The sequence below is a fragment of the Microcaecilia unicolor genome, chromosome 13 (assembly GCF_901765095.1).
Source record: "Microcaecilia unicolor chromosome 13, aMicUni1.1, whole genome shotgun sequence".
NCBI classification, from domain to species: domain Eukaryota; kingdom Metazoa; phylum Chordata; class Amphibia; order Gymnophiona; family Siphonopidae; genus Microcaecilia; species Microcaecilia unicolor.
The window spans coordinates 38,342,571-38,585,915 of NC_044043.1; the positions used below are offsets into that span (position 1 = coordinate 38,342,571).

The following is a 243,345-nucleotide window of genomic DNA, read 5'->3' on the forward strand; positions in this document are numbered from 1 at the left end:
CCGGTACCAAAGTGTCTCAGTGCCAAAATGTGACAGTGCTAAAGTGTCCCAGTCATGATGTGTCCCCAGAGCCAAAACGTACCAATGCTTAAGTTCCCTGGTGCTGAAGTTTAGATGTGCCAAGATGTCCTGGTGCAAAAGAGTAGTGGTGCCAAACTATGTCAGTGCTGAACTGTCCCAATGCCAAAGTGTCAAAGTGCCAAAATATGCCAGCACCAATATGTCCTGTGTGAAAGTGTCAGTGCCAAAATGTTCTGGTGTTGAAATCTCCCAGTGCTAAAATCTCCCACTGCTAAAATGTGCCTATGCCTGAATATCCCACACCAAAGTGTCACAGTGCCAAAATGTGCTGGTTGTGCCAAAATGTGCAGGTGGCAAACTGTCCAAGTGCAAAATTGCAACAGTTTCCAAAATGTCTCAGAGACAAAGTTTACCAGTGCTGAAGTGTCATGGTGCCAAAGTGTCCCGGTACCAAATTGTCCAGGTGCCAAAATGTGGCAGTGCCAGAAAATCTCTGTACCTAACTGTCCCAGTGCCAAAGTATCCTGTGCCAAAATCTCCTATATCAATTTTTCCAGTGTCAAAGTATCTCATGACGAAATATGCTGATACCAAAATATCCCAGTGCCAAAGTGTACCAGTCCCAATGTGTCCCATGCCAAAATATGCCAGTGCTGAAATTTCCTGATGCTGAGGTTTCAAGGTGCCAAAATGTCCCAGTTTCATGTGTTCAGATGTCAAAATGTGACAGTGCTGAACTTTCCAGTGTAAAACTGTCCCAGTTCCAAGTATCAAAATATCCTGTGCCAAAGTGTCCCATGGCAAAATATCCTGATGCTGAAATGCCTCAGTGCTAACCTGTCCCGCTGCTTAAATGTGCCTGTGCCAAAATATCCCCACACCAAAGTTGTCCATTGCCAAAATGTCTCGATTCCAAAGTGTACTGGTACCAAAATGTGTCAGTGCTGTACTGACCTGATGCCAAAATATGCCCGTGCCAAAATATCCTGTGCCAAGGTGTCCCAGTGCCAAAATATCCTGGTGCTGAAATATCACCGTGCCAAAGTGTCCTGCTGCTAAAATGTGCAGGTGCCAAATTATCCCACATCAAAGTGTCCAGTGCCAAAATATGCAGGTGCCAAACTGTCTCAGTGCTGAATTCTCCCAGTTTCCAAAATGTCCCAGTGGTACATTATCCCAGTGCCAAAATGTTCCAGTGCTGTTGTCCCAGTTCCAAAATTAGCTGGTGCCTATATGTCCCGTGGCTGAAGTGTGCTGTTGCCAAACTGTACTGGAGTTGAAGTGTTCAAGTGCCATAATGTCCCAGAGCCAAAGTGTTCTGAAGCTTAACTGTTCAGTGCTGAAATGTGCCAGTGGTGAATTGTCTTGGTGCAAAAATTTTGGCAGTACCAAAATGTACCAGTGTCAAAATGTTTTGGTGCCAATGTGTCCCAATACCACAGTGTCCAGGTGCCAAAATGTGCCAATGCAAGTATGTCTCCATACCAAAGTGTCCCAGTGCCAAAATCTCCAATGCCAAATTTTCCCAGTGCAAAAGTGTCCAATGCCAAAATGTGCTTGTGGTAAAGTGTCCCAGTCCTGATGTGTTCTGTCCCAAAATGGTATCTATTACAGACAAATGATGTTTTTAAAAGTAAAGATATTTTAATTGTCTATAAGAGGGGTAAAAATTTGATGGACCTTTTAGTGTCATCTAATTTTAGTAGGCAGGAGATACAAGAAAGTGTGGCTCCCCTTGGCCACTACCCATGTGGGAAGTGCTCAATTTTTAGTGTGGCAAATTTCAATATAAAGTCAATTTTTTAAAGCAATTTTAACCCCCTTTTTAGTGCCATGCTGTAAGTTGTCCAAAAACCGGAATAATACAAAAAAAACCCCACTATCCTTGGTAAAAATTATATACTGGATACAAAAAACCAAAGATCAACGCTATGTTAAACAAGCTAACAGCACAATAAGATCAAGCACTTTAAAAAAATACTTGTACTCCAATACTCATGATATAAATTAATAAGTCTCTTAATATTTTTGTTAAAAGAGTACCCTCAGAAAAGTCCACCAATTTTAAGGCAATATGATGGATTATGTCGAGTGTGGTGTAGTCCATAGCATCTGGCCTGAATCGAGGCATCAGACGGCTTTAACCCAAGTCCCTGAGGAAATCGTTGAAACCCGCGGAGTCGGGCGTTATCAGGGGAAGCCGATGGGGCAGTCACATATTGTGACTGGGAAGCAAGTTGGACAAGCAAATCGAGCAGTTTTCATCAAATGAGCAAGTGCAGCATTTTTACACAAAATTCTTTGGGAAAAAAACGTCTGAAAGATAAGTTCACGTTTTTCAACATTGAGCACTATATTATTCGTTAGCACTTTTTGATTTAGGCAATAGCACTCACACTTGTGATTAAGAGTTAGCCCTATGAAAGATGTGCTATGCCACCGGGCAAAATCCATCATATTGCCTTAAAATTGGTGGACTTTTCTGAGGGTACTCTTTTAACAAAAATATTAAGAGACTTATTAATTTACTAGTAAAGAAGGCCCGTTTCTGAGACTAATGAAACGGGCGCTAGCAAGGTTTTCTTCGTAGTGTGTGTGTGTGTGTGTGTGTGAAAGTGTGATTGTGCGGCAGGGGACCCCCCATCCGTCCCCCTCCCCCCTGTCTTCCCTTCCCATTTTTCTTTCCCGCCCCCCTTGCAGCTTCAACCATTGAAGAAAAGCTTAATCTCCTAATGCGTTTTGAAATAGTAAGGTATTTAGCTCCCACTTATAATGATATGCTGTCGCTATTTTTTATATTCACTGGCAAAGTATTCCATAGTTTCGTTCCCAAAACCTTGAAAGTTCACTTTCGTTTTTCTTCTAATTATTAACTTTTTACGAAGGCACATTTCTTGATTCTCGTTCCGCCTCCTTCGTTCCTTCCCTGAGGTAGGCGGTAGGGGAATTCCTCCTTCCCTCCGCCTGCGCTAGCGGCAGCAACCACCGCCAACTCTCGTGAAGCGCTCGAGGGAGGGTACGTAAGGTTCGTCTCCAAAATTGGAGGCGCTGCTTCCGAGTGGATGGAAGGTTGTTTTGCGACGTCACCCTTGAGTGGTGAAGGCGTGTATCTGTTCTGAGAGCTGAGGGGGAGGAGCGTGTGCGTGCGCCGCAGTAGCAGTCGTTCTGTTGCTCCCATGGGTGAAAGGGTAGCGGGGAACTTTTCTTGCTTCGTTTGGGGGGGGGGGGTTGAGCGGCGGCGACCTGTTTGGGGGATGGTGGAGCAGTGGGTGTTGCGACTCTGGTGGGGGTGGCTCTGCCTGGTCCGCTTCATGATTGGTTCTTTTTACTTTGTTTTGACGTTGCGCAGCAACTGTGTGGTGCTGGTTTTCATTGGTTGAGTGTTATTTGTCAGCCCTCTACGTCATGACGTTTGACGCTGGGGGCGTGGCAAACACTCATGGGCGAATTTTGGGTTTCACCACCATGCAGTTCGAATGTTGGGAGTTGTGGAGGCTTCAGAACGTTGGAGGTGCATTTTATATAGAGAGATATCATGAGTATTGAAGTACAAGTATTTTTTTTAAGTGCTTGATCTTATTGTGCTGTTAGCCTGTTTAACATAGCGTTGATCTTTGGTTTTTTGTATGCTGTAAGTTGTGCCAGTGCCAAAATGTCCTGGTGACAAAGAGGGGCATAATCGAACGCGAACGCCTATCTCCATGGGCGTCTATGTCTGAAAACGGGTACGTGAAGAGGCGGGACACACCGTATTTTCGAAAAAATGGACATTTTTCAGCTAGGCGTTTGTTTTGGGTTTTTTTTAGCGATAATGGAAACTAAAAACGCCCAGCTCAAAAACGTCCTAATCCGAGCCATTTGGTCGTGGGAGGGGCCACGATTCGTAGTACACTCGCCTCCCTGACATGCCAGGACACCAACTGGGCACCCTAGAGGTCAATGCGATGGACTTCAGACAACGCTCCCACATGCATAGCTCCCTTACCACGGGTGCTGAGCACCCAACCCCCTCCCCCAAAACCCACTACCCACAAATGTACAACACTACCATAGCTCTTAGGGGTGAAGGGGGCACCTACATGTGGGTACAGTGGGTTTTGGAGGCCTCCCATTTACCAGCACAAGTGTTACAGGTAGTGGGGATGGGCCTGGGTCCACCTGGCTGAAGTGCACTGTGGTACCCACTAAAAGTGCTCCAGGGACCTGCATACACGCAGGCCTCTAGGACTTGTTGCTGATATATAACATTGGCACACCAGTTGACACCTGAAGACTAATCTCTCCGAAAACGACCTTTATTGGAATAAGCACACTTACTCACAGTTAACTGCAGATCAGAGGTTGTGCCCCACTGGCAACGAGTCTCCCTGGTACTGAGATGAGCAGTAGGTCAGAGCTGGCAGAATGGTGTACAATGCCCTCTTTCAGCCACATTCAAGGTAAGAACTAAGTTCTGTAACGTGGGTAACACGTGAAAGGGATCTAAAACTGGCTTACAAAAATGGCCACTACCTCATGGACTACCAGAAACAAAACAGGGCACACTCTGACCCAGTAAGCAGGGGGGAAAGCACCATGGGAGTACAGTCTACCAACTACCAACATCATTAGCATTTGCCACAAGCTAGTGGAATCACGGAGCCCAATACCCTACACCCACCACAATGCATTGCTGATGTGACTCTGCAGTGCGCATAACAGAAAAGGTGTCACACTCACCCGAGAGCCACATCAGAACCAGGGAAAGGCTGTCACAGGATAGAACACATTCTGCTGTCATGGAGGTGGGTACGGCATTTGAGGCTGGCATAGAGGCTGGAAAAAAAGTTTTTAAAGTGGGGTTTTTTTGGTGGGAGGGGGGTTAGTGACCACTGGGGGAGTCCTGGGAGGTCATCCCCAATTCCCTCCAGTGGTCATCTGGTCAGTTGGGGCACTTTTTGGGACTTGTTCATGCAAAAAAAGGGTCCACAAAAAGTGACCCAAAATCCGCCTTTTTTTATTATCAGCTAAAGACACCCATCTCTCCTCGGCCGATAACCACGCCCCAGTTCCGCCTTCACCACGCCTCCGACACGCCCTGTCAACTTTACCCGTTTCCGCGATGGATTGCAGTTGGAAACGCCCAAAATCAGCTTTCGATTATATCGATTTGGGCGCCCACGGGAGAAAGGCGCCCATCTCCAGATTTGGGTCGCAATATAGGCATTTTTCTCTTTCGATTATAAGCAGGAAAGTGTCCTGGTGCCAAAGTGAAACAGAGTCAAAGTGTTCTGGTAACAAAATGTACCCGTACTAAAGTGTTGTAATGTCAAAATTTCCCAGTGCCAAAGTGTTCCAGAGCTAAAGTGTTCTGGTACTTAAATATACTGGTGCTGAAATATCCTGGTGCCTTGGAGGGGCATAATCAAAAGGGACACCCAAGTTTTCCTGAGGACATCCTCGCAGGACGTCCCAGCAAAGGGATGGGGAAACCCGTATTATCGAAACAAGATGGGCGTCCATCTTTCGTTTCGATAATACAGTCGGGGACACCCAAATATTGAAATTTAGGCCGACGTTAGAGATGGTCATCCTTAGAGATGGTCATCCCTGATTTTCGGCGATAATGGAAACCGAGGACGCCCATCTCAGAAACGACCAAATGCAAGCCATTTGGTCATGGGAGGAGCCAGCATTCGTAGTGTACTGGTCCACCTGACATGCCAAGACACCAACCGGGCACCCTAGGGGGCACTGCAGTGGACTTCAGAAATTGCTTCCAGGTACATAGCTCCCTTACCTTGTGTGCTGAGCCCCCCAAAAAAAACCCACTACCCACAACTATACACCACTACCACAGCCCTAAGGGGTGAAGGGGGGCACCTACATGTGGGTACAGTGGGTTTCTGGTGGGTTTTGAAGGGCTCACATTTACCACCACAAGTGTAACAGGTGGGGGGGGGGGGGCCTGGGTCCGCCTGCCAGAAGTGCACTGCACTCACTAAAACTGCTCCAGGGACCTGCATACTGCTGTCATGGAGCTGTGTAAGATATTTGAGGCTGGAAAAATATTTTTTAAAAACATTTTTGAGGGTGGGAGGGGTTAGTGACAACTGGGGCAGTAAGGGGAGGTCATCCCTGATTTCCTCCGGTGGTCATCTGGTCATTTAGGGCACATTTTTGTGACTTGGTCATAAGAAAAAAAGGAATAGGTAAAGTCGTCCAAGTGTTCGTCAGGGACGCCCTTCTTTTTGCCATTATCGGTCGAGGACACCCATGTGTTAGGTACGCCCGAGTCCCGCCTTCACTACGCCTCCGACATGCCCCAGTGAACTTTGGTCATCCCCGCGACAGAAAGCAGTTGGGGATGGCCAAAATCGGCTTTCGATTATGCCAATTTGGGCGACCCTGGGAGAAGGATGCCCATCTTTCGATTTGTATCAAAAGATGAGAGTCCTTGTCTTTCGAAAATAAGCCTGATAGTGTCCTGGTGCTATACTCACTTTATTTCCAACTTTTTCTTCAACCTTCATTTGCTGTATACATTTATTGCCAGCCTTCTTTCACTGATCATTTTGTTAATGCTGTAGTTAAAAACATTCTGTTAAACTTTCCAAGTTGCTGTCATGACTTCTTTCTCCAACCTTCTTTCTCCAACCTTCTTTACAAAGACATACTAGCACCTGCCGGTGTGGCAATACCATTGCCACACAGCTTTGTAAAAGTGGTGCAGAGGGTTAGATTGTGAGCCCTTCAGGGACAGCAAAATACCAGAATGTCCACCATTTCAAAGACTTGCAGGTGGTACACACAAAAAAAAAAATCTTTAGGGAGTTTCCTTTTGGAAAAAAGCTTATAAATTATCTATTGACCTGCAGGCTTCTGGGCCCAAATGCTCAAATACTAAGCCGGTACTAGGAGTGATTAATGCTGGAACTGTGAGCATGGTAATGTGCACAGCAAGCACAAAACCCTCCAGGTTAAAATCAGGTGCTTCTGCATTTACTCCAATGCTCGGAACACAGCGCAGACATTAACACTGGCCTTAACGCTGAAAACATACCGCCAGGTCAGGGATGGCATTCAGGTTTTGAGGAGAGTTTTGGCTTCTTTTGAAAGGAAAATTGAAGCCTGTAGTGATTTAAATTGCAAAACTTTGGGGAGGGGGGGGGCTTATATTTCATGGCACTTGGGAAGGGTGCCAATGTCCTCTTACACTGTGGTAAGCTCTTTTGCTTTACTAGTGTACATAAAGTTTGCATCCCATTTATTTTGGCATTGTGGGGCTAGTTTTCTGCACTGCTCTTGCGCTATGGGATGTGAACTCTTGCCTCTAGCACCAGAGTTTTGAGCATTGGGTTGCTTGGTTCCATTGTTAGCTCAATGCCAGTTATTCATATTCTGTTAGGTATTTCCCTGCACCTAGAGGGTTTATAATGGTTGCATTAAATCCAGATATTGAGTGCCATTATCTAGATTCAGATAATGGCAATATTGACACCATTATCCAGACACTAAAGTTAAGACAGCCTTTTTGCTTTCCTAACCCAGCCTGGATAGTTATCTGGTTAAAAGACTGAATATCATTGCTACCTGTGAATCCCACCCCAGCTTTTCCCATGGACCACCCAACACTATCTGGATAGTGCCAAGGTTGTCTGCATGATTATTCAGTGGTACTATATGGATAGTGACATTTAATACCCTTGGATAGCCATGGCCAATAGAAATATCCAGATAACTGCAGCAGTTATCTAGATATATCCTTTGAATATCGACTCATAAGTCTATACCTAGGGTGAAATGACTTGACCAAGGTTACAAGGAGTATCAGTGGAATGAAAACTCTGGCTTTCCTGATTCTCAGCCTACTTTTCTAATCACGAGGCTGTCCTCCCAAGGTGTGTAAATCTCATGAGTATTCATTGGGCCTATCCTGAAAGGCAGACTAGTAAGGAAAGCATTAGTACTCAACCCCATTCCATCAGGCTTACGTGCTTGTTCCCTTCCTGGGTCTTCAGTTACTGGCATCTGGGCATTTTAAAACCCAGTTACAGCTCAGGATCCATGTTTCTTCCTCACTGTCCTCAGTGTCAATTTGTTGACTATAAGTGACAAGGAGCAGAGACTCTCTTCTGTCTACAGAGCAGTGTGTACACCTTGTAGTCCTATATAAATGTTTAATAGTTGTAGTACTAACTAAAAGTAATCTCCAGTCTTCTGTTTAGTTACCAGTTTCTGTCCATAATGAAAACAGTTTTCTGGTCAATTACTCTAAAAGCAAACAACAGAGTAGAGGATGACACACTGACTTCCACATGGGAGGTATCATGTAAATAGTTCGTTATTGAGACACCAACAGAGGACCCGACAGGGGCCCATGTTTCGGAGGGTGTATCCACCTGCTTCAGGGGTTGTATACAATACTCTTAGAGAATGCTGGGATATGTCTAGTGCCTCTGGTTTTAAAAAAAAGCCTATATATGAGCCAAATAAAACACCATCTGCTGTAGTGAACCTCCAAAGATGCTTTGGCGCCAAGAATGCGATCCCTGAATCAGGCAGGTGCACCCACTGAAACACAGCCCAATGTCAGGTCCTCTGTTGGAGCCTCAATAAAGAACTGTTTGCACGATACCTCCCAAGTGGAAGTCGGTGCATTATCCTCTACTCTCTCTTGTTTGTTCTTGGATCTGCGTAGAGGATGTTCCCTGTCTTGTCTATTATTCTATAGCCTCTCTCAATATAAAAGGAGAGAGAGTTCTCCATCTTGTGGCTCTTTGAATATTGACTTGAGTCCTAAATGAAATATCTATGCTGTAAAATATTGTATTAGCGAGTTCAGTTCTTAAAGTAGAGGTCCAAAACCAATATTATTGCACATCTTTAATTTATCAGCTCTTTGCTTCTGTGTTTTTTATTACATTTGTACCCCGTGCTTTCCCACTCAGTCATGGCAGGCTCAATGCGGCTTACATGGGGCAATGGAGGATTAAGTGACTTGCCCAGAGTCACAAGGAGCTGCCTGTGCCTGAAGTGGGAATTAAACTCAGTTCCTCAAGACCAAAGTCCACCACCCTAACCACTAGGCCACTCCTCTTCACCTTTGTCTTAAGAAATCTTTAAGGCAGTGGTTCCCAAAACTAATCCCGGAGGCACCCCAGCCAGTCAGGTTTTTAGGATATCCACAATGAATATTCATGAGAGATATTTGCATGCAGTGGAGGCAGTGCATGCAAATCTCTCTCGTGATTATTCATTGTGGATATCCTAAAATACTGATTGGCTGGGGTGCCTCCGGGGCCAGGTTTGGGATCTACTGTCTTAAGGTCTTCCACGGGCAGCATTTGTGATGTACAATAAAATGGACAACAATTAAAATCTTGATACTGAGCTTCAAACATAATGGTCAGGGATGTCACCCTGCATTCAGTGCATCTCTAAGCCGTGACAGCTGGAAATTGAAAAGGGATACACCACTCTGTTTTTAATATGCTTCTTCTAAGCACCTGCTGCTTGCAACTGCCAGTGACAGGAAGCTGAGCCAAATGGACCCTTGACCTGACCCAGTTTGGCAGTTACTATGTCATGTCTAGAATGACTCCTATATATGAAAAACTGGGGTCCAAGTTGATTCTAATTTCTACAGTATAACAATAAAAACAGCATGCCAGGAAGAACGGGTGTCTTACCTGCTATGATAAACCATTCCATGAAATTTATTAACTTAAAAATGACCTACGAATTAATTTCCGCAAACTTCTGAAGACCCATCTCTTTAACAAGACATACCACAAAAAACTTTTACTTTAGGAAGCCGTCCAAACCTTTTTTAAACTCCACTAAGCTAACTGCCTTTACCACATTCTCTGGCAACGAATTCCAGAGTTTAATTACACGTTCAGTGAAGAAAAAGTTTCTCATTCGTTTTAAATTTACTACATTGTAGCTTCATCACATGCCCCTTAGTCCTAGTATTTTTGGATAGTGTAAACAAACACTTCACATCTACCCGTTCAACTCCACTCATTATTTTATAGACCTCTATCATATCTCCCCTCAGCCGCCTTTTCTCCAAGCTGAAGAACCCTAGCTGCTTTACTCTTTCCACATACGGAAGTCATCCCATCCCCTTTATCATTTTTGTCGCCCTTCTCTGTACCTTTTCTAATTCCACTATATCCTTTTTGAGATGCGGCGACCAGAATTGAACACAATATTTGAGGTGCGGTCGCACCATGGAGCGATACAAAGGCATTATAACATTCTCATTTTTGTTTTCCATTCCTTTCCTAATAATACCTAACATTCTATTTGCTTTCTTAGCCGCAGCAGCACACTGAGCAGAAGCTTCACCATCTTATCATTTCCTTGCTCACAGGGTGGTGGACGCCTGCAAAACCTGCCCAGTGGAGGTTGTGGAGACAAAAACAGTGACTGAATTAAAAAATGCACTGGATAAGCCAAAGAAGATCCCTATAAAGAAAGAGGATGCTATCAAATCAAAATAAAACTCAAATGATCTCATGGCTGGAGTAGGCTTTTGATGGCAACTCCAGTAGTTGGGAAGTAAGGCAAGTGCCAGGCAGACTTATGGTCTGTGTCCCCCTAAATGGGTGATCTAATGACTTACAATGTCAAAAGAATGGAGACTCTTGTCTGTCTTGATTGAAATTATTATAATGTTCTGCCATTCTTTGTCAAAAAGCAGACTGGTCTTGCCAATACATTTGTCATATGGACACCTAATTATGTAACAACCAAAAAAAAGAACTATGACACCAATCAAAAATTAGAATAATCTATAATCCACACTGGTGTACAAAAGGAAAATTATGGGAACAGTAATGTACTCACTGTCTTTATGCTTATATATCTGCCCCAAAAAGAGGAGGAAAAGACCTCATAATTGACCATTATCAATAATGCTCAGGCTCAAATACAATTGTAGCCATATGTATTGTATACGGTCTAACTATAATCATAGGTCAAAAACCTCCAAAAAATGTTCAGTAGTTGCAAAATTATTAAACTTTAATACTCCTCAAATAAACTATCGAACATACAATTACATTCAAACTAAAAATAAAAATGAAAGCACTTAGCTTTGCTGTACTCTTTAGACGCTGATATCTTAGAGATGGTCGTCCCTAGACTTGGTCGTTTCTGATTTCCAGCGATAATGGAAACTAAGGACGCCCATTTCAGAAACGACCAAATGCAAGCCATTTGGTCGTGGGAGGAGCCAGCATTCATAGTGCACTGTTCTCCCTGACATGCCGGGAACCCTAGGGGGCACTGCACTGGACTTCAGAAATTGCTCCCAGGTGCATAGCTCCCTTACCTTGTGTGCTTAGCCCCCCAAACCCACTCCCCACAACTGTACACCACTACCATAGCCCTTATGAGTGAAGGGGGGCACCTAGATGTGGGTACAGTGGGTTTCTGGTGGGTTTTGAAGGGCCCACATTTACCACCACAAGTGTATTTGAGGCTGGCATAGAGACTGGCAAAAAATATTTTTAAAAGTTTTTTTTAGGGTGGGAGGGGGTTAGTGACCACTGGGGGAGTAAGGTGAGGTCATCTGGTCAGTTCGGGCACCTTTACACGGCTTGGTCATAACAAAAAAAGGATCAAGTAAAGTCGCCCAAGTGCTCATCAGGGATGCCCTGTTTTTTCCATTATGGGTCGAGGACGCCCAAGTGTTAAGCACACCCAAGCCCCGCCTTTGCTACGCCTCCGACACTCCCCTGGGAACTTTGGTCGTCCCCGCGACGGAAAGCAGTTGGGGACACCCAAAATCGGCTTTCGATTATGCCGATTTGGGCGGCCCTGGGAGAAGGACACCGATCTCCCGGTTTGTGTCGAAAGATGGGCATCCTTCTCTTTCGAAAATAAGCCTGAAAGGCTCCTGTTTTAATGCAGTAGACTGTAGCGTGGGCTTGCGCTTCTGTCTACCGTGCTGAAAACCCAGCATTCGCTGCTTTATGCAGCTTAGTAGAAGATTCCCTTAATGTTTTATGGAGAGTGTTTTTAATGAATCGTATAACTGAGATCCAGCAGGACAAGATGATCAGATGACTCCGTGTTCAATTAGTTATTTCTAACATTTGGTACCCTGACCTACAACAGTCCTTGAAAGAAATCAGTATAAAATAGTGCAATGCTGTAAAAGCATGTTACCATCTCTGCTCCACTCAGTTCAACACTTGTTATAAAATAATTTCCATGATGCTTCTTCAGAGGGAACCTCAGGAGACCTATTTAGTACATCACTGGTACCTTCTGTGACCTGTATAATATCTTGAAGGTTAATTGGTTTTGTATGTGTTTCCATTTTTAAGATTCTCTTTTGCTATCTAAATTTTTCAGATTTCCTCCTGCTTGTCATATAGCTTTCTACAATGTATGCTTCACTTTTTTAGATTGCTCTGATCTTTTTATATTGCTGTCTTTCTGTGCTAACATAATAGCAGTAGGTTAATGTATGATGATCGATCCAGATGTTAGTCTTCTCTATCTTTTTTACCATTTGGTCAGAGAAGAATATATTGGGGAGGTTTTTCATTCACCAGAGTTTCATACGTTAAGTGTTTATCTGATTGCAGATTGACAGATACAGTTTTCTTCCATGGATTCCCCTGAAGGTACAAACATTTTTTTTGGTTCTATGAGAAGATTTAGGATTGACAGTGCTCTCTATTCTAGATGGGCTAGGATTTATTGAGATACTGTATATCAATGATAATTTAAGACAGTTATTGTTTTAATATTTATACATAATGTCACTGCCCTTGGGGGGAGACAACACACATCCTTTATTACAGCAAGATGAGACTTAATATATTTGATTTACCAATATTTATATTTGGGAGACAGAGAGGGGCATAATCGAATGGGGGCGCCCATCTCCGGGGATGGCCCCGGGAAAGGGCGGAGCCAACCGTATTATCAAACAAAATGGGCGGCCATCTTTTGTTTCGATAATACGGTCGGGGCCGGCCAAATCTCAACATTTAGGTCAACCTTAGAGATGGTCGACCTAAATGTTGAGATCGCTGGACTTAGAGATGGCCGGCCTCGGTTTTTGCAGATAAGGGAAACCGAGGCCAGCCATCTCAAAACCGGCCAAACCCAAGCCATTTGGTCATGGGACGAGCCACCATTTGTAGTACACTGGTCCCCCTCAAATGCCAGGACACTAACCGGGCACCCTAGGGGGCACTGCAGTGGACTTCATTAATTGCTCCCAGGTACATAGCTCCCTTACCTTGGGTGCTGAGCCCCCCCAAAACCCACTCCATACAACTGCACACCACTACCATAGCCCTTATGGGTGAAGGGGGGCACCTACATGTGGGTACAGTGGGTTTTGGAGGGCTCACATTTACCACCACAAGTGTAACAGGTAGTGGGGGATGGGCCTGGGTCCGCCTACCTGAAGTGCACTGCACCCACTAAAACTGCTCCAGGGACATGCATACTGCTGTCGTGGAACTGGGTATGACATTTCAGGCTGGCATTGAGGCTGGAAAAACATTTTTTTAATTTTTTTTTTTTTAGGGTGGTAGGGGGTTGGTGACCACTAGGGGAGTACGGGTAGGTCATCCCCGATTCCCTCCGGTGGTCATCTGGTCAGTTCGGACACCTTTTTGAGGCTTGGTCCTGAAAATAAATGGACCAAGTAAAGTCGGTCAAGTGCTCATCAGGGCTGGCCTTCTTTTTTCCATTATCGGCCGAGGGCACCCATGAGTTAACCATGCCCCAGTCCCGCCTTCGCTATGCCTCCAACACGCCCCCTTAAATTTTGGCCGCTCCTGCGACGGACTGCAGTTGAGGGCGGCCAAAATCGGCTTTTCGATTATGCCGATTTGGCTGCACCAGATAGGGCGCCCATCTCCCGATTTGTGTCGGAAGATGGGTGCCCTTCTTTCGAAAATAAGCAGGATAGTTCCCAGAGATTTTGTAGATCTATATTTTTGTGACAATTCAAAATACTAGATCTTGAGAATGAACGATGTTCATTGGTGATAATATTGCCTCTGTCATGATATATTCGCTTGGTAACATGCGCTTACCTATTTATCATAATTGTACAACATTATTATAAAGGTGGTTTCATCAAGGTATGTGATAACTATAGTTTATCAGAGCTAGCATTGCTCTTATTATGATAGTTGTTTTATATATATGTTTCTTAGTATGTGTCTACCCTTATATTGTAATGGTACACTTTATTTGTAGAAGTAATCCCATCATTGTTTGTGATGTTTGTTTTTTTTATATAGATAATTGGTTTTATGCTTCTTAATATATTCAAGATAACACAAAGAGACAGGAGAGTGTCTTGCTTCTTTAAGCTAGATACCTTTTCAAATAGTTGCTGTTAAAATTTGGCGAGAATAAGGCAAGTGAATTTAACCAGGAGGTTTTTTTGCCCGTGATGAAGTTCTAAGCCCTCTTATTGCTATCGTAAGAGGAAGAGGAGCTTCTTGAGGCTTTTTCCTCCTGCGTATTTTTATGCTTACACTATTAAGAGTTTCCAGAGTTTGTATTAAGTGGAGCTGCTTCCCTGATGTACATGGGCACCTGGAAATCATGGCTTTGCCTACACGAGGCATTACTGTAAGTTACACATATGCTTCAGTGTTGACCGTATTATTATTTGTGTCTTAAATGGCTATTTTAAATTTGTTTCAATTGTGTTTTCCCCTCATTTTAAAAAGGCTTTAAAATGAGGGGAAAACATTTGGGGGAAACAATGGGGAGTACTGTATCCTTACAAAGGTCATGGTCTTTGCACCACCTCGTTAAAGTCGCTGGCGTTGTTCTTGCCCTTGGGGACCACCACTACCCACCCTGGCCATTGTCCTTATCCCTCTCAATTTTATTTTATTACAGCAGAATGATTCCACCCTAGCAGGTGATCACCCTAACTAATCCTGTAACAGATGGATATATAAATATATAGACATATCCGAAATATACATAGGACCATTCATGAGATGTGTGGGCCTACTAAACTTAGAAATAGGTGTATTATCTGCATTTTTTATTCATACATGGAAAGCAGAATGGGTCCTTGCTGCAATTCTCTCCCTCCCCCCACCCCTTAGCCTCTCACTTCCATCATGGCCAGATGTGGGATAGTAGAACAATATGTAGTAGCCTAATGAACCTTCAGCCTTGCAAACTCCCCCCCCCCCCCCCCCCACATATCACTAGTCAGATCCCTAAGCCCCCTTGCCCATGGGATTAAAGAAATTAAACTCCAACTATAATCACCCCAACACCACCTATTCCATAACAATCCTATAAAAACATACTTGAAAAGCATATTTTTAAATATTAAACTGTTTCATATCTATGTGTTTGTATATATATATAAAATCATACTCGTCCATAAATGAAAATAGTTTTTCCAACAACTCTGAAAATTATTACTCCCCTTGGGTAAAACCTACATGCCGGTGGTTCTTTGAATTTGTGTGGCTGTCAGTCTTATTACTTTGCTTTGTGTACAGCTGATGTTTGCCGCTTCCCAGGCGTTACAGCACTAGGTGGCTCTGTACACCTCTAATTTTGACAGTGGGTGACTTATTAAAAAAATATAGTTTTAAACACATTCACATTGCTGAGAAAACAGTACAGATAGAACATAATTTATTTTTCAGGGAGAAAGAAGAGCTTAATGTTTGTCAAACTGAATTCGGCTTCTTATCTTCCACACTCAACACAAATTCATATTCCTCTGTTTAAAGAGAAAAAAAGAAAGTATGTTTTAATCATTTTGTCTTTTTAAAGCAAGACTTACTGGTGTTGTTTTCACCGAGTAAGCAGGGGTTGTCAGGCAACAAAGAGTGGCACCAGTGCAAGGAAAACTTTTGTGCCCCATTGTGTACTCTAGCCAAAATCAATCAATATGAAAAACAACAAATCCCAAATGGGAGAGACAAAAAAACTAAGTTAAACAAAGAGTCAGTCCCTAATATAATAAAGTAACAGACATCTAAAAGATACACTTAAAGGTTCCAGAGGAGATCCGGGAAATTATAGACCGGTGAGTCTGACGTCAGTGCCGGGCAAAATGGTAGAGACTATTATTAAGAACAAAATTACAGAGCATATTCAAAAGCATGGATTAATGAGACAAAGTCAACATGGATTTAGTGAAGGGAAATCTTGCCTCACCAATCTACTACATTTCTTTGAAGGGGTGAACAAACATGTGGATAAAGAGGAGCCGGTTGATATTGTGTATCTGGATTTTCAGAAGGCATTTGACAAAGTACCTCATGAAAGACTCCAGAGGAAATTGGAGAGTCATGGGATAGGAGGTAGTGTTCTATTGTGGATTAAAAACTGGTTAAAAGATAGAAAACAGAGAGCAGGGTTAACTGGTCAGTAATCTCAATGGAGAAGGGTAGTTAGTGGGGTTCCCCAGGGCTCTGTGCTGGGACCGCTGCTTTTTAACAAATTTTATAAATGACCTAGGGATAGGAGTAACTAGTGAGGTAATTAAATTTGCTGATGACACAAAGTTATTCAAAGTCGTTAAATCGCTGGAGGATTGTGAAAAATTACAAGAGGACCTTAAGAGACTGGGAGACTGGGCGTCTAAATGGCAGATGACATTTAATGTGAGCAAGTGCAAAGTGATACATGTGGGAAAGAGGAACCCAAATTATAGCTACGTTATGCAAGGTTCCAGTGTGCTGCTGTGGCTAAGAAAGCAAATAGAATGTTAGGTATTATTAGTAAAGGAATGGAAAACAAAAATGAGGATGTTATAATGCCTTTGTATCGCTCCATGGTGCGACCGCACCTCGAATACTGTGTTCAATTCTGGTCGCCGTATCTCAAAAAAGATATAGTGAAATTAGAAAAGGTACAGAGAAGGGCAATGAAAATGATAAAGGGGATGGGACAACTTCCCTATGAGGAAAGGCTAAAGCGGCTAGGGCTGTTCAAATTGGAGAAAAGGCGGCTGAGGGGAGATATGATAGAGGTCTATAAAATAATGAGTGGAGTTGAACGGGTAGATGCGAAGCGTCTGTTCACACTTTCCAAAAATACTAGGACTAGGGGGCATGCGATGAAGCTACAGTGTAGTAAATTTAAAACGAATCTGAGAAACTTCTTCACTCAACGTGTAATTAAACTCTGGAATTCGTTGCCAGAGAATGTGGTAAAGGCAGTTAGCTTAGCGGAGTTTAAAAAAAGGTTTGGACGGCTTCCTAAAGAAAAAGTCCATAGACCATTATTAAATGGACTTGGGGAAAATCCACTATTTCTGGGATAAGCAGTATAAAATGTTTTGTACTTTTTTGGGATCTTGCCAGGTGTTTGTGACCTGGATTGGCCACTGTTAGAAACAGGATGCTGGGCTTAATGGACCTTTGTTCTTTCCCAGTATGGCAATACTTATGAACTTATGTAAAATTATACCACAAAAAGGTTTATAATTTGAGGGGGCAAAGAGAGTTCCCTATAGGCTGACCTTTCAGCCAAGATCAATTTAAGTGAGACTAGCCGCAGAAGCTATATACATCATCAATGCTCTTTATCACAGCCCTCCTTTTTTCATATATCTAAATAAAATATGTTAAATTGCTTTATTTGAAACTTCTTTTATGGTATAATTTTGCAGAGTATAAGTGTATCCTTTAGGCATCTGTTACTTTATTATATTAGGAATTGACTCTTTATTTGACCCATTTTGTACTCTGCCACCCCTGAAATTTGAGATCTGTCAACCTTATGCTTAGTTTTAGGTGCTTGGATTAGACATTCAGCCCTCGCAGACACTAGACCCCAAATTTGTCTCCTGCCCAACTTTAGGCATTCATTCTTTCATTGACTCAAAGCAGTAGCTAGGCCACGTTCTCCCTCAATGCATGCAAACGGCCAACCTTTGGTCAATGGCTGCACCGAGAGCCTCTGTCGTGTGAACAACGTCATGTTCTTCAGAGCTCCTTCTGCAGCCTGGTGCTCCCAGAAATACACCTTCAGCTCTGCCAATGGGATGAAACGCCTCAGCTGACGCACAAACTGGACATCCACCTGTCAGAGCAAGATGAAAGCTTCAGGAAAGCAGACAAAATAGACACACCCTCATTAGAGAGAAGCTAGTTTAACATGCTAAAAAAAAAAAAATTCCTTTTCCTGCTTACCTTCAATTCATAAATGACCCTACAGTGAAGCTTTTTTTTTTTACCATGCCTGAAATCACTATAGGCTTCTTTTATGAATGTGCGCCTAACAGATTCAATGCATGCTAAATACTAAGAAGCCCATAGGAATAATCTGTTAACACACCTTAGTAAAAGGAGCCCTATGGCTTTTGGCTACTCTGTAGGAGTGGAATACACAAGGAATGTAGTTTTTTTTAAACACTAACATTAAGAGGGGGACCTCGGCTAAGTATCGCCAACTATTTTTGTGTGGGGTCCGGTATGACAAAATCCAAGGCCTCCAACTTCAGTATTATGTATTTTAGTTTCGGGGACCCCCCTCCCCCCCACACACACAATGGCTTTTTATCTTAAACATCATACATGTACAACAGATTTATTTTTTTTTTATTTTTGTTACATTTGTACCCTGTGCTTTCCCACTCATGGCAGGCTCAATGCAGCAGGCAATGGAGGGTTAAGTGACTTGCCCAGAGTCACAAGGAGCTGCCTGTGCTGGGAATCGAACTCAGTTCCTCAGGACCAAAGTCCACCACCCTAACCACTAGGCCACTACTCCAGATGATGATTTTCTTTTAAGTTTGCATTCAAATCAGCACACTGTCTACTGTCAGCTTTAGGGATTCATCTTGGCCTCGGGCTAAAAAAGTCACTGCGGGAAAACGGGTCATCCTCCTCCAGTGGAGAGAACACAGAGGACCATCCATTGGAGCATGGAGGTCACAAATGATAGAACTGCTGAGGCTGGAGAGACGCGGAGTGCAGGATCTGGACTCCAAAGAGGGTCAGGCGCTCCAAAAAACATGGGCGAACTTTTGGGACACACTGCAACCACTAGCACGCAGTAGACTCTTGAATTGACAGTGTCACAGGAACGGAGGATAGGCTGTTGAGTGTTATCTTGTGTTGCGGGAGGGAAAGGGGGGGGTAAAGTGGGGGGGGGGCTGCTTTCTGGGGGGGGAGGGGGGGGGAAAAGGGAGGGGGAAGAAAGGGGGGAGGGGGGTTGGGAGAAAATTGTACATGGTTCCTAGTCAGACTTAAATGGACCAGTGGAGATGTGTGTATGTGGATCATGTCTGGCAAAGTTTTGTTATGGCTTAATAATAAAAAAGATTTAAACAAAAAGTCACTGCTTTGGAGCAGGTTTAGGGGCAGAAGGATCCTGGTGTCTAGTGATCCTCTATTTAGAATGTGGTCCACACCAGCTCACGCCTCACCATAGACCATTTTGGTTTTTCCTGAGAGCTTGAAGCATCGTAGTGCGGATTACTCTTCTCAAACTGAGTGTGGTCGACGTATGCTTCTTTAACAATCTGAAACAAAGAAAAGTGCTGTACGGGTACTGTGACCAAAATGAATCTTGATCCCCAACCCCCGCCACTCCCCACCCCCACCCCCCAAACAAGGTCAAATGGAAGGGTAAGAATACCAGTGTGCTGCAGCTGTACCTTGTTTGTCCAAGTAAAAGGCTGGAGATCAAACTCAGCATGAGGATGCTTTACAGTGCTGCCACACTGGAAATCTCACACCAATCATGACATTGCATGGGAGATGGGGGTGGGGGTGGTCATTTACAGTCTCAAACTATACACTACCTTGAAGAAATAAGGTATATGATTTGTAAATATATGGTTCAAGTCTGAACAAACGCATTTAGATGCTGTTAGAAGCGTTCAGTCGTTTGGCAGCAGTCACTAAGGATTTATGTACCTCACTTGAGAATCACTATTGCAGTTTTGGGGAATTGGATTTAGCAAATTACGTTCAGGTACTGTAGATATTTTCCTGTCCCCAGAGGGCTTACAATCTAAGGGCCTCTTATCAAGCAGCGCTATTTCCACCAGGGGCGTAGCCAGACTTCGGCGGGAGGAGGGTCCAGAGCCCGAGCTGAGGGGGCACATTTTAGCTCCCCCCCCTGGCGCCGCCGACCCCACCGCCACTTTTGACCCCCCCCCCCCCCGGCGCTGCCGGCCGTCCCTGCCGGCCGTCCCTTTCGATCCCCCCTCCCGCCGCCACCAAGTTCCAATCCTCCGCCACCGCCAGGTACGTTTGCTGGCGGGGGCCCCCAACCCCTGCCAGCCAAAGTCCCCTTCAGTGCCGGTCTCCGAGTCCGGCACAATCGCTGATCTGGATTCTGTTTCTGTGAGTCATGACGTCCTGCACGTTCCTACATGCTCACCTGGCTTACTTTCTGCATTGTTGAAATCTCTTTACTGGGCTTCCCTAAATGTCCTGTTTCAATAGTATCCTTCAAGATTACTTCACACAGAACCATGTGATCCTGGGAAGACTGTTGGCTTGCACCCCCATTCTAGTTTAAAAGCTGCTCTATCTCCTCCATCTCGGTTTTGGGTCCTGTGTGTAGAACGGGGGAGCATTTCTGAAAATGCCACCCTGGAGGATTTGGACTTCAGCTTTCTACCTAAGAGCCTATATTTGGCTTCCATAACCTCCCTCTCACATTTTCCTATGCCATTGGTATCCACATGTACAAAGACAGCTGGCTCCTCCCACCTTCGCACCAGGCAATCCTCACGTCCACCAGCCACCCAGCTATCTACATGCGTAATGATCGAATCACCAACTACAACAGCTGTCTTAACCCTTCCCGCCTGGGCAGAAATTCTTGGAGACGAATCCTCAGTGTGAGAGGATAGTGCAGAGGTGGTGGGCAGGTCCTGGCTACGAGCATACTTCCTACTTCACCAGCATGTTGCTCTTCTTCTAGGAGACCTCCATCCTCCAAGGCAGCACAGGGGCTGCCAGACTGCAGGTGGAACTTCTCTACAATGTACCTCTCTGTCTCCCTCAGCTCCTCCAAGTCTGCTACTCTAGCCTCAAGAGAACAGACCCATTCTCTGAGAGCTAGGAGCTCTCTGCATTGGGCACACACATATAACCTCTCACTACCTGGGAGATAATCATACATGTGACACTCAATGCAAAAAACTGGATAGCATCCCTCTCGCTGCTGGACTGCTGTCTCCATCTTAGTAATCCTCTGATCTACTCTGTTTTCCCTCTTTCTTTCAAGCAACAGGAGGGGGTCTCTTATTTGACATTCTCACAGGTAAAAGGATGATCATGGGGTTATTTTTCTGGTTAGGTGAGAGGGAATGGATTGCCATGGTCCATTGGGCAGAGATACAATTTACATATCTGGGCACGGCCACTTTGGAGCCTGTCCCTCCCCCCCCAATTTGTGTTCAGGACCTAGGGTCCCCATGCCTTGCCAGTGGAAGTGCTCCTCCATTTGTGACCACCCCACCACACATGCTCAGTTTTTGATAAAACTTAGCATGCACGGGGGCGGAGCTCTCCTGCACATGCTCGAAACCGAGCATGTTCTGTATGGGAAGTCCCAGCAAGAAGGTGGTAGCAGTTGGGAGGAGCACTTCTGCTGGTGGGGTTGGGGACACTCACCAGCTCAAGTATGGGGGGGGTGGGGGTAAAGCAGTGGCAGGGTGAGGCAAACTTTTGTGCCTCACCTTGTATTCAGGGTCTGGCTATGTGCCTGCTACATACAGACCTTGCAAACACTGGACCCCTAAATTATTTCTCCTGCCCAACTCTTTCTACAAGTCTGCCTAATTTTAGGCACCTTAATTAGATATTAAGATAGAGGACACTTTCATTCACTGGAAGCAGACCACCTAACTCTATTCTTAAGGGGCTGATTTTCAGTGGAACGTGGGCTCTCAACTCATAGTATTGGAAGAAAAACTAGGCTCAAGTTTACATAAATCTGTGAGTGCCATTTGCACATTACATTTGTATTGTTTGCTATTACAACATGTAAAGGCTTTCTTCATAGGAATGCAGATCTGTGTTTCATCCTTCCTTTTATTTATGCCAACTAAAAAAAATATAATGGCTTTTTAAGTAGCTACACGGCTGCGCAGCTCTCACTGAGATACTGAACCAGGTCATTTTCTCCAGCTCAGTTCAGGACAGCATTTTATAGTTCTATGCACCCTCCATGTGTTAAACTACTTTAATGTGAAAGCACAAAGTTAAAGTGCTCACCTTAACGATCCCAGCAATTCCAGGCTCTTTGCAGTTACTGTGATAAAAGAAAGCCTTCTGTCCAATCCTCATGGCTCTCAAGAAGTTCCGAGCCTGTGACACAAGAAGCACGAGATGACCTGCTGCATCACTGGTGATGGCATGCACTTAAGGTCAGTGAAAGGGTATTAAGCACCTATTTGAACCTTCATCCCTAAGTAACCTATGTGATTCTCATCATTAAGCTCAATCACAAGTTCCCAGGAAAAGGGAGGGGAAAGAGGGGCTTGACATGAAAGCCAGTTTCATTGCTGCAGTTTCAATACGTTTTTAAAGTTGTATTCTTATATTGGTATATCTGATTCAGCATAATCAATAATTATGCTACATATATTTCAATAATCCTGGCAAACTGATACCATAACATGGAGACTACAGTACATGTGCCCACCCAGTTCGCCCAATGGCCCATCCAAAATTTAAGGTCTGGCTATACCTCTGATACGGAGAGCTACTGCCTCCCTTGCTCCCCCCTCCCCCCATACTCTGTCAATGCTTAATCGGTTTATTTCTACTGACAGATGAGACAGAGCCTCTTCCAAAAGAGGCAAAATGTGAAAAGCTGGAGGAGAAAGAAACTCCAGCAAGGATGGAAGGAAGCTCAGGACGAGGTCAAACGTCCAAGAAGCCAAGTAGCACAAAGAAGCGCTCTGGTACACAGGTGAACTCGGAACCACCCCTCCCAGAATAATCCTGCAAAAATACATAACTGGATATCACACTTTCAAATACGAAATTTTATCTTGTGTATATATATGCACACAGAGGGAATTGTATCAAATACAATTAAAATAGGGGTAAATTTGTTGGACTCCTAGTTGTCTGTGTTCAAATTGAAACTTAATAGGGAAAAATCTAAATTCCTAGTCTTAACAATTCTTTTTCATCCTGTCCCCTATAAGAGTTTCAAGATTGACCAAGTCACATACCCACTTAAGTCAAATCTAAAGATTTTGGGAGTGATTATTGATCAGCATCTGATTCCCAAACCACAAGTATCCACAATTGTAGCAAAACTTTTCAAGGCTCTATGGAAGATAAAGTGAATAAGATCTTTAACAAAATTTTCTGAATCGTAACTCAATCTTAGTATTAATACAGTTTGATTACTGTAATTCTGTTTATGCGGGATGTAAGGAACTAGTACTAAAAAAAATTACAAACAAGAGTAGTGGGAAATGGACCACAGACTCCAGAAATGAGGGAAACAAACTTGGTGCTTCAAGAAGATTTATTAATCATAGACTCGACACAGAACTGTGTTTCGGGCTATGGCCTGCTTCATGAGTCTTTTGATAATGGATAACAAAATCTTCAATGTCATGTCTTTTCAATCTTGTGACACAAAAGATGGGTCTTTAAAAAGACCTTTATAGTGGTACTGCAAAGGGTAGACAAAGTCTGCGTCTTCTAAACATAAAGCTTAAAAAGCGAATGAAAACAAGTGAAAACTCGCTTCTTTTTTTATTTCAACGGTTTTTATTGATGACAAAATTCAAAAATACAACTTCACAAAGGCACATACAAAACAGCTGTATCAAAAACATCACCGGTATACATCCACAGTAATGGTCATCAAATTTATATATTAAAATCCCTCCCCCTTCCAACTATTTATTACAACCTTTCTCCTCCCCCCTTATCCCCCTTTGATTGATGACCTAACCAAAGAGATCACATATTGCAAGTTTCGAATATACATTACTTTAGGCTTGAATTCGTATCCAAATAAACATCTTATTACTTATATTCATCAAACTTTTCCTCCCCGTCTCCTCCCCCCCCACCCTCCCCCTTTCCCCATTGAAACAATGTGTTTTGAACGATTCAATCAATCAAACCATATCAACAATCATAACTATACAAGAACACGTGCACTCAACTCAGTCCTATCTTCAATCTCCCAGCTCCCATCCCACCTTATCAGTCGTCCAAAAGCTGAACAATTAGTGAGCATAGTGTGGGCTCCAAGGAACCATTAGTCCATATAGAGATGTACCTACAGCTCCCAGCAATACATCTCTACTTTGTGGTATATCCGATGAAGTTTTCACTTGACCTCCTTTGCATTCTCAATTATTCCCTTTCCCTCCCTCCCACTCCCACCCAGTCGCCATCTTTCAACAACAATCTTCACCCGACACCAGACACAAACCACAGACAGATACAAGTCCAAGACACACAGACGAGAAAGAGAAGAAAAAAAAAAAAAAAATTATTATTAATGGGGGTATTTATATACACAGATATCCATCATGGTGGGGGGGGGAGAAGAGGAAGACAGCGATCCTAAAACAAAAGGGGGCCCCATCCCCCCAACCTATATAAATCACTGATCTCCCTGGAGTGTCCTCTCTTTAAATCCTACAGTCCTTAACCCGCATTTAGCAGCAGACTTCTCGCTCTGTGTGGTAGGGAGTCCACATATACTCCCCATACTTCATGGAATTGCTTCAGCCTCTTGGGCGTGCGTTTAGCATATCTATGTTCAAAAGCCATTAGGGCATGAAATTTATTTCTCCACACCCAAAAAGACGGTGGTTCATCTCCCACCCACACTCCTAAAATCACTTTCTTCCCCAGAACCCCTGCCTTCCGCAGCAGTAGCGTGTATGTTCTGTTCTCGAGATGATAATCTTCATAGCAATCTAACAATATTGCCCTTGGGGAAAGCACAGCCACACACCCAGTTAACTTTGCTAAGTATCCAAATATCTCCTTCCAAAAGATCTTAGTTTGAGAGCATTCCCAGAAAGAGTGAAAAAAAGAATTAGTCCCGTTTACATTTTTGGCATATGGGTGAATCTACTGCCCCTATTTTGAATAATCTCTCCTGTGTGAAATATGCCCTATGAATAATACGAAATTGACATTCCCTCAAGGTTGTATTAATCGAAATCTCTGGAATTCTCTTTATTAGCTTCAAAGGGCTCAGTCTCCCTGCTATTTCTGGAGTCCATCTGACGACAAGGTCCCCAAATGCCCTCTCCTTAGACTCCCTCTGTATTGCCTTATGTAACCCTGATATCGAAAGTTCCCCTTCTTGGAATTTGTCAAAGAACCCCCGTATTTTGGTTCCCAAGGACGGGACCAGGGCCCCTCTCTCCAAAGTCCTGATATAATGTCTTAATTGCAGATATGCCATCAAATCTTTATGCTCTACTTTTCCAGCCTCCAGCATAGCACCCCATGTATATAATTTACCTTCCTCATCTATCACATGTTGTACTAGGGTAAGTCCTTTGCCTGCCCATCGAGCAAAGCTGACATTATCATTTCCCGGTATGAAATTCACATTTCCCCTTATCGGGAGTTGGTCTGATATGTCTCCTCGTCCCCCCAGCAACTTTGTCAGAAATTTCCACATCTCTCTCATTGCTCTGAGTAGTCTACTCTGTCTTAGCCTATTCGGCAAGGATGCTTGCGGGCAGTGTAATAATGAGTTGAAGTGCCATGGGGAATAGTATGCCGCCTCAAATTCCCTAGGCGTGTATTTTTCCTCTCCCAAGATCCAATCCCCTAGATGTCGGAATAAGCATGCATAGTTATATAAGGATAGATCTGGAATACCTGCTCCACCATACTTCCACGCTCCTATCAAATATTTAAACTGCATGCGTGGTTTTTTCCCCGCCCAACAGAACTGCGAGATCAGCCTCTGGAATTTTTTCAGATCCTTCTTCAGTATTTTAAAAGGAAGCAATTGTATAATGTATAGCCATTTCGGAAACAGCACCATATTGAACAACTGAACTCTGCCATATAATGAAATAGGTAGCTGCTGCCAAGATGCTAAAGTCCGTCTGCAGTGTTCCAATAGGGTATCTATATTTATTCTATATAAATTCCAAGTGCACCTCGATAGTTGAATTCCCAGATATCTAAACGAGTTATATTCCCACTTTACTGGAAAAGATCCTAGCCAACCCGCTCTCATGGCGTGTTCCGTAGGCATGGCAATAGATTTATCTAAATTCAATTTAAATCCAGAGTATTCACCATATTCCTCGAAACACTCCATCAACGCCGGAAAGGACACCCGGGGGTCCACCACATGCACTAATAAGTCATCAGCAAATGCAGAGATTTTGAACACCTGCTTCCCTATCTCCACTCCTTTAATTTCTGCATTGCTCATAATTTCTCTAAGCAGAGGGTCCATTGTTAGTATAAAAAGCATAGGTGACAAGGGACACCCCTGTCTAGTCCCACGGTATATATTAAATTCGGGCGACACTATTCCATTCACCTGGATCCTAGCTTTGGGAGATCTATATAGCACTTTCAGGGCGTCCAAAAAGTATCCCGAAAAGCCATATCTCGTAAGAACCGTGAACATAAATCCCCAATGTACACGGTCAAACGCTTTCTCAGCGTCAAAGCTGACCAATAAAGATGGCGTTTTCGCTGTTTCCACATATTCCATGGACAGCATTATTTGTCTCATATTATGTGCTACAGTGCGGCCTGCCACAAAACCCACTTGCTGCTCCAAGATCAGCTGAGGCAGCACCTTAGCCAGTCTGTTGGCCAAAATCTTCGCATACAATTTCATTTCAACGTTTAACAACGAAATTGGCCTGTATGATGATGGCCTTTTGGGGTCTCTCCCTGATTTTAATAGCAACACTATCTGGGCCAACTGAAGTGATTGCGGTATATTGCCGTCTATCACAAATTGCTTGAAATATGCCTGTAGTGTCTGCAAAATCAAGGGAGATAGCAATTTATAAAATTCTGCTCTAAAACCGTCTGGCCCTGGCGCCTTGTAGAGCGCACTTTGCTTAACGGCTAATTCTACCTCTTCTATTGTGATCTCTCCATTCAGTTTGCTAGCCTCCCTCTCTCCTAACTCTGGCAGAGTTAAATTGTCCAAATACATGTTTCCATCCATGGGTTCCTCAAGGGTCCTGCCATACAATTGTTGGTAATATCTACTGAACACTTCAGCTATTTCCTTGTCAGTTCTCACCAGTTCCCCTTTTGCTTTCTCTATGTAAGTAATAATCCTGGAGCCTCCTGCCTGCCTTATCAACCTCGACATAAGTTTACCCGCCTTATTACTATGCAAAAAGAGCTGATATTGATAATATTTGATGGATTTCATTGTCCTTTCATGAAGAAGCTCATTTAAGCTAGTCTGGAGCGTCAATAGTAGAGCACGATTCCCGGAGGTAGGATATCTCCCATATTGAATTCTAGTGGCCCTCACCTGTTTTTCTAGACGTATGATTTCCCTATCTCGCAGTTTCTTTTGGAAAGAGCAGTACGCTATTGTCTCCCCTCTTAATACCGCTTTTGCTGCTTCCCAATATAGTATCGGTTGTTGTTTATGTTCTTCGTTGTGGTATTGATATTCTTCCCATTTTTTTTAAATATGCTCTCTAAAATGGGGGTCTCGATATAATTTCAGCGGAAAGCGCCATACATATTGCTGATCTTTGCTCTCTCCAAATTCTAATGTATACCATACAAATGCATGGTCCGATATGCTATAGGGCCCAATCCCCGCCTCCCCTACCCGTGAAAACATCTCTCTAGATATCAACCAATAGTCTATTCTAGACTGTGTACCATGTGCTCTAGATAAATGTGTGTAATCCCGTTCAGTTGGATGTAAAATCCTCCATACATCTATCAGTTCTAGTCTAGTGCAGAACAGTGCAATACCTTTGTCTGGATTATTACTGACCTTTAGGGGTTCCTTGGATTTATCCTGAGTGGGATCGTGCACCATGTTGAAATCTCCTCCCATTATCAATGGCATTTCCCCTAAACTTGTAATCTTACCAATTAATCCTCTCACCCATTTTTGGCTGTATGTATTGGGTCCATATATATTGCAGAGCAATACAGGCAATTTATTGAGTAATAATTGCAGTATCAAATATCTGCCTTGTGGATCTTTCCACGTCTGTTGTATAACTACATCTACACCCCTCCGAATTAGTATCAGTAATCCCGCCTTCTTTCCTATTGCTGGCACCTCTGCTACCTGACCCACCCACCAACAGCCAAATTTGAGATGTTCCACCGTCGATAGGTGGGTCTCTTGCAAAAATGCAATATCTGCCCCATGTCTATTCAAATCCCGCATTATTTTTTTCCTTTTAATTGGTGAGGACACTCCACTAATATTCCAGGAAACAAACTTTAACAGCTTCATGTTATCTCATCCATTGTGAGCTTGTCTCCATCCCATATTATTAGGGTTGGTCTAGGGCTGTCCCAGCCATCAGCCCCCGACCCCTTCCTCCTCCGCAAGTTCTCCCCCCCCATCCCCCCACAGCAGCAAGAGATACAAAACATTACAACATACAACACATCATTACAAAAAAACGGACGACTTATTTCTCCCCCCTCCTTCCCTCCCCTCCTCCCCCTCCCAGCCCTTCCACTATCAGGCGAGGCATGTTCAATTTTTACCCTCCCTCTCATTCCCCTTCCCTGGATCCCCCCTATATCCTTCCCCTCCCTCCCATATCTATCCATTGTATATAATGGACAAGGCCCGTGTGAATGATCTCCCAGCCCCATCTCCCCCCCCCCCCCACCCTGCCTATCTAGTCCCGGTCCGCCCACCAAGGGCAAGCAGGATTCATCTGTGAGTGCCCTCTATACAGATTTCTATACAAATATCAGTGCTTCCCACCATAAACCATGTCAGCTGAATTATGCATGTCTGTCATGTAGAACCTCCCACCCCTGTTTCTTATCCTTTTCAGGTATCACAAGTATATTACATTTCTTTCTTTAACACAAGGGCATATCTCCAAAGCACCCAGCCCCCCAAAGCTCCACAGATTCCCATGGAGCCCCGGAGGCCCAGCGCCCCGAAAACACGCCTAATAGCTCTTTTTTCCTTCTCTCTCCAATTAAGTCCTCCTACCACTGTTTTCATAATGCTCTGTGTAAATTTGTATTTCCACAATCTGCATCTCCCTGCATGCTTGTGTGAGTATCCAAGGATTATATATAGAGTCTGTTTTGCAGCTTTTTGTAACCCTTTATACTCCACCCGAAAAAGGCATCTGTTCTTCCATGTTCTATATTCCTAGTCCAAAATCCACGCACATTAGTATAGTTTCCCAAAACTAGTACACCATCACTGTCTTGTTTCTACTTCCTTGTCAGCTTCCTCAGTTCTCAAGTTAAAGTTCCATCTATTATCTTTCAGTTTTAATTAGGTGTATTATGGCAAGCGGCTTGTACTGGCAGCATTCTCCGGCAGCCCCTGAAGGAACAGCCTGGCGGATTCTGGGGTGTCGTGGAACTGCGCTTTACCCTCCTGGAACACCTTTAATCGGGCAGGGTACATTAACGCAAATTGAATATGGCGCTTATGCAGCTCTGTGCATATAGGCGCATATGCTTTCCGCATACCTGACACTCGCGTTGAAAAGTCCTGAAAGCATAGTATAGTTTTGTTTTCATATTTTAGAGGCCCCTTCGTTCTGATAGCCCGCAAGATATCCACTTTGTGAGCATAGTTTAAGATTTTACAAATGACCACCCTGGGTCTGTCTTCTGGTGCCCTACGAGGCCCCAGCCTGTGTGCTCGTTCAATTCGAAGAGGCCCCACATTCTGAGATAGCCTTAAAGTATTCGTCAGCCATTCTTCCAAAAACTTACCCAGATCCGCTTCTGGGAGAGATTCGGGCAAACCTACAAGTCTCAGATTTCCCCTTCGGGATCGATTTTCCATATCATCCGCTTTGTCTTCTAAGTCTCGCATTTTACTTTGCAGTTTCTCCGTCAGCGTCTCCAGCTGTTTCATTTTGTCTTCTAAGTCTGAAACCCGCTGCGTGCACGCCGTAAATTCTCCTTTGAGCGCCTCTACGTTGCCGTCTACATTATCAAGCTTGGCGGACAAGGTTTGCAGTTTCTTATCCAGCGTAGCATCTATGGCATGGGTGACCTCCGCAACAATCTCCGCCACCCACGCGGAGCTAACCGAAGTCGGGCCTTCGCCATTGCCCGCCGCCATCTTGGGTCTGCTCTTAGATAGCTTGTCTTTATCTCTACGAGTCGCACGTGCGGTCATCAGCGCTGATCCGATCTCCCTCCGGCGCACTGGGTGTTCCTCTATAGTTCCCTTCGCTTTTTATGCGTGGGGCACTTGTTTTCGATCGTTATACAAGGCGGGGTTGGCAGCTGGGACCGGGAGCCTCACTCACCGACGTCTGCTTCTCTAGCACGACATCACGTGACCCTCTGAAAACTCGCTTCTTAAGCTTTATGTTTAGAAGACGCAGACTTTGTCTACCCTTTGCAGTACCACTATAAAAGTCTTTTTAAAGACCCATCTTTTGTGTCACAAGATTGAAAAGACACGACATTGAAGATTTTGAAAAGACACGACACTGACTAGTTGAAGAAAGACCTAATCCTTCTTAATTTCCACAAAGAGTTGAAAACTTTCATTATCAACGAATTGATTCAAGTGTTAAATTCTCATCAAGAATGAATTCCAGTATCTTTAGCTGTTTTTCTATTTGGTACTAGACACCAAGTATTGTGACAGAAGTGTCTAAAAACTGTTTGTAAGGATTTCCTAGTACCAAAAGTTTAGCTTTATCACTATTAAGCTGCAGTTTAAAAGCTGTTGCCCAGCTTGAAAGAATGTTAAAACCCTCCTCTATTAACTGAGAAATGGAGAATAGTGATGAATTGAAGGGTATAGTAATAGTGACATCATCTGCATATATAAATATATATATAGTACCCTGCAGATGTCAATCAAATAGCCAGTTGGGCCATCAGCAAATTAAACAATATGGGTGAGAGGGATGAACCCATTCAAAGGAACGGTGCAGGTTTCCTTTCTTCATAGCATCTACTCTTTAAATAATCTGTTAGCCATCTTCATACTGAGCCTCCAATACCATAATGTGTTAGCAAATTCAGTGAGATTTCATGATCGACAAGATCAAATGCAGCAGGACATGTCAAACTGCATTATAAGCACCCTGAATCCAATACTAGTATCTCTTCTAGCTTCTGACTATAGAGGTTACTAGGGTCTCAGTGCTAAAAGAGTTTCTAAACCCTGCTAGTGATGTGAATGGAGAATGTTATGAAATGCTATATAGTCCCCCAACTGGCTTGCCAAAATTCTCTCCATAAACTTAGTAAGAAATGGAATGGATGCAATTGAGTCTGTAATTTGAGACCTCAGCAAGACTGGGTTTTATGTTGTTTGGGATCGGAGTAAGGAGAATTTTGCCTGCCTCAATAGAGAAGTGTCCTGAGTGAAAACTACCTGTAATGCAAACAAATATGTAATTTTAAACTGAATAGAATTATGATTCAATAAAAAAATTGGGACAGTGGTCCCAGGCACACTAGAAGGAGTGGGTTTTCATAAATGATTCACATGTAGACAATTCGAGGATATTAAAAGAATTCCAGAATGGACAGAGCACAGTATATGAGGGATCCCATACTGTAACCCTTGAATAACCACCATTTACAAATCTTCTTACCTGGTAATTTCTGACTCCATCCCAGCAGGCTGTCTGGTTCGGTTGTGCCTTTAAATCTTCTATACTAAACTGTTAAAACCCAAAGAAAAGTGTTCAGTCAACAAACTGCATAGCTTCCGAGTTTAGTCACTGTGTGAAATACAGGCAACAAAACTATTATAGAAGTGACAATTTTTCTATTCTGTCCAAATGACATGGAACCATTAGATCAACAGTTCTCAACTAAGGTGTCAAGATACACGAAACATTTGACAGACAGTAAGCCTGCACTCTTTATTACAGCCACATGTGCCTGCTGGCTGAGGACAGCAAAGAGCCAGGTACTTCAAATCCCTGTCATCTGTTCCTGTCATCATACTCTCCCAGCCCTGGCTGGAAACATGAGGTTCTGTTCACTCGCCTCCCCCATCCTGCTAGGCTTACGTGCTTCTACACTTATAAACTGACTCGAAAGGGCAGCTTGGAACCTAGGGTGGTCAAAGGGCTTATCCATCCCTTGAGATCTTCTGCAAAGACCAGAAGGGAGATCATGGATTGTACAGTTAAAGTCATTATCCCAGTAGCTATTAGTAGAGCTTGCTAATGGAGTGTTAAGGCAGAGGTTTAAAAGTCTAATTTGTCCTGGGGCAAAAACTGAGTGGACAGAGTGAGTTTTAAGACAGGTACTGCACAGGATGGAGAGATTTGAGAAGGAAAAAGAGAATGAGCCTGAGTTTTAAGAACTGAGAGTGTACAAAAAGATTGACCAGCTCCCTCATCAGAGGGGCATCCCCTTCCTGCCCCATTATGGTTCCCTGTGCTGTGTATCATGCATATGATCTTAATCTGCCAGATTTAGCACAACAGAAAAAAAGGCCGAGTAACTGCATTAGGAGAAAAGTGTCAACACACGTCATATCTAGCATAAACCCACTGAAGAGTATCGATCAGGGAGCAGCAAGCTGCATATTCACACAGCGCATGCGTGACACCTTTAAGAAACAGCGCCAACAGAATGTTGCTTCACTAGTCCACAGTATTTCCACTGAAAGAAAACAACTAAGTTTCCTCAAAATATGTACAAATTTCTAATTTCATGAATGAGCTTCAATTACAGGCCTATTTTATAGAAATGGATGTGCCCAGGTCACCCTTTCACAAAGGAGACAGTTTGTAATTGGGCTGTGTTATCCCAGAAATACAAATATAAAATCCCCCTTTTTTAAATAATGTTTTATCTCTGAGGTGTGCATGCCAAAGGCACTTTTGACACACTCAGCTTTTAAAATGCCCCCTTAAGGACTTTAAAAAGAACAATTCTGGAAAATATTATCCACTTTGGTTTTTTGTAAAGTACAAGCTGTCCTCTTACCTTCATGTCCACCCCATTCTCCAGCCTACTCTCTGGCTCAGACTTCAGCAACCAGTGGCTGTAGCTCTCCGGGTTCACCTGTGTACCAGAGCGCTTCTTTGTGCTACTTGGCTTCTTGGACGTTTGACCTCGTCCTGAGCTTCCTTCCATCCCTGCTGGAGTTTCTTTCTCCTCCAGCTTTTCACATTTTGCCTCTTTTGGAAGAGGCTCTGTCTCATCTGTCAGTAGAAACAAACCGATTAAGCATTGACAGAGTATGGGGGGAGGGGGGAGCAAGGGAGGCAGTACCTCTACGTATCAGAGGTATAGCCAGACCTTACATTTTGGATGGGCCATTGGGCGAACTGGGTGGGCACATGTTATGGTATCAGTTTGTCAGGATTATTGAAATATATGTAGCATAATTATTGATTATGCTGAATCAGATATACCAATATAAGAATACAACTTTAAAAACGTATTGAAACTGCAGCAATGAAACTGGCTTTCATGTCAAGCCCCTCTTTCCCCTCCCTTTTCCTGGGAACTTCTGACTAGTCAATTACAAACACTTAACAGAGACAAAAGGTACTGGGATATAGCTTCCTTCTCCTCCCACCTAACAAGGAACATGACTAGGTGGATACTTGAAGGCTCATCAAGGCTTCTGCAGAAATTAAACACAACTGCAGACAGAGGCCCAGATGCATCTAACAAACGTAAAAAAATCTAAAACGTTAAAGTCCTTAACGATTTTGAAAAACCGAAGCATGCACCAAAAAAAACGGTCAAACATGTTCGTTGCGGTATCGAGAAGTACAATGTATCAATGAATCATAATCCCCATCGGTAATCGGCCCCTAAATCATGCGCAGAGCAGCCAAGCGTTATGCTGGCTGCTCTGCGCATGCCATAAACGTAAAAAAAAAAACCACAACACAAACATGTGGCTCCCCACTTCCCCCTGCACTAACCAAAACAAAAAAAAAATTCAAATAGATCGGGAGGGGGCGATGGCGCTCATCAGGAGCGTCCTGTATGGGCGCCCTTGCCCCCCCCCCGAGATCGCCGCTGTTCCCCGCTTCAGACGGTTTTAATAAAAACAAATCTCCAAATTTTCTCATCCCCGCTCTCCCTCCCTTCCTGTATCTCCTGTCCTTTGCTCCATGGCTCCACCTCCTGCCATCCTCCGCCCCCGTGCCCCGCCCTCCTGGGGTCGTCGCCGCCGCTCCCACCCTCCACCGGACCCCCCTCCACATTACCGTCCCGTGCAGCGCCTCTCACCTGTATGCGAAGGCGCTGCACGGGATAATACAGCTGATCGCCATTTGCTTCTCCCTCCTCCGACGTCAGTCTGTTGTTCCTGGGCCCGCCCTCCATTGACGTAAGTTACTATGTTAGTTATCTTAACTTACGTCAATGGAGGGCCGGGCCAGGAACAACAGACTGACATCGGAGGAGGGAGAAGCAATTGGCGATCAGCTGTTTTATCCTGTGCAGCGCCTCCATATACAGGTGAGAGGCGCTGCGCGGGACGGTAACATGGAGGGGGGGGGGTCCGGTGGAGGGTGGGAGCAGCAGCGACAACCCCAGGGGGGCAGGGCACGGGAGCGGAGGATGGCAGGAGGGGAAGCCCTGGAGCAAAGGACAGGAGACACAGGAAGGGAGGGGGAGCGGGGATGAGAAAATTTGGAGATTTGTTTTTATTAAAACCGGCTGAAGCGGGAAACAGCGGTGATCTCGGGGGGGGGGGGGCAAGGGCGCCCATACAGGACGCTCCTAACGAGCGCCTTTGCCCCCTCCCGATCTATTTGAATTTTTTTTTTTGTTAGTTAGTGCAGGGGGAAGTGGGGAACTACCGGTTTGTGTTTTTATATAACTTTTTTTTTTTTTTTTTACTTGCCAGCTTGCATTTTTAAGGTGCAGGAGGGAGCGGGGAGATGACAGCTCAGGCCTGAGCGACAGGTCTGAGATCTCGCTAAATTTCTCACGTTAAATGATTTGTTAGAATCGTCGGTATGGTTAGTGCATTGCGAATTGTCCACATTTCAATGGTAGTTTCTGGTTTGCATTCCGTTTTCGTTATCTGCTAGCAGCTTCAGAAAAAGGCCTATAATGCATGCAATGGTGGCAAATTTTGTCGTTAAAGCGCCATTAAAGGGTCGTTAGAGTTTTGTGCATCTAGGCCTCAAAGTCTGGAGAAGCCATTGAAGACAAAGACTTCAGAGGAAAACCATAAACAAGGCATTTGCTTGTCAAACCATTTGCTAGTTACCTCAGATATGTATATCTGCCCCCTCCCATCAGCTATCAGACATGAAGACGCCAGGACACATGCAGAAAGGAAAGACTTATAATGTGATCATGTGAACAGACTACATTAACCATAATGCCTTGCAAATTATCCAGTGCAAACCAGGAAGCAAATGCACACAGGACATGCACTCATATTTCCCTGCAAATAGACTGTATAAAAAGCCTGGAAAAGCCCAGCTCACGCTCTTGGGACCTGCTTCTTCTTGGGATCTGCTGCGCTGGGGGCCTACAGCTCTACCCTTCTCTCCTGTAACCACGTGCCATGTGCTCATCACTCAGCTTTGTAACAAGGACTTGTAAGTAACTAATAATTCATATTTACCTTATTTAAGCACAGATTCTCTGTAATACTCTTATCTCTCGCTGCAACATTAATTGCTAAAATTGTAACTTAATAAACCCTTTTGAAGCTAAATATATGGTCTTTTGTGTCCTGAGTGGATGCTTTTAAATCTTGCAGTACAGAACACTGCATTTCAACAGATATATATATATATATAATTCATTGCAATTGTGAATCTTGTTGCTTTAATCGGCAACTGGTGGAGAATTATCATATATATATATATATATATATATTTTTTTTTTTTTTTTTTTAATTATAAACATTAGTGAGTGCTCTAGAGCTCTACCCCAAGTAAATTATTTCTTGTTAATATCCACACACCCGTCTCCCCCAGTGCCAAGTTGCAAATGTACAGTAAATAACAACTGGCTTCAACTGGCAACACTGCCGCTGCTCTGCCCCTTTGCGCATGCTTGGTTTTCACGCGTGCGTGAAAACTGAGTTTGTGCTGCAAGGGGGAGGCCAGCGTAATGGCAGCATATAGACAGTGCCATTGGCTGGAGCAAGTAGGAAAGGGTGCTGTTCTTGCCATCGAAGGACCCTTGCAGCTGGGATCCCCTCCAGCCAATAACAAGTGCACAAGAATTTTGGGTGGGCCTGGACCCAGCCTTGGCTATGCCACTGCTCCATATGCTCTAGTGCTGAACGGCACCAGCAGAGATACAGTTTCACTTCATACAGCAGGTTGCATGAAGAAAAGCAAAACAGCACAAAGGGCCCAAAGAATCTGTCACTTCCTAAGTGGCTAAAAGGAGGAATGGTGCTTTGTAAAACTACATCAGCTTCCTGAGCCACACAAGTTCCTGTAGATCTGGCAGCAATTACTGTGAGACTGAACCTTTGCAGCTCAGAAGACTGGAGCTGTGTGAAGCAACAGTCCTGACAATCCTGGGGAGAGCTAGACGGTCAGCCAGATCTGAGAGGAATGGGAGGCCAGACCAGTGGAATCAGGGAGGGGGGAAAAGGTGGAAAGAGAGCCTTCCGAGAGTGACGGAAAGGAGATGTGATCATGTGGAAACAGCTTTTTAAGAAATGAGGATAGGGCATGAGGGGAAGGGGGCCCAAGAGAAAGAAAGAAACATAGGAGATGGGGGGGGGGGGGGGGGGGGCAGAGACAGAAAGAGAGAAGAGGTACATGGACAAGGAGATAGGGAGCCAAGAATGAGTGTGCATGGTGTGAAGGGGAAGGAGGAGGACTTTCTGTATTTGAATGAGTACACCTTGAACTAAATACACATAAAAAAAGATGTGGGGTAGGAGGAGGAGGCATGGTGATGAGAAAAATAAGGAGAAGGAAGAGGTATGAGGAGGTATGGAGGACAGCATACGAGGAGGAAGAGAGGGATGGGGGAAGAGGAACAGAGAAAGTACCTGCATATAATTTGTACAGCGCTGCGTATGTCTAGTAGCGCTATAGAAATGATTAGTAGGATGGGGGCGTGTCAAGATGGCTGCCTAACCGGTTGAACGGCAGAGAGCTCTGAGCGTTTGGGGGGGGAAAAAATTTATTCCTATTCTCCAATAATGCCTCATTCTAAAAGAAAGGGGAAGCTAAAGTTAGATCCTCAGCCTACCTTGACGTCTTCTCCAGCCCAAGCGTCGCTTGAGCGCTACTTCACCGGTTTCTCCAGGTTCCATAGGGAGGAGGATCCCATAGCGGGAGCTCTCGGAGAAGCGCGATCCCCGCTGGGAGAGGAAACCTCTCTCTCACCACCATCAACATTTCGGACTCCTCCGTGTCCAGCGTCGACGGCGTCCCTGGAGGGAAACCCCGCCGATTCCGGAAGTGTATCGGCTGGGGTAACCAGCGAGGACCCAGGCATGGAAAAGTCGACTCTGAAGTCTGAGGGAGTTTATCTTTCCTCAGCAAAAAATCCGGAGGTGACATTGGAATCGATTGGGGTGATGTTGAACCTGATGAACTCTACACTACAAAAAACCTCTGGTGATGTGTTAAATTTAAATGCCAAGCTGGAAGAGCTAAAAGTAAATGTTGATTCTGTTAAAGATAATTTATCTCGGCAAAGAAGTTGAATCATTTAAGGAATTTAAGACTATGTTTATTAAAGACAATATGGACATAAGAAGAAAAATTGAACAATTAGAGAATTATAACAGACGGCTTAATCTCCGCCTGTTAAATTTTCCTAAGCTCTCGGGGGTAACTCCGATAGAAATATTCAGAAGATATTTAAATGAGATCCTCAAAATTCCCCTGGATGCTATTCCTCCGGTGAACAAAATTTACTTCATTCCTAAACCAAAAGGGGAACTGCGAGGAACAGAAAATATTATTCCGGATTTCCAAAATATTTCTGACATTTTGGAACAATCTTCTGAAACAATACTTGATAGAGCCACATTATTGATTTCTTTTGTCTTTGAACAAGACTATAATAATATATTAAGATTGTATTTTCGTAATGCTAAGGCTCAATTTTGTGGTTCTAAGGTCTGGATTTTTCCAGACGTAACTAAACAGACACAACAAAAAAGGAAAGCCTTTCTTATTTTGAAACAGAGAACAATTGATATTGGTGGTTCTTTTTTCTTGGCATATCCAGCAAAATGTGTGGTTAAGTTAGGTCAGACTAAATATACTTTCTTTTCACCGGAACAACTGAAATCATTCCTAGATGTGAAACAGTTGAAATGATTTATAACCTGGAGTAATAGCAGCTTTTACCTGGTAACAAATGTTGATTTTCATTTTCTGTAACTTCTCTGATTCTATCACTCCCTCCTCAAATTTTGAGGTCTAAGGAAGGTTAAACTATTTTTCTTTTAAATGTATAAGTTTCTTGTCCATTGTAAGATGTATTTTCTTTTGAAGTTTTTTCCTTTTATTATTTACTGGTAAAACACTGGATGAGAATGTTATGGTGTATATCATTTGCCTGTGTTTCTAGCAAGGATTACCTTGTTAAATGTATAATAAAACCATAAATAAATAAATAAAAAAAGAAATGATTAGTAGTAGTAAGAGGAAAAGGAGGTTGAAGGAAAGATAGACGATGAGAGGTGAGGGTTGGAAGGACAGAAGAGAGATAGAAGGGTGGGAAAAGGTAGCAGAGGAGAGAAAAGATAAGGGGGAAGAATAGTGGAGAGATGAGATGTGGAGAAGTAAGGACGTGAGCAGTAGGTGAACTGTGAAAAACATACAAACAGAGAAATATAAAGGCAGGGAAAGACCATCCAGTCTGCCTATCGACACCATCTACTATCCCCCCTTCTCTCTCTGCTTGGGACAAGTGCATAGCATCTCTTTTGAATTCAGATCAGTCTTTGCTCCACCACCTCCACCAGGAGGCCGTTCCACACATTTACCGCCCTTTTGGTGAAGACGTATAGCCCTAGGTTACTCCCAAATCTGTCTACTTTTACCTTCATTCTGTGCCCCCCCCCCCCCCCCCCCCCATTCCAGAGCTTCCTTTCAATTTAAAGAGACTCACCTCCTGTGCATTTATGCCACAGAGGTATTTAAACAACTTTATCATACCTCCCGTCTCCTGCCTTTCTTCCAAAGTATACATAATGAGATCTTTAAATCTGCCCCATATGCTTTATGATGAATACCACTGACCATTTTTAGTAGCTGCTCTCTGCCCTCCATTCTGTTTATATGTTTTTGAAGGTGCAATCTTTCAGAACTATACTGCCCTGACGCTAGAAGCAAATGCAGGCGCTAGAGGCCATTAGTGCCAGACTAGTGTCCGTGTTTGCTGGCGCACAATGCTCAGAGGTGCCTACCGCAGGAAATAATGAGCTCATCCCTGATCAATGCTAATTGCATGCAAATGTAGTCAACAGGAGGTTTATGTATTTGTATCCCACCTTATATCCAAGGCAGGTAATAACACTTAGATTGTGAGCCCTCCAGGGACAGGGAAGTACCCCAGTGTACCTGAATGTAACTCACCTTGAGCTACTAATAAAAAGGTGTGAGTAAAATCTAAATCTAAGAAAATAAATAAATAAAACACAACATACACAATTACAATAAAAACAACAATACAGACAATCAATCGATACAATACCAGCAACTCAGCATATATTCAGCAGCAGCAGAACACAAAGGCATCAATAATCAACAAGATGGTCTAGAAAATGACATTTCAACATTTGCTTACATGATGCAGTGTTCTGTTCAATTTTCAAAGAAAAAGGCAATTTATTCTATGCCCGAGGACCAGCCACAGAGAAAGTACCAATTCTTGTAAGTCGGTCATTTCCTATTCTTCCCGATGCTTAAAGAACAGTGCAGGCAAATCCTACCCCAGCCCAGAACTGGTGTTATGGTGTCAGCAGAGGAAGAAGCAATTTTGAACCTGATGAACCAAATATTTACACTAGTCTGTAAGCGTGTCAGTTTTATTTTTCCCCTTGTTTAGCAAAAAACCTAAGAATCTACCTTGGATGTCCCGAAGTGCACCATCAAGCATGATTTGTGCAAGAGGCTACCCATGCTCACCCTCAACTCAATATTTCTCATAACTCAAATCTTCTCCAGGCCAAAACTAGATAAACTAGTAAGTCCTTTTTTTTTTTCTATCCGCACAATTCTTAACACTGTCCTTAGATTAAAATGAAAGAACCAAACACACCACACAACCATACTTACGGATAGGGAACGTGCTTGGCACACAACTCTTGAGCACATGCGCCAGGCACAATCTTCCCCCCCCCCTGAACTCCCTAATGGTCAACGCTAACAGCATGCCTATATTTGCATATAATTAGCATTGAGCATTAGGAAGTGGTTTTGCCACGCTGTTCCGATGGTAATTTTCCAGCGCTGTTCTGTACAGTGCCAGAGGATCATCGGGGTCTCAGTACTCTAAGGGCCCTGTTTACCAAGCTGCGTTATAGGTGCGTTAATCGTGTACGCACCTACTATATCCCTATAGGCACCTACACAGCGCACGCGCTAATTGTAGGCACGTTAAAAACACTAACGTCCCTTAGTAAACAGGGCCCTAAATGAGATCTTACCAGAAACGTCTACAGAGGCATTATCACCTCCTTTTTCCTGCTGGCTATTCCTCTACAGAAAGGAGGAAGAGTGCTAAACGAGAAGGGATGTGTGTGATGAGTGAAGGAGTGTGAGAAAAGTGAAGATAATGGAAGAGATGGGACATTAGAATTAAAATAAACGAAAGATGGCAGCTGGATGAAAAAAAAAATCTAATGGAAAGGCAACAAGAACAGAACAGTTAACAGAAAGAGGAAACTTTAAAAATCAAAGTGGGAGAGGAAAAATTATTAAGGAAAGAAAAATTAAACCTAAATAAAATTGAAAAAATGAAAGAATTAAAAGAAAATCAAGAAATAAAAGTTTGTAAATATTTTATTGAACTGCTCTGCTACAGCTGAAATTGAACAAGTAAGAAGGCTGAGGTGAGGGAGGCGGGGGGGGAAAAGAGAGGGGAAGGGACAGAAAGTTTGCATCGCCAATCTGAGAGGGGTGGAGAGAGTTTCCTTTCTTGCAATTCTCATCTTTTTACTTATTGTCTCCCCAAACTAAGCTGGCAAACTACGCTTACATGCGCAAGATATTTTTATAAACATGGTTGGTGTAACCATCAGGCAGTCGCCTAGGGTGGTAGCTTCTTGAAAGGGGGGCATAAACAGTAGCTGTAGTCAAAGCAAAATGATAGTTCTTTGAGTTTCTGTGGCTGTCAGGACCTATTGGTGCATACTTTTAAAGGATTAATTTTTTTTTTAGGGAGGTGACGTGTTGAGGTGATCATAATTGTTCAGTTTAACTATAAACATCTTAGGGGTACCTTTCACAAAGGTGTTGGGGAAAAAGTAACCTTAGTATGCCCTTACACAAGTTTTTCGCAGTCAGAAAATGGCCGATTTGCAATTTCTGGCATTAATGGCCATGCGCTTGGGCCCTTATTGCCACCTATTGTGTAGGCCGTAAGGGCTCACGCGCTAATCAGTTAGTGTGTGGCAACATGGTTGTGCTGATTTCCGCTGTCACATTCACTCTCCGCACCCAAACATGCCTCCTCCCGAGAAATTCCCCAAAATTGTTTAGCATGTTTTATGCGTGCACAACAGCATTTTACTGTGGGGCACCTTAGCGCATGCTGCAGTAAGAATGCGCTAGTACTTCTCACAGCCTGGTAAAAGAACCCCTTAGGGGGAGGGAGCCTGCAATCCCAAAAATATAAATTGAAGGGGCTTAAGTCTGGAGGTTCGCTAGGGTGCTGAATAGGTTTGCAATGGTTCAGTTTACAAAGGCAGTAAAGTGAACAGCCTAGCGATGTAGTAGGCAATTTGGTGTTGGGGGGGGGTGAGTTGGGGAGTGTCACGAAATGCCTATCCACCCACCTGGGGTTGCCCTGCAGCCACTTAGAGGGTCTATCCCCAGCACAGCTCAGTTCCACCTGCCACTTGTGCTCTACACTAGCACCATCCTCCCACCGACTGGGTCACAACTGCCTCTGGGCTTGTCTCCTGCTCCCAAATTATCCCCCGTGATTTCTAGGTTACTGGAGGCCACACTCCAAGTGGCCCCTCAGTTCCCAGAAAGCACTCACAGACCCAACACACAAACCACCAACCACCACGATTCTTTATCAGTCCAGACAGGCAGAGGCAATGAACAATTATTTATTTTCTTAAAAATTGAACAATGAACAAAAAATGTGAAATCAGCAGACAATAATAGGTAACTGAAATATGGATCAATTATAACACTAACTAAACATTTGTATACTGTCTAAATAGTACCTGGGTAGATCAGGCTATATAACTGTTCAGAGCCTCAGCAAAGAGATCTGTCTCTCTTTTCTCCCTGGCTAAGACTGGAGGCAAAATCAGTACACTCTAAAGAAATGAGCTCCTGGGCCAATCAGAGCCCAGTCAACAATATTTAAAAGTATACTGCTGCTTGCTTCCTGCCTTGTTAAAGAAAAAGAACATTCAGTTCCCTGTAACAGCTTTACAACAGAGAAACACCACCTGCTGGCCAAACAGGAGAAATACACTTCAGGACATAATTAAGGCAGGAAAATATCCAATACATTTGTCAGGAATAAAATACACTGTTTCTTCACAGGGAATAACTAGACAGTAGTACTGTAATGAACATATTTTGGGATCCAGATCAAACACAACTGACAGAAATTAGGAGAGTTCTCTGGAAAGCGACTGTTCATATCACCAGATAGGACCCATTCTATTATGTGGATAAAATTATGTATGTTTTGTGGTGAGCCACTTAGAATCTTGAGATAATGCAGGATATACATATATATATATATATATATTTTTTTTTTTTTTAAATAGCCTCTATCTGGCAGATTATAGTGGGTAGAATAAAGCAGAAGAGACAGCCCATAGCTTAGGTAAAATAACAAATCTGGTTTCCAGTGTTGAAATAGACATGACTACAATAGGTTTGTTGTAAGGCAAGTCTGTTCAAGATTGGAGGCCATAATTTAAAATTTGTAGCATGTGTGGGGGCGTGTCAAGATGGCGGCCTGACGGTGTGGAGAGTTTGTTCAGAAACGCTGCTACTTAGATTCCTGAAATAATGCCTCACACTAAACGAAAAGGGGTGATAAGAAGCCAATTGCCACTGGCTAGAACATCTTCCCCCTCGCAGCAAACGCTGGATAACTTTCTACATCAAATACCGTTTGATACCGAATTGGTGAGTCCGTTGAAGAGCCTGGGAGAAGGAGCACCCGGGTCCTCTGGACTAGAGATATCGCTCACACCACCGGAGCTGAATCCTCCTCCTTGCCCGGCAGGCGCTGAAGCCGCGCTACCAGTCGGCGAATTGTCTGCTGGGGAGGCTGGGGAGGCTGGGAGGCCCGAGACAGCTCAGGAGGAGGCAACCCTAAAGGCTGTTTGGAGAGCAGTTCAAGATTTGACTGTGGCTGTAAAGAATTCTACAATTGAAATTCACCAAATAGTGAGTAAGATTGAGAAAGTAGATGCCTCATTGGAGCAGGTAAAAATGGATTGCGCAAGCCAAGTGAATCAGTTCAATACAGAAATAAAAGAAATTAAGGTTTCAGTAGGAGCCTTGATTGAAGAAAAAGTTAAGATACAACGAAAGATTGAGCAAATGGAAAATCATACTAGAAGACTGAATCTAAGACTATTGAATTTTCCACGTTCTTCATTATTGAATCCAATTGACCTATTTAAAAGTTACTTGCATGAAATATTACAGATTCCTGCTACTAGTATTCCTCCGTGCAATAAGGTTTTTTATATACCTGTTAAGAACCAAGACTTTAAAGGTCAAAAAGAAACAGAACAAAATATAACTGACTTTCTGGAAAATTCTACCTGTGAGATTAAAGATCGAGGAACTCTGATAGTTCAATTTATTTTTGAGCAAGACTTGAACCATGTACTGAACTTATACTTTAAAAATACTTCCAAATTATTTCATGGACAAAAAGTTTGGGTATACCTGGATGTTTCTAGGTCTACTCAAGATAGAAGAAAGATGTTTTTGAGCTTGCGCAATGAGTTAAAAAATTTGGGAGCTACATTTATGTTGGCATATCCCTGTAAATGTAAGATCACATATGGTAAAATTATGTATCATACCTGATAATTTTCTTTCCATTAATCATAGCTGATCAATCCATAGACTGGTGGGTTGTGTCCATCTACCAGCAGGTGGAGATAGAGAGCAAACTTTTGCCTCCCTATATGTGGTCATGTGCTGCCGGAAACTCCTCAGTATGTCGATATCAAAGCTCCATCCGCAGGACTCAGCACTTAGAGAATTACACCCACAAAGGGACACTCTGCCCAGTTCACCACCGCCGAAACGGGGGAGGGGAATTAACCCAGCTCATCCCCACACAAGTGGGTGAGGGGAATCCGTCCAGCTCATCCCCGCGGAGCGGGGGAGGGACACCACACCCGCCGATGCGGGGGGATCTGGCTTATCCTGCAACCGCAACCGCGGGAGGAGCTGACTGACCCTAACACCGCCGAAGCGGGAGGGGTACAAAGCTGCCCTACAGCCGCACGAAGCGGGAGGGAGTGCCGGCAGAATTTAAGTCTCAATCCAGCCCCGTAAAACGGAGGGGAGAGGAATGCAGCAGCTCACTGTAACACAAACTCGTCTCAACTCTTGAAGAATCCAAGTGAAAAAATAACTTGAACACGAAGTCTTCCTGAACAGGAACTGAAGACTAAACTTGAATCTGAAATGCAACCAGAATATAAACAGTACAGATATATGGGAGGGACTATGGATTGATCAGCTATGATTAATGGAAAGAAAATTATCAGGTATGATACATAATTTTACCTTCCATATCATCAAGCTGATCAATCCATAGACTGGTGGGATGTACCGAAGCAGTACTCACCCAGGGCGGGACATAGAAATCCCTGACCGCAACACTGAAGCTCCAAACCGGGCCTCCGCCCGAGCAGCCACAGTCAAGCGGTAATGCTTGGAGAATGTATGGGCCGAAGCCCAAGTTGCCGCCTTGCATATCTCTTCCAAGGAGACGGAACCGGCCTCTGCCATCGAGGCCGCCTGAGCTCTTGTGGAGTGAGCCTTCAGCTGGATAGGCGGCACCTTCCCCGCGGCCACATAAGCCGCTGCAATGGCTTCCTTGACCCATCTTGCCACTGTAGGCTTAGCAGCCTGCAGACCCCTACGATGACCTGCAAACAGGACAAACAGATGATCCGATTTCCGGAAATCATTGGTCACTTCCAAGTATCTGATGATGACTCGTCTCACATCCAGATATTTAAGAGCAGAGTATTCCTCTGGGTAGTCCTCCCTACGAAAGGAAGGGAGACAGAGCTGCTGATTCACATGGAAGCGAGAGACAATCTTGGGCAGGAAGGAAGGCACTGTGCGAATAGTCACTCCTGCCTCAGTGAACTGCAGAAAAGGCTCTCGACATGAGAGCGCCTGGAGCTCGGAAACTCTTCTGGCTGAAGTGATAGCCACCAAAAAGACTGCTTTCAACGTCAGGTCTTTCAGAGATGCCCTCGACAAGGGTTCAAAAGGCGGCTTCTGTAATGCTCTTAGCACCAGATTGAGATTCCACGCAGGCACCACCGAGTGCAGAGGAGGGCGCAGGTGATTAACTCCCTTGAGAAAACGCACCACATCTGGCTGCGAAGCCAGGGAAGCACCCTTCAGGCGGCCCCTGAAGCAAGCCAGGGCCGCTACCTGGACTTTAAGGGAACTGAGCGACAGGCCTTTCTCCAGACCTTCTTGCAGGAATGCCAACACTGAAGAAATTGGAGCAGTGAATGGAGAAAATGAGCCTGCTTCACACCACGCTGCAAAGGTTCGCCAAACCCTGGCGTAAGCAGTAGAAGTAGAGCGCTTCCTCGCTCTCAGCATAGTGGCGATGACCTTGTCTGAGAAGCCCTTCTTCCTCAGACGCTGCCGCTCAATAGCCAGGCCGTAAGACCAAAGGGGGAGGGATCCTCCATCACCACGGGACCCTGATGCAACAGGCCCTGCTCCACTGGCAGCCGCAGAGGATCGTCGACTGAGAGCCTGATCAAGTCCGCATACCAGGGACGTCTGGGCCAATCCGGACCCACCAGGATTATCCGGCCTGGATGCTTTGCCACCCGGTCTAGCACCCTGCCCAGCATGGGCCAGGGCGGGAACACATAGAGAAGCTCTTGTGTCGGCCACTGTTGGAGAAGAGCATCTACTCCCAGGGATCGAGGGTCCCGTCCTCTGCTGAAAAAGCGCGGCACTTGGCAATTGGCCGATGATGCCATCAGATCTAGGCTCGGCTGGCCCCAGCGCTTCGTGATGTCCAAGAACGCCTGAGCAGATAGCTGCCACTCTCCGGGCTCCAAGGTATGGCGACTGAGAAAGTCCGCCTTGACATTCATGACTCCTGCAATGTGGGCCGCTGACAGCTGCTCCAGGTTCGCTTCCGCCCACTGGCATAGACTCATAGCCTCCTTGGCTAGAGGGGCGCTCTTGGTACCTCCCTGGCGGTTGACATAAGCCACAGCCGTGGCATTGTCTGACAGGACCCGTACTGGCTTCAACGCCAGTACCGGGATGAACTCCAAAAGCGCCAACCGAATGGCTGTGAGTTCCAGGAGGTTGATAGACCACTTTGCCTCTGCAGGAGACCAGAGCCCCTGCGCTGTCCTTCCCAAGCAGTGGGCTCCCCAGCCCGACAAAGAGGCGTCCGTCGTGACAACAATCCACTCCGGGGTCACCAGAGGCATTCCTGCGGACAACTTGTCTGTCTGCATCCACCAGCTCAGCGCCTTGCGCACTGCTGGGTCCAAGGGAAGGCGCACAGCATAATCCTCCGACATCGGAGTCCAGCGCTGCAGCAGAGAGGGTTGTAGTGGTCTCATATGAGCCCTGGCCCAGGGCACTACTTCCATCGTGGCCGTCATAGAGCCCAACAGCTGCACATAGTCCCAAGCCCGAAGAGGAGAGGCTACTAGGAACTGGTCCACCTGAGCCTGAAGTTTGACAATCCGATTGTCTGGCAGGAACACTCTGCCCACTTGGGTGTCGAATCGAACTCCCAGATACTCCAGGGACTGAGTTGGGCGCAGCTGGCTTTTCTCCCAGTTGATGATCCACCCCAGGGAGCTCAAAAGAGCAACCACCCGGTTCACAGCTTTGCCGCACTCTGCATAAGAGGGGGCTCGGATCAACCAGTCGTCCAGATAAGGATGGACTTGTACTCCTTCCTTCCTCAGGAAGGCCGCGATGACCACCATGACTTTGGAGAAGGTCCGCGGAGCAGTAGCCAACCCGAACGGGAGGGCTCTGAACTGGAAGTGTCGGCCCAGGACTGCAAAACGCAGAAAGCGTTGATGGGGAGGCCAGATGGGAATATGCAAGTACGCTTCCTTGATGTCCAAGGATGCCAGGTACTCCCCTGCCTTCACTGCCGCTATAACAGAGCGGAGAGTCTCCATGCGAAAGTGCCGAACTTTCAAGGCCCGATTGACCCCTTTGAGGTCGAGGATAGGCCGTACAGAACCTCCTTTCTTTGGTACCACAAAGTAAATGGAGTAACGTCCCTTGCCAAGCTGATTTTCTGGCACCGGAACGACCGCACCCAGGCGGATTAGATTGTCCAAGGTCTGCTGCACTGCCACAGCTTTGACCGGAGACTTGCAGGGAGAGAGTACAAACCCGTCTCTTAAGGGTCGGCAGAACTCTAGCTTGTAGCCGTCTTTGATGACTTCCAGCACCCAAGCGTCTGAAGTTATTGTGGTCCACTCGCCCAGAAACGAGGACAGCCGTCCTCCAATCTGCACTGGGGTGTGGACCAAGGCCCCGTCATTGGGTACGAGACCCTGGGGGAGGACCGGAGGGAGCACCTCCGGGACGGCGGTTTCTGCGAAAGGAATGCTGCTTGGGGGAGAAGTTCCTCTTGAAGGAAGAGGAGGCAGAAGAGCCCGACCTGCCCGGGCAGTACCGACGGGCTTCCTGAAACCGTCCTCTGGAGGTACCGGGACGAGTACTAGCCCGAGCCATGACCTCTGGTAACTTCTTGCCCTTAGACGTGCCGAGATCGGTCACGATTTTGTCCAGCTCGACCCCAAAGAGCAGCTTGCCTTTAAAAGGCAATTTCGCTAGGCGGGATTTAGAGGCGTGGTCAGCAGACCAATGCTTCAGCCAAAGCCACCGCCGCGCAGAGATTGTCTGAGCCATGCCTTTAGCTGAGGCCCTCAAGACATCATACAGCAAGTCTGCCAAATAGGCCAAGCCCGATTCCAGGGCCGGCCAATCAGCCCTCAAGGAATGATCCGAGGGGGAAGACCGCTGCACCAAAGTCAGGCACGCCCTGGCCACATAGGAGCCGCAAACTGAGGCCTGCAAACTTAAAGCAGCCGCCTCAAAGGACGACCTTAAGGCTGCCTCCAATCTTCTGTCTTGGGCGTCCTTTAGGGCCGTGCCACCTTCCACCGGCAACGCCGTTTTCTTAGTCACTGCAGTGATTAAAGAATCCACGGTAGGCCACAGATAGGCCTCACGTTCACTTTCAGGCAAAGGATAGAGGCGGGACATAGCCCTAGCCACTTTAAGGCTCGCTTCCGGGACATCCCATTGAGCCGAAATTAAGGTGTGCATGGCATCATGCACGTGGAAGGTTCTAGGCGGGCGCTTCGTCCCCAGCATAATGGCAGAGCCAACAGGGGCTGAGGGAGAGACATCCTCCGGAGAGGAAATCTTCAAAATGCCCATGGCCTGCACTAACAGGTTGGGCAAATCCTCTGAGCTAAAGAGCCGCGCTGCAGAGGGGTCATCCGCTCCATCCGAGCGGGGATCCGTCTCCTCCAAGGAATCCGCAAAGGACCGTTGGGAGAACTCAGATACGCTGCCCTCATCTACATCGGAGGAGACAAAGTCCTCCAAGGCCTGGGAATCAACCCGAGGGCGTTTACCTCCGGGGGCCTCAACCTCTTTACCAGACGAGGGAGCAGGGGCAGCGTTTTGCATAAGGAAGGCCTGATGCAGCAGCAAAACAAACTCGGGGGAGAAACCCCCCAGACTGTGCACTTCCGCAGCCTGGGCTACAGCCCTAGACGCACCCTCAACCGGCGCTCGCAAGAGCGGGGGAGAGACATGCTGCGCATCCAAGATGGCGTCCGGCGCGACACTCCGCGAAGGAGCCGCGCGGGAAGAACGGCGCTTAACTTTAGCCGCTTCTGTGCCGTCGCCCAAATTAAGGGCGTTCATGGCATCAGTCTCCCACCTGAAGGGCGGCCCAAGAAGAAGCCGTCCGAGCCGCGTGGCCGACCAATATGGCGGAGGCGAGCCGCGGGGGATGGGCATTTATGGCGGGAAAAACCGCCACGCCGGAGGAAGGATCGGGACACTCATCGGTCACGAAACTGTCACCCAACAAGGGTGAATCAGACTTTAAGACCCCCGCATCCCCTCTGGAAGCGCACACGCGATCCGGGGAGCGACTCTTTGCGCCCTCGCCCTCCAACGTCATGGGCTACGTGGAGACCAATCGGGGAACCCCCTGCCCGCTATAAAAGGTAAAAATTACCTGCTGTCCGCTCCGAGCTGTAACGACCTGGTGTCCCAGTGAGTAGCTGCAATAAACGTTTAAATAAACGTCGAAATAAACGCCTTTAAGGACGTTCAAAATTTTTTTTTTTTTTTTTTTAAACGGAGCCAGCGGGAGGGGGGAGAAAAGGAGGGACCTGGCGCCACCAGGTTTGCACTTGCTCAAAAAGAGCCCTCAACCCCAGGCACTCAACAAAACCTAAAAATTAGGCTTGGAGGCCTAGCCAGAGCTGCTGCTGTGTGTGACCACCACCTGCTGAGATAGAGAACATACTGAGGAGTTTCCGGCAGCACATGACCACATATAGGGAGGCAAAAGTTTGCTCTCTATCTCCACCTGCTGGTAGATGGACACAACCCACCAGTCTATGGATTGATCAGCTTGATGATATGGAATTGGGGAATAAGTATATTTTCCTAGAACCATCGCAGCTACAGCTGTTCTTGGACCAGAAAAAACTAAGCAGTCCGTTAGAGAAATAATAACTTTCAGTTATAAATAATATATGGTTATCAGGTTAAGCCGAGTTTTGTTTTAATAGATGCTTATAAAATCTCCTTTGTTACCTATCGCCCCCCCAACCAACCAATATTGTGGTCTAAGGAAGAGAGAATATTTAATTGCTATATTAATTCTTGTAATAATGTGGCTCTGTGTTTCTGTACAAGAAAATTTTTTTTGTTTTTGCTTGTTATAAAAATTCAATAAATAATTTAAATATAATATTTGTAGCATGTGGAGGGCCAAAACATACACACACACACTCATACTCTCTCTCTGTAAATCATACACTTACACACTCTAAGAACTCCCAGTCTCTCTCTCATATATCCCTCCTCCCAAAGTTTTCACCCAGTCTTTATCGCGTCTACCTCCGCCAGCTTTCACCAAGTCTCTTTCTCTCTTATATATACCCCAGCCTTCACCGTCTCTCTCTCTCTCTTAAGTAGTCCCCCCTCCCAGCCTTCATCCCGTCTCTTTCTCTCACCAGCTTCAGCTGCAAAAGAATAAGCATGATTCTTGCTTCCCTACCGCAATCCAGCTATCTGCAAGCTTGAGCCGCACAGTGCTGGAAGTTCAGGTTGGTCTCGCAGTTTCAAGAATGTGCGGCTCAAGTTTGCAGATAGCTGAGTTGCGGCGGGGAAGCAAAAATCCCACTGTAAGCATCTGTGTTTCACCACAAGAATTGCCGAAGTTCTGTGGGCCAGGTAAAGGCACTTGAGGGGCCAGATTGTACAAGCCTGTTGTAAGGTTTAATGGTAGATTTAACAATTCCATAGAATGATCCAAGCCAGGCCTGAATATGCTAATGACATTTTATAGGGTCTCAAAACTAAAGCAGGAAAATACACCAAGACAGGATTAAACATGTATTGCGAGGACTGTGCATGGAGGTCTGAATACTCGCATGCAAAACTAGTTGCAGGGTAGAAGAGGTGTATGCACAATGGTAAACCCGGGGCTGGACAAGCCTGGCTTACAGGACACAGGTATATTTACAGCAGCACATTAAGACACCTAAAGGGTTACCAGCTAGATCCAGGTTATCACTGACAGTTACATCCTAGGAAATTATGCACAGAAAAAATAAATTATGCAAAATTAATTATGTCTTTTACACATTGTAAAAGTGTTTTTTTTAAATCTAACCTGTGTGAAAGAAGAAATTCCTGTTTCTCCCCACAGCTGCCTCTCTCACCCTTTATTCAACACATCTCTCACCTTTCTCACTCACCCCCATTCTCCATTGCCCCCCGCCAGTTTCTCCTCATTACTGTTACCCATTTCCCCTCAGTCCTAGACTCCCATCTCTTCGTGCAAATATTCACCTTTTTACACAAGACCTGCTTCAGGCTTTCACTCTACTCCATTTCAGTCCCTTCAGGTTTCTCTCTCATATGTCTTGGTTGCATGACCTCTGTCTCCAGCTGCAAAGCCACAGACTCTATACCAGAGGAGAAACATCTGTACTGTGAGGATCATGAAAGCCAACCACTGATTGAACCCCAGTACTGACCACCTTTTTTCTTTTGCTTGCCTTTCTAAATAATGATTAAGACAGCTTAGGGCATTTTTAGAGTTCAGTAGATTAAGTGCCTACCACAAAGAGTCTAAGCAAATAACTGAGGCAACGAGTGATACTCAAAGTCAGAAGGAATGCCAGGGAGAGAAGCAAGATTTTGAATGCTGGTTTCCTAGATTCTCAACCCATTGACCTAAATACAGAGGGGTCCTTTTACTAAGGTGTGCCAAAAATGGGATGTTAGTGTAGGTGCGTGTTTTGGGTGCGCGCAGATCCATTTTTCAGCGTGTCTGTAAAAAAGGCCCTTTTTTTATTTTTGCCAAAAATGGAAGTGCGGCAAAATGAAAATTAGTGCACGTTCATTTTGGGTCTGAGACCTTACCGCCAGCCATTGACTTAGCAGTAAGGTCTGTTTAGTATAGAGCTGTCTGGTTTTGCAGAGATCAGCCAGCTTGGTATAAATAACTTATTCCCTTATCTATGATCTACAGCTAGCCTGTGTCGTCTTGGCTTTTTCAGGGATAAGTTAACAGACAGGCTTGCTTGGCCTAAAATAATGGGCCATAAACTTTAACAAGCCTCTGTTTGTTTCAAACAGGCTCTAAACATAATGCAGAGACACTCTTTCAGTGAAGGACAAATACGAGTGATATTCAGGGAGATTTGAGGTTACAAAGGGCAAATGATGGATAATTGTGAAAAATACCAAAGAAGCAGAATTATGTGAAGGTGACCTCAGAGGTCAGAATTGAAGAAAACCAGATAGTAAAGAGAAAATATAAGGCATTAAGTGATTGGACAAAATTAAGCTTCAGTAATCTGACAAGCACATCTTGTGGCAGTCAGATTTGTTAAGATTCCAGGGAAACACACAGAAAGCCCAGACAGAGATTTTATTTTCCTTATACTGAAATTTAGACTGATATCAATAAGAATTCAATTTTCTGTAATACTGGGATAAAATAATTTTTATTGTAATCATTTATTTACTCTAATAAATTTAAGCATTATTATAAAAGAAAAAAACTAAACTCTGGAGTGTCTTCCCTTTGCCAAAAGGGCTTTTAGTCTCTTCTGAAGTGTTTAGCTCCCTTTTAGAGGCAAGAGCTGGGGGCTTTACAGGTCTCACACGGTAATCATGTGGTAATCATCTACGTGCGTAGAATAACAATTACCACCCGGATTCTGCCACTCGCAGGAAAATAAAAATTATTTTCTGGCGCACGTAAAAAAACAAAATACCTGCCCAGGCCTCGCAATAGCCGGGCGCTAAGTCCAAATTGATATGTGTTGGGTGCATGTAGGTGCCTACGCGACTTAGTAAAAGGGCCCCTAAGCTACTCCACCAGCCAGTTCAGCAGAAGAGTAGTTTCCCTTCTACTAGGCAACAGTATTAGAGACTTTCTTTGCTGTGAAGTGTAGCCTAGAATATGCAAAAATGAACTGGTAATGTTAATCCCACTCCAGGTAAATATGCAAATTACAAGGATTATACATGCTGTAAAAAAATAGTATGGTATATTACATGAGTCTTTAACAAGAATTCCACAAGTATGCAGTTCTGAAAAAGCAGGACGTGTTGCTGGATAGATTTGGGGTGCACTGCCTGAAATGTGTGAGTCTCATTGCTTTAAAACAAACATGGGGTGTTGCAGAACAGGGGGTTCTGATTAGTACTACAGAGTCTCAGCATGTCCAAACTTGAGAACTTGTACCCCTCGTGCAGCATTTTCTGCACTTACCTAAGTTTGCTGATCTTTCCCATTTCTTCTTTAGTTGGGGCATCTCTGGGTTGTTTACACTAACCTCTGTATAGTAGGCAAAAAAATAAAGGTCATCTTTAAAGCAGTACCTCAGTTCAATTTGGTTGTACCACAGAATGGTGGTATATCAAATCTATTAGGCAAAGAAAAAGAATGAAAGGGGCCGCCTACCAAACAACACAAGTTAGGATGTCACAAAGTGGCTCAATTTATTAACAAAGAATCTTCAATATCTAATTTTGCATATATAGTATTCCAAAAAAATGCACAAGTTGTATACATTAGATTCTTCTCAATATAGATAATCCAGTCTTCAATTTCCAATTTGCATAAACAGTATTTTAAAAATGCACAGGAAGTAGTGTATATTAGGTACTTCTCGATATAGATAACCCAACACTCCAGTATTTCGGCAAAGAAATTGCCTTCTTCGGGGGTCCTAATAAGAAGTACTCAAGACGTATGTACTGTACCAAAAATAACTCCGGATGTATCACTTTACACTGTAGAGGAACCGATGGTGCGAAAATTGAGAAACAGGAGGCTAACGTCAAAACGTCCACAGCAAAACAAAAGGCGAAACTGCCCTTCCCTCTAACGATTTTTTAGTGCATCTTCCTCTCAGGCCCTAGACTTTTTTTTTTTTTACTTATTATTATCTCGCTCCAGACTAGAGAACTCACCCACATTCCCAGCAGCAGCCAATGGACAAAGCAGCAGAGGCTGGCTATTCTTCCGATCCCTCTATATGGTAACCAATGACTAGACAAGGTTGAGGACTCGCCTCCCTTGTGGCGAATAACCGTGGAGTCCGCCTCCTCCACCTTCTAACCAATGACAAAGGAGCCCCGCCTTTCTTCCTTGACAGTCAATGATCGGAGGAGACATTGAAACCCCGCCTCTAACTTGTAGCCAATGGCTGTCGGCTCTCCTAGTCTCCTTCGTGGGAATTGTAGTCTACCTTTCCCTAGCATTTCGCTGGAATCTGAAAGCCGGACTCCTTTCCGAACTATAGCTCCCGACATAGCTTCTTCCTTGATCTCAGCTCCTCCTTAGTGCTCTCATTTACCTCTTTCTGTCGCTCATTGCCGACACGGCTAGGGCTCCAGCGGTGAAGTCTTGAGCTGCCATGGCATGGAGCGGCCGTTTTCCAGCGCTACTGGCCCCATGGTTTAGGTCTGCCTGGTGCCGACATCGAAGGGGTATCGCTTCCTGCATCGATCGTAAGAAGGGGATGGGATCGCTGCTAGCCGTCTTTTTAAACTAGTCGGATGCATCCAAGGAACTACATCTCCCAACATGCACATAGGTTAGTCTAGGTCTGGATTAGCCTGTCTGCGGGATACGGAGTCAATTCCTCATCCTCAATGCCTCGTCGTATTTCTTGTAGTAATCAGAGGCAGGCAGGCTAAACTGGACCTGACTTTTCCATAAGGCATGCTGGGACTCGAAGTTTTGATTATCTAAGAATAATCACTGTGAGCATATGGTACTTATGACCTTAAGTCAGGGCAATCATTGGACAAAACGGTGGCAGGGTAAGGGTCGCTGGTGGAGGAGTAGCCCAGTAATTAAAACTACAAGGTGAGAACTAGGGAAAGGAGAGTTTAAATCTTATCTAACACTCTTTATGACCTTGAACATATCACTTCACCTTTAATGGCTTCCTGCACAAAATTAGACTAGGAAGGCCTCTGGGAACAGGGAAATAGCTATTGTACCTGTAATTTAGCTGGTCTTCAGTTGTCAATGAAAAACAATTAGCTAAATATTTAAAAAAAATGCCCCTCCTTTTAGGCTTGGATATTTGCTCACTCACAGACTGAAGGAGTCCTTTTAAAAAGTTTAGCTTGAGTTATGTGCAGCAGAGCCCCTAGGAATAAAATGGTCCCTGTTGCTGTTAACTCGAGCTAAGCTTTAGTAAAAGACTCCCTAACTCTGCCTGAACACTTTTAAGCCTAGGATAAGTATCATGGACTGTAGAATTAAAGCAGCGATCAGTAACTATCAGTGGAGCAAGCTACACGACAAGGCCAGATTTGTGCATATTGTGGCCCTTAAATTGTAACATTTAAGAGGCCCCACCTACCCTTAAGTAACAAGTAAGTTTTTAGATTTAATAGACAATAAAGGGCTTTTTACTAAGCTGCAGTAAGCACTACCACAGTTAGGGAGTATTTTACTAAAGATTAGCTCGAGTTATCTGCAACAGGGCCCATTTTATTCCTATGGGCCCTGCTGCAGAAATCTCAAGCTAAGCTTTAGTAAAAGACCCCATAAGGCCACTTTTTACTTCATCAGCTTAATAAAGGGACCCCTAAATCTGATACTGCTACAAATAAATATTGCAGCAAGCAGAGGTTTAAAATCTAGATTTGTCCAGGAACTAAACTGTTACGTTCCTGGGTGGAGGTTTTAGGCCAGTCCTAGATTTCTGATGACTTCATTGGGGTGCATTTTGGTACTTGGAGCATTCATTTCAAATATTTTGCTTATCTCCCCACCCCATGTCAACCAAGCAGGCTCATCCAGACTTGAGTTCATTGCATGCATGAATTTGTAGTTCTGATTTTCCCATTACTTTCCCTAAGAAAATCAGAACTACAAATCCATATATTCAATGAGACAAAAACAGGACTAAATAAGTCATTTTGGTAAACTTGGAATGAGCTGACATGGTGGTGGCAGGGGGCTGTTAATACCATAATCCAGTGGTTCCTAAACCTGGTCCTGGAGACACCCCAGCCAGTCAGGTTTTCATATCCACAATGAATAGTCATGAAAGAGATTTGCATGCACTGCCTTCACTGCATGCAAATCTCTCTCATGAATATTCATTGTGGATATCCTGAAAACCTGAGCCTCCAGGACCAGGTTTGGGAACCACTACCATAATCCATGAGATGAAAGTTCCCATTACAGAAGTGTTTGACCTAAGTCACTTTGCAGCTGTGGTAGAAATAAATCTAAAATAACCCCCCCCCCCCCCCCCCCCCAAGTAGATACACTACCTCCTCATTTAGACTTCTCATCCTTTCAGCTTCTATGGGCCTGACTGAGGAACAGAAGGAGTTTCAGAAGGTAGCCTTTGACTTTGCTGCCCGGGAAATGGCACCTCACATGGCTGAATGGGATGAGAAGGTAAAGAGCACAATGTCTGAGTACATGAATGCGAATATGATAAGGTATGAATTTCTCCCCAAAAAAGCCTGTAAGGTGAAATGTTGCCAATGTTGGAGATCTTATATTTGTTCCCTGATATTTGGGACTGGTGTCCAGCAATGTATTCATTCATTAAAGCTAACTAGGAACACTTGAAAATGTTTTGTCATTGTAGGATTCTTAAACTCTTGTAAAAGAGTTTGAGGTTTTTCTTCATGTGTAAAGATTAGACTGTTTTTTTAAGCATTTTCAGAACTAAGCTCCTTTGTATGCTTAAAACTAACTTTATGAACTCGTTTTTATCCTCATAAGCATTGGAGCCGACTCTGTGGGTGCTTGAGCACCCCCAATATTGGAAAAATTCCTTGTATGTGTCCAGGGAGGGATTATTTCCATTGGGCTTAGCACCCCCAATAATTTCGAAAAGGTGACTCCCAGGATTTTTTTTTTTTTGCTTTGAATTAGTACCCATGTGTCGGATTTATGGAGCACCTGTTTTTTCATAGAGGTTTTCCTAGGGCTTAAGGAGCATAAATCCAGCCATGTTTAAGTTAGTGTTTGAGGAATCATCAAGTCTAGCGCAAGGCTTTCTCTTTGCAGTAATCAGCAGCAACTATAAGGATGGTGTTAAGTCAAGGAGCAGTTAGTGACAACACAGGTTTTAGGCCATGGCATGCAGAGGAGCTGTAGGAAAAGAAACTATGGGGTCGATAATTCAGCTTGATTTAATCAAGCAGGAAAGGCTCTTGTTTACTGAGGGGCCCTTTTACAAAGGTGCGCTGAAAAATGGCCTGCGGTAGTGTAGATGCATGTTTTGGGCGCTCAGAATAATTTTTCAGCGCACCTGTTAAAAAAAAAAAGCCTTTTTGTATTTTTGCCAAAAACGGACACGCGGCAAAATGAAATTGCCATGCTTCCATTTTAGGTCTGAGACCTTACCGCCAGCCATTGACCTAGCAGTAAAGTCTCACGCGGTAACCGGGCGGCAATGACCTACACACATCAAATGCCATGTGGCGCGCGTCCAATACGAGCGTCTGAAAATAAAAATTATTTTTTGGACGCGCACCAAAAATGAAATTACCACAAGAGCCAACGTGGTAGCCGGGCGGTAACTCCATTTTGGCACACTTTTGGGCGTGCGTAGACGCTTACACGGCTTAGTAAAAGAGCCTCTTAAACCATAGTAGACGGTGCCAAGAATATGGGCTCTAACAGCTGCAGCACTGTACAGGTGGTTCTTCTGTTCTTAAGCCACCTGGAGGCTCAGAGGTAGTGCTCCCCCTGCTTGTGCCAGCACTCAGGCCAGTCTTGAAAATAGAATTGGCACGTGTTATTTTTCGATAGTTTCCAAAGACCCCCCCCCCCCCCCCCTCCAATACACACACACACACTTTCTCTCTTTCTAAATGCAGCTAAAAGTAAGCACCTTATGAAACAGCCGTTTTACCCTTGTAAATGGTGCTGAAAATTGTCCTTTCAGTGCTTATCACTGTTTGGTTCTACAGTACCCTCACACCTGCTGTTGATTTAAAGTAGATCTAAAGCTTTGCAACTGGTAGCGTTTGCACTGTCTCCAGGTTTCCTGGCTCCAGGAGGGAGACTTCTTAGCCAGTCCTGCTTTTACACTGACACCTCAGTGCTCCGTGGTAAAAGTAGTAGGGATTAGCCTGAGATCTCTCTCCTCTTGTAGCTGTTCTGCTTTGTGAAGCTGTTGTTTTGGTTGTCACAGGAAGTGTTTCCAGTTGAGACCATGCGGCGAGCAGCACTACTTGGGTTTGGTGGGATCTATGTCCATCCTGATGTAGGTGGATCAGGACTGTCTCGCTTAGATACCTCCATCATCTTTGAGGCCTTGTCGACAGGATGTGCAAGCACTACAGCGTATATGAGCATTCACAAGTGAGTGTGTGTGCGAAGAGATCGCTGGGCCTCATTCTCAATGTGGTATTCATGGTTATGAAGGAGTCTGATGGGGTTGCCTCATTCTGTCATTGGTTGTGTCTTCCTGTCATCTGTGGTCTCTGCAGTCTGTGTTTGACTTTTGTTTTCTGATCTGCTACAGTTCATATATTGGGAAAGTGTTACATGCCACCTGGGTCTTACACCCTACCCCCTTCTCTCCACAGCATGTGTGCTTGGATGGTCGACACTTTTGGGAATGAGGAGCAGAGACATCAATTCTGCCCGTCACTCTGCAGTATGGAAAAATTTGCTTCCTACTGTCTTACTGAGCCTGGTGAGTTCTTAGGTTTTGTACTTCACTCAGGGAGATGAACCTTAATGCTTTCCCAGATCTCCCTAGGGCAGTGGTTCCCAAACCTGGTCCTGGATTTTCAGGATACCCACAATGATTTGAATGCACTACCTCCACTGCATTCAAATCTCTCTCATGAATATTCATTATGGGTATCCTGAAAACCTGACTGGCTGGGGTGCCTCCAGGACCAGGTTTAGGAACCACTGCTGTAGGGTAAAAGCAGAACTGGAGAATGGAGATGGAGAGAGTTGAATCAGCAGTGAGGTAGAGTAGATTCAGAGAGAGTCTTGAGTGCTAGGGATGGTGAAAGAAGTCATGACACAAGTGAGCCTGGGAATGTTTCTCCGGCCTTCCCCAAGCGAACCAGGCAGGAGCTGAGGAGAGGGAAGCCACACCTTGGACCTGCAGGACAGTTCTTGGTGCTAGTCATTCCTAGGTCCCGCTGTTCTTTGCAGTCACTTCATTGTTTGTCTTCCATACAGGCAGCGGGAGCGATGCCGCTTCACTCTTAACATCGGCAAAGAAAAGTGGTGATTGTTACATCCTCAATGGTTCCAAGGTAGTGGGAAATTTTATTTACTTAAAACACATAACAACCCCTCTACATGTCTTAATCAGCCCACACTCTGCCTGATTCATCCACAGCACTATGTCCCTCAGCCAAAATAGGCTTGATGAAAGAAATATGTCTAAAGCTGTTTGTTTGTTTGTTTGTTTCTTTATTTAAAAATATTTATATGCCGCCTTATCTACAATCCTAAGCTAATTACAACAGAAACATTCACAATTTCAATAAAACCACAGTTAACATTAATATCACATCACATCTTACAGAAGTACAATCAATCTAATAACTTGATACATTTTTTTTAATCGGAGAGCTCCGACAAATGACGCAGCCGTTCTGGCAACTGGTTCCACAAAAGGGTCCAATTGCAGAGAACACAGTCTCTCTGAGTAATCGCAAGAGCTTGAGAATGATGTACCACCGATAACAGACCACAGTGCTCAGATCATAATGCCCTAGTAGGGTAATACCATTCAATAGCCTGCTTCAAATAGACTGAAGTCGATCTAAAAACCATAACCAACAGTTTTGTTTTTATTTCTATACCTTATTAATCAAGAATATGCTTGCATAGAGCAGATCCTTTCTGAAGTTAATAAGTTATTTTCATATGTGGGGATTTAATTAGTAAGGGGTCCTTTTACTAAGGCGCGCTGAAAAATGGCTTGTGGTAGTGTAGGCGTGGGTTTTGGGTGTGTGCCGATCCATTTTTTAGAGTGCCTGTAAAAAAGGGGCCTTTTCTTTTTTCCCCCAAATTGGACATGTGGCAAAATGAAAATTGCCATGTGTCCATTTTAGGTCTGAGACCTTACTGCCAGCCATTGACCTAGCGGTAAAGACTCACGCGGTAACCGGGCAATAATGACCTACATGCGCCAAATGCCACTTGGCGCGCACCCGAAAATACATTTTTCAGACGCGCGTATCGGACGCATGCCAGAAATGAAATTACTGCAACAGCCACACGATAGTCGGGCGATAACTCCATTTTGGCGCGTGTTGGGCACACGTAGACGCTTACGCAGCTTAGTAAAAGGGCCCCAAGGTTCTTTAGATGATGTCAGGAATTTAAACAGGTCTGAGAGTTACATCTGAAAACATTCAGTAGCCTCAGAAAAAGGTTTGTTTCTACCTCAGTACTTTGCTGACTTTGGTATAGCTAAGTTGAATTTCTGGGGGATGAGCTTCTGGTGTGGGTCCCCTCAGGCTCCATTATGTGGTATGAGACTCCTCCTCCTATCATAAGTACATAAGTAATGCCATACTGGGAAAAGACCAAGGGTCCATCGAGCGCAGCATCCTGTCCACGACAGCGGCCAATCCAGGCCAAGGGCACCTGGCAAGCTTCCCAAACGTACAAACATTCTATACATGTTATTCCTGGAATTTTGGATTTTTCCAAGTCCATTTAGTAGCGGTTTATGGACTTGTCCTTTAGGAAACCGTCTAACCCCTTTTTAAACTCTGCTAAGCTAACCGCCTTCACCACATTTTCCGGCAATGAATTCCAGAGTTTAATTACACGTTGGGTGAAGAAAAATTTTCTCCGATTTGTTTTAAATTTACTACACTGTAGTTTAATCGCATGCCCCCTAGTCCTAGTATTTTTGGAAAGCGTGAACAGACGCTTCACATCCACCTGTTCCACTCCACTCATTATTTTATATACCTCTATCATGTCTCCCCTCAGCCGTCTCTTCTCCAAGCTGAATAGCCCTAGCCTCCTTAGTCTTTCTTCATAGGGAAGTCGTCCCATCCCCGCTATCATTTTAGTCGCCCTTCGCTGCACCTTTTCCAATTCTACTATATCAATCATTGGCCTTATCTCTGCCACCTCCTCTGGGGGGGGGGGGGGGGGGGGGGGGGGGGGCTGTTCCACACATCCAGTACACTTTATGTAAAGAAATACTGCTTTAGTTTACTCTGTCTGTTCCCTTTCACCTTCATCCTGTTCCCTCTCATTCCAGCTTTCTCTTTTTTAAAAAATATATTTATCATATCTCCCTCTCTCCTGCCCTTCTTCTGAAGCTTGTATATTGAGATCTTTAAGTATGTCCCCCTATGCTTTACGAAGAAGACCAATTACCATTTTAGTAGCCACCATCTGACCCAGTTCCATCCTATTTATATCTCTTTCTTTGAAAGTGTGGTCTCCAGCATTGTATAGAGTACTCCAAATGAGGTCTTGCTTATACAGGGGTATAGTCACTTCCTTTTTCCTGTTGGTCTTCTATCCTTTCTTTCCCTGTGTACCCAAGTATCCTTCTAGCTTTTGCCATTGCCTTTTCTACCACTTCTACAACTTAAGATCATTGTGTAAAATTATTCCCAAGTTCTGCTTTTCTTTTGTCAAAGAAGTACTTCACTCCTGAAAACGTACCGCTCCGTCAGATTTTTTTGCAGTCCAAATGCATGACCCTGCATTTTTTTTTAGCATTAAATCTTAGTAGCCAAACTGTAGACCATTCTTTAAGTTTTGCAAGATCATTCCTCATGTCTGCCCTGTTGTAGATTTTAATATATAATTTGCAAAGAGGCACACCTTTCCTGATAGCCTTTCAACAATATTGCTCACAAAAATGTTAGGGCCAAGGATCATTACCCATTGTCACCTCCCCTTTAATCAGTTTCTAATCCAATCGGTGACTTTAAGGCCCGTACCAAGGGCGCTCGGGCCCCAATGCACAAAAGTCACAGCTAAACACCATGCACGTTTATATCTGCGGTTGAACTTAGCAATTTTGAAACGGAGACCATTGCTCAAAGGAAACTGCGTGCAAAGGAGATGCATGAAAAATCTGTAAGTGGATCGGTAGGGAAAATGCCTAGCACATGCACAGAGCAGTCTCTCGGTAAGCGTTGATGTTCTGAACATGCACTTCCACCTTCAAAGCTCAGCTTTCCACTCCTATGTCGCACATGACCAGCTAAAACACAGAAAATGTGTATGTGTGTTTAAGCTATAAAATCTTGTTTGTTTTGCAATAGCCTTCTAAATAAAATAGTTGTGGTAATTTAAGAATTTGGAGTGGCGGGTAAGTTTACAAAGAAAATGCTTTGTCTGTGAATCGTCTGCTCAGTTGAAGTGAGTTTTTTGGGGAGGGAGAGGGGCGTTTTGTTTTTTGCTTTCTTTACAACTGCTAGCCTTTGTCTGCCGAGGGCTGGGCAATTTAACACAAGAACTCTACACAGTCCAGCAAACTGCAGTGCAAGCATGCGACAACCGCTCCAAATCTGCTGGAAACGTTTGCACGGTAAAGGTAGGCGCTCAGTGCACAGAAATGTCTGTGCATTCCCTGGAATGCTCATTTTAATACTAATGAGCTTGTTGTAATACATTTGCTTAGGGTGATTGGTAGCTGCTATGGTGAATGGTAAAAGGGATGCAGAACCCCTTTGTGCATTAAACGCTAAATAATGGCTGCAACCAGTCTTAACTTTGCAAGCCCGGTAAACTTTGTGCATTGGGCCCTTAGTTTATTTGTTAGTTGCCTGTGTGGTAACATGTCGCAGGATTTGCTGAAATCTAAGTACACTACATCTAATGCTCTCCCTCGATCCAACTCGTTGGTCACCCAGTCAAGCAAATTAATCAAATTTGTCTGATGAGACCCACTTCTGCTTGGGATCCAGAAATCCATTGGATTCCAGAAGCCGAACAATTCTGTTTCAGCAGTATTTCCATTAATTTTACTCACCACAGAGGTCAAATTTCCATTACTTCCACTTTTGTAGAGAGAGATCATATCTGCACTTCTCCTGTCCTCCGTGGCCACTCCCAACTCTTAAGTGTTAAAAAGGTTTATTCAGTACATTATATCCCATCTGCCCTCATTGCTTTCTCTACATTTAGGTTAGTTAGCTTCTCACAAACATAATTTTGTGAGGTATTCCTCGCTTCCATTCCTATATATGTTTTGTTTTCTGTGATCCTACTCCCAGCCCTGTGAACAAAGAACAGAAATATTTGTTAATCAGTTCCACTTATCCTCATCTTCTACATGTTCCTTCCCTTCATCCTTGAGTCTCACACTGTCACTTTTGCACTTCCTCCTATCACTAACCTGTTAAAGTCTTGTTTGTATCAAATCCAGTCCCCTTTCCCTTTGTTCCCCCACTTTACTGTATTAGTTATTTTTTCCTCCTTTTTAATCTTTACTTTCCTGACCGCTTTACCAGCTTCCATAGGCAGTGGAATGGGGTGAGCCACTAGGACCACGGCCTCATCAATATTTTGCCTTACACAGAATCAGAAAGTAGAGAGCTTGGAAATGTGGCTGTAGAATGGTTTCTTTGGCGCCTCTAACCGGAAAGATGTTCCTTTGCCCCTGGCAGCTTCTCTTAGCTTTTCCAGATATTGTTGCCTGTCTTCCTCTTTCTGGGGCCCTTTTACTAAGTCACGTTGGTGCCCACGCGCACCAATTCGGAACTACCGCGTGGCCCGGGTGGTTATTTCATTTTATTCACACACCAGAAAATATATTTTATTTTCTGGCACGCAGCACTAACCGGGCGGAAATCGGCATTGTACATGCGCTAACGATTACTGCCCGGTTAATGCGTGACACCTTACCACTACGTGAATGGGTGGTGGTGGTGCACTCCCTCAGCCCTGCTACTCCATTACACCCCCTACCCAGACACCAGTACTGTTTAGGACTTTTTAAAGTTTAAAACTATTTATTGAACTTGGAACATGGGACACAAAAAAACAGTAAATACAAAACCATCTCATCAATCAAAGTACAATTTTTCACAATTAAGCCCCATCTTTTAATAATACCTAAACAATACCCTCTGAAAGTACTGGAACTAAGCAGGTAGGACAAAAGAAAATTTTCAGCTGAGGGAGCTGTACTCTTATACTCCCCCTAACTGTTAGTCTATTAGTTCCAATACATCACAAAACAGTCTCTACCCTCACACAAAATAAATTGTGCAAAGATGGCATGGAAGTCCCTTCCCCACCCAAATCTGAAAAATTAAAATGAATTAAGAATAAGACTTTGAGCCCTAGGGGCTAGTGACTTTATATACACCTCCCAAATGGACATAAATAACCTTTTCCTCTTAATAGTGGTCTTGGCAGGTCTTTGCTCTAGCAATATCAACTCATGAAATTGATTTCACAAGGCCCAGAATTAAGGCACATCTGCATTTGTCCAAACATGTTTTGGACTATTTAAAACATTCTTCATCACAAGGCATGGTTCCTGGATGTTGGTCAGGTGGTCTGGTCCTGTTGCACATGAGTCCTATCTAGAGGGCGACCAAAACATTTTTTGTTTTGTTTCAGCTGAAACTGAATCTGTGGCCTCACAGTTTCAGCTGAAACCAAAATCAGTATTGCACAGCACTCCCTCCCAACCAAAAGCAAGCCACACGTCTCTCCCAACAGAAAGTGTCCTCCCTGGCCACCATAAATGCCGCCCTTCCACTGGGAGGAATCGGCAGCCATTTTGAATGTGAAGCCAACATGGGCAGGAGTGACTAGATATTGCTGCCCCAACTAGGCCACTGGACCACCAGGGCAAAGGTAGGCCCAGGTAAAGCCTGTGGGTGGTGAGAGGGCAGTGCTTTGGTCCGGGGGGGGGGAGGGGGGCAGAGAGTGGTTCCTGCTTTTGTCAGAGGGGGGGGAGTTTTGGTTTCAGCCAAAAATGCGTTGACATTTTTGGCCGCACACAGCCAAGATCAAATTTTGGCCCGGTGTCAGTGCCGAAACTGAAACCGAAATTCAGTTGGCCTCTAGACATGTCACCTGATGGCCTCTAGAGAAGAGCTTTGGTGAAAATCTGTTTGTATGTGCTCATACATTCTTTGTGTTAATGTCTTGCATTTTTTGCTCATCAGGCATTCATCAGTGGTGGTGGCGATACAGATATTTATGTAGTCATGTGCCGCACAGGAGGCAGTGGCCCAAAAGGCATCTCTTGTATCGTGGTGGAGAAAGGAACACCAGGACTCAGTTTTGGCAAGAAGGAAAGAAAGGTGCGGGGCTGATGGTTCTTGGGAAAAAACAGAATGGGAGGTGAGCAAGGATGAGAAAAATTAGATGGAGGGAGGGACAGAGAGTTGCAGGAGAAAGGAAGCTCTGGGAGAAGGCTGGACAAGGGTTGTTGGTATCTTTTTGACTTTTCTGTTGACTGCAGCTGTTTCTGCTCTGTGGGCTTGGCCCCTTTATTCACTGATGTTATGGCAATATATTGGACCAGAGTCACATTTTTGGGCTGAAAGTTAAATCCCTACAAATGCTGTGGAATACACTGAAACAAATTTCGGAGGCAGCTCTCATCCAGTCAGGCAGCCACAAGAAGTAACAAGGCCCATCCCTGAAGGGCAACAGGGAGCTTTTCCCTGGGTCAGTGGGCATATGCTCCTGTGTCCTCGGTATTAGTGTGAGTAAGGGACCCAAACTGGCAACCTTGAGACATGATTAACTAGTTCTCTTGAGAAAGTTTATGATGAAACATGATCTATGTCGGGACCCCAAATAACCAATATTGAAAGCTAAGTTTTGAATTGTTATAACTATTCTTTTTAAATTTATTTGCACTTAAGCACTGTTTGGAACGGCAAAATTGATAATCTTATGATGTGCGATGATTACATTATGTGAACTGAAAGTTTGATGTTAAACTGTACCTACTGTACACCGCTTTGGGTGAATCTCTTCATAAAGGCGGTTAATAAATCCCAATAAATAACAACATAGTAGCTTTGGGATTTTTAAATCAATTGGTGACCCTTTTCAGTTACTGCACCCTTGGGACAAGCCTTGTGAAAGGGGAGACTTCTAATCTAATCCAGTCATTTACATTCCACCAAATCCCCTCAATAGGTTCAAAGTGGTTTACAAAACTTGCAGTTCCAGTAGGAACAATAACAATTAAGTTGATATGTACATCAAGCTACAAATATAAAATAATGCATAAACAACTGCAAAATTAGGGGAAAGAAAATCAAGACAGAAACTTTTCGAACACAAATAAAGTTTCCTTTGAAAAGCTTGGTAAAGAACATTAAGGGGCCCTTTTACTAAGCTGCGTAGGCACCTAAGCGCGTCCTAAGCATGTCAATTTTGAACTACTGGCCGGCTACCGCATGGCCCGGGTGGTAATTTCATTTTTTACGCACGTCTGCTACACACACCGGAAAATATATATATATTTTTCCGGTACATGGCGCTAACCGGGTGGTAATCGGCATTGTAAGCACGCTGACAATTACCGCCCAGTTAACACCTTACCGTTAAGTCAGTGGGTGGTGGTAAGGTCTCAGGCCCAAAATGGACACGCACCAATTTTCAATTTGCCGCACATCCATTTTTGGCCAAAAATAAAGGCCTTTTTTCCAGGTGTGCTGAAAAATGGACCTGCGTGCGTCCAATAGGCGTGTCTACACCAGCACAGGCCATTTTTCGGCGCACCTTAGTAAAAGGACCCTTAAATCTGATATCAGTGGGAAGATTATTCCATAATAAGGCAGCCTGATGAGCAAAAGTAGTATTAAATATAGATTTAAAGCACAGAAGTTTTACAGAAAGGAAATGGAAGATTAAATTATTATTGACATAAAAGAGATCTTCTTGGGGCAGAACCTAAAAGCTGGTGCATAAGAGATTCTGAAGAAGCACCATCAAAATCCCTGTAAATCAAACAAACCAACTTATATTCTTCCAGCGCAATTTAATCAAAAGTGGTGTCACCCTATCATAGTTCCATAATCCCCAGATCATTCTAGCTGTGGTATTTTGCAGTAGTTGCATCCTAGTTGTAAGTATAGCAGAAATGCCAGACTCGGGGGGGGGAGGGGGCACACATTTCCTTTCTGCTCTTCACACCCCCCCCCCCCCCATCTGTTTTGAAAATCACCTTCCAAACCGTCCCCGTGCTCTGTCATCTCTCAACAGCAAGGAAGTTGGTAATGTACTTTCCAGCAGCCATCGCAGCACTCCCAGCACATGCTCAGTTCATGCGTGTTGCCTCCCCAGTCCACTCTTGGGGTCCCTCCAGAATTGGAGGTCTGGCTATGCCCCGCCCTTGCTCAATACAGCTCCTGATGAAGCTGGAGGGTGAAACTGTGGCCACCATTGAGTTTAAACTAAGTATTATTACAAGCTGTCTTAACAATTTTACAATACATGAGAAAAAAGAAGAAATGTATTTTTGCACTAGAATTATTAAAATAAGACATTAAATATGTTTGGGGTTTTTTTTAAGTGGTTTTTAACCCATGAAAGATACTTCAGCCTTAAGGTGGTCATTTATTTTGCCAACTGCAGACATCCGAGGTCTTTTCCTCCTGTTATATGATCTTATAATATTGGATCCGATGTAAGCACGTTGCATATTTTGTTATTGTTTTGGACACAGTTATTTTCTGCAAAGGATTCTCTCTTTCATTGTTGGGGGCCACACGGAGCTGACACTATGGAACAGCCAGGCCGCAGGTGTGTACTCATTTCCTGTGACCGCTACTGTTTTCCCGCAGGTGGGATGGAACTCCCAGCCCACACGAGCAGTAATATTTGAAGACTGCATGGTTCCTGTGACCAACAGGCTCGGGGCTGAGGGACAAGGCTTCAACATCGCCATGAGTGGTCTGAATGGGGGCAGGATAAACATTGGTGAGAGGCTTTAGAGTTTTTGGGGGGGAGGAAGAGGTACCAGCAGGGAGTCAGCACTTTGCCAAAACTGATGATTACATTCTTTTTGTCTTGTACCTGTCAGCCTCCTGCTCCTTAGGTGCTGCTCATGCCGCTGTCCTCCTGACCATGGATCATATCAGTGTTCGCAAGCAATTTGGAGAACCCTTAGCTAAAAATCAAGTGAGGTTTTAAAATGTATTATCATGTAATCTTGAGGACAGACTAGAAAAAATAATTAATCTAACCAGTACCGATGAAGGACCTCTTGCTGACAGGAAGAAGTGACCACACCAACAGCCAGAATTCCTAAACCATCTTCTCCAGTGCTGGTGTAGGAATTGGGTCCCTAGCCATGTGCTAAGTATTATATATCTGATATTTAAAAAGATGTTTCCATTACGTAGTGTCCCACTATTCCAGAACCTGTGGATAGTTTTGTCCATCAACCAGCAGGTGGAGATAGTGCTGTTTCCCTTTTTGTGCATTATTTTCATAGATGCACGGTTTTTTTTTAAGACCTCCTGTTATTTTACAGTCTTTTTGACACATTCACTGTAAGACTCCTGAAGCAGGCACGTTATATGCCGAAACACGGAACCATGTCGAGTCTTGAGCTTTGACACCATTGGACTTTCAGTAGATATATTTCAATGCACATTATTGGACTTTTAGTATATTTATTTTATGCTGCTTTTATATATATTTTAAGCAATAAATTTTAATTGTGTTGTGCCTGGGGTTTGTTTAGCCTTCCTCTGTTCCCACGTTTTTTGTGTATTGTTGTTTTGCCCCGTGGGACCTTTTCCGTTCAGTTACCCTTCTGGTTTCTGACTATTGCATCAGCACGTAGGGTTTCAGAGCTTTAGGCTCTCTCTTGTCGGGATCCTTTTCTTTGTTTTTCGGAGGCAGGGGTCTCCCAGCGCACGGTTCCAAAAGTAGTATCAGCATTTCATCTCAACCAACCAATCTGTGGAGCTTCAATCCTTTCAAAGAGAGGACAAAGAGGCTCAGTGTTCTTCCTTGCAGCTTCTCGATGTGCGTAGAGTCCTCATTAGATATCTGTAAATCACGAATGAGTTTTACAAATCGGACAGTTTGTGCTTTTTGGTAAACAGAGGCTTGGCCTCATGGCTTCCAAGCCCACAATTATGAGATGGCTGAAGTAGACTATCATGGCAGCTTATTTGCTTGTGGGGAAACAGGATCCTCAGGCCTTGCGGGCTCATTCTATAAGGTGTACAGCAACATCCTGGGCGGAGACTACCTTACTGTCTCCTGCAGATATTTGCAAGGCGGCAATGTGGTCGACGCTGCATACCTTTGCCAAGCACTACAGGGTGGACGTTGCAGTGCACTCGGAAGACAGTTTTGGGGCTCTGGTCCTCTGGGCGGCGGTGCCAGGATTCCACCCACGCTAGGGATTGCTTTTGAACATTCTACAAGTTCCGGACTAGTGGGAAGTGACGTAATGGAAGGAGAAATCAGGTTTTACGTGATAATTTTCATTCCATTAGTCCTTCCCTCTATTCCAGAGGCCTGCCCGAGGTTTCTGAGATGTTTAGTCTGTACAAAGTAATGGGCCAAATAATGACTCTGACCTCACATGGTGCTTCCTACATATCTGTTCTCTATAAGTTGTCCAGAGATGAGAGAGGTCCACACGTTTGCTCATCTAGTCAGTGTTAGGTTAGTGAGTTGTTTAAGGTTGTTGTGTTTATTCTGAGTTTCTCCTTGCTGCTTGCCTACGTAAATACTGAGGAGCTGGACTGGATGCCAAGAAAAGAATGTTTTAGCTCAGTTTTCAGTTCTCTGTCTCCATCTGCTGGTTGATGGACACAATTATCCCACAAGTTCTGGAATAGTGAGAAGGACTAATGGAAAGACTAATTTCTCCTTATGGTTGGCATCAGCACTAACCAGTTAAGTCTTTTAATGAATATGTGGCCCATTATAAACATGATTTTATGTATATACTCTGTAATTGTGGTTATACACATAAAGGTTGTGTGTACACTGGTTTGGGGACGGGCCAAGGTTAAGGATCAGGACATGGGCTGACAAGTTTTATGGAATGCAGCGAAATTCAGCTACACTCTGCATAACTTCAGTTGTAAAACAGAAGGCCTGACTTGTACATAGAAGTGGTGACATAGTTATCGCTAACGTGTGTTTAACAGTGCCATTTAAATAGAATCTACAAATAGCGTCACTGCAGGCACTTTACTTTTTTCAGCGGCTGTAGCTGTTGAAAAATATATCCCTTTGTGTTTAGGCCTAGTAGAATCATAGATAACTGTCAGTACTCTGCTTCCTGGCCAGCCTGAGGGGGCGGGTATTTGGCAGGCATGGATCTGCACATTGATGTTCATATGCCTGATGCATGTTTTTTTTTTTTTCACACAGTACCTACAGTTTAAGCTGGCAGAGATGGCGACCCGGTTGGTTGCTGCCCGGCTGATGGTACGAAAAGCGGCATGCTCACTGCAGGAGGGCCAAAGTGATGCTGTCGCACTGTGCTCTATGGCAAAACTCTTTGCTACAGACGAATGCTTTGCGGTAGGTCATCTGATCCTGAGATTGGTGGTGTAAAGCGGCAGCATCTTAGGATAATCCTTGGGTTATGCATTCCTTGCTATAAAACAGTTCCTGTTGATAGCATTGCTGTTCTAGTTATTGATTGATTGGGCTTTTATTAACCACCTTTATGAAGAGATTCACCCAAGGCAGTGTACAGCAGGTACGGTTTAGAATAAAAAAACGTATAATTTTGTTAACAGCGTAACAATAGTAAAATGACCAAATACAAACATGAAAACAATCAATGAGGTGAACTTGAAAATGGGAAATTGAAACCTAGTGGAATACAAACCAATACCATTAGCGACAACATGGAAGACATTCAAATAACATAGATAGATGCAATGTCAGCATAATACCAATGATACACATATTAGACATTCAAATAACTTAGATATGATACTAATGCTGGTCCTACAATACAATGAAATATCTATGTAACCAAGGGGGGGGGGACAAGTGTAGTTTATATACAGGACAGGCTGATAGGGGGCTAGAGGAAGACCAACTGCCAGAACATTTTATTTATTTATTTATTGCATTTGTATCCCACATTTTCCCACCTCTTTGCAGGCTCAATGTGGCTTACAATACATCATGAATAGTGGAAATAAGAAGAGAATAGACGTTTGGTATTACAGAAGGATTTTGGGTTACATGATAGTGAAAAACATGATAGTAATATAACAAGAGAACAATTTTAAAATAGTTTTGGATACATGTGGGGGAATTCACGTGTGTTAATCTTTGTGGTATGTCCTGTAAAAGAGATGGGTCTTCAGTAGTTTGTGAAAGTTGGTTAGATCATAGATCGTTTTTAGGTTGCACGGCAGCACATTCCAGATTTGTGTGCTCATATATGAAAAGATTGATGCGTGCATTAGTTTTTTGTTTGCTTGTTTTTTTTGTTACATTTGTACCCCGCGCTTTCCCACTCATGGCAGGCTCAATGCGGCTTACATGGGGCAATGGAGGGTTAAGTTGTATTTTAGACCTTTACAGTTGGGGAAATGAAGATTAAGGAATGTGCGAGATGATTTTTTTTAGCATTCCTGGGTGGGAAGTCTATCAAGTCTGACATGTAGGCTGGGGCTTCGCCGTGAATGATTTTGTGAACTAGGGTACATATTTTGAACGTGATGCGTTCTTTGAGTGGGAGCCAGTGTAACTTTTCTCGTAGGGGTTTAGCACTTTCATATTTTGATTTTACTATATATATATATTTTACATCTATATAGACTCCTGAGGAAGGCACTTGCAGTGCCGAAACAGGGTACCCTGCAGAGTCCTCATATAACAAATTGCATTTCGAATCTCGAACGTCTCTGGTCTGTTCATTGAAGAAACTGGTTCCATTCCCACTCCTCTTTAGCCCCATAAACGTTACCACTTGCAGTGCATCACTTCTAATCCAAGTCCTCTGTAGGTAAAACTACTAAGTCCCAAACTTAAACTCCGTCTTCTTCACATGATGTGGGTTTTGTTGTTTTGGTTTGGTTTAGTTTTTTTTACTGCGAACAGAGCCTAGTATATTTACTGGGACAATTCTTCTGCAGTCACTATAACTATTGTAACATGGTGCAATTTTTTAAATGTGTGCAGTGCCTGCAAGCGAATTTTCAAAGGGAAAGTCCCTGCAGATTCTCCTTTTGAAAATTCGTGGTCAGCCAGCACCTTGAAGACTAATGGACTTTGTACCTACTTTCTGGCATATGTAGTCTGCAATATGAAAGTTTCAAAACAAGAACCTAGGACATTGGATGATCAGTTAGCAGCCACACTGGTGTTGCTAGCTATTAGAACGTTGTAGGGTTTTGGGCGTGGATATGGGCAAGTTGGGTGGTGGAGGGAACTTCTCCTAAGAAAGGAGTTCAAAGAGAGGAGATGAAAAAGACTGCCCTGGATGGGGTGAAATATTGCAACTGGGTTACACTCTGGCAGCTGTGAAAGTGTCAGGATTAATCAGACTAATTTTTCCCCTTGTATAAAAGTGTTAGGTATTTTATTAGACTCAAAGGGGTCCGTTTACTAAGGCGCGTACGCGCATCAATTTGCAGTTACCGTGTGGCCCGGGCGATTTTTGTTTTTTACACGCGTTGGAAAATAATTTTGATTTTCCTAAGCGTGGCAGAAACCGGGCGGTAATCATTATTGTACGCTTATAGACTATTACCACCCAGTTATGCATGAGACCTTACCGCTGCGTCAGTGAGTGGCGGTAAGGTCTCAAACCCAAAATGGATGCACGCCAATCTTTAGTTTGCTGCATGTCCATTTTCAGCAAAAAATTTTTAAAAGGCCTTTTTTTTGTTGTTTTTTTTACAGGCGCGCTGAAAAATGGATCTGTCTGCGCCCAAAACATGCGCTTATACAAGCACAGCCCATATTTCAGTGCATCTTAGTAAAAGGACCCCTAAGTTATCCTTTCAATCTCATGTAGACACAAAGAGCCTTCTTTCTTATGCATAATCTTTGGCGGGTGCACAATCACTTTGCCCAAGATCACTTCTGTTTGATCCTGAGCATGTTAGACTATTGTAATATTATATACTTGGGATCCCCTAAACAATTACAAAAGCGGTTACAGTCTATTAAGAATACTGGACTCCTCCTAATTCACTATATTACTTTTTTCAAAGAGTATATCTCAGTATTTCATAAAGAGCCACTGGCTTTGCTAGAGCTTTGTTTACATTTTACTGCCATATTTATAGTTCAAGCAGTTTGTATTGAACAAATTGATAAAATACTATGGGTTAGCCCCACTGTATTGGTTAACTCGTTTCATTTTTATTTATTTGTTACTTTTGTACCCCACATTTTCCCACCTATTTGCAGGCTGAATGTGGCTTACATAGTACCGTAAAGGCATTTGCCAGTCGGTTGATAACAAATACAAGGTTATATTGTGGTCGAGTGAGGTAGGTTTGTGTCAGGCACCATGAGGGTCAAAGGGAATGAAGATTGTATATTGTCCGGTACGATCATTGGTTATGCTGTGTTGCTGGGTGTGGGGATTTACGTTGGATCGTTGGGGTAAGCCTTTTTGAAGAGGTTGTTTTTTAGTGATTTCCTGAAGTTTAGATGGTCCTGGATTATTTTCACAGCTTTTGGGAGTCCATTCCATAGTTGTGCGCTTATGTAGGAGAAGCTGGATGCGTAAGTTGTTTTGTATTTAAGTCCTTTGCAATTTGGATAATGTAGGTTTAGGTATGATCGTGATGATCCGATTCTGTTTCTGGTTGGTAGATCTATGAGGTCTGTCATGTATCCTGGGACTACGCCTTAGATAATTTTGTGGACCAAGGTGCAGATTTTGAAGATGATCTGTTCTTTGATTGGGAGCCAGTGCAGCTTTTCTCGGAGGGGTTTAGCACTTTCAAAGCGTGTTTTGCCAAATCTAGGGCTACTAGAACAACAACTCGATTTACTTTTCCTTCTTTAAAAATCATGAAAAGAACTAGGTTATTAGATAACCTTCTTTCATTCCAAGCAACTCATCTTAGTAAAGATATTCATAACCCTCTGCTCCCCACCTTAAGCTACTTTCAGTTTAAAAAAATATATTAAAATGTACCTATTTAGAACATTTGTTTTGCAATCTAATAACTAACTTGGATTAGGGTTTGTTTTTTTTCTCTGATTAAAATGTGTATGTAAATTTGCTGTTCACAGTCTGTAGTTCCTGGAAATGTCCAGCTTCTTTTACATTGAGATCTGTTTTGAACCAAGAGGTATTAGCGGAATACAAGCCATATTGTTAATGTTAACTTAGTAATATGAATAAGACTGAAGGTGCTGGATATTCTTTCTTTTTCTGTTATCTACTGTGTTATTGCCCCTTTCTCTTTCGGGTACATTTACCCACAGAAGGGAAGTATAATTTTCAGTGCCCTGCTTAATTACCCGTGGTAAAACCTTTTGAAAAATTCATTGCCATGCGACTTGAGTGTGAAGGTCTGGGAACTTTCGTGATCAGTGAGGGTTCTTTCTTGTATACTGAAATATCTGCAATTACATGGCCTGGCCAGCAGGTGACACTTCTGTTTTTGGCATTGCAGTAATAATATAGAAATATATATTCCTATATCAACATTTTGCATCACAATCAGTACGTATATGAATGTCAGGAGTTATTTTCCACCAACAGAAAGCGAATTCACAATATCAATGTCTCTGGTAACATTCAACAACTTGTGTACACAAACCAGGACTCTTAGCCACCAACTTCAAGAAAGTGCTAGCAAAACAGTTCACACCAGTATAATGTGGCAGATATATAATTTATGTGTATAGAGTACCCTCAGATATAAACCACTGTAACTGCAGTCAATAATGCTGCTAAAAAGTGGCATAGCACTTCTTTCATTAGGTAACTCTAACCATTTTTTTGGGAGAGCAACATATGCTCATTTTTTTATGCGTCCCAATCACCACAGTGCTATAAAATCACTTGTTACTTTTAAAATAGTATATACTAGGTGAAAACTGTGCACTTATCTTTTGAGTTCTTGCCTCCCAGGCAGAACTATCTTGCCTTGCTGAAACATTTATCAGTTGCCTTCCCCTGGAACTGCCCGACTCCGTGGGGTTTCAATCACTTTCCTCAGGGACAAGGGTTAAGGCTGCATAGATGTTATCTTCCTCCTTCTTTGTTGCTTCTTTTCTTTGTTCAAGCAATCCACAAAACAAGGCCAGTTTAGGCTAGTTTTCACCTAGTATATACTATTTTAAAAGTAACAAGTGATTTTATAGCACTGTGGTGATTGGGACGCATAAAAAAATGAGCATATGTTGCTCTCCCAAAATAATGGTTAGAGTTACCTAATGAAAGAAGTGCTATATGCCACTTTTTAGCAGCATTATTGACTGCAGTTACAGTGGTTTATATCTGAGGGTACTCTATACACATAAATTATATATCTGCCACATTATACTGGTGTGAACTGTTTTGCTAGCACTTTCTTGAAGTTGGTGGCTAAGAGTCCTGGTTTGTGTACACAAGGAGTTATTTTCCAGCATCTTCGTCCTCCTCCTCCATGAGGCTATTTTTTCCTAAAATTTGTTTGTTTTTTTAAATAATAATGGCATAATGTTGTGCTTTTATTTATTTAGATTTTGCTCACACCTTTTTCAGTAGTAGTTCAAGGTGAGTTACATTCAGGTACACTGGATAGTTCTCTGTCCCAGGAGGGCTCACAATCTAAGTTTGTACCTGAGGCAATGGAGGGTTAAGTGACTTGCCCAAGATCACAAGGAGCAGCAGCGGGATTTGAACTGGCCACCTCTGGATTACAAGACCGGTGCTCTAACCACTAGGCCACTCCTCATTAGACCACTCCTCCACTCCACTTTAAAATACCAGACCAGAAAAGCAGTGAATTGAAAACATCCATTGAAAGTTAAGCCCCTGGCATTGTGTCTGATCTCTCTGGCAGCATTTTGTCCTGACTCCATGATGATGACTTGCATCCCTCTCTGTCTCTCTCAGATCTGTAATCAGGCTATACAGATGCACGGTGGATATGGGTACCTGAAAGATTATGCTGTGCAACAGTTCATGAGGGATATCCGTGTTCACCAAATCCTGGAAGGTATACCCATGTTCCTTGGGTTCGGGCTCCACAGTGGTGAAATAAGGGTTACAGGATCAGATGAGTGGGCAGGGAACTGCTATTGGTTTCTGTATGGGCTGTTCTATGCTTATCTAACCACAGTGGAACTATCACAAGTGGGCAGACTGGATGGACCAATATGCTGCTTTCATTTACTATGCTGTTATGCTTGGTTTAGCACCTGTTAATGACTACTACTACTACTACTACTATTTAGCATTTCTATAGCGCTACAAGGCGTACGACCTTATATCAGCTTGGGTTTTTGCAGTTGGGCATGGGTGGGTGGGGGGAGGGAGCCAGGAGTTGTCTTGTTTTGAGTCTGGGAGATATTTTCACCATTTTTTTTTCTATTAAAGAATTGTCCGCATTGTTGCTGCTTTCTGATAATCACCACCCGGATCTTCTCTTGCTGTCACAGGTACCAATGAGGTGATGCGGATGATAGTAGCAAGAAGTTTGTTGCAGGACTGACTTATGCTGGTGGGATGTGAAGGATGGATAGAAGTTGAGTGCCCCAGCAGGCGTGTCTGTTGCTGAAGCTCAGGGTCTGCCCTGTGACATGACCTGGAACTACATCTTTCTACATTCAGTTTGTCTCAGCTACACTATCTCTGTATCTGGAGAGAGAGAGGATGGGACGAGCTGCTGCTTCCCTTCTGCTCTGTGGATTACACTGGAACTGAAATCCTTGAAAAGGCCTCACAGCCTGCAACAATACCAGCAAAACTGAATGTCAGAGTGCAACACAAGAATTTCAATCGAGATTAATGGTTCATGTATATGATTCATGTATGCATTCAAAGTTCCCTAACTAATTTCTCATGTTGTAATGTGCTGTCTCACATCATCTGGCAATGCAAGACTGGCTCTGGAGCCCTAAGGAGACAAATGGAAGTAACCGAAAAGTTTTCTGAGCATAGCAATGTTCTATGGAGCACTAGCTTCTCAAATGACTAAAACTAGTGTATTTTGTGGCCCTTTCAGCTATAGCATTGTCCAGATCTTAACTAGGGATACATGTTTTTGTAGTCTTTTCCTTTTTGTTTCTGTAGGAGACCTTGTGGGAGATGGCAGCATTTATGACTTTGGGGGACTTCAAGGTTTTCAGCTCTAGCCTTGTGAGAAGGAGAGCAGGCAGAACTTGGATTTATCATACAAATGAAATGATGTGCTTTAATCAGCAAAGTGCATTCCTCCCATCAGGTTGGGCTGTTGGGCCAGTACTTGCTCATTTGGAAGAAAGGAAAGAGATTTGAATTTAGCTCACACCATTCTCAGTAGTAGGTCAAGGGGAGTTAAATTCAGGTACAGTAGATATTCCTGTCATGGTTCTGAGACACTGAGAGAAGAGTTTCTCCTAATGCATTTTTGGACCATTGATTCAGGGCTAGAGAATGACACAGGGCTAAAATTTGTGTCTCTGTCCCCCCCCCCTGTCAGCTCTGTTCTCATCTGCAGAAGCCTTGAACACTTATAATTTTATATTTACATATTTTTATTAAAGTATAAAAAGGAACAATATGCTGTGCTACTGTTACATATAAATTACAAATAGAAAACAATAACAACGAGCAACTATAATAAACTTCCCACCACCCTCTATCCTTCCAACCTCAACAATAGCTGACTTCTACTACACCAAGGAATCCTAATTTACCCTGTTAAACTGGCCAGGGGTACAAAATACAACCTGTTCTGTATACTGTGGAGGGGAGAAATATGCCCTATGAAGCACTGTTATGATTTTTTAATCTGTGACTGAATAAGAAGTCATCAATAATCTCAGGATTCAATCTAGCTCTCCTGTCTTCCAGTCTCTCCTGCAATAGAAGATGTCTTCTTAGAAGATGTGCTGGTAGCAGGATGTACAGGATCCCCCGTGCAAATTTTGCTAGCTGTGGCCAGCATGTTTGCTTGTTTTTTTTCCCCCCCAAAATTAAAATATTGTTGCCTGTATCAATCAAACATAAATAACAGTTCAGTTCATTAACAGGCTTCAAAGACAGTGGCGCAAGGCCAAATTTGTCCCCGTCCCTGTGTCATTCTCTATTCAGGGCTAGCTCAGAGAGCAGTGTACTTCCTGAACACCACTGGGTCAGTGCTAACTTAAAAAGCAGAGAGTCCCTTGTTAAAACATTACCACTTCTTTCAACAGCAGCATCCAGTATTCTTTGGTGATCTCTCTTCTATGTACTAACCAGACTCAAACACGCTCAGTTTCTGCTGTCTCAGAAAGGATAGAATTAAAAGAAATTCAGCCAGTTACTGTGCAGTATTAAAAGGGCGATCAATGCTGTCTTAACATACATAAAATATCCTCCCTACGTTTATTGTTGTGGGCAGATCTAGTGTCCAGCATATATATTTATAGTTATCAGGAAACATACTTGTGGTGAGGGAAACTGGGACTAATAATACAAATGCCTCTCTCACAGATTTGGCTAATGAAAACAACTGGCTGGGCATCATACCGGGCTTGTGAAAGCATTTTGGAGCATATCATAGTGGCACTGCAGCTGCTCTGTAGCTAGAATGGATGGGTGCATTTCTTACAGTGAGAGGTGTTCTGCTGCGCTTACGAAATTAATTTGTATCGGAGGGTGAAGTAGAGATCTGATAACTTGGACAACCACATTGATTCAGCTGTACTGTACAGTGTAAATACATTGGAGTTCCACAAGTTAATGTCTTTGTTAGGTCATAATGTTTGAATTATGGCAGGGATGTCCTCCAAATCCATGGCCAACCAAGGAGCCATCTAAGTAGCCAGAACATAGTATTTCAGGAGTATAATCATCCTAGGCATCTTTTGATGCTAGATCTGTTTCCCCCCCCCCCTTCCAAAGGGCAGAAGTAGTAATTTGGATTTAGCTCAAACCTTTCTCAGTAGCTCAAGATGAGTTGCATCCAAGTACAGTAGGTATTTTCCTGTCCCCGGAGGGCTTACAATCTGTTTGTACCCAAGGCAATGAAGGGGTAATATTAATGTTCAATTACTGCTGAGTAAATTGATGCCAAGGAGAAGAGAGATGTATTCAGGGTCACCCCGAGTCAGGAGCAGAGCCATCACTAGAACTAAAGCATAGGAAGAGAAGTGACTTGCTAAAGGTCTATGGCAGAATGAGATTTCAGCTTGAGCATCACAGTAGTATTCCTGGCTCATTGATATGGGTATATTCATGCCTCCTTGGTTGCCGTAGTATTGGAGTATTAGTATTGATCCTCTGCATGTGACAGATTGGACTCTGATCCTTGAAAGCTCATGCCACAATAAATCTCATATTCTATACGGCGCCACTAGCCTTTGTGTCATTGCTGTATTTCTGTGTAGCTGTGGGACCAGGTCCTCACAATTCTAAATTTATAGTTCAACTTTTTTATTGATGACCAAATACACGAAATACATACAACAATCTCAGTATGCAAAATGTCAAACATCAGCGCATGTACAGCAAAGACACAAGAATATGGTCCGTCATCAAATTTCTTTTGGTTTTACAACCTGAAACCCTCCCCCCATGATTATCAAGCCTTGTAATGAGAATAAAAAAGCAATTTGAAAAAAAAAAAAACCTCTCCGATCCAGAATTCATTACTCCTCAGATATTATAAGGTATTTAAAATAAAACTATGTGCTCTCAGCGCAAGGGAGAAAATATATAGGTCCCAAACTTCCAAGAATGCTCTTTTACGTCTCACAGAAGCTCCCAACTCTCTACGCTGCAAGAGCATGAGCTGATGTAGCACGCTCCGCCCTCCCGAAAAGGAAGGTGTAGCAGGGTAGACCACACCCTGAGAATTGACTTCTTGCCCAATACCGCTGCTTTCCGAAGAAAAGCTTCAGCTTCCTCGCCTCTGAAGGGGGAGTGTTTCATTATCTATCATCAAGTAAAAAAACCCATTGCTGAGAGCGGACTAGCAGAATTCAACACCCTCTCCAAATACAGAACCAGTCTGGACCAAAATTTATGAATCACTGGACAGTCCCAAAATGCATGGAAATATGAATTGTACTGAGTGAGATGAGCACTTCAGACACATGGGAGCATCAATTCCACCCATAAACAATTGCGATTGAGAAATATAAGCGCGATATTGTATTTTAAACTGATGTTCTCGTAGATCTGCTGCCTTTGTTAAGTGGGAAATGCGAGCTACCAAAGTCACCAGATTAAAAGATTCCGGTGACCTGAGCAAATCAGCCGCCCATCTAGCCTGGACAAGATCTTTGACAGGAGAGATATTTATTAAAGCCTTGTGCAGCAAAGAAATTGAGAGGTGGTCTCGTTGATCTAGTGAGAATAATGTCTCTATGATCAGCTGCCAACACTGCTCTATCTAAAGTATGAACATAATGACATAATTGGTAATATGCAAAACTGTCTGTTAGATGAGTAGACAAGCCGTCCCCCAATTCCTCCAGTGGTATCAATGATCCATCTGGATGAAGGACGTGTACTAACTGAGAAAAACCCAAGGACTCCCATCGCAAAAATGTACGGTTGTCAGAGCCTGGTTGAAACTGAGCATTACCTTGTATAGGCAAGAATGTAGAGATGTGAGGGGAAACATCCCATAACTTTGACAGGGCCTTCCATAAATCTCATAATGGTTGTAACATATAATACTGCCTTTCAGTTCAGATGGACCTGAAACAAAGTTAAAATGCCAGGATTGAAAAAATTCTCTTTCTAGCCTAAGAGGGGTGTAGTCCTCCCAATTTAAAAGCCAGTCCCCTAAATGATGAGTCAGACAAGCTTGACTGTATTTATATAGATCTGGCAGACCCATACCCCATTTTTCCATGGTCTTATTAAATAAAACAAGGGTAGTCGAGGCTTCCGTCCACCCCAGCAAAAACGAGCTGAGCATCCATTGAGAATGGAAACATCTTGCCGGTGCATCTGAAGCATATATAACCATTTGGGAAATTCAATCATTTTAAATAATTTATTCTTCCTATAAAGGTAAAGCCTGCCAACCAGTCAATAACTGAGACATAGAGAGGCATATTTTCAAAGCACTTAGCCTTCCAAAGTTCCATAGGTTTCTATGGAACTTTGGAAGGCTAAGTGCTTTGAAAATATGCCTCAGAGTCTATTAAGCGAGACACATTAAGATTATATAGGTCAGATGTACGCATGGAAAGATGAATCCTAAGGTAACGGAATGAGTGAGTCGCTCACCGTAAGGGAACCCCCCCCCCCCCCCTCCATTCCTTCCTCACATTTTCTGAGGATGTCAAGGCATAGATTTTTGATAATTCCAATCTGACGAAGGGCAACCTTCGAAAGCTAATCAAGAAATGTACTAAGTTATGTCCAATAAAAAAGGTATTTTCTTTTTCATGTTTTATTTTGTTTTATTTCTACTGATTACTGATAATTAATAGAAACACCTGACAAATCACCATATTCTTGAACTGACTCAAGTAACGCTGCTAACGAATGCTGTGGACTCTTTAAGTGTCCCAAAATATCTGCGAAAGCCGATACCTTGAAAGTGAAGGTGTGAAAGCTTGAATCTCAGGATTAGCTAAAATATCGCAAATTAGAGGGTCTAACACTAAAACAAAGAGCAAAGGGGAGAGGGAACATCCCTGTCTGGTGCCCCTGTGAACCTGGAAGTGTTTGGAAAAATAAATCCCATTAACCCACATGACAGCAGATGGATTCAAGTATAATGCAAGCACGGCCTCTAAGAAAAATCCTGAAATGTTACTATTGTTGCAACACCTGAAGTAAGAAGGACCAAGAGGCCCAGTCAAATGCCTTCGCATCAAAACTAACCAGGACGGAATGAGTGATTCGGAGACGAGTAAATTCCAGAGAGGCCAGAATTTTAGGTATATTTTTAGCCGCTGATCGACCTCTGATAAAACCCACTTGACAATCTTCTACTAGATGTGGCAAGATGCATGCTAAATGATTCGCAAACAACTTGGCTTCAAAATTTATTAAAGAGATGTGTCTATACGATGTTGGGGAGCAGGGGTCTCTGCCTAGCTTCAGAAGAACAATTTGTGCCATGTTAAATGAATCTGGTAACACCTGGAAATGCGCAATATGGGTAAACGTGAAATAATGGTGGGCCAATATGATCTGCCAAAATCTTACAGCATTTGGCCCGAAAACTGTCCGGACCCAGGGCTTTATGAAAAGCGCAGTGCTAAGATCAATTCATCCTCTGTGAACGGAGCATTTAAAATCTCCCTCTGAGGGGGATGTTGTCGTAGGTAATTTGAAATTGTCCAAATAGAGAGAGCCATCCAGCGTATCCTCAGCTAAGGCAGCATCGACCTATTCATAAAAACATCTGAATACAGCGTTAATATCTGTCAGAAGAAGTTTTGTGCCCCATGGTATTAGTAAGCTGCAACACCCTAGTTATGTCGCTATGCGTGGTAACCAAATGAGATAGTATTTTCCTGCATTTATTCCCATGAAGCTACAACTGATATTTATAATAGACCACAGATTTGACCGCCCTCTGATGTAGCAACGTGTTTAAAGCAGCTTGCGTCGCTAGAAGTCTCTTCTGAGCTGCAGGTGTTTTCTGGGCTCCAAAAAATTCTCCTTTCTTTGACCACTTGTTTTTCCAAACGCAATATTTCTTTGTCTCCCATAGCCTTCTTAGGAGCTACAAAGGCAATAATTTCTCCCTTAAGCACCATCTTAGCAGTGTCCCAATAAAGCAAATATTGTGTTGCATGAGCTGCATTGTTCTGTGCACAGTCCTTCCACTTGTCTATCAAAAAAAAAAAAAGAGTGAAATATGGGATCTTAGTACAGTTCAATTGGAAAATGCCACCTCTATGGGGTGCCCCCTCCTGGTTGCAGACAAAATATTATCCAGATCATGGCATGATCTGAAACATCATAGGGGCCAAATTTTTGAAAAAAGAACGAGACATCAAAAGATAGTCAATTCTCGATTGCGTGGCATAAGCCCTTGAGAGGTACGTATAATCTCTCTCTCCTGCCTGAAAGAGGCACCAGGAATCCACCATATCCAAGGTGTCACACAACAAAGGTAACCCCCTGGAAGGGTGAATCCTCTGGTCTCCAAAGGATTAGGAGCGATCCACAGCAGGATCAAACACTAAATTAAAATTGCACCCCCCCCCCCCCCAGTATGATATCATGATTAGCATAAGGCAATTAAATTGTAGTTAAAGCAAAAAAAAAACAAAAAAAAATTTGTCATAGGAGTTGGAAGCATATACGATACACAAAATCATAGGGTGTTGTATGGTTACTCAAGCCAACACACACAGAAGGTGTTCTCTCCACGAAAGAGCAACGAAGCAAAGCAAACAGTGGATACAAAAAAGTCCTCTCTCAAGTGGTGTCTTCTGAAACAAGTTCTTTATTGCAAAACAATTAAAACAACGACCCGACACGAATCGTGTTTCGGCCGTATAGGCCTGCGTCAGGGGTCTATAAATAAATGAACATAAATACAAATCATTAAACAAACATTTAGATTTCATGTGTAACAAACTGAAATAAAAACATGTATATGTATAAACAGCCTTAAAAATGAGGTATAAAAATGCATGCATCAAGGAAAGTTGATCAGTTATTATTTTTATCTACATATTCTCTTTCTTGATTGGAAGCGAATAGGTATGTTCCTTGATGCATGCATTTTTATACCTCATTTTTAAGGTTGTTTATACATATACATGTTTTTATTTCAGTTTGTTACACATGAAATCTAAATGTTTGTTTAATGATTTGTATTTATGTTCATTTATTTATAGACCCCTGACGCAGGCCTATACGGCCGAAACACGATTCGTGTCGGGTCGTTGTTTTAATTGTTTTGCAATAAAGAACTTGTTTCAGAAGACACCACTTGAGAGAGGACTTTTTTGTATCCACTGTTTGCTTTGCTTCGTATGGTTACTCAAGCCACCACATAGCGTCAGATCCCCGAGTGACAGTGGATTTACAGGTCCAGAGACTTCCAAAACAGGATGAGAACTCCCGCCTTTCTCTGAACTGCAGGGGACTCGACCAGGTCACCCACCCACCCACTATTTCTTAAATTTGGAATGTTGTAAAGAGGACAGATGGAAGGAACAGCAAAATCTTCTGCCTCTTAATTGGAGAAGTCACCCTTCCTACATTCCAAGAAGAAAGCTTTAAAGAACTCAGCTATTCGTTAGTAATGGAAGTCTCATATGATATGAAAAGAAGCCCATCCAGGAGCGACACCCCACCCCGAGTTGCCCCATTTCTGCAATTGAAACCTATTATCCTGAGAGGTGCAAAAAATATATAAGCCACATTGAGCCTGCAAACTGGTGGGAAAATGTGGGGTACAAATGCTACAAATAAATTATATATATATATATATATATCTTCCATCATGAGCAACTAGAATCTTCCCCACCCCCTTACAAATTACAGACCATCCACAAGTGCCCTAAACCTGGGAGCTGCAACTTCCTCTGCAAAACAAGGAATCGGAAATCATAAATCTGATCTCTGCTTCATCTCAAGACTCTAATCCTAGACACAAATAAAATATTACCAACTTGTCGCTGTAACGTTCTATACAGTATAAACATATCAAAAGAGATATGTGTTCAATATCAAAAAGGTAGTTACGTGGAAATAGTCATTTTAATCCAATAGGCAGAGCCACGGGTGAAACACCAAAAAGCACAGGTAAATGGAGATGGCTTAATCCAGTAATCAATCTGCGTAGCAGTCCTGCATTGAAGAGCGTGAGTGATAGTACATTCCAAATTATTATATTCCTGCTGTTACAGAAATGCCTCTCCACCAAGAGACGTAGTATCAAATTGTGAACAGTACCTGTGATGTATTCATCATGGAGAAGAGGATGGAATGGTGTTCATAAAGGTGGGAGCCTCTGCCACTGAGGCGAACACTTCGGTTGTCCTATTGTGAAAGATCCGCAGACAGGCCAGAGTTTAAACAGACATGTCGTTTAACCAACCCATGTTTCATCTACACCATCCAAGTTTAAGTAAACCTTGTGGTTTAGAATGGCAATTCCTGGCCTGGACTGAACTATCATGAAAGTGGATTTATTGTGCCTTTTGGCCTCCCAGTTCCAGCTGGTCCTGACCTCATAAGAAATGGGCCTGATACAGATTATACATAACTAGAGCTGCTATCATAGGGTTCTAGGCCTACTTAACAGCTTCAACAGATCCAAATACACAAGAGCTGCTATCATAGGGTTCCAGGCCTACTTAACAGCTTCAACAGATCCAAATACACAAGAGCTGCTATCATAGGGTTCCAGGCCTACTTAACAGCTTCAACAGATCCAAATACACAAGAGCTGCTATCATAGGGTTCCAGGCCTACTTAACAGCTTCAACAGATCAAAATACACAAAAAGTACTTAAGTATTAAAGTAAATGTCCAGAATCTGTCTCCATCACTAAATTTGCACGAACATTCTGATAAATACTGTAGAAGGAATGTGAGTGAGAATTCAACAGTGCTTACAGGAAGGAAACAGCTGAATTTGCAATACTAGAGTAAAATCTCAGAGGCCCCCCTTTTATCACTGCCAGGAAAAGGCGTTTTTTTCTTTTAAATAAGGAAATGGTTGAGCAGTAAGCTAAATACTTGCTGTGCGGCCATTTCCTGGGGGAGGCAGTGGAGGCTCCAGAGGTAACCGGGCAGCACTGCAGGCTGGCACACCCCCAGCACTAGAAAATTAAAAAAAAATTTAAGCTCCTAAATTGGCATGTGGTGAAAGTGAGAACTACCGCCTAGCTCCCCTGGGAGCCTAAAGGTAGGGCTAAATTGCTGCATGCCAAGCCGGTGCTACACTTACACCCCTTTTGTAAAAGGGCCTCTAGATTAGCAAACAAGGAAAAACAAATGGCAACCGCACTAATACAGTGGTAATACAAAGTCTTACTGCAGGAACCATACATTGTCAAACCTGGACAGATGAATGCTCTATAAAGAGGTGAGAGATTGATAGTTGCAGCCCAGGACAGTGGATTATGAGCCAGATGGTCCACAGCAAGCATAGAAAAAGTGAGAAAACAGACATATGTAGATTTTGAAAAAAAAAAAACCTGAAAACAGTTACTCATCTCATAGTTGGCTGCGAAGTTCTGATGGCAGAAAATTTGTACACAGTAAGGCACAATAAGGTGTCATGTCTCATCCATTGGAAACTTTGTAAACATTACATCACTGTACCAGAAAAGCACTGGGCTCAGAACCCTAAAACAATTATAGAAAACAAAGACGTTATAATCACCAGGCTGGGACATTCCTAATCCAATCCATTAAAAGCTTCACAATTGATTACAGAAACGTCAGTTCCAAGCTATTCTGTGATTCCGAAGGATACGGAGATCCTTAAATACCAAGCTATGAAGTCAGAGACGAAAAACTCTTAGCAAAAAGATATAGAAATATTTTCCTTGTACTGGAAGTCACAGGTTTTTAGTAAAAATATTTTTTAATAATACTTTAAATTCCCAGAGGAAGCTGTTTTAGGCAGGATGCAAGCACTACGGCCAGCGTTAGCAGTAAAACGTGAGAGACTCACTGAGATCATACTCTACATACCCTGGCTAGGAGTGAGTTTCATTATGCTATGCACAAAACTAACCAATTTGAAGAGTCATTGTAATTTGTTCCCCGACAGTGAGTTTTTATTCTATCTGTAAACCGCTTTTGCCTGCAACCGCGAGAAAACGCGGTACATACAAAGTTAAAAAAAATACACGATAAAAGATCTTGTCACTTATGTTGCTCCAGTCTTTGTTTGAGTCTCCTCGCCTGCTGGCCACACAACAATTCCCAGGAATCTCCCGTCGGCGGGGGCGGGGGCGGGGGCGGGGGCGGCGGCGGCGCTTCCCATTCCCTCCCCAAGATGGCTCCTCGCCTGTACCGACCTCACCAAGATGGCCGCGACCGGTCGCACACGCCGTCACGCACAGTCTAGCTGTTTCTGAGGTTATAACTGCGCAGGCTCGAAGTGGCCTTAAGTGCAGTGAAATTCTTGAGAGAGGGGTAAAAAAGAAACAAACAAACCAAAAAAAGGTAGCGAGGTTGGGTGGCGCTGCCCGGTCCCAACCGTTATTTTTTTTTATTTTCAGGCGTTGTAACGGGTCGCTCCTCCTCAGCCGGGGCAGAGGAAACGGGTTTTTGTTTGTCGCGTCAACTCCCCCTTCCCCTCTCTCCGGAAAAGTCCGTCTGTTTCTCCTTAAAGAAGAGAATGACGGAGCTCCAGTCGGCGCTGTTACTGCGGAGACAATTAGCAGGTAAGGAGAAGAGCCTGGAACCAGAGGGTCGCTCAGAGGCGACCAGTTGCTTCAGCCTGGAGAACCTTTAACAAAAGGGAGACCCGGACTGAGGAGAGCTGCTGCGGAGCACCACACTGGAATGATTCCTGTCACCTCTCCCCCCCCCCCCCCCCCAACAACGTGGGTGCGCAACCCTCACTCCAACTCCTATTTTTTATTTAATTCGTTTTTATTGCTATTTATTTACAGCTTCACCCCCTCCCCCCTTTCAGGCCACTGCCTGCCTCTGTTGTGCCACTGGCCCCGACTGTTGCCCTGGTTGCCAGGGCTCGGCTCCGCTTTCTTTGTGTTTCTGAGCTCAGTTCCTGCGGCTTTCTAATGTCCTGGGGGAGGGGGAATATGACAAGATGAGTGGAGGGAGGAGAGGTGGGCTGAGGTATTTACCAGGGGGGCTGTGGAGCCTTGACACATACCGGGGGAGGGGGGTAGGAGTAAGGTGCTGAACTGTGTACAGCCCCCCCCCCCCCCTTTTTCGCTAAGTGACTTGGCAACCCCTGAGGCTTTCTTGTATGTGCTCTGTTGCCTGACAGGCACTCGGTGACCGGTACGGTTCAGTTTGGCCTGGCCCCGGTGGTGGTGGCTGGTAGTGAGCATGCGCGCTTGGTCTGCTCGCGCGCTGGCTTCACAATGCAGACCCATGTGCTGCCAGATTTAAAGAGAAACGAGGGCGTCAGTTCTGTCTCCCAAGCGCAACGTGTAACCGGGTGGAGCGTTGGGCTTGGGGACCCACCAGATCCACGCGGTAATTTCGGCTTGCGAGGCACCGTGCCTCCCTCTAGGGAAGCTTTACCCCTGCACTCGGTCACTTTTTTTGTCGCCCGTGTAATAAGGCTAGTGTTAAGATCGGAATTTCTGCTCATGTCAAAGTGGTGACGATAAAACAAAAATCTGTTCACTGTTTGCCTAAAGATGCATGTTATCGTGTCATAAGGATGTTGACGTTCTACAGACTTGTTTTTTCTGTCACTGTCTCTGAACATTTTGACCTTTTAAAATGTTTCCTGATCTTTGGGGTTCCTTAGCATTTTCGAACTGCTTGAAGCTGCTTTATTTTAATGTTACAATGGTCAGAGTATTACCATCCTGGGGAGCCTTCAACCTGCCCTGTGGTAGGTTCAACTCGGGGGTGGCTCTGGCATCACCCTCATTTTCTTTTTAATCCGATTCCCATAATATCCTCTTGTCACATCCGTCCACTCAGTGTACCAGAATATCCCAGTTGTTCACTCTCTGGAGTATTCGACCCTCTTATCCAGTCAATCCTCACCCACTCAGCATTGCCTCTCTAGTCCCACACCTACACCTCTCGTTATTGTTGCAGATCATATCTGTCTCCTGCAGTGATTGGATCCTGGAAAAATGGGGGCAAATCTGCATCCTGTAACTGCTGATGGGATGTGACCTGCAAGCTGGTTTCAGTTGGTGTAAGTCCTTGCACCCAAAGTGCTATTCTGTAAAGGTTCTACGTCCAGAGCACCCTTTATAACACTGAGCACAAATTTTTCCTGGTGCCTAAGCTAAGTAACGCTTTTCAGTTTAAGCAAGTGATAGACATCACGATCCAGTGGAGTTTTTTATGACCAATGAAAATAATGGAGTCAATGAATTGCTGGCATTAAATATATTTATTGTCATATTGCCATGCTTTGACTATTCAGGTCTTTTTCTCCACTATAAACAAACCAAAAAAAGTTTTCAAATTGACACCACTTCCATTTCAACATCAAGGTTGTTCTAATTATACAGTATTCAGCTCTATATTGGTGTATTTACTACAGCTTTTGCTGAAATTTTGTCTAGTATTATCTGTATTCACAGCCTAATTTTTGGCACCATTTACTGAATCCGGTCCATGCTGATCATTCTGCTTTTTTAATCATTCTATGAACTTATGCTTTAAGTAGCCTGTTATACTTTAGTGCACATATTTCTCCTTTCTCTTAACGTACATCAATTTTTAAAGTGAGCTAAAAAAAAAAGTTAAAAGTACCACATTGATTGCTGTACCAAACACCTAATGTGGAATTTTATATGAAGAGTTATTGTCAATACTTCCGTTCACAGCAAGGTGCACTCTTCTGCCAAATGTGTTGTCATAGTTAACTACATCTTTGGAGGTGTAGTTAACTATCTGACAACTGTTAACAGAGAATGCAGTTAGTGTAGTCGGTCATGCCCCACATTAATGGCATGACTGTCTTCTTTCAAGTGCTGGCAGTTCACTAGGGAGAGGGAGTTTTTGCAGATAATCTGTTTTTTTGTTTGGGTTTTTTTTTTTTTTGCAGTTAGTGTGAATTGCAGCAACTTAAGAGGGTTTAGGAAATAGGTACCTGAAATAGCTCAATTCCTTTAGCTTTAAGCACCTTGAGACCTGATTTGTCAAGTTTTATTTTTCTATTGTGTGTAGTAGGAATGTACTTTGTAGTTCCTTTCCGTAACTCTCCTGTTTCATCTTTTGTAAATTTGTAAACCGCATAGATGGTGGTCACCCTTTAGCAGTATATTAAGTAAACTTGAAACATGACAAATCAAGACGTCTTTCAATATTGAATATGAGCAGGTTATTTTGTTTTTGAATATAGCTTGGTTGCAGGTATATTTTTAGAAATTCTAATAATACAAATCAGAATAATTGTACTGCAGTTGATGTGCACCCATGAACTGTAGTTAGGAATTTTAAACTTTGAAAAGTTACAAGTGCAACAGAAATGCTGAACTGTGCTTTGAACATACCAAAGCAAACTGCTGCCACTAGAAAAATTGATCTAACTAAATGCACTGTGCTGTTAATTTATATCACTTTATATAGGGCCCTGTTTACAAAGGCACGCTAGTGTTTTTAACGTGCGCTAAAAATTAGCACTCGATAACCATGTAGACGCCCATGGGAATATTATAGGTATCTACACAGCGCACTAAAAACGCTAGCATGCCTTTATAAACAGGACTTTTAGGGGTCCTTTTACCAAGCTGCAGGAGAAAGGGCTCTGCATTGGTGGCGGGAGGCCGTTTTTTCTGCACGCCAGGACCCTTTTTACTGCAGCAAAGAACTCCAGGCACACATGGCCATGCGGTAAGGGAACTCTTACCGCATGGCTGTGTGATGGGGAGTCCTTACCGCCACCCATTGAGGGTGGTGATAAGGTCTTCCACACTAACCCGGCGGTAACCAGGCAGTGTGCGACAATGCCGATTACCACCAGGCTATCACCTTGCAAGCCATTTCCCGGGGGGGGGGGGGGGTCTTTTTCCCCCGGAAATGGTGCGTGCTTGGGGCGGGACTACCGCCGGCAGCTGCGTTGAGCCGGCTGTAGTCCCAAAAGACCAAACGATAAGCCCAAAGGGCCCCTTAGTGTTTTATTGCATATACATACACACAGACAGTGAGTGGATGTGATTAGTGGTTATCGTTGGTGGGTTTTCCCAGTTTCTCCCATTCATTTATTACATTTGTGTAGAATCTTATGTCTACCACATTGTGTTTACTTTCTTCTGTGGTGGGTGAAGTTCTCTTGTATGTTTCTTTTTTTTTGTTTATCTGGTGTTTTCAATTTTTCCAGTTTAGGTTGTACTTTGATGCAGTCATTGTGTATTAAAATACATGACTAGCTACAAAGTGACTTACATATTTTTGTATCTTAAAACAATTACAAAATAACACCAGAAAAGCGAATATAGTTAATGTTTACTTAACCAGTACATGTACTGCATGCATCACTTTGCACACCTTAAAGATTTGTTTACACTATCAAATAGGTCAGTGAAAATAGGAAGGCATCCTAGCTTTGTAGAATTCAAGAGAATGGCCCTTTAATTGTCAGAAGAATGAAAGTAATAGTACAGGTAAACAGCTCAGTATCTGGTGTTGGTCCAGCAAATATTAGACATGAGGATACAGAAAGCAAGGTGAAAATGGTAATGTGCATTGCCTTAATCAGTTCATAAGGGTCCAGTAGGCTTAATGATGCCTTTTTCTGTATTTTGAGGCATTTATTTCTGGTCTATTTATATCCTGTCTTTCTCCAGACTCAAGTAACGTGCAGTGTGAAGTTGACAAACAATAATGTAAGATAATTCAAATGCAATGTAGTAATATGCTATTTAATATGTTCTAAAACAGTTGATCACACTGTTCCTCAGTGACCTTATAGCCAGTTGGGTTTTCAGGCTATCCATAAAACATGCATGAGTTGTTTCCCTACTCTATTTCCAGTGTATACACAGCATATTTGTAAGCACTGAGTATATCTTTAAAAACTCAACAGGCTGAGAGGTCCCTGAGGACTAGTTTGACCACCACTTTTTAAAAAATGAAGTTGGTGTACATTAACAATTTAGAACATGGGGCCCAGCTTAACTTGGTGTCCACAGTTCATTTATGTTCTTCAGAAATAGAACAATTCTACAATTCTGACATTTGCTGATTTTAGACAAGCAAGTTGTAAGTTTGTAGAAAGTGGTGTGGTAGCTGTTAATCCACTTTTAAAGGTAATAAAAAGAAATCAAATTTTATTGGACTAAATACATCTTTATTCCAATAATAAAGATATATTTTCTATGTTTTGATGTATTTTTATTATGTTTGTAGAAGAAATTAGTGATGTGAACTTACGAACCTCATTTTATCAGATGTCAATTCACCAAATTACAGTGCTTCTCAAAGTACACTTTTCAATTTGTTTTCAGAATGGATTAACTAGGCCTGATCATACAATCTATGCTTGGCTCTATTTAGGGATAAGTATTCCACCTAATATGTTCTATAGAAAGCAGTACTTCTCAGCTCCTTCTTGGAGGCACACCTAGCCATTCAGGTTTTCAGGATTACCACAGTGAATATGCCTGAAATTTGCAGATACTGGAGACAACTCATGCTGTGCTGTGTGATTCTTATATTCCACTAAAATCCTAAGCGGATTACAAACCTGAGTTCCTTCATTCAGGAGATTTGCATACATTGGGCCTTCAGTGTATGCAAATTTATTTCGTGTATATGTGGTAATCCTGAAAATCTGAATGGCAATGTGTGCCTTTAGGAGAGGGCTGAGAACCACTGTTCTAAGGACTTTATCATATACTTAGTGAATTGCTGCTTTAGTATCCAATCCTTGTTCCTCTTGCAGCTCTGCATATTTTGTGCATTGGAAAGAAAATTAAAGTTGCTACTGGGTACTGATGTATAGCTTTGAAAAGTTGGGGGATGTTATTTTGTGGTAGTGAGGATTTGGTGATGGTGAGTCTGGATAATTTCTGTTACAGAACAGCTAGATATTGAACACTGTTCATGTGACAGGACCACATTTATCTTAAGACATATCTTCATGGGCTAAACTTGTATTATGTGCAACTCCCCTAAAACCAGAATATGTATGTTACTTCTCGTACCTTGTGAGACCACTCTTAGTACAGTGCTACTGTGATCTTCATTCTGATTTGACTCTAATTTTCTAGTGTTTTCTACCTTTTGTTTACCTTTCCCTTACAGGAATAGGACTTTCCAACAGATTTTAATTCTGGGTTCTAGCAAAATTAAGAACTAGGAGATGGATATATCTAGATTAGTGCTAGATTATTAGATATATTTATAATTTAAAAAACTATAGAGTTCAAAATATTTCAGTGTAACTGACTTTTTCTGCTGTTCAACTTGCCAATAGATGTGACACTTCATTATTTTTTCTATTCCTTATAGATTAAAATTGTATGGGTAAAAACTCTGGCTGCTTACCATTGCCAGGTTGTAACTCTTTGCTTACATGATTTTCTAACTCTCATTTCCTGGGGACTTGAGTGCCACTATAACACTTGAGCCTGACATTTAAGTGTTTGACTTTTCAAAGGAATGGTAATGCTCATGTAAAGATGACTAAAAGATAAAAAATTAAAAAGGACGACACTTCAAATAAAAATCCAGTTAAAAATACAATTTTAATAGTCAATGAACAAGATAAAAATTACTTGAATCTACAATTTTCAAGATAAAAAATACAATTTGGATGGTCGATCAGCAGGACTGAGTCTTGCTCATCGACCATCCATATTGTATTTTTTATCTTTAAAATTGTAGATTCAAGTAATTTTTATCTTGTTCATTAACTATTAAAATTGTATTTTTAACTGGATTTTTATTTGAAGCGTCCTTTTTTTATCTTTTAGTCATCGCTGTTTTTTGTTGTTTTTGCGAAGACTTTTCTTCTGTTTTTGTATTAATGCTCATGTAAATCCATTGCTTTCATTGTACTCTACAGTTTTGTTAATATAATTGTGTTGGGTTTTTTTTTTTGTGCTCATTGTATTCTACAATTTTCTTAATGGTTTTAATATAATTGTGGCTTTTTTTGTTTATTTTGTAATCTGCCTAGAATTTGTAGATGGTGCAGAATGTACATAAACTTAATCCACCACAGAGGAGGTGTTTGCTACTTGTACAGAGACTGTCTAGATGGCCCAATTAAGTACTATTATATGTAAAGGTGGGGGGGGGGGGGTTTAAGCCACAGAATAATGTAACATGAACATAAATCTCATAAGTTACATTAAACATGACAAGATGAAGATCAGTCCAGTGTACACATCCACACCAGTTGCTTATCTCTGCACATTCTCTCCCTCGGATCCCGTGCCTTGAATTCAGGTACTGTCATTCTCACCACATCTACTGGGTGAAGATTTTTGTGTTCCCACACTTTCTGCAAAGAGGTTACTTCAGCTTACTCTAAAGCAGGGATTCTCAACTCAGTCCTGGGACACAGCCAGTCAGGTTTTCAGGATAGCCACAATGAATATGCTTGAGAGATTCCCATTCTTTCCATAGAATGGAGGTAGTACTTACCTACAATGAATATGCTTGAGAACATTTATGGAAATCTGTCATGCATATTTATTGTAGGTATCCTGAAAAACCTGACTGACTGGGTATGTTTTGTGGATTGGGTTGAGAATCCCTGCTTTAGAGTAAGCCGAAGCAACTTTTTGCAGAACATATGGGTACACAAAATCTCCACCCAGTAGATGTGGAGGTGATTGGTTTGGCATATCTTCTGGTGGGTAGGTCTGTTCCAGAGGGTATAAAGGTTTATTCTACCAGGGGACAGACTGTGTCTTGGGCGGAGAGTTCTTTGGTGTCTCCGGTGGGAATTTGTAGGGTGGTCACTTGGTCCCTTGCATTTGATGGACATTACAAAGTGGATGTGCAGGCGCTTCGGGATGCAGTTTTTGGTCAGCGTGTTCATTTTGGGTCCCTCCTGTGATTTACTGCTCTGGTATCGGTCATTCTGGGCCGGTTAGGAGAAGATGCTAAGGAAGCAGAAATTAGGTCCTACCTGCTAATTTGCTTTCCTTTAGTCCCTATGGACCGGCTCAGATCCCACTCTGTGCATGGTTCAGTTCTTTCTCAAGTTTTTTTTTTTTTTTTTGTCTGCTTTTTGCTCTTGTGTTTGTGGGGAACTGTTTACATTGGGGGGGGGGGTGGAAATGTAAGTGCAAGTATAAGAGATTAGTGTGTGTTGTCATCATACACTGCTGTTCTTGGTCAGTCTTGTTGCTTCTATGTGCATAAGTACATAAGTACATAAGTAGTGCCATACTGGGAAAGACCAAAGGTCCATCTAGCCCAGCATCCTGTCACCGACAGTGGCCAATCCAGGTCAAGGGCACCTGGCACGCTCCCCAAACGTAAAAACATTCCAGACAAGTTATACCTAAAAATGAGGAATTTTTCCAGTCCATTTAATAGCGGTCTATGGACTTGTCCTTTAGGAATCTATCTAACCCCTTTTTAAACTCCGTCAAGCTAACCGCCCGTACCACGTTCTCCGGCAATGAATTCCAGAGTCTAATTACACGTTACAGTTTCATCTTGGTGCCAGCACTGTCTTGTTCAATGAAGGTGGCGGTGGCAGCTGAGCAATGCACATGTCAAGTGTCTCTCTTTTTCTTATTTCTTCTTGCTTTGTTACATAAATACTGAGGCTTTCAGGAGCTGAGCAGGGCTCTAAGTATCACATACCATGTAAAATGAGTTTATCTTGTTGGGCAGACTGGATGGACCGTACAGGTCTTTATCTACCTTCATTTACTATGTTATTGGCACTCTCAACAATCTGCATTCTCAGTCTCCACCTACTGGAAGGCGTGCACAACCCACCAGCCATTCTGGGCCGGTCCAGAGGGACTAAAGCAAATTAGCAGGTTTTAATGTTAAATCTTTTTATTAAATTCAAAGTAAATACATGAGCAATATTTTAGAATAAAGACCAAAGTTTATTACTTTAACTCTCCCCCTCTGCATCACATAAATAATTATAAAGCTTCTTGAGACATGGTCTTGTTTTCTTATAACTTCAACCCTCCCTATCTTTTAAACTAGCCAACTGTGAAACTTGAAGAAGCCCTATGTTTGAAAATCTCATGCTCATTTTTAATATATTTTTTAAATTTGGATTTTACTCACATCTTTTCAGTAGTAGCTCAAGGTGAGTTGCATTCAGGTACACTGTGTATTCCCCTGTCCCTTGAGGGCTCACAATCTAAGGGGCCCTTTTACTAAGCCACATAAGTGTCTACTCATGCCCAACACGCACCAAAATGGAGTTACTACCCGGCAACCACATGGCTCTTGTAGTAATTTAATTTTTGGTGTGCGTCCGATACACTTGTCTGAAAAATAATCTTTATTTTCAGACGTGTGCAGGTCGTTACTGCGTGAGACTTTACCGCTAGGTCAATGGCTGGCAGTAAAGTCTCAAACCCAAAATGAACGCGTGCCAATTTTGATTTTGCCGCACGTCCATTTTTGGCAAAAAGTTTAAAAAGACATCTGATTTATCAAGCAAAAGCTCTCCCTCAAGGGTAGTCTGAGGCCCCTTCTATTGTCCCCCCCCCCCCCCCCAGTGGATTCTGGCCTGGGACTGCCCTCTGAGGCTATTTTCCCTGATAATTGGCATAAAGAAAAGCGTAGAAGGGCTCTAGGTCTGGAGTTCAGGGGCGACCCTCTCAATGATGGTGCGCCGGCCCCCTCCTCGCTTCCTGTCATCAGAGGACGTCTTTCCCTCTTTGCCGAGGAGTGGGCCAATATTTCCTCAGATCAGTGGGTTCTGGACCTGATCAGAGATGGCTACAGAATAGAATTCAACGCCCCAGTAAGAGACGTGTTTGTGGAGTCCCGATGCGGTACTGCCGCCAAACGGGCAGCGGTAGAGGAGACTTTGCAAGGTCTGATTCATTTAGGGGCCATGTCTCCGGTACCTCCCGCCGAACACAGCTACGGCCGATACTCCATCTACTTTGTGGTGCCGCGAAAAGGTGGGTCTTTTCACCCTATTCTGGACTTAAAAGAATTAAACAAGTCCCTGAGAGTGCGGCATTTCCACATAGAAACCCTGCGCTCCGTCATTGCTGCGGTACAGCCACGAGAGTTTCTCACGTTTCTAGACCTGAAAGAAGCTTACTTGCACATACCAATTTGGCCCCTGCACCAGAAGTTTCTGAGGTTTGCGGTGTTGGGAAAACATTTCCAGTTCCGGCCTTGCCTTTTGGCCTCGCCACAACTCCCCGAACCTTTTCGAAGGTAATGGTGGTAGTAGCTGCTTTGCTCAGGCGAGAAGATATCAGGGTTCACCCGTACCTAGACGACTGGCTCATCAGAGCAGACTCTGTAACAGAGAGCTATCAAGCTACAGCCAGAGTGGTCTCAGTACTTCAATCTCTAGGCTGGGTCGTCAATATGGCCAAAAGTCACCTGACCCCCTCGCAATCTCTAGAATATTTGGGGGCCAGGTTCGACACAGACTCGGGCTATGTATACCTACCCGAGCTAAGGCGGTGCAAGCTTCAGAATCGGGTCCGTCTGCTCCTGAGGATGCCCTGCCCGTGAGCTTGGGACATTGTCCAGCTGCTGGGATTGATGACAGCCACATTGGAAGTGGTGCCCTGGGCGAGAGCGCACCTGAGACCTCTACAGTATTCCCTACTTCAAAGATGGTCTCCAGTTTCTCAGGATTATCAATGCAGACTTTCTTGGCTCCCTGCGGCCCGACTCAGCATGGAGTGGTGGCTCTCAGACAGCATGCTGCGGCGAGGAATGCCGTTGGCGCTCCCCGATTGGTGTCTAGTAGTGACAGATGCCAGCCTGAAGGGCTGGGGTGCACATTGCAAGGGGAAGCATGCCCAGGGTCTATGGACACCCGAGGAGTCGGAGTGGTCCATCAACTACCTGGAGTTGAAAGCGGTGTTTCATGCGCTTCTGGCCTTTCAAGTGACCCTGGAAAGATTGGCTGTCCGAGTGATGTCGGACAACACGACAGCAGTGGCCTACATAAATCGACAAGGCGGCACTCAGTGCAGAGCACTGGCCGCGCAGGCCGAACAGATTTGCCACTGGGCCGAGCTGCATCTTCAGTTTCTGTCGGCAGCTCACATTGCAGGTCAGAGCAATGTGCAAGCCGATTATCTAAGCAGGCATCAGATCGATCCAGCAGAATGGGAACTAGCAGACGAAGTATTCCTGCAGATATGTGCCAAATGGGGCAAGCCCGTGATGGATCTTATGGCGACAAGTTCAAATGTCAAAGTCCAGTGCTGCTTCAGCAGACAGAGAGAGCCTCGCTCGGCAGGGTTGGATGCCTTGACTCAGCCCTGGTCTCCGGGCCTACTATATGTGTTCCCTCCGTGGCCCTTGATAGGGCGCGTGCTCCTGCGGACTCGGCTGCACCCAGGAGAAGTGGTGCTCATCGCCCCGGATTGGCCCAGGAGGCCTTGGTATGCGGACCTCCAACAGATGTTAGTGGAGGCTCCCCTTCCTTTACCTCTGTTATCGAACCTGTTGTCACAGGGCCCGGTAGCCATGGAGGGCGCCTGCCACTTTGGTCTTGTGGCATGGCGATTGAGAGGGCGCAATTGAGGGACAAAGGCTATTCAAACAGTCATTTCCACTCTCCTGCAGGCCCGCAAGCATTCCACTTCCGTGGCTTATGCCAGGATTTGGCGCCAGTTTGAGTCTTGATGTGCTTCAAAAGCGATCACACCCATGCGGGCTCCTGTCTCACCGATTCTGGACTTTTTGCAGGATGGTGTACAAATAGGCTTGGCCTATAATTCCCTGCGGGTGCAAGTGGCAGCGTTGGCCTCCCTTCGTGGTAAGGTTGAAGGCGTGTCTTTAGCTGCTTATCCAGATGTGGCACGGTTTCTTAGTGGGGTGCTTCGACTCTGGCCTTCCGTGCGAGCACCCTGTCCAGCTTGGAACCTGAGGCTAGTTTTAAAGGCCCTGCAGGCTTCTCCTTTTGAACCGCTTCGGCGAGCATCGGAGAAAGATTTGACACTAAAAGCCGTTTTTCTTGTGGCCATTACTTCGGCGAGACGGGTGTCAGAGCTCCAGGCGCTGTCCTGTAGAGACCCATTTCTGCAATTCTCCGAGTCCGGGGTCACGGTTCGGACCGTGCCGTCCTTCATGCCTAAGGTAGTTTCAGCGTTTCACCTAAACCAGCCTATTTTCTTGCCCTCCTTTGATAAGGAGGAGTTTCCAGAATCTTTTGGGCAGTTGCACCTGTTGGATGTGCGCAGGACTCTGCTGCAGTATCTGCGAGTTACTATCTCTTTCAGGATCTATGATCATCTGTTGTTTTGCTATCAGGTCCTCGCAGAGGGTCTCCAGCGTCTAAAGCCACTATTGCCCGCTGGCTCAAAGAAACTATCTTTTCAGCTTATCTGCTTGCCGGCCGGTCTCCGCCTGTAGCCTTTAAGGCGCATTCTATCAGAGCGATTTCTTCCTCTTGGGCTGAAACTGGAGCACTCTCTCGTCAAGAGATATGCAGTGCAGCAACATGGGCTTCTAAGCTCTCCTTTGCCCAACATTACAGGCTGGATGTGGCTGCTAGGAGGGATGCGCGTTTTGGAGCACAAGTGCTAGCGCGTGGTGTGACCTGTTCCCACCCTATCTAGGGATTGCTTTGTTACATCCCATATGTAATGGCTTCATCTGCTTGATGACAAGGAAGGGAAAATTAGGTTCTTACCTTGGTAATTTTCTTTCCTTTAGTCATAGCAAATGAAGCCATGAGCCCTCCCTGTACGATTGTCTGTATGCTGTGAATCTGTTTCAGGTTCTGTTCTTGTTTCCTGAAGTTCCTTCCTTGGGAGAAAGTTGGAAACAGTCTTCAGGATTCATGTTCACTTATAGGAGGATGAGTCCATTCCCTCCAGTTTGTTTTGGAGGATGAGTTGATTCCCTCCAGGAGGATGTGTGTATCCCCTCCTTTTGAGTTCATGCCCTTGTTAAGGGGCCATTGTTCGCTGTGAGGAAAGTTATTCCCATTGCGTTTTGCCATACTGCTTTGGAAGCTTCAAATACTGAAGAGGCAGTGGAGCTGGCTGGCCATGAGGCACTGAAAAGTTGAGTGCTCTGTATCTCCCCCTGCTGGTTGATGGACACAACTCATACGTAATGGCTTCATCTGCTATGACTAAAGGAAAGAAAATTACCGAGGTAAGAACCTAATTTTCCCATTGCACCCACTCGGTGACAAGGGTAGCATCTTCCAACTAGCTAAATGCCTCCAACAACTTGTCTGTATTAAGAGAATATAAAACACTAGTATTAGCAGGAAGTTGCATTCCCAAATAGCGCAAAGCTCCAATCACCCATCACAACAGGAAATCAGCCCCTCCTCAAAGTGTCGTGTGTAGCTATGGCTTCTGATTTTGACCACTTGAGTTGTTGCTTTTTTTAAACCTGAAAAATCACTATAGCCCTTAACTTTCCGTGTCAAGGTGCACCAGAAAATCACCGGCAAAAGCTGTTGACTTCAATTCCAGTCTGTTCAGAGATGTTCCTTTAACATCCTGGATTTATCTGGATTTCTAATGAGGGGGGGTCCAGTATCAAAACAGAAGGGGGGACAGGGGGCATCTTTTTCTTGTTACCTTGAATGGAAACTGATCTGAGAACTTTCCATTGACCCCCCCCCCCTCCCACCCTTGAATCCTTGCCTTAGGATTGTGATAGTGATAATGCCAATCCTATCTTAAAATTGCCCTGTTCCACCATATTTCTCCAACACCCCAAATATAAAGTCCCACTTAACATGAACAGAGACCTTCTTTGCATCAAAACTAACAGAGAATGCTCACCTACATGTTGAGGTTTAGCAATAATGGTGGGGATTATACAAACTAATCAACCATAATTTTGGCCAGTAACTTAATTTCAAAATGAACAGAGATTAGATGATATAACTCTGGCTACAAAGAGGTGTTTTTTTTGTTTTTTGAAGCGCCACAATTTGTGCTAAGGACAAACCTTCAGGTATCTCTTCTATAAGACAAACATGGCAGCAAGACGCTTGGCTATTACTTGCAGAATTTTGTAAATCTGCACCCTAAATCCATCCGGCCCTGGGGCTTTATGTAATGGACTTTGTGTGATCACTCAGCCAATCCGTTCTACTGAGAAGGGTGCATTTAAAAATTCCCTACTCTCAGGATTTATCTGAGGCAAATCCAAGATAAATGTTCTCGTTAGTCTGCCTTCCAGAGGCTTGGCATAAAGCGATTCTGCAAACGAACCTTTTCCGGAGAGGGGAAGGCGGTAGAACGAGAGGACATGAAATGAGATTGAAGGGGGGGGCAGACTCAAGAAAAATGTCAGGAAGTATTTTTTCACGGAGAGAGTAGTGGATGCTAGGAATGCCCTCCCGCGGGAGGTGGTGGAGAGGAAAACGGTAACAGAATTCAAACATGCGTGGGATAAACATAAAGGAATCCTCCTCAGAAGGAAGGGAGCCCCAGAAGCTTAGCAGGTGGTGGGAGGCAGGGCTGGTGGTTGGGAGGTGGGGATAGTGCTGGGCAGACATATACGGTCTGTGCACAGAGCCGGTGGTGGGAGGCGGGGCGGTGGGTTGGAGGTGGGGATAGTGCTGGGCAGACTTATACCGGTCTGTGCGCTGAAAAAGAAAGGTACTAAATCAATGTGTAAGGTATACACAAAAAAATGGACACATGAGTTTATCTTGTTGGGCAGACTGGGTGGACCGTGCAGGTCTTTTTCTGCCGTCATCTACTATATATGTACTATGATTCATAGAACTCCTGACATAGACATGTCTTGGTTTTTTGCTTGTTCCTAACCAGCCTTTTCTATGTGAGTAACTTTCTCGGGACTCTTCCAGTTATTAACCAAGCTATCAGAATTCTGTTTTCTATACCGTATTTGTAATATAGCAGGGATGTTTTGGCCCTTTGCAATAATTCATTTAAAGCCAGTTGGTAATGGCCAGCAATTGATCTTGTTCTGTGCTTAGTATTTAGCACCGAATTTCTAATGGTCAACTTTCCTTCTCCAGCCTCAGAGTTTTTCAATCTCTGGCCATGTTCTTATGGCTTATGTAACTAATTATTTCACCCTAGAGGACTACCTTTGCTGCCTCCCAAAAAAGAACCTAGTCTTTCTTATGAGCCCGGTTATAGGTTCGTATTTCCACTTTTAAGTATCTCCTTAAATACCTCATCTGGGTACAGAGCCACTGGAAGTTTGCATTGAAAGTCCCTTGTAAGTACTAAGTTCTACCTCCACCCACATTGGTGCATGTTCTGGCCTTTTGAAATGTCTTAGCTGTGCATGTAATAATATGGGATTGAGTGGATTGAGCTCATGGCAGGTGAGTATAGTCTCCGTTTGGAAGGTGGAGAATCCTGCATATATCTAGAAAGTCCAAAACATTGTAAATCAGGGGTAAACCCTTTTCATTATTGATCTTCTCCTGGGGGGGGGGATTATGCAGTTTATCTAAATTGGGATACTATACCATGTTAGTCTCCACCCAGCACTACTGAGAGACCCTCAAATTTGTTAAAATATCCATAATTCTAGCTATTAAGTTCATACACATTAAAACAGCAACAGCTGTTGTCTGTCAACTGTGACATGCGCTATAATTAACCTTCGGTATCCTTAATCACTCTGATGTACATTCTCAGTGCCTTTTTGAATATGACTTGCCACCCCTGCCAATTTAGGCTACTTCACTCTCCTATCCACCATCTTTTTTAATGTGTCCTAATTATAAATGATAAAAAGGATGGGATGACTTCCCTATGAGGATAAGGCTAAAAAGAGGTCTATAAAATGAGTGAAATGGAACAGGTAGACATGAATCGCTTGTTTACTCTTTCCAAAAATACTAGGACTAGGGGTATGCAATGAAGCTGCAAAGTAGTAAAATTTAAAACAAATTGGAAAAAACATTTCTTCACTCAACGTGTAATTAAACTCTGGAATCGTTGCCAGAAATATAGTAAAAGTAGTTAGCTTAGCGGGGTTTTAAAAAAGGTTTGGATAGCTTACTAAAGAAAAGTCCACAAGCCATTCTTAAAATGACTTTGGGGAAAATCCACTGCTATTTATTTCTAGGATAAGCTGCATAAAATGTATTGGACTGTTCTTGCCAGTTACTTGTAACCTGGATTGGCACTGCTTGGAAAAAGGATGCTGGGCTTGATGGACCTCTGTCTGCTCCCAGTATGGCAATACTTACTTATGAGATGGAGTTTCTTGAAGAAACGTTTAGAGACCTTTTTGCCTTTGTAACACATCTTGGTGTATTATATACTCGTATCACCCCTCTCCTCAGGTCACTTCACTGGCTTCCAATCAGATACCGCATTCAGTTTCAAGCTTCTCCTTCTTACCTACAAATGCACAGTCTGCTGCCCCTCACTACCTCTCTACCCTCATCTCCCCTTACGTTCCCGTCCGAAACCTCCGTTCACAGGACAAATCCCTCCTCTCATTACCCTTCTCCACCACCGCCAACTCCAGGCTCCGCTCTTTCTGCCTCGCCTCACCCTATGCTTGGAACAACCTTCCCGAAGGCCCTTACGCCAAGCCCCCCATCCATGCCCATCTTCAAGTCTTTGCTTAAAGCCCCACCTCTTCAATGCTGCGTTCGGCACCTAACTCTTTCAGGAAATCCAGACTGCCTCAATTTGACTGCCCCTATCAGACTGACTGTTCACGTGTCCTTTAGATTGTAAGCTCTTTGAGCAGAGACTGTCCTTCTATGTTAAATTGTACAGTGCTGCGTAACCCTAGTAGCGCTTTAGAAATGTAAGTAGTAGTAATTGGGGATGAAATACCCACAAAAAATGGAGGCACAAGCGGTTACAAACAAAAACTCAGAAACATACTGCTTAATCCCCCCCCCACCCCCAAAAAAAAAAAAAATACCGTACAGTCCCCACAATTAATAATACATCCAGTTCGACTATTAAAAGCGCCATATGGTGGAGAAAAACCTCTGAATAAGAGCTTTAATTATGCCATCAACTGCATTAACTCTATGCTCATCTGATAATCATTGGTCAGAAGTATTCCACCCACCCCCCCCCCCCCCCAATTCCATAACACCAGTTTCACCTTATTAAATAATTGTAATGCACTAATCGACCATCGCAGTACTAATCTTGTAATGGTTAGGAAGGCTTTCCTGGCCACCAGCCTCCCCTAGTAATCCCAAAATTATAGGCTTAAATGAAATTGTACAAAAGCTAGTCCTACCCCTCCCAAAGTAGCCTCGCAGTCCTCTTGATCCCACGTCCCCCCACCCTCCTGTTTCCCCCCCCCCCAATACCATTCTAGTCTTGTTTTGCAAAACTAGATCCACTCCTGTTGGATATGGGAATAACGTTCAGAATAATGAGTAAAGTGGTGGTGTGTGATGCATAACACATCCACCCCTTCCCTCCTCCCCCTCATTAACGGTCTTTACCAGAGACAGGTCACTAATAAAGCTAGGATCCAATCCTTCCCCTCTATGCATGCTCTCCAAATTTACTTCAGCTAACTATGTAGTAGTTTATTTACCCTATTTCCCCACACCCCAAGATCACCATACCTGACCCGTTAAGTTAGCTTCCATTGCCCTCCCTCATCCAAGTACATATTCATTAAAACACACCCCAACTCCCTATGCAGACATGTCCAGGTTTTAACTTTTTAAATTCACATTCACATAGCGTCACCACAGATCAATCCAGAGACTTGTGGGTTATGTCCCCCTACCACCAGGTGGAGATAGAGAGAACGCCAGAGACTTGCTATATGTGGTCCTGTTCAGCCACTTACACCTCAGTATTCTCTATCTAGCAGGTTGGTGGTCATAACTGTGCAGCTCTGCTTGGATAGATCCGGCTCCTAGTGCTCTTTGGGGATCTAGTTGAGCCCTGGACTGGGGTTGAGGCCTATGTTAGGCAATTGGGGTGGCACACTGGTGGTGTCAGGTCCCTCCCTTCACTCCCCGTTTGCTGGTGAAAAATCTGGCTGGCTGTCTCTCCTGCCTCTTTTAAAAAAAAAAAAACAGAACTTGTGCAGCCTCAAGGTAAGCAGTATTTGGTGCTTTGGAAGGATTCATCATAGACCAGTGCTGCGGCGGGAGGCTGAGAGGGGAGCGAGCGATCCTCCATTGGGGAGCATTCTGGCAGCATGTCAGTGCCCTCGGTGGCGAAGTGCTGCTCCCTGTGTGGGAACCAGGCCAGTAGCGTCGGAGGAGTGCGAGGCGTGTGTACGTTTGGCAGCGCTGGAATGGAGCGGTTTTAGCCTCTCCCAGGAAATCCGACGGCAGGGCAGCGTCAGGTGGTGGCTCCGGGGCTGGTTTTTCTCGCATGCCGGCGGGGTGCCATTTTTTCGGAGTTCCGCACTCGGACAGCATGACGCTCGGAAATGCTGCAGTCACTTCAGACTGTGAACAGCTGTTAGGACTGTCAGAAATAGTCAGTGGCTCAGTTTTAGAGCCTTTTTCGCCAGAATTTGTGGTGCTTATGCACAGGGCATTTATGTTAAAGCGGGCTGGGGGGGGGCCTTAGGCTCAGCTTTGCCCTCTCAGTTTGAAACCCCTCCCTCCTTGCCTGCCTCTCAGTCTAAGGGCCGAGGATGGATTTGGGTCTGGTAGATGTGTCAGATGAGGAGGAATTGAGTTTCCCTAGGGGGTCTCCTTCAGGATCAGCAGATTATTTGGAGGACGTGGAGCAGCATGAGGACGGTGATGACCCTACTGCAGCGCGTTTGTTCCGCTGGGAGGAGTTGCCTAATTTGATCGGGCATTGGAGGTGGTGAATATCTCTGCTCCGGAGGCGTCGGCGGTGCCTCACCCCACCCCACCCCCGTTGTCCATAATGTCTGGTACCAAGTGTCCTGCCAGGTCTTTTCATATTCACGAGGCCATGAAGGTTCTTATTTCAGCTCAGTGGGATTCTCCTGACAGAGGGCTTAAGGTAGCGCGCGCCATGAGCTGACTTTATTCTCTATCTCTGGCGGATTTAGAGGCCCTTAGGCTCTCGGCCGTGGATTCTTTAATCATGGCGGTTACCAAGAAGACAACTCTACCGGTAGAAGGAGGCGCTGCTCTTAAAAAATCCTCACGATAAAAAATTAGAGGCTTCTTTAAAGTTGTCATTTGAGGTGTCGGTGTGTGGTTCTTATGCAGCGTGTGCCTGTCATGGGTTCAGAAGGCGTCCTCGACAGAGGAACATCTTAGTGTTTGCCAGCCATGGAGTCTGGCCTTGCTTATTTGGCGGATTTGCTTTATGACCTTCTCAAGGCTTTGGCTAAAGGAATTTCTCTTGCTGTCACAGATCGCCGGTGGATATGTTTGAGAATTGGGCGGTGGACATGGCGTCGAAGTCCTGCCTCGCGAAATTGCCCTTCCGGGGCAAGTTGCTGTTCGGGGAGGAGTTGGCAAGAATTGTGAAGAGCTAGGAGACTACAAGGGTCAGCGGCTTCTGGAGGACAGGCCTAGATCGAGGGCTACGGTTCTCAGGTCTCATTTTCGAGACACTAGGTGTTATCGGCCGGGCCGAGTGGGAACTTTTTACAAGCCGCGTTTTTCCCCGAAGCAGCAGCCCTTTTGGGGAGACCGACTTCTTCCTGCCTCAGGATCTCGGTCTCAGCCAGCGGCAAGGGCCTCCCAATGATGGGGCCCTGGTCCATCCCTTTCCGGTTATAGGGGGCCATTTGTCCCTTTTCCTGGGGGAGTGAGCCAGGGTAACTTCCAACGAGTGGGTCTTGGTCATCCGAGACGGTTACAAGCTGGAATTTGCTCATCCTCTGTCAGATTTTTTTCTCGAGTCCCCGTGCAAAATCGCCTGTCAAGATGCAAGCCATCCGGCAAACTTTGGAAAATTTGCTTCAGCTGGGGGCGGTCTGTTTGGTGCCGCCGGCAGAACTTGGACAGGTGCAGTATTCCATTTACTTCGTGGTTCTCAAAAAGGGAGGAGCTTTTTCGACCGGTGTTGGATCTCAAAAGGGTAAACAAGGCATTCAGGGTGCGTCATTTTCGCATGGAAACTCTACGGTCGGTCATAGCGGCGGTTCAGCCAGGAGAGTTTTTGACCGCGCTCAATCTCAAGGAGGCTTACCTTCATATTCCCATTTGGCCTCCTCATCGCCATTTTCTCCGCTTCACAGTGCTCGGGCAGCACTTTTAATTCAAGGCTATGCCCTTTGGGCTAGCGACCCGCTCCGCCAACTTTTTCCAAGGTGTTGGTGGTAGTGGCGGCATTCCTGCAGAAAGAAGGGGTCCAAGTTCATCCTTACCGAGACAATTGGCTTATTCGGGCTCCGTCGTTCCAGGAAAGCATTCGAGCAACGGACAGGATGATCAATTTGTTGCAGTCCTTGGGTTGGGTCATCAATTTTCCCAAGTGCCACCTTCAGCCTGTTCAGTCGCTGGAGTATCTGGGACTGTTGTTCAATAACCGAGTGGGGAGGTGTCCCTCCCCAGTGGCTTGGGGTCTGCAGATTCGGTCGCAGCTGCGAAATTTGTGGAGAAGCCCTGCTCCCCGGCCTGGGATTATGTTCAGGTACTGGGGTCTATGGCTGCCACCATGGATGTGGTTCTCTGGTCCAGGGCACACATGCGCCCTGTTCAGCAGTGGCATCTGCTCAGTCGGTGGGTCTCTCCCTTTCAAAGGACTATTTGGGCCGCGTTCCGTGGTCGTCACGAGGTTCAGTCTGAAGTGAGTTGGTGGATGAGTCTGGAAAAACTGCTAAGGGGCGCGCCGTTGGCGGCTCCAGAGTGGATGGTAATTACAACAGATGCATCCTTGACAGGATGGGGAGCGCTCTGTTTGGGACGCACGGCTCAGGGGACGTGGTCTCCGCAGAAGGCAGCATGGTCCATCAACAGGCTGGAACTCGGAGCTATTAGTCTGGCACTGAGAGAGTTTCTCTCCTTGATACGAGGTCGTTCGGTGCAGATTCTTTCCGACAATGCTTCTGCAGTAGCTTATGTGAACAGGCAAGGGGGCACCAGGAGCCTTCTATTGGCTCTGGAGGCTGCTCAGGTATGCTGGTGGGCAGAGGATCATGTGTACCGTCTCTCGGCAGCTCACATTGCGGGTTCGCAGAACATTCAAGCGGACTTCCTGAGCTGGCACAGCTTGGATCCGGGGGAGTGGGAACTGTCTCCCCTGGCCTTTCAACAGATTGTGTCCAGATGGGGGTATCCGGTGCTGGATTTGATGGCAACTCTGCACAATGCCAAGGTGCCTGGTTTCTTCAGCAGGGGCAGGAAGGAGGGCTCCAGTGGAATTGATGCGCTTCTGCAGCAGTGGCCGTTGGGCCTGCTGTATGTCTTTCCTCCCTGGCTCATGGTGAGGAGACTAGTAGCTCGGATAGCCAGACACCCCAGTCGAGTAATCTTGATCGTGCCGGATTGGCTGCAGCGGCCGTGGTATGCAGATCTGATCCAGTTGTTCGACAGTCCGTGAGCTTCAATGTTTCTGCGCTCTGAATTAGGTGCATTTGTCAATGTTGCCATTGATATGCTTCATTTTGTTTGAGGTTAGTGTTCCCCTGTATTACCAGTGCAGGAATAGCACTACAGAGTTCTGTACATAGCAATAAGCGTGTGCTTCTTATGAATGTTTCTACAAAAGCCTACCTCAGGTAGGGTTAGTGGACACTACAATATAGTGAGCACTGCACCAGAAAGTACCTTGTTCAGGCAGGATAGTTCTTGGTGGTCACAAAACAAAGGGGAGAAAAGTCTGTCTACAGGGTACTGTAGAGAATACAGTGCTAGCAGTAGGTTCGGGATTGTGAGCAGTATTTTTAAGGTCTCTTAAAACTCTCTCCTTAAACTTTTCTTCCCTCTGTAGTCCCAGACTGGCTCTGTTCACAAAGCACACCTCTATACACTTACAAATAATTGAGCAGTGAGGCCATTAGCACATGTACCTGGGACCCCATATCTGATGCCCACTCAAGGGATTGCATGTATTCCTTTGCTCACCGGCAGTTCACAAAGGTACATGCTTCTCCTTTATGAAATACTTGCAGTGTTGTGGTGTAGAGCAAAGAACTTTTTTTTTTTTTCTGTTCATACAGCTGTGAGCAAAGGAGCACAAACTCTGTCCTTTGTTTTGATATTCGTGCTGAGTAGTCCTGGAAACAATGCACCCTGCATCTTTCATATTCCAGCAGCTTCTCAGCTTGCAGTATTTCTACTTTTGTGTGCAAAGTTCCACAACTGGAGAATTACCCTCTCGGTTTGCCCTAATCCAGTTTCCTCAGGCAAGTGAGGTGAGCCCTCTTGATGCGGAGAATCCCCCTCTGTACTTTGCAGCTGTAAAGTCCTGCTTGAATTCAAGAACCCTCTTAGCCCATGTTCCAAAAGGGCTTCTGGAATGCCCACTAAATTGGAGCTTTTTTTATCTGGGACCTGTTTTTTAGGTAACCCAGTTTCTTCCCTCAGAGTCATTCTGTCTTCTAATTTAGCCTGCAATTCTCCCTGTCCTCCAGGTCACTCACTGTGTACACTCTCCCAGTTCGCAGTTAGTGGACTGTATTTACTGATCCATGGAATCTCTAAATTATCCAGCACTGCTGCAACCTACATTCTAGTGCTTTTCCCACTACAGCTGTTAACTCAGCGGTGATCTGTATCATCCACACGAAGCTCACTAGCAATGTACAGTGGTTTTCTAGCTCCGTCATCTTTGCATTTGGGGAGAGGAGGAGAATGGCCTTATCATTTATCTTTTGTGGTGAGACTACTCATTGTAACAGGTTGAGTAACAGCACACACATCAATCAGGATCTAGGGGCTGCTTCTAAGGATTCCAAACTGGTTAAATCACAAGTGGCAGGATCGCCAGTTGGGCCTGAGAGCTGAAACTAGCACCTGTTCCCTCTCATAGTGTCGCATGACCCTTTGGAAGATTTTAAATGTCTCTCATCATCTAGTCTGCCTTTCCACCAAGGCATGTGCGTTTAAATGTTTGTTATACTTTATAATGAGGACTGACCCATTTAAGAAGTTATCTTCTGGTTTGACTGTATTTTGAAGGTGTGGTCTCCAGAATTTCATGTAGAACCCCCCCACCCCACACACACACACACACACTCTGGAATGCACTGCCTGAAAGGCTGCGCTTAACACAAGACTATCTCTACTTCAGGAAGCAGGTGAAAGCTTGGCTCTTCAACCAGGCCTTTAATGGAAGAAGTAACTAACTTGTTAGTCTCACTCACACACACAAGGAGTGACTCAGGCTGCATATACTGTAGTAGGACATGTTTATCCACTCCTACCCTAGCTGAGATATTTAACCCTCTCTCTCATGTGCAACTTTCTTTAAATCAATCACCTTACTTTCTAATTCTTCCTACTTTCTTACCTGTCTACATGTTACATCTTTGCTTTACCTTTCACTATCAATTGTAATGTTCTATTACATATTGTGTTGACATTGTATATAGTATACCATGCCATACTTTTTATTTTTGAATATTTTCTTCTGTAATTGCCTATTGCTCATGTTTGATCTATTCTTACTGTACACTGCCTTGAGTGAATTCCTTCAAAAAGGTGGTAAGTAAATCCTAATAAATTTAAAAATGAACTTTTGCCACAGGTTTATACAGTAGCACTATTACTTCCTTTCTGCTGGTGATTTCCTTTTGTTATTAATTTATCCAAGTGGCTTGCATGAATTGCCTTGTACCTGTTTGGCAACCTTAAAATAACCAGATAGGGACATCCCCAGGTCTGCCCTTTTTTTTTTTTTTTCTTATGTACAGAATTCCTCCTTTCTGCTGCTTTCCCTCTCCCTACCCCCACTTTACTGGTTTCTTGGATTTTTTATATCCAAATAGATGAAACTGAAATCTTGACTTCAAAACTAGACCATTCCTCAGGCTTTGCTGAATCCCTCTTCATTTTCCACACAACTGGGTTTCTGTTCTGCTGTAAAAGGCAAGCCTTTCTCTATGGCCCACTTAGAGACAGACCAGGGACACGGATCTGTAATGGCCCTGTCCTCTGTGGGCTTTGTTTACTTGTACCCTTTAGCCATCTCTCCTTCCACCAGTTTTTGTAAGTCACTTGAGAGCCCATAACAAAGGCATTCTTAAGTAGCCTGTGTAGAACCATGTCAGAAGCCTTGCTGAAAATCAAGTATGCTAATCCGATTCTCCTGATCAGTTCGCTGGTCACTCAGCCGAAGGAATGGATTAAACTATGATAAGACCTACTTCTTGTAAAATCATGCTGCGTTACATAAGAGCATAAGAGTGGTCTATTGGGCCAGACCAAGGGTCCATCTAGCCCATTATCCTGTTGCTAGTAGTACTGGCAGAGTCCCCCAAAAAGGCAAGATTCCATGCTACATAATCCCAAGGATAAGCCGTGGCTTTTAATAGGCCTACCTTAATGGTTTATGGACTGTCTTCCTCCAGGAATTTGTGTAAATCCTTTTTTAAGGCAGCTATGTTTAACTGCTTTTACTACTTGCTTCAGCAAAGATTTCTAGTGCTTGATTATGAGGAGTGAAAAAATATTTTTTTCCCCAATTTGTGTTAATGTGCCACTATGTAACTTTGAGGAATGTTTCTCCTTCCCCTAGTGTTTGTACTTTATTTACTTCCTGTTCAACTCCATTCAAGATTCTATAGACCTCAATCATATTCTCCCCTCAGCCATCTCTTCTCTAAGCTGAAGAACCATGACCTCTTTAGCCTTTCCCTGTAATTGTCCTTCCATCCTCTTAATCGTTTTGGTCACCCTTCTCTGTACCTTTTCCAGTTCCATATCATCTTTTTTGAGATGCAGTGATTAGAATTGCACACACTACTGAAGGTGTGGCCTCACCATGGAGCCTAGTTAATAAATACTCAAGGCTGCACACTCGGACTCCTGACACAGGTGGGAATGCTGAAACAAAGCACCGTGTCGAGTCTTAGAGATGCATTTACTACAATAAAGTTTCTACTATATCGATCTTCATTGTTCCTTGTTTTGTGTTGGAAGCACCATCGGGTATCCTACTCCTTTGTTTTCTCCTGTATTAGAATCAACTAAATACAAATTACAATTCGAATGCAGACCAAGCAATCAACACTCCTGCGGAGGTTATCTTCATGTTAGCAGGAAAAAAGGCCTCAAAGAGCTTCCAGGTCATCCGCAGATCTATTGATGACCTGGAAGCTCTTTGAGGCCTTTTTTCCTGCTAACACGAAGATAACCTCCGCAGGAGGTAACTTTTGTCATTCTCCTGTATTAGTTCAATAGATCTAAATACACTTATATTCTGAAGTTTTCAGTGCCTTTCCCAATGTGGTGGTTATGGCGGTAGAGAATCTTTTATTATGTGTATCCATTTGTGATTGGAAAAGGAATGTACTACTCATGAATTTCAAAATATTGGCTTGGACTGGTTAGGGTAACTGACTAATATAAAGGCTGTAGGCCTGGACAGTTTCCTTATTTCAGTGCTGCACTTGACCCAGTTCTGTTAGTAGAATGTTTTGTTCTTAGTAGTTGTATAATAGTGTATTTTTTGTGCTGCTAAAGGTGAAGTGCCCTTCCTAGTAGGAAATACCATACAATTCAGGAAATGAAGTTGCAGTTGGCTCTTGAAAGTGAACAGCAGTGACTTAACTTGAAGCACTGCCTGTGAATCACAATGAAGGCATGGGACGCAGGCGGCTTACAAAGAAAATTTTCTCATGATAGTTGTGAGTAATAAGCAAACACCTCAGAAGCATGAATAACAGGTTCTAGAGTTCCCAGCCTTTGCCTAGGGAAACAGGGCGAAGTCTCTTGTTTCTTAACTTTAATCTAAATTAAGGGAAGTGCTTGATCCAGATGAATTTCTTTGAGCACTGGCCTATAATTCTTATGGTATAAAATTCAGTACATAGTGTTCAGCTGTTCCTTCTCAGAGGTGGATTCCCTGGCATCTGTGATATATATTTTTTTACATGTACAACCAGTCAGCCACACAGTTTAGTAGCAGTCTCTGGTTTCATAATGTAAAAATCAGCAAGACCTCAACCCCCTTCTGAAACATGAGAATTATATAGTGGGCAACCCATGAAAAGCAACCAGGTTTGGAAGGTTTATTGGGATAACAAGGATGGTCTCTGGAAGCTGCTGTCCTGTGCTTCGTATAAACCATGCCTACAGTAAGACATGGCTTATAGAATAGCGCATAGGCCAGAGGAACGCGTGTACACATTTAGGCATGGCCTCCACTGAAAACCTGATGTATGTGTACACGTATTCCTCTGAATTCTGAAACAATGTGCGTAAATGTGATTGACACTCCCATGGCTGCGCTCCTTTTTAGCTACATGCATTGGAATTTATACATGCCTCTTTTTAGAATACACCTAAAAAGTGTGCTTAGGATTCCAGTTATTGCCAATTAGTGATAATTGGTTACCAGGCAAGTAGTGCATATAAATTTGCTGCACACAACTTTAAAGTGCGCTACTCGCTGTGTCATATAGAATCTGGCCCTGCGTGCTGAAACTTAGCACATCGTTCTAATGCACTCTTACTGCATTGAAGCCTTTGTCTTTTAGGACAGATAGCTGTCCTGGACTTAGGAAAGAACTTTGGAGTGGTTCCTGGAGAGAGATGTGTTAACTCTTACAATTTTAAAGTTCTGGGGTGTTTGAAAGAATTCAGCTGGGTGGGATACACTTCTGTGTCTAATTCAGATGGTCACATTGGAAAAGCAGTTGGACTGTTCAGCTATAGACAGTAAGAGCCTTTCCCTTAAAGGGTTCCACAGTGATTTTATTTATTAACTGCCTTTATGAAAAGGTTCATTCAAGGTGGAGTACAGCAGGTACAGTTTAACATAAAACATACAATTCTGTTAACAGTATAACATAGTAAAACGACCAAATAAAGCATAAATACAATCAATGAGGTAAACTCAAAAATGGCAAATTGAAACCTAGTAATAGGAGTAATATGAAACAGGATCAGAAATATATTTAGGAAAATTTACAGACCAGTAACGCCTGACATTGATGGTGGGCAAAATGATGGAAACTATTATAAAGAATACAATTTGTAAACGCATAGAAACATGGATTCAACTAAGGGAAATCTCCTCTCGTCAGTTTACTGCAGCCTTTTGAAAACATGAATAAACATGTGAAAAAGGTGAGTCGATGTAGTATATCTAGAATTTTCAGAAAGCTTTTGTTAGTCTCATGAAACACTGCTGAGAAACAGAGCGGGTCAAAATACACAGCACCAGCAATCCAAAAAAGAAGCACAAAGAGCTCTCAAGAATGGTACAAGTGTGCTTTATTTACGACCCGACACAGGCTGTGTTTTGGCGTGAAACCACACCTGCCTCGGAGGTCAGTTCAACACATCAATGCTATAGCTGTGGTTTAAAATATAATGCTCAGCGTTTTCACAATCGAAAATGCACAATGATGCCAATTGCAGTCCCTAATGAGAAACTGTGTGCCTTGTGCTTGCCACCCTTAATCTCCAGCTGTAGTAGGTCAGGAAACCGTTCCTTCTGTAAACTTGGTCACGAGAACATAATAGCTATACTGGGTCAGACCAATGGTCCGTCTAACCAAGTATTCTGTTTCCAACAGTGGCCAAAGTTAGTAGCAAAGTTAGTAATATGAACTTTTCCTCCAGGAACTTATCCAAACCTTTTTAAAACTAGGATATGCTAATTGCTGTTACCACATCCTCCAGCAATGAATTCCAGAGCTTAATTATTCTTTGGGTGAAAAAATATTTCCTCCTATTTGTTTTAAAAGTATTCCCACATAATTTTATTGTGTCCCCTGGTCTCTGTACTTTTTGAAAGAGAGAAAAATCAATTCACTTTTACTCGTTATACATCGCTTGGAATTTTGTAGACAAAAAAGTTGTCTGTTAGAAAAGAGACCATACCATCAGCCTGGATACCATCCTCAAGCTTCATGCACAGGTCTTCAGGCAGTCAGTCAAGGAGCTTCTTATTCTGGACTTATGGGGCCCAAACACATGTATCCATGTCTGTGCATTCCTCCTGCTGTGCAATGTGATTCTGCTCTCTAAATGCGATTCATTTGCAATTCAAACCTTTCTTCAATATTTTCAGTTTCAGCTTGGAGACATGAAGGGGCATTTTTGATACGTCCAAATCTGATTTTGGACATCTTGCAAAAAATGTCCAAAAATCCAGTGCCAAACATGGTCATTTTCTAACCAGAAAAACATTTACCTTTTATATTTGAAAATCTCCCTATTTCAGACATTTTTGTGCTTAGTGCATCTAAGTCCAAAAGAAAAAGGCACAAAACAAGCCATTGGGATGCCTGGGGGGCCAGCAATCCTACCAGACTGGCCACAGACATCCCAGCAGAGCAGTGGGACAGCCTAAGGGCAGGGCCGGTCTTAGCAAGTGCAGGGCCCTATGCAGACCAATTTGGTGGGGCGCCACCCCATTGAAAAGATTATTCCATTTTTAGAAAATTTTTTATTTATGAAATTTCAAATAAAGACAAATGAAGCTAAACTTGTACAAAAAAACTGATTTGAAATAATAAGCACAATGCTATCATGAACCCCCCCCCCCCCCCCAAAAAAAAAAAAAAATTATTCAGTTCAAGTCCACTACAATTAGTAGTTCCAATTCTCATAACGAAAATAAAGGGCTGGGGGGTGGGGTGGGGGTTGGGAGATAGGTGGCATTCCTGTTGACACCACCACCACCATGAGAGCCTTAACAAAATTTTGTTTGTGGGGCCCCTCATTTGAACTTATGCCACAAGGGGGTCTCGTTATTAAAGAATTTGGAGCAATCATTTCAACGACCTCCCAAGGGGGGCGCTGTAGCACAAGGGTGCACCCTGATCTGCTTTGCTTAGCTTAACCTTTCTACAGGGACCCACTAATGTAGCTGAGTTCCCTGTGGGACCACATTGTTTAATGTTTAATTGGTACTTGATATACCAACTTGTCTATGAAGGTCAAAGCGGTTTACAATAAGAAGAATATAGCAAGGAAAAGAACTCCAATTTAGGATAGGAAAGACAAATTCAACAAGTGATTCAATCATACAATAAGTTAAAATCATAAGTAACAAAGCTTCAATTGCTATATTAGAGAGGGGACAACAAAATGCTCAATCTGGAGGCCAACTGAAAGTCAGTTGAAAGTAATAGGTCTTGTTCTTCAACAGGATTTTAAAACATGGAAGGAAGAGCTCAGATCTAAGTTCCGAGGGCAGGTTATTCAACAAAGAAGGTGCTAAAAAATAAAAGGCTGATTTCCTCCACTTCCTTTATTTTAAGTCGCACTCGCACCAGGGATGGCGATGGCTCACCTCCGACCAGGCTTTTCCCTTCCTGCTCAATGACACCCCCCCCCCTTCCCCCGCCCTCGCGGAAATCGGAAATACCTCATCATCAGAAGGCGGGACATTGAGCGGGAAGTGAAAAGCTGGGGTGAGCCGTCACTGCAACTGTCTGTCAGGGGCCGGGGCCATCGCTGCAACTGTCGGGGTCCGGGGAGGCGGGAACTGACGGGCTCAGCGGGGGGTGGGCTCCGGAGCGGCCGAGCGGGATCAAATCATAATGTGGTCCGAGCGGGGGGCTGGTCAGAGAGGCAGAGTTGAGGCGCGCTGCGCGGGGCCCTATGCGGTTGCCTCGGTTGCCTCTGCCTAAGACCAGCCCTGCCTAGGGGACACAGCAGTAGACTTTACATAAAAGGTTCCAGGTGCACATCACATCAAAGCCCCCTTATATTGTATGGTGAGCCTTCCAGGATTAGGAAAAAAAAATACTGTACCCAATTGTACATTACTACAACAGAGTGCTAGATACTCAGTTTGGTCAAAATAGCAGTTCTTATTCAACTTTTCTCAAATGAGTGCCCTTACAAGATCTTCTACAATGTTAATCTTTGGCTATAAGAGGGAAGGCGTAGAAGCCTTGCAATTTACAGGGCATAAACTGAGGTACAGCAAACCCCAGGCATTAAATATTATAAAAATGACAATCCTGAATTTTCTTATAAATGAGGGAATATTTTTTTAATGGGGGAGGGGAATATCTGCAGGAAGTGCTTCTGCTTTAAAAAGCTTCAGTGTGGGCCATTTAAATATTTTGTATGTGATTGATTGAATATTGGACTGACAGTCAACGTGTTGCCTGAACAGTAAGTATCTCAATCTTGTGACTTTTTTGAATAGTATTTTGTTATGCATAAAACTTCTGTAAGGAAACCAGAATACTGACTCATGGACAAAAGTAGCCAGGGTGCATGCTGACATTAGGTTTGATGCTCTGGGCTTGGCAGTTGATATTTGTAGTTGCAGCTTTATCCACCCACGTTCCTTCTGACATTGTTCTGTTCAGTTGTATTTAATATACTGCATTGCTCCTCTCCAACCCCTTCACTCTTTCCACACTCTGCAGTTACTATTGGTCATCTCTCCTGCTTTGCACCAATGTGCAAGCATACAGGTCAGTGCTGGTACTTTGGCCACTTCTCGACACTTGCAGCTGGCAGAGTGTTCGACCTTGGATCCCTCTTCAGCTAGCCTTTACCCTGTGCCTCCTTTGGTGAACTTAACTTTTTCTAGGTGTTCGGCCATAATTGTTGCCATTCCTTGTCATCAACAGCAGATGAATCGGATACAACCCATCAGTTAATGGATTCATCTGCTGTTGATGACAAGGAATGGCAACAATTATGGCCGAACAATTATGGCTAGCTGAAGAGGGACTCTGGACGGCCAGCCCCTTCCGCCTCAGTATATCTCTATCTCCCAGCAGGTGTGGACGTCGCTTTAGCAGCTCCTGGATTTCTGCCTGGGGAGGCTCCTGTGCTTTGCCAGTAGAGTGGGGGTGTTGTGGCTGGTGGTGCCCACTTTGAAGGCATACTTGGTTTTGTTCCCTGTCCCTGCCTTACCCCATATCCCCATCCTCCTGCAGTCCCTCATTTGGTGCCTGCCTCCAACTTTCCTCACAGTATAAAAAAAAAAAAAGTGTGCGCTTTATCAGCGTTGCTGTTCTGAGGCTTTCTCCAGAGATTCTGGTTCTGTGCAGCTTGACCGGAGCTCGTTGACTCGGTCTTCTGAGGTGAGAGTGGTGCGTACCTCCGGGGACGTTCCTGTGGACAGTGTTCTGTGCGGGGTAAGTTTTGGTGCGAAGCCGCCATTTTATTTCTATATTTCCGTCCAGTCGGGCGACAGCTACTGAAGGCATTAAGCGCTGCTCTCGCTGTGGTAAATGCAGGTCAGCAGAGGGGCTTTGCAGTACGTGCTCCTTAGACGCCCGTGCTAGTAGGGGCATGGCGAGCGGTGATTCTTCCCGCTCGATGGAGCTGACAGCGGGCGCCATTTTGACAGCACCGCATGACTCGACCCTCGCGGTTTCGGAGGAGTTGGATGCAGGGGGACGCCTCTTTCCGAGGCTGCTAGAGGAGCTCCTTCCTCCGCTTCTCTTAATTCGGGGGCGGAGGGCCAGGGTGAGTGTTTCGCCCCTGAATTTGGGCTGCTGATGCATAAAGCCTTTTATGTTAAAAAGGACTCTGCCGGAAGCGTCTGACACTGCATTGCAGACTGGATTCCCTCCAGGTTTTGATAGCCCCGTGTTGGCTGCGGAATTTCCTTCTTCCCCCGAGCGTTGGACTGACGCTAAACGTAGACGGGTAAATTCCCCGTCTGAGGGTGGCACATCTCCGTTTTTCCCCCTCTGGCAGGCTGTGGGGATTCTGAGGAGTCTGATAGGCCCTTATGGACGGATGATCCAGATGAGGGCTCTGGTTTGCCACAGGATTTGGATGATCCTAAAGCGGTACGGATTTTCCACCGCGACGAGCTGCCAGCTCTCATTTCTGACGCCTTACTGGCCCTATTGAAGGTCTGGCCGAGGGCGATGCCTCATCTGTTAATCTTAGGATGGCTAGTACTAAGAAGCCTTCTCGGTCTTTGCCAGTGCATGACTCCATCCAAGAGCGTATTTCTGCTCAATGGCTGACCCTGATGGGCCTTTTAAGGTTGCCAGGGCTATGGGTCAGCTTTACCCTCTGAGTGAGGATCACTTGGCTCCTTTTGGGATGCCTTAAGTGGATGCGTCGGTCACAGCTGTGACTTTAAAGACCACTCTCCCAGTGGAGAGAGGGGTCGCTTTGAAAGATATGCAGGATCGGCGGCTAGAATCTGCGCTGAGGCGGTCCTTTTACATCTTGTGTCTTTCCTTAAGGGTGGCGATTTGCAGTTCCTATGCAGCCCGTGCCTGTCTTCCTGGTTACAACAGGCGGGTGTTTTGCCCGAGGATGGTGCGGGTTCCCTTTTCTGAGGTTGTCCCGCGTATGGAGTCAGCCCTGTCTGTTGGGGCTGATGCCCTTTATGATCTGCTCAGAGCTGCAGCTAGGCAGATGTCTGTGGCGGTTGCTGCCCGCTGCCTTCTTTGGCTGCGGCATTGGGCGGCTGACATGGCCTCTAAGCAGAGGCTGGGGAGGTTACCCTTTGGGGCCTTCTGTTATTTGGTGAGGAATTGGAGAAGATTGTGGTAGACCTAGGGGAATCCAAGTCCCAGCGGTTACCTGAGGATAGGCCGTGGCCTTCTTCCAAAAGCTGTTTTTCCCTACTCTTCCAGGCCACGTTTCCGCGAAGCTCGCAGGTTTGCCCGGAGCGCTCTGCTGGGTTTTCTTTACATGCCCATTTTCAGCAGAGGAACTCCTTTCACTTGGACTCTCGTTCCGCAGTGGCCGGCCAACGGCCGGGAGTTCAGGGGCGTCCTCCACAATGATGGGACGCTGGTCCTCTCGTCGATTCCTGCAGTAGGGGGTCATCTTTCCCTCTTCATTGAGGAGTGGACCTCAATTTCTTCAGATCAGTGGGTCCTGGACCTGATCAGAGAGGGCTGCCAATTGGTATTCGGTGCCCCGGTGGGAGACGTTTTTATGGAGTCCCGATGCAGCGCTGCCGTCTACCGGGTGGTGGTAGAGGAGACCTTGCAAGTCTTGCTGCAGCTCGGAGCGGTTGTTCCGGTGCCTCCCGCCGAACACGGCTGCAGTCGCTACTCTATTTATTTTGTGGCCCCTCGAAAAGGCGGGCCTTTCAGACCGATCCTCAACTTATGAAGAGTCAATGAGGCCCTAAGAGTGCGACACGTTTGCATGAAGCCCTGCGCTCCGTCATTGCGGCGGTTCGGCCAGGAGAGTTTCTCACATCGCTGGACCACAAAGAAGCGTATTGCACATTCCTATTTGTCCTCCGCATCAGCGGTGTCTCCACTTGGCAGTTTTGAGCCAACTTTTCCAGTGTCGGGCCTTGTCTTTTGGCCTCACCTCAGCTCCCCGTGCCTTTTCCAAGGTGATGATGATGATAGCTGCCTTTCTCAGGCGAGAGGGTGTCAGAGTTCACCCGTATCTCGACAACTGGCTCATCAGGGCGGATTCGGCAGATGAAAGCCGTCTCGCCCCGACCAGAGGTATAGCGGTTCGTCAGACTCTGGGTGATCAATTTGCCCAAAAGTCACCTGCCCCCTCTCAGGCTTTCGAGTATTGGGGGTCCGGTTAGACACAGCCTCGGGGTTTGTATTTCTCCCCGACCTCAGGCGATGCAAGCTTCAGAATCAGGTCCGTCTGCTTCTGCGGATGCCTCACCCTCGAGCTTGGAACTTTGTTTAGCTCCTGGGGTCGATTACTGCCACCGTGGAGGTAGTTCCCTGGGCGAGAGCTCTCATGAGGCTGCTGCAGATTGTTCTGTTTCAGCAATGGTCTCCGATTTTCCAGGAATTCCAAGCACAGTACAGATTGGTGGATCTCTAGAGGCAGTGACTGGGAATGCCGCTTGCTCTTCCTTCTTGGTGCCTGGTGACAACGGATGCCAGCCTTTCGGGCTGAGGAGCTCATTGCCGGGGAAGCTATGCTCAGGGTCAGTGGACACACGTGGAAGCTGGAGGTCCATCAATCGCTTGGAACTGAGTGATATTTCAGGTTCTGCTGGCCTTCCACAAGACTCTGAAGAGGCTTCCTGTCCAGGTGCTGTCAGACTATACGACAGCAGTGGCCTACATCAGTCGTCAGGGCGGCACTCAGTGCAGGGCCATGGCCGCAGAGGCTGCTCAGATTTTCCTATGGGCCAAGCTCCACTGGCTTCTGCTGTCCTCTGCTCAAATAGCGGTTCAGAGCAATGTGCAAGCAGATTTTCTCTGCAGACATCAAATCGACCCGGCGGAATGGGAACTGGCAGAAGTTTTTCTTCAGATATGTGCCAAATGGGGGACTCCCGATTCTGGCCCTCGGGCCTTCTGTATGTGTTCCCGCCTTGGGCCTTGATAGGGCGAGTCCTTCTGCGGATTCGACTTCACTGAGGATTGGTGATTCTCATCACTCCGGATTGGCCAAGGCGTCCATGGTACGCGGATCTCCGTCGGATGCTGGTGGAGGCTCCACTTCCTTTGACTCTGGTGCCGAACCTGATGGTTCAGGGTCCAGTGAATATGGAGGATCCCTGCCAATTTGGCCTTACGGCCTGGCTCTTGAGGGCTCAATTGAGAGACAAGGGCTTCTCTAACAAGGTCATCTCCACTCTCTTGCAGGCCGCAAGCGGTCTTCCTCCGCAGCTTTTGCTCGGATCTAGCGCAAGTTTGAGGCGTGGTGTATTTCAAAAGCGATCATACCCACGCGGGCTACAGTCGTTATCGGTCCTGAAATTTTTGCAGGACAGCTTGCAAAAAGGCCTGGCTTACAATTCCTTTTGGGATCAAGTGACACCATTGGCATGCTCCGAGGGAAGGTCTCTGACTTGTCCCTTGCTGCTCTTCCGGACATTGTCCAATTTTTTTTTTCAGAGGGGCGCTTCGGCTTTGTCCTCCTGTGTGGTTGCCATGTCCGGCCTGGAACCTGGGGCTGGTATTTAAGGCTCTTCAGTGTTCGCCTTTCGAGCCACTTCAGTGAGCTTCTGGAAAGGATGTGACTCTCAAGATAGTCCTTTTGGTGGCCATGACGCGTATCTGAGTGTCAGGTGCTTTCCTGTCGGGATCCTTTTCTACAGTGCTCGGGGGTAACAGTACGTTTAGTGCCTTCCTTCCTGCCTAAGGTGGTTTCAGCATTTCACCTGAACCAACCCATTTTTCTACCTTCCTTTTCTAGGGAGGACTTTCCGGATTCCTTTGGGCAATTGCGTCCTTTGGATGTACGCAGGGCTCTGTTGCAGTATCTACAGATGTCAAATGACTTCAGGACTTCTGCTCACCTCTTTGTATTGTTGACAGGTCCTCGACGCGGGGGGGCCGGCATCTAAGGCCACTATAGCCCGTTGGTTCAGGGAAGTCATTTTTTCTGTGTATCTGCTTTCAGGACGGTCTCCTCCTGAAGCGTTTAAAGCACATTCCACTAGAGCAATTTCCTCCTCGTGGGCTGAGATGGGTGTTCTTTCTCTTCATGAGATCTGTCGTGCGGCTACTTGGACTTCTCAGCTCTCGTTTGTACGGCATTACAGGCTAGATGTTGCAGTGAAGCTGGATGCGCATTTTGGTGCGCAAGTACTTGCTCGCGGAGTTGCCTGTTCCCACCCTCTGTAGGGAGTGCTTTTGTACATCCCATCTGCTGTTGATGACAAGGAAGGGAAAATTAGGTTCTTACCTTGGTAATTTTCTATCCTTTAGTCATAGCAGATGAATCCATGATCCCTCCCTGTCTGACTTTTGTTTTTTTGTTCAGATCTTTCATGCAAATATTGTAGCTCCTCGGGAGGAATTGAAGGCAAGTTCTCAGAGTTTCTACATGCTGTTCTATTGCAGGAGGTTGATATCGTCCCTCCTTTGTTTGGTTATTGCTCCGGTTCTGGGGCGTTTGTTCACTGTGAGGAAAGTTTGTTATATTGCCTTTCTTATTCACTCTGCTTTGGACATTTCATATACTGAGGCGGAAGGGGCTAGCCGTCCAGAGTCACTGTGTCTTTCAGTGTTCTCTATCTCTACCTGCTGGTAGGCAGATACAACCCATCAGTCAATGGATTCATCTGCTGTGACTAAAGGAAAGAAAATTACCAAGGTAATTTTCCCTTCTTGAGTCTTCTTGCCTCTAGGTTGCGGGAGATCAAGATTTTGTGGCCCCCTCTTCCTTAGAGGCTTGGCTCTTGGGGATCCCCAGTGCGCCAAGCCACACAATTGTAGTTCACAGTTTCTGGTTCTCTGCAGCATGCCGCTGTTCTTGCTGACAGGATCAATTCAGCTTGCTTAGCATTGGCAGCACAAACAGTTCGATTCAGGCTCCAGGCCTAACTCAGTTACTGTTGTCCTATTCCTCTGTGGATATTCCCTTAGAATCTTCAGGCAAGCTCCAGCCAGATATCGGGCAATACTCACCGTCTGGCCTCTGCTGGTTCATCTTGGCACGGCTAAGGCTGTTACTAGTTGCCTTTATGGCACAGGCAGTGGGTTCTGTTTCCATAATCTTCCTCTAGATGTGGAGTTTCCTTTCTCTTACCCTGGACTTTCTGGAGTCGACTGTCCCTTTTAGGACCTTCATGGCATGTAATAGTTTTGCTTTCACAGGAGAGTTCTCATTTCCAGAGCTCCCAGGCACTCCTGTTGGCTGGTTCCCCTTTCACCTGCACACAGACTGTACCTGGGGTTACTTACCTTGGAAGCTATTATTAGCTGTGGGCGGCGGGCCCGCTTTCGCCGCCTCTTAATTTTTTTTTTTGTGCCACACCACTGGAAGTCCTTTTCTCCGAGGACAAGCAGGCTTCCATATTCTCACAAATGAGTAGATGCAGATCCGCATTGCCTGGTCTGGTATTTATGCCAAAGTTAAAAAAAAAAAAAAGTAGAGCTTTGTGAAACAAGAGCTGCACTCCACCACGCATGCATGAGTGCCTTCCCGCCCATTGCACAGACACGGTCTCGGTTCTTTTCTTTCCGCGTGAGGAGAAGGTGCATTTTTTCGGTCCTCTCCTCACTTGCCCAGCTCCAAAGAGCTTTGAGTGCCTTTCAGGTATTTTCTTTCCTATTTTTAAAATTTTCTCCATTTAAAACACGTCCTTTATTTTTTTTTCGTGACACTTGCTCGGGTTTGTTTTCTTTCTTATTTGATGTCACAGGCCGTTTGTAGGCCCTGACTCCGGTCAGGTTCCTCTTCTTTTTTTTTTTTTTTCGTGCTTTTGCCCTTTTTAGGCACCATTGAGTCATTTAATTTGACTGATGAGGTCTTCCTGTTCATGTCCACGAAGGCTCCAAGTGACTTCAAGCACTGTATCCGGTGCAGTCGGACAATCTTGGGAAAGAACACCCATTCTTGGTGTCTGCAGTGTCTTGGGCCTGACAATAGCCTTGTTAACTGTATTCTCTGTCTTCGCATGAAGAAGAGGACCCAGGTTTAGTGAGAGCTCAATGAGAGAAGATTTTTGGAGTCAAGTCCCCACATCGCACCAGCATCAGGAGTGTCAGTAAGCATTATTGTTTCGAGACTCTTAAACACTGGGAGCAGTGAGGTGTCGAGTGTGCCTCCACCTGTCTTGAGGCCTCCTGCTGTGCAGGCCCCCCAGGACTGTCCATCAGACCCGACCCTGAGGCGACGTAAGAATTTCACGTCATCCTCGGCACCAAGGAGTCTGGGTGACATGCTTTGTGCGAAAGCCAAGAAGCATAGTCATCTGTCACCCTTGACACATGGTGCTGGGAGCTCCGGGATATTGAAGGATTCAGCACGCGAGAAGCATCAGCACTGGGAGGACCGCTCTCCCTCCATACAGGAAGTGCCGATGCGACTGTCTCCAAGCAGCCGAGATCCTGCTCTCATATCGACCCCAGCGCTTCTGCAACCTGCGCCTCATCCAGCACTCTAGCTTTTCCCAGTGTTAGCCCTCAACGAGCGCATCCTGGCCTGGCCTTAGCCTGTGGTGCTTACGCCGGTGTCTCTTTTGGCCCCGGTGTCACTGCCACCCAAGTCGGCACCCCCTCGACATCAGTGGAGGAAGCTTCACTGGAGTCGAGACGGGAGCCAGCTTCTCAACATGGATACTCGGCATCAAGGCAGGTTCGGTCTCGGACATCCTACTGGGAGATACTGTCAGACACCGAGGAGGAGCGCTGCTGGGAGTCGGAGGAAGATCCCAGATACTTTTTCCTCAGATGAATCTTATGGGATCCCCTCTGAACCCTCCCCACCACCTGAAAGGAGATGGTCTCCGCCAGAGAGCCTTTCATTCCCATCTTTTGTCAAGGAAATGGCCAATGCCATTCCATTTTCTTTAGAGGTGGAGGATGAGCCCAGGGCTAAGATGGTTGAGGTCCTTTTATCCTCACCTCTTTATTCCCCTGCCCTTAATTGTTCTGTGTGTCTGTCTGCCTGTCTTATCTAGATTGTAAGTTCTTTGAGCAGGGACTGTCTTTTTGTGTATGGTGTGCAGCGCTGCGTATGCCTTGTAGCGCTATAGAAATAAGTTGTAGTAGTAGTAGTCCTGGACTACACATTTCCTCCTAAGGAAGCTGTGATTGCACCTCTCCACGAGGTACTCAAGGAAGTCCTCATCAGGAACTGGGCGTTCCTTCTGTCGGTCCCTGTCGTGCCCAAGAAGATTGACACCCAGTATCGGATCCACAGTGAACCTGGGTTTGTAAGGCCTCGGTTGCCTCGTGATTCTTTGGTGGTGGAATTCACTCTCAAAAGAGCCAGGAGTACTAGGGATTATGCCTCGGTGCCCCCCAGGCATAGAAGCTAGAACCCTGGATTCTTTGGGAGGAATATGTACCAGGCTTCAATGCTGATCTTCCGTATACAGTCTTACCAGCTCTTCAAGAGTGTTTACTTGTGGAATTCAGTGAGAGAACTGTCAGTCTTGGTTGATGCACTCCCTCTGGAGCAGGCTGAGCCTTTTTGCCAGTTGGTCAAGCAGCAGAAGGCATGTTGAAAATTCTTGGCCAGGGGCACTTACGACACTTTTGATGTCACATCCAGGATCTCTGCTCAAAGTATAGCAATGCACATAATCTCATGGCTGTGTGTTTCTGACTTGGAACATTATGTTCAGTATAGGTTAGCTGATGCCCCTTGCTGGGGGGATAACCTTTTTGGAGAGGAGGTCGCTGACCAAATCAAGATACACACTGATAACCTTCTGCATCCACCTACTCATCTAGGAGGTTTTTTGGCAAGCCAAGGAGTGGTCCCTACTACTGTTCTAGGCGTAGGTACACTCTGGTTTGTCAGCCCACTCAGGCTTAGCCCATCTCAGCGTAGGTATACTCCTTTGGCTTACCTGCCTACTCAAGCTCAGCCTCATCACACTCGTTCACATCAACAGCATACACTTAAAGCCCCTGCTGCTCCCCAGTCAAAGCAAGGGATGAGCTTTTGACTGGCTCCAACAGAGAATAGCCGCAGTAAAGTGTCCGTCCCGGACGACTTGCCAGTCGGGGGAGGATAAAATGTTTTCACCAGGTGGCATAACCTCCAACTGGTGGGTTCTTCAAATAGGCCCTCTCAGGTGCGCCCTCAATTGATTCTCCAAACCTCCAAATTGTCCACCGAGAGCTCATTCATTCATGTCTCAGCACAGGCAGGTACTCGCAGAGGAACTCTCAGCCCTTCTAAAGGCCTATGCGATTGAACCCGTTCCACGAAGGGGACAGGGATTCTATTCCAGGTACTTCCTTGTGCAGAATAGGACAGGGGGGACGTGTCCCATCCTAGAACTGAGGGCCCTGAACAAATTTCTAGTCTGAGAAAAGTTCAGAATGGTTTCCCTGGGCACCCTTCTTCCAGTGATTCAGAAAAATGATTGGTTATTCTCTCTGGACTTAAAGGATGCATATACTCACATCCCGATATTTCAGCCCACAGGAAGTATCTTTGATTTTGACTGGGAGCACATAACTTTCAGTATTGCTTGTTGCCTTTTGGCCTCGCGTTGGCTCCCAATGTTTTCGCCAAGTGTCTAGTGGTAGTTACAGCATCACTATGCAGACTGGGAGTTCATGTGTTCCCATATCTTGATTGGCTGGTAAAGAGCACCTTGGAGGACAGTGCTCGGGAGTCCATGCGGCTGACTATTCGGGTGCTCGAGATACTAGGTTTCATTTTAAACTACCCCAAGTTCCATCTGCACCCTGTTCTGCGATTGGAGTTTATAGGAGCCCTGCTTGACACGCAGAGGGTTTGAGCCTACCCCCTGGAGATGCAAGCAGACAATCTTGTCTCACTAGCGTCCAAGGTTCATGCCTCTCAGCAGGTCACAGCTCAGCAGATGTTGGGATTCCTGGGCCGCATGGCTTCCAGTGTACGTTACACCCATGACATGTCTTCACACGAGATCTGTTCAATGGATCCTGGCTTCTTAGTGGTGTCAAACCACGGGGAGTCTAGAAGATGTCGTCTGAGTGTCCCCAGAGCTTGTACGCTCTCTTCAGTGGTTGGCAATTCGATCCAACTTGACTCGGACTTCCATTCCAAATTCCTCAGCCTCAAAAAGTGTTGACGACGGATGCATCTCTCCTGGGTTGGGGAGCTCATGTAGATGGGCTTCACACTCAAGGTGCTTGGTCCTCCCAGGAAACAAATCTTCAGATCAACCTCCTGGCGCTTCGAGCGATCTGGAACGCTCTAAAGGCTTTAAGAGGTCAGCTGTCTTGTCAAATTATTCTAGTTCAAACAGTCAATCAGGTTTGAATGTATTACACCAACAAGCAGGGGAGCACCTGATCACGCCCTCTGTGTCAGGCTGTCCGGATGTGGCATTGGGCTTGCCAAAATGGCATGTTCCTTCATGGGGTACTTTGTCAAATGCCTTTTGAAAATCCAGATGCACAATATCAACTGGCTAACCTTTATCCACATGTTTTGTTCACACCTTCAAAGAAATATAGTAGATTGGTGAGGCAAGATTTCCCTTCACTAAATCCATGTTGGCTTTCTCATTAATCCATGCTTTTGAATAGGCTCTGTAATTTTGTTCTTTATAATAATCTCTACCATTGTAATCAACGTCGAGCTCACCGGTCTATAATTTCCTGGATCACCTCTGGAACCCTTTTTAAAAATCGGCGTTACATTGGCCACCCTCCAATCTGGTACCATGCTTGATTTAAAGATAAATTACATACTAACAATAGTTCTACAAGTAATCTGTCGGTACTCTGGGATGAATTCCATCTAGTTCAGGCGATTTGCTACTCTTCAGTTTGTCAAATTGCCCCATTACATCTTCCAGGTATACAGAGATTTGATTCAGTTTCTCTGACTCATCAGCTTTGAATACCATTTCTGGCACCGGTATCTCTCCCAAATCATCTTCGGTGAAGTCTGAAGTAAAGAATTCATTTAATCTCTCCACTATGGCTTTGTCTTCCCCGAGAGCATCTTTTACCCCTCGGTCATCTAGTGGTCCAACTGATTCTTTTGCTGACTTCTTGCTTCTAATATACCTAAAAAAGGTTTTTACTATGTGTTTTTTGCCCCAGCATAATCTTTTTTTCAAAGTCTCTCTTTGCCTTCCTTATCAGCACTTTGCATTTGACTTTCCATTCCTTATGCTGTTTCTTATTATTTTCAGTCGGATCCTTCTTCCATTTTCTGAAGGATTTTCTTTTAGCTCTAATAGCTTCCTTCACCTCAACCATGTCGGCTTTGGCCTTCTTTCATCCTTTTTTAATATATGGAAAACTGGCTTGGGTTCCAGGATGGTATTTTTTTAACAGCATCCATGCCCGATTTTAAATTTTTGACCTTTGCAACTGCTCCTCTAAGTTGCTTTTTTTTTCCCACTGTTCTTTTCATTTTATCATAGTGTCCTTTTTGAAAGTTAAATGCTAACGTATTGTTTTGAAAGTTAAATGGAAGCAGAGATGAGGTAGAGGATGTGTGGAAGGGGTAGATGGGGACAACAAAGGCTATTTCCCCAGCTAAGGGAACTTGTACAGGGTAGATAGTCAGGGGGTGTGGTGGGGTGAGAGAACCAAAGGGCTGATGTCAAAATCTTACCGCACCATTAACACAGGTTTAACTGGGGTTTACTTTGGGATACCAGTGCAGAAAGTTTCAACATGTGTTAACTTGAGCAGAAACCCTGACCACACAGCGCATGCACATGGGGTGAATTTGCTATCTTGTGGCATGCACAATTTTAAATACATATTTTTTTTTGCCATGTGGCTACCTCAAGAAAAATTAAACCAGGTCCAGGGCAGCATAGAATGTTGGTTGGTTAGTGAGTACAGACACCTCAACACGATTTGAAGAAAAAAAATTCCTTGGTGCTCGGTGGCACCCACCTGTATTAGTATATCAAGGGTGTAGATTTTTATTCTATTTTTATAGGATAGCTTTTATAAGTTTGTTTTAATGGATTTTCCTCTTAAGTCATGTTAGTTTTTAATAGGATGTTGTCTGACCCTTTTCATTAGGGTTCTATTCAAATTTGTGTTGGATTTATCCAAAATGCACATTCACCAACACCAGTGATTACCCGTTTCAGTACTTGCTATGAAGTGTGAAACATTTAGCATTGTGTTGTCAGATGTGAGTTTGCTGTATATTTGTATGAAAATTTCTAGCAGGTCTTTGCCCAATTTTGCTTCTATTTGGATTACTGCAGTACAAAAATAGGTAGCACTGGTCATTTTTGGTGTGTGCAGATTAAACTTTGTTTAATACATTGTTTTTCTTGACACAGAGCTCAACAAGAATCCAGTGGAAGGGTTTTCAGCAGGCTTAATAGATGACAATGATCTTTATCGATGGGAAGTTCTTATTATTGGTCCTCCAGATACGTTATAGTAAGTACAAGCATTGCTAAGTTGCTTCAGAAAGGACAAGTGTTCTTATAAAGGGTCAATACACAACTTAATTTTGGTAATTTTCTGAAATTTCATTCATAAATGGCTTCTAATAATTAATGTAAAGGATTTTTCTTTTACAAATTGTAACAATAGTGTTCATCAGTGTAACATAACAGCTATGTAGAAGTCATACTGTATATTTTTATGGAGATTACACTGAAGAACCTGAGTATATTGGACATAATACAACGAAGTTCAGATGCTGGGAATTTTTATTTATTTTTTTTATTCTCTTCTTTTGTATCTTTCCCTTCCCAAACTGATCCTCTGTTTAAGGATGTTAACTTCTACAGGTACATCTGTGTGATAAGAATACTCTTAAAATAAGCAACAAGGAAATGTCATTTGTACAGATTTTATTGTATCTAAACTAGGGCTGCACTTTACTTCCAGTGAACTCTGTGAGTAATGCATTAAATCATGAATCGCAATTTTAAAAAAACGAACTGTATTGCAGTGTCTCCTATCTCCTCCAAACATCTTTTGCTCTGTTCCATTCTCTATTCCCCCCCCCCCCCCCCCCCCCCCAGTCTACCTTTTAAAGGTGGTTTTCTGTTGATCCTTGCCAGCAGCAGTGTTGCACATATACTGCCTGGTCTAATGCTTTCCCTCTGACTTGTCCTTCCTAGGCAGAAACAGGAAGTGATGTCATAGGAGGCAGAATGGGCCAGAGGGAAAGCACTGGAAAGGTCACAGGCAATATATGTGCAATGCTGCTACTCCCGGGATCAGCAGAAGACTATCTTCAAGGTAGACCATCAGGGATATTGAGAGAGGGGGGAGGTGGAGTGTGAACTACAGAAGCACAAGCAGAACTGGACGGGTCACCAATGGAAGCCATGACCAAGGCAGTGAGCTCCAGAAGCCACAAGAAGAACTTGGTGCTGCTCATGGGTTTGGAGGAGAAGGAGGGAGAGGTGCTAGACAATGGGGGGAGGGGAAATATACTAGACCCCAGAAAAGAATGAGATAATGGACTTGGGGAAGAGATGTTGGATCTGGGGGTGGGAGATTCAGTCCTTTACAGAAGGGGGATGGGATTTGATATACTACCTTTCTGAGCTTACAATCAAAACTTTACATATTGTATACAGTGGTGGGTTCAGTGACTTGCCCAGAGTTACAAAGAGCTACAGTGGGAAATAAAATACCTTTAATTGTTTAATTAATCGTGATTGAAATGACAGCCCTAATCTAAAATCAGCATAGAGAAAAGCAGGACTGCTTCATTCTTCACATAAAACATACTGATGAAGACACCCAAGACAAATCAATGGCATATATGGCCACAACTATAAATTATAACAATAAACTGTATACTCAAGTCCCTTCTAATATGTGTTTAGGGGAAAGGAAAAGGAGGAGAAGAGCAGACATGCTAAGAAGCATCATTAGTAAGCAAGGCCATGACCCTTTTGGGAGGAAAGAATTGTCAACACTACCAGGCAGCCTGTGCTGTGCGAGACTGCCAGCCCTCAAATTCTATTGCTGGACTCCACAGAGATCACTAGTCTGCAAGCAAAATATGGTCAGGCCTGCCCAGGCAGCAGCCAAACCTCAGCCATGCCCATAAAGCTCTACATCAGATATGTTTATCTTTACTAACCTCCATCGCAGACTGGGTCAGAACATTGGTCTGATTCAGTATGGCTATTCCATCTAGCCCAGTATCCTGCTTCCAACAGTGGCCAATCCAGGTCACAAGTACTTGGCAGAAACCCAATTAGTAGCAACATTCCATGCTACCAAACCCAGGGCAATCAGTGGCTTCCCCATTTCCATCTCAATAACAGACCATGGACTTTTTCCTCCAGGAACTTGTCCAAATCTTTTTTTTTTTTTTTTTAAACCCAGATACACTAACCGCTGTTACCACATCCTCCAGCAGCGAGTTCCAGAACGTCTTTGAGTGAAAAAATATTTCCTCCTATTTGTGTTAAAAGTATTTCCATGTAATTTCATAGTGTCCCCTGGTTCAGGATGCCTTCATGACCTTTCCCTGCAGATCAGATCTAAAGAGCCGGGCTGTCATCATGAACAGTATCTCTGATGTGGAACTGTTGGAACCTGTTCTACGAGTGGATTACAGCCTGCACAGTTACTCCATATATTTCATGGTCTCGAAGAAGGGTGGCTTCTTTCAGCACATCTTGAACCTTGGAAGTCAACGCTTGCCTCAGAGTCCAGCACTTTGAGATGTGGACTTGGTGCTCGGTCATCACGTCTGACTTCCTTGAACCTCATGGAGGCTTATTTTCCCCATTCCCTTTGTGGTTCAACACAGGAGATATCTGCTCTTCTGTGTGCTGGGGCAGCATTTTCAATTTTAGGCCTTGCCATGTGGCCTGGTTATGGTATCACGCATATTCTCTAAACGTGTTGCTGCTTGCTCATCTTCAGCACCAGGGGTTTCGGGTTTACCCATACCTGGATGATAGTCTGATTCGTACGGATTCAGTGGCAGAGGCCAGTCAGGCCACCACTTAGGTCATCTCTTGGAGTCCTCTGGGCTGGGTTTTAAATCGATCCATCTGGTTTTGGAGTACCTGGGAGTCTCCTTCGAAACGAGCAGGGGAATGGTTTTCCTTTTGGAGGAACAGGCGGAGAAGCTGCAGGCTCAGAGGCAAGGTTCTGTAGCCCATGGTCTGGGACTGCAGCTCCTGGGGCTCCATAGTTGTGACTCTGGAGGTGGTGCTGTGGACAAGGACTCGCACACACCCTGTACAGCGGACCCTGTTGTTCTGGTGGGCTCTGGCCTCTCAGGAGTTTTATCATTCTCTCCTCATGCAGAGCAAAGATTAGTCTGGCCTCGGGGACATTCCAGTGAATTGTTTGAGAGGAGTCCCTGGGGTCACTACAGATGCGAGTCTTCTTGGTTGGGGAGCTCGCTTTCTTGGGTATGTGGCACAGAGCACCTGGTCAAGCCTGGAAGCATCCTGGTCCATCACCCTCCTAGAGACCCAGGTGGTATGTCTGGTTCTGCAAGTGTTTCGGTCATTCCTGGAAGGGAAAGTGGTCAGTGATGTCGGGCAGTGCCATGATGGTGGCATATATCAAGCAGGGTGGAACCAGGAGTTTGGTGGCCATGGAGGCAGAGAGTCTGTTGGTGAGGGAGACGCATCCGCAGGCTCTGTGGCCCACATTGTGGGCAGTGACAATATGCAGGCAGACGTTCTTGCACTTTCCTGCATTTGAGAGAATGGGGCATCTGAGAGAATGGGAGCTGGGGCTTTAGGCCTGCTAGCTCATTATGGACCGCTGGGGACCTCAGTTTGACTTGATGGCATCCAGAACCAATGCCTTTTCAGTCACTGGTGGGACCCAGCCTGTCAGGGGATAGATTCCCTGGTACAGCCTTGGCCAGTAGTGAAGCCTTTTTTTAATATCTTCCCTCCATAATCTCTCATTGGCTGCTTGTTTCTCAGGGTTGTGCGTCATCCTCATCTGGTCTTGCTGGTGGCGTCAGAGTGGCCTTGCATACCTTGGTATGTGGATCTCCGGCATCTGCTGGCGGAAGACCCCCTTCCACTGCCCAAGGGCCAGTAGAGATGGACAATCCTGGGTTTACTATCCTGGCACGGAGAGCAGTCTATCTCCCAGGAGGGCTCAGGTTCCTGATCTGGGTTTTCTGTAGCAGGGCCTGGAACTGGGGCTAGTCTTTTGTGCTCCCTGAGGGTCCAGGTGGCTGCATTCTCCAGATTTCGGAGGGGGGGAGAAGATGGAAGAACATCTCTCTGGCTTTGCATAAAGAGGTAGCTCAGTTTCTGAAGGGGATGGCACATCTGGCCCTCCGGGCACCGTTCCTGCCCATGTGAATCAGGAGGCTTGTTTGGCCTCTGTTGTGCATAGATCGCCACCAGAGGATCTGGAGGATGTTGCTCAGGTACCTCAAGGAAATGAATGATTTTAGTCTCTCGGATCACCTCTTTGTACCTTTCTGTGGCCCTCAGAAGGGCCGGATATCCTCAAAGGCCTCCATTGCAAAGTGGATTAAGGCAGTTATTGAGTCCATTTACATTGGCAAGAATTGTCCGGTGCCTCAGGGGCTCTAATCCCACTCTACTAGGGCTCAGGCTGCTTCCTGGGTGGAGGCCTGGGCAGTCTCCTTTGAGGAGATATGCAGGGCAGCGACTGTCATCACTTCATTCCTTTGCTAAGAACTACAGATTGGATGTGCTGGCTAGAGCCTGCTCAGACTTTGACATAGTTGTCATTCTGGTGGCGGGGGGTGGGGGGGGGGGGTCTTGTCTTCCTTCCCCCAATAGTTCTGCTTCAGTACATCCCATTTGTTCAGAACACTGGAGCTGACGCTAAAAGAGGAAAAATTCTTACCTGATACTTTTCTTTTCTTCAGTCAGCAACACTTCTGAAATCTTCCCTCAGCCCAGGGTTCTGGGTGTGCTTTCTGCTTCCTTTTCAGTGCTTTTTATGATTGGCAGCCATATGGGTTCCCGTGATATGGACATATTGGATAGCGAGTGCTTTGCCTGCTTGATTATCATTGCAGCTGCAGTGGTAGATGGAGCATGGGTGCATTACAGTGTTGTATAGTAACTAAGTAAATACAACTAGTTAATGTACTTAAGTAAAAGTTTTGTCACTTCTACTTGTAAATAAATGCAGGGTAAAACTTTACTGAAGTAATAATTTCACTTATTTTTACTACTTTTAATCAGCTGACGTCCAATGCTTGCAGTTTAAAAGCAGAAGCGAGATGTAAATGACGATTCCTCAGTAAACAAAAAAAAAAAAAACAGCAAAACCAGGAGCAGGATTTTGCTATTGCAATGCTCATCACACAAACAGTGGATCTCATCTTAAATTTGTTTGTTCAGTGAATATAGCCTGTGAGAACAATGGAATCACCTGTGTTGAACTGGTTACTGGTCTCCAACCAAACAGAACAGTGATGAGTTGGGTCACTTTAAAGCGGAGATGAAGCTGAAGCTGGTAGCAGTTCTTGGTGAACAGACTGGTCATCTCATGGAAAAGTTTACATTGGGGTGACTGTCCACTGAATGATAAGCCTTTAGAAAGGAAGTCTGCTTGTCTGGCTTTAGGACTGAAAGGATCCCACACATTTGGTGGTGTTACTTCAGTTCTTGAAGATATTCAAACAGGTTGACTTCAAACGAAAAACTGTTAGAATGACAACAGTGATTCCAACTTTGGGAAAGTTGTCTCTGTAATTGGACAGCTTGATGATGATAGCGAAGATAAAGATTCAAATAATGAATTAGTACTACTAATACAGATAATGACAAAAATGATTTGTATTCTTTGCTATATGATCAAAACCTGCAGATAGTCACACATCAGTAATATTGTAACCTGGCCTGATTTGAAGAAACTTATCAGACTGTGCAGTTATTGAAAGCCTTTTTAACAGTGCCAGATTTAATGGCTTTCAAACACACTTGCATGACTGAATAATTTTTCAAAAATGTTGTTTTACTAAAAGCAAAGTGAATTGAATTGTAGAGCAATAAAGGTGTTGGAATAAAGTTCCATTCATTGTAGCTATGGTGCTTTTTTTCACTCAAAGTATTAGGAAATAAGATTTTTACTTTCACTTAAGTAAATTTTTTAAATGTTTTTTGCTTTGCTTTTACTTAAGTACTTTGACCTAGTACTTTGAACAATATTGGTTACAAAGGGACCACCTACTGCTCAGACAAATTGTTTCAGGGAGAACCTTAGCTTATGCCGGAGGTGTCATTAGCAGAATTCAGTTTTCTCTACCTCCACCTGCTGGTAGGAAGGGGTAACACCCATTGGTTCAGAACAGTGTTACTAACTAAAAAAAAAAAGAACATTTATCAGGCTTAAGACACTTCTCCTTTTGATGGATGGCATGTGATGTTCTTACTGGTCTTAATTTAAACTGAGACCAGCACTGTTAACAGTAAAAACTTTTAACTGATCTTTCCAGACCTTCCCTTTATGAAGCAGTCTATTCTGGGGAATCTTAGTCTCTATTATGGTATGATTTGTCTCGTTGACTTTGTCACTATTGCAACAAACACATTTTAGAGCACATGCATACTTAACATGTATTGTCCTTTAATACAGTGTTATCTGGCCATGTGATTTTTGGGGTCCAGTAGTTTCCTTCTGTGTTTGGGCTTTCCATTCAGTAGGAACTGGGATTGAGGTCCAGCGCCATGAGCGTTCCTTCTTAGCTAACTGGGGATTTCTCTTCTATTTTAATATCTTGATTTGATTTGCATTGCTTTGCACGATAGGGCCCTGCTGGAGAACCATACATAAAAGCTTCTTTTGGAATCCTGCAACTATGGGCCTAGGTTCAACCACACTACATCTAGTAGTTGTCCTGATGACAATGGCTCTCTCATCCAACCCAGGGAGTGCAAGGCTTGACCAGAGAGTGAAATCTAGCTAAAGTTTATACAATGCAAGATGAGGGCAAAACTGAGTATGCTGAACCACTCTTGGCATTTTAAAGGATATGCATGCAGAAATTTTGCACCAAATGTGAATAACACAGCATCAGTGTTTTCTGTGGTTGAGGATTTCAGCATAGACATTTTGGTCTCTTAGGGTAGAACTTGATCTTTATAAGGAATCTAAGGTGTATAAGTGAACCTATGTCTGTTGCAATTTAAAAATGCTCTTACAGGTTCATTTGGTTTCGTTGGTAGTGGCTTTTGATTTGCATATACCAGCTTATGGTGTAACATACAAATGGTAACACTTGTTTTTTGCTCCCCAGCGAAGGTGGTGTATTTAAAGCACACCTCACTTTTCCAAAAGACTATCCCCTCAGGCCGCCCAAGATGAAATTCATCACAGAAATCTGGCATCCAAATGGTAAGAATAGTAGTTTGCAAGTGTGTGTGTGGGGTTAAATGTAGGTGTCACTAATAAATCTTTTTGAATAACTGATGGCTGCTGTGAGTTTTGACAATTCCCTCTGTTGTGACTTTCACGAGCACCATGCCAAGCAAATCTTCAGTATGTCGATTTACCTTAAAATGAACATGAGCTTCTACAAAAGGGTTTATTTATGGATGGTTTGCTCAGTCTGGTTTGTAGCAGCTGTTTTAGCAATGAGGCATCACAGGTTGTATATCATTTACAATCAAATACTTCAAGTGTTGTGTGGCAGGAGGCTAAAGAAAGCAACTACCTAAGAGCCCTAATTGTACATAAAAAGCACATTCCTCAAATCTCATTATTACTGAGATTTAGTATAACATTGATTTAAGATTCTCTTTTTCTTTTTCCGACATTTTAAGATCACTGTGTAAGTTCTGTGCTAATAGAATTGCTGTTGAATGGCTTGGTATAGCAGACTTTGCTTATGCATGTAGACTTGAAAAATGGAAATTTGGAAATTAAAAAAATATAAGCATTTCAGAGATGCATACAATTGTATCTAAAATAAATCACTGCAGCAAGTCTCAAGTGTGGGATTTTAATTTAATTAAAATGTCACCTTTACATTCCTTTGCAGAGAGCTATCCTGCAATCAATAGAAATAAAGGTCAACAGACAAGTTGTAGGTGATAGTTGTTGAAAGCTAGTCACAAATGTTACTTTGCCACAGGCCCCAGCTAATTTCTTTCCCTTTACTCCTTTGCAACTGGAATTGAATTGGGCAGGTAAGATTATTTGAAACCACTTATCTGGCAGTCCACTACAATCAGACCTCTGCATTGTATAACTACAACATATACATTATGTGGCTGTGTCTATATTCAATTTTAAATATATGTTGGATGTGGGTTCATTTTTGATGAATAACTAAGAAAATGGGTTTTAATATGTTTTAAGCTGTTTCCTAAATGGCATATAACTTCTTTTGAGCTGAATATCCCATAGCAAAGAATTCCATAATAGGTCCTGCTATATGATCTAACATGCGATTCTCATAAATGATCTTACAGACAAACAGTAATTCATCCTCTGCTGATCACACAAGCGGCAAAGGATATATACTTGCACTACATTGTCAGATGCACAGCAGTGCTTGCACTAGTTGCCTTAAAAACCAGGGATAGCATTTAAATTTTTTTTTTTTTTGTCTAGCATATTAGAAACCAATGTATCTCAAAACGGGCATAATATGGTTACTAGCCGTTGAGCCCGTGAAAACGGGCTACTTTTGGAATGGGGGGGTTTCCGAGCCCCCCCCCCCCCCCCCCCCCCCCCCCGAGGTCACCGCCACCGCCCCTCCACCCGGCCCGAGCAGCACTGTAAACTTACATCAGCACGCAGCAGCAGGCACATCAGCAAAGCTACCGTCAGGGCGGGCTTCCTTCTCTGCCTGTGTCCCGCCCTCGTGTGACGTAACGTCGGCGAGGGCGGGACAAAGGCAGAGAAGGAAGTCCGACGGCAGCTTTGCTGATGTGCTTGCTGCTGCGTGCTGATGTAAGTTCACAGTGCTCGGCCAGATGGAGGGGCGGTGGCGGCGACTCCGAGGGAGGGGTGGAGCGGTTCCGACATCTGCAGCATGCCAGTAGAGACTTCCCTCTCTGTCCCGCCCCCGTCTTCACGTATTGACGAGGGGGCGGGGCAGAGAGGGAAGTCTCTACTGCGCATTTGCAAGTAAGTACGGTCACTCGCCGTTTATATGTTTGATATTGGAAACGCCACACCTCAAAGCACAACAACAACAAAAAAAAAGTAGAAAAGACTACGAAGCAGAGTGCCGCCAAGGATGCCTTCAAAGAAAGGGTTCTTTATTGGCAACAGCTCTTATGAAATACAATCAAACGCATGTAACTGCTAGGGGGACTCGACACAGGCTGCTTCAGGAGTCTAAAAACAAATCTAAACAAATACAAATGAGTTTATCTTGGGCAGACTGGATGGACTGTTCAGGTCTTTATCTGCCATCATTTACTATGTTATGTAGATGAATAAACATAAATGTAAGACATATATTAACATAAAACATAAGAACATAAGCATTGGCATATGGGGACAGACTAAGTTCCATCAAGCCCAGTATCCTGTTTCCAACAGTGGCCAATCCAGGTCACAAGTACCTGGCATGATCCCAGAACAGTAAAACAGATTTTATGCTTCGTATCCTAGAAATAAGCAATGGATCTTAATAATTGCTTATGGCCTTTGTTTTAGGAAATTATCCAAACTCTGCTAAGCTAACTGCTTTTACCACATTCTCTGGCAAATGAATTCCAGAGTTTAAATATTTTCTCCAGTTTGTTTAAAATTTACTACTTAGTAGCTTCATTGCATGCTCCCTAGTCCTAGTATTTTTGGAAAGAGTAAACAAGCAATTCACGTCTTCTCATTCCACTCCACTCAGTATTTTCTAGACCTCTATCATATCTCCCGATTGCCATCTCTTCTCCAAGCTGAAGAACTCTAGCCCCTTTATCGTTTTCAGCGCCCTTCTCTATATTTTCTCTAATTCCACTATATCTTTGTTGAGATGTAATGACCAGAATTGCAGGCAGTATTCAAGGTGCAGTCGCACCATGGAACAATACAAAGGCTTTATAATATTCACATTTTTTGTTTTCCTTTCCTAATAATTCCTAGCATTTTATTTGCTTCCTCCGCCGCTACACACTTAGAGGGTTTCAACGTATCATCAATGACGCCTAAATCCTTTTCCTGGTTGGTGACTCCTAACGTGGAACCTTGCATCATATAGCTATAGTTCAGGTTCCTCCTCCCCACATGTATCACTTTGCACGTGCTCATATTAAACATCATCTGCCATTTGGATGACCAGACTCATAAGGTCCTCTTGCAGTTTTTCACAATCCTCTTGCAATTTAACAACTTTGAATACGTTAATTTCATCAACAAATTTAATTACCTCACTAGTTATTCCCATCTCATTCAAATTATGTAAATATATATAAATGGACTTAACCCATTTAAGTAAAGTTAAAAGGCGGACTACACTAAAGGTTATTTTTAGTTATTTAAAAGGAGCTAAAATGGATAAAATTAAAGTAACAAGTCTATCATAAGGGTCTCATGCTCTTAAAACTTGGAGCAAAAAAGAACATTCCCAAATGTGCATATATCAGGTGTGAAAAGCTATACACATGGCAAAATGCAGTATAAAACCTAATATATAAAGATGAAAAAAACAACCAAGCAAATCTAGGGAAAAAATGTTATGAATATGCAATACGTAGTGCAAAAAAAGGAAGAAATCTGCGTGTAGTCCCAATCAGTATCATCAGACGAAACAACAAGCGTGTAATATGTGAAAAATAAAATGTACTCCAAACAAATGTCATCTAGCAAACCAAAATATATAGTCTCATAGTGCCACAGAAAGATGTCAAACTTCAAACATGTGAAGTGATAATGTAAATTACACAGAGAGGTTTCCAAATATGAAAGTGACAAGCAGGGCTGGTGCTAGGGTTTCTGGCACCCCCTGCAGCCTATTACTTGGCACCCCGTACCAATCCAGCATCTCCTGTCTCCTCCCAACCCCTTCCCTTCCCCTGTTTAGTACCTTCTCTCTCCCCTCCCCTCAATGAGAACACACACTCCTTCACTACCGGACACCTGCCCCCAGTGCTTCTTTTTTTTTTTTTTGTAGGAAAAAAGGTACTGGTACTCATGGGTAACTTTAGGGGCAGGGTCACTATGATTCTGCCCCTTCAGTAACCACACCCCTTTTACCAGCCATGGTGCATATAAACGGACATCATTGAAAATATTACACCACTATAGGAGAAGAAAAATAACTTTTTTCCCATTATAAATCATTCCTTTAAGCTGATACAGCTCCAGTATACCCAAAATGACACAATCTCAGAACCTAACAAACGGATCGTTATTCAGACACTTGGCCTTGCAGTCACACATGCAGAACAGAGATAGCCCCCTCTTCAAAAATTAATCTGAAATCCTAAGAAGTTAGACTCTGCATGCAGCACAATACCAGAAAAACAGAAAGAAACACATTGCTATACATTGCAAAATAAGACAGCAGATGTAAATTCTCAAATTGGACATATTCCAAACCCTAAAATGAAAATGATTTTTTCTGCCTTTGTTGTCTGGTGACATTGTTTTTCTGATCATGTTGGTCCCAGTCTCTGATTATGCTGCTATCTGTTCTCTTAACTCCATTTCCAGGGCTTCCCTTCCATTTTTCTTTGCTTTCCTCCTTTCTTCTCCATTTCTTGCCCTACATCTGTAAATAAAGCTGGGTCCTCCGCGGACTTGACTGGAGGAGGTATAGAGTGGATCCAGCTTTTGCCTATTTTCTTCATCCATGTAACATCGATGCCAGGCAAAATAGTGGAAACTATTATAAAGAATAAAATTACAGAACACATAGACAAACATGGTTTAATGGGACAGAGCATGGGTTCAGCCGAGGGAAGTCTTGCCTCACCAATTTGCTTCATTTCTTTGAAGGCATGGATAAAGGTGAGCCGGTTGATGTAGTGTATCCAGATTTTCAGATAATACGCTGAAATCTTCTGCTCAGTGTGCAGTGGTGGCCAGAAAAAGCAAACAGTATGCTAGGAATTATTAGGAAAGGGATGGTGAATAAGACCGAAAATACTATAATGCCTTTGTATTGCTCCATGGTGCGACCACACCTTGAGTATTGTGTTCAGTTTTGGTCGCTGTATCTCAAAAAAAGATATAGCGGAATTAGAAAAGGTTCAAAGACGAGCAACCAAAATGGTGTAGGGGATGGAACTCCTCTTGTATGAGGAAAGGCTAAAGAGGTTAAGGCTCTTCAGCTTGGAAAAAAGACAGCGAGAGAGGTCTAAAAAAAATCCTGAGTGGTGTAGAAGTAAATCAAATTTTTTTTTTTTTTTTTTTAACATTCGTTAGTTCAAAGACTAAGGGACACTTGAGGAAGTTACATGGAAATATTTTTTCACTCAACGAATAGTTAGGCTCTGGAACTCTTTTCCAGAGGATGTGGTAACAGCAGTTAGCGTATCTGGGTTTTAAAAAGGTTTGGACAAAGGGGGCTGTCGGGGAGCTGATGCCAGGCAGGTGGGGGCAGAGGGCTGCAGCTGCCGGCGGCAGTAAGCATGGCTTGTGGTGCCCTCCAGAGGTCAGTACCCCCCTGCCATGCTTACCGTTCTTACTGGGTTGTGCCTGCCCTCCATGCTTACCGGGTTGTGCCTGCCCTGGTGACAAGAAGGAAGAAAAGAGATAAGAAAAGAGCACTCAAGGACCCTTGCTCTGTGAAGGTTTTTATGTTGTAACGTCAGTAGTATGCATAATTATGTGGTACAATAGCCAAAGTAAAGTAATTAAAAATAAGAGTAACGTATTGTATAAAGACACTTGCAAAGTGCACTGAAAAGTTGAAGCACCCTCCCCCCCCGCCCCCCCCCCCCCCCCCCCCCCCGCCCCCCGGTGGTAGAAAACAAATCAACAAACCTATACATAGTTAGACAAAAAAATATATATATAAGATTAATTAAAGGGAAATCTTTTTAGTGTTCAAAAGCCAACTTGTGGTATAAATTCAAATACAATTACTGCATTCAGTGGTTGCAATAGCAGCACCTGTCCACCACACAGGGATTAAAGAATCTGCAAGCAGTGAATGCTGCTGGTTATATGAGCTTGCAGCAAGGGTCAAAGGTCAATTTACCTCAAAACTCTCAAATATAAATTCTAAAGAACATTGGTACAACAAATGTGTGTGAGGCACCAAAAAAGTCTCTGCATACAAGGCACATTGATTAGCATAAGGAAAAACCAGAACAGTTTGTAAAAAAAAAAATAAAGTGCAAAAACAGAGGGTAAAATCGGACACGGCATGATCTACCCACCTGAAAACTTGATTTTGGCCAAAAATGCTAAAAAGAGCTCAAAATGCTAAAATGCACTTTTGTGTGTGTGTGTGTTCCGAAAACACTAATGATGTCATCAGAATTGGAGCATGCTTCACTTGTGATGTTTGCTGAGAACATTAAAAGAAAGGGAAGGTAAAAATTTTGCAAAAAATGTTATAAACTCCAGTCATGTTATATATAAAAAAAAAAAAAAAAAAAAAGAGAGAGAGGTATATATAAAAAATGAAACTTGTCATACCAATAAATAAGACTGAATAAATATGTAAATATATAAATATGACCATGATGAAAACCAATAAATGAAAGAGTACATATACAAATGAATAATCAAGTGAAAGTCACTTAGAGCTAGTGTCCTCATTTTTAGTGTTTAACAATAAGCAATGATTAGGACTAACTAATATAGTAATGTGTGATTTCTCCAAAAACAATATTTTCAGCTTGCAATTATGCTATCTAGCTATAATATGTTCCACGGAAAGCGTGACCATTACATTTCTAATAAGGGATGACGACAGGTTTTGTTCAAGTGAAATGAAATCAAAGAAATGGCTTAAGATCCATTTCTAGATTGACCATGTGGTAAAATAAAATGATGATCATCCTATAATAACAGCAAATCAATATCGCCACCACATTGTCTTTTATAACAAAAACAATTTAATTCGGCTATGGATTGATTTAATTGGTTTTAAAGGAGCAGAGGTCACATTTCTGGAAATGCAATTTCTGTGTTCTATAATTCTGTTCTTAATCATTCACTTCGTTTTACTGACGTATATCAAACTGAATGACATAAACAAATGATTATATCACTTGTGTAGAATTACAATTAGTGGCGTGCTTGAGTTTAATTGGTTTTTAATAGTAGGATGTGTAAAAACTATTCATGTTAAAGCATGTTTGCAAACTGAACAAGAAGCACAAGGGGTATCCCATGTAGTTTCTTCTGTGTTGATTTCTGGTTGCTTACATAAATGAGAACTGGTTTCTTACCCCTAAAGCATAAATCCCCTTCCAAAATATGCTGCTGTTTCCTAATTCTCTTCCAGATATAGTTGGCCTAATGAGATATATTAAGTGCAAATAGTATGTGGTTTAGCTCTGGGTTGCTTAGGAACTAATAATGTATCCCTGCACTGTATTCTAGCTTTTTGAAGACCCCGCTGAATACTCTTTGCGGGGATATCCTCTTTAGCTGAATCTATTAACCATAATGTGTGCTTGAGTGAAAATCCTGAGGTTCACAGCAAATTTTTGTAGTCTTAAGAACTGGCAGTAGGGCAGGTTGATTTTCAGACTTCAAAAGAAAAGACTGGTAAAGTGAAGAAAATTGTTCTTGTCTGTTGGTTTTTTTGTAAATGGTTGTGAGGAAATGATACTGCATTTGTCTGATAAAAATGTCCAAAAAGATGGTCTTCCAAATATAACTCATCTTAAATTTTTAGTTTGGGTCCCTGGTATTTAGCCACATTTTTGTTCCAGCCTCATCCAGTGCCATGGTGGCCCATGGCTGTTGCCTTAATCTGCTAGAAATTATTATGAAAAATTAAAATTTTGAGTAAGTGTACTGGTAGCCAAAGCAAGAATAAAGTAATTGGGTGTCTAAAGATATGTGGTTCTTTTAAAACATTTTCCAGGATTGCCAAAGCCTGTATCTGTGGGATATTAGTATATAAGGAGTCTGCACAAGACTAGCCAAGATAATATCAAGCTCACAATCCTATTCATTAAGTAAATTGATCATATGGGAAGAATCTTGCACAAAAGATTTGGTCAGAGGAACAAATAGTCTTTTAAAAAAAAAAAAAAACCTTCGAAAACAAAGGAGTTCCATATTTGTATATTAACATTGTCACGGTTGTGGCCGTGCTCTTATGTTCAGACCTACTGTTTCTCTGTATCTAGCTCTGTGACTTCTCCAGTCTGCCTTTTTCCCTATTGTTGTTCTTCCTGTAAGCCAAGCCTCGCTTTGGTCTCCCAAAGGCGATGGCCGTAGTTAGAAAGTTGCTAGGCTGTATAGAGAGAGGTGTGACCAGCAGAAGAAGAAGTTTTAATTCCCCTGTATAAGTTGTTGGTGAGGCCCCACCTGGAGTATTGTGTTCAGTTTTGGAGATCGTATTTTGCTAAGGACGTAAAAAGAATTGAAGCAGTGCAAAGAAAAGCTACGACAATGGTATGGGATTTGTGTTACAAGACGTATGAGAAGAGACTTGCGGACCTGAACATGTATACCCTGGAGGAAAGGAGAAACAGGGATGATATGATACAGACGTTCAAATATTTGGAAGGTATTAATCCGCAAATGAACCTTTTCCTGAGATGGGAAGGCAGTAGAACTAGAGGACATGAAATGAGATTGAAGGGGGGCCAGACTCAAGAAGAAAAATGTCAGGAAGCATTGTTTCACAGAAAGAGTGGTGGATACTTGGAATGCCCTCCCGTGGGAGGTGGTGGAGATGAAAACGGTAATGGAATTCAAACATGCGTGGGATGAACATAAAGGAATCCTGTTCAGAAGGAATGGATCCTCAGAAGCTTAGCTGAGATTGGATGGCAGAGCTGGTGGTTAGGAGGCGGGGCTACTGCTGGGCAGAAATCTACAGTCTGTGCCCTGAAAATGCAGATACAAATCAAGGTAAAGTAACACATATGAGTTTATCTTGTTGGGCAGACTGGATGGATCGTGCAGGTCTTTTTCTGCCATCATCTACTATGTTACTATGTTACTCCCTGCTTCTGCTTCATTTCCTGTTCTTCCTGTAAGCCAAGCCTCGCTTTGGTCTCCCTGCTTCATTTCCTACTTGTGACATCATCAGCCTACTCCTTTATAAGGACCCAGGAAGCTTTCCTACATTGCCTTTGCAAGAGGTCTGTTAATCTTGTGTTACATGTTTAGAGCATTTCCCTGCTTGGCTTGGTTCCTGCTTGGCCGTAGCTAGAAGATTGCTAGGCTGTATAGAGAGAGGTGTGACCAGCAGAAGAAAGGAGGTTTTAATGCCCCTGTATAAGACATTGGTGAGGCCCCACCTGGAGTATTGTGCTCAGTTTTGGAGGCCGTATCTTGCGAAGGATGTTAAAAAAAAATGGAAGCGGTGCAAAGAAAAGCTACGAGGATGGTATGGGATTTACGTTCCAAGACGTATGAAGAGAGGCTTGCTGACCTGAACATGTACACTCTGGAGGAAAGGAGGAACAGGGGTGATATGATACAGACGTTCAAATATTTGAAAGGTATTAATCCGCAAACGAATCTTTTCCGGAGATGGGAAGGCGGTAGAACGAGAGGACATGAAATGAGATTGAAGGGGGGCAGACTCAGGAAAGATGTCAGGAAGTATTTTTTCACGGAGAGGGTCGTGAACGCTTGGAATGCCCTCCCGCGGGAGGTGGTGGAGATGAAAACGGTAACGGAGTTCAAACATGCGTGGGATATGCATAGAGGAATCCTGTGCAGAAGGAATGGATCCTCAGAAGCTTAGCTGAAATTGGGTGGCGGAGCAGGTGGGGGGAAGAGGGGGTGGTGGTTGGGAGGCGAGGATAGGGGAGGGCAGACTTATACGGTCTGTACCAGAGCCGGTGATGGGAGGCGGGACTGGTGGTTGGGAGGCGGGAAATACTGCTGGGCAGACTTATATGGTCTGTGCCCTGAAAAGGACAGGTACAAATTCAATTCAAGGTAAAGTATACACATACGAGTTTGTCTTGGGCAGACTGGATGGACCATGCAGGTCTTTTTCTGCCGTCATCTACTATGTTACTATTTTATTTCTGAGAGTCTGTAGAAGCCAGCATTGTCCCTAATTACCTCACTGCTATGCAGCTGGGTCTGCTACTTCTCAATCTGCTTGGCCTTTCCCTTCCAGCTGTGGATGCTGGTAAGAACATTGCTTCTTTGTTTCTTCCCTTAGTCTGCCTGCTATGTTTGCTTCCTGGCTCTTGAGCTCTGTTTCTGCCAAGTTCTGCCCCTGTTGTGTGTTTGAGCTAGTTCTGTCCCTGCTCTCTATCAAGCCAAGTCCCTTTCAGACTCCCGTTCCAGTGAAGCCAAGTCCCTTTCAGACTCCCGTTCCTGCCTTGTGTATTGTCTTGCATCTGTTATTCTGTTGCCTAGCTCCTGACCTGTCTTGCCCGTCTAGATGTGCTTTGTCTTGTCTCTTTGTCTAGTCCTGTCGCCTTGTCCTTGGCTTGCCCTTTTCAGGACCCAGCTTTAGTCTACTTCCATGTTTTGCCTTGTCCTGTCTGGGTTCCAGTTCTGGCCCCTTTGCCTTCCTTTCCTTGCCTCGTCTGGATCCGGTCCTTTTTTTTTTTTTTTTGTTACATTTGTACCCCGCGCTGTCCCACTCATGGCAGGCTCAGTGCAGTTTACATGGGGCAATGGAGGGTTAAGTGACTTGCCCAGAGTCACAAGGAGCTGCCTGTGCCTGAAGTGGGAATCGAACTCTGTTCCTTAGTTCCCCAGGACCAAAGTCCACCACCCTAACCACTAGGCTACTCCTCCACTCCTTGTTTTGTCCATTGTGTTTAGTTACCTCTGTCCTGCCTTGTTGAGTCTGTTCTGATTCCTGCCTGTGCTAGCCCAGGTGATTTGTCTGCCAAAGCTCTGGCTTTGGTTCAAGGGCTCACCATTCCTGACAGTTGTGACACATTCAGTAGTTCTCATTGTGCATTTGTGGGTTGGTATTTTATATATTTTGATATTTTGTCCCTCATTCTCACTATTGAAGTGTAGCTTTACATAAACTTTGAAGGAAATGGCAAATCAGTCTTGGCAAATAGGATTCAGTTTTCTGCAGATGTCTCTGATGTACTGAAACATTCTTCATTAAAACAATTTGAATCAATGAAAACTTCATCTGATATTTGGAGTGAGTTTACTCAGTTGCAGAGGCGATTGATTAAAGCAGAATTACATGGAACAACTCTTGTTGAGTATTGTAAAAGTGAATATATACCTAGAGGTTTATGTGTGTTAAAGAACCCATGCTTTTTTCAGAAGATTCAGCATTTGTGGCTAAATGGAATTTTATACTAATGGTGCTAATTATTGAACATATGAATAATGAAGCTGCTATTTTAAAAACTTGAGTGACATTGAGCAACAACTTAAAGTAGATTTTAGGAGAGGAGTTTGATAAAATGATGAATGAGGTAAAGAAATTAGATCAATTTAGAACAGGTCTTCAGAAATCGGGTGATAGTGAAAAAGAAGAACTTTAAAGTTGGATGTAAAAAGAAGAAAGTAGCTTTTGAGAGTTCATCTGATGACAAGGAAAAAGATAAATGCCTTGTTGCCCTTATCAAAAAGTAGATATGCAAAAAACCAAATACCTAAAGTGGATAGCAGCCTTCATATTGGGCTCTTAACTTGCTCATCATACTATCTATTTTTACCTGTAAATTTTGGGATGCACCCCCCCCCCCCCCCCCCTTGCTTCAGTTGCAGGCCTTTTGATACCCTCCCATAGCTCCTCCATACATTTTTTTTTCTTTCTCTTTGAGCCCCACATGATTAATCACACTCTAATGTAAACCCCTCCTAGATCATGGCCTGAGAGTTGCCCATGGGAACATGTTCCTCAATGTCCTTTCTCTTCATCCTGTGATAGGGTGTCATTCAGCCTACAAAAATAGTGGCCTAGTGGTTAGAGCATCGGTCTTGCAATCCAGAGGTGGCTTGTTCAAATCCCACTACTGGTTCTTGTGATCTTGGGCAAGTCACTTAACCTTCCATTGCCTCAGGTACAAACTTAAAGATTGTGAGCCCTCCTGGGACAGAGAAATATCCAGTGTACCTGAATGTAACTCACCTTGAGCTACTACTGAAAAAGGTGTGAGCAAAATCTAAATAAATAAATCATAGTTCTTGCTTCCCTCCCCTCAATTGTAACACTGCTGGAGCATGATCTGACTAGGTTATTATACCCATCTCCACCTTGACCACTGCAGGAATCGCATCCTTCCCAATGTGGAAATCAAGAAGTATGTTTAATGTGGGACAGAGTAAAAATTAATAGTCTGTCTTCTGGGCACATTTCCTGAAGAACCTTACTCTTGTCTGTCTTGTGGCCATTTGTTCAGGCTGCCAAGTTTCCAAGTTATAGGCCTTGTCATATAGGGGGTCCCTACTTAAGTTCTGTACAGTTCATTATTCTTACCAAAAGTGTTTTTCCTGTTTCATGTGAACTAGGTGGTATTTCATTCTGCCGATAGCAAGGGATTCATTCTGCAAGCTTCATAAGCTGGATGTTTGCTGGATGTCTTTTTGCAAAATTGATACTGTTGAGAGTTGGAGCCCACTCCACATGTGCACAAGCAACTTCCTGGGCCAAGGCCCAGGCAGTAACTGCATAGGACATTTGTAAGGACTAGATGACTTGATATTGAAGCATTTCAAGATTGAGGTTCTGGCCAGGGCAAAGCATCCTTTTGGCAAAGCTGTGATTCAGGGAACCTTGTACGTCCCATTTTTCTTGAATCCTGTTAAACAGTCCAGGACCTGCCCTGGAGGATATTCCTGGAATTCATTCACTTTCTCCCGTCAACTTTATATAGTAAATAGCTTCATTGGGAAGGGTTGTTGAGAGGTTCTGAAGTGTGCTTGTCACTTGCATTGGCATACTGAAGCATTCAACTGCATCAACCTCTATACCAGCGATGTCACTGAAGGCGTTCAGTTTCTCTACCTCCTGTCTTCTTGTTAGTGGACACAACCAATTTGGACTGGTCTATCAGGATTAAGGAAAGAAAATTAACAGGTATGAATAAATCTCATAATTTTTAATATCCATGTAATATTAAAGGGGATACATTTGCATAGATACAATAATTAACTCCTAAAGTACTCAAAACAGTACATAAAACTGCAGATATAGAGAAGATGGCTGTTAAAACTGACCCTTGAATACTGCTATGCAAAGGCTTCCATGTAGAAAATTGACCAATTACAGTATTGTGATGTGATCAGCTAAAGAAATTTAAAACAGTACTTGTGGCGGCAAAGTTGCTTTATCAAAATAAGATGTCTAATAGTATAAATTGGAATAAACTCCCTGAGCTCATACGCCAAGCCCCCTCCCTACCCATCTTCAAATCCTTGCTCAAAGCCCACCTCTTCAATGTCGCTTTCGGCACCTAACCATTGTACCTCTATCCAGGAAATCTTGATTGACTGCACTTTTTGTCCTTTAGATTGTAAGCTCCTTTGAGCAGGGACTGGCCTTCTTTGTTAATTGTACAGCGCTGCACAACCCTGGTAGCGCTTTAGAAATGTTAAATAGTAGTAGTAGTCTAAATTGTAGTAGATATCTCAAGTGATTATTGACTCTGCATCCGCTTTGTCCCAATTTATAATGCAGTCCACCAAAGAGACAAAAGCATTTCAGTGCAAGGATCCTGATGAAATTTCTATTAACTATTCAAAAAGCTTAATTGTCCAAAAATCATGTAGCTGTATAGACTGGGTATTCTCCCCCCCCCCCCCCCAAAAAAAAAAAAAAGAGTATGTTAAAACATTGAGCATTAGGCAGTACAGAATGTACCACAGCTAGCTTTAACCTGCTGGAATATTGCCCTTTAACAATGAAGCACTAAATATTTTATCAAAACAAGCTACTTAGCTGACTTTATCATTGAGAAGGAGACACTACACAATGCATAAAGCAGCCTCGTTCAAAACTAAATGTCCTTAGTGTCTCCCAGACCAGTCCAGAATTTATCTATTGATCAGCAGGTTGAAATAGAAAAATACTGAATTGCTGGAGCTGCACATGGCTGTAATAGAGTACATCACAATTCTGTATTCTCTATTTCCAGAACTCGTTCCCGCTCCCTCCTCCTGCCTGTGAGGTTCACCAAAAATAAATAAAAATAAAATAGAGAAGTTTCAGCATTTGTTACAAGGAGAGCTGGACCTTTGAAAACAGACGTTTGCTGTGGTAAGGCTGTTTTCTCTGTCAGTTCCAACTGTTTGCACCAGGGGAAGAATGATCCTATTGGGTTTGGGAATCCCCTGTGCTACATTTGGCCTGGTGATTGCCACTGGCATGAAGTTTGTGAGTGGGGTCTTTCTCGGCCATATACACTCTCCTCATGGTGGGGCCCCCTCTAAAGCACTAGTTCCTATTGTGGGACTTAGCACCCCTTATCAGAGAAATGCCCTGCTTGTCAGACATCCTTAGCACAGCTAGATTTAAAGTCCCAAACGAGTACCTCCAGGCCAAGCTGTCCACTACAGAACAAAATGCTTTTGCCCTCTGATGCTACCCACAGTTCTTCATGGAAATTGTGTGAACAGCAGGCATCTTGTGTTCCCACTCTGACTCATTTCAGCTGTGGTAGGCTAGCCCTTCTTTTTCTGCAGTGCTAGAATCCCAAACTTTGGGGCACATAGAAGTCCCTGTTTTTTCTGAGATTAATTCTGTTTTCTCCAGTTTTCATTCTAATAATGCACCAGACATGTTTATTGAAATGTAACTAATGCTGCCAGTACTCTTCTGTGCCTCTCACTGTCTTCAGAAACTTTGGCTCCTAAGCAGGTCCAATTGGAGCACTTGGATGCAGGGGATACAAAGTACATATATTTCAGTCTTTTTAGAGCAGGTGTCTTTGCCTCAAGGTCCTCCCTGCCTAGGGGGCCCACTAGAAGATAGATTCCCCTAGAAGAGAAGGATCCTTTCTGTGAAACAGTCTTAGAATTTTAGGATCTGTCAGTTTTAATTACAAAATTTCCAGCAAAGTTCACTTTGTCCCTATCAGCTCTGAGACCCTTGATTCTGGAGGATATTCCATCATGGTCAGGCTCAAGGATCTTCCCTATTTATCCAGCTATTCAGGATTTGATTTCAACTGAATGAGATACTTAGCAGGGGACTCAGTTGAAAGGGCTATGTCTCGGCTATATTTGTTGCTCCCTGAAGAAAAGGAAAAGCTACAGCAGCACTAGAGTGGATTCATTGATTACTGTAGGATCTCTAGGACCATAAATGGAAGTGATAGTGTCATTAGACATGGCTTCCTTAGGCATACAGGCTTCTGTTTGTAATTTCTGTGTCTCGAGAGCTTGCCTTTGGCACAAAACAGCTTCAGGTAGATTAAGATTTGGAGTGACCAGGTTTAGGTGGCTCAGTTGTAAGCTTGTTATATATGATAGATGCTTTGTGATTTTTATGCCTTGGCATAATGCATGGCTCTCGTGGGTGACTATCTGGCATCTCTTGAAGTTGAGCAAGCTTCCCTTCAGAAGGAAATTTATTATTCCATTACGTTATGTCCGTCGATCAGCAGCTGCAGATAGAGAATACAGAACTGAGCACCACTATATAGCTCTCTGATACCAACCCCAGTTCCTCAGTATCTTCTATCTCCAGCAGGTGGATGGACAGACTACTGTCTCTTGTCATGAGGCCTATGCTCCTGATCCAGTCAGCTGGTCCCCAGTAGAGTGTGGTGGTCAGTACTTGGACTAACATAACTGGTGGTGCTGGGTCCCTGTCGTGCCTCCTGTCTGGGGTTACCTGCGATTCTTCTCCCTGTCGTTTTTTTTTTTTTTTTTTTTTCTTCCCTGAGAGCCTGTTCAGCAGTCAGGCTAGTTTGGGACTGCCCTCCGTGTGCAGAGGGGTGGTTTTGGCCCTTGCAGCGTGGTCCCAGTGTGGTGAATCTTTCCCCAGAGTGTTGGGCCTCGGAGCAGCTTGGGGGCATTGTGCGTCAGCGAGTTGATAGAAAAAAAAAGAAAAGCGCTTGTCCGGCATCTCTGAGAGAAAAGAAAATGAAAGAGACTGAACTCTTTGGGGGCCTGTGTCGGTATGCTGTGAGCTTTCCTTGAGCAGCTGGTGTTGAGCGTGACAGCCCCCGCGGAGAGTGTGAAGCAGTGCTCCTCCTTGGGCTGCTGCACAATGTGCAGACCGGTGGGTCCAAGTGGAGGGGGGCTTGCGTCTGCAGGGCGTTCTTCGCAGCAGCAGGAGTCTTCAGGCTGTGGGTCTCCTTTGCTGTGTCTTGGTCAGCTGGAGGCAGGAACAGCAGTCATTTTGAATCCTGCTGCACAAGCAGCAGAAGCAGCGGTGGGGCTTCAAAGGAGGGCCTTGGGTCAGGGCCTGCTTTTTTTCTCAGGAGTTTATTCTCCTGCTCTACCAGGCCTATCTGATGAAGGGGTGAGCACTGCATCTCAGGCTGACTCTTCTGCACCACTGCAGGCAGAGCCAGGGGTCTCCTTTCCAGTGCTCAAGAGGGGTAGGACAGTTGGAGGGCGATCCCGTGGAAGACCTGGTCATAGGAGTCTCTGCAGTCGGAGGTTGCGTCTGTCTGTTTGGAGGGAACCTTGCTCGCAGAGCTTTTAGAGGAAGGACAACTCCTTCCAGAGGAGGGGGATGACCCTCTGGTACTGCGCCTGTTCCGCAGGGAGGAATTGGGCTACCTAGTTTCTGAGGTGCTGGCGGTGCTGTCCATAGAGGAGCCCTTTAAGACTTCAGCAGGGGGTTGGGTGTCGGTCTGCAGGCCTTATGAAGGGCCTCGACGGTTCGTCTAAGGTGTTCCCCTTGCATCCGGATAGGATCTCATCACCGTGGAGTGGAGCATGCTGGACACGGGCCTGAAGGTCGAGAGGGCCATGGCCTATCTCTCACCTTTGGTGTCTGAAGAGAGAAGTATGATTTGCCTAAGGTGGACTCTTTTTGGTGATAGTGTTCACTAAGAAGACTACCTTGCCAACTGAAGATGGCATTGATTTGAAGGATCTGCAGGCTTTGAAACAGGCCTTTGAAGTGTCCGCTGTGGAGCTTCAGGCATCTGCAGCATCTTTGTTGGTGCCACTGCAAACAAGCACAGGCAGCAATCTTCCTCTCGAGGCGGTCACCAGGCTGGAGGCAAGCTTGGCCTATCTGGCCGACACTGTGTATGACATGCTTCAGCAAGGGTATGTCATTAGCGGTTGCTGTGAGACGTCAGCTCAGGCTGTGGGCTTGGGAGGTGGATGCTGCAGCCAAGGCTCTTCTGGTTAAGGTGCCCGTTCTGGACACGCTTTTGTTTGGGGATGTTCTCAGCAACCTGGTCAAGGAGCTGGATGAGGCTAAGCTGCAGTGGCTTCCTGAGAACAAGCCTTGTTCCTTGGCTCGCTCGTAGGTCTCATCATGTGCCCAGTTTCAGGAAAGCAGGAAGTATAGGCCTGGTCATCAGTCTTTTGGCCAGAATGTGCAGTTCCAGCCCCGCCAGGCTTTCTTTTGAGGCGACAGAAAATCTACAGGCCATTCGGGGAGAGCGGCTGCGGGCTCCCAACAGTCATAATGATGCCAGGCTGGTCCACCTGTCTGGACCGATTGGAGGACGTCTTCAGGTGTTCTTGGACTTATGGGCCGCCATCACCACAGATCAGTGGGTGCTGGACATTTGCGTGATGGCTACAAGTTGGAGTTCCCCCACTTGGTCACTCCTCTCTTCTCAGTCTCCTTGTCAGGGGGCCGTTTGGACGCACAAATCAAGGTCATGGTAGATTCCTTGTTACCTCTTTAGGCTATTGTTCCTGTCCTTCCCAAACGTGGTCAAGGTCAGTACTCCATCTATTTCGTGGTTCCCAAGAAGGAAGGGAACCGTGAAGACCAATCCTGGATCTCAAGGGGGTCAACAAGTGTCTGCAGGTTTCCCATTTTCAGATGCAAACCCTGAGATCAGTAAGGGAGAGGGAGGGAGAGTTTCTCACTGCTCTCCATCTCAAGGAGGCGTACCTGCACATTCCTATCTAGGGGCCTCATCAATAATTCTTCTGTTTTGCAGTCCTAGGCTGCCACTTTGTTTTGGGCCCTGCTGTTTGGTCTGGCCACGGGCCTGAGGACCTTTTCCAAAATCATGGTCATGGTGGCAGCCTTTTTACGGCAGCAGGAGATTCGTGTTCACTCATACTTGGATGACTGGGTGATCTGAGCGTCGTCCTACCAGGATAGTATGGAGGCAACTGCAACAGTGGTTCGTCTTCTGCAGCCCTTGGGGTGGGTGATCAATTTTGAGACGAGCAGGCTGGTTTCATCACAACAGCTGGAATATCGGGGGGGGGGGGGGGTTGTTACCCTACAAGCTCGGCTTTTTCTGATGGAAGGTTGACTCACGAAGTTGCAGCGTTGGGTTCAGTTGCTCCTGCTTCATTCCCAGCCACGGGACTTTGATTATGTGCAGGTCCTCTGGTCCATGACAGCAGCCATGGAAATGGTGCTCTTGATGAGGGTGTACATGCAACTGTTTCAGCAGTCTTTGCTCAACCACTGGTCTCTGGTTTTGGAGGACTACAGCGTCCGGCTTCCTTGGACGCTTGTAGTCAGATGGAGTTTTTGAGGTGGTGGCTGAGTCCCAGGTCACTGAGGCTAGGAGTGCCCTTCCCGATTCTGCATTGGGAGGTGGTGACCACAGATGTCTGTTTGGAGGGCCCATTGCAAGGTCGTCTGGCTCAGGACTTCTGGTCGTCAGTGTAGGCATGGTGGCCCATCAACTGCTCAGATCTTGGGGCTGTGCATCTGGCTCTAGAGGCCTTTGCACAGATGCTAGGGAAGACCCCGGTTCAGGTCTTATCCGACAGTGCAACGGTGGTGGCCTATATCAACAAGCAGGGAGGGACTCATAGCTGCCATTGGAGTCCAGCTTGTTGATGGCCTGGGTAGAAAGGCATCTGCTCTGTCTCTCAGCAGCTCACATTGCGGGGTCTCTCAATTTAGAGGCCGACTTCCTCAGTCAGCATACTCTAGATCCTGGCAAGTGGGAATTGTTGAGTAAGGCATTTCAGCTTCTGGTTCAGCGTTGGGGCATACCATTCGTGGATCTCATGGCTACAAAGGCCAATGTTAAGGTCTCACAATTTTTCAGCTGCCACAAGGAGTGGGACTCTTTGGGTCTGGATGCTCTGCTCCAGCCATGGCCAATTGAGGGATATCTGTATGTCTTTCCTGTGTGGCTGATAGCTGGTTGTTGAGGAGAGTGGCAGGCCATCGGGGTATTGTGGTCCTGGAGGCCCCAGACTGGCCATGGCGGCTGTTATATGTAGATCTGGTGTGGCTGCTGGTCGGAGTTGCTGCAATCCTGTCTGGAGCATGGGCTTCTCCGTCAGGGTCCAGTGGTCATAGAGGATCCCTCCCCCTTTGTTCTTACGGCCTGGCCCTTGAAAGGGCGCAGGTGAGGAAGAAGGGTTATTCGACCTTTGTCATTCCAGTTCTACTTCCTCAGTAAATGCCCACATGTGGCATCTTTGAGGGCTGGTGTTCCAATCAGGATTTGCATCTTATTACTTTTTCCATTAGCTGCATCCTGGCATTCTTTTAGGCTGGGGTGTGTAAGGGACTGGCGTTGGGGTCCTTGAAGGTTCAGGTGTCTGCCCTGGCTTGTTTTCAGGGCCATTTGCTGAACTCGTCCTTGGCAGCGCACCCCGATGTGGTCTGAGGCCATCCTTTCGGGCGCCCCTTCCTGAGTGGGACCTTAATTTGGTCCTTCAAGTACTTCAGCACTTTCACTTTGAGCCCCTTCAGAAGGTGACTTTTGAAAGATCTTGCACTGAAGACAGTGTTCTTGGTGGCGATTACCACGGTGCATCTCGAAGCTTCAGGTTCTTTCTTGTAGGGATTCTTCTCTCCAGTTTTCAGAAGTGGGGGGGATCTCGCTTTGTACTGTGCCTTTCGGCGAGAGAATTTAGGGGAGCAATATGCCTCTTTGCGGCTGCTGGACATTCAGAGTGCTCATGCATTGCCTGGAGGCTATGAATGACTTTTGGCATTCAGATAGGCTTTTTGTTCTTTTTGGTAAGCAGAAGTTGGGTCTCATGGTGTCTAAGGCCTGCTGGTTGAAGGAGGTGGAGGTGGTGGATATGTCTTGCATTTTGGAGGAGAAGTTTCCCCCCTCAGGTTTTGAAGGTGCACTCTACCAGACGTACGACTGTCTTGGGCAGAGACTTTGTTGTCCTCTCTGGACATCTGCAGGGCGGCAATTAGGCGTCGCTGCATACTTTCAGTAAGCATTATAGGGTGGATGTTGCCGTGTGGTTGGAGGCCATGTTTGGGGTGTCTCTTCTGCGTGTGGCAGTTTCAGCTTCCCACCCTTGTAGGGATAGCTTTTGAACATCACACACATCCTGGAATAGAGGAAATTAATGTAATGGAAGGAGAAATTAGGGCTTGCCTGTTAACTTTCTTTCCATCAGTTCTTCACACTATTCCAGGAGCCCTCCTTGGTGGCTTTCTGCACTGTGATTGTGCCCTGTTTCCAGGGCCAAGCCTTCGGGCAGCTTTCTGAGTTTTTCCTGTTTTGGTTGTGGAGGAGTGGCCTAGTGGTTAGGGTGGTGGACTTTGTCCTGAGGAACTGAGTTCAATTCCCACTTCAGGCACAGGCAGCTCCTTGTGACTCTGGGCAAGTCACTTAACCCTCCATTGCCCCATGTAAACCTCATTGAGCCTGCCATAAGTGGGAAAGCGCGGGGTACAAATGTAACAAATAAACATGCTCCTGGTTCTTTCTTCCTTGTTTGTGGACCGATACTGAGGAACTGGGCTGGTAGCAGAGGGCATGTAGTAATGCTCAGTTCTGTATTATCTATCTCTGCCTTGTGTTCGATGGACATGGCTACCCACATGTCCTGGAATAGTGTGAACTAATAGAAAGAAAATTCAGGTAAGCCCTAATTTCTACTTTGGAGGAGGTAAAGACTCCAAGCTTCCAGAAAACAAACCCAAGTCGTCCTATCTGTTGTCTTCCACTTGGTCAAGGTTTATGGAGGCCAAGTGTTATAGGCTAGAACATTCTAACTATAGTCAGCATTTGTGGTTCAAGCCAAGACAACCCTCCTTTTATGCAAACAGGAAGTCAAGCCCCCAGAAAGCATGATCAGCAAATTCCACATGTACCAGTCAATGATGGAATCCAAGTCTATTCCTCAGATTTTGATAGGATGAAGCTTTTTTGGGGGGGGAGGGGGGAGTGGACCTGGATAACCTCTGACCATTGGGTTATCAAATTAATCAGAGAAGGGTACAATTTGGGAGTTCTGCTGCCCGACTGTAGGTTTTAACGTTAACAATATGGCTTGTATTTCGCTAATACCTCACAGTTCAAAGTGGATCACAATTCACAAGAAGCTGGACATTTCCAGGAAATACTAATTATGAACAAGAATTATATATGCACCTTCTAGTTTGATAGAAGTAGACTAATACAAGCTAGTTATAAATTTCCTAAATAAGTAGGTTTTGATGTGTTTTTGAAACTGGAAATAATTTAAAATAGTAGATAAATGAATTTGAATGCCTTTATTAAGGCGAGCAGCTTTGAATTAAAAAAGGTTGTCTAATAACCTGGATCTTAGTATAGTTATTATGAAGGAAAAGTGACTAAAATAATTAATCTAGTGATTTTTGAGGGAAAACAAAGTGAACTGAGATACAGTGGGGCTAGCCCATGCACCACTTTATAAATAAGATTTCTTTTTAGAATTTACTGGAAGATATCTAGCCAAGCAATCAGTAGTGAGAGACACCTTATCCTCTTAAAATATCATCTAACAGCAGTAGTGTTGTGGTTTTTATTATTTTATTTATTTTTGCAGTATTTGATATACCGCCTTTTATTTTTTTTACATCAAGCCGACTGCGGTCTGGGAAAGGTATTTGATGTACTTTTTAGTTCCCAAGAAAGACAGCTTGTTTCAATCAGTTCTAGTTCTCAAGAGGGTAAATCATCTAAGTTTCTCATTTCAGAATAGACACTGTCAGTGATAACTCGACCAGGCAAACTGATGCTTTTGACTGTCCTGAATCTCAAGAAAGCATATTTCCACATTCCATTTGAGCCTCCAGCAGAAGTTCCTTGAGCAGTTTCAGGCTTGCCACAACTCGAACTTTTTCAAAGGTCATAGGGAGTAGTGGCAGTTTACCTGTGGTGAGAAGGGATCGGTCTTGATCCTTATCTGGATGATGATTGGCTAATCAGAGCTTCTTCTGAGACAGCATGTTAGGTGCTAGAGTCTTTATGAGGGCTTCAGTCTCCTTGTCTGGATAGTCAACTTCACCAAGAATGAGCTCATTCCATCACAAATTTTGGAATACCTCGGAGTCCTGTTAGACATGTAATAGGAATTTTTTTTTCTACCAGGGCACAGAAGCCTGAAGCTCCAGGTGCAAATAGGACTCCTCTTGCAGCAGCAGTCTCCTAGAGTTTGGGACGACACTCAGGTCCTGAGGTCAATGGTGGTGACCTTTTGAGGTAGTTATTGGTGAAAGCTCATATGTGACACTCTAGGAATTGCTTCTCAGTCACTAGTTCTCCTTTGCTCATGATTGCAAGCATTGTTTCACTTGGACCATTCTGGCCAAGCTCAGCATGTATTGGTGTTTGAAGTCCACAAACCTCCTTAAGGCAGTGTCTTTGCTGATGATTGACACCAGCCTTTCCAGAGGGGTAGCACATTTTCAGAATCGTGTAACTCAATGAAAGTGGACAGTAACAGAAGCCTCCTGGTCCTGAATCTCCTGGAACCGAGCTGTTGAAAGACCTTGCTCTCCTTTTCTCCCCTTCTCAAGGGAAGGTCGTGCCTCTCACAGTGCCACAGCAGTATATATCAACAGAGGATGGGGAGGACTTGCAGTCCAGCTGGCTCACACCTTCTCTTCAACTGGGCAGAAAAGCACCTTGTTAATCTGTCTATGGTGCATATTGCAAGGAGTGTAGAATCTTCAGCTGGATCTTCTCTGCAGACACTCCCTGGAGCTGGGGCAGTGGGAACTAGCTGTCATGGTATTTCAGATCATTGTGACTTGTTGGGGTCGACCAAGAAGAATGCCACAGTGCCGGGATTCTTTAGTCATTGGAAGGAACAAGGTACAGAGGGCCTTGAATGCCTCTCTTATGGCAAGGTGTAGCCTGGCAGAACAGCCCCAGATATTGCCTGTGAGAAAAAAGGGGGGGGGGCACTCACTGAATCCACCTAACTGCACAGTAGTGATTACTGATATGAGCCTCCTCAGTTGGGGGCTCATTGTTTGGGCAGTGACAAAGGCTCTTGATCCATCAGGTTCCTAGAGATATGGGAGGTCAGTTAGCTCTATCAGAGTTTCCACCCTTGCTTTTGTGGTGGCATACATTAATGAGTGGGGGGGGGGGGGGGTGACCAGGTGCCAGGCAGTGGTCCTGAAAGTATCTCTGTCAGTAGGCAAGGACAAACATTATCGCTCTTGGCCATCCACATTGCCTGGAAAGACAATGTACAAGTAGAATTTCTTAGCTGTTCATTGCTGGGTCCAGGGGAGTGGGTTCAGGATCCAACAGCCTTCCAACTCCTAGAGCAGTAGGGGCAGCCTCCATTTGACCTCATGGCCTTGAAGTGGGACTGCAAGGAGGCAGGTTCATTGGGAATAGATGCCTTGGTTCAGCAGTGGCCCAGGGAAGAGCCCCTATACATTTCTCCTCCATGGCCCCTGATGGGCAGCATCCTTCGCAGGGTAGCATGCAATTTCTGATTCTTCTGGTGGTTCTAGATTGGCCCCATTTGGTTCCTGGTGGAGCCTCCGCTTCCTCTTCTCAGGGGTTGTGGGTTGCTCCGGGAGGGTCTGGTGAGAATGGAGAATCCATACCTTTCTGTCTTAGTTTGAAATACATCTAGTGAGGGGGGGAGGGACTGGTGAAAATGGAGAATCCATATCTTTCTGGCTTAGTTTGAAATGCATCTAGTGAGAGAGGGGGTTTTGCCCGAGGTAAATATCCACTCTGCCCAAGGCCTGCAAGTTATCCACCTCTTTAGCTTTACATGCTGATCTCTAATATTTTTGAGGGTTGGTTCCAGCAATGCTATCTCTCCCTGTGGGAAGTCCAGATCCCAGAGGTGCTCAGCTTTCTGCTACAGGGGTTTGACCAGAGTTTGGCACTGAACTCCCTGAAGGCTCAGCTTTCAGATCTCTCCTGTTACAGGGGCAAGGTTGTGGGTGTTTTCCTTCACAGATCAGAAACCGCATAATGTCTCTATGAAGGGGTCGCCCATCTACCGCTTTCCATTAGATTCTCTTCCCTCTTGGTGCTTGAATGTGCTATTTAATGTGCTTTCAGGGACTTTCTTGTTCAAGGATTTTGTGTTGAAGACTGTGTTATTGGTGGCCATCGCTTCAGCCAGGAGAGCATTGGAGCTTTGGGCTCTGTCCTATCAGAACCCATATCTTTTTTTTTTTTTTTTTTTTTTTTTTTTTTCTCGGAGGACTTGGTATCCATCCGCGCTGTTCCCTCCTTCCTCCTGAAGGTGATTTCTCTCTTTTCTGTGTCAGGAGGTCTGTTGCTCTCCTTTCTGTATCAGGGTTTACACTCGAGGACCAAGAGACTCTAAAGTGGATGTCCACAGAAATCTGCTGTGGTATTTGTAAACGATGCGCCTTTCACCTTCTGATTATTTGTTCATCCCTTTTCATGGCCTACATAAATGGCAGGCTGCATCAAAGGCTTTCATTGCACACTGCATAAAGGCAGCCGTTGAGGCCGCTTATATTTGTGGGAATAAACAGCTTCCTTCAAGCCTGCGAGTGTACTCAACTCATGCATAGGCAATATCTTGGGCAGAGGCCAGAGCAGTCTCGACCTGAGGATATCTACAGAGCAGCGACCTGGTCATTGCTCCATTCCTTTGTGAAGATTACAGGGTGGGGCTTTGACAAAGTAGTCATTCAGGAAGCCTACTCTTCTGTCACCCAGTGAGATTCTGCTTGGGTACATCTCATGTATGTAGGTAGTTCAGCAGGATGCTTAGGAAGGTGAAACAATCATACTGTTAATTTCCCTTCTTTTAATTCTGCTGCACCAGTCTGCAACCTGCCCTGACAGACTTCAGCTCAAGGGACTTAAGTTCTCTCTGAAATGGTGGCCATTTAATTTTGTTTAGAAAGAAAAAAAAATAGAGAGAAAATGGTTAGTATAATGCTGTAGTGGTTAGATGGGGTATAGGTGTACTATCTGGGACCTTCCACTGCTTTGGAGTTGAAAGCGCCAGCCCCTTTACCATTGAGGTCGGTGGAATAAATCAGTTTCTTTATCTCCATCTGCTAGTAGGAAGGAAATGTACCTCAACTGTGCAGACTGAACAGCAGGATTTTTTTAATTATTATTTTATTTGTTACATTTGTATCCCACATTTTCCCACCTATTTGTCGGCTCAGTGTGGCTTACATAGTATCGGAGAGGCCTTTGCAGGCTCCAGTGTGAACAAATACAGGGTGGTGATGTGGTAAGATCAAGTTCATGTGGCACAGCCACATTTAGGGAATCTGTGGTAAGATCATGTGGCTCAGCCACATTAGGGAATCGCAGAACAGAAGAGTTGTGTTATGTCCATTACGTGCTTTAGTTTGGTTGTGTTGCAGAGATTAGGCATTTAAGTTGGATCGGTAGGGTATGCCTTTTTAAACAAGTTGGTTTTTAGTGATTTCCGGAAGTGTAGGTGGTCGTACGTCGTTTTCAAGGCTTTTAGTAATGTGTTCCACAGTTGTGTGCTTATGTAGGAAAAACTAGATGCGTAAGTTGTTTTGTATTTTAAGTCCTTTGCAGCTTGGGTAGTGCAGATTTAGATAAGATCGTGTTGATTGGGATTTCTAATTGATAAGTCGATCGAGTCTGTCATGTAACTTGGGGCTTCTCCGTAGATGATTTTGTGAACCAGGGTGCAGATTTTGAAGGTGATGCGTTCTTTGATTGGGAACCAGTGTAGGTTTTCGCAGAGGGGTTTTGTGCTTTCAAATCACGTTTTACCAAATATAAGCCTAGCTGCCGTGTTTTAAGCAGTCTGAAGTTTCTTTAAGCTTTGTTCTTTACATCCCGCATAAATTCTATTGCAGTAATCTAAGTGGCTTAGTACCATTGATTGTATCAGGTTGCAAAATGTTTCCCTCGGGAAGAATTGCTTCACGCGTTTGAGTTTCCACATTGAGTGGAACATTTTCTTTGTTGTGGATGCCACTTGGCTCTCTAGTGTTAAGTTACAGTCCATTATAACGCCGAGGATTTTCGAGCTGTCTGAGATAGGAAGGGTGTGATCTGGGGTGTTGATACTTGTAGGAATGTCCGCACTGTGTTGGGATGAGACAATGAGTGTTTTCTTTATTGAGTTTTAGTTGAAATGCATTTGCCCATGAATCCATGATGATCAGGCCGAGCTTGATTTTGTTGGTGATTTCTGTCAGTTTGGTTTTGTAAGGAATATTGTGACATCATCTGCATATATGAAAGGGTTAAGGCTATGGTTGGATAAGGACTTGGCAAGTGGGGTCATCATTAAGTTGAATAGGATCGATGATAGCGGTGATCCTTGCAGTACTCCACAGTCTGCTTTCCATGGTGATGATATGTTTTGAATTTGATTTTACGTGATATGTTCTTGTGGTTAGGAAGCCCTTGATCCAGTTAAGTATGTTTCCACCAAGCCCGAATTTATCTAATACTCTTAATATATTATGGTTTACCATGTCAAATGCACTAGACATGTCGAATTGGAGGAGAAGGATGTTTTTGCCTATTGCTACTTCTTGCTTGAATTTGGCTAGAAGAGTGAGTAATACTGTTTCCATGCTGTGGAAGGGGGCGAAAGCCTGACTGTGATTTGTGTAATATTGAGAATTTGTTTATGTAATCTGTAAGTTGTTTGGTTACCATGCTTTCCATCAGTTTGACCACCAACGGGATAGATGCTACTGGACGGTAGTTAGTGATTTCATTTGTTTTTTTCTTGGTATCTTTTGGTATTGGGGTGAGTAGGATATTGCCATTTTCCTTAGGGAAGAGGCCTTGCTGAAGCATGTAATTTAGATGGGATGTGAGGTCTGTTATGAAGCGGTCAGGGGCGGATTTCATTAGGTAGCTGGGACAAGTATCTAGTTTACAGTGAGTGTTGGAAAACCTACTAATCACCTGGATAACTGTTTCGACGGTAAGGAGGGCGAAGTTTAACCAGGTCTGATCTGCCGGGTATTCTCCAATGGTTGGGTCCAATTCATTAAGGAAGTTTTCAATGTCTGTGGTGGTCTGAGGTAGCATGTTGCGTAGGTTTACAATTTTTTCATTGAAGTACTTCGCAAGTTTATCTGCAGATGGGATGTCTGTATTCATGGTAGTGACCAAGTTGGTGTCTAGGAGTCTGTTCACGAGTTGGTATAATTTCTTCATGCTTTGTAATTAAGAGGAAATTAACAGGTATGACTAAAATTCACTAATCATGGTGGTGGTACTTATTATCCAAAGTATGACAAAAGACTATAAATACTTGCCAACAAAAAAAAAATGCAATCACTTATTAAACTGCGCATGGAGAGCCCCTTTGGCTCACTGGAGTGGCCTCGGCATAGAATATCAAGCGCATGCTGGTTGAGCATGTCATAGTGGTGTGGCCAGCCAAATTGTGAATGTTGATGCAATGAAAAATTGTTCTTCCTTTCAAAGTACTCGAGGATCAATGCAGGAAGTTAGTCATACAAGAGCTGCGTGCCCATGAGTGAATGCATAGCTTCTACCATGAAACAGTGTGCAAAATACTACCAAGTTAAAACATGTGGCAGGAATCTGAAGCTCATTGCAAAGTGTCACCCTGTCATGTGTGAATGGTGGTTGGTTTATGCACCGACAAGAAGCGTGACATTTTAAAAAGAAAAAAAAAGCTACCAAGTCTGCTCCCTGATCTGAACCCCTGAAAAAGCTTTTTGCATCAGTTCTCAATCCTCTACTGTAACTACATTATAGAGCAAACCCAATGCTTTAGTGACCTTATGGTTCTTATCCATAATTGATAGTCTATTTTCCATGTTAACCCAGATCTTGTTTGACCATCTTATTTCTGTGCAAGAGATACAAACATGGCGGCCACATAAGTTTTTAGCAAGCTTATTTGTTACAACTATGTCCTTTAAATTCCTTTTTGCAAGTAGATCCTGAAAAAGGCAGCATAGCTGTGTAGAAACTTACGTAGAAAGTATACTAGTTTTACTTGCTTTTACTATGGTGCCTGAATTGTATACAGAAAGCTGACTTTCAAAGTAAAATTGTGGTTCAAAATATGAACTCTGTAGTTATGTCACACACCCCTCCCCCTTTTAAGTATAAGCCATCTTTATTAGGTTAACAGTATGTTTAAGGATGTGTAGGTGGATTAATATCAGCTGAGATATTGACAGTTTGCTCTAACCAGGAAAGTGGTTTTTGATATAAACTCTATTCATGTTGGTACATTCAATGTTCCATCCTTTTCAAGATTTTGATAAGATTTCATTTTTTATGGTATTCTGTGGTTAGGTTTAAGTACATTGAATTTGCACTGGTACGCACAATTAAAGAGCACTTTTCCAAAAGTCAGTTCATCAGCAGCAGTTTTGAGAATAGGTGGCAGCTTTTGGACTGAGTGAGTTTTGCAGAGGATTCAACAGTCATTAAAATACCATGGACTTAAGTTTTGGCACAGTAGTAAGCTACGAGAATGGTATGGGATTTGCGTTGATGTATGAGAAGAGACTTGCTGACCTGAACATGTATACCCTGGAGGAAAGGAAAAACAGGGGTGATATGATACAGACGTTCAAATATTTGAAAGGTATTAATCCGCAAATGGACCTTTTCCGGAGATGGGAAGGCGGTAGAACTAGAGGATATGAAATGAGATTGAAGGGGGGCAGACTCAAGAAAAATGTCAGGAAGTATTTTTTCACGGAGAGAGTGGTGGATACTTGGAATGCCCTCCCGCGGGAGGTGGTGGAGATGAAAACAGTAACGGAATTCAAACATGCGTGGGATAAAGATAAAGGAATCCTGTTCAGAAGGAATGGATCCTCAGAAGCTTAACCGAGATTGGGTGGCAGAGCTGGTGGTGGGAGGCAGGGCTAGTGCTGGGCAGACTTCTACGGTCTGTGCCCTGAAAATGGCAGATACAAATCAAGGTAAGGTATACACAAAAAGTAGCACATATGAGTTTATCTTGTTGGGCAGACTGGATGGACCGTGCAGGTCTTTTTCTTTCATCATCTACTATGTTACTATGAGTAAGCTACAGTAAATCCTGTCTTCTAAGTTCTTAAGTCAAAACTGACAAAACAAATGGGCAGAGTAAGTTTTGAAAAATTGTTCTTCAGTTTCAGACTTGTGCCAGTTCACCCCTTAATTGAAACATTGCCCATAAAGACCATTTGGCCTATCCAGTCTGCCCATTCATACCACCTACTGTCCCTTCCTTTCCTTTACAGATCCTAAGTACTTGTTTCTTGCTTTCTTGAATTCATATGCATTCTTTGTCACCACCACCTCCACCAGAAGACCATTTCATGCATCCACCACCCTTTATGCAAAGAAGTATCTCCTGAGATTACTCCTGAGCCTATCCCCTTTTTTTTCATCCTAGGAATGTTACCATATGTCTAGTACATGTGTTTCTGGTTATCTATTATACAGGTTTCTGGTTATCTATTATACGTAAAAGATTTGCATTCAGTAGAGGAGTGAATACAAATTTCTCATGCATATTCATTGTGAGTAACGTGAAAACCTGACTGGCTGTATATGTCCTGAGGACTAGATTGAAAACCACTGGTCTAGTAGGTGCAAATTTATGAAGTCCAATTCCCTGTAAAGCATTACCGTCTGGATTGGACACAAAGAAAATGAGTAATCTATAAAAATGCACTTTTAGTATAGAGCATACTTTTCTATTGTCTGAATAACTGTATATAAAATTAAACTAAATTTGAATTCTTGTCTTGAAAACAGTTCTTAGCTTTGTCTTGTACTGGTAGATGCATGTTCAGAACATTACTTGACTTTGCTTTCATCTTTTATTTTGTAGTTGATAAGAATGGAGATGTATGCATATCTATCCTTCATGAGCCAGGTGAAGATAAGTATGGTTATGAAAAGCCTGAAGAGCGCTGGCTTCCCATTCACACAGTGGAAACTATAATGATAAGTGTAATTTCTATGCTGGCAGACCCTAATGGAGACTCACCTGCAAATGTTGATGCAGCGGTAAGATCGCTGTCCCACTCAAAGTACTTCAGAAACCAAAAGCTGAGTCAAATATGTTCTTTTGTAACGTTGGGCATGAATTAATGGGCCACAGTGTTATTGTAAAATGTCTGAAATTGACATTCTGCATTCACAGTAGTGCAGGAGCTACATTTTTGAGCTAGTCTAGTGGTTTAGTTAGTGTTGCATGGTTCTGTATAGAAGGACACTGGTTCAGTCCACAAGTGGCATCTGCTCCAAGGGCTGACAGAGGATACTGTGGGTGGGGAGCCCCAGGATAGAGGGAGTTAATTGTTGCTGAAGCTTGACTTTTAGTGGCTTGATCATGGTCTGTGACTGAGTGATCCTTGAACCAGGACAGTCACTGCAGTAATGAAACTAATGGTGGCTTTTACATGTGACCCACACAGAATTCAAGAAGAATGGTGGGGATATAATTTGGCATGCTGGGGGGGGGGGGGGGGAGAATTTGCATGTGTAAGCCACATTTTGTAAAGGAAATACCCATATAGATGGGGGGGGGGGGGGGGTGGAATTGAATTCCCTGTCCAGGTTTTACACCAACTCAAAGGCATGTGTATGTCAGCAAATGTGCACAATCGACCGTAACCTATCACTAGAGACTGTAATGGAATCCTATGCGGGATGCAAAGATCAAATCATAAAGAAACTTCAGACCGCCCAGAACACAGCAGCCAGGCTTATATTTGGAAAAACGCGTTTTGACAGTGCCAAACCACTCGAGAAAAACTGCATTGGCTACCAATCAAAGAACGTATCACTTTCAAAATCTGCACGACCGTTCACAAAATTATTTACGGCGAGGCACCGGGATACATGACAGACCTCATAGACTTGCCAACTAGAAATACTACGAAATCTGCACATCATACCTAAATCTCCACTACCCAAGCAACAAAGGACTCAAATACAAATCCACCTGTCCATCCAGTTTTTCATACTTAAGCGCACAACTGTGGAACGCACTGCCAAAAGCAGTAAAAACTACGCTCGACCACCTAAATTTCCAGAAAACACTAAAGACAGAACTGTTCAAAAGAGCATACCCCACCGACCCAACATTAAATACCTGGGCACCTGCGACACAATGTAACCAAAGACCGTAATGGACATTACCCGACTCTTCCTCCCCTCTCCCTTTCTAAGTTCCCCCCAACTGTACCTACCATATATGTACCTCATTCTACCACAATATCGCTTTGAATTAACCCAAACCATGTATTTGTTCAGACCGGAATCGGCTAACGCTGTTAACGGTAATATGTAAGCCACATTGAGCCTGCAAAAAGGTGAGAAAATGTGGGATACCAATGCAACAAATAAATATATCTGCAGAGCCTTTTTTAAGATTCTGCCAGAAGTGAGCACGCCCCAACCTGGGCATCTGAATCTCAGCCTTGTGTGAAGTGGGCCTTGATTAGTTTAGGAGAGAGGGATGTTTAAAAACATGAGAAATTTCTGAGTTATTGATTGAAAGCTCATAGAACCAGATCCCAGACCAGGTTCTGACTGAGCTGGAAACTCAAAGGAGAAGCAGGAAACAGAGGTCAGAAGAGAAACTGCTTTGTCACCAGCACACAATTTTAGTATCACAACAAATGTTCATGCTGCACTTCAACATACCTTCTGAGCACCATGTTGGCAATGAACCAGCTTTTGCAGATTGGTATTGCAATGTGACCTTTTCCCTTTGCAGTAGTACAAGTGTTGATTTGTTATCTGACACTCCTATCCCCTCTCCTTGGGACATGACTTAAGCCATATAATTGGAAGTATTGGATATCCGGTCTTGGCTTGGAGGTGGCATGACCAGCTAATAGAGTATTGTGCAAGTTCTCTTCTCTTTTCTGAAATTTTGCATCTGACCTTTGGGATATCATTGCTGAACTACCTGAACTAGTCATTTACTTGTCAGTTGGATAATAGATTACTGTTTTTAATGTAATTAAAACTTCTGTGGTACATGAGTGGCTGGGCTTGACCTTCAGGTTGGATATTACTAAAATTGGAATCAGACATCAAACCATATTTATAAGTGCTATCAAATTTTATGCTCAGCTTGTGTAAGGGACAAGTAAAATAGATGTTTTCTTTCAATAAATGTGAATTTTATCAAACTAACATTAGTTTCTCAAGATGGACTGCAATTGTAGGTTTAGTCACTTACATAAGTGAGTGGTGTGGACACTGAAATTCCAAGAGAGCTCTGAGAAAGGCATTAAGTCAAGACAAACCTGTGAGAGAAAAGCTAACTAAGATTTCTGTACTGGGGCTCACTGAGAAAGGAACATGAAATGTAGAAGTACTGACAGCTTCGATGTTAAGAGGTGTGAAGAAAAAAGTGGATTAACTGAGGCCCTGTTCAAAGAAAGTCCTTCCAGATGGAAAAGTTCAGGCTTATGTCTAATATTATCTGTATAAAGGAAACCCCTTGCAGTGGCAGCAGGGTGGAAAGGCCTAAACGTACAAGGAAAAGCTTCCCAAGCTATTCTATGGCTTTCTAGAAAATGCTTCACATGCCGAAAAAAAAAAAGAACAAAACTCCCCTTCACAAAGCAGTGTAAGAAACGGTAGAGATGATGACCAAAAAAATCTGCTGCTCTTAAGTCTTTTAATAAATTTCTTCAAAGCAATATGACTAAACAGGGGCCAGGTTTCAGCTGAAAAGCCTGCCTCAGGAATCTATATCAAATTATAAACACAAATAAGATTCATATATGCATAGCACAAAAGCAAAAAATGAAACCAATATAATTAAATATAGTACAAATCAAATATAAAAACACAGGTGAAACCCTGCATACCCAAGAACATAAGAATAGCAGGGAGAGTCAAGATGGCAGCAGGTCCCTGATGCTTCATTCTGGTTGCTCCTTACTGGCTTCCATTTTCCTGTGAAACTTTCTCTTTTCTTTTGGAAAATTATGCCGCACACTAAGAGGAAAGGGGTATTTAGGATGCTGCCCCCACCAGGTCCAACTACAACCTCATTCCAGCCTTGGATCAACCAGTTCATTGTCTGGTCCTCAAGGGCGGAAGCTGGGAGCATGAGCTCCGCATTGGATGAAGGCAGAGGAACGCCTTCCCTACTGAAACACAAAACATCTTTCTCCCCCAACAGTGGGTTCCCCACCATGCCCAGCAGCTGGAGCAGAAGCCCAGAATGCACACTGCACTGGAGAAGTGGTTGTGTCGGTTGTATGAGGTGGAGTTGGAGCGCCAGCTGGGGAGCTGCTGGTGGATGGATCAACTGGTGGCCATTTGGAGGTACCCCCCACCCCCGTGGCAGTAACTTTGGAGCACTCTGCAAACTGTGAACTTTACTGTGATAAGGAGGTGGTAACCTTGGTTGGGAAATTTGATTCCTTAAGTAAGACAGTGGAAACATTAAAAAATATGTTTTGGGGGGGGTCAAGTTGAGAAAATTTGTTCGGAGGTTAAAAGTCTGCAAGAATTTAACAATGCTGCAGCTATGGATAGACTGGTTGTTCATAGGCAGATTGAGCCTTTGGAAAATTATAATAGGAGGCTCAATTTACAAATTTTGAACTTTCGAAAAGCTCTGGCCACTTCTCCCTTGGATATCTTAAAAAGTATTTAGTTGAGATATTGGTCTTCCCCTGATGTTTAGATTATCTTCCAGTTTATTAAAAAAAATATATGTCCAAGGTGAAACAGTTCAGAACCAGAATCATCAATGGATTTGAAAAATATCTCTACTATTTTAGAGGTGTCTTATCAGTGAATCAACAGAACGGACTACTTAGGCCCTGATGCACAAAACTTCAACGACCCTTTAACGAAGAAATTTTCAACCGTAGCTTGCATTAAAGGCCATTTTCCGACGACGCTAGCAGCTAACAAAAACGGAATGCAAATGAGTCACTTTAAATTGAAATATGAACAATTCGCAATGCACTAACCATACCGACGATTGCAACGAATCATTTACCGTGATATATTTAACGTGAAGTCAGACCTGTCGTTAAGTGGCAATGCAAAAATCTCAAGAATATTTTTGGATGTGCAAATATTCTTGAGATTTTTGCATCGCCACTCGCTCGCTCTTAAGGAGGAACTGTGCATTTCTTTATGCCATTATCTTCCTGAGTGTTACCCATCTAGCCATTGAATACTCCTTGGGAAGAAAGGATTGTGTATCCCTTAGTGTTTTTTCCCCAGTGTGCCAATCACCCCAAAGATTGAAACACTTCCGGAAGACTCCTGAGGAAGGCGCTAGGGTGCTGAAACACGGCTGTGTTGAGTCACCTATTCACAATAAAAATCATTATTTTAACTAATTTATACGTCTGCCCCATTGTTTGAATAGAGCCTATTTTCCCCACCCCTTTTGTTTTCGCTTTTTTGTCCTGTGGGGATCAAGTGCACCTCCACACTCCGTGTGGTTTTTCTCGGACGCTGTGTTATGACATTCTTCAGACTTCGGCCTAGGGTATGTGTTTGGCATTCACCACAAGCTGTCAGTTCTGGCTGCGGCCGTTGGCGGTGGTTGCCACATCCAAGGCCTTGCGTGGTCAGGTTTCCACTTTGGGGCACCTTTCTCTTTGGGTACGCCCTCAGTGATTTGGTTCAGGAGCTCGGTGAGTCGGGCTCTAGCGTTTGCCAGGGGACGTTCCTCGTTCTTGGACCACCCTGTGGGCTCGGCAAGTGCCTGGTTTCGTGTTAGCACTAAGAATAGGCCTGGTCCTCGGAATTTTGGGCAGAGGGCTCGGTTTTGAGCTTGGCATTTTCCCAGGGGACGAGGAACCAGCAGGGCACTCGCGATGAGTGGCTGCTATCTCCTGGCCATCCATGGGTGGCCTGGCTGGCTGGCCCATCTGGGCTGACATGGAGCCGCTTTTGGGCATTTCGGGGTGCTGGCGTTCTCCCCTCTTGTAGCCCCTCTCTTCTTGTAGTCTCCTTGTCAGAGGGGGGCCTCTAATCTGCTCAGAGCAGAAGAGCAATGGAGGTGCTGCTATCCTTTTGGGCCATTGTTCCTGTCCTTCCTGCTCAGCGCTGTTTGGGTCGGTACTCCATCCTTTTTGGGGTTCCCAGGAAGACGGGAACAATGCAACCCATTCTGAATCTCAAGGGATCCACAGGTATCCATTTTCGAATGGCGGCTCTGAGGTCTCTGATCGCCTCCGTTTGGGAAAGTTTCTCTCCGCTCTTGATCTCAGGGAGGCATACTTCTCTTTCCCGCTACGGGCTGTCTTGGCAGTTCATTCCTGTTCTGGACCCTGCCATTTGGTTCCGTCGGACCTGAGGACCCTTTTTGAGGTCATGCTCATAGTGGCGGTCTTTCTGCGGAGACACAGGTTTTGTGTTCTCCTGTACCTGAATGACTCCAGGTTTCTTCTTGCCTAGCCTGAGTAGAGACCCCTTCAGCGCTGGTTCACCCCCAGTTTTTTGTCTGGTTTGGGTGTTTAATTTCAACAGGAGCAGGCTGGCGCCAGCGCACCAACTTTTATTCCTGATGAGCTTGAGTGTTTCTTTCGAGGGACAGTGCTTTAAGTTAGCTTCCAAGTTTCTCGCTTCTGCTTTGTCACCAGCCACAGGTATTTTGTGCAGGTCCTTAGATCTATGGCAACGGCCGCTTTAGGGGGCCCTGCTCAGCCACTGGTCTCAGGTTTCAGAGGGCGGCGGCATCTGCCTCTTTTGCTCTCTGGCTGTCAGTGCATGAGGAGGTTGCTGCTTCCCCAGTCGTTCACCCTGGGAAGGTCCTCCTCGAGCCTGCTTTGGGAGGTGGTAACATAGTAACATAGTAGATGACGGCAGAAAAAGACCTGCATGGTCTATCCAGTCTGCCCAAGACAAACTCATATGTGTATACCTTACCTTGAATTTGTACCTGTCCTTTTCAGGGCACAGACCATATAAGTCTGCCCAGCAGTATTTCCCGCCTCCCATCACCGGCTCTGGTACAGACCGTATAAGTCTGCCCTCCCCTATCCTCGCCTCCCAACCTCCACCCCCTCTTCCCCCCACCTGCTCCGCCACCCAATTTCAGCTAAGCTTCTGAGGATCCATTCCTTCTGCACAGGATTCCTCTATGCATATCCCACGCATGTTTGAACTCCGTCACCGTTTTCATCTCCACCACCTCCCGCGGGAGGGCATTCCAAGCGTCTACCACCCTCTCCGTGAAAAAATACTTCCTGACATCTTTCCTGAGTCTGCCCCCCTTCAATCTCATTTCATGTCCTCTCGTCTATGGATACCAGCTTCTCTGGCTGGGGAGTGCCCATTGCTGGGGTTCCTTGGTGCAGGGCTCTTGGTTTCCAAGGAGGGCATTGGCCCTCTATTCTCTGGAGCTGCGTACAGTGAGCCAAGCTCTGGAGGCCTTTGCCCCACTGTTGGGAATGCCGCCGTTTGGGCCTTTCGGTCTTGCCTGCGGCGGTTGCCTTTTTTCGCCTCGCGGGAGGGGGGACTCCTAGCAGTCTGCTGGCGGGGGAGTCCAGCTTGTTAATGGATGGGGCAGTGAGACTTTGGTTGTGCCTTCGGCTGGTTTGCGGGTTCATCAAAATGGAGACAGACTTGCTCAGTCGGTACACTCTGATTTCCAGCAGAGGGAGCGGTTGGTCGAGCCATTTTCAGCTGGTTGCCTAGTCCTATGTCTAGGTTCCTCGGTGCTTCAGCCACCGCCGGGCATAGGAGTCTAGGGATCTATTCGCCCTGCAACGGTTGTATCTGAGCGAGACGCCTCTGTATGCCTTCCCCCATGCTGATTTTAGGCCGGATGTGGGGGAGAATGACAGACTTTTGGGACAGGGTGATCCTGGTCTCCAGCCTGGCCATGTCTTCCATGGTATGCAGATCTCGTGAGGCTCCTGGTTAGGGAGCCATTGCGATTCCCTCAGTGTCAAGGTCTTTCTGTCGGGGCCTAGTGGCCATGGAGGTTCCCTCCCCCCTTTTCTTTGGTCCTGCAGCCTGGCCCTGGAGAGGGCTCGGCTGAGGAAGAAAGGTTATTCGCTTTCAGTGGTGGCTTCCCTACTTCGGGCTGGGAAGCACTGTTCCTCATTGCATCTGCCTGAGTGTGTTTCTAAGTCTGGCGTGCTATGAGGTTTTGGGTCACCGTTGTGTCCTCTTTGGGCCACTTTCTGGCTTTTTGGCAGGAGGGAAATTCATGGGGCTAGTGCTGTAGGTCCAGTGGGGGTCCTGGCTTGCTTTCAGGGCTGCTTGCAGGAGTCTTCTTTAGGTGCTCCTTCTGGACTGAGTTCTTTTTCTGGTCCTTCAGGTGCTTCAGCACTCCCCGTTTGAGCCTGTTGTGGCCCTTGTTCTATGGCACCATGGCTTAGTTGGCTAAAGCACCTGTCTAGTTCTCTTTGTCCACGGTATTCTTTGAGGTGTTTCTGTCAACCTGTTGCTTCTCGCAACTTCTTTCTCTTTGAAGGTCCCTTTATTCGTTTTTCAGAGGCGGGGTTTCACTTGGGGCAGTACCATGCTTCTTGCCTTAGTGTTTGTTGGTCTTTCTTTTTCTGTAGTTAGTGGTCTGTTTTTTGGAAGCTTCTGGTCTTAGCAAGACGTTCTTGCATTTAACGGTTCCTGATGTTTTTCGCCATTTGTTTGGTTCTATTGGGCTGTTTGGTAAACAGCAGGGGGGTCTCATGTTGCCCAAGGTTTTCTTTGCCCAGTGGGTGAAGGTGGCTGTGGTCTCAGCCTGTATCCTGGGAGGAGCTTCTCAGGTTGAAGGCTATGTCTTGGGTGGAGGCTTCGTTGTCTTCTTTGATGGCTGTCTTTAGGTCAGCGGCGTACGCTTCGCTGCATACCTTCAGTAAGTATGGTAGAATGGCTGGTGCTGCTCAGGCAGCAGCTACATTTGGGACGTCTGTTCTGCGTATGGCAGATTCGGCTTCCCACCCTCGTAGGGATAGCTTTTGAACATCCCACTTGTCCTGGAATAGTGGAAATGAACGTAATGGAAGGAGAAATTAGATCTTACCTGATGATGATTTTCTTTCCATTAGTTCTTCACACTATTCCAGGAGCCCTCCCTTGATGCATATTATCCTTGTGCACCTGATTCATCTTACCCTCATGCTGTCGCCAGGCCTGTTGATACTCAGCAGTTAGGGATAACAACTCTGATTCAGCTTTCCGCTTTTTCCCCACTATGTACGCCAAGATATATCCTCGCAGTACAACTTTAGATGCTTCCCAGTATATACCAGGGCCCACCTCCGGGGTATCATTGTCTCTTATATTCTGCCCACTTTTCCCTTAGATATACTGTAAATTCGTTATCCCTGAACAGAGACGGGGATAATCTCCACACCTGCTCCGATCCGCCCGCCGTATACGCTAACTATATTGAGATAGCCGAGAGATCGGACAGAGTGTGGTCTAGTATGTGTCCTGCCTTGACTATCGGAAATAATGACACCGAGACAAGAAAGTAGTCTATGCGTGAGTGTGTGTTATGTGGAATGGAGAAAAAAGTAAAATCTGTCTCATGTGGATGCAGGAGTCTCCAGATATCTATCGTCCCTAACTGATTGTGTCAGAAAGTTTACCCCCTTATTCTCCATCCCCTCGATTCTGGGTTTAACTGGTTTGCAGTCCATGGAAGGATCTGCATAGTTATTAAAATCACCTCCCAGGATCAACTGATAATCCTGATACGGGACTACCCTTGCCACAATATCTGAAAAAAAAAGTATGATTATAGACATTAGAGGCGTAAAGGTTACACATATTTTTTGACCCCAAAGCTCTGCCAGAATGATAACATACCTTCCGTCCCTATCCTGTAACACTTTGAGTATGTAGTGACAGTTGTTTATTTATTAGGATAGCTACCCCCCTCTTTCTGTTGTAAGAGGAGTACACTACTACTACTACTATTTAGCATTTCTATAGCGCTACAAGGCGTACGCAGCGCTGCACAAACATAGAAGAAAGACAGTCCCTGCTCAAAGAGCTTACAATCTAATAGACAAAAAATAAAGTAATCAAATCAATTAATGTGTACAGGAAGGAGGAGAGGAGGGTAGGTGGAGGCGAGTGGTTACAAGTCAAAAGCAATGTTAAAGAGGTGGGCTTTCAGTCTAGATTTAAAGGTGGTCAAGGATGTGGCAAGACGTAGGGGCTCAGGAAGTTTATTCCAGGCGTAAGGTGCAGCGAGACAGGAGGCGCGAAGTCTGGAGTTGGCAGTAGTGGAGAAGGGAACAGATAAGAAGGATTTATCCATGGAGCGGAGTGCACGGGAAGGGGTGTAGGGAATTGTTCCTTGATGATCACGTTACTAAGTGTAATTATCAAAATCTCTGGGGTCCGGGGGATTCCTGTTCTGGAATAACCCACTTTTGGATTTGCTGGGGCATTTCATAAGAGATGTAATACCTGGCTCTTCCCCTGAATTTTAGTGTACAATGGCAGTTACAAAAGCCCTTGGCTTGTGAGCCGATGCTGAAAATGTAACGCTGGTGCTAGAGGTGATTACCGCCAGACTAGCAACGGTGTTAATGCGTGCAGAATGCTCAGAGGGCCCTAGGATGGGAGACAATGTGCGTGCCAAAGATTATCGCAAAATAGCATGCAAATGTAGTCAAATGGATGTTAATGAGGTAATTTTCTAATCCCTCCTAATGCTCAGGAACAACACACAAAACAATGCCACCCTTACCACTGAAAACCTATGCAATTCTTTCTTTAAATTCTGCAGGTTTAGATTTCTTTTGGAAGTGGAAGAAAGCTTGTAAGCGCCGGTACAAAGAAATAAAGAAGCTCGAGTTTGAGCAAACAAGAACATAAAATCAAACATTGGTGTCTGTTTCCTGTGCTTAAATATATGTAAATAAAAAAAAAAATGTAAAAGCTTATATTTAAAGGTGCAGAAATTAGGCGCCAGTATGTGCTTCGCTTTCAAGTTTGCCTGGTGCGTGCACAGAAGAGCTGAGCTTCCCACAAAAAAAGTTTTCATATGTGCCAAGCAAATTTCCCCCTTCCTTTCGCTTTTACAGTATATAATTTGAATACCATTTCCTTTGAGCATTGGCGAGCTAGTTTTCTGCACTGTTCAGGTGCTATGGGTTCTGTCTGTTGGACTTTACCACAGGAGTTCTGAGCATTTGCCAGTAGTTAGAAATAAGTACATAAGTAATGCCACACTGGGAAAAGACCAAGGGTCCATCGAGCCCAGCATCCTGTCCACGACAGCGGCCAATCCAGGCCAAGGGCACCTGGCAAGCTTCCCAAACGTACAAACATTCTATACATGTTATTCCCGGAACTGTGGATTTTTCCCAAGTCCATTTAGTAGTGGTTTATGGACTACACTACCTCTCCAACCCAATTTCTCTTCAATTTTACATGTTCAGAGTTGGACAGGTGTGGATATTTTTGCCTATTGCTATTTCCTGCTTGAATTTTTTTTTTTGTTACATTTGTACCCGTGCTTTCCCCACTCATGGCAGGCTCAATGTGGCTTACATGGGGCAATGGAGGGTTAAGTGACTTGCCCAGAGTCACAATGAGCTGCCTGTGCCTGAAGTGGGAATCAAACTCAGTTCCTCAGTTCCCCAGGAGCAAAGTCCACCACCCTAACCACTAGGCCACTTCTCCACTCCAAATTGTAATATTGAGAATTTGGCTGGGAGAGTGAGTAGTACTGTTTCTGTGCTGTGGAGGGGGCGAAAAACTGACTGTGATTCATGTAATATTGAGAATTTGTTTATATAATCTGTAAGTTGTTTGGCTACCATGCTTTCCATCACTTTGACAACTGGATGGATGCTACTGGACGGTAGTTATTTCATTTGTTTTTTTTCTTGGTGACTTTTGGTATCGGGATGAGTAGGATATTGCCATTTTCCTTAGGGAAGAGACCTTGCTGTAGCATATAATTTAGGTGGGATATGAGGTCTGCTATGAAGCGGTCAGGGGCGGATTTCATTAGGTAGTTGGGGCAGGTATCTAGTTTACAGTGAGTGTTTATATGGTGGCAAATAGTATATCTTAGAGACCGGTGGATAGACTTGTTCAGGGATCTTAAATATCTCTGATAGGTATTTTTTTAAAGGTGATAAGAAGAGCAATAGAAGACATTTTAGGAAAGCTTATCAAGCGTCAAGTTTTAGCGCTCTGTTGGTTTTCCATATTTTCAATCTTATATTGTAACAACTTATTTTCTTTAATCAAGTTCACATGAGTTTGTTGAAGATTACCTATATTACTAGAATTAGTTTCAATATTTTTTTCAATTGTTATTACTTTCCAACATAGAGATTTTTTCTAAGGGAGCCTTAGTATACTGACTCACAGATAAGTTTTTGAGAAAAGGAGGTTTCCAACCCCAAAAGTGCTTCCCAAATAGTATCTAAGGTGATCGTTAATGGTTTCTCAGGCAAATGATGTTAATCTCACCACAACATCACTTTGTATTTGTTCTCACCGGAGTCTGCAAACTCCTCTCTGGTACTATGTAAGCCACATTGAGCCTACAAATAGGTGGGGAAATGTGGGATACAAATGTAATAAATAAACTGAGAGAAGCAAATTCAGTCTCTTTTCCTTCCGAAGAGTGTCTCTCCATTGCAACTTTGGAGTCCAGCAAAACGCTGACTCCTGCCTGTGCCTCAGCTTCCTGGATGGAACAAGCCGGCGAACCTATACCGTGACCTGACCCCACAGCAGGAAGCACTCCCTGGACGTCAGTGCAAGGGGCCTCCAAGGCACGTCGCAGGTCAGTCGCCAGTATGAGCGGAGTACTCCGATCATCGGGGCTGAGTGAGATTTCAGCCTCAAGCTGGAGGAGCAGAACACCTCCCACCGCATCCTCCAGCAGCGAGGATTCCAGCCCCGAGGAATGTCCGAGGGCAGTAAAATGTTCCATCTGTCCCTCCACCGGTACAGCAGGTGTTGTGGGGCCCACACGCTGCTTATCCCTCCTTTTAGGCATAGGGAAACAGGAAAATCAATTCCAGCAATAAATGGAGGAAGGAGAGAGAGTTGCTTAACCACGTTCTCTTCACAATGGCATCTTGTCCTTGGAATAATTGAATTCATAACCAAAAAATCTTTCTCCTTAGAAGCTTTGATGGCAAATTCAACCAGTTGGCTAATCTTTTTGCAAGCTGTCAGTTGGATCCTCACTGGATCTGCAACCTGATATAATCAATGGTATTAAGCCATGCTGACTATTGCAATGGACTTTATGCAGGATGTAAAGAACTACTCATAAAGAAACTACAGACTGCTCAAAACACAGCAGCCAGGCTTATATTTGGTAAATCTCAATTTGACAGCGCCAAACCCCTACTAGAAAAACTGCACTGGCTCCCAATCAAAGAACGTATTACTTTCAAAATCTGCACCCTGGTCCACAAGATTATCTATGGTGAAACCCCGAGTTATAGGGCTGATCTCATAAACCTACCAACCAGAAACACAATTAGAACATCACGAACATACCTAAATTTTCATCACCCTAGCTGCAAGGGACTCAAGTACAAATCAGTTTACGGATCCAGCTTCTCCTATATAAGCACACAACTATGGAACGCATTACCGTAAGCCATAAAGACAACGCACGATCACCTCATCTTCCGGAAATCACTAAAGACTGATCTGTTCGAAAAGGCATACCCTACTGATCCAACTTAAGTGCCTGAACTCAGCAACACAATGAAACCAAAACCTGCAGTGAACAATATATTACACTTCTTCTCTTGATTCTTTAATGTGTCTGTAACAACATCACTCTGTATTTTTCATCACCGGAGGTGGCTAACACATCACGGTACTATGTAAGCCACATGAGCCTGCAAATAGGTGGGAAAATGTGGGGTACAAATGCAATAAATAAATAGTACTGAGTGTCATATATCTGTCTCTGTTTCCAAAACATTTATCCTGATCCATCATCACAATACCTCCTCCCTTGTCTTTTGGTTTTATCACAATGTCCTAATTGTGTGATAAATCGGTAACCATTTTATATATTCATCTTTGTTCAAATTGTGAAAGGCATCATAACCTTTCACAATTTGGCGCATCTTAGCCTGGTATATGTGTGTTTATAAATGTTAAAAATAAAAAAAAAGTTTTGAGATATTTATAACTTTGTATCTGTTGAACTTTTAGTGTGCATTCCCAGTAGCTGGATTTGGTATTGTGTGGCAATTTTTGTTCTCGCAGGAAGGTGACATTGACGTGTTTCAGTTCACTTTATTTTCCTGTGAAAGCTTTGGAACGTGTACGGTCTTGTTTGAGCTTTTGGCGGTGCATGTTCACGGCAGCTGCAGCTTTGCACTCATAACGCACAAATTAGTTGTTCATAAGTAATGCCACACTGGGAAAAGACCAAGGGTCCATCGAGCCCAGCATCCTGTCCACGACAGCGGCCAATGCAGGCCAAGGGCACCTGGCAAGCTTCCCAAACGTACAAACATTCTATACATGTTATTCCTGGAATTGTGTATTTTTCCCCAAGTCCATTTAGTAGTGGTTTATGGACTTGTCCTTTAGGAAACAGTCTAACCCTTTTTTAAACTCTGCCAAGCTAACCACCTTCACCATGTTCTCCGGCAACGAATTCCAGAGTTTAATTACGCATTGGGTGAAGAAATATTTTCTCCGATTTGTTTTAAATTTACTACACTGTAGTTTCATCGCATGCCCCCTAGTCCTAGTATTTTTGGAAAGCATGAACAGATGCTTCACATCCACCTGTTCCACTCCACTCATTTTATATACCTCTATCTTGTCTCCCTTCAGCCGTCTCTTCTGCAAGCTGAAAAGCCCTAGCCTCCTTAGTCTTTCTTCATAGGGAAGTCGTCCCATCCCTGCTATCGTTTTAGTCGCCCTTCACTGCACCGTTTCCAATTCTACTATATCTTTCTTGATAGAAATGATTTGTAGTAGTAGTAGTAGATGCGGCGACCAGAATTGAACACAATACTCAAGGTGCGGTTGCACCATGGAGCGATACAACGGCATTATAACATCCTCACACTTGTTTTCCATACCTTTCCTAATAATACCCAACATTCTATTTGCTTTCCTAGCCGCAGCAGCACACTGAGCAGAAGGTTTCAGTGTATTATGGACTACAACACCCAGATCCCTTTCTTGGTCCGTAACTCCTAACGTGGAACCCTGCATGACGTAGCTATAATTCGGGTTCTTTTTTCCCACATGCATCACCTTGCACTTGCTCACATTAAACGTTATCTGCCATTTAGCCGCCCAGTCTCGTAAGGTCCTTCTGTAATTTTTCACAATCCTGTCGCGAGTTAACGACTTTGAATAACTTTGTGTCATCAGCAAATTTAATTACCTCGCTAGTTACTCCCATCTCTAAGTCATATATAAATATATTAAAAAGCAGCAGTCCTAGCACAGACCCCTGAGGAACCCCATTAACTACCCTTCTCCATTGTGAATACTGCCCATTTAACCCCACTCTCTGTTTTTAATCCACTACTACCCTTCTCCGTTGTGAATACTGCCCATTTAACCCCACTCTTATTTTTTAATCCACAATAGGACATTTCCTCCTATCCCATGACCCTCCAATTTCCTCTGTAGCCTTTCATGAGGAACCTTTGACATCATTGTAGTTCACTTGGCACATATATCACACTGTAGCTCACTTGGTGCTCTTTATTTTTACACTGAATGATCAGATATTCTTAGCCATGTGGTTTTAAATGGCATGCTGTTCTCAAATAGCTGTTTTATGTTTCTATTCAAGTTTTTGTTTTGTTTTTTTTCATTCAACTGTGGTGAGCACTATAGTTGGTCACTGAATTCTCATGTTTTCACTGCTACCTTTTTCCTTCCCCCTTCTCCTTTCCCTTTACTCCCCTTCTTCCCCTTTTTTCCACTTTCCTTTTCTCCCTCTTCCTTTTCTGTGTTTCCACTGTTTCCCTGTTCTTTTTGTTCATATTTTTTTTCTTGCTTTTTCTTTCCCTTTGCTTGTTATTTGGTATACATATGGATAGAAATATGTTTGTGTTTGTCATGGGGATATTCTTATCAGTGGACCACTGTAGGATGACTTTTTTTTTTTTCCCTGTTCACTGAAGATATTGTTGACTGATCATCACTGCCATCATAATCGTGTGTACACTTTTTGAGGTAAAACATTTGTGTTTAGTTTCCATGTTGTGTTTGAATTTGTTTTGCATTTTATAGTCGGATTGTATAAATGTAAAGACCATTCTTATTATCTTTATACTCAGTTCTGTAAGCTTTGTGTCCTCGATTTATGCACTTTTCAGAATGTTTATATTCATGTTCTGTTTATATTGCAAAACAGACCGTGGTAGGCCAGGTGCCCTTAAATACAACTAAAGATCAGACAAAAGATGGCAAATCAGTAGTGTCCAGTACTAAGCATCATGCAAATAGGAACAACAAACATACTTTGAAATGTCTATATGTAAATGCTAGGAGTCTAAGAAATAAGATGAGAGAGTTGGAATATATTGCAGTTAATGAAAAAATGGATATAATAGGCATTACTGAGACCAGGTGGAAGGACACTGTCATACCGGGGTACAAAGTATATCGTAGTGATAGGGTGGACAAGACTGGTGGAGGGGTAGCATTGTATATTAACGAGAGCCTTGACTCAGATTACAAATTCAGCAGGACACAAATCACACCCTTGAATCATTGTGGGTTGAAATTCCATGTATAAAAGGGAAAAGGACGGTGATAGGAGTGTACTACCGTCCGCCTCGCCAAGATGAGCAGGTAGACGCAGAAATGATAAAAGAAATCAGAGAGACAAACAAAATGGACAATGTGATAATAATGGGTGACTTCAATTATCCAAATATAGACTGGGTAAATGTAACATCGGGACACGCTAGAGAGGTACAATTCCTTGATGAAATCAAGGACAGCTTTATGGAGCAGCTGGTGCAGGAGCCGACGAGAGAAGGAAAAATTCTAGACTTGGTCCTTAGTGGAGCGCATGATCTGGTGAGGGACGTTATGGTACTGGGGCCGCTTGATAACAGTGATCATAATATGATCAGTTTTGATATCAACCTTGAAGTAACTATACATAGGAAGTCAAATACGTTAGCGTTTAACTTAAAAAAAGGAGACTTTGATAAAATGAGAAGAACGGTGGAAAAAAAACTTGGGGGGACAACTGAAAGGGTAAAAACTGTACAACAGGCATGGACGCTGTTGAAAAATACCATCCAGGAGGCCCAGGCCAAACATATTCCACAAATTAGAAAAGAAAGACGGAACTCCAAAAGACAGCCGGCCTGGTTGAAAAGTGAGGTGAAGGAAGCTATTAGGGCTAAAAGAAATGCCTTCAGAAAATGGAAGAAGGGAACCGTCTGAAAATAACAAGAAGCAGCATAAGGAGTGTCAAAGCAAATGCAAGGCGCAGATAAAGAAGGCCAAGAGGGATTACGAAACAGATAGCATTAGAGTCAAAAAAGCATAGTAAAAAAAAATTTTCGGTATATTAAAGCAGGAAGCCAGCAAAAGAATCGGTTGGACCGCTGGATGACCGAGGGGTAAAAGGGGCGATCAAGGAAGACAAAGACGTAGCGGAGAGATTGAATGAATTCTTTGCTTCGGTCTTCACCGAGGAAGATTTGGGTGGGATACCGGTGTCGGAAATGATATTTCAAGCAGACGAGTCGGAGAAACTTACTGACTTCACGGTAAACCTGGCGGACGTAATGGGGCAGTTCGGCAAACTGAAGAGTAGCAAATCTCCTGGACCGGATGGTATTCATCCTAGAGTACTGATAGAACTGAAAAATGAGCTTGCGGAGCTACTGCTAGTGATATGCAATTTATCCTTAAAATCGAGCGTGGTACCGGAAGATTGGAGGGTGGCCAGTGTAACGCCCATTTTTAAAAAAGGTTCCAGGGGAGATCCCGGGAAATTATAGACCGATGAGTCTGACGTCGGTGCCGGGGAAAATGTAAAGACTATTATTAAAAACAAAATTACAGAGCACATCCGAGGACATGGATTACTGAGACTGAGTCAGAACGGCTTTTGTGTGGGGAAATCTTGCCTCACCGATTTACTTCAATTCTTCGAAGGAGTAAACAAACGTGGGCAAAGGGGAGCCGGTTGATATTGTGTATCTGGATTTTCAAAAGGCATTTGACAAGGTACCTCATGAAAGACTACAGAGGAAATTGGAGGGTCATGGGATAGGAGGAAAAGTCTATTGTGGATTAAAAATGGTTGACGGATAGGAACAGAGAGTGGGGTTAAATGGGCAGTATTCACAATAGAGAAGAGTAGTTAGCACTGGCGTAGCCAGACCTGAGATTTTGGGTGGGCCCAGAACTAATATGGGTGGGCACGCACTGTCTATATAAGTATGAGTAGTGTCTCTTGGGATCCTACAAAATAATGCCTTTAGAATTCACTTGATGATGGATTTTCTAAGTCTGCCCAACAGCTGCCCTGCATCAGTATAACCACATAATACTTAATGGATAAATTGATATTTTTAAGTATAATTATGTTATCCCACAATCTCCCATTGCAAAATGCTGTTACACAAACTTGTGCAAAAACACACTCATATCCTTACTAAACCATAACAGCACTAATTCCAAGGACAGGATGAACTACAACCTTATGCTTGAAAAGGCAGAACTGTAATTACACTAGGCTCTAAAACACCAATACACTACCTCGTGAAAAACAAACAAAACAAAAAGGGCTGCAAATACTACACGCTAGCAGAATACTGCACCTTGATCACACATGAAAAGCACAGGACTCAACAGACATGACACAAGGAACTAGAAATCAAAAAATATGAATGCAAAATACTGAACTGGGGCATGGCATGAGAGTGGGACAAGGGAGGAGCATGGACAGGGCAGGTGTCAGGTTTTTCTTTGGCAACTCTACCCAAGGAGAGGGTACACCAACTGCATTAACCTTATTAGAGAAAGAGCACCCTCTCATTCAGCCATGCATGCATCAAAGTGTCTCTTGGAAGAGTAACATTACAAAGCATTTGCAGTGCGGTACTTTTGCTGCTCTGTCTACTGTCCTTATATAACGTGAAGAGCCGAGGGGTACTGCTTGCTTTCAACATCACAGAGAGGAATTTTTCCAACCTTGTCTTCAGCTCTGGGGTCCAAGAATCCTGAAAGAGCTTTTTAAAAGAGGGATGCACTGTAGGGTTGGGAACAAATGGCAAAGCATAAAAGGGAAGAAATTCTGTGGTCTGGCTCAGAGCTGCTCCACTGGTCTCCAGGTTTTAAAGTGAGAGATTTGGTCAACAAAATCTGCTTTGTCCAGCTTTCCTACCGAGTGCTTCCAAGGGAAAACTGCAAAATGGATGTTGATAAAACTCCAACTTTTGGGCAACTGACTCATTATCTCGGACCCCCAGAGAATCGTGTTCTTCCCATAGCTCAAAGAACACTTTCCGGTCTCTGGCTTCGAAAGCCATGAGCAGATCCTTCTGGACCATCAATGTTTTGGAGTCTCTTAGGGAAGTTCCAGTTGTTTTGGGTAATGGTTTGCCTTTTAGTTTGCATTCCTTTGCAAAACATTTTAGTGTTTTTTTTTTTCAAATTCTGCAAAGCTCAAATACTCTGTCAGCAAACCGAGCAGCTCCGCCTCTCAGGCCAGGAGGTTGCCCATGATGCGGGGACCGAGGGGGAGGAGGGGCCCAGCACCAGCCCCGCCCACGACGTACAGCTTCTGTTACTCTTTCTGGTTGCTTAGCAACCGCTGCTAATGATCACAACAGGCTCCGCTTCGACACCTCCCGCTCTGGCTCGTTCTGACACGCGCACAGTGTTACCGGGCCGCAGCTCAGCCACCGCCTCAGCCACCGGCGAGACCCGGACATGAGAAGAGGAATGGAGCACCGGTGCACGGCAGGTGGACAGCAAAGAAAGATGGACACTGTGCCCCGCATGGGGAACTGAAGCAGTTGCAGCGGCGGGCGGGCGTAAAGGCAGCAAGCAGCCAGGCTCGACTCCGTCGTTCGCTTCCTGCCCTCTCTCTGCACCCTGCCTTCCTCTGATGTCATTTCCTTTCGGGCTGGTGGGATGCTGAGAGGGCAGGAAGCGAACGACGGAGTCGAGCCTGGTTTCTTGCTGCTTTTACGTCCGCCCGCTCGCCGCTGCGGGCAAGAAGATTGTCAGGTCGCAAAAGAGTGGGTGGCACCTGTAGCTACGCCCCTGGTAGTTAGTGGGTTCCTCAGGGGTCTGTGCTAGGACCGCTGCTTTTTAATATATTTATAAATGATTTAGAGATGGGAGTAACTAGCGAGGTAATTAAATTTGCTGATGACACAAAATTATTCAAAGTCGTTAACTCGCTACAGGATTGTGAAAAATTACAGAAGACCTTTCGAGACTGGGAGACTGGGCAGCTAAATGGCAGATGACATTTAATGTGAGCAAGTGCAAGGTGCAAGGTGTGATGCATGTGGGGAAAAAAGAACCCGAATTATAGCTACGTCATGCGAGGTTCCACGTTAGGAGTTACGGACCAAGAAAGGGATCTAGGTGTCGTCGTAGATTAATACGCTGAAACCTTTTGCTCAGTGTGCTGCTGCAGCTTGGAAAGCGAATAGAATGTTGGGTATTATTAGTAAAGGTATGGAAAACAGGTGTGAGGATGTTATAATGCCGTTATATTGCTCCATGGTGCGACCACACCTTGAGTATTGTGTTCAATTCTAGTCGCCACATCTCAAGAAAGATATAGTGGAATTGGAAAAGGTACAGCGAAGGGCGACTAAAATGATAGTGGGGATGGGACAACTTCCCTATGAAGAAAGACTAACCTGCTTATAATCGAACGAGGAAAAACGCCCAAGGTTCGACCCTAAATCGGGAGATGGACGTTTATCTCACAAAAACGAATAACGCGGTATAATCGAAAGCCGAACTTGGACGTTTTCAACTGCACTCCATCGCGGAAGCATACAAAGTTGACGGGGGCGTGTCAGAGGCATGGTGAAGGCGGGACTGGGGCATGGTTATCACCCGAACAGAGATGGGCGCCTTTCGCCGATAATGGAAAAAAAAAAGTATGCGTTGTAGCTAGAATTTAGGGCACTTTTCCTGGACCCTGTTTTTTCACGAATAAGGCCCCCAAAAGTGCCCTAAATGAGCAGATTACCCCCAGAGGGAATCGGGGATTACCTCCCCTGACTCCCCCAGTGGTCACTAACCCCCTCCCACCACAAAAAAATGTTTTCACAACTTTTTATTTTCACCATCAAATGTCATACCCACCTCCCTGGCAGCAGTATGCAGGTCCCTGGAGCAGTTGTTAGGGGGTGCAGTGGACTTCAGGCAGGTGGACCCAGGCCCATCCCCCCTACCTGTTACAATTGTGCTGCTTAATGCTTATTAGTCGTCCAACCCCCCCCCCCCAAACCCACTGTACCCACATGTAGGTGCCCCCCTTCACCCCTTAGGGCTATAGTAATGGTGTAGACTTGTGGGCAGTGGGTTTTGAGGGGGATTTGGGGGGGCTCAACACACAAGGGAAGGGTGCTAAGCACCTGGGAGCTCTTTACCTTTTTTTTTTTTTTTTTGTAAAATTTAATTTTGTTACATTTGTACCCCGCGCTTTCCCACTCATGGCAGGCTCAATGCGGCAAAAGTGCCCCCTAGGGTGCCCGGTTGGTGTCCTGGCATGTGAGGGGGACCAGTGCACTACGAATCCTAGCCCCTCCCACGAACAAATGCCTTGGATTTATTCGTTTTTGAGCTGGACGCTTTCATTTTCCATTATCGCTGAAAAACAAAAACGCCCAGCTCACAAATTGTCGAATAAAACATGGACGTCTATTTTTTGCGAAAATATGGTTCGGTTTGCCCCTTCACGGACCCGTTCTCGGAGATAAACGCCCATGGAGATAAACGTTTTCGTTCGATTATGCCCCTCCACGGAGGCTAGGGCTTTTCAGCTTGCAGAAGAGACGGCTGAGGGGAGACAAGATAGAGGTATATAAAATGAGTGGAGTGGAACAGGTGGATGTGAAGCGTCTGTTCACGCTTTCCAAAAATACTAGGACTAGGGGGCATGCAATGAAACTACAGTGTAGTAAATTTAAAACAAATCGGAGAAAATATTTCATCACCCAACGCGTAATTAAACTCTGGAATTCGTTGCCGGAGAACGTGGTGAAGGTGGTTAGCTTGGCAGAGTTTAAAAAAGGGTTAGACGGTTTCCTAAAGGACAAGCCCATAAACCACTACTAAATGGACTTGGGAAAAATCCACAATTCCAGGAATAACATGTATAGAATGTTTGTATGTTTGGGAAGCTTGCCAGGTGCCCTTGGCCTGCATTGGCCGCTGTCGTGGACAGGATGCTGGGCTCAATGGATCCTTTGGTCTTTTCCCAGTGTGGCAATACTTATGCACTTATAGGTACTTAATTATTTATTTAGATTTTGCTCACACCTTTTTCAGTAGTAGCTCAAGTTGAGTTACATTCAGGTACACTGGATATTTCTCTGTCCCAGGAGGGCTCACAATCTAAGTTTGTACCTGAGGCAATGGAGGGTTAAGTGACTTGCCCAAGATCACAAGGTGCAGCAGCGGGATTTGAACCGGACACCTCTGGATTGCAAGATTGGTGCTCTAACCACTAGGCCACTCCTAATTATCATTATCTTTGTGTTTCCCATTTTTGAGCTTCTCATTCAGCCATATGTAGGGTTTCACCTGTGTGTTTTATACTTGATTAGTACTATGTTACATTTTTCATTTTTTGTGCTTTTATGCTATGCATATATAAATCTTATGTTTAATTTGTTATATAAACTCCTGAGGCAGGCTTTTCAGTCCATGTCGAGTCCTATTGCTTTGAAGAAATTTGTTAAAGGACATAAGTGCCCCAGATTTTTTTTTGTCGCATCCACCGTTTCTTGCATCACATGTTATTGCCACCAGATGCCATCACTGGCTTGTATGGTTGAGAACTTAGTAAGGAACTAACTTTTATTGAATGTTGTAATAATCCATTAGTAAATGCAATGGGTTCTGTCTAAAACTACTTATTGTAATAAGTGTCCGTTAAAGGATACTTCTAAAACGGCATATGTGCCGATCTATTTAGCAAATTTCTGCTTGCGTGGGGGTTATTTTTCCAACTTGTCAACCAAGTACCAGTTTTTCATTTGTATAGTAGGTGTTGCATTTACTTCTAAGATACTTAAGTTAGGTGGTGTGGATTTGGGGGGGGTTTTCCTGGTGGGTGGCTTCTTTTGTTATGTAAATTGAGCTTCTGAAAAGTGAGAGGTGAACTGAGTATATAACATGTAAATATTAAGGCTTTGAACTCAGGCACCACCTAGAGATAAAGAATGAAACAGCTTACACAACAGCTATCTCAATCTTTTACTTAAACCTGCAAATAGAATAGGTAATATATTACATTTTTTTAAAATCTTAATAAAAGCCTTTTATTTCTTGTATGCCATGATTTAATTAGATGTGAGGGCTAAGATCTTATTCTATAAGATTCAGCACTCTCATCCCCCAAAAATATGTCCATCCTAACACACTGATCGATATATAGAGTAGCTGTAGTTTCATTCCACTTGACTACTGGAAGCTTCTGTTAGGCTTTTCTTGTAGACTGGAGACTAGAGAAGCTGTGATACTGAGGAAACATCATATGTAGACAGCACATGTTTATCAGGATGTCATAGACTTACAATAAAGATGCCTAACATTCTCAGCATTTGGGTGGAGTGTGTGTAATATAAATATATATATAAGAAACATTACAAGTGCATTTGGGCTTAGCTAAACCTACTTTTTTCATTTACAGAAAGAATGGAGAGAAGACAGGAATGGAGAATTCAAAAGAAAAGTTGCGCGCTGTGTAAGAAAAAGCCAAGAGACTGCTTTTGAGTGACATTTATTCAGCTGTTAGTAGCTACACTTTTTTTCAGGGTAAGCTCAGCTTTGACCAATTGAAGGAATACTTCAGGAGAATACTCACTCATGTGAAATGTTCTATATGTTCCACCTTCCTTAAATATTCTTCCCTGGTTCTAAAGTTGTTCCTTTTTTTGGAGGGGGGGGGGGGGGGGTTGTCATCCAACTTGAATATTCCCTTTCTATTAAATGCACTTTTTTCCTTTTCTAGCTAGACCAGTCCAAGCACATGGATTTGTCACCTTGCTAGCAGAGGACCAGAAATGTGCTGAAGTTGCTGTATAAAGGAGTGGTGTAGATGTGGCAGTTGCCAGTATTCTCTGTCTCCCCAGATGATCACATGCTGGACTGGCAGAATATCTCCAAGCACAGTAGTATCAGGGCTGTGTATACTTCATTGAGAATGGTACCCTGGTCACCCTTAGGAATCCTATCTTAGGACCATCTTGCTTGGTAGAGCAGGCTCCATGGCTCCCAGAGTACAGTCTTAAAGTGGTCTCCCCCTGGTACAGAAGGCCCCATTTTCTTAGTGTCAGCTTTTGCATTGTGGTTGAGTGGTTCCCCAGATAGTTATTGTAGATTGAGTTGGATCCTCCTTGTCCTTTTCCTTCCCTGTGGCTTATTGGGCTGGGGTTACATAAAGCTGTGTCTTTTTTTTAAATAAAGACTTGAGTGCAGTTTTGGGAGGTATTCTGGCAACTATGACTGGAGGCATGCCTTGGTCATGTCCCCCATGGTTTCTTGTTGTCAGTGTGGTGCTGGGACTGTAGAAGGCTGGTTCTTTACAATGGAGATCAGCTAGTCGGGGAGCTTCTGCTGAGGCAACTGACTAAGGGGTCCTTTTACAATGGCGTGCTGAAAAATGGCTTACAGTAGTGTAGGCGCGGGTTTTGGGCATGCACTGGTCCATTTTTCAGCGTGCCTTCAAAAAGGCCTTTTTTTTTTAAAAAAATTTTTGCAAAAAATGGATGTATGGCAAAATCAAAATTACCGCGTGTCCATTTTGGGTCTGAGACATTACCGCCAGCCATTGACCTAGCAGTAAAGTCTCGCACGGTAACCGGGTAGTAGTGACCTATGCACATCAAATGCCAGTTGGTGCATGGCCGAAAATAAAAATTATTTTTCAGACACGCGTATTGGACGTGCGCCAAAAATGAAATAACCGCAAGAGCCACGTGGAAGCCAGGTGGTAACTCTATTTTGGCGCGCATCGGGAGCGTCTAGATCAGTGATGGGCAACCTTTTGAGCTTGGTGTGTCAAAATTCGCCAAAAAACCGAGCATAACTCGGGTGGTGTCACTTCGAGAAAAAAACCATAATTTCGCGATATTTATAGTTTAAATAACAAAAATGTATAATTGTAATATATAACTGTATTTAATAAACCAAAACCTAATTATTTAACTTACCTGCTTAGTGACTTCTTTGTTCATCTGTCAGTCGGTTTCTTTTGTTGGTCTTGATATTATTTAACTTGTGTGGGGTGCCGTGAACTAAGATAAGTGAGGGGGAGGGGGATTCTTTAACTAATCTGCCTATTAGTGACTTTTTTGTTGCTGAATTTCATAGACTAAATCTTCAATTGAAGGTTGGTATTTTGTACACTTCAAGCCCAAGCAAGCGCTACTAACTTCATCTTTCAATCTGTTTTCTTTTGTTGGTTTTGATATTATTTAACGTTGAGAATAAGGTTTCACAAAAGTATGTAGAGGGAAAAATTGTGAGTAAGCCATTGCTATATTTTCAGGGTGCTAAAAGTGTCTGGTAATCGGATCCAGGCACTCCAAATTTCCTGGTAACTCAGATATTCTCTTAATAATTGCATCTTTATCTGCATATCGTGAAATAGAACTGGTGCACATCTTAGGAGAGTTTCTTTAATAAATTCTCCCTCACTGAGTGCTTTTCCATGCTGAGCTATGAGTGAGCAATGCTCAAACTTGCAGATGTTAAATTTTGTAGAACCTTTTACCAATTTAAGGATGGAATTAGATTGGCTCTTATAAAAGTGTAGCTGCCTGGAAATGTATTCCTTCCTTTCATCCTCACTTTTTTCAAGAGCTGGGAATGATTAGTTTCAAAATGTCTATTTATATTCCACGTTCTGCTTACTATCGTTTCAGTACATAGAACGCAAAATGATCTGCCATTTTTTTCTATAATGCCATACATCTCGGTCCATGTCTCTTGAAAGGGTCGGCTACTGCTACTACCACTTCCTTTACTTAACCTTGGTTTTTTATTTTTTGGGTTCTCCATCAGGGGGCAGTGACAGAAGATAGAATTATAGATAGCCTGTTAGCCCTGCAGGCAATTAGGGGTTTAACTAGCCTAACTGACCACCTTATGTAATTAGACGGCTGCCGCTATTTCTAATGGCGGGAAACGGTCACCCATAGCACATGCCCTCGCCTCTCCCAGCCTCCCCCTCACCTATCTCAGTAATGATGGTCAATTACAAATCCACGACACCCCAGAACAGTAGATTGGATGATGGTTGCGGGTAATGGTGATCACAGGGCCCTCAGAGATGCGTCCCCACGCATTCCGCTGCTCTCTGCTCCGCCGGCCGGAAAGTGAGATCAAAGATCCCCTAACGGCCGTGCAGGAGCCGGGGCAGAGGGAGCAGCAGGGAGGGAGCCAATAGGAGCGCACACGCACCCCCCTCCAGCGGGTAACATGCACCGGGGGGGGGGGGTGATTTCACCGGGGGAGGGAGGTCGCGCTCAAGGAACTCCGCTGCTTCTCCGCGTGTCACCGAAAATGGCTACGCGTGTCAGTACTGACACGCGTGTCATAGGTTCGCCATCACTGGTCTAGATGCTTATACAGCTTAGTAAAAGAGCCACTAAATGGCTTCTGTTCTGGAGGCACAGACACTGGCTTCAGACATGCAGTCTGCCCAGGCTATCTTAAGCCTAGGCCTTGGAGCCTCCATTTTGCTCCATGAGTGGGAGGGAATTGCACAGTGCTGCTTCAGAACATCACCCCCTCTTCCTAGACAGTTTTCCTCAGGCTTCTTGTTGGTCATGCAGCAGGCCTTTGGGGGGGGGGGTGGAGAAGAGAGGACATGAATTTCCTTGGTCCAGATTTGTTTACTTATCCTATTCATCTTCAGTTCTAGGCATGTAACAATACAATGTAGAGAAATATAACATGTGAATGCAAAACCTTTTCTACAAAATCACTGTAAAACAGGCTTGTCTGACCTTTTTCTATTGGGAGCCACATTTTATGTTTTGTAACATTCGGAGGGCCAAAACATGCACCATCATATTTTGCTGCATGTTTCATTAAATAGTGACAAAACATAACGGTGCATTATCCTCTCCCCAACTTTCACACAGTATCGCTCTCACTCATGTAACCCCCTCACCAGCCTTCTCCCAGTTTCTTTTCACTCACCTGACTTTAGCTGCAGAAGAAACAGTGGGATTCCTGCTTCTCCACCATGACTTGGATGTCTGCAAACTTGAGCCGTACGGTGTCAGAAGTTCGGGTTGGTCTTGCAGTTTCAAGTTGAGAAAACTGTGAGATCAACCTGAATTTCTGGCACTGCGTGGCTTATGCTTACAGAGGGCCAAGTCACCACAGGGAAGCTGGAATCCCGCTGTAAGGACCACAAGAATTGCCAAGCTTCCAAGGGCCAAAAGAAAAAGCACTTAGTGGGCCAGGTTCTGGCCCGTGGGCCATAGGTTGAACAAGCCTGCTATAAAACATGTAGCTCGATACCTCAGACAATGATGTCTAATCCCTACAGAACTGTTTTTGTCGCCATCTTCATTACTTTCTTAATTTGTAAAAGCCTCAGTAAAATATTTTTAAAACTACAGCTATTCTCCATCATCCTTAAATCCAGCAGCTGGCTATTCCATTGTGAAGGCCTACCACTGAAAACCTCTAGTTACAGCCATATGAAACTTGTACTGATTTTACTTTAAACTATGAGTCCTTTGGCTGTATTAATACATAGTGATGAAATTAATATAAGCACTTTAAATATAATACACCAAGCCACTGATAAGCCAGTACTGCTCTTACTTGTCTGGTGCTTATGTTTTTATTTTCCAGTCCTAGGAATATGGGAAGCAAGCACAGGCTACCTGAGGAGTCCTGTGTTTACCAGGCCTTCCCTTCTCCGAGGGCCCTGGTAAGATCCTGGAATTAAGGGAGGGGGGCAGTGGAGGATAGGCTGCTGCAGAGAAGTAAAAAATGAAACGTCAATCCCTGGTGCAGGAGATTTCATTAAGTTAGTCTCTTAGGCAGATTATTCCTCTTTCTATCAGCCAGGTCCTTTCCTCAGGGCCACAGAACAGGAAGCTCTGAAAGGAGACCTAGTTCCTGTGGAAGTTTGGCGGGATTTCAAAGTCTTCTTGCTGTATAATTTATTTATTTGTTGCATTTGTACCCCACATTTTCCCACCTATTTGCAGGCTCAATGTGGCTTACGTAGTACCGTAATGGCGTTCGCCAACTCGGTTGATAACCGATACAAGGTTATATTGTGGTCTGATGAGGTAGGTGTGTGTCAGGCACCATGACGGTCGAAGGGAATGTAAATTGCTTATTGTCTCTTACGATCATTGGTTATGCAGTGTTGCTGGGTATGGTGATTTATGTTGGATCGGTGGGGTAAGCCTTTTTGAAGAGGTTGGTTTTAGTGATTTCCTGAAGTTTAAATGTTTATGGATTGTTTTCACAGCTTTTGGGAGTCCATTCCATAGTTGTGTGCTTATGTAGGAGAAGCAGGATGCGTAAGTTGTTTTGTATTTAAGTCCTTTGCAATTTGGGTAATGTAGGTTTAGATATGATCGTGATAATCCGATTCTGTTTCTGGGTGGTAGATCTATGAGGTCTGCCATGTATGCTGGAACTATGCCATAGATAATTTTGTGGGTCAGGGTGCAGATTTTGAAGATCATTTCTTTGATTGGGAGCCAGTGCAGTTTTTCTCGGAGGGGCTTGGCACTTTCGAATCATGTTTTACCAAATATTAGCCTGGCTGCTATGTTTTGGGTGGTCTGAAGTTTTTTTTGTGAGTTCTTTGCATCCCATAGATTCCGTTGCAGTAATCTGCATGGCTTAGGACCATTGATTGTATTAGGTTTCGAAAAATTGCTCTCAGGAAGAAAGGCTTTAATCGTTTGAGTTTCCACATTGCGTAGAACATTTTCTTTCTTACGGAGTTTACTTGGCTCTCAAGGGTAAGGTTGTGTTCGATTGTGACTCCAAGTATTTTTAGGCTGTTTGAGATAGGGAGGGTATGGCATGGGGTGTTTATGGTTGTGGGTTTGTACTTGTTATATTGGGATGAAAGGATGAGGCAGTGTGTTTTTTTTTTTTTTAATTATTGTTCAGTTTCAGTTGGAATGAGTTTGCCTAAGAGTCCATGATGTTCAGGCTGTCATTGATCTCTTTGGTTATTTCTGTTAGGTCATGTCTCAAGGGAATGTAGATTGTTACGTCATCTGCATAGATGTACGGGTTAAGTCCTCGATTGGATAGGGACTTTGCCAGCGGGATCATCATTATGTTGAAGATTATTGGTAATAGTGGTGATCCTTGGGGTACTCCGCAGGCTGCTTTCCACGGTAACATAGTAACATAGTAAATGACGGCAGAAAAAGACCTGCATGGTCCATCCAGTCTGCCCAACAAGACAAACTCGTGCTACTTTTTGTGTATACCCTACTTTGATTTGTACCTGTCCTCTTCAGGGCACAGACCGTATAAGTCTGTCCAGCACTATCCCCGCCTCCCACCACCGGCTGGCTCTGCCACCCAATCTCGGCTAAGCTCCTTAGGATCCATTCCTTCTGAATAGGATTCTTTTATGTTTATCCCACGCGTGTTTGAATTCTGTTACCGTTTTCATTTCCACCACCTCCCGCGGGAGGACATTCCAAGCATCCACTACTCTCTTCCGTGAAAAATACTTCCTGACATTTTCTTGAGTCTGCCCCCTTCAATCTCATTTCATGTCCTCTCGTTCTACTGCCTTCGCACCTCCGGAAAAGGTTCGGTTTGCGGATTAATACTTTTCAAATATTTGAACGTCTGTATCATATCACCCCTGTTTCTCCTTTCTTCCAGAGTATACATGTCAGGTCATCAAGTCTCTCCTCATACGTCTTGTAACGCAAATCCCTTACCATTCTTGTAGCTTTTTCTTTGCACCACTTCAATTCTTTTACATCCTTCGCAAGGTACGGCCTCCAAAAACTGAACACAATACTCTAGGTGGGGCCTCACCAACGACTTATATAGGGGCATCAACACCTCCTTTCTTCTGCTGGTTCACACCTCTCTCTATACAGCCTAACAACCTTCTAGCTACGGCCACCGCCTTGTCACACTGTTTCGTCGCCTTCAGATCCTCAGATACTATCACCCCAAGATCCCTCTCCCTGTCCGTACCTATCAGATTCTCCCCGCCTAACACATACATGTCCCGAGGGTTTCTATTCCCTAAGTGCATCACTTTGCATTTCTTCGCATTGAATTTTAATTGCCAAACCTTAGACCATTCTTCTAGCTTCCTCAGATCCTTTTCATGTTTTCCACTCCCTCCCAGGTGTCCACTCTGTTGCAGATCTTAGTATCATCCGCAAATAGGCAAACTTTACCTTCTAACCCTTCGGCAATGTCACTCACAAATATATTGAACAGAATCGGTCCCAGCACCGATTCCTGAGGCGCACCACTATTCACCTTTCCCTCCTCCGAGCGAATTCCATTCACCACCACCCTCTGGCTTCTGTCCGTCAACCAGTTCCTAATCCAGTTCACCACTTCGGGTCCTATCTTCAGCCCTTCCAGTTTATTTAAGAGCCTCCTGTGGGGAACCATGTCAAAAGCTTTGCTGAAATCTAAGTAGATTACGTCCATAGCTCGTCCCTGATTTAATTCTCCTGTCACCCAATCAAAGAACTCAATGAGATTCGTTTGGCACGATTTCCCTTTGGTAAAACCATGTTGTCTTGGATCTTGCAACTTATTGGCTTCCAGGAAATTCACTATCCTTTCCTTCAGCGTCGCTTCCATTATTTTTCCAATAATCGAAGTGAGGCTTACCGGCCTGTAGTTTCCAGCTTCTTCCCTATCACCACTCTTGTGAAGAGGGACCACCTCCGCCGTTCTCCAATCCTTCGGAACCTCTCCCGTCTGCAAGGATATATGTTTGAATTTGATTTTACTTGGTATGTTCTGGTGGTTAGAAAACCCTTAATCCAATTAAGTATGTTTCCATCAATTCCAAAGTGGCCAAGGAGTCTTAGTAGTATGTTGTGGTTTACCATGTCGAATGCGCTCGACATGTCGATTTGGAGGAGAAGTATGCTTTTACCTGTAGCTATTTCCTGTTTGAATTTTGCCAGGAGAGTGATTAGGACAGTTTCAGTACTGTGGTGGGGGCGGAATCCTGATTGTGAGTCGTGTAGTATTGAGAGAACTTGTCCATGTATTCCGTGAGCTATTTGGTCACCAAACTTTCCGTCAGTTTGACTACTAGTGGGATAGACGCCACTGGGCGGTAATTGGTGAGGTCGTTTGTGTTTTTCTTAGTGTCTTTTGGTATTGGGGTGAGTAGGATGTTACCATATTCCTCGGGGAAGAGACCTTGTTGTAGCATTAAGTTAAGGAGGGATGTGAGGTCTGCTATGAAGTGACCAGGTGTGGATTTAGGTAGATGACTGGGACATATATCCAGTTTGCAGTGGGTGTTGGCGAACCTATGAGTCGCTTGTGTAACTGATTCAATGGTGAGGAGGGTAAATGTTGTCCAGATACAGTCAGCTGGGTATCCACCAAGGGTTAGATCCAGGTCGTTGATGAAGTTTTCGATGTCGGTTATGCTGAGGAAGTGTGCTGCATAATTTTATTATTTTTTCGTTGAAGTAGATAGCAAGTTTGTCTGCGGGTGGGATGTCTTTGTTGGTTGTGGTAATAGGGGTGGTGTCTAGTAACTTATTTACGATTTGGAATAGTTTCTTCAGATCTTTGTAGTCCGGTCCTATTTTAGTTTTGTAGTATGATCTTTTGGTTTGTCTTATTGCATATTTGTATTTTCTACGTATTTGTTTCCATGCATTGAATGTATATTCATCTTTTGGGGTTTTTTTCCATGCACGTTCAAGTTTCCTGGTTTGTGTTTTGAGGTGTTTTTTTAATTCGTCATTGAACCATGGTATCGGATTTTGTCTTCTTGATATTCTTGTCTTGGTGCTATTTCATTTAGTACGCTTCTGTATCTATCCTCCCAGCGTTTAAGGTAATTTTATGGAATCCGTTCGTGTTGTCCAGTCGTTGTTGTATATCAGTTGCCAGAATATTTTTGGGTCTGTTTGCCCTCTCGTAGTGTAAATTGAATGCTCTGGTGTGCGGTTTAATCCCTTCTTTCACCAGTCTAGGGATAGGTTCAGTTTGTAGTGGTCAGTCCAAGGTGTTTCTGTCCATTTGATGTCAGTTATTAATAGGTTACGATCCGTGGACAGTTTGTGTGATAAGAGATCCAATGTGTATCCCTTGGTGTGGGTAGCTTGCATGTGAGGCCATTTTAGATCCCAGGATTGTAGGAAGTCTTTGCATTCACGTGCATTGGTGGAGCCGGGGTTTTCTAGGTGAAGGCTTATGTCACCTAGTATTAGTGTATTGGAGTTGTTTACACAAGTGTTTGAGATGAAGTCCGTGAAGATAGGCTGGCTTTCGCTCCAGTTACCGGGCGGTCTGTAAACAGGACACAGTTCAGATGATCGATCAGGGATTTGTTATGGATTCTGAATGAGGCAATCTCTAGTGGGGGTGTTATGGATTCGGCAATAGTTTTGATGGTGAATTGGGTTCGGTAGATTAGTGCTAAGCCTCCACCTCTCTTTCCTGATCTGGTCCAGTGAGTGATTTTGTAACCTGGAGGGCATAGATCAAGGATTATGGGGTCCTTTTGTGAGGCTATAAGGCTATAAAACTCATGATAGAGTGGGAAGCTCTGGACATCGATAGTTTAGTTTACGGAATTGCCAAATCTCCAACAAGTTGATGGAGTTTCATAGTCTGTGTGGAAGGGTGGATGTCCCAAGTATAACAATGTCAGTGGAAATTAGGATCACTGGAGAATCAGATCAAAAAAATTACCTTTAATCTTTTGTCAGGTTTCATCTTTGACAGCAGCTGTGTAAATATCTGCTTTCGGTGGTACCTGGTCCTGGAGAGGCTGAGTTGCTTGTTCCTTTTTTTTTTTTTTTCTTTCCTTCACTGGTTAAGTGGAAAGGGAGTGTGAGGGCCCAGCTGCTGCTGGCCCAAACTTCATTCTCCACTTAGTAAACCCTCAACTGGTTTTCCACAAGTCTTCAATCCGGAACTGGTGGGAATGAAGCTGAGAGCACAGGCAAGGGAGTGCCTGTGGTCCTAGGACCCAACATATTTTTCTGCTCTTCCCTTCCCGGCGATCATACTGCCACTGTGCATTTGAAGCCTGTTTTAAAGTTGGGGCTTCTCAGATGGTGGAAGTAGCTGGTGTGGAGCTCCTGTGTGGCAGTGCTAGACCTGGTGAGCTGAACGCTGAATTAATGGATGGAAGATCTTTGAATTCTTTGAATCATGTAGTGGTAACCCTGGACAATATATGGAGAGTTCTTCAGGGTCTTCAAGCAATAGTGTCCAAGTCTGTACAAGAGACTTCTCTCCTTATAAAGTTGGTGAATTACCTTTATCATTGGAGAATACTAAACAAGAATATTAGACTCATTTCGTTGGTTTTTTTTATTATTTTTTAACTTTATACTTATTCAAGTAACACCAAAAATTGGGATACATGATGAAATGAGAACAAAACAAAAGAAATATAAGAATGATAGAAATAATTTGATTTCTTCTGTCCACAAAATAAGATCAAGATTAAAGAAAAAGTTTTAAAATGGAAAAAAAAAAGAAAAACATTCAAAAGGACTACTAACCAAGAAATGCTTCTCAACCCACCCTAAACAGTGAACATATGGATTACACAACTACATTTACCTCCTCTTTAGATTGCAGAAAATCGTTTGGTTGCTTGGGATCAAAAAATTGAAAAAAAATTGAAATTGGTGACCTTGAAATATAATTAAGCATGCACAAGGAAAAGTAATACATAATTGGCTCCCAAGGCTTGAACCCTAGTCCTATAGGCAAGGAAAGCCTTTACGCCTCAACTGTGCTACCCTAGCCAAATCAGGAAATACTTGTCTTAGATCCCATAAACAACATATCCAAGTATCCGAAGGAAAGTCTTAATACAGTATTTCAATCTAGTTCAAGAGCAAAGCTGACCACCAAAGTGGTTCTTTGCGTCACAACCTCCAGCGAAGACTCCAAGAAAGAAGTCAAATTTAATTCATCCACACCATGAGCTTGATTTTCCAAACAGTCAGAAATTCTGGCAGCCGGTATATACTGAGCTCTGATGATCGGAGGTAATGAATCAGGGGGAAACTTTAAAATATCCACCATGTATTTTTTAAACATTATCCAAAGGAGAATAAAAAGAGGTGACTTAGGGACGTTCAGGAGTCTCAAATTATTCCTCTGTGATTAGTCTCCAAATATTCCAAACATTTACTGATGAAATTTCTTTCTTTGAGGGAGACTACCTCCAAACTCTCTCTAAGCTGTAATTTTGATTTTATGCATTCCAGCTCATTGCTGGCCAGTGAGATGATCCTGGGTCAAACTGCCTCAGAAATAAGGCTATATCCTTAGTATTCTGTTTAATCGAAACCAGCAAAGAGGAATGTAAATTGCCAGTGGCATTCCATAGTGCTTCAAGAGTCACCATGGCTGGTCTTTGCATTCCCCGATTCTTAATTTCAGGCAGAGCCTGGTCCTTAACTCTGATCAGAGTACTTACAGTATTCTGCCCTAGCACTCTGGCTGCTAACTGCAGTGGTTCTAGATCCACCGTCAGGGCCGAAGTCGTCACTGTCCCCCTCAGCCTTCAGAATACACCTCCTCTCAGGGTAGTTCTGCTAGGCACTGCTTGAACGCGTAGCTACTGCCTGATTGTGAAGGCGCCACGCGTTCAGGGCTCAACGTTGCCCCACTTGAACTGCTGGCAGAAGCTTCCGCTACTGGCACGGGGGGAAGACGAAGCCAACGTTGGAACTGGAGGCAAATGGAATTGTTCCATCACCTGTTTCATTTGCAGATACTAGCGAGGAGGCTAGGGGATTTAGCCCACAGATCTTGGCTCTCCTTTTCCCCATCTTGCACTCCTTGAGCAATGCAAGACCAGGATTTTGAAGGGAAAACCGCAGCTCAAACAGGTATGTCCTTTCATCTCGATGCCATCTTGGATCTGGCTATAAGACTCATTTTGAACAAACTGGAATTGATATTACAGAAGTGAAGGGAACAACAGCAGCAATAGTTACAGATAATGTGTTAATTCACTCTAAATTGGAATAAATTGAGAACTTTAATAGAATGAATTTACAAATTTTGAATTTTCCTAAAGGTGTTGGAATGTCTGTGGATTTCTTTAAGAAGTACCTGATGGAGATTCTTCAGTTTACCTCAAATATTATACCTCAACGTATATTATCTACCAGATTCCTTTGATTACAGGGACACCCTCCTCCTCCTCCTCTCCCTCAAAAAAATTTTTGGAAGATGCAGCCAAAGCCCAAGATGGGGATGACAGGCTGCAAAATCTGTTTGCCTCTTTGCGGATGACACCAAAATCTGCAATAGAGTAGACACGCCTGATGGTGTAGATAACATGAGGAAGGACTTGGTGAAGTTAAATGAATGTTCTGGAATTTGGCAGCTTAGATTTAATGCTAAAAAAAATGCAGTTATGCATTTGGGCTGAAAAATCCTGAAGGAACGGTACAGTTTAAGGGGGGTGGGGTTAAGAACTTTTGTGTATGAAAGAAGAGCTGGACTTAGGTGTGATCATATGATCTTAAGGTGGCCATATGGGTAGGAGAGGTGACTGAGAAAGCTAGAAGGATGTTTGGGTGCATAGGAAGAGGAATGGCCAGTAAGAAAAAGGAGGAGGTGATGATTCCCCTGTATAAGACTCTGGCGAAACCTCATTTAGAATATTGTGTAGAATTCTGGAGACCACACCATCAAAAAGATATGAACAGTGTGGAGTCGGCCCAGAGGGCAGCTACTAACAAGGTCAGTGGTCTTCGTAATAAAGTGTAGGGGGACAGACTTCAAGATCTCAATATCTGTACTTTGGAAGGTAATAAATAGAAATAAAACAAAAACAGAGGAAAAAAAATCTCTTATTTTTCTCGGACAAGCAGGCTTCCATATTCTCACAAGTGGGTGACTACGATCCGTGTCACCTAGTCCAGCATTTGCCGTAGAAAAAGCTTTGTGGAGCACGATTCACACTCCACCACGCATGCGTGAGTGCCTTCCTGCCTGTTACGCAAACGCGATCTTTTTTTTTTTTTTTTTTCTCTGCATGAGAAGTTGTCTTTTTTTTTGTCCTTTCCTCACTTGCCTCTTTTTTTTTTTTTTAGAGCTATTTTGTGCCTTCCAGCTATTCTACATCTTCTCTTTTTGGCTCCTTTTATTGGAACCCTTTTTACCCTTCCTTTAATTTCCTTAAAATCGTTTTGTCCAGTTTTAAGTTTTATTTTTTTTTTTCTGTTGTCATCGTGCTGCTTTTAGGCCCTGACTTTGGTCGGGTCTCTCCCTTTGTTTTTCTTTGTTCCTTGCCCCTTTTTCATACACCATCGAGTCATTTAATTTAGCCAATGAAGTTTTTCTGTCCATGTCCACAAAGATTCCCAGTGGCTTCAAGTGCTGTACCTGGGTGCAATTGGACACTCTTGGGAAAAGACTCCCATTCTTGGCGTCTGCAGTGTCTTGGACCCGACCATATCCCTACTGTGTTCTCTGTCTTCTCTATGAAGAAGAGAACCCAGGTTTCTCAAGAGGATTTTTGGAGCCAAATGCAGTTCCTCGGCATCGAGGTCGGAAGCATCAGCATTGATGTTGAGCATAGCACCGGTATGAGGAGCGTCAGGAAGCATAGCTGCTTCTAGACCCTTAAACACTGGGAGTAGTTAAGCATCGAATGGGTCTCCACCTGTCTCGAGGCCTCCTGCTGTGCATGCCTCCCGGGACCATCCATAGCCAGACCCGCGAGACTGGGATAGCTGGATCGTCTAAACCAAATTTAATTAGACTCAACACAGATCTGTGTTTCGGTCACAGGCCTGCCTCAGGAGTCTAAAAGAATACATAAAACAATGTAGTCCAGACAAATAAAAAAACATTTATAATGTAAATCTAAAAAGTTCATATAAAACAGCCAAAGAAAAAGAGGGAGGGACTTAAAATAGATTAAAGGAACATAATTTCATTATACAAAATATTGATAAACTTATATCAACAAAATTATATAAAAGAACATATGTATCATAATAAATGACATTAAAAAATGATAGTACAAAGATATATATCTATGTTCTAAGAGGAGGCTAAGAAGATGCTGGAATTGTTTCTTTACAGACCGTTCCGTTTTCCCTTGTCGAGTCTGTAATAAAATTTGGTTTACACAATTCAGCTATCCCAGTCTCTGAGGTCTTTGGTCCATTTCCCACTTTCTTCTGTGCTCTTTTGGCTCCGTGAGATTTTGTGGTCCATCCACCTAGGTGGATTTGCCTTCCCTCCCATTTGGAGGAGGATCCCAGATACTTTTCCCCAGATTAGTCTTAAGGTATTCCCTCTGAACCCTCTCCTCAACCTGAAAGGAGACTGTCTATGCCAGAGAGCCTTTCATTTTCATCTTTTGTTAAGGAAATGGCTGAGGCCATTCCATTTCCTTTGGAAGTGGAAGATGAGCCCAGGGCCAAGATGCTCGTGTCTGGGCTACACATCTCCTCCTAAGGAGACTGTGACTGTGCCTCTCCATGAGGTACTCAAGGAAGTCTTTGTCAGGAGCTGGGAGTCCCCTCTGTCAGTCCATGTTATGCCCAAGAAGATTGACACCCAGTATCGTATCCACGGTACATCTGGTTTTGATAGGTCTCAGTTGCCTTACAATTCCATGGTGGTGGAATCCACTCTCAAAGAGCCAGGAGTTCCAGGGACTATGCCAGAAAAGCTAGAACCCTGGATTCTATTTGGAGGAAGATGTACCATGCTTCAGTATTCATCTCTCACACACAATCTTATCAGCTCTTTACAAGTGTCTGCTTGCAGAACTCTGTGCGACAGCTGTCAGACTTGGCTGACACACATCCTCTGGAGCACACTGAGCCTTTTTGCTTGTTGGTCAAGCAGCAGAAGGCGTGTTGATGTTCTTGGCCAGGGGTACTTACGACACTCTTGATACTAACTATCTAAACAAACACTCAATATTGCATGATGCCCAATCAGGATTCCGGTCGAATCATAGCACAGAAACAGTACTAGTCACCCTTATGACTAAATTTAAACAAATAATTGCGACTGGCAACAATATACTTCTCCTACAATTTGACATGTCAAGTGCCTTCGATATGGTAGACCACGGAATCCTATTACACATACTTGAATACTTCGGCATTGGAAGAAATGTCCTAAATTGGTTCAAGGGGTTCCTAACCCAACGCTCGTATCAAGTCACATCAAATTCAACCACATCTAAGGCATGGACACCTGAATGTGGAGTACCACAAGGATCTCCTCTTTCACCAACCATTTTCAACCTAATGATGATCCCTCTGGCAAAACTCCTATCAAACCATAACCTCAACCCTTATATATATGCTGATGACGTGACAATAATACATCCCTTTCAAACAAGACATTAACGAAATCTTCAACGAAATCAATAAAAGCCTACACATCATGAACACATGGGCAGATGCTGGAAAAACTCAATGCCTGATACTCACCTCCCAATACAACACAAAGGAATTCACCGCTATAAACACACCAAACCTAAACCTTCCAATCTCAGAAACGCTCAAAATCCTTGGAGTTACTATTGATCGCCACCTAACACTCGAAACTCACGCAAACACAACTAAAAAGATGTTTTACTGCATGTGGAAATTGAAAAGGATAAGACCATTCTTCCCAAGATCTGTCTTTCGCAGTCTAGTGCAATCCCTCGTACTCAGCCACCTGGACTACTGCAACTCACTATACACTATACAATACACTGAGGAAACTTCAAACAGCCCAAAATACGGCAGCCAGACTCATCTTTGGAAAGCCAAAATATGAAAGTGCAAAACCACTACGAGAGAAACTGCACTGGCTTCCACTCAAGGAACGCGTCACTTTTAAAGTATGCACACTAGTTCACAAAATCATCCACGGCGAAGCCCCAGCCTACATGTCTGAGCTAATAGACTTACCACCCAGAAACACCAAAAGATCATCCCAAACCTTCCTCAACCTCCACTTCCCCAATTGCAAGGGCCTGAAATACAAGACGCTACACGCGTCAACCTTTTCTCACATGAGTACGCAGTTCTGGAATACACTGCCGCGCAACTTAAGAACAATCCACGAGCAAGCTTCCTTCCGCAGATCATTGAAGACCCATCTCTTTGAAAAAATCTACGGAAAGAGCCAAAATACATAAAATCCACACTTACTGTTTAGTAATGCAATATAAATCTACTTCTGATCTATCATCCCCCGTAATCCCACATCACTCATACCCTTATTCACAGAAATATGTATACCATATGTCTTTACGCCTTATTATTGCCCCTCAAGCTCCCATTGTCTCCTTCCAATGTTCAATGTTTGTGTTCCACTGTTGCACTCCTTAATGACACCTCAAGTGCCTCGCATAATTCTGCACAATGTAATCCATAACCAATTTGTAACAAATTGTACTTCCATCACCCATTTCTTATTGTAAGCCACACTGAACCCGCAAAAAGGTGGGAAAATGTGGGATACAAATGCAATAAATAAATAAATGTGGCATCCAGGATCTGTGCTCAGAGTACAGCAATGTGCAGATTCTCATGGCTGCATGTTTCTGTCTTAGAATACTGTGTTTAGCAGCAGTTAGCGGATGCGCCTTGCCGGGGACATAGCCTTTTTGGAGAGAAGGTTGAGAAGGTCGCTGACCAAATCAGGAAACACAGTGATGCAATATCTTCTCTCTCCCACCGAGCACCTTTTGCATCAACCTCCTCAGCTGGGAGGAATTTTGGCAAGCCAAGGAGGAGTAACTATTACTATCCTAGGCGTAGATACAACCCTTCAGCTAGCCAGCCTACTCAGGCTCAGCCCCAGCGCACTTGTTCATGTCAACAGGTTTTGCCTAAGACCTCTGCTACTCTCCAGGCAATGCAAGGGACGAGCTTTTGACTGGCTCCAGCAGAGCATAGCTGCAGTAAAGTGTCTGTCCCAGACAACTTGCTAGTTGGGGGGAGGCTAAATTTTTTTCACCAAAGGTGGCCTCTTATAACCTCCAACTGGTGGGTTCTTCAAATAGTCCATTTCAGGTACTCCTTCAGTTGGCATCTCAAACCTCCAAATTGCCCACAGAAAGCTCATTGATTTAGCTCTCAGCACAGGCAGGTACTTGCAGAGGAAATCTCCACCTTTCTAAACGCCCATGCGGTCAAACCCATTCCACCAGGGAAAGAAGGGCAGGGATTCTATTTCAGGTACTTCCTTGTGCAGAAAGGGACAGGAGGGATGTGTCCCATCCTAGACCTGAGGGCCCTGAACAAATTTCTTGTCCGAGAAAAGTTCAGGATGGTTTCCCTGGGCATCCTTCTCCCAGTGATTCAGAAAAATTATTGGTTATGCTCTCTGGACTTAAAGGATGCATATACTCGCATCCCAATACTTCCAGCCCACTGGAAGTATCTTCGATTTTCGGCTGTGAACACATTTTCAGTTTTGTGTGTTGCCTTTTTTGGCCTTTTGTCAGCTCCCAGGGTCTTCACCAAATGTCTAGTGGTACTTGCAGCATCACTATGCAGACTGGGGAGTCCATGTGTTCCTGTATATCGACGACTGTCTGGTGAAGAGCACCTCTGAGGGCAGTGCTCGGGAGTCCATGCGGATGACTATTCGGGTGCTCGAGCTTCTAGAATTTGTTTTTAAACTACTCCAAGTCCCATCTCCACCCTTTCCAGCGATTCATAGGAGCCTTGCTGGACACACACAGGTTTTGAGCCTATCTCCCGGAGACAAGAGCAGACAATCTTGTGTCACTAGCGTCCAAGGTTCATGCCTTTCAGCAGGTCACAGCTCTGCAGATGTTGAGATTGTTGGGCCACATGGCTTCCACAGTGTTAGTTACGCCCATGACACGTCTTCTCATGAGATCTGCTCAATGGACCCTGGCTTCTCAGTGGTACCAAGCCATGGGGAGTCTAGAAAATGTCATCCAAGTGTCCCCAGAGCATGTACACTCTCTTCAGTGGCAGACAGTTCAATCCAACTTGACTCTGGGACTTCCATTCCAAATTCCTCAACCACAAAAAGTGCTGACGACGGATGCATCTCTCCTGGGATGGGGAGCTCATGTAGATGGGCTTCACACTCAAGGTGCTTGATCTGCCAGGAAACGAATCTTCAGATCAACCTCCTGGTGCTTTGGGCGATCTGGAACGCTGTAAAGGCTTTCAGAGATCAGCTGTCTCATCAAATTGTTTTCATCCAGACAGACAATTAGGTTACAATGTATTACACCAACAAGCAGGGGAACACCGGATCAAGCCCTCTGTCAGGAGGCCGTCCAGATGTGGCATTGGTCCTACGATATTGTCTTTTAAGAAGCTGGAAATTGGGTGAATACCAAGGATTATAAAGTGTGTATTTGAGGTGGATTATTCTAGTAGCGACGTTGTCGAGGCCCTTGGTGAGAATGGAATACCAGTTTGATCTGATCATTAAGAGATTTGGATGTAAAATCAGCTGGGACTGAAGAGTGAGGGTGACGGAGTGCAAATATCAATGTGAGATAATTGTACCAGCACCTGGCATCTGGCGATGGTACCGGGGCTGCATGGGAAAATCAAGTTTAAAGAGAATGAGTAAGTGATCTGTCCAGGAGAGCCTTGAAAGGTGAGAACTAAGGTATTGCTTGAAGTGTGGGTAGGAATGGCTAAGGTCAACGATTTCAGTCTAGAAAACCCTTAGCTCAATAAGATTTGGGGTCAGGTTAGGAAACTGGACTGAGGTGTCAGCAAGAGCTTGAAAGCAAGACTCCCAATGATCTGCGAAGAAGGAAGCAGGGCAGTAAAACAGAAGAATATGCAAGGGGTGTGGGGTACGTCCACTCTAACAAGTAGACATTCAGGGTAGGAAAATGGAAAGGGAACTTTAGAGACCCTGATATTGGTGGAATAGGTAATTGCTACACCGCTGCTGTTCTTTGAGGTGTGGGACAGGCAACAAAATTGTAGCCCCCTGGGAGACAAGCGAAGAGATGGAAATCTCTGCCTGGCCTGACCCAGTTTTCAGTGAGGCAAAACAGGGAGCACCTAGCATTTTGATTTGATCATGAGTTAAAAATTATTTTGACTGCAAAGACCTGCAGTTAAGTAGGCCGAGTAGAAGACGTGGGGTAACCAGCGTCCGCTTCGGGTCTGACAATAAGGGAACAGGGTAGACTCATGGAGAATGGGAATGGGTAAACAGCGATCGTGTACATTGGATTCCAAAGCAGAACCAAATCGAAAAAGTGAGTATACGAGTAAGACCTTACTGCAAATAGGTGCCAGGAGAGAGCCATAAAGGGAGCGAGGAATCTAGAAGGACCAATAGTGGAAAATAAAATTCTGCTAAGGAGTATGGCTTCTTTCGTGTAATGCAGGCTTGCCCAACTTTAAAGTATTGTCTTCGTCAAATAGTGGCAGAATACAAAGGTGCATCATCCCCCTCCCCAGCCTTCATCCAATCTTTCTGTCTCTCAAGTACCCATTCCCAGTCTTCACCTGGTTTTGCTCTTGCACTCATGTACCTCCCCCTCACCTGGCTTCAGCTGCGGAAGAAATAGCGGGATTCCTGCTCCCCCCACTGTGACTCGGCTCTTCAATGTGCAGTGCCAGAAGTTTGGATTAGTTAACCTGAACTTCGGCACCAAACAGTTCAAGCTGACAGAGAGCCAAGTTTGAGTGCAGAAGCAGGAATCCCACTGTAAGCACCACAGGAATTGCCAACCGTCTTGAGGGCCAGAAAAAAAGCACTTGGACTGGATTCTGGCCTGGGGGCCATGGGTTGGACAAGCCTGGTCTAATTTAATCAAATTTTAAATTACTTTATACATTTTATGAATGATCTACAAAAGACAGTAGTGAAACTATTGATAAGGATGGTTAATTCCTTGGTTTATCTACCTTATTGACTCATTGAGAAATTTCCCTCTTAATTGTTATAAGATTAAATTAAGGAGTGTGTTTGGTGGGGAGGGTGAGAAGTGGGAAAAGACGCACAGTAGCAAGTCAGTATTTTTTTAAGGCAATTAGCTAACTTGTGGCTTTTGGGGGGATGTTAGCAGAAATTTTAAATCGTGGGTAAAATTGACACTTCCAAAGTTTGTCAGTTTCTCATCAAAACAGTGTTCACCTATCAGTAGGTGGGAGTTTCTGCTCTCCATATTCTTTTCACTGAATTCAAAATGTGCTGGCTGATCATAAGCAGATTTATACCTTGTGTGAGCAGAACAATGGAAAGCCCTGGGTTACCTGGTGCTATTTATTCTGCTGATGCTGGAGTATCATGCTTGTTGTGGATACAAGGGCACTATGGTAAGCTATGGATGGGAGGGGGGGTTAGTGGCTGGGGTTGCAACTTCTGGATAGTAATATAGTGACTGCATTGAAGAGAGGGGACGCGACACCACAGGCCACTAGGACATTTTTGAACATGGAGAACATTAATTCAGAGGTTTGCAGACCTCTATCTTATAATCTGCACCACTGATGAAAATTGAAGTCATCTCAAGGTGTAGTTAATTTTCTTCTGGGAGGGTTGCCTAGCTAAGGTCCCTCATATTTGACTGCAGAGTGTTTTAGGGGGATGTTGCCTCACTCTCCTGCCCATCCCCCATCTCCATATTAATCTTTTTCATTACTTAGATTGTATCTTGATTTAGGTTGTGAAAAATCAAATATTGTCTTATTGCAGCTCAGTAAATAAACCCTTAAAACGTAACTACTGTGACTATAAACTGCACAGTATGTGGTGGTCAGTCCACTCTGAAGCCTTATCCTGACTTCTGAAACACTGGGACTCTCAACGCATAAGGTCAGTAATCAGGATGTGTTGTCCTGTAAGTTTTGAAAAAGCTTGTGACAATGGTAGATATTCAAGTTAGATGATCTGAAGCAGTGGAACAGATTTTGGAAATAAGGAGGGGAGCATATAAGGACAACAGATGCTGGAGAGGGGGAAAAGCTGTTAAGAAAGAGAAATGGGAGTTGGGAGAAGTAAGAGCTAAGATGGAAAGGTATAAAGATGAAGTGGTGGGTATGGGAGATAAAAGAACTAAAGGTAAGAGCAAAATTAGAGGAGAGAGGAAGAGCTGAGAAGTATGAAGATACAGATGAATGAGGAGGTTACAAAGAAGAAATAGATGAGGAATAGGGGAAACCAGCAGTGGTAGAAGTATAGGAGCAACCTGACCATTATTCACAACCCTTGCTAAAATTTCATTTCAAGAGTAATCAGAACTACTGAATACTTTTTTAAATTGTAAAGATAAAGATACATAAGAATGTTTTGATAGGAAAAATAGTTTTTAACATATGCATCAAAAATTCCTCTCTTCCCTGACCTATTTTCTCTAAGAATCTCTTCCATCAACAAGCAGGATTAAGTTGTTCATACAAGTGGGGTGATCTCACCAGGTGCTCTCCAAAAGCTTAGAACTAAGTCCCCAGTTTTAAAATCGGCAGTCTCCCCAGTCCCTCAGTTTGTGATTTTTGGTTTGTTTGTTTTTTAAATACTCTGCCAGACTGACACAAAAACAAAACTAGACCAGAACTTCAGTACCAACTCCAGGTTCTTAATTAGTGTGGGCTCAGATGATGAATAGGACCGACTCCAAGCTTTGTGGCAGGAGGTCTCTGAGCCTGAACATAGAGAAGAAACTCCTGACTGTATAGAAGCCAGGAGAATGACACTTGCTCAGCAGAAGTTGTCTGTCTCCTTTCACAATAACTTTTACTCCCAAGGAGTAGCATCAAGGATCCCCCAAATTGGCACAAACCTTAGAAGTTTCCAGACCCAAAGAGCAGATAAGGTGAAGGCATCCTCAAGTTCCAAAGCACTGGAATAGCAGCCACCACAGTACAGATCTACACAGGAATCTCCAGCAGAGACTCGGGCAAGACCATGTCACTGACAAGAGTCTTTGTGTAGTCATCATGATTTCCTCTCTGTGCAGATTAGAAACAGACTGCCTCAGTGCAAGATTCATTTTGCACAGTTGGTGCAGATACAGCACGAACATGTTCTTGCTTCTCAGTTGAGAGATCTCCCTCCTCACTGGTTGACCATTTAGCTTTTCATAGCATCACCTTGGGTCATAGTATGATAATCAGTTTTCTCTGTTTGCTCCCTTTACCAAAGCAACCTCATTTGTTCCTGCAAAAGATGCTCAGTGAATTTAAGGCCTACTGTAGATACATATGTTCTCTATCAACAGCCTAGATGTCCTCAATGCACCCCATGCTCTGTAACGACAGATCTGCTAATTCTTACAAGTTCTGAATATCTTGGCACTCGAGCTATGTGCTGGATGGCCAGAGGAAACTAGGACCAGCTTTAGCTATTTGTGTACCTATATGGTAATTGGTCAATAACTAAACCACATCAAAGACTCTTCAGCTTCCTTAGTGCTCTTTAACATGTTAAGTGTACAAATCAAAGGAAACTAATAATTAAATTTAAAATAGAACATGCATATGCTGTACTGGGGGTTTTGTTTATTGCCGAAGGGATTTAAATGTCAAAAAGTTGAACATCAGAGATGCATGCCTGGGATTTGGGATATCTAATCATTAAAGTTCGTGCATAAACAACTTTGCGAATCACCCAGCAAGGAGGTCTTTATATACGCGTAGGAGCCTGAGTTCATGGTGTCTGTTTCTTTGGCCATGAAGATGGTAGATGAATGCCCAGGATAGTATACAGTGTCCCACCTTAGTAAATACTGTCTGAACAGTCTGTATTTGGGGGTGGGGGGGGGGGGGGGGGCGAGAAAATGTACATACTATAGGACAAGGGCGTAGCCAGACAGCAGATTTTGGTGGGTTTAGTCAAGAAGTGGGTGGACACCAAGTGTTCTCTCCCCCCCCCCTCCCCCCCCCCCAATGCAATGAGGCCAGTATCAGCAGCTTAGGAAGCTTAGACTGCTAAAGTGGAAAGCAGTGTTTTCAGCACCATCAGGGGAAGGTCTTCAGCTGACGAAGCTTGGGATCCCCACTACCTAGCACTAAATATGTGCTGCTGTTGGGTGGGCCTGAGCCCTAAGTGGATGGGCCCCGGCCCACCCAGGCCCACCTGTGGCTATGCCACTGCTATAGGATAGTCAGAATTCAAATTCATGAATGTCTCTTCAACAAAGATGTTAATGCTAATATTAGCTAATATTTTTGGTGCAAGGCTCAAACCACAAACTGTTCAGAAGCATGGGGGACTTTAATGCAATATTAAAGTTTTAGAATTAATGGCCTTGCTCATCAACATTGTAGTGAGTAGTTTGTGACTTTGTTTTCATTAAAGCTCAGAACTACTGACTCAGAAGATGGATTGCAAAGATTTGTAATTTTTAAGTAAAATGCTGCTGTGGACCTTTTGCTTTCACTGAAGACCAGTTTGTCACCAGTACAGGAATCATGTCAATATTCATTGTGTAAATTGTACAGCGCTGCGTAACCCTAGTAGCGCTATAGAAATGTTAAGTAGTAGTAGTAGTAGTACTACACAACCTATAAATTTTTCCAGTGTCCAGTATATTCAACTTCAGACCATTGAAATGTGTATTTACCCTTAATAGATTTGCAGTATTTGGCATTTGTTTAAAAGAAGTGATCTGAAGACAATAATTCTCTTTGAATTGCTAAATGATACTTACCTTATATTGGGGGGGAAATAATAAAGTAGTAATGGAGCAGCAGGTATAACATCAAACAAGGGCATTAAGGGATTTAACCTGTACAGAGCAGCAAGTAGCAATCTGCAGTCATTTGCTGTGTTACTAGGAGGCATTTTCAAAGCACTTAGACTTAGTTACATATAGGCATATTTTCAAAGCACTTAGCCTTCCAAAGTTCCATAGGTTTCTATGGAACTTTGGAAGGCTAAGTGCTTTGAAAATATGCCTAATAGTAACCTAGGGAACTTTGTGTCTGAGTGCTTTGAAAATGAGCCCCTATGTAACTAAAAAGTATGCCATCTTGGTTGATGGAAATCGGCAGGTACATCTCGGTACTAAATCTACTTTGTTTACCGCTTAGCACTGTGGTCCTGAATCATTTTTAACCCACAGTCTTGTTAAGAACATTTGGGGGCTTTCTTTGAGCCCGTTACAATGCTGTACTGTGGATTGATCATGCATTTAGCCTACCATTGGTTTAAAAAATAAACATTCCCTATTTGAACTATTTGAAGCATTTACATTATGAATAAATTGCTTGGTAGATTTAATGTCTCTTCTTTTTTTTTGTAGGTCTCCAATTGAGAAACATGGCACTGTTTTTCCTGCACTCTACCCACCTTTTTGCTGGACTTAAGTTGCAACAAGTTGGCAAACACTGGCTGGCACTGGGCTGCAATAAAACATGCCAGTTATCAATGCTGACAAGAGCCTAACAAAGTGCCAACTTAAAAACAAAATTACGCATTTCAAATTCTAATGAACTGCTTACCTTCAGGAAGAATTGTAAAGACCTGTACATAGCACAACATGATCTGGATAATATATATACTGTTCATGATGTACCTTCACAAATTCCCATTGTTCCAAATGATGCTTTCTTGTAGTTAGATAAGAATCGTGTAAATTCTCAAAAAAAAATTTTAGTAGTTTTTTTTTCTTTCCCTGTTAAGTTCTTTATCAGTTATTTAAAAATGTCATACCGCATGTTCAATTTAAATCAAGTAAGATTAAAGTTTCTACTTTATTTTCCTGTAGCAAAAATTTAAGGTTTCATTTTTAAAAAATTTATTTAAAAGTATTTTGGGTTTGGGAATGAACACTGCCCTTTTTTCCTTCCTGAAAAACACTGCCCCATACTTCCCCCCCCCCCCCCCCCCCCCCCAAAGAAGTATTCAGGAAATTGTCAGCAGCTACTTTATGGATGAACTTGGAATTAATATTGCAAGGTGCTTTGTAACAATTACAATAGATTGCACATGTCTTTGTGCTTGACTGTAGCAATAACTTTTGGCTGCAGAGAGCACCCTAGGAACCTGCTTTAATAGTCTGACCAGCATTTAGTTCTTGGCCAGTTGGCAGAAGAATTCAAAATTTAATGTGATCTTATTTCCTACTCTCCCTTTTGTCTCTTACTCTTTGCCTGGTGTTGAATATACAAAGCATGCACAGCTGTAGGTTTTCAAATGAGTAAATTCAGGGCTTGGTATTGAAAATGCTGGGGGGGGGGGGGGGTTCTCCCTTTTGTCTCGCCCTCCATTTATCACTTATTTTAATGCTACTACAGTTTTTCCTCACATGATGTACAAAGAAAATTGCGATGTATATTTTCATGTAATTTTTGATTTTGGAATTCTGTCACCTGTAGTGAGTTCTTCCAAAATATAATTTTTTCCAATATTGTGTGTCTGTTTTCAAACCTAAACTCAACTTTTCTTTCTATTCATTGCAGTAATTTCAGTAGTATAAACTTGTAATAAGCTTTCTGGGTTAAATTTTGCAAGTTTCTTATGTAGTCCTGGAACAGCTCCTTAATATAAATGACATATGCTTGATGTCATTTGTGGCAGTCTGATAACGGAGGAATTATTGGTTGTCAGTCTGCATAAAAGATTTTGAATCTATCTGTATACTTTTTAAATTGCTTTGCTAGACTAGAGGAAATTGTAGAAGTGCTTTCAGAATGCAGTTGGTGGTATGTTGAAAATTTGTTTTCCCATCAGAAGCTGAATGTAGTGAATTGGTACACATTTATAGAGCCTTTCACTGCTAAGTCATCGGTTCAAATTTAGTTCAGGTTGATAATGACTATGAACTGGGTAGACAGCCAGTTCAAATCATGAAAAGAAAAGTAGGTTCATAAAGTTCCTTAAATTGATACCAGAACTGGAATTCTTGCATAGCCAAGACTTCATGGTACATGAGATTACCTCTAGGGGTGAGTGTAATTCACTCATCACCTTAGGTTGACTCTTTTTCATAAAAATGGTTAAATTCCAAGATTTAAGGTAGAACAATAACAGGACAGTTTAGTGTACCTGTTCTGGGGTCAGGGGGTCGATATGCAGTTGTAATATGCTTTGCTGCAGACTTCAATTATCCTAGCCAAAACTTGCACTCAGATTTTTACCTGAGATTTTCTGGTTTAGAATATACACTTCTGAATTTTAGATTTTTGAATCACCTGCCCCTTTCAAGGTTGCAAGTTGATTCACAACATCTTACATGCATTTAATGGAAGACAACACTTACCATACTGTGTAATAAAATAAAAAAAAAGTCTTCCACTACATCTTTGCTGAAGAAAACAGAGAAAGCTAATCCATTCTGGTCAATTTTAATTCAGATGGCAATGAATTCCAAGTTACTGGGCCTAATCATGACCAAGCTTGAAATTTAGTACTAACTATATTAGTACAATTTCAGTTCAGTTGAAGTACATACATTTTTCAACTGTAACATTTCTGCCTTTTCACAATTTAGTTTGTTTTATTTGTTAACCAATTTTCACTCTTAATGCCAGCATCTACCCATTCAAAGCAGCAGCAGTGTTATCCCTGCAGTTATCCAAAACACAGAAGAGATGAATTTGCATTCATTGCAGAATTAATCCTGCTCTATTCAAGAAGCTGAGCTAAAAGCTGGAGATATTAAACAAGATATGGGAAAGTATGGAGCCTTGCACTGCCCACTGCAGGACCCAGAGCGCAGAATAAGGTGTTACCCAACAACCTGCTTGAAAGTCCCACAAAAAAAAAAAAGGGAACCAAGAAAGAGCACTATGAACCAACACCTAGTGTGCCTCACCTAGTTAACAAAATCTCAGTCAACTGTGAAATGCAGCAGATAACATTTAAAGAAATACAATCATAGCCATTGTCTAGCCCCCTTTGGAAGGGTATTTATCATATAGAGCCGTGCTGATTGTATACTGTCCAGTAAGGAACCCAGAATAGCCTGCTGCCAGCACCTTTACCTCTTCTAAATCACCTAATTGAGCAAGATCTTGCTTGACAATCACTTCACTCAAAAAGGGTAAGATATTGGTCTAAAGTTACTGTTAACAACATCCAAGTTTGATTTCTTTATAAATGGCTATCAATAGAAATCAAACAAAATAAAACATGGAAAAGAAAATAAGATACCTTTTTTTATTGGACATAATACATTTCTTGATCAAGAAATGTATTAAGTTATGTCCAATAAAAAAGGTATCATCTTATTTTCTTTTCCATGTTTTATTTTGTTTGATTTCTATTGATAACCTTTAAGCGTGGACTAACACGGCTACCACACCTCTCTCTTTATAAATGGCTAAATCACAACTTCTTTCAAGCATGTTGGAACTGATCTTTCACTAAAAGAAAACTTTGCTTAAAGTTGCCAACAAATCACCAAAAAATCTATTCCTTTCTTGATAAGCTTAGCAGAAAGTACAGCAGGAGGAGAGCTGCTAGTTCATTTTAGCAAGAAGATTCATCTTGCTAATATCCAATACTGGAGAAAATTCTTGTGTTGCTAACATTGGCAACTTGCACTTAAGCTGATTGCAAAACTCATTTCTTGATGACTGGAAGGTAGTACAACAAACAAGGGTAACTTCAGGCTCATCCCTCCTTGATGTAGACTTTTTTCATGCTAAAGTAGGCTATAAGGTTATCAGCCCTTGACCAATCTGAACATATGTGAGCCTTAGTCAAAGAATATTTTTTTAATGTTTTAAGCGCAAAACCACTAAGAGAGAAACTTCACTGGCTTCCACTAAAGGAATGCATTGCGTTCAAGATCTGCACGTTGGTACACAAAATTATTCATGCAGACGCCCCAATCTACATGCTAAACCTCGTAGACCTACCTCCCAGAAACGCCACAAGATCGTCCCATAAATTTCTCAACCTGCACTACCCCAGCCGCAAAGGACTTAAATACAATATGATGAACGCCACTACCTTCTCTTACAAGAGCACGCAGATATGGAATGCATTACCTACAGACCTAAAAGCAATCAAAGAAACATCTATCTTTCTGAAATCTCTGAAAACATTCTTCTTCAACAAGGCCTACAATGAGAACTTATAACCTCACTAAGTCCACTCAACTATGAGTGCACACCTCCTATAATTACCCTAACAACTCTCTTCCCTCACCCCTTCCTAAGCACTACACATTACTAATTGTATCCGATAACCTGTTATGACAATGTTATCAAATCTATGTAAGCCACATTGAGCCTGCAAATAGATAGGGGAATGTGGGATACAAATGCAATAAATAATAATAATAAATAATTACCAAGTGAATCAACTCCTGACACATATTTGAATTTGCTAGTTGTACTGCATAATATAAAATAAGGGAGAATAGTTATAAGTGTACAAGTGCATAATATTTCTTCCAAGACCTTTCTAACTGCCTGTTCTTGCACTTCAAGATAGGGAGGTCCTCACAACTATGGTACTCATTTACTTAGCGGTAAGCATCCCTTTTTCAAGAGGGTGATCAATAGCTTGCTTCCATATCATCAAGCTGATCAATCCATAGACTGGTGGGTTGTGTCCATCTACCAGCAGGTGGAGATAGAGAGCAAACTTTTGCCTCCCTATATGTGGTCATGTGCTGCCGGAAACTCCTCAGTATGTTCTCTATCTCAGCAGGTGGTGGTCACACACAGCAGCAGCTCTGGCTAGGCCTCCAAGCCTAATTTTTAGGTTTTGTTGAGTGCCTGGGGTTGAGGGCTCTTTTGAGCAAGTGCAAACCTGGTGGTGCCAGGTCCCTCCTTTTCTCCCCCCTCCCGCTGGCTCCGTTAAAAAAAAAAAAAAAAAAAAATTTTGAACGTCCTTAAAGGCGTTTATTTCGACGTTTATTTAAGCATCTATTGCAGCTACTCACTGGGACACCAGGTCGTTACAACTCGGAGCGGACAGCAGGTAATTTTTACCTTTTTATAGCGGGCTGGGGGTTCCCCGATTCTTCTCCTCGTGGCATATGGCGTCGGAGGGCGAGGGCGCAAAGGGTCGCTCCCCGGGTCGCTTGAGCGCTTCTAGAGGGGATGCGGGGGTCTTAAAGCCTGATTCGCCCTTGTTGGGTGACAGTTTCGTGACCGATGAATGTCCCGGTCCTTCCTCCGGCGTGGCGGTTTTTCCCGCCATAAACGCCCATCCCCCGCTCCTCGCCTCCGCCATCTTGGCCGGCCACGCGGCTCGGACGGCTTCTTCTTGGGCCGCCCTTGAGGTTGGAGACATTAATGCCATGAACGCCCTTAATTTGGGCGACGGCACAGAAGCGGCTAAAGTTAAGAGCCGTTCTTCCCGCGCGGCTCCTTCGCGGAGTTTCGCGCTGGACGCCATTTTGGATGCGCAGCATGTCTCTCCCCCGCTATTGCGAGCGCCGGTTGAGGGTGCGTCTAGGGCTGTTGCCCAGGCTGCGGAAGTGCACAGTCTGGGGGGTTTCTCCCCCGAGTTTGTTTTGCTGCTGCATCAGGCCTTCCTCATGCACAACGCTGCCCCTGCTCCCTCGTCTGGTAAAGAGGTTGAGGTTCCCAGAGGTAAACGCCCTCGGGTTGATTCCCAGGCCTTGGAGGAATTTGTCTCCTCCGATGTAGATGAGGGCAGCGTGTCTGAGGTCTCCCAACGGTCCTTTGCGGATTCCTTGGAGGAGACGGATCCCCGCTCGGATGGAGCGGATGACCCCTCTGCAGCGCGGCTTTTTAGCCCAGAGGATTTGCCCAACCTGTTGTTACAGGCCATGGACACTTTGAAGATTTCCTCTCCGGAGGACGTCTCTCCCTCAGCCCCTGTTGGCTCTGCCATTATGCTGGGGACGAAGCGCCTGCCTAGAACCTTCCACGTGCATGATGCCATGCACACCTTAATTTCGGCTCAATGGGATGTCCCAGAAGCGAGCCTTAAAGTGGCTAGGGCTATGTCCCGCCTCTATCCTTTGGCTGTGAGTGAACGTGAGGCCTATCTGTGGCCTACCGTGGATTCTTTAATCACTGCGGTGACTAAGAAAACGGCGTTGCCGGTGGAAGGTGACACGGCCCTAAAGGACGCCCAAGACAGAAGATTGGAGGCGGCCTTAAGGTCGTCCTTTGAGGCGGCTGCTTTAAGTTTGCAGGCCTCAGTTTGCGGCTCCTATGTGGCCAGGGCGTGCCTGACTATGGTGCAGCGGGCTTCCCCCTCGGATCATTCCTTGAGGGCTGATTGGCCGGCCCTGGAATCGGGCTTAGCCTATTTGGCAGACTTGCTGTATGATGTCTTGAGGGCCTCAGCAAAAGGCTTGGCTCAGACAATCTCTGCGCGGCGGTGGCTTTGGCTGAAACATTGGTCTGCTGACCACGCCTCTAAATCCCGCCTGGCTAGGTTGCCTTTTAAAGGCAAGCTGCTCTTTGGGGTCGAGCTGGACAAAATCGTGACCGATCTCGGCACGTCTAAGGGCAAGAAATTACCAGAGGTCAGGGCTCGGGCTAGTACTCGTCCCGGTACCTCCAGAGGACGGTTGCAGGAAGCCCGTCGGTACCGCCCGGGCAAGTCGGGTTCCTCTGCCCCCTCTTCCTTCACGAGGAATTTCTCCCCCAAGCAGCATTCCTTTCGCAGAGACCGCCGTCCCGGAGGTGCTCCCTCCAGTCCTCCCCCAGGGTCTCGTACCCAATGACGGGGTCTTGGTCCACGCCCCAGTGCAGATTGGAGGACGGCTGTCCTCGTTTCTGGGCGAGTGGACCACAATAACTTCAGACGCATGGGTGCTGGAAGTCATCAGAGACGGCTACAAACTAGAGTTCTGCCGACCCTTAAAAGCCGGGTTTGTACTCTCTCCCTGCAAGTCTCCGGTCAAAGCTGTGGCAGTGCAGCAGACCTTGGACAATCTGATCCGCCTGGGCGCGGTCGTTCCGGTGCCAGAAAGTCAGCTTGGCAAGGGACGTTACTCCATTTACTTTGTGGTACCAAAGAAAGGAGGTTCTGTCCGGCCTATCCTCAACCTCAAAGGGGTCAATCGGGCCTTGAAAGTGCGGCACTTTCGCATGGAGACTCTCCGCTCTGTTATAGCGGCAGTGAAGGCAGGAGAGTTCCTGGCATCCTTGGACAGCAAGGAAGCGTACCTGCATATTCCCATCTGGCCTCCTCATCAACGCTTTCTGCGTTTTGCAGTCCTGGGCCGACACTTCCAGTTCAGAGCCCTCCCTTTCGGGTTGGCTACTGCTCCGCGGACCTTTTCCAAAGTAATGGTGGTCATCGCGGCCTTCCTACGAAAGGAAGGGGTACAAGTCCATCCTTATCTGGATGACTGGTTGATCCGAGCCCCCTCTTATGCAGAGTGCGGCAAAGCTGTGGACCGGGTAGTTGCTCTTTTGAGCTCCCTGGGATGGATCATCAACTGGGAGAAGAGCCAGCTGCGCCCGACTCAGTCCCTGGAGTACCTGGGAGTTCGATTTGACACCCAAGTGGGCAGAGTGTTCCTGCCAGACAATCGGATTGTCAAACTTCAGGCTCAGGTGGACCAGTTCCTAGTAGCCTCTCCCCTTCGGGCTTGGGACTATGTGCAGCTGTTGGGCTCTATGACGGCCACGATGGAAGTTGTGCCCTGGGCCAGGGCTCATATGAGACCACTTCAACACTCTTTGCTGCAGCGCTGGACTCCGATGTCGGAGGATTATGCTGTGCGCCTTCCCTTGGACCCAGCAGTGCGCAAGGCGCTGAGCTGGTGGATGCAGACAGACAAGTTGTCTGCGGGAATGCCTCTGGTGACCCCAGAGTGGATTGTCGTCACGACGGACGCCTCGTCGGGCTGGGGAGCCCACTGCTTGGGAAGGACAGTGCAGGGGCTCTGGTCTCCTGCAGAGGCAAAGTGGTCTATCAACCTCCTGGAACTCAGAGCCATTCGGTTGGCGCTTTTGGAGTTCATCCCGGTACTGGTGTTGAAGCCTGTACGGGTCCTGTCGGACAATGCCATGGCTGTGGCCTATGTCAACCGCCAGGAAGGTACCAAGAGCGCCCCTCTAGCCAAGGAGGCTATGAATCTTTGCCAGTGGGCGGAAGCGAACCTGGAGCAGCTTTCAGCGGCCCACATTGCCGGAGTCATGAATGTCAAGGCGGACTTTCTGAGTCGCCATACCTTGGAGCCCGGAGAGTGGCAGCTATCTGCTCAGGCGTTCTTGGACATCACGAAGCGCTGGGGCCAGCCGAGCCTAGATCTGATGGCGTCATCGGCCAATTGCCAAGTGCCGCGCTTTTTCAGCAGAGGACGGGACCCTTGATCCCTGGGAGTAGATGCTCTTCTCCAACAGTGGCCGACACAAGAGCTTCTCTATGTGTTCCCGCCCTGGCCCATGTTGGGCAGGGTGCTAGACCGGGTGGCAAAGCATCCCGGCAGGGTAATCCTGGTGGGTCCGGATTGGCCCAGGCGTCCCTGATATGCGGACTTGATCAGGCTCTCAGTCGACGATCCTCTGCGGCTGCCAGTGGAGCAGGGCCTGTTACATCAGGGTCCCGTGGTGATGGAGGATCCCTCCCCCTTTGGTCTTACGGCCTGGCTATTGAGCGGCAGCGTCTGAGGAAGAAGGGCTTCTCAGACAAGGTCATCGCCACTATGCTGAGAGCGAGGAAGCGCTCTACTTCTACTGCTTACGCCAGGGTTTGGCGTATCTTTGCAGCGTGGAGTGAAGCAGGCTCACTTTCTCCCTTCACTGCTCCAATTGCTTCAGTGTTGGCGTTCCTGCAAGAAGGTCTGGAGAAAGGCCTGTCGCTCAGTTCCCTTAAAGTCCAGGTAGCGGCTCTGGCTTGCTTCAGGGGCCGCCTGAAGGGTGCTTCCCTGGCTTCGCAGCCAGATGTGGTGCGCTTTCTCAAGGGAGTTAATCACCTGCGCCCTCCTCTGCACTCAGTGGTGCCTGCGTGGAATCTCAACCTGGTACTAAGAGCATTGCAGAAGCTGCCTTTTGAACCCTTGTCGAGGGCATCTCTGAAAGACCTGACGTTGAAAGCAGTCTTTTTGGTGGCTATCACTTCAGCCAGAAGAGTTTCCGAGCTCCAGGCGCTCTCATGTCGAGAGCCTTTTCTGCAGTTCACTGAGGCAGGAGTGACTATTCGCACAGTGCCTTCCTTCCTGCCCAAGATTGTTTCTCGCTTCCATGTGAATCAGCAGCTCTGTCTCCCTTCCTTTCGTAGGGAGGACTACCCAGAGGAGTACTCTGCTCTTAAATATCTGGATGTGAGACGAGTCATCATCAGATACTTGGAAGTGACCAATGATTTCCGGAAATCGGATCATCTGTTTGTCCTGTTTGCAGGTCCTCGTAAGGGTCTGCAGGCTGCTAAGCCTACAGTGGCAAGATGGGTCAAGGAAGCCATTGCAGCGGCTTATGTGGCCGCGGGGAAGGTGCCGCCTATCCAGCTGAAGGCTCACTCCACGAGAGCTCATGCGGCCTCGATGGCAGAGGCCGGATCCGTCTCCTTGGAAGAGATATGCAAGGCGGCAACTTGGGCTTCGGCTCATACATTCTCCAAGCATTACCGTTTGACTGTGGCTGCACGGGCAGAGGCCCGGTTTGGAGCTTCAGTGTTGAGGTCAGGGATTTCAATGTCCCGCCCTGGGTGAGTACTGCTTCGGTACATCCCACCAGTCTATGGATTGATCAGCTTGATGATATGGAAGGTAAAATTATGTATAATCATACCTGATAATTTTCTTTCCATTAATCATAGCTGATCAATCCATAGCCCCTCCCAGATATCTGTACTGTTTTTATTCTGGTTGCATTTCAGGTTCAAGTTTAGTCTTCAGTTACTTCAGAAAGACTTCGTGTTCAAGTTTTTTCACTTGGATTCTTCAAGAGTTAAGACGAGTTTGTGTTACAGTGAGCTGCTGCATTCCTCTCCCCTCCGTTTTACGGGGCTGGATTGAGACTTAAAATTCTGCCGGCACTCCCTCCCGCTTCGTGCGGCTGTAGGGCAGCTTTGTACCCTCCCGCTTCGGCGGTGTTAGGGTCAGTCAGCTCCTCCCGCGGTTGCGGTTGCAGGATAAGCCAGATCCCCCCGCATCGGCGGGTGTGGTGTCCCTCCCCCGCTCCGCGGGGATGAGCTGGACGGATTCCCCTCCCCCACTTGTGTGGGGATGAGCTGGGTTAATTCCCCTCCCCCGTTTCGGCGGTGGTGAGCTGGGCAGAGTGTCCCTTCGTGGGTGTAATTCTCTAAGTGCTGAGTCCTGCGGATGGAGCTTTGATATCGACATACTGAGGAGTTTCTGGCAGCACATGACCACATATAGGGAGGCAAAAGTTTGCTCTCTATCTCCACCTGCTGGTAGATGGACACAACCCACCAGTCTATGGATTGATCAGCTATGATTAATGGAAAGAAAATTATCAGGTATGATTATACATAATTTTACCTTGGGTCATCAAAGATTAGAGAGGAAACCATCCCTAAGCATATTGTTAATATATCCATGAATGACACCCTTTGTGAATAATTAATTGTCCTGTCTCTCTTCCTATTTGCAGAATACACTGGGGTTGCAATTTAAAACTTTTATGAAAAATCCTGCCATGGGATACAAACCCATGCCTGCTCATAGGAATGTCTCTTTAAATAGAGGGTAAACTTGGTACCTATATACAGGCTCTGTCCATGTAATTTCTATCTGTTACATGAGGTGGACAGTTTTCCAAATCCCATTTCTGAGTGTAAAGCATGATTTTACCTGCAGAAATTTATTTGAAAATTACCTTTCATGTGGCAAAGTAGAGGTTTTTAGTAATTAATCTTAAATCTGACACTAGAGCAGCATGTTCAAACTTCCTAAGACTTGCATGGCCCATCTATTCTGCTCAACAATATACGGAGCTGTCCCAGCCATCCATGTTTGAACACTAGGGGCCTGATATTTAGTGCTATTTAACCAGCCAGGAATGGATCTTGGCTGGTTAAAGAGCTTGTAGCCAGTAAGTGCTAATATTCAGCGTGAGATTGCCGGTTATCTCTGCTGAATATTAGCGATTAGCAGCTAGCCAAGCATCTTCCCTGGTTTAGGTCTAAATATGTGTTTTAGTCAGCTAATTTGAGCGGTTAAAAATAGACCTGTTATTTAAGCAGCTTATCTTTAACTGCTATTAACTAGCTAGTGCTGAATATTTGCTTAGCCAGTTAAGTTGCACGGTCCAGTCACCGGATATGGACCGGCATTGAATATCCAGGGTCAGCACTGCTAGCAGCAGCTAACTGCGTTGCCTGCCACCTGATGAATATTGGGGTAGTTGTTAAGTCTCCACCAGGCCAACTATATAGATGGCCAAACATAATGGAGATTATAATCATTTCTCTATATCATTTATTTATTTGTAACACTTATACCCCGTGTTTTCCCACTTATTAGCAGGTTCAATGCGGCTTACATAGAATATCAGGTTTACAAAGTGACATAGAAAGGATATGGCTGTAATATAGTAGATAAAAGAGGTGATCGTTTAGATGAGGGTAGGTAAGGGAGGAGGATGGTAGAGGTAGGGGAGTGGGAGGAGGGTGTGTATTGGGATTAGCATGTTGTTAAGTGTGGGAGAAAGTAGGGAGGGGTAGGAATATGGATGTACTTAGGACTAAATAGGGAAGCATATTCCAGGTTCAGTCTTCATAGTCTGATCAGGGTAGCGCAGATGGACTCATAGTTTGTTGGGTCATTTGTGTAGGCTTGCTCGAAAAGGTAAGTTTTTAGTAACTTCCGGAAGGGTAGATGATCAGTGACTATTCGAATGGATCTTGGTAAGGCGTGCCGAGTTGGCTGCCTATAACGGAGAAGTTGGATGCCTAATATGTTTTGTACTTAAGTCCTTTGCAATTGGGAAGATGTAAGTTGAGATAGGTTCGAGAGGATTTAGAGCCGTTTCTAGCTGAAAGGTCAATCAGATTGTACATGTAACCTGGGGTTTCTCAAATCACGACATACCAAATCACGACTGCCGTGTTTTGGGCAGTTTGAAGTTTCTTCAGGATGAGAGCCAACTTTTCAAAATTATCAGGGGTGCTAAGCCCAGTGGAAATAACCACTCCCTGGACATGTACAAGGAATTTTCTCAGTATTGGGGGTGCTCAAGCACCACATAGCCGGCTCCTTTGTCTCTAATATCACCAAAATTTGTCCTTTCCTTTCTGAGCACACTACCAAAACCCTTATCCACACTCTTATCACCTCTTGCTTAGACTATTGCAACTTGCTTCTCACAGGTCTCCCACTAAGCCATCTTTCTCCCCTTCAATCTGTTCAAAATTCTGCTGCATGACTTCTATTCCGCCAGTGTTGCTATGCCCATATTAGCCCTCTCCTCAAGTCACTTCATTGGCTCCCTATCTGTTTCAGCATGCAATGCTTGATTAGCTTTCGAAGGTTGCCCTTCGTCAGGTCGGAAATAAGCAAATGTGGTAGTAGATAGTATATATAAGTGAATATATACTATCTGCTACCACATTTGCTTATTTCCGATCTGAGGAAGAAGGGCAACCTTCGAAAGCTAATCAAGAAATGTATTAAGTTATGTCCAATAAAAAAAGGTATCATCTTATTTTCTTTTCCATGTTTTATTTTGTTTGATTTCTATTGATAACCTTAAGAGTGGACTAACACGGCTACCACACCCCTCTACTTAAGCATGCAATTCAAACTCCTCTTATTGACTTACAAGTGCATTTACTCTGCAGCTCCTCAGTACTTCTTATCTCTCCCTACACTCCTCCCCAGGAACTCCGTTCATTGGGTAAATCTCTCTTATCTGTACCCTTCTACTGCCAACTCCAGACTCCGTTCCTTTTATCTTGCTGCACCATATGCCTGGAATAGGCTTCCTGAGCCAGTACGTCAAGCTCCATCTCTGGTCGTCTTCAAATCTAGGCTAAAAGGCCACGTTTTTTATGTTGCTTTTAACTCCTAATCTCTATTCACTTGTACAGGACTCATGTATGTTTTATCTTTCCCGTCTTATTAATTCTCTTGTCCCTTATTTGTCCTGATTAGATTGTAAGCTCTTTTGAGCAGGGACTGTCTCTTCGTGTTCAAGTGTCCAGCGCTATGTACATCTAGCCATGCTATAGCAATGATAAGTAGTATATATCATCCCTAGTATTGCTGACAGTATTAACTTGCCAATCACAATATCTTCTCATCCCCACTGAGCTGCACAATATGTGCCAAAGTGATTACTGTCGTTTGCCAGTTGCAGGACACAGACTATAGAAGTCTGTCTGGCTTTGACCTTAGTTCCCACTACTCTTGCCCTACGTAACACCTCAACAGCCATGTTGTGCTTCCATTCTCTATTTAGGTATCTCCTGTGCCTAGGTCTTATAGTACAAACTGTGTACTATGTTTATGTGAACCACCTTAAGTTTTTGTCCTTGTAGCGATATGTCCGCCAAACTGGACACAATGCTCCAGTGTGATCTCACAAATGGCTTTACAGCGGCATCAGTACCTGCTTATGCCTCTCTGTATGGAACCTAGATTTCTTTGGGCAATAGCCACTACCTTGTCGCATTGTTTTTCTGCCTTGATATCCTCACACTACCACCCCCCCCCCCCCCCCCCCCCCCCCCCAAAAAAAAGGTCTTTCCCGATCTGTGCATATCAGTCTCTCACGTCCTACTGCATCCTGCTTTTTTTTTTTCTCAAGTACATCAGTTTGGTTAAATGTGTGGCAGTTAAAATTTAGGGCATTCTTCCAATTTTTGTCCACTGTTTGGTAGTTAAAATTTAAGGCAAAGTGATGCACTTGGGATGTAGAAATCTAAAGCAGCAGTATTCATTAGGGGTTGAGCAACTGACACGTACTGACCCGGAAACTGACCTTAGGGTGTCCTTCCCCATGCTAAAATTGTACAGCGCTGCGTAACCCTGGCAGCGCTATAGAAATGCTAAGTAGTAGTAGTAATAATGTCTGAGTATCACAAGGCTGCCCACATTTGAACCCTTATATGTAATCTAACTAGTTTTCCCCCATCCTCCTCAGGTACTGGAGCTACTAGGGTTCATCATAAGTCCCATCTCCTCCTTATACAACAGGAATTCATCAAAGCCCTGCTAGCTATGGTTCATGCCTGAGCTTTTCTTCCAGATTAGTGAGCGGAGGTGTTGATATCTGTGTGTTCCTCAGAGCCAGTGGTTTTCAGTTCAGCTGATTTTGAGATTGTTAGGCCACGTGGCCTTAACTATGTACATCACATCCATGGGCCTGCCTTCACTTGAAGCCAGCCCAGTGGACTCTAGCTTCCAGGAGTGTGAGTGAACATTTACAACAGGCAGTTCAGTAAATGTGCCAAAGGAGAGCGGCTCAACTGAACCACCATTGGAGCTCCCACCCTCATAAAAAGAAGAGGGGCTGAGCAGTGCCTACAGTACATAACGGCTCTTACCCTCACAAAAACAAGCGGGGCTTAATAGCCTCACACCATACCTCTCATTTCAGTAAGAATACAGAGGGGCTTGGTGGGCCCAATCTAACATTTCTCAGTCCAATGAAAAACAAGAGCAGGGTGGGGGCCCTAACATACCCCACTCCCAACAAAACCACCTCTATTGCTGCCCAATCCTTTTGCTCTCTGTAAATTGTACCCAACAGATTCTTCCTGTCCCTGTCTCTTACCCCTTCCACTTCCCTTCCTTTTGTCTCTGATCCCTTCACCCACACTCCCCTGCCCCTTATTCTGCTGTCCACTTGACCTCCTTTCTTCCCCCCGCCCTCTCACTTCCACTACCTTCTCTTCACCTCCTGTTGGCACAACCCCCTCTCTTCCTATCTTCCCACCCCACATTTTCCACTCAGTTCTTATCCGTTTACTCTTCCCCTGAGCTTCCCTAATGCTGCCTACCACCCCTCCTTTTACCCCACACCCCAGCCCTAACCACATTTTCTTCCCCTCTTGCTGCCCTAAACTCTCCCCCTGTATTCCATTTTGCTCCCCCCCCCCAATGCCTTCTCTATTACCAACCCCACGCTTACCTTTGTGTGCCCCTCTGCCCTTTTCTCTCTTTCCCCTTGCTCCTGAAACTCCCATTTCTCTCTCTTACACCTGAACAGGCCAAAAAAGTCATTGGACCTAGTAGGATCCATGGATGCAAGAAAATGGGGTCATCTCTAAGATCCAAGATGCTACAGAAAATAGACCAGAAGTGCATTGTTCAATGCCAAATGTCTTCAGTATAATGTGTAAAATTATAACTAGGTGCCTGACAGCCATGGCTGGCCCTTGCTTGGGCTGTATCAGTGGTATAAAAGGACTGTTAAAAATACATAAACATGTTAGTAAAAATCATAGGATTCTACTGTAAATAAATATGAAAACACATAAATCTATGGACTCTTTTTTCAAAGCTGTGCTAGTGATTATGGCATGGCAAATGTGACAAATCCCATTCAGTTTCTATGGGCTTTGTAGCATTTGCTGCGCCAGAATTGCTAGTACAGCTTTGGAAAAGGAGCCCTACGTGAATGCTAAATAATGATAGGAGGTGAATACAGGTTTTAAGACACCCAGTTGGTGTGTTCTAACATTATCACCTAATTAGTAAAGGCTAAAAAAAAAAAAAAGAATTCTCAATCCTGATTGCAATAGCATGAAAGTCATTTTATTTATTTATTTGTAGCATTTGTATCCCACATTTTCCCACCAATTTGTAGGCTCAATGTGGCTTACATTTGCCGTAGTGGCGATTGCCATTTCCGGTAACAGAATTACATTCGGTATTGCATTAAGGTGCATATATACTGTACATGATAAGGAAGAATACATTATGGTGATAGATTGTAATGTAGCATATGTTAGATCATCAATTAGAGAGAAATCGTTTTCGATATAAGGATTAAATAAGCTTACTAAAACAACTGAAAAACATGAGACAAACCTCAGGCTCCTTTTACAAAGCTGTGGCAAAAGGGGGCCTGCGCTGGTGTCTGTGTGTGTTTTTGATGTGTGCTGAGGCCCCCTTTTACCGCAGCAGGTAAAAGGTAGCTCTGTTTTTTGTTTTCAAGAAATGGCCGTGCGACAAGTGAAGCACTTGTGCAGCTATTTCGGGGGAGGGAGCACTTATTGCCACTCATTGAAATGGCGGTAAGGGCTCCTGCGCTAACCCAGTAGTAACCGGGCAGCGCACAGCACTGCCCAATTACCGCTGGGTACACACGGGTGCTACAAAAACTTATAATATTTTTGCAGTGCTGGAAATGGCATGCGCTGGGGGAAGGAACTACTGCCAGGCTGCTGCAGTAGCCCGGTGGTACTTCCCTTTTAATGAGCAGTAAGCCTGTGTTGGGCTTACCACCGCTTCGTAAAAGGGTCCCTTATGATTATAAAAGTAACTTACCAGCTCTGTTCAAAATAACAGGGTGCTGTTGCAGTGATATTGCCTTTACTAACATTCAGCACCGTTTTTAAGTGCTGACTACAAAAGGTCAAAGGTTAGAAATAAGTCACATTCTACAAATGTAATATTTAAATGTGCTAAAAAAAAGTGGGCTAATAAAATCAATGTAAGGATAGTGCCATAAAAAATAATTACAAATTAATATAACTTTAATGACATTTTAAGTACTAAAGGAACTCGCTGCAATTCACTTTTAAAAAATACCAAAATGAATTCAATTTAAGAACAATAGTTGGCAGAATTGCATTGAATTTCTTTTAAATTGTAAAAATAGCTAAAAATAAAAATGCTATGCATTCCAAATCAAGTTTGTGCTTTAATGTCATTTGCATTCTAACCATGAAGGAGTGTTTGAGGCAGTAAATAAAAGCTGGTAGCACCTTAAAATCATAGAATATCAAGCTGAAACCTTATAAATCAATAAATAAGTAGTACATCATTTCATATCCTTGATTGTGGTAAACAAACTAAACAATGGACATCAATAGTGAGAATATCCCATATTTGAACCATAGCATATAAGTTGCATGTGTAAAATCATAAATAATTGAAGATTCTTCATTTAAAAATGCATATTACTCAATTACTGTGGAGGGGTTCAATGTGATTGTGGTATACAAATAGATTAAAAACAACAGAATTAAAACCATATGGAAAAAGACAAAAACAATAGAAATAAATATATAAAAATCTTAGAAAACAAGATGTATAAAAATACACTCAGTTCCAGGTTAAGTCCATGAGGAGAGGCTGTGTCAGACCTGAAGACAAGCCATTGCTTTGTTTTCAATAGCAGTTTTTTTGATGTTGCCTCCTCTCCAGGAGGGTCTTGGCATCGCCTACACAAAGAAGTGGTAGTCTTCAAAAGAGTGTCCTTTCAAGATGGAGTGTTCCACCAAGGGTTTCTCTGTCACTTGTCTTTAAATGGCACTTTTATGTTTGATAATCCTTTTATTAAATTGTCTTAGTCTTCCCAATATATAGGAGTCTACATGGGCATATTGTGATGTAAACAACTCTCTCACTTTTACAATGAGAAATGTCAAAGGTCATATTTCTCTGCAGTCTGTGGATGAATGAAAGTACTGCTCTTCATGTTAACAGTGGCCTAGTGGTTAGGGTGGTGGACTCTGGTCCTGGGGAACTGAGTTCAATTCCCACTTCAGGCACAGCTCCTTGTGACTCTGGGCAAGTCACTTAACCCTCCATTGCCCCAGGTACAAATAAGTACCTGTATATGTAAGCTGCATTGAGCCTGCCATGAGTGAGAAAGCATGGGGTACAAATGTAACTAAAAAAAAAAAAAAAAACATGACACACAGTGCAGCTTCCATGCATAAAGTGATCAGATGATAGTTTTTTGTTGTAAGATGTTCTGGGTAGAGCTGAGGGCACTAACTGCTTGTCTTAGACAAATTGTTAAGGCTCCAAATTATATGCCAATGTTTTATTTTAAGATCTTAACAGTATCTTTAGAAAGATGTGTAAAAGGCATCATTCAAATTACTTTGTCTATAGCTAGTTTAAAAACTAGTCTCAAAAGCAATTGTCTATCTGTAGTAGTATTAACGCATTTACTGGGATATACATTTTCTTTTACAATATTGTTTCAGATCTTTGGATCTTTTTTTTTTTAACCCGTAGCTCATTGCAAAATCTTCTTAACCTAATAAACCCACTGTACCCATAAAGGCTATGGTAGTGGTGTACAATTGGGGGTAGTGGGTTTTGGGGGGCTCAGTAGACAAGGTAAGGGAGCAATGGTGAGATGTGTACCTGGGACCATTTTATGAAGTCCACTGCAGTGCCCCCTAGGGTGCCTTATTGCCAGTGCGTTTTTGTAGGAAAAGAGGTACCGGTACTTATTATGGGCGGGGTCACCATCAATGGCTCTGCCCCTATGGTAGCCACACCCACAGTAGCTACACCCTTTATACCAGCTGTGGCACATATAAGCAGTATCATTGAAAATATTATACCCAGTATAAGAGAAAAAAATCACTTGTGACTTTTTTTTCATTATAAATAATTTCTGTAAGCTGTTACAGCTCCAATAACCCAGTACAAAATAAGACAGCAGATATAAATTCTCAAATTGGACATCTTCCAAACACTATAATGAAAATAACATGATTTTTTCTACCTTTGTTGTCTGCTCACTTTGTTTTTCTGATCAATGTTGGTCCTAGTCTCTGATTCTGCTGCTGTTCCCTTAACTCCATTTCCAGGGCTCCCTTTCCATTTATTTCTTTACCTTCCTCCTTTCTTCTTCATTTCTTCATCCATAGGTAAAAGCTGGGTCCTCCACGGACTTGACTGGAGGAGCTATAGAATGGATCCAGCTTTTGCCTATTTTCTCCAATCGCGTGCAGTTTTTCTCCTCTATTCCCTTTCCCTCGTCAGTATGCATCTCCTTCCTCTTTAAATGCACATCCAGCATTTCTCCTCTCTCCTCCCTTCCATCCATGTTCATCTTACTTCCTTTCTCTTCTCTTCCCTTCCCTCCATCCATGTCCAGCATTTCAACTCTCTCTCCTCCATCCATATACAGAATTTCTCCTCTCTCCCCTAAATCCATGTGAATCTCCTCCTGTCTTCCTTCCCCTCCATCCATGTCCAGCATTTCTCCTCTCCCCCTCCACTCCATCCATGTGCATCTAATTCCTCTGTCTTCCCTCCCCTCCATCCATGTCCAGTATTTCTCCTCTCTCCCTTCCCTTCCAAACATGTGCATCTCCTTCCTCTGTCTTTCCTTCCCTCCAACATTTCTCCTCTTCCTTGCCCTCCACTCCATTCATGTCCAGCATTTCTCCTCTATCCCCTCCCCTCCACCCATGTACATCCCCTTCCTATCTTCCCTCTCCTCCATCCATGTCCAGCATTTCTCTTGCCATTCCATCCATCCATCCATGTCCAGCAATTGTGTCTCCCCTGCCCTTCCATCCATCCATCCATGTCCAGCAATTGTGTCTACCCTGCCCTTCCATCTATCCATGTCCAGCAATTCTGTCTCCCCTGCCCTTCCCTCCCATCCACATCCAGCGATTCTCCTCTGCCCTCCCCTCCCAACCATGTCCAGTGATTCTCTTTTGCCCCTATCCTCCCCTCCCATGTCCAGCGATTCTCCTCTCTCCCCTGCCCTCCCCTCCATGTCCAGCAATTCTCCTCTGCCCTCCCATCCATGTCCAGCAAATCTCCTCTGCCCTACCTTCCCAACCATGTCCAGCAATTCTCCTTTGCCTCTATCCTCTCCTCCCAACCATGTCCAGCGATTCTCCTCTGCCCTCCCCTCCATGTCCAGCAATTCTCCTTTGCCCCTATCCTCCCCTCCCATCCATGTCCAGTAACTCGCCCCAGCCCTACCTGCCCGCCCTTAGCTCCCCGACAGCCCTGCTTTCTGTTCCTGCCGCCCCGCATTTAAAACTTTTATTTTTTTTACCTGAAGTCGCAGCGCCGGCGGTGGCGTTAGTGAAAGCAGCAGGCTCACCTCCTCCAGCCTTCCATTCCCTCTCAGTGTCCCGCCTTCCCGCTGCGACTTCAGATAAAAAAAATACAAGATTTAAATGCGGGGTGGCAGGAACAGAAAGCAGGGCTGTCGGGGTGCTAAGGGCGAGCAGGTGAGCTGGCAAGCTGGCCCTGGGGGGAAAAAAGGTGCCAATACACCGTACCGGTTCATACCAGCACAAAAAAAAGCACTGCTTATTGCTTTCCTGGGCTGTTAGGGGGACCAGTGTACTAAAAATGCAGACTACTCTTATATCCCAATGGCTTGATTTTGTGCATTTTGCACTTGAACATTTTTCAAAAATGGACCAAAAAATAAAATGTCCAAATCACAAAACCTTCTATTTTCGAAAACAAAAGATAGACGTTTTTCTTTTTTTGAAAATTACCTTCTTTGCTATTCAGATTTTTGAAGTTTTTTGCAGAACATCCAAAGTCGGACTTAGATGTCATATCGAAAATGCCCCTCCATGTAACTTTGTAAGTCTAAGTGCTTTTAAAACATGCCTCACCATGTTTCATGGTTTAGAGAAGATAGCCGAGCTTCTGTGTTGACGGCACAAGGAACAAGGCTATGAAAATCCTGACCATCATGGTGACCTGTCCAGGATTTGTTGTAACACTGATTTTTTTTTTTTTTTTAAGATGTACTATAGCACAACTAGAAGCAGTAAAGGTAAAACTCTACCACTAATCTTAACTACTTCTATGTAAATAATATTGTTCATCTCTCATTTTCAAATGGTAGGATTAAAAGGCCAATTTTGGTCCCCTAGTAACTGATTTTACCAGTTTATTAAAGCACTTCTGAAACATGCTTTTCCTTAGATACATCTGTATCCTCTGTAGCACAAATTCAGAAAACTTAACTAACAATTTCACTAAGTTGTATTTACATATTTCACCATCTAAATATCTTTAATAAATTATACTTTTTAGACTTGGGCAGTATTAGTTATGGACTTGATATATATGGCAGGTTGCTAATTATTTTATTTATTTGGGTTTTGTTTACACCTTTTTCAGTAGTAGCTCAAGGTGATTTTCCTGTTGCTGGTAGGTTCACACTCTAAGTTTGTACCTGAGGCAATGGTGGGTTAAGTGACTTGCCCAAGATCACAAGGAGCAGTACTGGGAGTTGACAACCTCTGGCTGTCAAGACCGGTGCTCTAACCACTAGGCCACTTCTGTACTATTGTGAAAGCCAATTAATATTAACTGTAAATATTATACTGTAATACTCAAGATATGAATGGGGAGGGTAAAAGATCATCCACTTTCTGTGGTGATAGTGTTTGCTGTGAAGGAGAGAGACTTGTGTATGAGAATTCTTAATACATAATACCTATTTTGAGATAACTTGGAATGAGAACCAAATTCCCTTAGCCTGTCAGAGGGAGAAATCTCTGCAGCTGCAGGACCTTATGAGACTGGGTGACTGGTCATCCAAATGGCAGATGATGTTTGCTGTGAGCAAGTGCAAAGTGATGCATGTGGAAAAGAGGAACTTGAACTATAGCTACAAGATGCAAGGTTCCACATTAGGAGTCACTGACCAGGAAAGGGATCTAGGTTTTTTAACGCCTAACCCTTATTCACTTGTTTAGAACCCTTTATCATCCTCACTTTTAATATTCCCTTATCTCTTGTTTGTCTGTCCTAATTAGATTGTAAGCTCTGTCGAGCAGGGACTGTCTCTTCATGTTCAAGTGTACAGCGCTGCGTACGTCTAGTAGCGCTATAGAAATGATAAGTAGAAGTAGTAGTAGGTTTCATCATTGATGATACATTGAAACCCTCTGCTTAGTGTACAGCGTCGGCTAAGAAAGCAAATAGAATGTTAGGTATTATTAGGAAAGGAATGGAAAACAAAAATTAGGACATTATAATCTCTGTATTGCTCCATGGTGCAACCATACCTCAACTACTGTGTGTAGTTCTGGTCACTGCATCTCAAAAATGATATAGTGTAAAAAAGGTACAGAGAAGGGTGGCAAAAATGATAAATTGGATGACTTCTCTATGAGGAAAGGCTAAAGCGGCTAGAGCTCTTCAACTTGGAGAAAAGATGGCTGAGGGCAGATAATGAGTGGAGTGGTGCGGCTAGACGTGAATCGCTTGTTTACACTTTCCAAAAATACTACGACTAGTGGGCATGCAATGAAGCTACAAAGAAGTAAATTGAAAACAAATCAGAGAAAATATTTATTCACTCAATGTGTTAAACTCTGGAATTCATTTCCAGAGTATGTGGTAAAAGGAAACATAAGTGACATGTCATGGGGAACTTTCACCCTCTAAGGGGAACAGCTAATATCCTGACACTAGAGTTTGAAAGTATGTCATATCCTGACATATACCACAGCTCTAGATAAGCCTGTATGCTCTCAAGAGAAAATCAAAGCCAAGGAGTAGCCCTTTTCAAAGCTCAAGAAGCAAACCAAAAAGGATTTGTGTCATGCATGAGCTCTAGAATCTGATCCAATACTCATTGACCCTGAGGCTAAAGACAGCTTCCCACACCATCAGGAATACCAGAACTGTATACAAACATGTATGGGCCCACTAGAATTACCATCAAGACATGACCCTCCAATTCTGTAGATCATCTACCCACCAGTTGGCCATGACAGAAACACATATAACAGTCTTGTTCATGGCCAAAGCTGATTCAATGCACCAATTCCACTGGATCCCAGCTCTTGAACTGAAAAATGAGGGGAAGGCCGTTGAATTCTGTTAAATTACCATCAAATCCACAAATAAGCATGCCTTGGCACCCCAGTATTAACTAGAACTCCTAGGGGGGTTCAGTGTATTCCTGCTGATAAAATCAGCCTGAATATTGCCTGGACAACTTCATATTTCCATTCTGCTCACCTGAATATCAGTTTCATCTCCTGAACACTGGGTTATTCCTGGTATGCCCCCTTTCCTGTTAGTATAGGCTATTATTGTGTTGTTTGTTAGACAAAGTGTGGACCATCACCCCCGTCACTAATGGTAGAAAGTGCACTAGAGTCAGCCTGATAGCTCTCATTTCCAGTCTGTTGATGAGCCACAAAGCTTGCTTGAACCAAACCCTGTGCTACATGCCTATGATAGTGGCTTCTTTAGCTCCTCAAGTTTGCATCTGAGGTGATATATACCCAGTTTGAGGGGAGAGGGCTTCAGCTCCATTCCTACACCAAGACTCATAGAGCTGCCACCATTTAACTGAACCATTGGAGGTAATCCCAAACTCTGGGCTCATCCTAAACACAAACCCTTGAACCTAACTCAGCAATTGCAGACTTTCTCATAAGTTAAGGTAACCCTGCCTGCCAAACTCTAAAATATTCTAGGGCCTAAGAGAGAACTAACTTGCTTTTATGGTAATCCACCGCCTAGCCTGGCTTCATCAGACATGAATCATTTGAGCAATAGCCTTACAGCTTTCCTTCTCCAACTTGGCCTAAATAAGCCCATCATTCAGGTACAGGTGGAAACAGGAAATCCTCTCAATTAAGAAATGCAGCCTCCATGACATTACTTAGTAAAAAGTCCTTCATGTCGTAGCCAGTTCAAATGTAAATAACCTGAAATAGTGTCTCCCCAATGCAAGAAAATATGGATGTCAAGAATGACCCTTTCTTACTGCCACAATAACAAACTCCAAGGTCTCCATGTGAAATCTGGGTATCCAAAGAAAGGCATCAAAACCCTTGAGAAAGAAAATGGATTGAAAAGTACCCTCCTGATTTGGTACCACAAAGTATATTATTTATTATATTTGTAACCCGCACTTTCCCACTAAAAGCAGGCTCAATGCGGCTTACATAGTAATAGGTAACACAGAATTTTTTTATGTAAAGTAGGTATAATACCTGTGGTCCCACTTGTCAAGAATTGGAACTACCACTTTCAACACAAGCACTCTTTTGATCATAGCCGATACTATGAGTCTTTTGATCATTGAATTACAGGGGAACTTCATATAGTCATAGAAAATGGGAATGGCCCAATCTAGCACATAACTGTTCTGGATGACAACAAGGGCCCATTGATCGGACATTATTTGGATGTACTCCTGGTAAAAGAAGTGGTAAAGTCATCCCATAAGATGAACTTGAAATGGACCCATTGAATCTTTCTGGACAAAGCAGGAACTGGGAGCAGCTGTTCTCATCTCTTGGTTTCCTAGCGCCCCAAAAGGATGGGTTTTCTACTTATATCTAAGGATTTTGTAGACAGCATGCTCCCCCCATCTAGTACATCTAGTATCTGTGAAAGCCTAGCAGTTTAGCAAGTTTTAATAAAGGATGATGGTATTCTTCAACTGGAGCCGGCTCACAACTGCCCTGGCCCCTGTCTTCCAAAAGACTCTGTCAAGGACTGGGAGAGAAATCTGCATTCTTCTCAAGTTCATCACCAAGCAAGAGCTTCTCCTTGAACAGCAGCTTGCAGAGCTGAATTTTGTTCTGGTCAGCTCTTATTTGCTGCAATGGACTACTCCATAATTTCAGCCCTGCAACAGCAGAACAGCACGTTCTCATTGTCAGCTTATGCTGTGCTTAATTCAGCAAAATCTTAAATAGTGCAATCTGGCTTAATCTTAATGTCATTTTGGTTGATACACTTACGTTTTCATGCCAAATAACTGGAACCTTTAACTTACATACACAAAAAGGCAATGTGACACACTTAAATTTAATGTACTCACTAACTGTCAATGTAAGTCTTTCAAGAGAAGTGATGTACCCTGATCTTTGGAACACTAAAATACTAAAATATTCAGATGTATGCGAAAGGTTTTATATGTAGTAGCAAAACCTCCATGGAATAGATGAGTATCCTTCGAGACATACCCAATATCTTTTTTGCAACACAGAAAAAAACATTCTTATAGACCAAGCAGCTCCATTAAAAGTATCCATTTATGCATTCCAGAAAATTTACAAAGTGTAGGTCAATATGAATATTGATACAATCAATATGTGAGCATACAATATGGCCAAAATATTCAGAGCTAATTGAGAAACTGGGAACCATTCAGCTGGAGCTCCCAGCCCTGATCTTTGATCATGCAATCAAACATAACCTCCATGCATTGTGCAAGTAAGACAAGGGATTCATATTGCTACTAATGAAATCAGAATGGATAACTAGGCAGACTGGGTAGGTTAATTTGTCTTTGGTGCTCATTTTCAAAGCACATAGACATCTTAAAATGCCTTTAAAAAAAAAGTCCATCTGCTAAAAATATCCAAATCCTGATTTTGGAAATCAGCATTTGAACATTTCACACTGCAGTTCATCCAAATAGCAAGGGGGGTATGTTGTAGGCATGTCTTGGGTGGGACTCGGGAGGGCCCAAAAGTAGGACGTCCAACAGGGAATTTTGAATGGGAAGAAATCTCCATGTTGAAAAAGGCCTTTTTTTTTTTTTTTTTTTTAATCTAGACCTGTTTCAGTCAAATCCAAGTTACAAAACGTTGCTCTAATTGAGCAGATGACCAGTGGAAGAATGAAGGTATGACCCCTCCTTAATCCCCCAATGGTTGCTGTCCTGCTCCCTTTCTCCTGAAAGTGAAAGGAAAACCAGGTTCTATGTCAGCTGCAGGTACTATGGTCATTCTGAACAAGACAAGCAGGTCAGAGGCATAGCCTAGTTGTTAGTGCAGTGGACTGTGAACCACTTCTACTTACTTTTATTTTGTACATAATTCTGAGCCTTCTAGAACAGAAAAAAATACTTGCTGTACCTAAAGCTATGACACCTGCCAGCCTGAAGGCTACTGAAGTGGTACACAGTCAGTTCTCCCAGAATAAGCACGCACAATATTCTCACATGTGGGTGAAGTCATCCACTGAGCCCGATGCAGACACTGCCACGTGCACTGTCACTTTAAATCTTTGAGACAGTGCCCCCCACCATGCATGTTTCTGCCTGACGCTCACGCGTGGGACCAGTGGTCTATCGTTTTCCATGGAGCACAAAGGTTTTGGGGGTTTTCTAAAATCTCAGCATATCAAACTTTTACCCTTTTTGGTGCCTTCCCTTTTTTGGGATATTTTTTCTTCATATTCTTCTTTTCTTTATTTTCAATTTTTGGCCTTTGGGACCTCTCAGCCCTTCTTTTGCCAGGGAAACTGACCAATTTCAGGTATGTGACTACTCGAGTTCCCTGGGCCATAGAGTGTTTTGACCTTGTGTCAGTTGTTTTTTCCTCTATGTCAATGAGGGTGCCGAGTGGCTTTAAGCATTGTACGTGATGGAGTAGGACTGTTTCAGGCACAGACTTCCGTAACTGGTGTGTTCAGTGCTTGGGTCCAGAGTATCGGGACATACAGTGTAGCCTCTGCCTGCTCATGCAAGCAAGGACCCTTAAAGCTCGTAGAGTCCAGTGCGAAATATGTTTTAGTTCTTCATTGGCATCAAGCATGGCAGGGCATTCAGCACTTGATGAGGAACCAGCATCAATATCAGGTGCACCAACGAAACATCAATATGGTTTGATGTTGGACTCAGTACCACGTACGCGTAAGGGCTCTACATCCTCGTCATCGGTGCGTGCATCGAGGGACCTGCAGTGTAAAAAAACTAAGAAGCATAACCATCATTCTCCCTCCAGCCACTCTGCCCATACTTCCCCTGCATCAACATCCTTGATGAACAGGAAGCATCCATGCTGTAGTGACTGATTTCCTTCTGCAAGGGACCCTTGAAGAAAAATGAAAACATTATGCTGTTTTTGATTGTGAATTAAAGCTTTCTGATATTTAAAGAAGACATTTGACATTTTATGTATGATAGAAGATATTTTTCAGCTAGCTCCGGTTGTAGGTATGAGCTTACTATATGCATGTTTGGATAATTTGGATTTATTTTTTTCAAACTTTTATATGATCATGTTGTAATGGTATCAGTTTATTACTGAAATATGTAGCATATTTGCTGGATTATATATACACCAATATATTTGTGTATCTTTTAAAAATATATATCTGACACTGCAGCAGAAAAAATAGTCTCATTCCAAAAGCCCTCTTCCCTCTCCCTTTGGGGCCTCACCTTGCCTTTTCTCATTCCTTAAACAAAAGACTTAAGACTGCTTTAAAGTTTTAAATTGACTCTATTCCTCTGATCAACACAACAAAGATTGGACCTAACCAGAGGATGCAAAGAGACAGACAGGTGGGAAAGGTGTGAAGAGCCCATTGAAGACAAAGACTTCAGAGGGGAGACCATAAACAGGACATTTGCTTGTCAAAGGTATACCTGCCCCTCCCATCAGCTTTCAGACATGTGCAGAAAGGAAGGACTTATAATGTGGTCATGTGAACAGACTACATTAACCATAATGCCTTGCAAAATATCCAAGACATGCACACACCATGCTTCTCTGCTAACATTATAAAAGGCCTGGAAACAGCCCAGCTCGTCCTCTTGGAACCTGCCTCCTCTTCGGACCTGCCTCCTCTTCGGACCTGCTGCTCTCTTTGGGGTCTGCTGATGCCTTGCTCCTGAAACATGTGCTCATCAATCAGCTGGACCACAGCATGCTTGTAACAAGGACTTGTAAGTTAACCTACCTGCTACTTTGTTCTATTTTATGCACAGATTACCTGTAAAGATCTCTTAAAACCTACCTCTCGTGTGCAATTGTATATTAAATCAACCTTTTTGAAGCTAAAAATACGGTCTCTTTGTGTTCTGAGTATACTTAATTTATTTAATTTATTGCAATTATCACCTTTGGTGATTGGTGGAGAAATCAATATAAATACAGCACCTGCTCTTAAATTATAAGCAGTGGCGAGTTGCTCTAGAGCTATTTTCCCCAAAATAAATAATTTCTTGTAACATATTAATTATTTCTTGTAACAATGTGTGTATTATTATTTTGAGTAAATTTTACCCCCATGGGTTTAACCATTTTTTTTTTGTTGTAAATATTTGGCAAGGCAAGCGTTTGATACTTTTGATGTCTCTTCATGCATTTCTGCCTTTAGCAGTAGCAATTCCACGTCTCTCCTGGCTCAGGGTCTCTGGCCTTGAATCTGGGAGAAAACTTGTTTGGTGACAAAGTCGAGGAGGTGGCCAACCTAATAAAAAACAAACAAACAGATACTATTACAATTCTATCCAGGCCACCTCTCTCTTCTACTAGAAGATTTGTAAGAGGATTTTGACGCTCCAATTACTATATATCTAAGCATCATTACACTCCCACTCCTCCTCCACCACAAAGGACTGCACCTCAATGCTCATGTCCAAGGCAGCATGGAGTACAAAATCTCAGACTTCTTCTCAGTCTAGACAACAACCCAGTTTTTGACTCCTTCCTAGAGAGCACTGTCACCATACAATTGTCTGTGCCAAGTGACTTACCGGTGCTACTCAGGACCGAGCCTTCCTTCCAGGGCAAACTCAAGGGATAATGGCACCCTGAGCTAGGTGAGGTCAGAGGCTGGGTATTTTGGTGCCCTTTATCGTCAGCAGCCTGGGCCACAGTAACCAACATACTGCATCTCGCCACTCAAGTGTTCAAATCTACCCCAGTATGTACTTGTCAGATGCTCCACCTACTCAGTCACATGGCTTCAACAGTCCATATAATACCATTGTCTCAATTCCATTTTAGAATTCCAAAGTGGCGCTCTCTTCTCAATGGTCCCAAAAACAGGATTACTCTCAGTTCCTATTTGAGTATCTCCACAGCTGTGCCACTCTCTTTTGTGGTGGATGGTATCCCAGAATCTTATCTGGGGTCCTCTGTTTCAGTCCCCTCTACATCACAAGATCCTCACCATGGATACTTCCTTAGTAGGCTAGGGTGCTCAACTCAACGGTCTCCATGCACAAGATTCTTGGTCCCCATGGGAGAAACAGCATTCTCAATCAGGTCATATTTGTTCGCATAGACAACCAGGTTACAAATATATTACATGAACAAACAAGGGGGAACAGGTTCTTACCACCTTTGTCAACAAGCCCTACAGATATGTGCTTGGGCAGCTTCTCAAAACTTCCATCTAAGAGCTGTTTACCTAGCTAGCAAACAGAATGCTGTAGCTGACAAATTGAGCAGAGTCCTTCAGCCTCACGAATGGTCTCTCAGTATACATATAGTTCATTGAATATTCAAGCAGTAGAGGACCCCAGCGATAGACCTCTTTGCATCTGAGAACAACAAGCTTTCCAGCTTTTGTTCCAGGATATATGCTCTCAACTATATGCCTTCTTCCTACATTGGAGAATGGACCTTCTCTACACTTTTCCCCTGCTACCTCTCATAGGCAAAACTCTACTCAAACTATGTTGGGACCATGATGCTAATTGCTCTCAACTGGCCACCCCCTATCTTTGTTTCACCACACATGATCATCCCCACACTGACTCCCTTATTCCCTCTTAACCATTTTATTTCACTCATAATTCTCCCCAGATAGGAGGTGGGTTATCAAGTAATCTACTACTACTATTTAGCATTTCTATAGCGCTACAAGGCATACGCAGCGCTGCACAAACATAGAAGAAAGACAGTCCCTGCTCAAAGAGCTTACAATCTAATAGTAATCCTCATGCCTACTAGTTACCCTACTACCTACATTTTTAAAGACTGAGTTGCCAATAAACCTTTCCTCCTAGGCTAACCCTTGGAAACATTCATGGTATGAAAGGATTCCTGGGGAATTCTGCACACACACAAAAAGGAAAAAATTAAAATTCTTTATACAGTTTTTTAAAATTCTGCTTTTCTGGTGTTTATCCAACACCTATTTAGGGCCTCTTTTACTAAGCTGTGCTAGCGATTCCTGGCATGGAAAATTAGAGGAAGGCCATTCAATTCCTACAGACTTCCTCTCATTTGCCACGTGTGAATCACTAGCATGGATTAGTAAAAGAAGCCCTTAATCTTTTTGCAGTGGAGGGGGAGGAGTGTTTTATCAATGTCTATCAAAAGCCCTAGGTATATTTTATGTTAATTTGTCAGTGCTAAGGTCAGGATTAATTACTAATTGATGTAAATCCTAAAGCTGCATTTTGATTAAAATTTGTAATCACAATTAATCTCACGATTAAACATTTTTGCTCTCTATTAATTGCATGATTACAGTTTATTTTTGTTATTTAAATTTTTTTTTTTATTTCCCACTGCAGCTCCTTATGATTCTGGGCAAATCACTTAAATCTCCATTGCCCCAGGTACAAAATAAGTACAACTCGCTTTGCAAATGCAGAAAGGCAGTATATCAAATCCCATCCCCCTTCCCTTCTCTAAAGGGCTGATAATCTCCCTCCCTCCTGCCCCCTAGATCCAACATATCTTCCTTTCTCTTCCTTCCTTCCCTCCTTCCTTCCATCCCTTTCCTCTTCCCCCAGGTCCATTATCTCTTTCTTTCTTTCTTTCTTTCTTTCTTTCTTTCTTTCTTTCTTTCTTTCTTTCTTTCTTTCTTTCTTTCTTTCTTTCTTTCTTTCTTTCTTTCTCTCTCCCTCCCTCCTATTCAGCACCTCACCCTCCCTTCCTCCCTCCTCTCTACCTTTACGAGTAGCAACACAAACTTGGTGGTGAGCAACATAAAGTTCTTTTCATGGCTGCTGGAGCTTACAGCTTTGGCAAT

At 44.0% G+C, this 243,345-nt stretch overlaps 3 protein-coding genes across 8 annotated transcripts; 2 read left to right on the top strand and 1 right to left on the bottom strand.

Annotated features, from left to right (window-relative positions):
* Nucleotides 1–15,646: 15,646 nt before the first annotated feature.
* On the bottom strand, nucleotides 15,647–54,338 carry THYN1 (thymocyte nuclear protein 1). Of its 4 annotated transcripts, none has more exons than XM_030222413.1 (8): nucleotides 54,245–54,338; nucleotides 53,541–53,606; nucleotides 33,096–33,313; nucleotides 31,745–31,813; nucleotides 22,221–22,313; nucleotides 19,412–19,507; nucleotides 17,913–18,063; nucleotides 15,647–15,751 (listed from the first exon to the last, which is right to left on the bottom strand). In XM_030222413.1, the coding sequence occupies exons 2-8, from the start codon at nucleotides 53,581–53,583 to the stop codon at nucleotides 15,699–15,701; spliced, it is 723 nt and encodes a 240-aa protein (XP_030078273.1). In that variant the 5' UTR covers nucleotides 53,584–53,606; nucleotides 54,245–54,338; the 3' UTR covers nucleotides 15,647–15,698. The 4 variants fall into 4 exon arrangements, with proteins under 4 accessions (XP_030078273.1, XP_030078274.1, XP_030078275.1 ...); XM_030222414.1 differs by lacking the exon at nucleotides 54,245–54,338 and adding an exon at nucleotides 54,035–54,188; XM_030222415.1 differs by lacking the exon at nucleotides 22,221–22,313.
* A 294-nt stretch (nucleotides 54,339–54,632) lies between these two features.
* On the top strand, nucleotides 54,633–77,853 carry ACAD8 (acyl-CoA dehydrogenase family member 8). Of its 2 annotated transcripts, none has more exons than XM_030222410.1 (11): nucleotides 54,633–54,784; nucleotides 56,602–56,702; nucleotides 58,456–58,625; nucleotides 58,853–58,962; nucleotides 59,466–59,542; nucleotides 65,402–65,539; nucleotides 68,042–68,177; nucleotides 68,281–68,378; nucleotides 70,602–70,754; nucleotides 76,267–76,369; nucleotides 76,812–77,853. In XM_030222410.1, exons 1-11 carry the CDS (start codon nucleotides 54,691–54,693, stop codon nucleotides 76,862–76,864), a joined length of 1,233 nt encoding a protein of 410 aa, XP_030078270.1. In that variant the 5' UTR covers nucleotides 54,633–54,690; the 3' UTR covers nucleotides 76,865–77,853. The 2 variants fall into 2 exon arrangements, with proteins under 2 accessions (XP_030078270.1, XP_030078271.1); XM_030222411.1 differs by lacking the exon at nucleotides 54,633–54,784 and adding an exon at nucleotides 54,801–55,145.
* Nucleotides 77,854–87,345: 9,492 nt separating this feature from the next.
* On the top strand, nucleotides 87,346–214,236 carry UBE2G1 (ubiquitin conjugating enzyme E2 G1). Of its 2 annotated transcripts, none has more exons than XM_030185871.1 (6): nucleotides 87,346–87,671; nucleotides 129,645–129,747; nucleotides 136,544–136,641; nucleotides 166,411–166,589; nucleotides 189,376–189,500; nucleotides 213,130–214,236. In XM_030185871.1, the coding sequence occupies exons 1-5, from the start codon at nucleotides 87,626–87,628 to the stop codon at nucleotides 189,460–189,462; spliced, it is 513 nt and encodes a 170-aa protein (XP_030041731.1). In that variant the 5' UTR covers nucleotides 87,346–87,625; the 3' UTR covers nucleotides 189,463–189,500; nucleotides 213,130–214,236. The 2 variants fall into 2 exon arrangements, with proteins under 2 accessions (XP_030041731.1, XP_030041730.1); XM_030185870.1 differs by lacking the exon at nucleotides 87,346–87,671 and adding an exon at nucleotides 88,326–88,455.
* Nucleotides 214,237–243,345: the final 29,109 nt, after the last annotated feature.

Coding starts and splice junctions, on each gene's coding strand:
- THYN1 (XM_030222413.1), bottom strand. CDS start 53,583: ATGCCCCAACTAAAGAAGAAATGGGAAAGATCAGCAAACTTAG. Junction 22,314..31,744: donor ATGGAGTCAGAAATTACCAG/GTAAGAAGATTT, acceptor CTTGTGTCACAG/GCTCGGAACTTCTTGAGAGC. Junction 18,064..19,411: donor AAAAACCAAAATGGTCTATG/GTGAGGCGTGAG, acceptor TTGCTCTGACAG/GTGGATGTCCAGTTTGTGCG.
- ACAD8 (XM_030222410.1), top strand. CDS start 54,691: ATGGCATGGAGCGGCCGTTTTCCAGCGCTACTGGCCCCATGGTTTAGG. Junction 54,785..56,601: donor TATCGCTTCCTGCATCGATC/GTAAGAAGGGGA, acceptor TCATCCTTTCAG/CTTCTATGGGCCTGACTGAG. Junction 70,755..76,266: donor CTACAGACGAATGCTTTGCG/GTAGGTCATCTG, acceptor TGTCTCTCTCAG/ATCTGTAATCAGGCTATACA.
- UBE2G1 (XM_030185870.1), top strand. CDS start 88,341: ATGCAGACCCATGTGCTGCCAGATTTAAAGAGAAACGAGGGCGTCAGT. Junction 88,456..129,644: donor GGACCCACCAGATCCACGCG/GTAATTTCGGCT, acceptor TTCTTGACACAG/AGCTCAACAAGAATCCAGTG. Junction 136,642..166,410: donor AGAAATCTGGCATCCAAATG/GTAAGAATAGTA, acceptor TTTATTTTGTAG/TTGATAAGAATGGAGATGTA.